Source organism: Columba livia, chromosome 1 (assembly GCF_036013475.1).
Source record: "Columba livia isolate bColLiv1 breed racing homer chromosome 1, bColLiv1.pat.W.v2, whole genome shotgun sequence".
In the NCBI taxonomy this organism is placed as follows: Eukaryota; Metazoa; Chordata; class Aves; order Columbiformes; family Columbidae; genus Columba; species Columba livia.
In genome coordinates this window covers 169,578,803-169,852,293 of record NC_088602.1, presented here as the reverse complement: position 1 = coordinate 169,852,293, position 273,491 = coordinate 169,578,803, and the positions used below count along the sequence as shown (strand labels likewise).

The 273,491-nt window shown below is 44.9% G+C and overlaps 42 protein-coding genes and 1 long non-coding RNA gene across 47 annotated transcripts; 20 read left to right on the top strand and 23 right to left on the bottom strand.

Moving 5' to 3' along the window:
- Window positions 1–15,631: 15,631 nt before the first annotated feature.
- LOC135577123 (histone H1.10-like) lies at window positions 15,632–16,371 on the top strand. The gene has a single exon (XM_065044868.1). It carries the CDS (start codon window positions 15,665–15,667, stop codon window positions 16,304–16,306), a length of 642 nt encoding a protein of 213 aa, XP_064900940.1. The 5' UTR covers window positions 15,632–15,664; the 3' UTR covers window positions 16,307–16,371.
- A 414-nt stretch (window positions 16,372–16,785) lies between these two features.
- Window positions 16,786–17,307, bottom strand: LOC106145754 (histone H2A-IV). The gene has a single exon (XM_013367954.3). The coding sequence runs from the start codon at window positions 17,244–17,246 to the stop codon at window positions 16,857–16,859; it is 390 nt and encodes a 129-aa protein (XP_013223408.2). The 5' UTR covers window positions 17,247–17,307; the 3' UTR covers window positions 16,786–16,856.
- A 199-nt stretch (window positions 17,308–17,506) lies between these two features.
- Window positions 17,507–18,004, top strand: LOC102087096 (histone H2B 1/2/3/4/6). The gene has a single exon (XM_013367956.3). The coding sequence runs from the start codon at window positions 17,575–17,577 to the stop codon at window positions 17,953–17,955; it is 381 nt and encodes a 126-aa protein (XP_013223410.2). The 5' UTR covers window positions 17,507–17,574; the 3' UTR covers window positions 17,956–18,004.
- Window positions 18,005–19,315: 1,311 nt separating this feature from the next.
- Window positions 19,316–19,867, top strand: LOC135577140 (histone H3). Its single transcript, XM_065044915.1, has one exon. The coding sequence runs from the start codon at window positions 19,375–19,377 to the stop codon at window positions 19,783–19,785; it is 411 nt and encodes a 136-aa protein (XP_064900987.1). The 5' UTR covers window positions 19,316–19,374; the 3' UTR covers window positions 19,786–19,867.
- A 312-nt stretch (window positions 19,868–20,179) lies between these two features.
- LOC135577145 (histone H3) lies at window positions 20,180–20,757 on the bottom strand. The gene has a single exon (XM_065044929.1). The coding sequence runs from the start codon at window positions 20,702–20,704 to the stop codon at window positions 20,294–20,296; it is 411 nt and encodes a 136-aa protein (XP_064901001.1). The 5' UTR covers window positions 20,705–20,757; the 3' UTR covers window positions 20,180–20,293.
- A 1,437-nt stretch (window positions 20,758–22,194) lies between these two features.
- LOC102089497 (histone H2B 5) lies at window positions 22,195–22,690 on the bottom strand. Its single transcript, XM_021291535.2, has one exon. It carries the CDS (start codon window positions 22,627–22,629, stop codon window positions 22,249–22,251), a length of 381 nt encoding a protein of 126 aa, XP_021147210.2. The 5' UTR covers window positions 22,630–22,690; the 3' UTR covers window positions 22,195–22,248.
- Window positions 22,691–22,922: 232 nt separating this feature from the next.
- LOC102087274 (histone H2A-IV) lies at window positions 22,923–23,433 on the top strand. The gene has a single exon (XM_005505408.4). It carries the CDS (start codon window positions 22,980–22,982, stop codon window positions 23,367–23,369), a length of 390 nt encoding a protein of 129 aa, XP_005505465.1. The 5' UTR covers window positions 22,923–22,979; the 3' UTR covers window positions 23,370–23,433.
- A 491-nt stretch (window positions 23,434–23,924) lies between these two features.
- On the bottom strand, window positions 23,925–24,719 carry LOC102089680 (histone H1.11L). Its single transcript, XM_005505419.3, has one exon. The coding sequence runs from the start codon at window positions 24,692–24,694 to the stop codon at window positions 24,014–24,016; it is 681 nt and encodes a 226-aa protein (XP_005505476.2). The 5' UTR covers window positions 24,695–24,719; the 3' UTR covers window positions 23,925–24,013.
- Window positions 24,720–36,021: 11,302 nt separating this feature from the next.
- On the bottom strand, window positions 36,022–36,508 carry LOC102088009 (histone H2B 1/2/3/4/6). The gene has a single exon (XM_065045100.1). It carries the CDS (start codon window positions 36,451–36,453, stop codon window positions 36,073–36,075), a length of 381 nt encoding a protein of 126 aa, XP_064901172.1. The 5' UTR covers window positions 36,454–36,508; the 3' UTR covers window positions 36,022–36,072.
- A 236-nt stretch (window positions 36,509–36,744) lies between these two features.
- Window positions 36,745–37,525, top strand: LOC102087826 (histone H2A-IV). The gene has a single exon (XM_005505411.3). The coding sequence runs from the start codon at window positions 36,808–36,810 to the stop codon at window positions 37,195–37,197; it is 390 nt and encodes a 129-aa protein (XP_005505468.1). The 5' UTR covers window positions 36,745–36,807; the 3' UTR covers window positions 37,198–37,525.
- A 5,903-nt stretch (window positions 37,526–43,428) lies between these two features.
- LOC102087642 (histone H2B 1/2/3/4/6) lies at window positions 43,429–44,639 on the bottom strand. Its single transcript, XM_005505410.3, has one exon. It carries the CDS (start codon window positions 44,434–44,436, stop codon window positions 43,975–43,977), a length of 462 nt encoding a protein of 153 aa, XP_005505467.2. The 5' UTR covers window positions 44,437–44,639; the 3' UTR covers window positions 43,429–43,974.
- Window positions 44,640–44,708: 69 nt separating this feature from the next.
- LOC102087456 (histone H2A-IV) lies at window positions 44,709–45,233 on the top strand. Its single transcript, XM_005505409.3, has one exon. It carries the CDS (start codon window positions 44,709–44,711, stop codon window positions 45,096–45,098), a length of 390 nt encoding a protein of 129 aa, XP_005505466.1. The 3' UTR covers window positions 45,099–45,233.
- Window position 45,234: 1 nt separating this feature from the next.
- LOC102089868 (histone H1.01) lies at window positions 45,235–46,836 on the bottom strand. The gene has a single exon (XM_021291536.2). The coding sequence runs from the start codon at window positions 46,791–46,793 to the stop codon at window positions 46,134–46,136; it is 660 nt and encodes a 219-aa protein (XP_021147211.2). The 5' UTR covers window positions 46,794–46,836; the 3' UTR covers window positions 45,235–46,133.
- An 8,227-nt stretch (window positions 46,837–55,063) lies between these two features.
- Window positions 55,064–55,518, top strand: LOC102090048 (histone H4). Its single transcript, XM_013367959.3, has one exon. It carries the CDS (start codon window positions 55,102–55,104, stop codon window positions 55,411–55,413), a length of 312 nt encoding a protein of 103 aa, XP_013223413.1. The 5' UTR covers window positions 55,064–55,101; the 3' UTR covers window positions 55,414–55,518.
- An 881-nt stretch (window positions 55,519–56,399) lies between these two features.
- LOC102090218 (histone H2A) lies at window positions 56,400–56,920 on the bottom strand. The gene has a single exon (XM_021291537.2). It carries the CDS (start codon window positions 56,850–56,852, stop codon window positions 56,463–56,465), a length of 390 nt encoding a protein of 129 aa, XP_021147212.2. The 5' UTR covers window positions 56,853–56,920; the 3' UTR covers window positions 56,400–56,462.
- Window positions 56,921–58,000: 1,080 nt separating this feature from the next.
- LOC135577144 (histone H3) lies at window positions 58,001–58,535 on the top strand. Its single transcript, XM_065044927.1, has one exon. It carries the CDS (start codon window positions 58,058–58,060, stop codon window positions 58,466–58,468), a length of 411 nt encoding a protein of 136 aa, XP_064900999.1. The 5' UTR covers window positions 58,001–58,057; the 3' UTR covers window positions 58,469–58,535.
- Window positions 58,536–59,236: 701 nt separating this feature from the next.
- Window positions 59,237–62,736, top strand: LOC102088375 (histone H2A). The gene has a single exon (XM_065044989.1). The coding sequence runs from the start codon at window positions 59,269–59,271 to the stop codon at window positions 59,656–59,658; it is 390 nt and encodes a 129-aa protein (XP_064901061.1). The 5' UTR covers window positions 59,237–59,268; the 3' UTR covers window positions 59,659–62,736.
- On the bottom strand, window positions 60,708–87,639 carry LOC102092620 (uncharacterized). Its single transcript, XM_065052990.1, has 3 exons — window positions 87,290–87,639; window positions 85,457–85,787; window positions 60,708–61,075 (listed from the first exon to the last, which is right to left on the bottom strand). Exons 1-3 carry the CDS (start codon window positions 87,597–87,599, stop codon window positions 60,757–60,759), a joined length of 960 nt encoding a protein of 319 aa, XP_064909062.1. The 5' UTR covers window positions 87,600–87,639; the 3' UTR covers window positions 60,708–60,756.
- LOC102090399 (histone H1.10) lies at window positions 67,513–68,313 on the top strand. Its single transcript, XM_021291538.2, has one exon. The coding sequence runs from the start codon at window positions 67,546–67,548 to the stop codon at window positions 68,224–68,226; it is 681 nt and encodes a 226-aa protein (XP_021147213.2). The 5' UTR covers window positions 67,513–67,545; the 3' UTR covers window positions 68,227–68,313.
- On the top strand, window positions 78,317–79,149 carry LOC102092258 (histone H4). Its single transcript, XM_005515053.4, has one exon. The coding sequence runs from the start codon at window positions 78,378–78,380 to the stop codon at window positions 78,687–78,689; it is 312 nt and encodes a 103-aa protein (XP_005515110.1). The 5' UTR covers window positions 78,317–78,377; the 3' UTR covers window positions 78,690–79,149.
- Window positions 80,237–80,777, top strand: LOC102092443 (histone H3). The gene has a single exon (XM_005515054.3). It carries the CDS (start codon window positions 80,285–80,287, stop codon window positions 80,693–80,695), a length of 411 nt encoding a protein of 136 aa, XP_005515111.1. The 5' UTR covers window positions 80,237–80,284; the 3' UTR covers window positions 80,696–80,777.
- A 12,638-nt stretch (window positions 87,640–100,277) lies between the features above and the next one.
- LOC102097065 (histone H1.10) lies at window positions 100,278–101,208 on the top strand. The gene has a single exon (XM_005515080.3). The coding sequence runs from the start codon at window positions 100,316–100,318 to the stop codon at window positions 100,979–100,981; it is 666 nt and encodes a 221-aa protein (XP_005515137.2). The 5' UTR covers window positions 100,278–100,315; the 3' UTR covers window positions 100,982–101,208.
- Window positions 101,209–102,013: 805 nt separating this feature from the next.
- On the bottom strand, window positions 102,014–102,863 carry LOC102094088 (histone H2B 1/2/3/4/6). The gene has a single exon (XM_021282795.2). The coding sequence runs from the start codon at window positions 102,814–102,816 to the stop codon at window positions 102,436–102,438; it is 381 nt and encodes a 126-aa protein (XP_021138470.2). The 5' UTR covers window positions 102,817–102,863; the 3' UTR covers window positions 102,014–102,435.
- A 216-nt stretch (window positions 102,864–103,079) lies between these two features.
- On the top strand, window positions 103,080–103,870 carry LOC102093897 (histone H2A.J). The gene has a single exon (XM_005515062.3). The coding sequence runs from the start codon at window positions 103,148–103,150 to the stop codon at window positions 103,535–103,537; it is 390 nt and encodes a 129-aa protein (XP_005515119.1). The 5' UTR covers window positions 103,080–103,147; the 3' UTR covers window positions 103,538–103,870.
- A 4,499-nt stretch (window positions 103,871–108,369) lies between these two features.
- Window positions 108,370–108,909, top strand: LOC102093716 (histone H4). Its single transcript, XM_005515061.3, has one exon. The coding sequence runs from the start codon at window positions 108,415–108,417 to the stop codon at window positions 108,724–108,726; it is 312 nt and encodes a 103-aa protein (XP_005515118.1). The 5' UTR covers window positions 108,370–108,414; the 3' UTR covers window positions 108,727–108,909.
- A 116-nt stretch (window positions 108,910–109,025) lies between these two features.
- Window positions 109,026–109,505, bottom strand: LOC102093539 (histone H2B 7). Its single transcript, XM_005515060.3, has one exon. The coding sequence runs from the start codon at window positions 109,450–109,452 to the stop codon at window positions 109,072–109,074; it is 381 nt and encodes a 126-aa protein (XP_005515117.2). The 5' UTR covers window positions 109,453–109,505; the 3' UTR covers window positions 109,026–109,071.
- Window positions 109,506–109,767: 262 nt separating this feature from the next.
- On the bottom strand, window positions 109,768–140,934 carry LOC102093168 (uncharacterized). Its single transcript, XM_065052892.1, has 5 exons — window positions 140,601–140,934; window positions 136,471–136,500; window positions 135,828–135,840; window positions 123,218–123,625; window positions 109,768–110,513 (listed from the first exon to the last, which is right to left on the bottom strand). Exons 1-5 carry the CDS (start codon window positions 140,885–140,887, stop codon window positions 109,980–109,982), a joined length of 1,272 nt encoding a protein of 423 aa, XP_064908964.1. The 5' UTR covers window positions 140,888–140,934; the 3' UTR covers window positions 109,768–109,979.
- On the bottom strand, window positions 124,811–125,321 carry LOC102092985 (histone H2B 8). Its single transcript, XM_005515057.4, has one exon. It carries the CDS (start codon window positions 125,270–125,272, stop codon window positions 124,892–124,894), a length of 381 nt encoding a protein of 126 aa, XP_005515114.1. The 5' UTR covers window positions 125,273–125,321; the 3' UTR covers window positions 124,811–124,891.
- Window positions 125,554–134,342, top strand: LOC102094275 (histone H2A-IV). 2 transcript variants are annotated; one of them, XM_065044953.1, is made up of 3 exons: window positions 125,554–131,685; window positions 132,094–132,195; window positions 133,644–134,342. In XM_065044953.1, the coding sequence occupies exon 1, from the start codon at window positions 125,650–125,652 to the stop codon at window positions 126,037–126,039; it is 390 nt and encodes a 129-aa protein (XP_064901025.1). In that variant the 5' UTR covers window positions 125,554–125,649; the 3' UTR covers window positions 126,040–131,685; window positions 132,094–132,195; window positions 133,644–134,342. The 2 variants fall into 2 exon arrangements, with proteins under 2 accessions (XP_064901025.1, XP_064901022.1); XM_065044950.1 differs by having other exon boundaries at window positions 125,554–132,195.
- On the bottom strand, window positions 132,362–138,913 carry LOC102088195 (histone H3). The gene is made up of 2 exons (XM_065044901.1): window positions 136,016–138,913; window positions 132,362–132,928 (listed from the first exon to the last, which is right to left on the bottom strand). The coding sequence occupies exon 1, from the start codon at window positions 138,244–138,246 to the stop codon at window positions 137,836–137,838; it is 411 nt and encodes a 136-aa protein (XP_064900973.1). The 5' UTR covers window positions 138,247–138,913; the 3' UTR covers window positions 132,362–132,928; window positions 136,016–137,835.
- Window positions 136,543–139,645, top strand: LOC102097257 (histone H3). Its single transcript, XM_065045136.1, has 3 exons — window positions 136,543–136,840; window positions 138,253–138,273; window positions 139,176–139,645. Exons 1-3 carry the CDS (start codon window positions 136,543–136,545, stop codon window positions 139,595–139,597), a joined length of 741 nt encoding a protein of 246 aa, XP_064901208.1. The 3' UTR covers window positions 139,598–139,645.
- A 3,225-nt stretch (window positions 140,935–144,159) lies between the features above and the next one.
- LOC110356226 (histone H2B 1/2/3/4/6) lies at window positions 144,160–145,221 on the top strand. The gene has a single exon (XM_021282804.2). The coding sequence runs from the start codon at window positions 144,420–144,422 to the stop codon at window positions 144,798–144,800; it is 381 nt and encodes a 126-aa protein (XP_021138479.1). The 5' UTR covers window positions 144,160–144,419; the 3' UTR covers window positions 144,801–145,221.
- A 768-nt stretch (window positions 145,222–145,989) lies between these two features.
- LOC102097445 (histone H1) lies at window positions 145,990–146,765 on the bottom strand. Its single transcript, XM_021282797.2, has one exon. The coding sequence runs from the start codon at window positions 146,706–146,708 to the stop codon at window positions 146,052–146,054; it is 657 nt and encodes a 218-aa protein (XP_021138472.2). The 5' UTR covers window positions 146,709–146,765; the 3' UTR covers window positions 145,990–146,051.
- Window positions 146,766–148,647: 1,882 nt separating this feature from the next.
- Window positions 148,648–149,163, bottom strand: LOC135577165 (histone H2A). The gene has a single exon (XM_065045004.1). It carries the CDS (start codon window positions 149,098–149,100, stop codon window positions 148,711–148,713), a length of 390 nt encoding a protein of 129 aa, XP_064901076.1. The 5' UTR covers window positions 149,101–149,163; the 3' UTR covers window positions 148,648–148,710.
- Window positions 149,164–153,658: 4,495 nt separating this feature from the next.
- Window positions 153,659–165,825, bottom strand: WBP11 (WW domain binding protein 11). The gene is made up of 12 exons (XM_005515069.4): window positions 165,674–165,825; window positions 163,938–164,052; window positions 163,098–163,129; window positions 162,301–162,394; window positions 161,720–161,916; window positions 160,737–160,870; window positions 159,892–160,085; window positions 158,891–159,073; window positions 158,187–158,291; window positions 156,954–157,271; window positions 155,411–155,593; window positions 153,659–154,763 (listed from the first exon to the last, which is right to left on the bottom strand). The coding sequence occupies exons 2-12, from the start codon at window positions 163,999–164,001 to the stop codon at window positions 154,330–154,332; spliced, it is 1,938 nt and encodes a 645-aa protein (XP_005515126.2). The 5' UTR covers window positions 164,002–164,052; window positions 165,674–165,825; the 3' UTR covers window positions 153,659–154,329.
- Window positions 165,826–168,306: 2,481 nt separating this feature from the next.
- On the top strand, window positions 168,307–175,796 carry LOC110356229 (uncharacterized). Its single transcript, XR_010468781.1, has 3 exons — window positions 168,307–168,528; window positions 175,300–175,390; window positions 175,572–175,796. It is a non-coding gene; the product is annotated as an uncharacterized LOC110356229 (long non-coding RNA).
- On the bottom strand, window positions 169,214–171,028 carry SMCO3 (single-pass membrane protein with coiled-coil domains 3). Its single transcript, XM_065044823.1, has one exon. It carries the CDS (start codon window positions 171,026–171,028, stop codon window positions 170,351–170,353), a length of 678 nt encoding a protein of 225 aa, XP_064900895.1. The 3' UTR covers window positions 169,214–170,350.
- ART4 (ADP-ribosyltransferase 4 (inactive) (Dombrock blood group)) lies at window positions 169,214–182,243 on the bottom strand. Of its 2 annotated transcripts, none has more exons than XM_065044799.1 (5): window positions 180,804–182,243; window positions 178,788–179,514; window positions 173,185–178,063; window positions 172,651–172,705; window positions 169,214–171,045 (listed from the first exon to the last, which is right to left on the bottom strand). In XM_065044799.1, exons 1-3 carry the CDS (start codon window positions 180,894–180,896, stop codon window positions 177,969–177,971), a joined length of 915 nt encoding a protein of 304 aa, XP_064900871.1. In that variant the 5' UTR covers window positions 180,897–182,243; the 3' UTR covers window positions 169,214–171,045; window positions 172,651–172,705; window positions 173,185–177,968. The 2 variants fall into 2 exon arrangements, with proteins under 2 accessions (XP_064900871.1, XP_064900874.1); XM_065044802.1 differs by having other exon boundaries at window positions 180,813–182,242.
- A 1,390-nt stretch (window positions 182,244–183,633) lies between these two features.
- On the bottom strand, window positions 183,634–190,716 carry LOC102096042 (osteocalcin). The gene is made up of 4 exons (XM_005515074.3): window positions 190,508–190,716; window positions 188,630–188,665; window positions 186,560–186,629; window positions 183,634–185,000 (listed from the first exon to the last, which is right to left on the bottom strand). The coding sequence occupies exons 1-4, from the start codon at window positions 190,572–190,574 to the stop codon at window positions 184,871–184,873; spliced, it is 303 nt and encodes a 100-aa protein (XP_005515131.1). The 5' UTR covers window positions 190,575–190,716; the 3' UTR covers window positions 183,634–184,870.
- Window positions 190,717–193,410: 2,694 nt separating this feature from the next.
- Window positions 193,411–199,470, bottom strand: MGP (matrix Gla protein). Its single transcript, XM_005515075.3, has 5 exons — window positions 199,314–199,470; window positions 196,706–196,856; window positions 195,880–195,915; window positions 194,618–194,693; window positions 193,411–193,786 (listed from the first exon to the last, which is right to left on the bottom strand). The coding sequence occupies exons 2-5, from the start codon at window positions 196,764–196,766 to the stop codon at window positions 193,648–193,650; spliced, it is 312 nt and encodes a 103-aa protein (XP_005515132.1). The 5' UTR covers window positions 196,767–196,856; window positions 199,314–199,470; the 3' UTR covers window positions 193,411–193,647.
- An 18,151-nt stretch (window positions 199,471–217,621) lies between these two features.
- ERP27 (endoplasmic reticulum protein 27) lies at window positions 217,622–235,961 on the bottom strand. Its single transcript, XM_065044742.1, has 7 exons — window positions 235,284–235,961; window positions 234,975–235,075; window positions 232,047–232,184; window positions 228,605–228,718; window positions 225,515–225,640; window positions 218,851–219,048; window positions 217,622–218,145 (listed from the first exon to the last, which is right to left on the bottom strand). Exons 1-7 carry the CDS (start codon window positions 235,375–235,377, stop codon window positions 218,101–218,103), a joined length of 816 nt encoding a protein of 271 aa, XP_064900814.1. The 5' UTR covers window positions 235,378–235,961; the 3' UTR covers window positions 217,622–218,100.
- Window positions 235,962–236,098: 137 nt separating this feature from the next.
- Window positions 236,099–245,114, bottom strand: ARHGDIB (Rho GDP dissociation inhibitor beta). Of its 2 annotated transcripts, XM_021282808.2 has the most exons (7): window positions 244,805–245,053; window positions 241,784–241,865; window positions 241,011–241,199; window positions 240,390–240,473; window positions 239,250–239,326; window positions 237,825–237,888; window positions 236,099–236,892 (listed from the first exon to the last, which is right to left on the bottom strand). In XM_021282808.2, the coding sequence occupies exons 3-7, from the start codon at window positions 241,186–241,188 to the stop codon at window positions 236,693–236,695; spliced, it is 603 nt and encodes a 200-aa protein (XP_021138483.1). In that variant the 5' UTR covers window positions 241,189–241,199; window positions 241,784–241,865; window positions 244,805–245,053; the 3' UTR covers window positions 236,099–236,692. The 2 variants fall into 2 exon arrangements, with proteins under 2 accessions (XP_021138483.1, XP_005515133.1); XM_005515076.4 differs by lacking the exon at window positions 241,784–241,865 and having other exon boundaries at window positions 244,805–245,114.
- Window positions 245,115–256,348: 11,234 nt separating this feature from the next.
- PDE6H (phosphodiesterase 6H) lies at window positions 256,349–265,306 on the top strand. 2 transcript variants are annotated; one of them, XM_005515077.3, is made up of 4 exons: window positions 256,349–256,486; window positions 260,972–261,161; window positions 261,431–261,471; window positions 262,396–265,306. In XM_005515077.3, exons 2-4 carry the CDS (start codon window positions 261,022–261,024, stop codon window positions 262,470–262,472), a joined length of 258 nt encoding a protein of 85 aa, XP_005515134.1. In that variant the 5' UTR covers window positions 256,349–256,486; window positions 260,972–261,021; the 3' UTR covers window positions 262,473–265,306. The 2 variants fall into 2 exon arrangements, with proteins under 2 accessions (XP_005515134.1, XP_005515135.1); XM_005515078.3 differs by lacking the exon at window positions 256,349–256,486 and adding an exon at window positions 257,811–258,125.
- Window positions 265,307–273,491: the final 8,185 nt, after the last annotated feature.

Below are 273,491 nucleotides of genomic sequence, written 5' to 3'. Positions count from 1 at the left end.
GGGTGTATTAGAAGGGGAGTGATCAGTAGGTTGAGAGAGGTTCTCCTTCCCCTCTACTCTGCCCTGGTGAGACCCCATCTGAAATATTGTGTCCAGTTCTGGGCTCTTCAGTTCAAGGACAGGGAACTGCTGGAGAGAGTCCAGCGCAGGACAATGAAGATGATTAAGGGAGTGGAGCATCTCCCTTATGAGGAAAGGCTGAGGGAGCTGGGTCTCTTTAGCTTGGAGAAGAGGAGACTGAGGGGTGGCCTTATTAATGCTTATAAATATGTAAAGGGTGAGTGTCAAAAAGATGGAGCCAGGCTCTTCTCGGTGGCAAACAATGATAGGACAAGGGGCAATGGGTTCAAGCTGGAACACAAGAGGTTCCACTTAAATTTGAGAAGAAACTTCTTCTCAGTAAGGGTATCAGAACACTGGAACAGGCTGCCCAAGGGAGTTGTGGAGTCTCCTACTCTGGAGACATTCAAAAAAACCCGCCTGGACACCTTCCTGTGTAACCTCATCTAGGCGTTCCTGCTCCATTAGGGGGATTGGACTAGATGATCTTTTGAAGTCCCTTCCAATCCCTGACATTGTGATTCTGTGATTCTGTGGAAACCTGAATAGATCAAAAATAAAATAAATAAAGCAAATGAGAACAAAAAGGGCTGCATCAGCTTTTAGTAATCTTACCAGTAGATCCAAATTAATTTTTTGAAAGCATTCCAGAACGAGAGAGACTGCTCTGGGCATTGGTCACTGATGTGTTTGTGTGCGCCTTCAGCTGGGTTTGGAGAGAGCTACAAAGAGCAGGGCAGAGTGGAACAGGACAGCCTGTGAGATAGAAACACGTGTTGTTAGTTCCAGTTAAGTATGATATTAGCCAAGTGCATTGACTGTGCCTGTTTGTGCCTTGTAAGCAAGCATTCATGTAACAAAAATACCATCCTAAAACACCTTGTCAAAACACTGCCACCAGTGCCTGCAGAGATCAAGTATCTATTTGGACATCTATTTGGAGTGAATTTCTGCAATGGACTTAAACAGCCCAGCTTATACTGCCATTTGCCATCTTTAGGTATATGTTTCAGTGCAGGCTGTATGGCATAGGGCTCTCTGACACACAAAAAACCCCCAATTCTCCACTTAGCCCATATGCCTCCAGCCTTGCCTGTCGCACAGCTGAAATGACTGTGGCCACATACAGGTTTTGCTGAGACTCTGCTGCTGGAGGACTTTTCTTTGTTCAGTGTCTCAGCGGTAGCAGCAGAAGACCCACAATGAACACATCTGGCTACCTGTACCCTCAGGCACTGTAGAGAATAGAGAATCATTACCATATTTCCAGAACTGCAAAGAAACCTAGTAGCTGGGTGAAAAGTAGAAATTAGGTGGCCTTCTTGACAATTGAGATCATGTTGCAACATTTCTCTCGGAGGAAACAAGAGTCTGGATTCTTCTCACCTGCAAAACTACTTATTTTCATTAAACTTGCAAGAAGTCAGTGTCTTTGAAACCTTGACTGCTTCGTCAAATTCTGGCTGAGATTACCCAGGAAGCTCAAAAGCTGCTGGTCAAAAAACCCTCCCAACTGCTCTGTTCCATAACCCTCATCTCTGTAGGGAGCCAGGCTAAAACAAATCCCTGTGTCCTGCAACTGAAACACAAGGCACAGATGTTCATGGTTTCTTATTCCTCTTTGCCAGTGTGAATCTTGCAGTGTTTAGCCAATCTTTGGTTTCCTGTACTGCTTTGTGGTCTTCTCCCTGCTAGGCTGATGTCCATGTGTTCCAGTGCAGGAGGAGGAGCTGCTGGTGCAGGAGCCTTTGGTGGCATTTCTGTACTGCATGCTGGTGGGTCTGGGCAGTGTCTCCAGTACCACAGCTTGGACTGGAAGGGAAGCTTGGATGGGAAGTGTGGAACCAACAACTTGTCCTTACCAGGAAAACTAATAGGCTGAAAAGACTCTGGTGTAAATCCCCAAAACTCATATTGGGAGCCTTAGAATAAGATTCCTTTATTAGCTAGGAACTGAGTGTCTGTGTTTCCATCAGTCAGCACAGGACCGAGATTTTACCTGGCTCCCCTACTTGCTCCCTGCCAGTGGCAAACTGCTGTCAGGGTTAATGATCTCTAACAGAGACAGTCTCACTACCTCTTGTTCCTCAAGTCTTGCTCTCAATTGCTCTGGTATAGCTGCTGGTGAGGTAACAAGTCTCAGCTTTGAAGGTTTTTAGGAAAGCTAAACTTGTAGGCTTGGGGACACCAAGCAACGATTCACTAATTGGTCATGGTGGAGGGAAGGGTTGGGAAAATGTATCTTTGTCAGGAAAAATGGTTTTGGTCTCATCCTGTATTTGCACAATGAAAAGTACCTGATCATTTTTCTGTACGTGCCTCTGGCCAATGCCGGAAGGCTGCAGTGATGGGGATTGCCCTGCAACCCTGTGCGCTTCCCTACCAGCCACCTGGGCAGTGCGATTCCAAATGTGCTAGAAAAGGCATCTGCTCTGATATCAAGTCAAGAATGCAAAAAAATAAAACCAAAAAATCATAAGATGATGTGGAGTCTCGGTGCATTGACATTGTCTGACTTAAAATTTTTAAAGAAAACTTTGCTTTTTTTTTAAACAATTTTTATCAACTCTAGTATTTCTTTTTAGAAATATGAAAGAAAAAGAGTAAGTTTTTAGAATTTGTGCTTTTTATTTAACCTTAATTCTTCTCTTGCTTCTTCAAATTAACCAACTTTTCTAGAATAGATCATTTGTAGCAAGTGAAGAGAGATATTAAATATTCATAATAATACACAAGCATTTAATTGAAAAATAAGTTAGATAGCTTGTAAGCAAACTTAGGTATTGGAGACAGAGTGATTTGGATAGATGAAGGCTGCATTTCAGGTCTTCTTGTTAATGCCATACAAATTTTACCAATGCTGCTGACTTTTCATAATATGTGTGTAGGGAATATTCAGCTCAAAGCCTCCACATTTCATAAAGGGGAATTTGACTTGTCCTAGGATGGTCACAGTCATGTGTCACTGTTGCGTTCCTTCATAATCAAATAAGAAAGTTTATCCACAGTCGACATAGAAACTGGTGCTATATTTGAAGAAGATTAACCAAAAGTTAAGTGGTTTTGACTGTGGTAGAAAATTAAATCCTGGACTTGTCTAAATTTTTCAGGTCTCCTCTCAGTTTTTTAAAACACTGGCAAGACCTTTGTTGTTTTTGTTGGTTTAAAATAGATTTATTTTATTTTATTTTATTTTATTTTATTTTATTTTATTTTATTTTATTTCATTTTAATTTATTATTTTATTTTATTTTATTTTACTTTATTTTATTTTATTTTATTTTATTTTATTTTAGTAATTTCATACTGTTAAGCTTTTACTACCAGGATTAAGATTCAGCAGGAAACATTCCATATAAAAAATGCACTGTCATGGAAACAAAATAATGAAATTCATTACATTTATTAACTCTCCCGTCTGGCACTGTAGAAACATGACAGAAACATAAGGGCCTAAAAAGTCCAGGAGAAGTTAAAAACTTTTACCTTGAGCTTCAGGTAGGAATGTATCTCACCTAATTTCAGCCCCCTGCAGAGGTTGTCACCCAGCCCGTTTATTCACTCCCTGAAGCTCCCTCTAGAGACAGGAAAAGAAACAGCCATCCCCAAAGGCTGATTCAGTCCATCTCTTTCAGGCACGTGCTCAATAATACATGACTTATTCTAGACACCAATTCTTTATCCCTCTCCCTTCCCGTTCAATGTCCCCCAGGTTTGTTAGGCTTGTGTTCCAATTTCAAATGTCCTGTCCCACAAAAACTGCTCTGGGACAGAGATGGTCCCTGTAACTCAGCGCTCAGTGTCCTACAGTGCCGGTGGGAGATACTATTTTGGAAGAGTACAGGAACCTGTCTGCTCTCTGCAGTGCCCTGTGTAGCTCACCAGCACCCACAGGCCTGGGCCAAGGGTGGCAGACGTACACACCTGCCCATCAGCAGCTCTCTCTTGCCCATGGATTTATTCAATTCCTTTTCACATTGCTGACACCAGCTGTTTCCACTGCCTCCTGGATCAGCAAAGTCCAAAAGTTCCCATTTGTTCATGGTATAAATAAGTATTTTATTTTCCCTGTTTTCAGTTAATGTATTACTTTCAGAAAGTGACCCTTTTTCTAGTTCTGTGGGACTTGGGAAATAAAAGTTCTGCGTTTCCCCTCTCTATGGGTTTGGTGATCTTGCACTGCATGGTGTGGGACACATGGTCCCCCCTCATGCTTGTGAGTGACAACTTATCAGTCACATTCTTAGGATTAGCAGGGGACATATACAAGCCAGACACGTACAGAAGAACACAAGGCTTTGCAGAGCTGCACTTAGAATGTGGAGAAAGCATATGATCGATAATGTCACTGCATCACAGTCCTAATGGTTTGTTCTAGGTCCAGGGGGACTACAATTCAGTTTTAAATAGCCAAATCAGAATGAAAACAAACAAAAAACCCCAAACAAACAAAAACACACACACACAAAAAAAAACCCAAAACAAACAACAATCAAACAAAAAAGCACACACAACCCCCCTGCCCTTCAAAGTAATTATTATTTTTCCCAAGCCAAAAAAACGGAATTTTTATTTTCAGGCCAGGTCTTCACTTTTCCATTTGCAAAACATGGTAGCTGCAAAGTAATTCCTCTTGGTAACCCATCAGGGTTTGGAACAATAATCAAAAACATTTTGTCCTATTGCCAGTGTGCTTAGAGTGAGGGAGAATGGGAAATGGTTCCTCACTAAAGGCCAGACAGATCTTTTTGTACCCTCGTCAACATTAACATTAAATCATAACCTGGTGCGAGGGACTAAGAAATTACTTATTACACATTCCCCAGACCTGATCAGAAAGAATAGCTGTCAGTAGTATAAACCTCTTTGAAGGGAAATTTATGAAGAGGAGGCAGTAGTTTGCTGAAGGACCTGAGGGCATCTTTCAAGCACAGGACCAAATCTGTTAACGGGAGACGTGGCAGGAGCAAGTAATCACTCCCGTGATGACTGCATTTCTGGGAGAGCAGAGGCTGCCCAGCTGCAGAGCCAGGACATGACGGGGATGAGCACTTGGCATTTCTCCCAGGCTCCTGGTTCAGATGCATGCAGTGCCTGAGTGCTCGGCTGCCCAGCGTCCCTGAAGCAATTTCATGAGAGTACAGGGATGGTCAGTAGATGCTTTTGGCCTGGGTGGATTCAGTCTGCTTCCTGCACCTTTCTGAACAAATGATCAGGACGTGTGAGGGAGAAAAGGAAACCTGGGAGAGAACGAGCTTCCCTGCATCTGCAGATACACCCTGCATAATTAGCAGCAGCTGCAACAGCAGGGCACAGCTGAGAGACCCCTTGGTTTGCAAACACACGCAGTTTTAAAAAAAACTTTCTAAAGTGGCACCATTTTGGGAGGTACAAAGGCTTGGAGCGGTAATAAACCTCTCTAATAGCGACTGGTCAAATGCAGCTCTTGAAAAGATCAGGTATGCTTTTTTTTTTTTTATTTTTTTTTTAATACCAGTCCAGTAATATAAAGAAACCCAGCTCACCTCTAAACCAAACAAAGTAAGCAAACAAACAAAAATATAATGATATTATTATTAGTAGTAGTAATAATAATAATTCCTTAGCTATTCTTTGATTTTGTCTAACCAACCCCAGACACAAACAGTAAAGAGATACTTGGCTTCTGAGCCTAGCTGAGCTGGGCCTAGGATGAGACTTTTAGAGGACAGTAAAGCTGTTTGTGTCGTCACAGGTTGGATGGAGAGAAGATAAACCCTGCTGTCACTGAGGGCAACCCTGAAGAGGTTCTCACACTTTGCTTCTCACTGTCAGAAGATGCTTTGCTGGCAGCTGGAAATTGCTGTGGTGAGATGAGATTCTCCTCTGACTAAAAATAATTGAAGGACTATTCTGTAAAAACACATTTTAACAACAGTATTTCCTTTGTGCTTGATGACATTTGCTGCTCTGGGGAAAGAGAAACCCTAAGCTGCACCAGGGAAGAATTAGATTGCCCAGGACAACTTCTCTTATTCCTGCTTACATCTGGATCATGGTCCATACAAGTCCTATGCAGAAGAGATGCTTGTATGGAAGGCAATCTCCTCTCTGCTTTCTCACAGGCTACAGCTGGCTACATGTTTAATTTAGGTGTTAAGACAGCTTTTCCCAGGTTATTCTATAGTTTATATCCTCACTATATGAGCTCTCCCATTCACTCTCCCTATTCTCTTCCTGATTAGAGGACACATCCACATGGTTTGGGAGGACTGGTCCAAAGGACAACCCTGGAGCAAGCTGCCAGGCTGAAGTATGCCTTTCCCACGTGCACACTGGGTTTTGTGACTCACACTTGCTCCACACCACATATACAGAATCCTCTTCTACAGCGCATGTTCCTTGCAGTATCCCCAACAGGTCTCTTTTAGCACTTGACCCATCCCTGCTTTGTGCACACATTCTAGATCCAGCATCCAGCTTTCCAGTCTAACTCCCTGTTTTGAGACACAGATGAGGAAGAACTAAGGCTGGAGGGCCAGAGGAGTTTCTCACTGCTCTGGGGAAGGACTTGAAGATGACAAACTTCACAGGGTACATGGGTGGCTCCTAGGGTAAGCCAGAGAGGGGACGCATTGTCATGGTCTACTTGAGTACCTGTGTCATATGGAAAGTAAGGAGAAAAGCTTTGGATGCAATGTGTAAGCTCCTAGGGAAGAAGATGGAAGACAGAATGTTGATGCTCACCTCCTTCCGAAAAGCTCCCAGTATGCTACTTGGGACCAGAGAGGGATGTGGATGGCGGTTTCACAACCTGGCTGAGAACAGGGTTTCAGCAGGAGCTGGGAAGATTTCTGTACTACAGAGCACTTGCACAGGAGGGATGAACCTCATCTGGATCAAAAGAGAAACGAGCTTCTGGCTACCAGCATGCAGGAGGTTGTCAGAGACCTTTTAAACTGAGGGGTGGGGGAAAGCCATCCAGTGGTGACATTTTTTCAGGACAGAGTTCAAGACATACCAAACTCTGTATCCTCTATGGAAGGTTACATCAGGACATAGAATAAAACAAGAGGGTTGTCATTCAAAGAGAAGGCCAAGGAACCAAATCAGTGCTGTGATTTTCTCAATGTCAGAGCCTGAAGCCTGGGAAACAAGACAAGAGCACTGGCACATTTTACTGACATGGGAAGCACTTTGCAAACAATGAGCTTGTTAAAACAAAACTCAAAGGAACACCTGGAAGGATTAAGTCCTCACAGGTGAGTGGGGAAAGCTGAAATGACCATGCTGGGGACACAGTTGTAGGGTTACCACCCACCGAGAAAGGCCTGAAAAAAGTAAAGATGCTGGTGCTGATAACAGAAGGGAGAATTGAGAGTAAGAAAGGATCATTCAAAAAGCTGTAGGTGTGTTTGAGTAAAAAGTACAGAAAAAACTCACAAATTTTGTCAGATTAAGCATAAAAAATATACCCGAACTGTCCAAAAAGGGGTTAGAAGACCAGCTAGTTAAAAAATCAAAACTAGTACTAAATCCTCCATCTGTCTCAGCAGCAGCCAAAATTTTGCCCAAGAGCCTGTCAGATCATAGGACTCTTGTTCTGTAAAACTCCTGGCTGTGTCAGACACACTGTTGGCCCAGAAGAGCCTCCTGGATAAGCAGAAATTTTTCAATGAAGTCAGCATAGCTTTACCGTGTAAAGAGAGCTCCTGGCTTACAAACATCTTGTATTTTTTTTAACTAGATCAACTAGTATGTGGGAAAGAGTGACCTGGTTGATGTGATCTGACTGAATTTCCAAAGGCTTTTGACAAAGCCTCTCTGAAAGAAACTTAAAGAAAAGTCAACAGAACTATAGATGATAGCATCTCTCAGAGTATCCTAGAGCTCCCCTCTAGGCTGGGCATTATTTTATATTTGAAGCATATCAGAGATTGAGTGGTTGTACAAATCAGATTTTTTTACTGACTAGCAGAGTGCTAGAAAAAAATGTTTTCACACTTTAAGCAGCTCTGTAGACTTGAAGAAATGGAATTGGGCAGAGAGGGTGGATATGGCCTCTTCTTGTCAGTCCTTGCTCGAACACAGTGCAGTCGGGGAGCTGGATCAGACAACAAATATGCTGCTCCATTTCAGGCCTCTTTAGAGACTTGTCTGAAGATGACCACTCTTTTTCTTTCAGCTTTAGTACAGACCAAACAGTGCACCTGAAACACTTTTTCTTCTTTAGCCATTCTATTGGAAGGTCTTCATGAAGGAGCCTAGTTAAAAGCAATCTCTTTCCCTAAAATCTCCTCCTCAGCAGGAGTTTTTTCCTCCTTAGCACAGTAGTAGGCATTGATAATCAAGCCACCTACTTCTCACCACCTTTTACATTTCAGAAAGCATATGGTAGCTGACTCATTTCCTGATGTACACTCAAAAATCACATCAGTTTGGATACAGGACCTCTGGTTACCAACATGAAGCTACAGACAATTCACACTTGCTTTACTGCAGCAATCTCAGTGAACTTTGGAGGTGCTTGCTGTCACCTGATGTGCAGGGAAACAGAGGTAGGGAGGAAGCTGGTGGTTTGCTTAGTGCTTCATGGGCAGAACCAAATAGTGAATATAGGTGACCTGCATTTACAGTATCACAGTACGTTTGGCATTGGAAGGGACCTCAAAAGATCATCTAGTCCAATCCCCCTGCTGGAGCAGGAACGCCTAGGTGAGGTCACACAGGAACATGTCCAGGTGGGTTTTGAATGTCTCCAGAGTAGGAGACTCCACAACCTCCCTGGGCAGCCTGTTCCAGTGCTCTGTCACCCTCACTGAGAAGAAGTTTTTTCTCAAATTTAAGTGGAACCTCTTATGTTCCAGCTTGATCCCATTACCCTATCATTGTTTGCCACCGAGAAGAGCCTGGCTCCATCTTTTTGACACTCACCCTTTACATATTTATAAGCATTAATAAGGCCACCCCTCAGTCTCCTCTTCTCCAAGCTAAAGAGACCCAGCTCCCTCAGCCTTTCCTCATAAGGGAGATGCTCCACTCCCTTAATCATCTTCATTGTCCTGCGCTGGACTCTCTCCAGCAGTTCCCTGTCCTTCTGGAACTGAGGGGCCCAGAACTGGACACAATATTCTAGATGGGGTCTCACCAGGGCAGAGTAGAGGGGAAGGAGGACCTCTCTCTATCTACTAACCACCCCCCTTGTAATACACCCCAGGATGCCATTGGCCTTCCTGGCCATAAGGGCACAGTGCTGGCTCATGGTCATCCTGTTGTCCACCAGGACCCCCAGGTCCCTTTCCCCTACACTGCTCTCTAATATGTAATTTCCCAACCTATACTGGAATCTGGGGTTGTTCCTGCCCAGATGCAGGACTCTACACTTTCCCTTGTTAAAGGGAGTGTTTCAGGTGAGTGTTTGCTCCCTGAGGCTACTCTGTGCCCTAGCACAGCTTTTGTAGTATTGATCAGACCATGATTTTAAATTCCCTTCCTCTGGGCCTCTTCAAGACTGGGGAGTGACTTTTCCATTTTTAAGTGTATATCGTACTTCTCATTCTAGAAACCTTGATGTGACAAAAACTGATTCAGCCTTCAAGGTCATAGCATTCTTTTATTCATATTTCTTGGGAAAAAAAAGGCATCAGTAGGCCAACAGGAATATTTCCCTTGTAAGGTCCCCAGGGCAATTTTTTTTTTTTTTTTTTTTAATATGGAGGTGGTGGAACAGCTACCATAGGAATTTCTCATTTGAATACATGCCAGCAATAAGGAAAGAATATTGCTCCATGCAGGTAATTTTTAAAAACCTTTTAGAAGCTGTTTGTCAGCTCAAAACTACCAGAGGAGTCTAGTGGAAAAGCCACAAGAGACATGGATATATTCAAGGTCCTAAAACTAAGCACTTTACACAATGTACCTGACATATGCTCAAAAATAAAGTGGCAAAACAAGCCACCAGAAGTGACCCTCTTCCCCCAGCTCTTGTCCGCTTGCCCAGCACTACGCAGCTCCTCTGTTTTTACAGGTGCGGTGATGCCAGCAGCTATTTTTGCACTTGGCTCAGGGCAGCGCTCCAGCTGCTGGACATCTGTGCCAAACTGTTCCTTTCCTTTGCAAATTCTGCATCCCAGCGGCCTCTAGGAAAAGTGCAGGAAACATCATCTTCAGTGTCTGCCCTCCAGCAACACAGGAGAGGAGCCAAACCCTTCTCCCTCAAAGAGGTGGATGATTGTCCATCAGCGCTGAACCACTGTGAGCTCGTTTTTGTGAAGTGGCAGCTCATCTCCCTGGCTTCTTGGCAGAAAGTGGGTTGCAGGTTGTATCTGGGCACTGTGGGTCACTAATGGTGGAAGAAGGGAAGTGGGAAGAGTCAAAGCTATTGGTTAGCAAAGAAGGAACAAAGCTAGTAACGCAGTATCTTTACATTGAGGCTGCAGAGGTGCCTAAATGCAATGAATGCTGTTCCGCAAGCAGTCTTTTTTCCAAACTGTGGATCACAGCACTCAAGAGAGACGAAATGTCTCCAAAAGACAGCTCTGAAGTGCCTAGATTAACCAGAAGACAGATAATAAGCTCAGCTGCTGATAGCAAGTAAAGGCAGTTATCCTCTCTTTGGCTCAGGTGGGCACCACTGGGGTGCAGGTGAGCCCCAATGGCTAAATGCTAGGCAGAAGTTTGAGACCAGCTGCCTTAGAGGAAGTAAGACTGTCTTAAGGCACCCCTGTGACATGAGTGTCATGGTTTGGAGCAGAATGGGAAAAGATGGAAGTTCCCACCTGAAGTTAGTAGGGAGATATGTACATTGTCACCCAGACCAAAGCTGTAGGTCAGCATTTTCTCCAGATGGCAGCTAAAAGGTGGAACAAGTGGCTCCTTCTAATGGTCCCTTTCAGTCACAAGAGTGACTGTGCTGGAGAGGATGGAAATGCTGTTATCTGTGGCAGTTTGGCAACTGAAGCTGGCTGCTGCTAGTTCAAAACCTCTTGAGATGTTTCACTATGAGGTTTAATGAAATGAAGGTAGAAGGGTGGTACAGATCCAGCTGACTGTTGTGGGCCCGATACAAGGTCAGCCAAACCATTCTCACATTTTGATGTGTTTGCTAACAAAAGAGTTAGGAATAACTAAACTAAAGTGCAAGAGCTGTTGTTCTCAGCTGTCTTGATCTTAAAGCTGGTGACTACATCCAATGTCAGTGACAAGTGTTAAGTGGCAGTAGAGTTGTTACAACTGAAGTCCACTTCTCTGTGTACTAGGACTGCAATCAAACATTTGCATGCAACTTGACCAAAATTGCTCTTTATTCTCTGGATCTAGAGGTATGTTGAAACAGTAGCTTTCAGAGTCTCTTACAGTCCCTGCTACACCAAGGAGAGGTCCTGTCAGGGCACCACTAGCCCTGACTATCCCTGCCCAGCATTTCCTTGGGCTGTCCCCACCATGCCCAGGCTGAAGGGCCCCATTTCTTCCCTCCTCAGGACTGTCAGTCCCTATCACAGCAATGCTGCAAGGATGCCGGTTCTCCTGACCAAGGCTCCACCGCACCAGAGGGTGCCCGATGCCCGGGACTGGGGCTGTGTCTTACCCCAGAGCCCCTCACCAGGCCTGATCCTGACATCGCTTGCAGATGGATGCCCTGGCCTGTGTGTGTAAGGGAAAGAGCTGGGGTTTGTGGCAAATTGGAAGTTAAAAAAAGCAAACAAATTAATCACATTTTGAGCAGGTTTCGTTTTTTCCCCTGTGAAATTAGATGAATCATCTCTGAACTGTTTTTCTCCTGACAGGAAATGGGGAGAATTAATACACATAGCTGTGCCTCAGCAGGAGGAGGCTGCAAAACCTGAACCAGACAGAAATCAGAGGATCCAAGTAACTGCATTTTTGAGAAATGCAGATTAAGTGACTCTCAGTTCTTGCATCTCCAAAATGGGGATGGGCTTTATGCGTTTGGGAAAGGTGTGGCAATGTGACATGAATGAACTCAGTGCAGTTACATTATCATGGGTAAAAGTCATAAGGAAGGGGAGGAAAAGGAGTGAACAGTTGAGGAAGAATTATCCTCCTTATGTGTACAAAGAGCTGAACACTGGACCTCTCTAAGGTGCTCTTCCTAGGACTTGTAATGTCATCTATGGTGGCTACTATGTTTTGTCATGTAGTGTCAAGTGAAGTATCACAAAAGTGACTGCAAGAAATGGAAAATTACCTTAATCTTGTTAAAATTGCTTGTTGTCTTACAGGCGTTAAGTTTGGGTTGGATTACTGTATATTTTTCAAATTAGTAGGCAAATGTTACTGGTTATAACAAACTATGTTTTTCATGATGACTGGGAAGAGCTCTAAAGAGGTTTCCAGACCTAGCCCTGCAGTCTCAGCTGGCTCACATTGACAGCACTGGCAAAAAACTTTGTGCAGGATTTGCTGGCAGATCTTTGTTACTCTAGCAGATATCTCTGTCCATGCTGACAGAGCTTCTAGAGACCAACAGCATAGAATACTACTGAGATCCTGTTGTTCTTGATGGTCACCTCTTCTAAGGCAAGGCAGGAAAGCTTGCTATAATTGTGATGGCATATGCATAAGAAGGAGGGAGAATCTTTCACAGCAAGTGTCCTCCCTATCTGCTCCTTTTTTGTGTATGCATTGAAGGGAAACATAGTACTTCCATATATCCTTGTGAAGCTTGATCATGGCTAGACTAATGACGTCTTCTATTTAATGTCAGGCTTTTTGTGCTACCAGTCAAACAAAGAATAGCAGTATTTGGGGAAGGAGGACAAACCACAGTCCTTGTGTATTCATTACAGAATGAGGTGACACTGTATTCAGCTCTTCTTGTATGCCTTGATTTTTCTCTAGTACTTCTGCATCTCTTCACTAATACACATGGATTGGCTGCTTGTTTGTGAGATGGTCATGAGAATGTATTTTCTTCTTAACAACAAAGGAAGATAATAACAGAGTACACACATAAGTGGAAAATCAAATAAGGAGAAGCACTTTAAATCATTACAAAATATAGTCTTAAGTTGCACAATGACCATTTAACATTTGATGGAAATCTATAGCTTCAAAAGTGGAGTAAGACAAGGACTACAACAATGTACTGCAGTGTTTCCCTGGCACACACTGAGAGGCTTTTTCCCTGAAGATGGTGTTGTAGTTATCACTGCTATACAAGATTTAGCTATACATCCGTATTCCATCTGATTATGTGTGTGTAAGGAAAACAGTCTTGAGAATATCATATTACAGATTTCTCCTGGAGAAAAGGAGGCTGAAGGGAGACCTTATCGCACTCTACCACCACCTGAAAGGAGGCTGTAGTGAGATGGGTGTTGCTCTTTTCTTCTGATTAGCAAGTGATAGGACAAGAGAAAATGGCCTCAAGTTGTGCCAGGGAAGGTTCAAGGTTGGATATTAGGAAAAAATTCTTCCTGGAAAGGGTTGTGAAGCACTGGAACAAGCTGCCCAGGTAAGTGGTTGAGTCATCATCCCTGGAGGTGTTTAAAAGATGCATAGATGAGGCTCTTAGGGACATGGTTTAGTGCTAGATTTAGGTTATGATTGGAGGACTCAATGATCTTAAGGGTCTCTGCCAAAAGAAATTATTCTATGACTCTATGCTATTGTGCTGCATTGTTTCTCTTGCAAAAATAAGAGTTGCAGAGAAGGGAGAAATTGTTTTATTGTGGTAGAAAGGTTTCTGTTCCAACCCCAGTATTGGCATAGGCAATGTGAGAAGAGTTGGTGAGTATAAAAAGATTCTGCTTACAAGTACTGTAACAAGTTTAGTTTTTAAAGGACACCAGGGCTTTTACCACACCTAAATGGGACAGAGCAGATATACAGCCATGCACCTGACTTCAGGAAACTTTAGTAGATGTTAGTAATTTAACTATTCAATTTTGTATGCCCCCTGCTACTACATGAAGTAAATCTTTCTTACACGTGAGTTCTTTCGCCTTTGTAAAACTCCTCATGAGTATTGCTCTATAAGTCATCCTGCTTCTAAAACAGCTTGGGTAGCCCAGATCCAGATTTGTGGAATTTGACATTTTATTTGCGCTCCTTGTCTCAGGGATAACTTCTCAGCTATGAGACCTCAATCATGAGGAAAAGCTAGAAAGAAAAAGTAAGTGGGAGAGAGGAATGTATTTATTGCATTTTCCTGAAGTCCTTTTTACCGTAAGGATACAAGAAAAGGTCAAACTGCCTACACAAAGTTTTAAAGAATGGGACTTCATGAATTAATTGAAAACGAAGGGCCACTCAAAAGCTTCAAGAGGTTCATTTGTTTTCCCTGTAGTGGAATGATGGAGGGGAGTGAGGTGATATTTTTCCACTCGTAGATTCTGTATTTTGTTGAAATGGTGAAGTTGATCATCTGGTCAGCACCATATGTAAACTATGCAAGTGAAGTTTGTATACATCACGTTGAAATGCAGCAATACCATGGTGTTAAACTATGTGACAGCTACTAAAGTTCAAGTTAAATTAATTAAGAACTCCTGCTAGAGAGACAGAAATACATACAAAGTTTTAGCTGATAAGGAGATGTGCATTTGAATAGAATAGTCACTACATTGTGGACAGAGAGCTTTGCATCACTTTGTGATAAAAAGGTTTTATGTAGAAAAGCTGCTGTGACTTAATCTGTAACCTGGCAAAAGAGCAGTAAACAAAAATGGTGACTTCTGTCCCTAGCTTGGCAGGAAAATATGAATAAAATAGTGCTTTCAGATATCTTGAAGACTTGATCTCTGCCAATTTTTTCCATGTTATTGAATCATACCCGCAGATTTTACAGAAATGGCACTATGTGCTTTATTTAGAGTACAATCTGTTTCTGTATGTCAGAGACTTCCATGAAGCTCAGTCATTCGACATCAACTTTGGTCTTCATTTCCCAATTTATCCCATTAACATTAGAGAGCTTTTTGCTATGTTAACAACAGCGAATAGTTGCAGAGAAAGTATCCCATTCTGAGGTAAATAAAGTATATGCTGCCTCTTATTCCACGTGTAGCCTCCAGAAACTTTAGCTTTGGAAGTCTAAAAAAAAAAAATTAAAAAGCCCTAATTGAGTGTTTGGCAGTAGCCCGAGGTATAAACCTCAGTAAGAGCAGAGGCACGTCTTGTGGCAGTTTGTGCTACCTTACTTTCTTTCAAACCATTTTATTTTAAATTATGAGATTCTAACTGTTCACTTTCTTCTCTGATGTGAAAAAGACCCTCTGAAGATTAACACTGAGTTTCCCGTCTCACGTTAACTTCAAAGCAGAATTCCTAATTTACAAAGAAAAACAAAACTTTCGCTCTCTCAAGGTCTGTTCGGTTCCAGGACTCGGAATTTATTGTCTCCTCTCTACCCAAACTCCGCTCTTTTTGCCACAAGACACCGATAGGCGAAAATAGGCACTTCCACGGACTCCCAGAGGCAGAAAAGGGGCAATTTCGTGCCAGATAAATTACAAAAAAACCTTTTTATTGCCCCTAAAGAAACACAAGCCGAGCCGCGGAGCGCCGGGGCGGGGCGGGCGGGCGGCACCAATCAGCGCCCGCCGCGCTGCTATAAAGGGGGCGCAGCCGCCGCTGCCTCCCACCGCGTTCCGTTGCTGTCATGTCCGAGACTGCTCCTTCTGCAGTGGCGGCCGCTGCGCCGGCCGCCGCCGCTAAAACTGCCGCCAAGAAGCCAAAGAAAGCGGCGAGCGGCTCCAAAGCCCGCAAGCCTGCGGGCCTCAGCGTCACCGAGCTGATCACTAAGGCCGTGTCTGCTTCCAAGGAGCGCAAAGGGCTCTCGCTCGCCGCGCTCAAGAAGGCGCTGGCCGCCGGCGGCTACGATGTGGAGAAAAATAACAGCCGTGTCAAGGTAGGGCTAAAGAACCTTGTCAGCAAGGGGATTTTGGTGCAGACCAAGGGCACCGGTGCGTCTGGGTCTTTTAGGCTCAGCAGGAAGCCTGAAGAAGTGAAAGAAAAAGCCCCCAAGAAACGGGAAGCCGCGGCCAAGCCTAAGAAGTCTGCGGCGAAGAAGCCTGCCGGTGCAGCCAAGAAGGCAGCAACGGCAAAGAAGAGCCCCAAAAAAGTCAAGAAGCAGGTGGCCACTGCAGCCAAGAAAGGGACCAAAAGTCCTAAGAAGGCAGTGGTTAAGGCTGCCAAGCCCAAAAAGGCAGCAGTGAAGAGTCCGGCCAAGGCAAAGGCAGTGAAGCGTAAGGCAGCCAAGCCTAAAGCGGTTAAGGCTAAGAAGGCAGCGCCCAAGAAGTAAGCGCCTGTGAAAGAAAATGCTTACTCTGCGCTTAAACCAAACGGCTCTTTTAAGAGCCACCCACATTGTCTTAAAAGGGTTCAAACACTGTGGCTATGACCACTATCGGGGACGCCGGCGATGGGGAGGGTTTCAGGCAGCTTCTGATTTGCTGCTGGGAATGTTTTGCTTCGGTGCGGGAACAGGCGGTCGGAGCAACGGCAGAGGGGATGTAAAATCTCTGATTACCGAGGAGAGCAGAATAGCGCAACGGCGTATTTGGAAAGCGAGCACAGCGCTGAAAGGGTCGATCTACCGACGGGACCCCTGTCAGCAGCGCCGCAGCTCCGCCCCCACAACCAGGGAGCACGACAACGCGGGGTGGGGGGTCGCGTGTATGGGGCCGTTAGTTTTTGTTAGTGTCAGCCGAGCATTTTAAAACACACCACTGAATTGCATTACTTGATACAAAATGAAATCCAAGCTCTTTTTCGGAACTGTTGGTGGCTCTGAAAAGAGCCTTTGGGTCTTTCTGGGAAAAACTTCCCGGCTATTTATTGCTCTTCGGTGTTCATTTGGCTTTAGCCTTGTGGCTGTCGGTCTTCTTGGGCAGCAGCACGGCCTGGATGTTGGGCAGCACCCCGCCCTGCGCGATGGTCACCTTGCCCAGCAGCTTGTTGAGCTCCTCGTCGTTGCGGATGGCCAGCTGCAGGTGGCGGGGGATGATGCGCGTCTTCTTGTTGTCGCGGGCCGCGTTGCCCGCCAGCTCCAGGATCTCGGCCGTCAGGTACTCCAGCACGGCCGCCAGGTACACCGGGGCGCCGGCGCCCACCCGCTCCGCGTAGTTGCCCTTGCGCAGCAGCCGGTGGACACGGCCCACGGGGAACTGCAGCCCGGCCCGCGACGAGCGCGACTTGGCCTTGGCCCGCGCCTTCCCGCCCTGCTTCCCGCGGCCGGACATCGCAGTAAATCAGTAGTGGAGACGAAGTACACTACGGAAACAAAAGCAACTTCGGAACTCGCCCTTATATTCCCTTTCAGCGAAAGGCGCGAATTTCGATAGGCTAAGAAGGTGATATGGCGAAAACAACCAATGGGAACGCGGATTGAATTCTAACCAATAGCGATGAACTACAAAACAAATGACTACACGAAACTTTCTCAGCCAATAACAATCAAGTTTAGAGGAACGGTAATTTGCATACGTTCCCTATAAAAGGAGAGCGCTCGCAGTTATTCAGTACGCGTTTGTGAGTTGCTCGTGGTGCGCGGTTAGGTTGTTGATAATAATGCCTGAACCGGCTAAGTCTGCTCCTGCGCCCAAGAAGGGCTCCAAGAAGGCGGTGACTAAGACACAGAAGAAGGGCGACAAGAAGCGCAAGAAGAGCCGCAAGGAGAGCTACTCCATCTACGTGTACAAGGTGCTGAAGCAGGTGCACCCCGACACGGGCATCTCGTCCAAGGCCATGGGCATCATGAACTCGTTCGTCAACGACATCTTCGAGCGCATCGCCGGCGAGGCCTCGCGCCTGGCGCACTACAACAAGCGCTCCACCATCACGTCGCGGGAGATCCAGACGGCCGTGCGGCTGCTGCTGCCCGGCGAGCTGGCCAAGCACGCCGTGTCCGAGGGCACCAAGGCTGTCACCAAGTACACCAGCTCCAAGTAAATCCGTGTTTGAAAACCTTTTTAACCCAAAGGCTCTTTTAAGAGCCACCCACTCCTTCAAAAAAAGAGCTGATGCAGTGGCATTATGTCATTAGTTTTTCTGGGCTTTTCTCGGAAGCGTAATGTGAAAATACTGTTGATTGCAAGGAGTTTGAGATGTATGCGTTTAACGAGAAACAATGTGTTCTCCCTTTTTCTCAGCTTACAGTACCCTAAAAATACCTCAGGAGGAGTCACTTGCACCTTCGTGGCTGGCTTCGGGTGAAGTTAAACAATGAACGATGTAGGTGTGTAGGTGTTCTTAAATGCCCGAGAAAAAGTGTGTTCTGGAGATCCGGTCGTGCCTTTTTAACAAAGGTTCCAGGCTGGATCCCCGCACCGTTAGCAATCTCGCGAGCGACCGGGGTCAGAAAACCGGAGCTCTTACGGCACACTCATCCCTGAACCGCGCCTCCCCGCCTGTGGTGCCGAGCACAGCATACCCTCCCAGAGTTCTCCCCGGCTCTCGCCCACTTCTCCTTTCACCGCCCTGTTCCCCCACGGCCCGTAAATCCCGCAGCCGAACAGCCGGCGGGAGGAGGGAGCGGGCGGACCCTGAAACGCGCAGCTACCGGGCTCAGGCCGACCTGAGTGAGAACTGCACGGCGCTCCCCAGCTGCCGGGCCCGGCACGGTCGTGATTGGTTGGGGAGGCTTCGTGGTTCGGAGCGCAGCGTCGCTTCCTCCAAGCGCGCTCCTCCGAAGAGAGACGGACCTTCCACCGTGGCGGGACAGCAACCTGGAAACGACCTTACGCGAAAGGTCGACTACCACACACTTCTACCTCCCTGCTGGGGACCTGAACCGAGCGCGGTTACCGAACGGGAGCAAATAGCGACCTCTCTCGAGAAACGGAGGCTGCCAAGCGAAGGAGCTTTAGTCATCAGTCCCGGTGCCAGCGGTGGGGGGGCAGTGAGTGGGACCGGGTGAAGTAGAGACCGAGCCCCAGGCGTGGGCGACGGGACCTGCTACACCGGTCACCTACGGTGGCTCCCGACACTCCCCCTGCCTCCTAAACGGCTGTTTGTGGGGAAGTCTGCGCAGTCATTTTTATATAGCGAGGAAGCCAGGGAGAAAGCCTTTAGAAGGCGGGAAAAGAGCAAGAGCAGGGCCGGGGCAGACTGTGGCGGGAGTGGCGGGGGGGGAGAGAGGGCCGGTTCAGCGGCTCTGGAGCCAAAATGGGCGGAGCGAGGCGGGGGAAGGGCGGGATCTCCGCCCGCCAGACGCGGGCTTTTCGACTTGCCTGCACCGCCCAATGGCAGAGGGACTCGTGAGGACAGCCAATCGCCAGGGCGCTTCGGCTATAAATACCGCCGCCTCGGAGCGGTTGCTGCAGCTTAGTTTTTGTTGGGGCTTGGGAGCGTAGAGAAGAGTGTGAAGCGATGGCGCGCACCAAGCAGACGGCGCGTAAGTCGACGGGCGGGAAGGCGCCCCGCAAGCAGCTGGCCACCAAGGCTGCCCGCAAGAGCGCGCCGGCCACCGGCGGCGTGAAGAAGCCGCACCGCTACCGGCCCGGCACGGTGGCGCTGCGCGAGATCCGGCGCTACCAGAAGTCGACGGAGCTGCTGATCCGCAAGCTGCCCTTCCAGCGCCTGGTGCGCGAGATCGCGCAGGACTTCAAGACCGACCTGCGCTTCCAGAGCTCGGCCGTCATGGCGCTGCAGGAGGCCAGCGAGGCCTACCTGGTGGGGCTGTTCGAGGACACCAACCTGTGCGCCATCCACGCCAAGCGCGTCACCATCATGCCCAAGGACATCCAGCTGGCCCGCCGCATCCGCGGCGAGCGTGCTTAAGGTTTCTGCTGTAGCTTCTCCCTGGCTCTAGCAGGCATCAAGGCAGCCCACACAGACCCAAAGGCTCTTTTAAGAGCCACTACTTGCACAATAAAAGAGCTGTCATCTGTCTTCGGAGGTTTCTTGAGAACCCGTGGTTTTGCTATGTTAGATCTAAGTAAGTAAACGTGAACATACAACACGTGTTTCTGTATTTTTATTGGATAATAAAAGCCTAGAATCTTAGCCCTTTGATGCTAGAAGTGCATTTATATGAAATGAATATTTTCTGTTAGAAGAATTCCTGCATATGATATTAATATGAAACACAATGGATTTACAGCTCGTAAATACAAAAAAAAAAAAAAAGGTAGACCTATAGAAGTCATTGTTTCTGAAGCATAAAGGTCTGAAGAACAGTGATACAACTCTTTTTATTGTGCAGGTAGTGGCTCTTAAAAGAGCCTTTGGGTCTGTGTGGGCTTGTCTCAGAGTCTGCCAGAACCGTGAAGGGGCTACAGCAGAAACCTTAAGCACGCTCACCGCGGATGCGGCGGGCCAGCTGGATGTCCTTGGGCATGATGGTGACGCGCTTGGCGTGGATGGCGCACAGGTTGGTGTCCTCGAACAGCCCCACCAGGTAGGCCTCGCTGGCCTCCTGCAGCGCCATGACGGCCGAGCTCTGGAAGCGCAGGTCGGTCTTGAAGTCCTGCGCGATCTCGCGCACCAGGCGCTGGAAGGGCAGCTTGCGGATCAGCAGCTCCGTCGACTTCTGGTAGCGCCGGATCTCGCGCAGCGCCACCGTGCCGGGCCGGTAGCGGTGCGGCTTCTTCACGCCGCCGGTGGCCGGCGCGCTCTTGCGGGCAGCCTTGGTGGCCAGCTGCTTGCGGGGCGCCTTCCCGCCCGTCGACTTACGCGCCGTCTGCTTGGTGCGCGCCATCGCTTCACACTCTTCTCTACGCTCTCAAGCCCCAACAACAATTAAGCTGCAGCAACCGCTCCGAAGCGGCGGTATTTATAGCCGAAGCGCCCTGGCGATTGGCTGTCCTCACGAGTCCCGCTGCCATTGGGCGGTGCGGGCAAGTCGAAAAGCCCGCGTCTGGCGGGCGGAGATCCCGCCCTTCCCCCGCCTCGCTCCGCCCATTTTGGCTCCAGAGCCGCTGAACCGGCCCTCTCTCCCCCCCGCCACTCCCGCCACAGTCTGCCCTGGCCCTGCTCTTACACCTTACCAGACTTGTAGAACGATTTAGCCTCAGTTCCCTCACTGTCTAAGGCTGTCTGCGCAGTCTGTCTTCAGGAACAGCGGTTTGGGAGGACAGAGAGGGTGAACCACCGTGGGTGACTGGTGTAGCAGTGCCGGTGTAGCCCCCGTCGCCCGCGCCTGAGGCGCGGTCTCTACTCAAACCCGGTCCCCCTAACTGCCTCCCCTCGCCTGGCATCGGCACTGCTGACTAAAGCTTCTTCGCTTGGCAGCCTCCGTTTCTCGAGAGAGGTCGCTATTTGCTCCCGTTCGGTAACTGAGCTTGGTTCAAGGCTGCGGCAGGGACGTTCTAGGCGCGGATGACAGACGACTTTTCGCGTAAGGAGAACGTTTGAAGACTACCCTCCCGACCTGGTGTAAGGTCCGACTCTTATCGGCGTAGCGCGCCTCGTTGAGACGGCGATGCGCTGCGTACCGCGAAAGCCTCCGCGACCAATCACTGCGATCTCGGGAGCTGAGCCGTGCTGGTCCCGGTAGCTGGGGAGCGCCGTGCAGTTCTCACTCAGGTCGGACTGAGCCCGGTAGCTGCGCGTTTCAGGGTCCGCCCGCTCCCTGCTCCCGCCGGCTGTTCGGCTGCGGGATTTACGGGCCGTGGGGGAACAGGGCGGTGAAAGGAGAAGTGGGCGAGAGCCGGGGAGAGCGCTGGGAGGGTATGCTGTGCTCGGCACCACAGGCGGGGAGGCGCGGTTCAGGGATGAGTGTGCCATAAGAGCTCCGGTTTTCTGACTCCGGTAGCCCGCGAGAATAAAAACGGTGCGGGGATCCAGCCTGGAGCATTTTACTGAAAAGAGCACAGTCACCTTGAACCGTTTGTGTCTTTGATGTATCACCATTTCGCTAAAAAGCCACACAAGAGAGAGAAAAAAAAAAAACAGCAGCACTGGCTCTCCAGAACACACATTTTCTCGGACATTTAAGAACAGCTACATCGTTTGTTTGTTAAACCTCACCCGAAGCCGGTCGCTGAAGTGAAAGACTCCTGAAGTATTTTCAGTGTATCGCGAGCATTCTCCGCTCTACTGAGGTAAAGGGAGAACGCATTGTTTTCCCGCTAAACACATACGTCTCCAGCTCTTTACAACCAGCAATATTTTCACATTTATTACTTTTCCGAGAAGAGGCAGGAACAAATAAGAACAAGATACCACTGCATCAGCTCTTTTATTGAAAAAGTAGGTGGCTCTTAAAAGAGCCTTTGGGTTAAAAGGTTTTCAAACACGGATTTACTTGGAGCTGGTGTACTTGGTGACAGCCTTGGTGCCCTCGGACACGGCGTGCTTGGCCAGCTCGCCGGGCAGCAGCAGCCGCACGGCCGTCTGGATCTCCCGCGACGTGATGGTGGAGCGCTTGTTGTAGTGCGCCAGGCGCGAGGCCTCGCCGGCGATGCGCTCGAAGATGTCGTTGACGAACGAGTTCATGATGCCCATGGCCTTGGACGAGATGCCCGTGTCGGGGTGTACTTGCTTCAGCACCTTGTACACGTAGATAGAATAACTCTCCTTGCGGCTCTTACGCCTTTTTTTGTCGCCCTTCTTCTGTGTCTTAGTCACCGCCTTCTTAGAGCCCTTCTTGGGCGCAGGAGCAGACTTAGCCGGCTCAGGCATCGCAACAGACACACCACTATCACTAACCGCACAGCTGCACAACGCAATAAACAGCGTTTCGTCAGCGCGAGTCCTCTTTATAGCAGAGGTGAGCAAGAAACGACTCGACAGCTTCTCATCGCCATTGGTTAGGAATTCTATTTCATGACGTCACGCTGCACTAAGCTTTGCTATTGGGGCACCTGTCGATTCTCATTCCCATTGGCTGACGATATAATGCCTCCTTCTCAGCCTATCAGAAAAGGTGCTTACGCTCCACCCGAGCCGTATATAAACCAGCGGGCCGGCACACTGTAGAGCATCTGTTCTTTTTTGTGGAGCTGTTGCTGCTTGTCTGCTGAGTCGCTACGATGTCGGGCCGCGGGAAGCAGGGCGGGAAGGCGCGGGCCAAGGCCAAGTCGCGCTCGTCGCGGGCCGGGCTGCAGTTCCCCGTGGGCCGTGTCCACCGGCTGCTGCGCAAGGGCAACTACGCGGAGCGGGTGGGCGCCGGCGCCCCGGTGTACCTGGCGGCCGTGCTGGAGTACCTGACGGCCGAGATCCTGGAGCTGGCGGGCAACGCGGCCCGCGACAACAAGAAGACGCGCATCATCCCCCGCCACCTGCAGCTGGCCATCCGCAACGACGAGGAGCTCAACAAGCTGCTGGGCAAGGTGACCATCGCGCAGGGCGGCGTGCTGCCCAACATCCAGGCCGTGCTGCTGCCCAAGAAGACCGACAGCCACAAGGCTAAAGCCAAGTGAACACCGAAGAGCAATAGCCGGGAAGTTTTTCCCAGAAAGACCCAAAGGCTCTTTTCAGAGCCACCCACAATATCACTAAAGAGCTAAATTGCTTTAACTTGGTTTGAAAATTCCTGTAGAAAAGACTACTGTGCTGCCTCTTATGACAGAAGAAAATTAAATTAATGATTCTTTTTATGTGTTTTGTATGCCCAGGTAAGATCAGTTCTTAGAACCTAAGGGTACCCTATCTTACACAGAAGTGAGAACCATTCTCGCCCCTCCCTTCTGCTTCACTTTCACGTAGTCGCACAGATAAATGTGGAGAAGAGAGCGTTAAGTACCAGATAGAAGTCTGCTTTTTAAATAGCCCGAAGGAATCAATGTTCATCCTAAAAGGCAACAAACGATCGCCCCAGCGTTGCATCGACGTACTGATTACAGTAACATCTAGGGCTGTTCCCGAGATGGTGAAGTTCCTCACAGGCACAGGCTCGCTTTATGAGATTTGATAAGGAGTACACCCAAAAGATATAAACCCATTTCCATTATTTACACAAAATACTAAAATAAACGTAATTTCAGCTTTTTTTTTGAGAAAATGTGGGTGGCTCTTAAAAGAGCCGTTGGGTTTAAGCGCGGAGCAAGTTTTCTTCCACAGGGGCTTACTTCTTCTTGGCCGCTGCCTTCTTCGCCTTGGCTGCTTTGGGCTTGGGCGCCTTAGGCTTAGCCGCTTTGGGCTTTGCCGTCTGTGCTTTGGCCGGGCTCTTCGCTGTCACCGCTTTCTTAGGCTTGGCAGCCTTCGTGACCTTCTTTGGACTTTTGGCTGCTTTCTTTGTTGCAGCAGCCGCCGGCTTCTTGGCTTTTTTAGGGCTCTTCTTCGCTGTCACCACCTTCTTGGGCTTCTTAGCAGCGCTGGCAGGTTTTTTAGCCGCAGGCTTCTTCGGCTTGGCCGCGGCTGCCCGCTTCTTAAGAGGTTTTTCCTTCACTTCTCCAGGCTTCTTACTAAGGCGGAAAGAGCCAGAAGCGCCGGTGCCCTTGGTCTGAACCAGGGTGCCCTTGCTGACAAGGCTCTTGAGTCCCAGCTTGATGCGGCTGTTGTTCTTCTCCACATCGTAGCCGCCGGCGGCCAGCGCCTTCTTGAGCGCGGCGAGCGAGAGCCCCTTGCGCTCCTTGGAGGCGGACACGGCCTTAGTGATCAGCTCGGTGACGCTGGGGCCCGCGGGCTTGCGGGCTTTGGAGCCGCCTGCTGCTTTCTTCGGCTTCTTGGCGGCAGCTTTGGCGGCGGGGGCCGGAGCAGCGGCAGGCGCTGCCTCAGCAGCGGGAGCAGGAGCGGTCTCGGACATGTCGCTGCGCGAACACAGTCGCAGACACTGCAGAGTTGCTGGCGGCGTCCCGCTTTATATCAGCGTTGAGGGCGCTGATTGGTGGGTTCCTGAGCCCGCCCCGCCCCGTCTGTCGGCGCTCTCCCGTTTGGCTTGTGTTTCTTCCTCCTCAAAAAAGTGCGTTTTTTGTTAAAAAGCCGTGACCAGGACACCCCATTTCTTAGCAGTGTTGCTGAAGACAGAAGATATTTTTGACTTTCGGCATTTCTTTTGGCTGAGATTTAAAATGAATCTCATGCAAGCCAATAATCCCCGAGTTTGGGGATTGCATGCACCGCTGGACGGTGAGATTTTTATTTTTCCTTTTGAATTAAAATTTTCCTTCTGACAGCTTTACCACAGTGGCAGCGGATTAATGTTCCTGAGACAGATTTTCATCACAGTAGTTCAAAATGGAGGTAAACTCGATACATTTTCTTGGTGCAAAATAGCTTTGAAAAGACACAAGTAACACAAAGTAACTGCTCAGCTCTGTATCTGGGTTACAAGTTGCTTCACATAATACGGCTTCATCTCTTAAAAATAATGAAACCTTTCGACATAGTACCCTGTTTAGCTCTACTCAGAGCTAATAAAAAGTAAAAGAAAGATGGTTTTCACTGGAAAAGTTAATGTAAAAAACATGTCTCTAAATCAGCAGGGACTTTCCACGTCTCATAAGAACATATAGAAGTTCTTTCAGTGTTTCCTGCAGTTTTCTGCAGCTTTGTATGAATACTTCAATGAACTATATTCCAATTTCTTCTCTGAAGTACTTCTTTTGATTAAGCACAATAGGTAAACACATTCATTTGTATGTTCTTATTTTAAAAAATGTGTTTTTTTAATTATTTTTTATTTTTTGTTCTTGCTTTTACACTGTACTTTAGGCATAAGTTCATGTTTTCTTTTTTAAAAGGCTGCAGGTATTCCTTTAATAAAGTTAATATAAATCAATATAATTAATCAAGCACCTCAGAACTGCCAAGATAAACCAGGGCATGGCTTTTTGCAACCCATGAGTTTTGCAATGCGGAATAAATGAACATACAAATGATTATTTTTTTCTTGAGATTAGTTAAATAGAATAGTGTCATGTGCAAAAATATGTAGTGCAACATGGGAAAGAATAGGAGACCCTGAGGATTACTTGATATGATTGACAATGCAGTTCTTCAACTTATTTCACTTTTAATTTTGACAATGTAATTTCACACGCTGTCTTGCGGAGTTTTGGCAATGGAGGGCCAGTTTTAACAGCTTGTTAGTGGTGCTCGCTTACCATGACTAGGGTGCACCTACAAGTGCGAGAAACTTCCAAGAGATGTGGTAGCATTTCAGAGGGGTTTTTGTCTAGGGAAGACAAACAGCAGAATTACATCACATGTGAGAGTATAAAACCAGAAGATCATGTGGATTTGGAGCCAATGCCTGTACTGATGCTAAATTTCATGGTGGCTTCACCTGCTGACACTGCTGTGGATTATGGTTTGTGAACTACATTGTCACAAAATGAATCTGTTGGGAATGATACGTACCATTGAGGATAAATTTACGTGGGTTAGTTCTGTAGCATACATATCTCCTTCAAATGCTGTATCTTACACCCTTCTATTCACTCCTATCAGAGTCAGACCCCTGGTAGCTTTACCTCTAAAGTATTTTGATCCTCTGCAAATGCATTTTCCTAGGTTTAAGCTAGGCCTTTATCCTTCTTCCAAACACCTGATGTAGCAGCAGAGTCCTAGAACAGTTTATATGCTCTTCTAAAAGCTCTTTTTTTCTGGTGCTTCAATATTTTGACCACATAGCTGGACTTCTAAATTTTGGTTTTTATAATCATAGATATTTTTAGACTCAGCGAAGGAGAAAATGCAAAGAAATCTTGCAAAAGTTATCAGATGGAGGAAAGAAAGAAATATGTTGTCAAGTGTAATTTAGCTCCTTTAATTTAATGGGCAAGCTTATTAAAAATAAAATCTTATTTCAAACATTATCTTAACTTTTTTTTTTTTTTTTTTTTTTCTTCTGATATAGAGCTTTGTAAAATGATGTATTCAATAAAAGACACAATTACTTCCACTGCCTGTATGTCCCCGGAAAGAATAGCCAAACAAACAGAACATTTATTAAAATAAAAGTGATTTTTGAAAAGGTAGAAAGTAGTGCTTACGGTGAACCACAATATCTGGATGTGACAGAAACTTTTCAGAACTTCAGGCAGAAATACAAGGACCCATTTTTATTCTATTCTGGTGTTGGATAATGGCTGTAGAATCATAGAATGGTTTGAGTTGGAAAAGATCTAGTCCAGCCTCCCTGAATATCTTCCGCCAGATCAGATTGCTGAAAGCCCCATCCAACTTGACCTTGAACGCTTCCAATGATGGTGCATCCACTGCTTCTCCGGGCAACTTGATTCAGTTTTCCACCACCATCATAATAAAAAAAAAATTCTTCCATATGTCCAAATTAAATCAACCCTCTTTCAGTTTAAACTGTTGCTTCTTATACTGCCACTACAGGCACTGGTAAAAAAATCTCCATCTTTCTCACAAGCCTCCTTTATATGTTGAAAGGCCACAATAATTTCTCCCCATACCCTTCTCTTCTCCTGGCTGAACAATCCCAAATCTCTTTGTCTTTCTTCATAGGAGAGGTGTTCCAGTAGTCTGACTTTTTTTTTGTGGCATCCTCTGGACTCACTCTAACAGGCCCGTGTCTTCATTGTGTTTGGGGACCCCAGATGTGGCTGCAAAACTCCCAGTAGGTCTCATGAGAGCAGAGGGGGAGAATCACGTCCCTTGACCTGCTGGCCATGCTTCTTTTTGTGCAGCCCATGACAAGACAGGCTTTCTGGGCTGCAAGTGCACATTGCCAGGTCTTATCCAACTTTTCATCCACCAGTATCCCCAAGTCCTTCTCTGCAGGGATGCTCTAAATTAATTTAGCCTCCAGACTGTACTGCTATTGGGGATGGCCCCAACCCAGGTGTAGGACCTTTCACTTTCTCATGTTGAACTTCATGAGATTCACATGGCCCCATTTCTCAAGCTAGTCAAGGTCCCTCTGGATGGCATCCCTTCCATCCAGTGTATCAACTGCACTACTCAGTTTGGTGTCATCTGCAAACTTGCTGAGGGTGCATTCAATACCACTATCTATGTTATTAAGATATTAAACAGTATTGGTGTCAGAACAGATCCTTGAGGGACACTACTCATTACTGGTTTCCATTTAGACTTTGAGCTGTTTACTGTATGTCTTTGGATGCAGCCATACAGCCAAGTTCTTATCCATCTAACAGTCCATCCGTCAAATCCATACATGCCCTCAGTTACCCCCATGTCTTTCATATGTTTTGCAGCTTCAAGGAGGATCTGTTCCAGGACCTTACCAGGCACCAAGGTAAGGCTGACTGGTCAGTGGTTCCTAGGGCCTCTCTTTTTATCTTAAAAAAAAAAAAAAATTCCCCTTCAGTCACTGCGGGTTTCACCTGACTGACTGCCATGACTTTTCAGATATCATGGAGAGTGGCTTAGCAACTCTTCCAGTTCCCTCGGGACTCCAGGATGCATCTTACTGAGTCCCATGGACTTGTGTGTCTTCAGGACCCTCAGGTGGTTTCAGATCTGATCTTCTCCAAGGATGCAAGGGACTTTGTTCCCCCAGTGTCTAGCTTGAGGTTCAAGGACTTGAGAGATGTGGGAAAACAGATTTCCAGTGGAGAGTGAAGCAAAAAAACTGTTGAGTACCTCAGCCTTCTTCATGTCAGTTGTCACTAGTTGTCCTGTCTTATTTACTGGAGAGTACATTTACTTTAGTCTTCCTTTTCTGATCAACATACCATCAGAAGCTCTTTTTATTCTTCACATCCCCTGTCAAATTCAGCTCCAGATAGACCTTAGCTTTTCTGATCCCATCCCTACACACCTGGACAGCATTCGTGTATTCTTCCCAAGATGCTTGTCCCTGCCACCAGTGCTTGTGCATTTTCTTCTTGCACTTCATTGCAACCAGAATGTCCCTGCTCAGCTATCCTCATCTCCTGCCTTCCTTGCCTGATTTCTTACATATGGGAATTGAGAGCAATTGTTCTTTAAGAAAAACATCCTTGAATAGCTGCCAGCTCTGTTCTATTCCTTGATTCCTGAGAGCAGTTTCCCAGGGAGTCACATCCACTAGTTTCTTGAATATCTGAAGGTTTGCTCTGGTAAAAAAAGGTTTTGCCTTTACTTTTTGCCTGGCCCATATCCCTTGGGCACAGGCTGCAGTCCAGACTGCTACCAATCTTGGCCTCTCTAATTAGTTTATGTTGGTGAGCAAAGTCCAGTAGTGTTTCTCCTTTGGTTGGACTGTCTTTCACCTGGATTAAAAAAAATATCCTCAACACACTCCAGGAGTTTCCTGGACTGCTTACAGCTTGCTGCACCACTTTTCCAGCAGATGTCAGGTTGATTGAAGTCTCCCAGCAGGATTAGAGCCTGAAAGTGTGATACTGTAGCTGAATCAAAAAGCTTTGTCAACATCCTCCACTTAATGGGGTAGCCTGTAGTAAATACCAACCATGGGGTTCATTGGCCTGGCCTCTAATTTTTTACCCATAATTTCTCAACTCTTTTTCTAAAACAGCTCTGTGAAATACATCAATTTTTTTTTTTACATAGAGAACAACGACCCCCTTGCTTCTCCTTCCTTGCTGGTCCCTTCTGAACTGTTTATAGATATCTGTTGCAGCAGTCCAGCCTTGTGATTCATCCCACCAAGTGAAATATGACTGTGCTGGAGTTTGTGTTTGCTCAGGAAGATAGATGGAGGCATCCATCTCACAGATGCAGCTGAGGTGGCAGGACTGTAGCACATGTATGCATATTTTTAACAAAATTATCAAGATCATTCATCAAGGCTATAGGTGCAAAACACCATTAATATATTTTTCACCTTGGGCTGCCTAAGGCTGCGCAGTGTCTTCAATATCTTCTTGAGCAACTAGCCCTTCCTGATGCCAATGCTGCTGAGCATTCATACCTGATATATGTGATCCAGCTAAATTAGTACTGACTTATGGGTACTGACTCTAGGTACAGGAACAAAAAAAAAAAAGTCACAGAGTCACTCAAGGCAATGCAAATCTGATGTAATGGCAGACTTCGGATGATTTGGGAGATACTTTTTGTCCATGGATGATGGATTTCGTTTAAAAACTGATTTATCATGATTTTCTAAACCATGACATGTTGTTACATGAGTAAGAAAACCTGATGTCTTAATAGGAATGGGGTTACAAAGGCATACTCTTCAGTCTCCAGCACAGGACTTTTCCCCATGATAAAAGATTTTTTGTATTCAGATAGATTTAAAATCCCCCAATAGATCAGTCATCACTTAAAATTAGAAATCCATGACCAGAGTTATGATAGGCATTAGGAAGAAAATTTAGTTGTTACAAGTGTATCCATAGATACAGCTTTCTTCATTTTTCTTAACATTATCTAATTGCAAACATATTCAGATTATTTTAAAGCTTTATTTTGGTTCAAAGCAAGAGTGAAATAACTCCTGGATCATTCCGGACCACATAGTTTTCAATAACTTCCACACTCAGTTAAGGGATAATTCCAAGAATCTATTCAGATCAATCAATCAAGCAGCCATATTATGAAGTTTCTTGTGTAGTATTTAGTACTTCAATGTGATATAAATATAATATATATGAAAATGTTACTGTACCATATGAATGTATGTGTATATATTAATGGTTTAGTAAAAAGCCTAATTTTGCCAGTAGGGAATGTAAATTCAAGGAGAGAAAAAGTAGCCAGTCACCAATCTTCCTTTCTGCCTAAGTCATTCCTTTAGCAAGCTGGGAGGGTCACACAGTACACAAAATATGTTGTGTCTGGAAAATATGCACGCAAGGTGGAGATCAGAAGTATGTGTTTAATAGAAAGTCTGGGTATCACTAATTTCAATATTTCTAATTGTTCAAGGAAATGTGTGAGATCTTTTGGGGGAAACAGCAATGCTTTATTGTGAAATAAGTGCATTTCAATGCCACATGAATGTGACATTTCTTTGCTGCTGCGCACTTCGTGCCTGCCATCTGTGGTCTCCCAGTGCAGCAGATCTGGACTGATGTTGCCTGCTCTGTGCACTGTGGAACAGCAGCTGCTTCCCACCATGGGTTGCTCTGGGTAAGAAGGCGGCAATCTCTTTCCTAGACCATCCATAGCATAAACAGCCTCAGCAAGAGTGCTGCATCACATGGCCAAGCTTTCATTTGCATTTCAAGATGGTGAGAACAAAATTTGAGTTTTGACTCCTGCCAGGCCCCTGCAGCAGTGTGAGTCTGGGTTTTGGTGGTTGCTTTTTTTTTTGTGTGTGTGTGGTGGTGTTGTCATTTTGTTTGTTTTTTTGTCAGGGTGAAATAAGAAGTGGCAAACATGTAACAGTAGACCTTGTTGTAGAACTTAACAGTCCTGTACAGTCTCCTACAAGCTGTGGACAGTGCACGTGGAAACTGGTTGGTTAGCTGAGCCACTTCCTTTCTGCCTGGTGCCTTGGCTCAGAAGACCTGTGATTGATGGTAGAAAGCAATTCTACAAAGATGGGAAGAGTGCAATCAGCTGCAGTACTTCAGTATGTGGAAGACATCTAAGCTACCCTTCCTCCTTGTAGGCTGTGATAAATGAGCAGTAGATTATTGCAGGTGAGTCCTGAGAAGAAATCTGAGATTCCAGAAAGCTGATCTCCATGGGTCCTTCACAGACATTTTCAAGAGCTTGCACTTCTCTCCTGCCAGGTGAAACCCAGGAAGCCATGGTGGTCTTTTTGCTCCTAGGAGATACTTTGGTTGTTTGCTACTACCACTAAGTGCTGTTTCCTCCAGACTTCAGACACCCACCCCGCTTCCAAAAATATTTTTTAAAAAAGTGTAACAGGCCTTGCAGATTATTCTGGAAGCTGCTCTGACAAGACTGCTCTGCATGCAGCCCAGTGTTCATGGAATAACTGAATTTCATTCACAGAATGAGATCAGCAAAATCAGTGGGATGTACCTATGACACCTCTGATTTTTGATTATTGCTTCTCTTCACCTGGCTCATAAGTACCTTGGCTGCCCCATCAGTCAGTAGGAACACTGTAGAGGAAAATGTGGGGCCCCAACCAGAACGGACTTCCCTACAGGATGCTGCCAACTACTCCTAGGACATACAGGCACTTGAGGCAGGTAGTTAATGCAACTCACCTTTGATTCACAGGTTCCCTGGGATGTCTTTCCTCAGGATATCACGCATTTGTATCACTATGTCACCTCTGCCACTAGCTCTCTCCTTTGTCCATGTCTTTAGTGCCTTACTGCACACAAACAGCTGAAACAGGATAGTGAGGGTGGTAATCATTCTCTGTTCAATTGGATGAAGTCTATCTCCTCTAGTACTTAAGAATATCCACCACAAGCTTCTGCTGTCCATCTAGGCCAACCATAGCAATGTTCAGCACACTCCGTGTTTGAGTTGCTACAGCTCAAACCCACAATCCAACATCACAAATCCAGAATCAAGACAGGGAAGAGGTAGGTGCTACATATTCAGTAATGACAGGCATTGCTTGCATACTGTAAGGAAGAAATGGTTCTTCCCTAGGAGGAGGAGTGGGGATGGGAGAGTTCTGATATCTCACAGCTTACTGGGAACAAGGGTAATGATGGACAGGAGGCACATTCAGGTGGGTGAGGTGGATAGGAAAAAGGACAAGAGAAGGAAGGAGGAAGAAAAGACAGAACAGGCCAATGGTCACTATTACTGACACCTATGATCCTTTTCGGCCAATATTCATAGAAGCAGATGTAATATTGAACTGCCATTCCAAGTCAGCAACAGGTCATCTTTATGCAAACCAAAGGGAGCCTAATGTTATCCCAGCACCAGGTATTTGAGAAGGTGATGGCACATTGAGCTAGAAAAAGTGATCAGTGCAGCATCAACAGTGAAGGCTGATATCTCAGGAACAGCTTGGAAGTGGTTGAATTTTTACTTCAAACCTTATATTTGTGCTACTATCACTAACACACGATATGTATAAATGATGGCTATTTGAAAGGATAGGAGGTTTTATATTACCTAATTTAACTTCAGTAAATACACTCTGAAGTGAACAAACAAGTTCAACAAAGTTTGTGGGAGAGCAGTAGGAGGGGGTGCCCCACAAGGGCAGTTGAGCTGGGAGATGAGGGGGACAGCAGGGCAGCTCTCACCAACAAGAACACAGCCCCGCAGCACCTGCACATGGCGAGAGGGTGAGGGATGGTGTCAGTGATTGGGGACAGCCATATCCCTGGATCATTGGCAAGTCTGTGTGGACAAGGCTGGGACAAGGTCGAACCAGGAAAGTGCAGCCAGTGGAGTCAGAGGTGTACAGGCACAGCATGTAAGGTAAAGCCCAAGCCCAAATATAACCTCAAAGCCAAGAAGTTAAAACTAACGGGTGGAGGGTGAGATCTTCAGAAGGCCTCAAACAAGTCACCTTCAAGTCTGGCAAAGTGAAAGTAAGAAAGTAGGTCCCAGCAACAAGGAGGTTGTTTTCGTTGTGGGAACAGTCTGATTTGATGCAGAAGTAGATGCAGAACTGCAATGAAATCTGTCTGTACACAGTTAATATGATGAATAAGGCATTTTTTGCTCTACATCGCTAGCCCAGGGTCCGATTTTATATCACGTGGAACCGGTGCCCGAAACTTCCCTTCCACATGTCAGTCTGTGTTCAGGCAATCAGTTCCTCCACGAAATCTGAAAGCACACAAAAAGTTAGGAGAGGCAAAAGCTGGCCTAGTATGTCTGTGGGCAGTTCCTGCGGGAAAGGTAGTGCTTTGCAAGAACAAAAGGGTGCTAAACCCACTGTTTTCACATGTGCAAATTTTTTCTTTGTCTTACATATGTTCCCATTTCCTTTTTAACATCGGGTTGACAGATCCACTCTGAGCAATGAGTTCAGCTTACTCGTTTTCAGCTCTCCATACAATTTAGCTCCTGTCTAGAAAGACACCAAACTAACCTTTGTGGTTCGTATGTTTTTATATTCTTATGCTTGCGGCTTCCAGGTGAAGTTTGATAAGCAACTCCCAAAGGAAAACTGATTTGTGCTGTTTAGGTGGTAATTTGTTTGTTTGTTTTTTAACCATCCACTCTGATGCTAATTCCAGCTGTTTCTCACTATCTTTTTCCATAGCACTTAGCTTGCTTTCCCAAACAGTCCACAATACACGTCACTGTCTATTGGGGGGGAAGATAATTAGCAGGCGATAGATGGCACGGAGATGACACGTCTGCAAAAATCCAACGGGCTTTAATTTAGATGCTCTTCATCTCAAAAAAAAAAAAACAAAAAACACAACTATAAAAATCCTGGAACTATGCAATTTTCTAAAGGGCGCAGATCGTATGCAAGCTAAAGTGTGGTTTGGTAAAACATTTGTTTATCTCAGTGGTGGTTGCTATTATTTTGAGGAGAGAAGGGACTTCATCCCTCCACTGCAAAGGGGAGCTTTATCCCCAGCTCATGCCAAGATACTCTCGGCATGGTTGTTAACTGTTCCATTCTGAGGGGACCGTATGAAGCTGTTCTTAGACAGCTAAAGGATAGCACAGAAAAAAAAAAGAGAAAAAAAAACAGTGATTACTGAAGTATAGCTTTTAAATAGGTGAGGGGTGATTTCCGTGGCAAATCTGTACACATGAGTGTATGTGCTACTGAACGAAGGGGATGTAGGGGGTCTGTTCTTCCCGGATAATCTGCCCCTTTTGTAGGGTGGGAGGAGAGTTTGGACTGCTTAAGGGCGTAGTGCCGCGTTGTCGACGTCGTCCCCACACACACACACTTCCCGAAACACATTGCTGTCCTGAGGGACACAGACATCACTCAGCGCCCCGCCATGCACACATACAGTTCCTCTGTACGACACAGCCGTCTCTCTGCGCCCTACAAACCACATTACCCTTAAGGCCCGACACAGACAGTGCCATGCAAGTGCCGAAACACAGGGCATTCTGTGCCTGGCGGCAACAAATCGCACCGCTACACGCATCGCTCGTCTCTGAAGGAAACACACATCCCTTCGTTCGCCGAAGAGACTCCCATCGCCCTGTATCGATGGATCACACTTCGCTCAGCGCCAAGCAATACTAGCAAAGCGAAAGCACATCCTTTTTCTCCCAGGATACGCAGAGGGCCGGCGATATGTCTCTGCGGCGTTGAAAATCACGTCGCTTGTCACCTCAAAACAGCACACATCGCTCCGGAACACCACAACACTTACCATCGTACCATCGTATTCCCTATCGAAGCGCACATCATCCGGAGAGGACAGTTCCCCCTCCTCCGTTTCTTTGGTTTGAATCAATAACACTTTCGGAGGTGGGGCTTCCTCCAGCAGACTTGTCAGTGCCGCTGTAAAAGGGACCCGCGCTGGCTTTGTCACCGGAGTTTTCGGGCAGCTATTTAACTTCTGGAAGTCTAGTTTGCATACTTTCCTTCGGGACCACTTTTTCATCGGTTGTTGCAGTTTTTCCTGTGTCTCTGGTTCTGTGCTCTTACTCTGTTGCTGTAAAGCGTAAAGTGACAGAAACTTCAGAAACGCCCACCAGGGGACAGCAGGAGTAAAGAAATCTCATCGGTAAACGCTCGATTACACCTTATTTATCTGAATGTTAGTCCGTTCTGAAACTATTAACAGTCTTGTGCTAGGGAAAAAAAAAAAAAAAAGAAAAAAAAAGCTTAAATAATCCGCAAGGCATACCTTTTAAACGGAGGATTTTTTCCTAAATAGGGAAGACCAATGAAATGAGGTGCTAAAAGTTTCCTTAATAATTAAATGCTCAAAGACATTTTAAATCTGTTAGCATATGTTTGTGACTGAAAATATAGAAATTAATGGTGCGAAAACACGGATAAAAAAATTACCAACGCTGAAATCGGGCTAAGTTGTGGAGACAAAACACCATAACTAATTCTTCTTCACTTTCAGGTGCCAGAGACTTTGGCTGAGCCACAGTACTCAGAAACAGCACAGAGAAGATGCCCAACGAGCAGCGTGAAGATTCACTAGTAAAGGCTGGGTTCAGTAGACTGGAAAAAGCCATAAAGCAGTAAGTATACCGACTACAAGCAGGGAGCAAAGACAGAGCTTGTATTTCTATATTAAAATAACCCAGGCCTTTTAGATTACTGGGGTAGAACAACCCTAAGATAACCAAAGAATGTGCTATCAGTATAACCAAAATACAGAAATTAAAGCTCTTTTAATGAAAAAGTAGGTGGCTCTTAAAAGAGCCTTTGGGTTAAAAAGGTTTTCAAACACGGATTTACTTGGAGCTGGTGTACTTGGTGACAGCCTTGGTGCCCTCGGACACGGCGTGCTTGGCCAGCTCGCCGGGCAGCAGCAGCCGCACGGCCGTCTGGATCTCCCGCGACGTGATGGTGGAGCGCTTGTTGTAGTGCGCCAGGCGCGAGGCCTCGCCGGCGATGCGCTCGAAGATGTCGTTGACGAACGAGTTCATGATGCCCATGGCCTTGGACGAGATGCCCGTGTCGGGGTGCACCTGCTTCAGCACCTTGTACACGTAGATGGAGTAGCTCTCCTTGCGGCTCTTCTTGCGCTTCTTGTCGCCTTTCTTCTGTGTCTTGGTCACCGCCTTCTTGGAGCCCTTCTTGGGCGCGGGGGCAGATTTGGCCGGCTCAGGCATCGCAGCGAAGTCCCGTCTACTCACTCAAGACGACAAAACGATCCGCAGATAACGCCGCCCTTCCCCAAGGTTTCTTTTATAGCGGAGCGAGGAAGCAACGGCTGAACAGCGTCGCATCGCTATTGGTTGAGTGTTGCAGGTCAAGTCGTCACGCCGCACTAAGCTTTGCCTATTGGACATCTCTCGATTCTCATTCCCATTGGCTACCTATACATCCTCTCCTTCTCAGCCTATCAGAGATGGCACTTACGCTCCACCCGAGCCGTATATAAGCCAACGGACCGGCACACTATAGAGCAGCTGTATTATTTTTTTGTGGAGCTGGTGTTGCCTTCTGTCTGCTGAGTCGCTACGATGTCCGGCCGCGGGAAGCAGGGCGGGAAGGCGCGGGCCAAGGCCAAGTCGCGCTCGTCGCGGGCCGGGCTGCAGTTCCCCGTGGGCCGTGTCCACCGGCTGCTGCGCAAGGGCAACTACGCGGAGCGGGTGGGCGCCGGCGCCCCGGTGTACCTGGCGGCCGTGCTGGAGTACCTGACGGCCGAGATCCTGGAGCTGGCGGGCAACGCGGCCCGCGACAACAAGAAGACGCGCATCATCCCCCGCCACCTGCAGCTGGCCATCCGCAACGACGAGGAGCTCAACAAGCTGCTGGGCAAGGTGACCATCGCGCAGGGCGGCGTGCTGCCCAACATCCAGGCCGTGCTGCTGCCCAAGAAGACCGACAGCCACAAGGCTAAAGCCAAGTGAGGCCATCAGAGACTGATCAAGAGAGAAAACAGACTAAAAAGGCTCTTTTCAGAGCCACCCACATTAGTCATGAAGAGTTGAGTCACTGTGGTTTTAGTTTTTTTTACTGGATGCAGGCAGATATGTGTAAGCCGATTTTGTTCAAGTGTTTGCTTTAGCTGTGCTCTTGTTTGTTCTTGCCTGCCTGAGCTTTTTGGTAAGAGGTTATATTGCAAGTATTCAAGCCTTGCCTGATAAATCTGATTTATCTACTGAGGGTTTCCATTTTTACATGTTTATATAGTTTCCTATTTTATTCTTAATAAAATATTTTTGTGTTTTTTTCAAAGTCTGGACATCTTTAATGTTGCAGGTACCGCTTTGTAACATTGGAGTAAACATTTTACCTCTTAGTAAGCAGACCCTGGCTTTGTTCTACTTGCTTCATGCAGTATTTGTTAACAGTATAAATTTCATATCATTCCAACAGATCGTTGTTACAGCTCTGTGAAAACAGTCTTCGCGTTCTCTGAGAAAGGGCGGGGAGGGGCGGGACTGATTACTTCAGGGCTTTTTTTTTTTTTCCCCTGAAGTAATCACGCCGTCCCAGCAGTGACCCTGTACCAATTATTTCTCAAGGAGGGATGTTCCCACCCTCAGGCCCCTTCTTGATTTATATTTTTTGCTGCATTTTCATACTATCATATGAGAGAGTCCTACTGGTTTTCTGTATCCGAGTTAACTCTGTAGAGCACTAGGGAAATATTTTAGGCAGGGCATGGTTACCAGTGTTGTCAGTGAAATTACTGACGTGACAGCGACTGTGTTACACTGGAAAGAGCATTAACAATTTTAATGTCAGGGTTTTTTTGTGCTACTGGGTGGATCGCCTCCTCTTCTCCATGAGGTACATGGAGCTTTCTCATCACGTTCTGGGAAATGGCGAGTGGTTCTTGGAAGAGCTGCAGCTGTTCAAGGAGGTCACTGTGTTACCATGAAGTCTTTTTTTTTTATTGGTGTTGCCCTTGCTTCCAATTTTCTGTCTTGCTTTAGAGAGCCTCTTTGCTGCTTTTTGAGCCCTTCAGTTTTGTGCTGGCTCTTGACCACAGAGGCCGCCAGCTGCTTGACTTTCCTGGGGCTATGTTTTTCTGCAGTCTGTGGACATGGTCGTGGTGATCATGGGGCAATAGTAGCGGTTTTCAACATGACCACAGTTTTGCCATCTCTGTTCTCCAGTATAGGGAAAGGAGAGATGTGGGCTAACATATTTGTGAACCTGGTATTCACTGAGTTTAGCTTTCCTAAGATTGAGTCGGTACTAAGTTCACTCAATGCAGGAAAGGGAAGTATTTATTCTTCTCTGTATCTGTTTTCTGACACATAATGAAACTGTCATCTTCATATTGGAACCTGGGGATTGTAGCAAAAATGAGAAGGGCCCTGTGAAACCCCTTAGGTACATGTACATCACCTCGACATTCTGTAATAGGTTTTATAATAAACTCTTGTTTCTTAACCGTAGAAATTTCCAATAGGACAATCTTTTTTTATTTCTTTCTCTTACAAACGAATGCTTTGGTATCAACAGTATAAATGCAGTTGTACTGAAGATACAGTTTCCTTTGCTAGCCTTGTAGATATTCCTCTTATTTCCCCGTTGTAGAATGTGCTTGTGCATTATGTAGTTCTAGTTTCAAATCATAGATCCGGAAAACAAAGCCTTAAAAAAGACAGGATTATGTGAGGTCTAAACTGAGAAGGGCCACAAGGCCTCAAATGTACATTGTACAGCCAGAATACTATCGTGAAGATTATTAATATATGTGGTTTATCAAAACTGGGGTAAGTGGGCAGGTTAGTTTGGAATATATTTCTTATCAATGCGAGTGTGAACACCAACTCTTTCCTGTAAGCAGCACAGGCCGATTGCCGGTTATTTCTTTATCATTAACTCGGTTTTGCAACAGCAGAATGGGAGAGGAAGGTGAAAACGCCTGTGATCAAGAGACAAAAAGAAATCTACCTCCTTGAGCCGGTGTGAACGGCAGCACTTCGCAACTCTGACGAGATGGCACCCCGGGTGGTCTGAAAGAAAGCAGCACATCCCCCGCCCCCACGGTGAAGTCCCATTCCCGGACAGCTCCTGCGCAGGTCGGCAGCCACCCCTACAGTTACTTTTAGTTTTGGTTTCGTTTGTTTATTTGTTTGTTTATTGTGCTTTTGATTCCTTGAGCAAGGGAAGAAGAAAAAAACCAAGAATACTCAAAGGCTATCTTCCGAGTCCTATTGGCTCTACTCTGTGATTCAGTCTCACGAGTTTATCTTGTGAAGGTTAACGGAGGAGAGTTCACGCTGAAGCCGAGTTATCTGCATAAATGTCGCTGCATAAATGCAGCGGACGGTAGATAACGGAGCTGACAGTCCCCATCAAGATCCCTTGTTTCTCCAGCGACGACGAAATCCTCCGGGTTTGTCGGTCTAACCGTGGCGGGCAGAGATTTTCCTGCTCCCCGTGTCAGTGCCAGAGACGGGGATTTAAGGACCGGTGCCTCCGAGGGAGGGGTCGAAGCCGGGGTCCGTTACGGACGAGTCGAGGGGCGGAGTGCGGTGTAATACGGGATGATTCGAGAAGAGAAGCAGGGAGGGAGGCCGGGCTGGGCGGAGAAGGACAACGCAGAGGGGATGGGGGCGTTGCGGGGTTTGGAGGCTGAGTGGGCTACCCTGCTCTACGGCATCCTCTAGCCCTCCTGCGCTGCAAGAGGAGCCTGGTAACAGCGGGGAGATGGCAAAGTATCAGCTGTCACTAGGAAGGACAGAGCAAGGCCCCGGCTATGTGAAATGCAGAAGCAAGCTATTTGTTTTTCATCAACGAAAGCATTTTTAACTCGTTAATTGCCAGGAGATGTACCCGTAGGGTAAGCGGGGGAAACCACACTTCAGATAAATGCTATTAATAAACCTTGGTTCTTTTGAAGCTTCCTGATGTCCACTGGTGTTTATAGCCTGTGACATTTCCTGCTGAGAAACATAGGGTTTCATGCAAATGTTCTCAGGTGGAAAATACTGTAAAAAAAAAAAAAAAAGTGTGAAAGACTTGTCTGCCTTTAAGGTGTTTTGAAAAGGGTTCATAGCTCTGATTGTTTTTATCAAAGTTTTAGAAACCCTCATTGTTTGATTTTATGTCCTGCCAATAAATGCAATATTAGAAGCTGTCATTATAAGTCTGAAGTACAACACCCACACCCCATGAGTTTTTGTGTGACATATAAATAGTAGTTAAGGCTAAAACTCCAGGAGCTAACCATGCCTTACACCCATGTGACCATTTCAGTTCTTCCATGGAATTTTTACCAGCGATTTCAAAAGACAGAGTTTAAGAGCCCCTGCATGTAGCAAGTAGAACTCATTCAGATAAATTCTCTGGGCTTCCTGAGTCCGCTCAGCTGAGCCCAAGCACCTGGGTTTGCCTGTGATGCAGTCAGTCCAGTCTGCTAGTGGTTGGAGCACGGGAGAAGGAGGTATTCCTATTTAAAGACGTATTTCAGTGTGTAGAAAGATTGAGGATATGTCATTCCTATGGTAATTCTTGATCCATTTACTAAGTGGGATGACTGAATATGCTAATCTTGCTGTGTCCCAAGGGCACAAGGCAAAAAACTTTACCATGTGGAGTGTTCAAATTGTTTTACATTGCAGTGGCTGCTACTTGTTACAAAAAGAAAAGGAGATGCATACAAGAGATGCATGCATTTCCTCATAGCTCAGATTCTGTGGAAAGGTAGTGTAAGATCCCTTACTGTATCTGAAGTTCAAATTTAGCCATAATTCTCCATGTGTGCCCTCCTCTTATTTTAGGAATTATTTATTTCATTTTCCAATTACCCTTTCAATAACAAAATCTACATGTAAGGCAAGTAGGCATACAAGTACCAAAAGGTTGTGGATTCTACTGGTGATGAAAATTCCGAGCTGTCCTAGATACTCCTTTCAGACACAAACTACTTATTTTCTAGTTATAAAATGCAAATATGTCCATAATTGCTTTCTGGGGTTTTCTGAGATAAAAAATGAATGCGAGAACCTTTGTATCATTTCTGACAAGGAATGCTTTTGGAACAAACTCTCCACCAGGACAGAGACTCAAATCAAATAAGTTAATTATTTGCAGTCACCAAAGAAACAGGAAGGAAGGAAGGAGGGAAGGAGGGAAGGAGGGAAGGAGGGAAGGAAGGAAGGAAGGAAGGAAGGAAGGAAGGAAGGAAGGAAGGAAGGAAGGAAGGAAGGAAAACATCAAACAAAAAACCAGTATATACAATAAAAAAAATAAAAACAAACAAAACATCAAAAAAAAACACACACCAAACAAAACAGAACACAAACCTCACCAAAATTAAAACACTCCCCCTCAAAAAAAAACAAACAAAAAAAACCCACAAAAACCAAACCAAACCAAACCAAACAAAACAAAAAAAAAAAAAAAACAAAAACAAAACAAAACAAACAAAAAAAAAGACCAGCAACAACAATAAACAACAAAAAACACTTCCCAACAAAACCAAACCAAAACCAAAATCAAAGCATTTTAACCTACATAGGCCTCTATTTCTGTGACCCCAGTCCCTGAGGAAAGAGCTGGCCGTGATCACTGTAATACATCTTCCTTCCTTGTAGGTGAGTTGGGAAGGGAGAAGGGGTTACTTCCAATCCTTTGCTCCAGAAACATTTGAGTCTTTTCTTAAGCTGTGCTGTGCTCTGATACAGCACAACTCCAATACCAGGTTTCTGGAGCCCAATGACTCAATTTTTTTCCTTTACAATCTGAAACAGGCACATTTTCATTAATGGCCAAAAGCATTCATCAATGTGTACATGAGACCAAATATTTTTCCATAATTGCAGTTAATTCTTCCTCCCTCTGTGCTAATTGCTTTGAAATATACTATTTTCTATTAAAACTGGAGAAGCTGCAAAATGTTTTATTGAGGTAACAGTGATTTGACAGGTTCAACAAGTTTGATGGCAAAGTTCACCTTATTAATTACTGCATAGACAAAATATACAAGGGAAAATTAGGTTAGCCTTGAGTTAGAATGATTCACGCAGAGACTGGAGATGCAAAGGGTAAGAAATACAAGGGTTATAGTAATTAATATTGAGTGGCTATGTGAACTAGTAATGCTTCATTAGAATCAATTCAGCCTGCAATCGAAATTACCAGGGCAAAATCAAATTTACCATATTACGAGTTGTTAGGAACCTACTGTAACTCAGGAAACAGTGCTGACCTGTACTAGCTGTAGTTTGAAGTTTTGTAGTTTGTAGTTTTTATATTAGGATAACGTAACTGATTTTGACTTTTATACGACAAATTATGAAAGCCACTGACAAATTCTTCTTCTGATCATCATCACTGTCTAAATATGAGCACTTTTAGTATACAATATTTTCTAGAGACTCTTTCTAGCAGCCCACACATCCCACTAACAAAATCCTAGAGACTGGAGCATGCCATAGTTTACTCATCTTTTTAGGTACTGCACATACAGAGAGGCCCAGAATATGCAAACTGTGCCTCAGTTTGCACTAAGAAACTTCAAGAGTATTTCTCTAAACTATGCTTGAAGCTACTGGAGAGTGGAGTATGAAGAACACCTGTAACCCGTGGATAACAGAAATAAAATCTGTGAGGTACTTATCAGCCTTTATGCTGACATTAACCGATAAATAGGTTGCCGATTTAAGAGAGAACCAGTGCCTGCCTCTGTACCAGCTACTACCAAGCTATTCACAGTCATTTGAGGGTGACTTTTGTGATTTTTGTGATCCCTGTATAGATTAAGTGTGTTAACAAGCCCAAAGAATATGCTTGGAACTCAGGATTATTCATATCTATTTTGAGAGAAGGTGATAATGGCTTTGATGTGCATCTAATTACATAAGAATGTGATAGAGTGATTCAGGAAGCCCCCAGGTTCTAGCTGAAAGAATTTAGGACTGGTTAGTAGCTATGTGATAAACTCTCATAGTTTATTATGTCAGCCTACAGCAGCTGTTTTTTTTAGTTTTTAATGGTTTAGTACAATTAATGATACAGGAAAGGTCAACGAGGCAAGAAATAATACCCATATTCATTTTGTGCCTTTAGTTAGGAGGGCAATTTTCTCAACCTAAAGCAGTCACAGAAACTATGCAAGATACCGCAGTAGTAATCACATGCACACTAGAACTACTAAGCAAATCACTGAAGAAAAATAAGTTTTAGAAAGTATTTCTGTTTTATTAATCACTGGTCTATTAGTAGCAGTTTGTTACAATAAATTTCCCTAGTTACCAGTTACTAAAAATATTTTTTCCAGTACAGTGCATTGTAAACACCTCTCACTTCTACAGAAAATTTAAAAAAAAAGGATGGAGCACCATCAAGTGGTAGATGCCCTTACAACATTTACAACAATACACAAAGATAAGCTTCCATTAGTGAAAATATTCTTTCCAGACTAGAAAACTATAAAGTAATGTAGTGCAAAAAAGAACTGCTGAAATTCTAAGTATGAATTATCTCACCCAGAAAAAAAAAGTTATGTTGCACAGATAAAATAGATGTTTCCTAGCACGTAAAATACAGAAACTGTTTTGCCAAAACCCAACTGTAAACAGGAATTAGAAAAAAGTATAATTGAAATAAGAACATTAAGAAATTGACAAGTTTTCTTCTCTGTTAGACTGTACAGCCCTTTTAATGAAAAAGTAGGTGGCTCTTAAAAGAGCCTTTGGGTTAAAAGGTTTTCAAACACGGATTTACTTGGAGCTGGTGTACTTGGTGACAGCCTTGGTGCCCTCGGACACGGCGTGCTTGGCCAGCTCGCCGGGCAGCAGCAGCCGCACGGCCGTCTGGATCTCCCGCGACGTGATGGTGGAGCGCTTGTTGTAGTGCGCCAGGCGCGAGGCCTCGCCGGCGATGCGCTCGAAGATGTCGTTGACGAACGAGTTCATGATGCCCATGGCCTTGGACGAGATGCCCGTGTCGGGGTGCACCTGCTTCAGCACCTTGTACACGTAGATGGAGTAGCTCTCCTTGCGGCTTTTCTTGCGCTTCTTGTCGCCCTTCTTCTGCGTCTTGGTGACAGCCTTCTTGGAGCCCTTCTTGGGCGCAGGAGCGGACTTCGCTGGTTCAGGCATCGCGGCAAAGGCGCGTCTCTCACCGGCCCTTAACACCACAAAACCACACAGTAAAGTGGCGAATTGAGGGCGATCACCCATCTGCCACCAATTTATAGCTACCTTATGCAAATGACAGAATTACCTCTGCTTACTCTCATTGGTCAAAAGACAACTTAACAGTCTAACTCCCACATAGACGTTTTTTATTGGTTAGAATTCGATTCACCTTCTCATTGGCTGTTCTCAGGAGACCTACTTCTCAGCCTATCAGCGAAGGGGCGACGTTGGAAAGCGAGGCTATAGCTGAGGCGCGGCGGCTGGTTTCTGCGTTGTGATACCGGTTGATCTGAGAAGCCAGCGAGTGAGTGAGGATGTCCGGCCGCGGGAAGCAGGGCGGGAAGGCGCGGGCCAAGGCCAAGTCGCGCTCGTCGCGGGCCGGGCTGCAGTTCCCCGTGGGCCGTGTCCACCGGCTGCTGCGCAAGGGCAACTACGCGGAGCGGGTGGGCGCCGGCGCCCCGGTGTACCTGGCGGCCGTGCTGGAGTACCTGACGGCCGAGATCCTGGAGCTGGCGGGCAACGCGGCCCGCGACAACAAGAAGACGCGCATCATCCCCCGCCACCTGCAGCTGGCCATCCGCAACGACGAGGAGCTCAACAAGCTGCTGGGCAAGGTGACCATCGCGCAGGGCGGGGTGCTGCCCAACATCCAGGCCGTGCTGCTGCCCAAGAAGACCGACAGCCACAAGGCTAAAGCCAAGTGAACAAGGGAAAAGGGGCACTTTGTCTCGTCCGAAAAACAATCCAAAGGCTCTTTTTAGAGCCACCCACGACATCATAGAAAGAGCTCAGTCATCCGGACTACAGTTATGTTGCTTTATATGAATTACTCAACCCGTGTTTTGTTTTGTTTTTTTCTCAATTTTTATTAACAGCATTTTTGGTTTGGTACTGATAGCGACACTTTCTATGTTTTCGTTAACACGAAGTCGTGCCAAAACGTCTCCCCAAAGCAAATTCTTCCTAGTATGGGCTATTTTCTGTTTAGCTCTTTACGCCAGAGAACATGGGAACAATAACAGTGTATTTCGGCGATAGCTCATGTCCCTCCCCCTTCTTCCGCTTTTTTTTTCTCTGAGAGTGGCTGGAACAGCATCAGAGATTCAAGGCGTAATCCTCTTTGGGAAAGGGGGGGTGGAGGGGTAGGGGGGAGGGGTAGCGGGCCGAGCTCTCTGCTGGCCAATCCTTAGTCAGGGCGGTCTTTTTCAATATTTTAAGATCCTTTTCTTTCTCATCGAGAACAAAAGGAATGGAAGCTCAGGTCTATTTTCGGGTCAGTAAGGAAAGCCCTCCTCCCCCAAAGAGATAAAAGCATTTACGGAGACACGAGAAATAATACAAGAGATTAGACATGGCTCAGTAGTAGCGTGCCTGGTAATTGCATTACTTTTGTAACAAAATATGTTCTTAAAAAAAAGCACTTTTTTTTTTTTTTTTAACAAATCGTTATTATAAAACATTGCTTCCCGGTAATCAAGCCAATTACTCGGCAAAAGATGTAAGTCTAACACTTCCCCAAAGCCACCGCAATATACTGTGCTCGTTAGCTTTTTTTTTTCGTTAATCGCAGGAGACAAAAGACACAATTGACCTCTGACGACTTACGAATTACTGGATCCTTGCTGTAAGGTTACTGCCGACCTCGGTGCCTCAGCTCCTTTAGGGAAAGTGTGGGTGGCTCTTAAAAGAGCCGTTGAATAGCAAAATGGGTAGAGAAGGCCTCTTCTTTCTGGTACGATTTACTTCTTCTTGGGCGCCGCCTTCTTTGCCTTGGCTGCTTTGGGCTTGGCCGCCTTGGGCTTGGCTGCTTTGGGCTTCACTGCCTTTGCCTTGGCCGGGCTCTTCGTTGCCTTTTTGGGGCGGCCAGCTTTAGCTGCTTTCTTAGGAGTCTTAGCCGCTTTCTTCGCCGTGGTGGCCGCCGGCTTCTTGGCTTTCTTAGGGCTCTTCTTCACCGCCGCTGCTTTCTTGGGCTTCTTGGCAGCACTGGCAGGCTTCTTAGCTGCAGGCTTCTTCGGTTTGGCAGCAGCTGCCCGCTTCTTGGGTGCTTTTTCCTTCACTTCTCCAGGTTTCTTGTTGAGGCGAAAAGAACCGGAGGCACCGGTACCCTTGGTCTGAACCAGGGTGCCCTTGCTGACAAGGCTCTTAAGTCCCAGTTTGATGCGGCTGTTGTTCTTCTCCACATCGTAGCCGCCGGCGGCCAGCGCCTTCTTGAGCGCGGCGAGCGAGAGCCCCTTACGCTCCTTGGAGGCGGACACGGCCTTAGTGATCAGCTCGGTGACGCTGGGGCCCGCGGGCTTGCGGGCTTTGGAGCCGCTCGCCGCTTTCTTCGGCTTCTTGGCGGCAGCCTTGGCAGCGGGTGCGGGCGCATCGGGGGCGGCGGCGGGAGCGGTCTCCGACATCGCAGCAACGTCCTCTGCGGAGCAGACGAAGACAATTGGGCTGGCGCGGGTCAGATGCTCGTATTTTTAGAGAGGAGCCGCGCGGTGATTGGTGCGTTGCAGAGCCCGCCCCGCTGCACGGCCGGGGAGCCCTTCGGTGTGCTCGATTTGTGTTTCTTTGGACTAACAAAAGTGTATTTTCCCCGGAATTTCTACCACCAAATCGCCCCATTTCCCCGGTGAGGGAGAGGAAGAGCAGGTACTTGCGTTCGGGAGAGTTTCCAGCCGCAAACACACGAGCTGAGTTAAAGGAGAAGCGATAAATCCCGTGTGCTGCTGCTTGAGAGACCTCTGAAGAGAGAAACTTTTGTTTTTCCTTGCAAATTAAAAATTTCCTTTTGACATAAATGTTACAGCAACGCCTCACTCTGATTCTTTAGAGGGTTTTCTCAGGGTCAAAGCCGAAATCTGCCGTTTTAAAGCTATTTTGACAGTTTAAATTGATTTTGAAGAAGAGGAAGTAACACAAACTCCTCTTTCAGCTCTGAATATGGATTAAGAACCGGTTCCTTTGACCATGTGTTTTACCTCCTAAAACGCTAAAGTCTAGTGAAATAGTGTCTCGTACAATCTCCTATTGCACCTATTATATAGCCATAAGCAATTTATTGATATTGGAGATTTATGAACATACAGTTTTTTTATTTAGTCTTCCTGGAATTTCAGTAGAAGGGAGGCGAACTTCCCCTGCTTCCATGTGTTTGGTGTTTTCTTTCTTTTGTTTGTTTTCCATATGAATATCTGTATCAATTATTAAGTAAATCAAGCTATTTGCTTTTCATGTTGCATTTCAATTTTAACTAAACATTTATTAGACATCTGATGTTACAATACTGTAGGTTCATGAAAGAAAGGAACATCCTAAACTTCTGGTGGTATTTACTGAAATTATCTTTGTCTCTTTAGTAATTTAAGATGTGCAAGGGCTTGCATAGCAGTTTAATAGTTATGCTTTTACTACCCACAGAGTATTATTTCGTTATGTATTTTCTCTATGGTAGTAGAACTTAAAACCATATTATTGTTTGGTTTTGGTGGGGTTTTTTGTTTGTTTGTTTGTTTCATGTCACACAGTATATCTACTCAAAGGTTTATTATCTAAAGCAAATTCTGAATCCTCTTTCCGCTCTAAATATAATCTACCTAATTCTTCCTTATGCATTTTGCAGCTATTACTGAAATGAGGAAATGCTTTCAGGACAGAAATCAGAGGGCTTTGTGATAACCTGAGTTTTAACAAGGGGAGGTAGGCCATAAGGCATTCCTGAAGAACCAGGAAGCATTCAATCAACATTGATATCTTCTGGAAGGTGATGTAATATGCTAAACAGAACAGAACTCTGAAATAAATATCTCATTAATGTGTATCTGAATATAAAGTTATTTTATAATGGTGTTTTGTCCATAGTCTTTTGAAGTTATTTAAGAATCACAAAGACGACACTTTAGCCCTGCCCTCTGATTTCCTTTGATATAGCCAGATATAACATTTAATAGAAACACAGTATTTAAGAAGGAATTAGCAACGAAAATTTCAGATCATATGAATAGGCAGTTTTAGGTAATTCTATTTTCACCTCCTCGCTTTATTGCAATGGCTGTTTTGTAAATACTAAATGTGTATAGAACTTGAAAACCTTTTAGTTTGCTGTAAAATTGGGGTTTAGTGAATATGAAACTGTGAATAAATGCAATGAAGGGGAAAAAATTAACCTCCACCCCAGGAAAAAAAAAATCACAAAGAAGGTTGCAGAAAAAGTGCACCTGAGCTCTGTAATGCCTCAACAGGAAGACAGTTGAGAGAAGGACTAAGCAAATTGGGATTTTCAGGATCTTATTTGTAGAAGCTATGTAACATAAAAGAAGGATAGACGAATTAAATATATTTTAGTGGATGTGGGTATTGAAGATGCACTTTAAGAAGTTACCAAAACTGAGGTAAAATAAATATATATATATATATATTTTAAGCCTATATCCTATATGTGTTTGTAGATTAATGAATCAGACCTTCCATTGACTTGACTACATAGTAGCAGCATTGAGAGGAGGTGGCATTTGGCAGCTTCCGAGACCCTTCATAGCACATAGAGGTAAAGCATAGACCATTAGTGCCATGTCAGCAAAATGAAAATTCATGTTGCCTACTCTTATTGTTTTGAACTCATATATGTTTACTTCAGTAACCTTCACTGGAGGAGATTTAAATACTCCAGCCCTCAGTTGTGGCTTCACAGCGTGCTGATTCACATTTATTTGTGGCTGAAATTGAGGTGGCTAAAATGGTCACCATTCCAGTTGTCTGCCTGGCTTTTCTCCCAGTAGTTGCACCTCTCCCCATTCACAAGAGGGACAGCTAATAATGTGTGTAGCAGCTTCGGATCTCCAACAGTTACTATATTAAAATAAACTGAAGCAACTTCAGAAATATCATGACACAGAAGCTCTGATCTTTCTTTGTTAATGGCTTTGCAGCAAAGATGTAACTTCAGTAATATAGAATTGCTGCTTGGAACACGTGCCCTTTTCTACACGAAAGGAATACATGCAGGAACAAAATTTTGGAAAGTTAAGGTACACTTGGCAATTTTAAGTCAGAGCAGATAGGTTAGGAGGGATGGACAGATGTACTCAGACTAAAAAAATGTAGTGAAAGATTATATAAAGGTCAGGAATAGCAGTTTCATCTTCAGCTGAGCAAATGAGAGAATTAAATAATCCTGTAGACTCTGACATACAGTTTGACTTTCTCAATGAGACTGGAGGGAGGTAGACTTCATCATTCACTAAAAGAGGAGGAGAGTGACACTAGGATCTCCAGAGATACTTTTGGGGAGACCATCACTGTTATGTCTACTACATCTGAATGACTTCAGTCCTTCTTACCTCATGGGCACCCCAGCAGGCCACACTACATTACAAACCTGCGCAGGATTACAATCTGAACTGTACAAGACATTTCCCTTCAGTACCCAGGTGTGTCCGACTTTTGAAGTTATCTATTATATTAAGACCTCTTGGCACATGCAAGGAGACACATGAACCGCAGCCGACAGCTGACACTGCGTCTGAGAGCTGTCAAACATTTCCATATCTGGTTTAGAACTTGCCAGTACTTCTTCCTAAGAAAAAGATCTCTGGGTTATATTTGGGTATGTTTTCAATAATGAAAGGTAGCACAGTAGCTCTCCTTCTCAGGCAATTTTGTTAGAAGGCATTAGCATGAGAGCTAGACACACAAATGTGGCTAATAGGCTGCTCTACCTGCTGTAGGTGAGTCCTATATTCAGCCATTGTTAGACAGCTGGAGGAAGCACAGCTGACATGCCTCTGCACCACAGCCCCTGTTCTTCCTTCAAGTGACAATTTCCAGAGAGATTCGAGTGAGGGCCTTTGTTTTATGTGCTGCACTGCTGCATACATGTTCTGCAGGAAAGAGGTGCAAATAGTCCCCGCAACCATGATTACGCTGCTGTTACAGTGTTACACCCATACCTTACTTGCCCTCAGTGACTTCATCCAAGTTATGAACATAATAACTCATGTGATCAAACCAGCCAGCACAGTTTAACAGCTTTTATATCTCAGCTAAGCAATTTTAAAGTGGTACCTACCAAACTACAAACTGGTTGCAGCTCAGCAAACAAATCTCTGCCTACGTGGTACTAATGATGCTGCTGCTGTTGTTAAGACTCCGAAGTGCAACAAGGACACACAAGACCTTTTAAATCCAGTGTATGGCTAAGCATCTACAGTGGACAGGACAAATAGGGTAGGGCAAGAGATGACTGTCCCTGTAGACTCAGCTTTCTGGAATGTTGCACGCTCCTCCTTGTACTCTTGGTTAAGGCCTGGGGCACCTGTAGTGGCCTTCCTTCATCATTGCCATGGTATGTCATTTGGGAATTGAAGACCTATAGTCCAAAACCTGCATTTGTCCATATCCAGGAGACACTGGGAAAGGTAGCCTTCCTGAGAAAGAAAACAAACAAACAAACAAAACAAAACAAAAAACAAACCAAACAAAAAAATCCCATCCAACCAGACAAACAAAAAATTCCCAAACCAAAACCAAAACAAACAAACAAAAAAACAAATAAAAAAACCCAACCATCAAAACCCAAAAACACACCCCATGGGGGGTGAGGGAGATGGGGCGGGGGGCGAGGGGGAGAAGGGCAAAAATGCAGGGGACCTAAACCTTTCCCAGAACAGCTAATGAGGGAAAAAATTATGCACTTTGTTCTGTACTGTATGGGAGTTTACAAGGTTAACGTATTCTCACTTTTCTCATGCACAGGCAAAGAAAATGTCCTCGCTGTCAGTCAGATATCAAATAACAGAATTATCTATGTTGTGAAGTACTTTGGTTTTCTAAAACTACCCTAAGGCACTTCACAAACTGTGTTCTGGACCACCCTGGCATGCTTTGAATGCAGTCATCAACCAGCAGTTGAGGACCTCAGGCCCTGAGACAAACCGTCCATGAAAGGTAGACAACATTAACGGAAGGTCTATCAGCCATGCCTCCCCAAAGATATAATCTTCTCCTGAATCAACACTGCCTCTCTTTTGCCTGTGTTTAATAGAGAATTCCACTAAGGAGGGGTGCCACCACATTGTCCTTTCAAAGCAACCTCTCTGTCAGCACCGAAACCTGGCTGCTCAGACCAGTGAGACACAGAGCGATGCTGAGCAACTCACTCTTCCTCCTCACAACCCACTGGCACTTCTGCATGCTTTCTGCCCTCCACCCTTCCTATTTGTGTGCTGGCACTCACTGTCAATGCTGGTAAGAGGGAGCAAGCAATGTGACCAATCTATGTGTCCCCTCCCTGTCCAGCCAGAATCGCGTTTGGTACCTATGGAGGGACAAAGTGTTGTTTGGCACGTAGTGCATGCACAGCTGGTCTGCAATCTGCCATCTCCCTGGCTGGTGACACCTCAGATCCTGATGTGACAGGCTTTCAGGTACATTTGGCTTAGCAGGCAACCCACTTTTTTACCACATAGGTAGTTGTCATTCTTTAAGCCAAGCTACCAACAAAACCATGATAGCTGCTTGCTCATATCCCCCTCCCCCTCATGCTTGAGTAGGGGAGAGAATCATAAAAGGAGAAACTTGTGGACTGAGAGAAAAACAGTTTAATAGGAAAAAAACCCATAAATAATAATAAAAAAATATACTAATACTACTAATACATAGAAAATGGAAAAAGAACATAAAATAAAATACACTTAATGCAATTCCTCATGAAATCCATCCACACCAAGCAGACAGTCTGGGAAGCAGCACCCTGGTCCTGAACAGCTGATCCCAGAGAGAGAAGAGAGAAAAAGGCAGAAAGGCCCACATGCTTCTGCAAATGGCAGGATGGCAAAAGGTCAAACTAAAGAAACTCCTGAACAGAACTCCATCAAAACAAAACAGAAGAAGAACCAGAACAAGTCTCTGTACCGGTCCATCCCAGCTCCGTCCTGACTCTCACCTAGCCAGGAGATCCCAACTCTCCTTAAATATGAAGCATGACACTAATGGCATGGAATATTCCTATTGATCAGTCTGGATGTCAGTCAAGGTCTACCCCATCTAGGTCACCATTCCTAGCTGCCTCATACCTGTGGGCAGAGAGTTCAGGATGTTCTTGGCTCCCAGACAGCAACAATTAAGAACTTCATTTCTGTCACAGAGTGTTGTCTTCTTGTTCTCAAACTAAATACAAACAATGACCATGACAGTTATGCCAGTTAAAGGTTTCTAACTGCATGAAGGAAAATTAGCTAGTTTTCAGTCAAACCAGCACAACAGTGATGGTGGCACCCAGACACTGTGTTGGCTGGACTTCTGCCATTGCTGAGAGCCAAAGCACTGTGTCACACACCATGTGAGGTACTCTCACTAGGTGATGCTACCTTGCTGGTTATCCTCAGAGGTGTGGGGGTGAAGCAGGTACTGGCCCCAGAAAAGACTGATTGTGCCATCTTTCTAGAGCAGGAGTATGTCAAGATACCTCTTTGATGCCAGCAATGTAAGATGTCTGTCTTCTTATAAAAGGGAGAAAAAAGCTTTTGAAGAGTTTTTCAGTGTGTATGAGTGCTGTGCTGTAGCTTATGTTTTTTACAGTACATGCTTTGCTGCTGTGCAGTCCATGGACTGGTGCCAGAGCAGCACTGTCCCAGGTTAGGATGTCATCCAGGCTGCCAGGGGCACTGGAAGGGCTGTCTGGTGCCTGGGTTTCCCCACTATATACAGATGAGGCCAGTCACTCATCACTCCTGCTATCAGACAGCTAGGAAGTCAGGAATCTGGCTTCACAGGCTCATGAGATTATGCATATACAGTGTGGGCACATTCAAGAATACGTTTCACCTATTTTGCCTGCAACTTGCATTTTATGATCTGGTCCCAGAAAGAAGGACTGGCTTCCATAGTAAGTGTATTAAGTCTAAATCTTGGTCCTCCTGACATACTTTGTTTTTTTTCCTGTTTTGGACACAGAAAATGGAACCAAGTTTTGGCTCATTCATGCATGAAATAAGGAGTAGAATAACAAGTTCAACTTTTGTGTACTGTTTGAGGTTAGTAGTTTGTAATATCCTGTGTTTAATTGTATGGTTAACAAAACTAGCCCACAAAACCAGCACTGAACAGCTAGGAGCTGTGTCCAGCTGTACAGGGGTGGTAGGTAGAGAAAACATCTGCAGTTTTGGAGATGCATACAAGAAAATAAACCTTATAGCCCAAATTACCCAGAGCTGTTGAGAAAGGGACCTGCTGATCAATAAGGTAAACATTTGTGTAAGACTGGTATTAACTTTGGAGAACTAATGCATGCTCATTTATATAAAAATCCTTCATGGACAAAAAAAAAAAAAAAAAAAAGGAAAAGAAAAAAAAAAGAAAGTAAAAAAAAGAACTAAAACCTAAGTGGATGAAAACGTGCTTATTATCCTAACAGAGTAAATAGTCTTAGCTCTGGGTTGTTTTTTTTTTGTTGTTGTTGTTTTCTTTGTGTGGGGTTTTTTTGTTTTTTTGCGGTTTTGTTTGGGTTGGTTTGTTGTGTATTATTATTATTATTATTATTATTATTATTGTTATTGTTATTATTATTTTTGTTACATTATGTTCTGGTTTGGTTTTTGTCACCTTTTCCCTAGGGCAGCAGGGTCACCTGGTTATGGTCTTTTCAGTGTTGAAAGAGACACTGGTTTTATTGAGCCAGAATCAGGGACACACAAGCCATAAATCTGGAAGGACAGCGGAAGAATACAGAATGTAGTATCAGAACTTGTTTCTGCCACTAGGAATATCACCACGGATCCAGAGTGGGGAGAAACGTATGCGCAATATCAGTAGGACAGCCCTGAGATTGTGCTGCTCTTTGAATTGCGTTCCAGACAGGGACTTATGACCATAATACTGAAAGAACCAGGTAACTCACAGAAAACTTCCACCTGGGCCAAAATCCCATCTGTAACAGAAGCCAGCAAAAAAGAGAGTAAGAACAACAACTGATGTCTCATCAAAATGATCCCTTAGGTCCTAGTGATTTGCAGGCCAGGGACTCATCGAGTCAGAGCGGATATATTTGAATTGGAAAGCCTTGAATGGCTTTTTCTCCTGCCTCTTTATTGATTGTTTTCCCTGGATATAACATCTATCATTTTTCGTGCTTGAAGGTGTGGCTTTAGCATGACCAATTATAAGAGGTTGAGGCATAGACTTGATTTTCCTGATGCTTCACAGCACAGGCCAAATATGAGCATGAGGACATGAAGGTGACCTGAGAGTCCTTTCATTCAGCAGACAGTTCTCAATACGACCACGGAGTCTTTGCGATGTGAGCTCAGAAGTACTGAGACACGGTTAGCACGATCTTCACAAGGGTCCGCGGAGGCCTCAAGGCCGCCGGCTCCCTGCACAGGAGCGAGCGCGGCCCCCCAGAGAAGGAAGGCCTGTGCGCCGCCGCCCCGCCCGGAGGCGAAGATGCCGGGAAACGGCGCTCCAGGGGCACCGGGGCAGGGGGAAGGCGAGCGAGGCGGAGGCGGAGTCTGGCGCGGCGAAACCGGCCGAGGAGCCAGGGAGGAGCCCGAGAGCATCGACAAGCGAAGGCCCCGCCTGGCCGCGCCCGCGGAGGGGGGTGGAGGCGCAGGCTCCGCCCTCGCCAGCGGTGCCCGCCCCTGCTTTCAATCAGGTCGGACGTCTCGACATAAAGACTGCGGCGCGGCGAGCAGCGGCCCAGAGTTCTGAGAGGCAGAAAGCGGAGTCATGTCTGGCAGAGGCAAGGGCGGGAAGGGGCTCGGCAAGGGGGGCGCCAAGCGCCACCGCAAGGTGCTGCGCGACAACATCCAGGGCATCACCAAGCCGGCCATCCGCCGCCTGGCTCGGCGCGGCGGCGTCAAGCGCATCTCGGGGCTCATCTACGAGGAGACTCGCGGAGTGCTGAAGGTGTTCCTGGAGAACGTGATCCGCGATGCTGTCACCTACACCGAGCACGCCAAGAGGAAGACCGTGACAGCCATGGACGTGGTCTACGCCCTCAAGCGCCAGGGACGCACCCTCTACGGTTTCGGCGGCTAAAGCTTTTTGTTTCTACATTATCTAAATCAAAGGCTCTTTTAAGAGCCACCCACTTTTTTCTGTAAAAGAGCTGTGTCGTTTTTAATGAATTTGTAGTCTCTGTCAGGATGGTTTTCCTCGTAGGCTTGTATTTCTTCTCGCTTCCCCTACCACACCCGTTTTTCTTGCTTAGGTGCAGTCGGACTGTCTGGCCTTGCAGTTCGGCCCTGTATGCTTCTTCAGTGCTTTGCTGCATCGTCGATATTCTTAGCTCTTGGCCCGTCTGGAAGGCAAGCAGCATGCCACTCTGGCTCTTTCTGGGGCCTTAACCGATGCCAAGTAGCAAAGGTGCTGGGACCTCAAGGCCAAGCCTCCTTAGCCCTCTCTGTCGGCTTTAGGAAAAAAACAAACGGTCCCTCTGTCCCAGTAGCATAAAAAGAAGGAAAAATGCCAAAGCCGGGTCTGTCTCGCTGAGTTCTCTACCGCAGCTGGGCGGATCCCCCGTTTCCTCCTGCCCGCTCATAACTGCAGGAGGAAAGGGCCGTGACTGCGCGGGAGTCGCTTCAGCCGGTGTGGCGTGGAAGGGGCCTCCTCGCTTTTGCGCGGTGGGAGGCTGGCGGCCGCTGCAGGCAGGCCGATTCCCCGTCGGCGAGCGGGTTGAGCGCCCTCGCTCTTTCAAAAAGGCCGCCATGGTGACGATTGGCTCCGGGCCAGCCCGCGCTCTGCTCCGCGGGTGCTCGCACCAGTAACCCCCACCGCTCGACGGGGAGAGCAGCCCCGTGCTCCGCCCGCCGATGACCGAGGCGGAAGCGGGGGCCGCACAGGGAAAAACGCGCATTTCACGGTGTGCACCTCAACTCTGCAGCATAACCGGGCCGGGACTGCCACAGAGCGGAGGGCCCCGCCCTCCCTGGAGCCAACCCGCCCCCTCCCCGGAAAGACGGACACACACCCCTCCCTTGCCGCCCGCTCGCTCTGTAGCATTTCAAACTCCTTCTCGACGCTGTGGGTGGCTCTGAAAAGAGCCTTTGGGTTTTGATTCTGTGCTCGGGTGCTTCTCCAGGCCCCTTTTACTTGCTCTTGGCTTTGTGGCTGTCGGTCTTCTTGGGCAGCAGCACGGCCTGGATGTTGGGCAGCACGCCGCCCTGCGCGATGGTCACCTTGCCCAGCAGCTTGTTGAGCTCCTCGTCGTTGCGGATGGCCAGCTGCAGGTGGCGGGGGATGATGCGCGTCTTCTTGTTGTCGCGGGCCGCGTTGCCCGCCAGCTCCAGGATCTCGGCCGTCAGGTACTCCAGCACGGCCGCCAGGTACACCGGGGCGCCGGCGCCCACCCGCTCCGCGTAGTTGCCCTTGCGCAGCAGCCGGTGGACACGGCCCACGGGGAACTGCAGCCCGGCCCGCGACGAGCGCGACTTGGCCTTGGCCCGCGCTTTCCCGCCTTGCTTCCCGCGGCCGGACATCCTCACTCACTCGCTCGCTACTCGGCACCCACTGCTGCGCTAAAAACAACAGACGGATTACCCGCGCCCTGAGGCCCCGCTCTTATATCCCTTCCCTCGGCGCGGCCGGCGTCTCCTGATAGGTCGGGGCGCCTGTCGGGGAACGCGAACCCAATGGCGGAGCGAATCTCGTTCTGACCAATAGCCAGGGGGGAAGCTTTGAAAGGCCTCCGCGCGCCCTCTCGAGTCCGCCAATGACGACGCGGGTTTCAGCAGCCGGCTCCGCCCGAACGGAACGGTCGCTCCCGCCGCCGTGGCCCGGACCTGCGGGGGCCGCGCCGCCGCACATTTTTCATTTCAAGCAGCCGGGTCAGCAAAGCGCGTCTTGGGAGCGCGGAGCTGAGGAGGTAGAGAGGCGGAGAGGAAAAGGGAGGCAGCGTGCCTGCGTCAGTGAGCGGGACTAAAACGGGGGCCGGGCGGGTACCGGCAGGGTTTTTTTTCCTCACGGGCCGATTTAACCTGTTTCCAAGAGCAGGTCACCCCAAAGCTTTCCTGTCTTTCAAAACTGTAAAACCGCCACAGCTCGCTCCCTTTTATCACATTCACACATACCCCTACCCCAATGCATATTCGGGGACACTAATTGAACACGGCGTCTGCACTTGCGACCTCATTACTTTCAAAATTTCAGCTACAGACTTTGATTCCTATTCTGATAATCCGAACCTCGCTACGTTAGTGCAGTTTATGTATATATATTATAATAATACGGGCTATAAGGATTCGTTGGTTCATATATTGCAGCTTTCAGTAACGACTCTAAAGTACTATTTTTTCCCAACGGTCGTCTTCTTTCCCTTCCATTGTGATTTTATGTACTATCAGGTGTGTTTCAGGTGTATTTCATGATATTGTAGTAATAATTCCTATGTATTCCAGAGAAATTTTAGCTCTGTTTTAAAACACCAGTGTATGAACAACTGAAAAACAGTGTTAAAAATGGCGCTTTTTTTATGCTGCACTCAGGATAAAGCAAGAACAAAAGCGGGGAAATTTGGGTGGTGCCAGCCAGTGGCGGGACTTTGATTGTTTGATTCCACCAATGACAATCAGCTTCTACCCATCCGCCTATCAGAGCAACGACCAGTACTATATATACTCCTCAACCGTAAGCAGGATGCCAGTGTTTTAGGTATCTACTGCCTTAGCAGCCGTTATTCAAAAAGATGGCGCGTACGAAGCAGACGGCGCGTAAGTCGACGGGCGGGAAGGCGCCCCGCAAGCAGCTGGCCACCAAGGCTGCCCGCAAGAGCGCGCCGGCCACCGGCGGCGTGAAGAAGCCGCACCGCTACCGGCCCGGCACGGTGGCGCTGCGCGAGATCCGGCGCTACCAGAAGTCGACGGAGCTGCTGATCCGCAAGCTGCCCTTCCAGCGCCTGGTGCGCGAGATCGCGCAGGACTTCAAGACCGACCTGCGCTTCCAGAGCTCGGCCGTCATGGCGCTGCAGGAGGCCAGCGAGGCCTACCTGGTGGGGCTGTTCGAGGACACCAACCTGTGCGCCATCCACGCCAAGCGCGTCACCATCATGCCCAAGGACATCCAGCTGGCCCGCCGCATCCGCGGTGAGCGTGCTTAAACCAGTTTAAAATATTGCCATCTAATATGAAAAAATATTTTAACAAAAAAGGCTCTTTTAAGAGCCACTCCATAAACAAAAAAGGGCTGTTGACACTATATTATAAACTTAGTTTTTTTAATTCATAAAGTCTGAAAAAAGTTGCTGTCGATATGAGGTAGCGAGTATCAAGGCAATTTTCAAATAGCGTTACACTCTGGATTGAGGGGTTGAAGATTATGTGGTGGCCTAGGCGGGTGCTAGTTCCGGTGGTTTTACAGTTCAAGGAAGGGTGTACAACTTTGCAAGTTAGGAAAGCTGGATGGTGAGAGCTGTACCACCTATACCCTTCTGCTTGTACCCGCCCGGCCCCTGTTTTAGTCCCGCTCACTGACGCAGGCACGCTGCCTCCCTTTTCCTCTCCGCCTCTCTACCTCCTCAGCTCCGCGCTCCCAAGACGCGCTTTGCTGACCCGGCTGCTTGAAATGAACGAATGTGCGGCGGCGCGGCCCCCGCAGGTCCGGGCCACGGCGGCGGGAGCGACCGTTCCGTTCGGGCGGAGCCGGCTGCTGAAACCCGCGTCGTCATTGGCGGACTCGAGAGGGCGCGCGGAGGCCTTTCAAAGCTTCCCCCCTGGCTATTGGTCAGAACGAGATTCGCTCCGCCATTGGGTTCGCGTTCCCCGACAGGCGCCCCGACCTATCAGGAGACGCCGGCCGCGCCGAGGGAAGGGATATAAGAGCGGGGCCTCAGGGCGCGGGTAATCCGTCTGTTGTTTTTAGCGCAGCAGTGGGTGCCGAGTAGCGAGCGAGTGAGTGAGGATGTCTGGCCGCGGGAAGCAAGGCGGGAAAGCGCGGGCCAAGGCCAAGTCGCGCTCGTCGCGGGCCGGGCTGCAGTTCCCCGTGGGCCGTGTCCACCGGCTGCTGCGCAAGGGCAACTACGCGGAGCGGGTGGGCGCCGGCGCCCCGGTGTACCTGGCGGCCGTGCTGGAGTACCTGACGGCCGAGATCCTGGAGCTGGCGGGCAACGCGGCCCGCGACAACAAGAAGACGCGCATCATCCCCCGCCACCTGCAGCTGGCCATCCGCAACGACGAGGAGCTCAACAAGCTGCTGGGCAAGGTGACCATCGCGCAGGGCGGCGTGCTGCCCAACATCCAGGCCGTGCTGCTGCCCAAGAAGACCGACAGCCACAAAGCCAAGAGCAAGTAAAAGGGGCCTGGAGAAGCACCCGAGCACAGAATCAAAACCCAAAGGCTCTTTTCAGAGCCACCCACAGCGTCGAGAAGGAGTTTGAAATGCTACAGAGCGAGCGGGCGGCAAGGGAGGGGTGTGTGTCCGTCTTTCCGGGGAGGGGGCGGGTTGGCTCCAGGGAGGGCGGGGCCCTCCGCTCTGTGGCAGTCCCGGCCCGGTTATGCTGCAGAGTTGAGGTGCACACCGTGAAATGCGCGTTTTTCCCTGTGCGGCCCCCGCTTCCGCCTCGGTCATCGGCGGGCGGAGCACGGGGCTGCTCTCCCCGTCGAGCGGTGGGGGTTACTGGTGCGAGCACCCGCGGAGCAGAGCGCGGGCTGGCCCGGAGCCAATCGTCACCATGGCGGCCTTTTTGAAAGAGCGAGGGCGCTCAACCCGCTCGCCGACGGGGAATCGGCCTGCCTGCAGCGGCCGCCAGCCTCCCACCGCGCAAAAGCGAGGAGGCCCCTTCCACGCCACACCGGCTGAAGCGACTCCCGCGCAGTCACGGCCCTTTCCTCCTGCAGTTATGAGCGGGCAGGAGGAAACGGGGGATCCGCCCAGCTGCGGTAGAGAACTCAGCGAGACAGACCCGGCTTTGGCATTTTTCCTTCTTTTTATGCTACTGGGACAGAGGGACCGTTTGTTTTTTTCCTAAAGCCGACAGAGAGGACTAAGGAGGCTTGGCCTTGAGGTCCCAGCACCTTTGCTACTTGGCATCGGTTAAGGCCCCAGAAAGAGCCAGAGTGGGACGCTGCTTGCCTTCCAGGACAGAAGGCCGCAGCAAGGTCTTCCAGAAGCGGCTATCGGAAGGAGACGGCCCAAGAGCTAAGAAGATCGATGATGCAGCAGCGAAGCACTGAAGAAGCATACAGAGCCGAACTGCGAGGCCAGACAGTCCGACTGCACCTAAGCAAGAAAAACGGGTGTGGTAGGGGAAGCGGGAAGAAATACAAGCCTATGAGGAAAACCATCTTGACAGAGACTACAAATTCACTAAAGCGACACAGCTCTTTTACAGAAAAAAGTGGGTGGCTCTTAAAAGAGCCTTTGATTTAGATAATGTAGAAACAAAAAGCTTTAGCCGCCGAAACCGTAGAGGGTGCGTCCCTGGCGCTTGAGGGCGTAGACCACGTCCATGGCTGTCACGGTCTTCCTCTTGGCGTGCTCGGTGTAGGTGACAGCGTCGCGGATCACGTTCTCCAGGAACACCTTCAGCACTCCGCGAGTCTCCTCGTAGATGAGCCCCGAGATGCGCTTGACGCCGCCGCGCCGAGCCAGGCGGCGGATGGCCGGCTTGGTGATGCCCTGGATGTTGTCGCGCAGCACCTTGCGGTGGCGCTTGGCGCCCCCCTTGCCGAGCCCCTTCCCGCCCTTGCCTCTGCCAGACATGACTCCGCTTTCTGCCTCTCAGAACTCTGGGCCGGTGCTCGCCGCGCCGCGGTCTTTATGTCGAGACGTCCGACCTGATTGAGAGCAGGGGCGGGCACCGCTGGCGAGGGCGGAGCCTGCGCCTCCACCCCCCTCCGCGGACGCGGCCAGGCGGGGCCTTCGCTTGTCGATGCTCTCGGGCTCCTCCCTGGCTCCTCGCCCGGTTTCGCCGCGCCAGACTCCGCCTCCGCCTCGCTCGCCTTCCCCCTGCCCCGGTGCCCCTGGAGCGCCGTTTCCCGGCATCTTCGCCTCCGGGCGGGGCGGCGGCGCACAGGCCTTCCTTCTCTGAGGGGCCGAGCTCGCTCCTGTGCAGGGAGCCGGCGGCCTTGAGGCCTCCGCGGACCCTTGTGAAGATCGTGCTAACCGTGTCTCACTACTTCTGAGCTCACATCCCAAAGACTCCGTGGTCGTATTGAGAACTGTCTGCTGAATGAAAGGACTCTCGGGTCACCTTCATGTCCTCATGCTCATATTTGGCCTGTGCTGTGAAGCATCAGGAAAATCAAGTCTATGATTTTCCCTCATACCAGAAAGAAGTGCGTGTGTTTGTCTGAAAGCTGGCTATGCCTGAGTCTCACGTTATAGCATCACTGGCGAGTCTGCAAAGGGCATTTTCTTTGTAGAAGTGCAGAAGAGCCTTATTTGCTAGTCTGTGTCTCGAGTGGTGTTTGTATTAAGTCTCAGTTGGCATATTCAGAAGGAATCATTCTTCCATTTACATCATGTTTTCTAACTGGATGAAATTTAGTCCTGCATGTCCAAAACTCAACAAAAATGGCTTTGTCAGCTGTGTGCATGTGTACCTCCATGTCTTCTAATGGTTGATATCATTCTGAGTGGACAGTTACTCTTTTTTTTTTTCTTTTTCCCCACGTAGTATTGTTTCCTTTCACCAATGTACTTTGCCAGTGACAACATTTCTCTCTGTTATTTTCATATGACTTCGTGACCCTGATAATCAGTCACCACGGCTCTTGAATCTTATACCTTGTTTCTGCTGGCTCTCCTTGCAGTTCTGTTTTTTCTAGCTTAGGGCCCACTGGAGCTATGAGATTAGTATAATTCCAGAGTGGAGAATTTACCTTATGTATAAAACATAATGGTGAGGTAATTCTTTCCCAGCATCTTTTGTCTTGGATACTTTATGTCTCTGTCTGGCCCTCATCCAGGACAACAGTGCTGAGAAGTGTTGGGAACTGCATTCCTTGACTTCACTGGTCTTACTCTCTCCTACTCTCTGCTGGGCATCATTTCATTTTGTCCATATATTTTCTCATTATTTTCTTGACAAGATGACATGAGTGTTAGGAGCATCTGCTGGCCTTTCAATTGTTGTTACTCTTCACATCGTTATCATTAATATTCTGAATATTACTCTATCGCAATACATGCAGCATAATATACTTATCTTTCACATATCAACATATGTGTATAGATTGCCCTGTCACTTGTGAACATTAATTATTTCTAAGGATGGGCACAGACCTCACATTTTGTTTTCTTTTCATCTGTGCATAGCAATAAACCATGACCCCAATCTCTATTTCATTTGATGCTGGCTATTGTATACAAGGAATGAAAATTACAGAACATAATAAAATACCTGAAACAGGTCAAGTTTACAGTGAATATGAACGTCAGAAACAGTGTGTTTATTTACCTTTCTCCCATTTGTCACCTTTAGATATTGGTTTGGGGGCTACATGGACCTTGCAACTCTCTTACATAACATTCCATGTGAAATGAAATACATATTACATTGAAGATACTGAATAACTAATAATTTATAAAGCAATAGGACCACTATAGCTAACATGATATTAAGTATCTGTGAAAATTCTGAAAGCACTTTTTTTTTTTCCCCCTTAATTCTTCTCTCTATTCTTTTAGGTTGTCTCTATTTAAATTGTCCTTATCTTCATAAATCATCAGTCTGGAGATCACAGTTTGGGGTTTGGTGTTTTTTGTTTTGGTGGAGTTTTGCTGTTGTTGTTGTTTGGGGTTTTGTTTGTGTTTGTTTGGTTTGGTTTTTCAGAAATTGAACATTAAAATATTTTTATATGTGGATGAAATTCTGTATGTTATGAAAATGAAGTTGACCTCTTTATATTTCATCAGTGAAGACCGGCATTGAAGATGTGAAATGCGAGCATGTCTGCTGTAAATTGAATTTCAAAATAACTCCTAACTGTAGCAAGCCTTGGAAATCACTTTGAAGTGGCTGCACTGGCCTTTGTTGCTATGTATGTCCCTAAATGCTTTCAAATATTCTTATGTTACTTTTTTTTAAATGTTAAAAGTACAGCGTTCATTCAATAGGCTTTGAAGCAGACAGAGACACAATCCTTTCAATGCAGAAATACCTAGACACTGGAATTGTGGAGTTGGGGAGCTCTAGGTACTGGTTTTGCCACACAAAGGAAAAGAAAAAAAAAGTTGAAGTGCATTAGGAGTTTTGCAAACATCCTTGATGTGCAAACATCCTCACTATTGCACTAAAACTTGATCTACTTGTGCCATATCTGGAGTTTCCAAAGGACACTGTCAGTTGCTTGTAGGGAAAAAGGCCCCATTCACATCCTAACCCTAGAGTTCTGGAAGGAGCTCTAATATGGTGTTTAGAAAACTACTGTAGGTCACCTCAATCTTCAATCAGCTTTGGGAATCTGTAACTCAGAAAACAATTGTTTCTAGCCCATGCTTATTATTAGATTTATACTGTTGACTGAGCAAAAATTGCTCCTTATCATTCTCATCCTTGTGCCACTGAGTCAGCTCCAGCAGCAGTAACTAGGGCTAATGCTGTATCAGAAACTGCTCTTGCTTCACATGAAAGAAAAAGAAAAAATTAAAGTTCCAGTCCATTGGAGATTCTACATGCTGAGCAGCATGCAGAATCCATTCTCTCAAGAGTGCTATTGGAGACAGGCTGGAAGATAAAGAAGTAGTATTTGAATGATGTTTCTGTGGTTTAAAAGAAGATGGTTCAATTTCCTAACAATAAGACATGTTCTGCTGCATGAAAAAACAAAACGTATATATATATTCTTATATATATATATAGAGAGAGAGAGATGTCTTTCAAATGTGGAATATGAACTCTTCTGAACATTTTGTAGTCCCTGTCTCACCATGAGCTATGGCCTATATGCAGAAACTTGTGAAAAGAATAAAATGAGATTGCCTTACAATCAAACCAAGAGCCTCACCATAGTTGAAGCCACAATTCACAGTGAAGAAATTTGCTGCTGTGCATTTGTGCATGGTGGTAATGAAAATCTTGCATCAACTTTTATTATAGAACATTTTAAATTTGCTAGTTATTCAGGAAAATAAATGTTGGTAGGCACAGAGGAAAACAATCAAAGCCTGTGACGCTTTTAAGCAGAAGGAAGCAGGAATTCGTGATTTACTGAACACCTGTGCTTGGCAATAGCTTTAAAAGAGGGCATTAAAACACAAGGCAACAGTCATTTGATCCTACCTACTCTGTTCTTCTTTGTAATGGTAGCAAAGATAGGTGTCCGTTTTCAGTAAGTATTTTGCATAAACTTTAATTGATCTAAAGCAGGTGTGGGGTTTTGATGCAGAACCTGAACCCATCACATTCTCCTGTTGATGTTTCATTTTTTTCCTAGGAACATCTTAAAGAAATTCTGGGTAGAAGCTCTCTGTAGGCTTGTGCTAATTTATTGGAGTTGATTTCCTTGAAGGAAAGTAACAGCATCTTAGAAAAATATTTCAGTATTTTTATTGACACTTGTCAATTCTAAAAATGAAGGGGAAGTGGATGGAGTGGTGTATGAAGAAATAATGGAATATCAAAACCTGGAGAAGCCTTCCTGCTGTACCTATGTGACTGCATCAAGTTGCTGTGTTGAGGTCATGCTCTTTGTTTTGACTCCTATTGTACAGTGGCTAAAAATAAATAAAAAAAAAAAGCTTTATTCTATAGTGACTGGGAAATTAAAATCTACTTACTGGGTTATAATCTAAATACTTGGTTAGTTAATTCTATGATATTATGATATCTACACCCAAAAGTAAAATGTAATTGAATAGAAGAACCAGAGGGAGACAAATGCTCATCTTTGATTTGACCTTTGTAGGGTTTTGACATTGTAGGGGAGCGGTGTTTTATTGTTGTTTTTTTATTGTTTGTTTTATTTTTTTTTTCTCCTGTAAGAACCCACAGCCTAATACTACCAATCTGTCTTTTATTGGTCACAAATATCTCACATAGTTAACAGGGATAATTTCCAATGTACAGAAATATATCTTATATAGAGCAATGATGGGTTGGACAGATCAGAATCAAACCTCTGAACACTTTCCAGTTTTCAAATAAGTCAAGACACAATCATGACCAAGAATGCAAGAAGTGTATGTTCTAGTTCTGTTTCCAGGAACCTCAGAGTCTGTTTCTACCTCAGAGAATCTGTGAGAAATAAAAAGATAGATAGGAATATTTCAGAGACTGGTAAGGATGACAATATTCCTTGTTGTATGGGTCCAGAAAATTGATATAAAGCTGCCTTTAGATGTGACTAGCTTAACACAAACAAACCACTTATATACAGATGTCAATGGACTAGAGAGTTGCAAAATGTTATCTGCACTGCCTCTGGGAGGAATTTAAATCTCAATTACTTGTTACTATGGGGTCACTACTACTGGTTTAGAAAAAATCTTTTCCTCAGGGTGTCAGCAGTTCTGATACAGTGTTCAGTCGTGTCATTAGAGACCTTAGTTGTTCCCAATTATGGGAAGTAGCCATCAGACAAAATGGGCATTAAAATTAGTTTCCAGTTTTTGTGTTTAATCAATCCAGAAAGCACAGTTCTGCAGTCTCACACTTTGCAGTTCTGTCATGCTCGTTGTTGCAGCCAGATCACTCAAAACATTCATTTACCTTTTTTACCACATTTCACTTCCAAGCAGAGGAAAAAAAAGTGGTATGTTAAATTAGTAGAGTAACTCTAGTCTTTCCTTTTGATTGTAGTCCTTTAGAATTTTCATTAAACACACACAATTACAAAATAATATGACATTTCTCAAATGTCATACGGAGACTGAAGTCAGCATATTTGTATATTTTCACGGTCTCAGGCAGAGGGAACCCCACATTGTACCATCTTTTATTAACCCTGTTACAATTTATTTTAGCCCCCAATAGGTCTGCTTACCCGTTTTAAGTAGCTGCCTGGTATCTAGTAAATGAAACACAGTATTATTGCAGGCAGACTGATAACTGTTTCGTATAAAAAAGAAAGCAACATGCCATTGAAAACAAAGGAAGAAAGTGAGAATTCCTCCATTGTTTGGAATATGGAGCTGCCACTGACCCTGGGAGGAAAGCCTCTTAAAAGGTATAAATTCTTATCTTACTTTTGGAAGAAGCAAAAGCTGTGAATCAGCAGGAGTCATCAAATAAAAACAGTTATAGCATTAACGTTCATTCATTAAAACAGAAACATCAGCTTTCCCGACTGAACATACCCTCAAGGAAGCGAATTTTCAGGTTTAACCCCCTGTCCAGTGCAAATTTCGTTTCACCCCAAAGTCTGTTTCCCAATCAATTTTAACAAACGACAATGCAAAGACAAGTAATTTCACACGTTTTAAGACTAAAACCCCATATATTGCAGTTGCAGCTATTCTGACTACTGAGCTTAACAAACGAAAGCGACTTTGTTAGCGTTACGTTTAAAGTGCAATGACAGTAACATCAGCTTTCAGAGCGTAGCTTTTGTTCCACTGAAGCACCTAAGCAGAAGGAAAGTAACACCGGCTTTCACATACGCTGCTAAGGCATCATAAATGTGTCTCCAGAAGGCGTTAGCAAAGATACCGTGGCCTCTGAAGTGGCATTGAATGGGCTTCTGTGATTTCGGAGGGAAGTGGATCTGTCGTGGGAGCCAGATGTGTATACGCGTCTGGGACCACGGCGCGCAGCTGTGTTACTTCCTTGGCTTTAATATTAATTTAGCCCTAGACCAAGGGTTAAAACCACCCTGGTTTTTGCACTAGTCTGGAGAGGAACTTCTAAAGCACAAGGTTTCATGCCGGCTGTGGCCATTTAGCTGCTGGTATAATTTTAATTTAAAAGATAAAACGAAAGTTTCTCTCTGCCGAGGTCCCTGCGGCTCCACGCCGCGGAGTTTCTGGGGTTGCTTTTCCTTCGTTTCTGCTCATTCCAACGGGAAACTCCATTAGCTGATAGGAGAGACGTCCCACTCCCCGCTCGGGAAGAACGGGGTGCATCGGCAGTAAATTTCACATGGAAAAAGCCCTTTTTGGACCGGGAAGAAACACAACGGGCGCGGCGGCGAGAGGTGGGGCGGGGTGGCCTGCACCAATCAGTGCGCCCGGCGCTGCTATAAAAGGGGACGCGGAAGCCGCGCTGCTATTGTTTGCGTTGATTCTGCGAGGCTTGACATGTCGGAGACGGCTCCTGTCGCCGCGCCCGATGTGGCTACCGCCGATCCGGCCCCGGCCAAGGCTGGGGCAGCTAAAAAGCCGAAGAAAGCGGCGGGTTCCTCCAAAGCCCGCAAGCCTGCGGGTCCCAGCGTCACCGAGCTGATTACCCAGGCTGTCTCTGCTTCTAAGGAGCGCAAGGGGCTTTCCCTTGCTGCACTCAAGAAGGCGCTGGCCGCCGGCGGCTACGATGTTGAAAAAAGCAATAGCCGCATCAAGCTGGGGCTCAAGAGCCTCGTCAGTAAGGGCACCCTGGTGCAGACCAAAGGTACTGGTGCCTCCGGCTCCTTCCGACTCAGCAAGAAACCTGGAGAAGTGAAGGAAAAAGCCCCCAAAAAACGGGCAGCCGCAGCCAAGCCCAAGAAGCCAGCGGCAAAGAAGCCCGCTAGCACCGCTAAGAAGCCTAAGAAAGCTGTGGCAGCGAAGAAAAGCCCTAAGAAAGCCAAGAAGCCGGCAGCAACGGCGGCCAAGAAAGCGGCTAAGAGCCCCAAGAAAGCAGCTAAGGCTTCTAAGTCTAAAAGGGTGGCATCAACAGCGAAGAGCCCGGCCAAGGCAAAGGCGGTGAAGCCCAAAGCAGCTAAGCCTAAGGCAGCCAAGCCCAAAGCAGCCAAGGCAAAGAAAGCAGCCCCGAAAAAGAAATAATCCTGAAAAATTATTTTGCCTTGTACATAAATCCAACGGCTCTTTTAAGAGCCACCCAAGCTTTCCCGAAGAAGAGCTGAAACGCTTTCTGTGTTGTGTCTCCGTGTAATTTTTACTTTGGTGGTATTTTTGCCTAATTGGGTCGATCCGATAACAGCACAAATATCAGCGCTTTTGTTCACAGATGGTGCGTGGCACCGCAGGAGTGTTAACCGCGGTGCAGCTCAGTTCAGTACATCCCATTTGCGTAGGAGCAAACAGCTTCCCTGTTAGCTGCAAGAAACCGGTGGGGGCCCAAAGTCCCTGTGGAAATTGGGCACCGTTCACGGCACCTCAGCTCTAGGGAAGGTAGGCGGGAGTGCGTACGTGGGTGCTGCGGATCCCCATAGTTTCCCTGCCGGGAGACAGAGAACCGCGCTCGGAAGCGCTCCCACCTTCTCCCCGGAGCTCTACCGCTTTCGAAAAGCCCGCGCTGCTCGTAGATTGGCCGCGACTCTCGGCCTTTTCTGGCGCACAGCAGTTTTCGGGTTAAACAGACCCTCCCTCCCCCCCTCTTTTTTTTTTTTTTTTTTTTTTTTTTTTTTTTTTTTTTTTTTTTTTTCTTTTTACTCGGTCAGCGGAAGAGGCTTTTGAACTTCCTGGGTACGTACCCGCCTTCCGTCCTGTGGGCTTTTTCACTTCCAGTCCAGTTCTGTCTCTTGCAAACATGTCAATTCCCTGGAAATCGTCGGGCGAGTGGGGTCCGCCAGGCATGGGTGTTTCGAGCTGTATTTTGAGCATCCTTGGTGCTGCCCACTGGTCCTCAGTTTCGATGCTCAACTTCTTGCGCCCTGAAGCTCCCGGGGCCCCGTTCTTAACCGGGTGCTGGGGGTTCATTTCGACAACTCGAAGGCAGCGTCGGGCGCGGTAGGAATTCGCGGAGCTCGGAGCCTCCCTCTCGTCTGCCCCGGCCTGCCTCTCCCTCGCCCCTAACCCTGCAGCCGCCTTGTTCTCCCTGTGACTCGGCCTTACCCTCCTTTCCTTGCCTTTACTGCACTCCAGTGATGCCCTTGGCCCCGCTACCTCTGCCTGGGCGCCAGAGGGGAAAAGCAGCCGAGAAGCGGCGGGGAGAGGCTGTTTCCTCGCTTTAGTCACTTTCCTGGTGCGACAGTTTTCCCAGCGGGCAGGGAGATGGGGAATTTCGTGGGATTGCCTACTCAGCTCTCAACAAACCTCTAATTCCATAGCCGTTAATCTCCTATATCTGAAGGGACTATCCGGAAACGGGGTCCCTGTGGTGGGATTGGATTTCGCCGGTATTCGTGTTTTTTCAAAGACTGTTCACGTCCTAAATCCCTGAACTAAAAGGGAAGAAATACTAAACATAGCCTTTCTTTTTAAGCCCTATTCCTGAAACGCCATTCTTTTCCTCTTGTTCTTACTTTTCCTCTGCATTGGCTTTTAGGGTACATCCAATTTTTCACTCCTTGCTCAGGTTTATGGCTTCTTTCTCTGTATATAAAATACACACCAGCATACATGTCCCACTTCTTTTTTTTTTTTTTTTCCTCCTTCTGAAATTATCAGGATATATCCCTTCATCCCAACAGCTTGAATTTCTGCCCTCACATGCCTGTGCTTCTGTTTGGGATGGAGATGTGCCTACCAGACTTATAGTTGCCATAAGCAAAGGTTACTGGGAGTTAAACCTGCCAATTCTCAAAAGGTTTCACCCAAATAGGTGCACTCACCCGAGGAGAGTGGGTCAGCGGTGATTTTTCCAGCCTGTTGCAACTAGTTGGAGTAGATTATGGCTGGGTACAGTTGAACAGCAGGTATGCTACTATAGCAAACATGACATTCAGACTTTATTTCTTTACAGCTGAGCCCAAAATGGCAAAATCCAGTTACAGTAGGATGGACAAAACTGTATCTCACACATCCTCGCTAACTGAATTGAGCTCTACAAGATGGTCCTGAAACAATGTTTCAGCCTGTAATGACAGCAGCTGACTCTTGTCTTCTTGCAGCTTACCTGCCCTGCTCACCCTGGGGAGGTGTCAGGCTTCTTCTTCACCTTTTTTAGAGGTAAGAGGGAAAACTCAAATTATTATACCTGTTTAAAAAAAAAAAAAAAATCAGTTGGAGCAGGTACCCACCCCAGATATTGCAGTAATTGAGATTTAGAAGATCAGCACATCACTGAACGCAAGTGGTGATACAGAACACCAACCAAAGTACAATGCCACCAGTCAAAAATACCTTTACAAGCAAAGAATGTTAAAGAAAAGTTCTTGACTCTAGGTTTCTCATAGCGTAGTTTCAGACATTTGTGCTTAAAATATTAACTTAATCAAAATATAAGATTAAAAAAAAAAAAAGTGAAAGGCACAGCAAAGGAACAGTCTGGATTGGATGCCTCTCAAGAGGAAGGAACCTGTGACAAAGAAGCTTGGGCTTTTAAACCTTCACAATCTATGTGGTGTGGTCTTTAGGTATCCTTCCTGCACTGTCAATGCACCTTTTGGTCCAACAGTAATTCTAGGTCTGGGGGCTTCTTTGTGTCTTGTTGCATTCTCTTTCTCCATCCTCCAGACAGTTTTTCTTTGCTGTTTTTATCTAGATGGTTTGCAGTGTCTGCTGACAGTGTTTCCTCTGTGTCTGCTGGTACTGGTCTTCAAGGCCCCCTGTAACGAAGCAACCAGGTCAAGACAGGCTCACAATATGTGAGCCTGTCCACTCATGCCAAGTTTGGCTGCTTATGCTAAAATAGGTTATTCAAACAAAAGAATACAACTAAAAGAATAAAATACAATTTTAAAAGTGAGTTTGATTAAACTTGTTCTGCAATGAGGAGTATTATAGCTGCACATTCAGCTGAATAGACTTTATAGGCCTTATTTGGGGGTAGCTGCCAAATCGTGTAAAAGAATGTTCCACACTACAGAAAGGAAGTGTATGTATACGCAGGAATTCTGAATGGACCAGCTATAGAGGCTGCCCTGGGTATACTGTCAAGTACAGGGACAAAATTAACATCACAACAAAAGCATCTGTTTAATTTGTAAAGCTGAAATGGGCAGGGTAGCATAGATACCTACTGGAAATTTTTTCCCGGCAGTGCAAGAGTGGCCTGGGGAAAACAAGCTTGCAGGGACAAGGGTGACATCATGCCAGTTGCACCACTGGCATATTATTCAGTGCACCTTAATTAATAATTTCTCCTCCTGCTTCCTCTCAGCCTGTGCACTGCCAGCACTGTGGATTCCCACTCATCTCAGTTACGGGGTGGATGTGCACAACTCCAGACCGATTCTCCCTCAGAAATAGCTTATGTTAAATCACTGAGTCAGTGCCGCAGTGTCTGATCATCATGTGTCTCTGCCAGGCCCCCATATCATCTTCAACAGGTCACTCTTTGGCTACTTAAGCAATTTTGTATTCTGGTTATAAGAAAAGTAGATATCCTAAGAAAAAAATCAGGATTATATTCTGCTGACATGGTTCAACTTTCTAATTAACCTGCTAAGCTGAGGTTCGAGTGTGTGATTTATGATTGCAGTGGAGAGGAATCACATGTCACTTTGTTGTATTACATCGTTTTTGGATATCTGGGCATGAATTTTTTTCTGTTATGAAAGTGGTCAAAGAAAGAAAAGAAGTGAGCTCTGCTCAGTATCTGCCAAGATGTGCCACGATGAAACTTTCAGGGCAGCTTGAAAAGGCTTGGGTATGTGCACATAATGAAAAGTCAAACTTAATGGAAAGTCAAACCTCAAAACAATTTAGAGAGGCTAACATTATGTTGTTTTGTTTTGTCTTCTTGAAATACTGATGATCAGTTCATGGACCCGGGGTACATTCCTTGCCCATCATGCCCTTATCTGTCTCTCTTTTAATTGAGTGTCCTCTTCTAAGAACCAATGAGTAGAAGCTTCCCCAAATAGTTCTTACCATATTCAGGGATTGTATTAGTAGCCCAAAATAAGATCCCAACAGGTTTTTTGTATCACAGAATGTTTCTGTGGCCATGCAGCATCTATTTATTGAACTTTTTATATACTCTATGTCATGGCCCTACCCTGCTCCACATTTTCTAATTGCTCAGACTGACGCATGTTCTGACATGAATTTATTAAATTTCTACAATGCCCACACTGGATGGACAGATCCCCACACTGTGTGCTGTAAGGAATGTGAATACCACGGCCTGGAACACAAGTATTACAGCAAGCAGAGCTTCAGGATCTCAGGCACTAAACACACTCTTTTGTGAATAGTTCTGACCTGGGAACTGCGTTAGAATCAGAATGATCAGTGATTCTGTGCAACTATTTGACATGGAGAACTGAACTGCTGGTGGCCAAAGAGGAGATGGCTTAACAGGAGGCAAAAAAGGCTGGTGTTTACTGACTAGCCATACCAAGACAGAATACACAAGCATCCACTTTTTTTTAAATTTTAATTTAAAATCCTGAGTAAGCTGCTCAAAACTAGGAGGAAGGTCAAAAAAAGAGCTTCAGGATTTCAAATTATTACCAGGAAGATTTGCTTTCATTTGTTCTTGCTTCCATGGGGTCACATTTTTATTTCACAGATTTACTTACCAAGTAAATAGTGATATTGCAAGCTTGTGATGTTTCAGCCCTGAAGGTAGAAATTAAGAAAGAAAATAATTGCAAAACAATCTGTGAGTTAGATAAAGTTCTCCATATAGCAGCAGAAACTCTCAGTCACCTGGCAAGAATTCTGTTGAAGTTACTACCTCACAGAAAAATGAATCTCTTTGTACTGGTGGACACTTTTGTATTATGGGGTTACAGAATCTTTCTTTGGCATTAATCACAACAAAACCAGATAGTCTGTCAGCTTACCACAAAATCAGGTAATTTCTGTACACATTTCTTTATCTCTCTGTTCTCTGTCAGTGTTACAGTATTACTCCTGTGCTTTTTGTGTATCTGTGTCTTTTTTTGGTAGTTGTCATGTGAGATTAAGATTTTGTTCTCCATGGCCTCAGTGTGTCTTTGAAAAGAAATAAAAAGTCTCTCTTAGAGACTCACTTCAGAAAAAACCATCAAAGCTGGAGTTTTATCTCAAGTGAAACTATTCCAATAATAACATAAAATAGTTTCTGCATTTGTTAGAGAAAATTGGAAACTAGTCTTCAATAAAAGGCTAAATGATATTAGTTCATGCACAAAGATGTTTAAAATAGGAATATGCTGTTGTTGCACATCCTCAGCAGCAGGGAACACCATAAGCTGGATAAAGCCCTTCATGGTGTCCTGGGCTGAACAAATGAAAAGACGTGAATATATGCATCTCAAGACTAGGTTCACAGGTTCTCAAAAGTGTGGAGACAGCTTTAGTCTATGGGCAGGAAGGAGGGGACAGCCAGTATGTAGTCCCAAAAAGTCAGAGTACAATTGAATATCATTAATACTAGAACTGTTCTCTTCTGCATGCATAGCTGTACAGATTTGAGCCAGCCTAAGTTCAGGTGCAGAACCGCTTTTCACCTAGACACCTTTGACTTCTCAGGGTTACACAACAGAAGTTTTCTGTGACAAGTTTCATTTTTATTCCCTAGACTACAATGCATACAGGCCAGTGCTAGGCACTGGGGGATACCAACCCTGTTTTTCTGTGAGGATTTGAGATCCCTCTTCTTCAGAATGTGTTGACAAAGTAAACAATGTGACTTCTCCTGGGACCCCCATTCATTTTCCATACTCAGTTTTGGACAACTCTTTCTAGATTTGGAGATCATCTTTCTTCTGGAACGTCACTGAAACAACGTACTTGGTTTTCCCAAGGACTGCAGGGTTTGCTTTTCAATTATTTCAGGACTGGGCTACCAGGAGCTGTGGAAAAAATTAAATGTAGAAAAATAATAACAGTATTATTGTTCTCATCAGACAATAAAAACAATAAAAATAAACATAGCATAGGTCAGGACCTGCACTAGCCATAAAGAAAGAAGTTCCTGTTGTTCTTTCAGCAACCAGTATATGCTGGTAGTAGTGAACCAAGGCTGTATATACTTGATCCGCATACTGCATATTCAAGCTCAGTTGTATATAACTGCCCTGGTGAAAGTGCCCATTGCCAGCTGTGGTTGCCTGACTCTGACCACTTGCTTCTTAACTCCTTAAATATTTTTCTCCTTCTGTCAGAACACTTCACTAGCACCAGCATCTCTCTCCTGTAAGGACCAGATCTGGTGAGTTTGTGCACTCCTGGGGCATGAAACTTCTTTCATTAGAAGTGGGTGTGTTTCAGGCGTATTTCCTCTTCTCCAGTGTCAAAGAAAAGCTGACTAAATATTCAATTTGTCAGCTATCTCAAAAATCCTAAGTGCCTGGACAGGAAAAGCAAGCTACACAAGGCGAGTAAAGAATTATTTTTTAAAATTTTCTTCTCAGAGAAAATATGATGTTCCCCCCCACTCCCTAATAAATAAGACAGGAGAACTAGTGACAACTGACATGGAAAAGACCGAGGTACTCAACACTTTTTTTGCTTCAGTTTTCACTGGTAATCACTCTTCCCGCATCTCTCAAGTCCCTGAACCTCAGTGCAGGCCCTGGAGGAACAAAATCCTTCACATCATAGAAGATCACATTTGAGAACGTTTGAAGAGCATGAACATCCACAAGCCTGTGGGGCCCAATGAGATGCGTCCCAGGGTCCTGAGGGAATTGGCAGATGTAGTTTCTAAGCCTCTCTCCATCATATTTGAAAAGTCATTGCAGTCAGGTAAAGTTCCCAGAGACTGGAGAAAAGGGAATATCACAGCTGTTTTTAGAAAAGATAATAAAGAGGTCCCTGGGACCTTCAGACTAGTCAGCCTCACATAAGTGCCTGGTGAGATCATGAAACAGATACTCCTGGAATCTAAGTCGAAATACATGGAAGATGGGGAGGTCATCAGAGACAGCAATCACGGCTTCACAAAGGCCAAATCATGGCTGACTAATCTAGTGGCCTCGTACAGTAGAGTAACTGCACCAGTGGATAAGGGAAGAGCAGCTGGTGTCATCTACCTGGACTCTCTAAGGCTTTTGAAATGGTCCTACACAGTATTCTTACCTATAAATTGGAGAAGAATGGATTTGATAGAGGGATTATTCAATGAATAAGGAACTGGCTGGATGACTGTATCCAGAGAGTCACAGCCACCAGGCCAGTGTCTAAATGGAAACCAGCAGTGAGTGGTGTCCCTCAGGGGTCCATACTGAGACCAATACTGTGTAATATTTTCATCAGTGACATAGAATAGAATGAAGTACACCTTCGGCAAGTCTGTGGATGACACCAAGCCTTGTAGTACAGCTGATTCACTAGAGGGCAGGGATGCCATCCAGAACAACTTTGACAGACTTGAGGAATGTATCCATGTGAACGCCATGAAGGGCCAGAAAAACAATCAAAGGGCTGAAACACCTCTCCCATGAAGACAGGCTAAGAGAGCTGGGTTTTTTCAGACTGGAGAAGAGCAGGTGCGATGAGACAGTACTGTGGCCTTTCAATATAGAAAGACTTTTCAGAAGGGCGTGTAGAGACAGAAAAAGGGGCAGTGGTTTTAAACTGAAATAGGGTAGATTTGGATGGGACATAAGGAAGAAATTTTATGTAATGAAGGTGGTGAGACACTGGACTACAATGGCCAGAGAATGTTGAGGGTGTCTCATCCCTGGAAGTATCCAAAGTCAGGTTGAATGGAGCTTTCATTTGATCTAGTGAAGGATGTCCCTAATCACAGCAGAGGAATTAGTCTAGATTATCTTTGAACATCCTTTTCAATGTAAATGATTCTATGACTCTCAGCAGCTTTCCAGAAGATTTTACATTTCTATCCCAATTTACAGTTACAGTTTAATTTTATTAGACAGAAATAGTAGACCAGATGAAATTTTGATGAATAATTTGGAACCACCTGGGAGGTAACAAGAGAGGGAACTCAGCTCCAACCTTGCTTCATTTTATTAGGTGAATTTCTGTCATGAGTTTAAAAAGAAAAAAAAAAAAAAAAAAAGTGCTATGAATAAGTATGTAACTCCTTATTAAAAAAAAAAATAAATTCTAAATGCATTCCAACATTTTTACCAAGGAGAGCATGGAGACAAGCAGACAGACAGCAAGAAACGGGAGGCATATATTAAATATAGTCACAGATTCCTGTGCAGAAGCAGCTAATCATGGAGCAGGGTTATAGTATGAAGATTTAACTTAATTTTATCCCATGAAAAAAAGTAGAAACAGAAACTCAGCTTTCCAGAGCTGGACAACTCATCAGGGTCTGCATGGAGAGGTGATTTGGAGAAGTCCAGGATTGTTCAGTAACCTCATGGCAGAGGTCTGCAAATAGTAAAAACTCCCAGGGGGGACCGTGTGATACAGTCAGACTCTAAAGGACCCAGCAAACTGAGGAACTGCATTTTCATGACAGAGTGGGTTCAGGGAGCTGTGCAGTGGCTAGTGCTGAATTACCCTCCTAGTAACATCTTGGGGTCTTGCCTGTGTGCTTGAGACCGATAAAGCATTCAGCAAATGTTGCATCAAGTGTCTTTCCTTACCAGTGCAGGATACAGCTACCTTAATCAAAATCTCCTGGGAATGGCAGAGGACCTGACTACAGAGTGCCCAGTTTCTCTCAGTGGCCTGCTGTCCCACAAGAGTCCAGTCATGGTCTCTGAACTTCCCTCCCTGGAAGGAGCAAACTAACCTTAGGAAAAAAGACATAATGAACTTAAGCAGGGCATCTCCACTGTACTCCTGAATTATCTCCACCACCCAATCTAGGATACTGCCAAATTCCTCATGTAACAGGACATTTGTTACTGGCTTGAGTCCTTAGGATGTCTTCTTCAGAGTCTTAGTCTTTGTCTTGTCCTATTTGGGTTTCTTTTAGGCCTATGCTGAAAAGTCTGTGCAAAAACAATATAGAAGACTACATTATTTGAGGGGCTTCTCAAACAGTGATTTATCTGCTAGCAAATGCAACATCTGTTATCTGTGGCCTATGGGCAAATAGAGACTGATTGTTGATTAATCTTATGTTGTGTCTTTATGAAAGGATACATTATATAAAACTGCTTGGCCTGTAAGGAAAAAACAAACAACACACACACACACAAACAATGTAAATGAGAGGACAGCAACAGCTCAATACTGGAAACGTTTTTCAGCCGTCCTGATAATTTTCAAATCGAAAGCCAGTTACTCAATGATTTTTGTTAAAAATATTGTTTCTTATTTTCAACAGTAAAAACTCGGAATATTTTCATTTCCAAAAGAAACTAAAACCAGATTTCAATACCTTCCTCTGAAGAACAAAACCACCCTTTTAAAAATGGATTTTATTTTTAATATATCTAAAAAATAACCATATTAGTGTCTATGCCACTACAACAATGGAAAATATGGTAAAATATTCATCCAAAAGAACTGTTTTACATTAAAAGAATAAAAAATAAAAAATAATAAAAAAAACCCTGAGCACGTAAATGTTAAATTCTCTATTACTGTATCTTTGCTGCTAAAGTCTCCTTGAAAAAACGTTCAGAAATGCCGGAAAAATTGATGAGAAATTGAAGGCGGGGTAGAATTTCTCAGATACACGATTGGACAGATTTTGCTGCAAGATGCTGTATTTAAAAAAGGCATAAAGATCAGTTTAAAACGATGAAGCCACATGTAAGAATCAATGCAACCAGGTGAAACTGCACTACGTAACAGATATCCATATATTAAAATAACAATTACAGTGTAAAAAAGAAAAAAAAAAAATAAAATTTAAGTGATTCAGTAACTAGGATACCGTCTTAAGATCGAGTTTTTTTTTTTCTAAATGATCGCAAAGTACCAAAGATTTTTAAAAATATGTATACTTATACACAGAGGCCCAATGTTTTTGCTTTGTGAATAAAAGCGAACGTCCTCAACAAGGGCAGAAACACTGAACCGCGGGAACGGAAACTTGCACGAAACCGTCATTTTTTATACTAGCGGGGAGCGCGATAGGGAAGGCGGAGAGATGCTGCGGAGCGAGACCTAAGCCCCGCCCCTCCTCGCTGCAGTCCTCAACCAGGTCGGACTCCAACACATAAAGTCCACCGACAGCGCGCCGTTTTTATTCCATCGGTTCTGAGAGCTCCAGCAGCAGAATGTCTGGCAGAGGCAAGGGCGGGAAGGGGCTCGGCAAGGGGGGCGCCAAGCGCCACCGCAAGGTGCTGCGCGACAACATCCAGGGCATCACCAAGCCGGCCATCCGCCGCCTGGCTCGGCGCGGCGGCGTCAAGCGCATCTCGGGGCTCATCTACGAGGAGACTCGCGGAGTGCTGAAGGTGTTCCTGGAGAACGTGATCCGCGACGCTGTCACCTACACCGAGCACGCCAAGAGGAAGACCGTGACAGCTATGGACGTGGTCTACGCCCTCAAGCGCCAGGGACGCACCCTCTACGGCTTCGGCGGCTAAAGCTCATTGCTCCCAAACCATCTCGAGAACCAAAGGCTCTTTTAAGAGCCACCCACTTTCTTCTAAAAAGAGCTGTGACATTGTTTCTTGATAAGGTGTCTGAGGTAATGATACAGTTACCGGAGCTCTAAAAATCGTTACTGAGTACTTCCAGAAGGCTTTGTGTTTAGATATGTGTGATTTAATGTTCTCATTCTGATAACTTGACGTTTCTTTAGCAAAACAAGTCGTTTTTAGCGAACCTCTGAGTTTCTCTTGCAAATGTTAACGTTTTTCAAACGCTCATTGTAATCAAAACTGAATGTGTTCTTTGTTCAAATCTTCTCTGATTTGCGTTAATTTCTGGAATAATGATTAATGTATCGTGCTATAAAATTTTTATCTTAAGAAATTTCTTAATTTGCTTTGAGATTAATGTTTCCTTAATAATGTTTCAAAATAAATATCTTAATTACTATGACCTACCCTCAGTTCTTTTTTTTTTTGTCTCTTTGAAAATCTTTTTCAGAAGTAAATCTAATGTATTCTATAGTATGTTGGGGGCCAGGGACCATGAATGAAAATTATGTCCCTGGCAACACATTTCAGGAAAATGCATCAAAAGGAGTTTTGTGTGAAAACTTTTCTTATTCTATCATACAGAGAACGCTTTTGTCCAGGGAACGGTTCTAAAGCATTGCTGTTCTGTTTCCTTCAACACTGGAAGAAAAAACTGCAACACCAGTTTTCCAGGTTTATATAAAACTGTTAGTAGTCATTTACCACACACAAACAATAGCAATCAATAAATATTCGCCGTCACTTCTGGTTTTCTCACAGCCTTAACGAGCAATTAGGTAGTAATTGCATATTCTTAAGATCTTAGTTTCACAAATAAATTGTGAGTGTTCTCAAAGTCACAAATTTACTTGACCATATTTAAGATCTCTCATGTTAAATTTTCTAGAAAAAAATAATAGAAAACAACATGAGAAAAACGGCTTAAAGATGTATCTGTATTGTTAAAGCTTGTTTCATCTGTGTTACAGCTACAAACCTGCACTATAGGATTTCTTAAGCATCTTGTCTTTAGTGTTCTGAGGTACTACGCGATTTTTCCTTTGCGGCTTTGGAGATAATGTGCCTATTGCTGTAAAAGGGATCTGTGTACGGAATTGAAGGAACTTAGTTCTTATTTTGCAATTAGCCCATAAAAAACAAACTAACTAACAAAAAAAAAATTAAATAGTTTGCGTTTTTAAGCACAGCCCCCGAATTTGACCCTACACTCGGCTTCAATCTGTCAGGAGCCTGACGGAGAGGGAAAGTCGAAGAAACAGAAGCGATGCGAGCGCAGCGTCTGCAATACCCGCACTCCCAGGCCTTGGGCTGTCACCGAGGGAGCCGCGACCCGCAGAGCGGTGGGGGAGAGTAGGGGAGCGGGCAGCACGAATGCGGCTATCTTGAGTTCAGGCTGGGATTTTCACATCAACCAATGAGATTGCGTTTCTCCTTATCCAATCAGAGGCAGGGTGGCTCTATAAATACCGCCACCGTGCTGCCTGTGTTGTGCTCAGTCCTGATTCCTTCTCAGGAAGAGCGGTTGTGGTTTGCGGATGGCGCGCACGAAGCAGACGGCGCGTAAGTCGACGGGCGGGAAGGCGCCCCGCAAGCAGCTGGCCACCAAGGCTGCCCGCAAGAGCGCGCCGGCCACCGGCGGCGTGAAGAAGCCGCACCGCTACCGGCCCGGCACGGTGGCGCTGCGCGAGATCCGGCGCTACCAGAAGTCGACGGAGCTGCTGATCCGCAAGCTGCCCTTCCAGCGCCTGGTGCGCGAGATCGCGCAGGACTTCAAGACCGACCTGCGCTTCCAGAGCTCGGCCGTCATGGCGCTGCAGGAGGCCAGCGAGGCCTACCTGGTGGGGCTGTTCGAGGACACCAACCTGTGCGCCATCCACGCCAAGCGCGTCACCATCATGCCCAAGGACATCCAGCTGGCCCGCCGCATCCGCGGTGAGCGTGCTTAAGGTTTCTGCTGTAGCTTCTCCCTGGCTCTAGCAGGCGTCAAGGCAGCCCACACAGACCCAAAGGCTCTTTTAAGAGCCACTACCTGCACAATAGAAAGAGTTGTATCACTGTGCTTCAAATATTTATGTTTAAGAAATAATTACTTCGTCAATGTTTTTAACGTGTACTGCGGGTTTTGTGGTTTTTTTTTTTTATTTTACTTTATTGTATATAACCATTACTACTTTTAAGCCCTGAAAAGCTCTAATTTGCTTGCTCTGTGTTTTAGCAGAGACCTTTCCAAATGCTGAAGGTAACATGCACTTTAAACACTGGGCAGGGAAGAAGAGGTAAATTTGCAGGGAGATGTGTGAGACCAATATATAACTTTAAGCACAGTGAGCAGAGCATCTATCCAAATGGAGGTTTACATATTGCTTTGACTCTACCAGTCTCGAAACAGCCTTTGAGAGAGAAGGGCTTGGGGGGGGGGGGGGGCGGAATAAAGCCCTATCCAGGAAGGGCCTGGGCTCAGGAATTCTGCACCTTAAACTGACTGGATCTAGGCAAGAGCAGAAACTGCCTGCTGCTCACTGGGATCGTGTTACTGTTGAACCCGGATAAGACGGTCTGTTTTAAAGGGAGCTGCTGCCTTTCTCCTACTTTTGTTAACACCAGGAGCAAGAATATGTGTCTCAAAAGATTGGTTTTGAGGCCAGTCTCAAAATGGTGCATAACCATTCTGGAGAGATGGGCAGCATAAGGCTTCTTTCTCGCAGCATAAGTCTTCTTTTTCACAGCATGGAAGCATACCTAAAAAGGCCAAGAGACTATGATTGGAAAGTATTGTCCACAGAAATAACTATCAAGGTAGTCTGGATTTGTTAGTATTGATAATACAAAACTGCAGAAAAAAGGTTTTGTATTTCTTGAAGTTGTTCGTGGGGTTTGTTTTCTTTTTTTGTTGTGGTGGTACTTTTGCTAAGAGTATTATAGAAATTTTGAAGTGGAATTGTGCATATTGTTCCAATAATGAGCATGCATGTATTCGTCTTTGAACTTGTACTTACCCCAGTAGCAATCGCAAGATTTTATGTAGTCGGAAAATACACTGAGTTGTCAGAACTCTGCAGCCAGATTTCTAGGAGTCTCAGAAGATCCTCCAGGATATATGTATATGTAAGCAGCTTTCAACCTTCTTTATAAGGATCCACCTTTGCTGGAATCATTACTATGAGACATGCACACAGGAATGGCCAGTCTAGTAAGAGCCTGAGCATTAAAAGAGAAAGTTAAGGATTATTCCTCAGATTCATAAAAGAGTACTAGCAGTTTTGACCATAATTTTGGGTATCATCTTCCTGTCTTCTTCCTAGTTGCAAAAGCTCCCAGTCAGTACCTGAGATGTAACAGTCCTCAGTGTAGCACTGAAGGGAGCTGTCAGAAGGCAAAGCTGTCACCAGCTGTCATTAGAGGCATTTGTGTTCTTTCTGTTAGACATACACTCTCTACTATAAACACAATCTGTCAGAGACAGCACTGTGATGGGTGAAAAAGAAAATTAGAAAGACTTAACATGTGTAGTAATCAGCCGAGATTAAGGTTGATTTGGGACGTTTTTTGTTTGTTTCTTGGTTTTATCTCCATAAAGTCCCTCAAAGTTTGTTGATCTTTATGGGCTTGTTTTGAGACCAGGTTGTAATGGAAGTAAAGAGCTGCAGTATTACTAAAGTGATGAGTGGAATGGCTGTGAAGTCCATGGTGGACAGAGGAGCTAGTCTGTTGGGGTTCTTTTGGTTTGGTGTTTTGTTGTTGTTTTTGTGGTTTGGTGTTGTTCTCTTTTAAATGTGTGGAGGTTTTTTGTTTATTTGTGGCTTTTTTTTTTTTTTTTTTATGTATATAGGCCTTTAAACAGAACTTAAGTATTTTTAAAGATAGATTTCACCTCTACTTATTTGTATGTAAATTAAAAAAAAAAATCTGAGTTGTTAGTGAATCCGAATAAAAGAAACCCATATGATGCAGGAAAAAAAAAGGCAGGTTTTGTAGCTGAAGTTTTATACTATGGCATAATTAAGACTTTTTTCCTTGTCTTGGATGTCAGCATGGTGTGAGAAGAGACTTGGCACTCACAGCCTGTGGAGTGAAGGAAGCCTTCCAACAGGCCATAAATGTTCTGTGTTCTCTTAAATGTCAGATGATGAAATATCACCTCAGTCCTCCTTTCTACTGGTTCAGTTGTCCTAGAGAATGTTTAATGTTAATGAGAGGGGCAAAAAGAACCAAGACACACACACAGAAGCCAAAAATAAAACCCTCTGTCTTATTTCTAACAAGTACCACTCTAAGATCCTACCTAGTCCCTTTTTGCAATTTTACTAGAGAGCGCTAATAAGAGACCTGGGAAGACAGACAAGATATTAACTACTAATCAGTCACAATTAATAGTTTCATAATTCACTTTTGAGAGCATATTCCACAGCCTGGTATCAGCAAGGGCTTCCTACAGAGCCTGGGTGTGCACTACAAGCAGGCACTAGTACACTGTTTCAATAAGTTCGGTTTTGTTCACACCGTGACCTCAATATTTACAATTGTAACAAGTGTGAGCTTTTAGCCCTTGCAACATTTGCTATCCTCACAGAATTATTTGGTTTGGTAAGGGCCTTAGAGGTCATCTAATTCCAACCCCACTGGCCATGGGCAGGGACGCCTTTCACCAGACCAGGTTGACTCAAAGCCCCATCCAGCCTGGCCTTGAGGACCTCAACACCCTGAAGTGGTGCTTAGCTACAAACTTAACTCATTTTAGTTAATAATACACTGCCAACAGGAAACAACAAATACAATCAGGATCGAGCCTACAGAAGACTTAGAGTGTAGTCAGACATACAGTGAACTTTAAAATTATATCATCATTCCTTTCAAACTACACTTAGGTGCAGTCACTGTGCTTTTCCAGCAGAAGCACTTCCACTTTTTACTTCATAAAATTGCCACTCCTTACTCTGCAAGTGGTGGTGTACAAAGAGATTAATAGAATATTTCTGTTGGAAGTGACCTACAATGATCATCTAGTCCAAATGTGAAGTAGCATCTTCCATTTTATTTAGCTTATCATATTGTTGGAACCACAAAAAATGAAAACAGATGGATAAAGCTGAGTGGTGCTGGGGCAGAGGGAAGTGGGAAGGAGACAGAGGTGGATGGATACTGCAAAGAATTAAAATTTGTGAGTCAATGTATGTGTGTATATATGTATAGAATATGTACATTTGTGTGCCTGTATGCATTCATACCTACATGATTATGATATCAGTTATAGCTAGCATGTTTTCCATCCTGTGTAGTGTTTCTAAAACACACCCTATGACATACCTTGCAGGGATCTCCAGATTCCATGCTCTAATACCTGAATTTTATTTTCAGACCAATTTGGCCTGTAACATTTACAGAAGTGTATTGGACAGGCAGGACTCCATTCAAGGGCAAAAGAAAAGATGCTGTGACAACAAAGCAGCAAAACTTTGAGGAAACTGAATGTTTTATTTGTGAATGCATAGAAAAAGTGTCTTCTCTAAAAATCTAAAATAGCTAGAGTTTGCAAATCTTGAAACAATCAGCCAAGAAACAGAAGTGAACTAAAGGCCAACTAATCTCCTGACTACAAATGTTTATGGAATAAATTGCATTCTAGTAAATGTTCAGCTCCTGATCCTTCCATGTGTATTCCCCCACTGACTCCACCATCTTTTTATCACTAAACACAAAACATCTGTTCTCAGTTCTAAAAACCATATAAGCATATTTCCTAGAGGCTGCTCATCGATTACAGAGCTGTCAAGGCTTGGCAGCTGCTCTGCTGCCAAACAAAATCTATGAAACATTCCCCAGTGCAGGTGCTCTCCATTTATTTTGAAAATGGGAGGAAGGACTTCCCAGAGTCCAGAATCCACCAGATTCTTTTTGCTTTTTCCAAACTCTGCTTTATCCTATACTTCAGTCTTTCCTAGAAATCATAAGGCAAACAAATAAATTGAGGGTATAAAACACAGACTAATTTTGTCTTAATAGAACTTTTGTTTTATTCATCACAGAGAGGAAGGGCTCTCAGTGCTAGGAATTTCACAGTATATCTTAGTAAGAGAATATTTGTATCAAGCTTATCTGCCAAAAATACCTCAGGTTATGCCACATTGCTTAAAAGTAGAAAACCTGCAGTTCTCCACAAAGCCATTGAAAAATGAAATATTTTACAGCGGGAAGAATTACAGCCTTCCAGTTACTCTTTCATTATAGCTTTTGACACAGCTAAAGTAATTTTTCATGTACCTTACCTGACTACTTTTTGGTTTTTGCAGTTGTGTTTATTTCTAAGCTTTTTATTAAGGCCATTATTTAGGAAATCTTATGTTTTCATTTGAATTCCTGTATTTAATTGCAAAAGACCTCTTGAATACAATGGGCAGAGTAATCAGCTGAGCACGGAGCTAGGAAAGAGGGGAGTCAAACTAATTACTGAAAGTACTCGCTCTTATAAGATAAAGCCAAAAACTTGTACTTTGATAAGAAGTTCAAGTCTGGTATCAAAGTACAAAAACAACAGTGCAACAGCTCTTTTGTGCTATGTGGTGGCTCTTAAAAGAGCCTTTAGGGTGCAGGGATAAAGGATCAGAGGCAGAGCCTTGTGGCAAGAGCCTCAGGCGCGCTCACCGCGGATGCGGCGGGCCAGCTGGATGTCCTTGGGCATGATGGTGACGCGCTTGGCGTGGATGGCGCACAGGTTGGTGTCCTCGAACAGCCCCACCAGGTAGGCCTCGCTGGCCTCCTGCAGCGCCATGACGGCCGAGCTCTGGAAGCGCAGGTCGGTCTTGAAGTCCTGCGCGATCTCGCGCACCAGGCGCTGGAAGGGCAGCTTGCGGATCAGCAGCTCCGTCGACTTCTGGTAGCGCCGGATCTCGCGCAGCGCCACCGTGCCGGGCCGGTAGCGGTGCGGCTTCTTCACGCCGCCGGTGGCCGGCGCGCTCTTGCGGGCAGCCTTGGTGGCCAGCTGCTTGCGGGGCGCCTTCCCGCCCGTCGACTTACGCGCCGTCTGCTTCGTGCGCGCCATTAGTCAGAAAGACCTGAGCTAACTCTTTACAGCGAATGCTACGGAATGATAGCACTGTGCTCCCGCGGCAGCTTTTATAGAATGTTCTCCTCTCTGATTGGCTGGCACCAATGCGCCATTATTATTGGATGCTTTCAAATTCGAAAAGCCCGCCTGGAACGCGCGCCTTTTTTTCCAACGGCCTGCCCGCGCTCACCCTCCCCCCATCCTGCACTTGCCGCTCATGTTTTCGTTTTTACCTGTTTCTAATAGCAATTTTTATGGTCCATCTCGAAAATGAAAACCGTTAGCAATTTTTAAAGGGAAATGAGTGATTTTAAGTTATGCAGTCCTGAATGCATGCAAGAGTCATTTGTTGGTTTTTTATTATTTTTTTTTGTCCTTCTAATTCATTAGACTTCAGCTTTGAAAAGTAAGTGTTGGAGACACTTTCCTCAATAAGAAACCTTATAAAGTTTTTTTGGGGTCGTGGATTGATGGATTTATTGATTTATTTTGGCAGGGGGGTGATGGGGTTGGATTTTCTGTTTTTGTTTCTTTTAACCTAGAGTAACTTTACTCTGAAAATAGTAGAAAGACAGACTTCAATAGGGATGAATTACATGTGAAAACACTCTAGTTCAGGGGATAGTGTTTCCAACTTCTTTGAATTTCAGCATAATGCTGTTGCTTAAATACAGACTTACAGTCTATGAGATTTCATTTTTTACCCTGTGTATGATTCTGCTCTATTTTTTTCAGTCAGATTTATTCTCCAAGCCTGAGTGAAGAGTGAAGGGGGGACTGGAACTGACTCTGGATACTGAGAACTGCTCCAGCTTTAGCAGCTGTAATTTTAAAGTCTTTGTAAACTTTAACATACTAGATGCATGAAGAATAACGCATAACTCCCCAAAAACTAGTTTCAGAGGACAGACTTGGGATCATTCCAGTATTTAAAGCTTTATGAGACAGGGCACGGGGGGAACAGCTGCGACATCTCCCATCCCTGTCCCGCTCATTTCCACGTGCTGATCCCCAGTACGGGGCTTAACACAATTTAAATACAAATACGTATGTGCTTCTGCTCCTGTTTACTCGATTAGTGAATAAACACAGACCACAATAACAGATGCCCACAGGGCGATGCGTTTGTGCTTGAGTCGGGCCAGCTCACCAGCTCCAGACGGGAGCATTTGGAGTGTTTAACTTATTTAGATCGATTTTTCACAAAAGCAAAACAAATCTTTATATTCCAAATTACGATATCGAATCACCCCCTTCCTGAGTTTCCTAGCAGAGTCCTTAACTTATTAGCAACTCACATCCAGTTAACTATCTAGTGCTTAACAACCATAAAAGATACGTATATAGCAACTTACAGAAAATTCCATTAACGGGAAAATAGCTTGTTAAGACATTTACTTTTTATCAGGCTTGAAGTAACACAGCTCTTTTCCAGCTTAAGTGGGTGGCTCTTAGAAGAGCCTTTGGTTCTCGAGATGGTTTGGGAGCAATGAGCTTTAGCCGCCGAAGCCGTAGAGGGTGCGTCCCTGGCGCTTGAGGGCGTAGACCACGTCCATGGCTGTCACGGTCTTCCTCTTGGCGTGCTCGGTGTAGGTGACAGCGTCGCGGATCACGTTCTCCAGGAACACCTTCAGCACTCCGCGAGTCTCCTCGTAGATGAGCCCCGAGATGCGCTTGACGCCGCCGCGCCGAGCCAGGCGGCGGATGGCCGGCTTGGTGATGCCCTGGATGTTGTCGCGCAGCACCTTGCGGTGGCGCTTGGCGCCGCCCTTGCCGAGCCCCTTCCCGCCCTTGCCTCTACCAGACATCCTGCTGCTAATGCACAAAAAAGCCTTTGCGACAAAATAGGGACGGTGCGGCGGACTTTATGTGTTGGAGTCCGACCTGGTTGAAGACTGCAGCGAGGAGGGGCGGGGTTCCCGCCATTTTTTTCTGGCACCGTTACAGCTCCAGAGGGAGGGAGTATCGCTTGCTGTTAGCTGTAAAACAGTGCTGTAAAGTCCACAAAAAAATACATCTCCCTCATAAAAATTCTCAACAATGTACATATTCGTAACGATTTGAAAGCTTTTTGCTGCCTCCTTGGATTTGTATTAACCCATTTGATATACGTATGTCTGTATTTTGTTTTATTGCTATGACTGAAGGGTTTTTTTAATTACTTTAAATTCTCATTATATCTTTGGGTTTTTTTTTTTGATATTTAAAGTTCTGTGAACTTTTCCTCAAAAGTTTTAATGGTTTGAAATAACTTACTCGCTTTAGGGAATTTTCCACAGTATCCCTGCTGTCAGGTTTTCTACTATATTTGGTTTGCATTTTGCTTTCCAACTCCCATTCTTTACATCTCTTCTGATTTTAACATAAGCAGTTTTGAGTCTGCAAACGCATATTAAGCAGAATGCAGAATACAATCCTTTTTAAAAAAATATGTCACTACCTGTATATTAGATTATAATTTTTACTAATTTTGCTCATTTGGTACTCCTGCTGTGAAGACTTTTTCCTCATTTTTCTCATAATAACCTTAAGTATAACTATAGGTTTACATTTCTGCTACCTTATATAAGAAAGAAAAGCACCTTTTTTGTTGTTGCATATCAAGCTTTTCAAATGTTAGTAGTTGTTTTATGGGTATAAATCTATAGTGGCATTATGTGGGATTCTGAATTAATATTTATAAAACTATGGAGCAATCCTCTTCTAACAATGTTATAAATGTCACAGTATAAGAACATCTCAAGGTGGAATACCCACTGGAATAACACATTATACTTTGATTTACTTCTGTCCATTTCTGTAGGAAACACAAGCAGAATTTCTATGTACTCTTTGAAACTGTGTCATGTTAGAACATATAAGCAGTTTCATAACATGGAATCAACATAGATTTAATTATGTGAAACAGAGGCAAATTACTAAGTCTCTAGTGTGCTGAGAACACTTGGTGTCTCTCCATAACATTTAGGCTCAGTTTCTGGTCTCCATTTGTAAGTTTTCAGCTGCCTTGCTTATAATCTGGTTTTGCTACTAAACTGGGAAGGAGTACCTTATTTCTGTCTGTTTACTGCTGGTAGAATTACATTCCATCATAAAACTAAAGGAGTATTTTGCTCTCTATTCTCACATTCAAAGGCTAAAAGAAGAGCTCATTATCCTGATATTTCTCATATTGTTTCTAACACTGTCCCTAGATATTTTCACGGTCAGTATCAAATCTATGACTACTGGATTGTTGCTTTCTGGGGTGGTTTTTTTTGCTTCTTTCTGGTTATTTTTTGTTGTTGTTTTGGTTTGGTTTTGAGAAGATAACAAATATGATTTAGGTGAAAATCTTCTTCTCCCTAGCTAATCTGCATCACTTCAGAAAAGGAGCATATTAAGAATCATAGGAATGTTCTTTGCTTTCCCCCTCTTTCAGTATGAAGCAACCCTTCCTGAACTCTTCTAATGAGTTAGTATTGTTCACGTGGTCGAGGCATTCACAGCTTTTACTCCTGCTGCAGAGGTGCAGAGGAATGCATAGGTTTAATGGAGAGTCTCTTTAGACTGGGGTACTCCTAAGTACATATACTTTATCTTCCTGGAAGGAGTGAACAAGTGAGCTGAGTATGATACTGGAGATTAAAAAATATATTATGCTTGCTACAGTTCTCGTTTATACAGGACTGGCAGATCACAAAACAAGCTCAAGCCTTTTCTGCTGTAAGTAGCCTAAAGAAGAATTCCAGAATACAGGGATTCCAGAATAGTTTTGAGTTTGGGTTTTGTTTTGGGGTGGGTTTTTTAATTGATATTTGTGTGTGTGTGTGTGTGTGTGTGTGTGTATTTTTGGTGATTGATTTATTGTTTTGTGTTTTTTTCTTGGGGTTTCATTGTTTGTTGTTTGGTTTTGGTTGGTTGTTTTTCAGGTGGATATTTTTTGATTTTTTTTTCTTCATTATCACTTTATTTTCCTCACTCAGTAGTTCACTAGCAGCAGAGCACTTAATTTCAATACCCCTCCCTTTCTGCTCTTCACCCCCTGTCTACACTTAGTAGTGATAGTGACCAAACAAAAGCCCATTTTTATTTTTATTTTTTTTTTCATTTAGCACATATGTAAACTAAGGACAGATTCAAAACAAGATGGAATCAAGACAGATTAAATTCTGTGAGACAGAGTCAAGTTACCAAACCTCTAGTATACTAAGAACACTCGCTTTTGCATACGGTTCCTGTAGGATATTGTGTTTGTTTCTATAACCTCAGGGTGACTAATTAGAACATACAGGTATCAATTTAATCCTCATTTTAAAAACTTAATTCATGAAATGTTAATAGAACTTCAGGCTTCAAGTTTTGGATCAATATTAGGCAAAACATCTACTGTCAGATATTATATTGTAAGAATGTATATGAATAAACTTCTGGAAGGGTATTAATATCTTTTGAACTTGTAGTTCTGAATTTTGTATTAGTATTGGACAAGCTTTTATGTTCCTTGCACTTTCCACTCATTGGCAGTTGGTGCTTAATTGCCTATTCAAAATTTTCTCTGTCACTTTTAAAGGAAAAATCAAATTGCAATTTGTTCTTTGTAAATATAATAAGATGGGTTGTACAGAGCCCTGCTTTGCACCGTTATCATGCCTTGTGATCTGCCATGCTGAAAACATAGTAGATCTTACATGGACTATCTGGGGGAGAGAAAGAAATTGTCCCCTTGTACTGAAAACCTGGGTGCTTTTGACAGACCAGCACACCCCCACAGCAGAGGAGAGCTCCGAGACAATGAGCTGGAGAAATAATGTGCTATAAAGAAAGCTGTGCTTATCTCAACACCAGAGAGACTGGAGGGTTACCATGGTTTTAGATAAGACAGCTGCACCAGTGAATCATTAGGTTCCCTCAGAGAACTAACAAAGAAGAATGACTTCCTGAGCAAGGCAGGTCAGCACAGGGTTGGGGGGAGGAGGGAGGGGGAGCAGAAAGAGATGTATATGTGGCTCAGGCCAACATAAAGTATACAAAGTGGACAAAAAACAAAACAAACTTTGAAGAGAGCAGTGGGCTTGAAATGGTTTCAACCAGCATATTCCTCCACAGCAACTGGACCCAGCATTCTGACAATGAGAATACAAAGACCAGTAACAAGAATCAGGTTTGCATTGTAATTCAACTGTATGTTGAAAATGCTGTATTATGCTTGTGATGCAATCACAGTACATTGCTGTATCACTTTGTTAAGTTAAAATCCCATGTAATACCAAATATGCTCAATAATGAAATTTAATATTAAACATTAAACTCTCTTCATGCATAATATCTAAAATAGACTGGCTAGACAGAATTTAACTTTGACAGCATGGAGATGTGGTCAACTGGGACCTGTCTCTACATGTGTCTAAGACTCTAAACTGCACAAGATCTGACTTCTTTGGCAAACTCTGGGTTTCTAAATCTACCACGGTGGTCCAAGTTTTCTGCATCCCCATGCCCACACACCCCTTCTTCAGTTCAGCATTTAAGCCATGCTGTAAAGCTATGTTTCCTGAGAACAACCAGACTACATGAATTTGGTAAGAAATATTTTAAGCACAGAAAACTTATATGTTTAGACTGAGGCCCACGTCAATATTTGCATGTGTGGAGTTGCCATTTGGAAGGAATCTCTTGGCAGTATAATAGTTGCAGAAGTGCTTCATGTTACTTAAGTAAAACTTGCAAACCATGTCATCTAATGTTTAAATGTTACAGCTATTGGCTGGCCAGTCTGTTGATCATATCTATTTGATAGGTACAACAAGAGACGTGGGAGAACTGTGTTCATGAATTTAGTCTAATGACTGGTACTTTGGTAACTAATTTCATCTCTCCCCTCCCTCTTTTCCACTTGCTGAGACAGTCAGAGGTGGAGAGCCCCATTATCATATTTTTATTTAAAGGCTCCTCTCAGCCACAGATCCAAGCAGTTGGGCTGTAGCCCTGGTTTGGACTGTTTACACCCTGTATTTTGCTGCCAAGTCCAGAAACTACGTAGGGATTGATAAATCGAGAAAAGACCTCTGTTGTGGCCCAGCAGCCTGGGCTGACCTTTGAGGATGCAATTTGCAATGCACAGAGAGTGGCTGCTTACAGATCAGAAGATGATCCATTCAGTGGTAAATCTTCCAGAAGTCATCTCTCTTTTCCTGTGCTATGCCAGCTCTAGAAAAGGGCAAATGAATGTTGTCTGAGTCACTGCTGTGTCGCTCTGCAAACCAGCAGGAGCCAGATGCCATTTCCTCATGGCAAATGACACCACAGGACTAGTCTCCACAAGAGTGCATCACAGGAAGGGACACTGCACACTCACTTCTGAAGGAATGTTGCGCCTGGCAGGGACTGGCATGCAAGCACTTGCGTGGCCCTCTCACCACTCATACCTACTCATCACCAGGACATGTTTCAGGATTTCATTAAAAAAAATGGTGTTTATGCTAGAATTTAAAAAATACATTTTCTGAGGTGTTTCTTTTGCACAACAATGTACCAGCTGTTAGGACAGCTGTTTGTGGCCAGCCTAGCATGACTCCAGAGTCATGAGTCTCACTTTACCTTGGAAGGAGGTTTGCATGGGCTTCATTCCCACACAAACTGCATCCTTCTTAAGATGCATAGGTCTCTCCTCCCCCACCCTTATCAAAGCATTAGGAAACATCCACTCACGACTTCTGACTGCAGACTGGCAGTTCCCCCCATCTACTGCCCCTGTCTACCCCCTCAGCATGGCAGGGTGCTGGCAGGCTCACTGAACAAGTGGTGTAGCTGAATAGGTCTTTGAAGAAAGGCTGAAGGAATTCCTAGACCATGTTTTAGGTTTCAGAAGACATTAATGTGCCCAGTTCTTCATGTTGAGATATTTCAGGACATAGAAGATAAGGGACAGGGTCAATAACCTGTAACTGTGGACAGGGGTGCCCCTCTCTGCCCACATTGTTTTCCTTCCCAGCCTCCAGGATTCTCCAAGGAAGACCACTAAGGATCGAGTCCAGTCATACCTCTCCACCAGGCACTCTAGTTGGTTTCCCAAAACAGGGTGACCCATGATGCTCAGAGCTCTGTAGCACACCATACAAATCTGCTCTTGCATTCAGGTAAGGGACAGCAAACAGCAAACTCAGCAACTACAGCTGACACCTGACAGTTTCTCTTTAATGCTCTCTCTGCTTTCTAAACTGGCATTTGAAGCAGCATAGATGTCCTAATACATTGTCTATTGATTAAGCTAGAAAGATGTATCATGAAACCAATGTAAACTCTATACTTCCTGCTAGCTGAGACTGATCAGCTGTTCTCCTTGCCTGGGGTCCTGCAGAGCTGCACCGGGCAGTAAGTTTTGCTGTTCGACTCTGACAGCTCTATAGAGTTGAAAGTACTCAACAACAGCAGCTAAAGTACTGCCCTGTCCAAACAGTCTCTCTGGAGCATAGTTTTCTAATAAATGAATCTACTGTGGACATCTCTGTGAGGATGTATTGAGTTTTGTCTTGGGCTCTGTTTTTCTGGAAGAAGCCAAGTCTGGAAAGTGGTGACGTGCATTGTGTCAGTGTCTCCAGACACTGCTGCTGTGTTTTGTTACAGTAATTCTTGGCTGGAAAACCAAATACTTCAGTTGGAAACCCCTGCTGCTTACGGGGTTTTATTTATGCTTAGACTCCGGACACAGCAGCAGACTTTAAGGATCCAGCAGTTGAGAAAGTCACCACAACCTCTAGGTTCTGTCCAGGTCAGACCAGTAATTTCCCAGTCTATGCTGATGCAAGTAGCCATTCTACTTCATATGCAAAACTTTGCACTTTGCTTTGACAAAGTGCAAAATATTTCTTTTGGCCCATACCTCCGGTTTATTAAAGTCTCTTTTAATGCAATATCTTGCTTTTAGCACTGTCTGCCCTCCCTAATTTGGTATCATCCACACATACTAAGGATACAATCTCTCTTATCATTCAGGTCATTACTGAAAACACCACTTAATATCAAGTATTCATTCAGCCCTGAGACATTCTTTTCTTTATTGAGTGCCTGCAGTCACTAAGTTGTTAACTACAGCCCTTTGGCCCTGTTTTATAGACAAATTTTAAACATCAGCTTGCTGTTGCTACCCATATTCCCTCAGTTGCCAAATGAGAATATTGTGTGAGATGGTTCTAAAAACCTTGCTAAATGCCAAATGGATTGCATCCTGCACCCCTCCCCTATCTGCAGAGATTCCCTTTAACCTATAGTTCTGTGATAATTACCAGTATCTAGACATCAGCAGTTTTTGTTGCTTTACACCCATCATCAGCAGGCAACTGAACACATTTAATTTCTGATAGCTGTCCCATTTTGTGAATTCTTGGAGATCCCACTATCTTCCCAAGTAACATTCTCCAATGTGTCACTCTATTCCATATCAGAAATCATTTCCTTACTGCTAACTTGCTGCAGCAAATAAATTCGGTTCTTTTTTTTTCTTACAATGTACACTGAGGAAAAATTAATTCGTTCCTCTTTATGCTTTAGATGAGAAGAAACGTCAGGTTTTCAGCCTTCTATTTGAGTCAGAGAACTCCAACACTATGTGCGTTCCCATTAGGGAATAGTTATTTGACCTCTCTGATAATTGCTGTTGTTCTTTTCTATGTAGTCTCTTACTGCTTACATCTCAGTACCTTAAGTTCAGTACTTAAAAGCTAGGCCTAAAACTCCAAGTAAGACTATACCATCCCTGACTACAGAGGAAGATCTTAATCTGTGTTGTAGATGTTGTCTTTGTGTTCCTTTCCTAATACCTGGTAACATACTGTCGTTGATTCACTGTTAACTTGTAAGTGTAACCTGAAGTTCCAGATCTAGTCAAGGGCTAGTCAACTACTATTGTCCAATATTTTAAAACTGGACATATTTATTTCTAGGTGATTAATCTTATACATTTTGAACACAGTGTCTCCAGTTTATCAGGCATCTTTCAATATATAAACTGTTCTCCATAATTCCAGAATTTATTTGCACTTCTATTTATGCCCTGTAGACTATACTTAAAAATTAATTAGTCTACATAAAAAAGTAGAACACAAGCCTGCTCATAACTGGGATTGCTATGCGTAGTAATACTACTATTACTAACAATAATTCTCACTCCCAGGGGTGGGTGGAGAGAAGTTAAATTTGTTTACAAGAGGACATGTGATCCAAAGTATTTCAGGAGCTGGAAGGAATATTTTATTGCTTTAGGCTGTCATTTTTTGGACAGACAGGGAGATTTTGAGGATGATTCATTAAAATGCACAACTGTTCTTTTTTGCTGGTAACCAAATATTTAGCAGTTATGGAAGGCAGGACAGTCACCTCTCCCCACTTTTTGATCACCCCAGAATGTAGGGAATTTTTTTAAGTGGCAGTTTTCCTGAGACTATGACTAGTCTTAACAAGTCCTGCAGTCATGGACATACATGATCACTGAGCCAAATCAGACTAGCTCAGACTGGTCTCAACATGCCTTGAAACTAAGGCCTGTGTGAGAAGTAACAATGTTTTTTGAAGCTATTTTTGTGTAACTACTAAAATTTTAAAAGTGGCAGGAATGCCCCTCAAGGATAATCTGTACATGGGTTTCACAAATCAATCTGGAGAGAGACTATTTTCAAAATAGTACTGACAGAAATTATTGTTTCTCCCCAATCAGTACTGGTGAAATCCACCCAGGGTGCTGTGTCCAGTTCTGGGCTCCTGAGCGCAACAGAGATATGGACATAACTGGAGTGAGACCAGCAAAGATCCACGAAGATGACCAAGGCACTGGAGCATCTTCTATATGAGGAGGGGCTGGGAGAGCTGGAACTGTTGAACTGTTCATTTGGGAGAAAGCTCAGAAGAGTCTTGTCCATGTGTGTTCAGATACTTGTTGGGAAAGAATAAAGGAGACAGAATCAGAGTCTTCACAATACTGACCAGGACAGGAGGCAATGGGCATGAACCAAAACAGGAAGATTTGTTTTTTGGGGGTTTTTTGGTTGTTTTTTTTTGGTTTGTTTTTGTTTGTTTGTTTGTTTTTTGTTTGTTTTTTTGTTTTTTAACTAGCTGCCCAGAAAGGCTGTAGTGTCTCCCTGCTCTATTTGACCCTTCTATGAGCATGGGGTAGGATTTATTGCATTAGGTTAGAAGGCAATATATGTTTTTTAAGGGAATGTGATTGCCCTCACACTGAAATATCTGTCAGTATAATTTTGTTAGGTTAGTTGAAGTACAGGCTGCTTGAAAAAGGTGAAGCAAATTTTAAATCACTACAGTTTTGAAACCGGATCCATCTTTTTGAAACACCCTGTGTATATCTAAAAGGATACAGGCTTCTTTACTACTGACAGCCCTTTGACATCTTGACTCTCCCCTATTATATAAACTTTTGAATTGCTGAATAAGTATTGTCAATATTGTTGCAGCACGCCAGAGACTTGACTAATGTTTTTTTTATCTTCGTGTGGTGCTTTTATTATTAATATTGAGAATGACTACCTAAATGACTAAAAAATCATTCTTTCTAAGAAGATGGCATACTTCAATTAGAAGTTCATAATTTGTCTATGTCTTCACCATACTAACAATAGTAATTGTAATTAAATCAGTGTAGGCTTTCAGCTAAATTGGGTTAATCAGCTTACCAGGATTGTTCTCCTCCTGCAATCTGAATGTCTAATCTTCTATACGTCTAATCTGTTTCTACTCCATGTGGAACTTCTGTCTTGATTAAAAAAAAAAAAAAAAAAAGTCTGCTATACACTTTTAGAAATAACTTCTGTTATATGTGAATTATTTTTTTTAAAGATCCTTGCATTGCAAAATGTGCTGGCATTTTGTAGGATCTTCTGTAGTCGGCACTAGCACTTATACTGCTAGGCAAGGAAGGAAGCCAAGGTGTGTTTTGTGATGACGCCCAGAAATAAGGTTCTGTTTTGGAGAAGTAACGGTATGCTTTTCAAGGAGGTATAAGAAATTGGCTTGAGGTTGTGAGGGTGAAATAAACAGAGCCTGTATTTAGACAGGGTGCTTTGAAAGGAAAAGCAGCATAGCTTTCAGTCTTTGCTGTTTGATTGAAATTTAGTATAGAAGGAGTCACATTTAAATATTTGTCTATTCATATGGAAACTGCAAAAAAATTTTATTACAAGCTCACTCTCAAAACGTTTTTGTCAGGTAATGTTGCCTGTCAATAAAAAATATGAAAAACTGTTCCACACTCTACCACTGATTTGATAAGTTATGCGGTGCGATGCTTGCTTTGCTTTGTCTTTTTCTCTTACCTGTAAAACACACAAGGCAGTATCAATGTTATTTCTACAGTAAATTGTGATTGGCCTCTCTAAAAACTTAGAATTTTTATGTTGGTCCGGTGTTGCTTATAACAGTTGTTTTCAGCCATACAAACCTGATTTTTTTTCAGAGCAGTTGACAAGTTTATTTTATCCAATTAAGAAGAAAATGTCGTTGCTGGGACCAGGTGGGATATAACTCAAGAAAAGCCTTCACTTTTCACACCTCTTCATATATTTCTCACAGCTCTCTCTTTCTTTTAAAAAATATCAGGTTTTTTTGGAAGTGGCTGATAAGACCAGGAAAAATATGACCTCTCAGAAGCAGACTGGGAATAATGGTTTGTGCAGAATAAGGCCAGTTTGACGGTTGAGGAATAGGTACAATAAAGGTTGCTGATACATAATGCCAGAGTGTCTCAGACTACTAGAGGAAAAGTAAAGAACTTAGAAGTGCAACTCAAAATAGTTGGCACTTGGAAGAAGGAACTGTTTAAAAGACATGCAGATATACATGGAAGCAACCAGGTCTAAAACTGGAAGTAGTAAATGCTGCTTCTTGAAATCCTCACGTCATGACGTTCTTCATCTGCTTTCTTTAAAAAAATGGAGATCATCTCATGCCTTTAAAACTTGTCACAGGGTAGGGACAGCAATCCCTATATGCTGTGGATGAAGTTCAAGTTACTGCTGCTACTTAGGGAGAAAGATCTGAGAGCTCTTCTCCCATCTTTCTAGCTCCTGTCTTTATCTGTAATGTGCAGCCTGTTAATGGGGGAGGGGAAAGAAATCTCTCCTCTCCTGATGGACAGAGATCAGGGTTACAAAGAGCAAGCTTGAAAGGAGACTTGCCCAAATACATGGATGTAACGGATGGAGCTAGTGAAGAGCACCCACTCCTGGGCCTACAACTGCATTCTTGCACCAGTGATTACTGTCCACTCCCAGTTACCCTTGGCATCCTGACCAGTTTCAGGTGTAATAAACTAGATTTGTAGAGATATATCACCAAGTCATCACAGCTACAGAGGTTAAGGCACATTAAGCTTCTTTCAGTCCTTATTTCAAGGAGAATGTGTATTAGATTAAGCAGACCTGGATAGATGAAAACCCTTTCCAGCTCTGCCTTTGTATCACTTACAGTCTCATTCTGCTTTATGTCCAGTTCCATCCACTTAACCTGGAAAATAAGTATAACACCTTCATCTCACCACAAGCAACTCCCTTTTTACCTCTCAGGAAAATATTCCTGCTGTTCATTTGAGTTACCAGTCTGAGCTTTCAAACTCTATGGCTACTGTGCATTTGGTCGTCTTGCTTATGTGGACAAGATGTCATGTTCACAAGAGAAGCGCGACAAATTTCACAGCCCACTTCACTACACCTTACAGCCTGATTTTTTACTCTAGAGTACTGAAAAGCCCCATTTTTCCCTTTCTATGCTTTTCCCTTCCTGTCCTCTCCTCCAAAGTATTTATCAGCTGGCCTACATGCAGAAATAACACAATAAAAATAGAACTCGAAGAGAATATTAAAAAGTGACATTTCATTTTATTCATTTTTGTTACACTAATGTATCTCAATGATCCTTGTCTTTTTACAATCTATCTCGTTTCAACTAAAAGTATTCACTTTTAAATATAATTTAATGGTGTCTTCCACATTTGAAGTATAAAAATCAATGCCAGGGCTTTCTGCACTATACTACTTTTCCTTTAGAATGTCAAATTCATCTGTGCTATAAGAGATGTTCCTTTGCTGAAATAGCCAATTGATTTTTTTCATGGCAAGCTTTTACAAAGTACAACGGGGTAAAAAATCGTATTTGTTCTTTTCAAACAAGAAAAAAAATCCAAGCTGTTTTTTTTTTAGTTGTTTGGGTTTTTTTTTATTACAAGCCAATCAAGGCTTTTGTCTTCTGATTTAATAAAAAAAATCCCAAACAATTCATAGCAGTCCTTAAAAATGTAATTAATATCTGTTGTCACATTATGAGACTTAACAAATAAGTGGGATCATAACAAATAAAGCTGCTTCTGATTTATGAGCATAGTCTGAAGATTATTTCAATATTCTGAGGATTTGGATAAAAACCTAAATTGGTGGTTTCATTGTCCTTTAAATAAGAAAATGGCAGGTTTTACAAAAACCTATTAAAAAGAAAAAAAAATCTATGTCCAAATATTTTAGGCAATATTGAGACTGAAGTATTCTGATCACACAAGACAAATTTCCACATTATTTCATTTATTTGATGAGAACAGAGGCTTCAGCTTGTTCCATTAATGTTTAAGCACTATGTGATGCATTCTAGTGTACCTGTTTGATGCTTTTCCCCTAAAAGTCTGCTTCTGACATCTGTAAGTCTTAAGGAATAATAGTATACATTACTGTAACTGATAAAGAGTTAAACTAACACCTTATCCGGAATTTAGATGCGTTAATTAGGCACTGACAGATAAATTTTGTAAACAGAAACTATTAAAAAAAAAATAAATAAAATCTTGCTATTCACTTACAGAACAGCACAAAAATGCAGAGCCCTGTCAAGTTCCAGACACTTTTCAAGAGTGTATATATTCCTCTGAAGGTCTCTTATTTTCCCAAAACACCAAATTCTGTGGAAATACTGTATCCTTAATAGTTAAAGATATGGTTAAGGTAGTTGAATCTTTATCCATATTCAAAGCTCAGCCATGAAATTGTGTTACTTCCTTCTCTTTGAAATCAATTTAAGACAAAAATACCGAAGCTGCCCCCTCGTTTTCTACCCTAAAATGGAGAAAAGTCCCTAAAGAATAAGCCTGCATTACGGGAAAGACTTTTTATCTACGGGTTTTGTTTTAATTTAGAAGGAAAAACAAAAGTTTGCCGTTCCCGGGGTGTCTCTGGCATCACAGCGCGGGGTTAAACACATATTTTCTCTCCCATCTGCAGTCCCAACAGCAAGAAACTCCCCCGAATGAAAGTCTACCCTCTTCTCTTCACTTTCCGAAGAAACTGGGGTAATTTCGTGGCACGATTTTTACAAAAAATATGAATTTATAACTCCAAAGAAACACAGACTCGGAGGACGAAAAGCTCTTCCTGGCTAACAGTTAGGCGGGCTCTGCAAAGCACCAATCACAGATCACCGCTTCGCTATAAATTCAGGCATCGGGGTTACTGTAGCCCAATTACTTTCTTTTGATTAGGAAGAAGTCTCTGCAGCGATGTCGGAGACCGCTCCCGCCGCCGCTCCCGCTGTCGCGGCCCCCGCCGCTAAAGCCGCCGCCAAGAAGCCGAAGAAAGCGGCGAGCGGCTCCAAAGCCCGCAAGCCCGCGGGCCCCAGCGTCACCGAGCTGATCACCAAGGCCGTGTCCGCCTCCAAGGAGCGCAAGGGGCTCTCGCTCGCCGCGCTCAAGAAGGCGCTGGCCGCCGGCGGCTACGATGTGGAGAAGAACAACAGCCGCATCAAGCTGGGGCTCAAGAGCCTTGTCAGCAAGGGCACTCTGGTGCAGACCAAGGGCACCGGCGCCTCTGGCTCCTTCCGGCTCAGCAAGAAGCCCGGAGAAGTGAAGGAAAAAGCCCCCAAGAAGCGGGCAGCCGCGGCCAAGGCCAAGAAGCCAGCGGCAAAGAAGCCTGCCAGCGCAGCCAAGAAGCCCAAGAAGGCAGCGGCAGTGAAGAAGAGCCCCAAGAAAGCCAAGAAGCCGGCGGCTGCGGCAGCCAAGAAAGCAGCTAAGAGCCCCAAGAAGGCGACTAAGGCTGCCAAGCCCAAAAAGGCGGCGGCAGCAGCGAAAAGCCCGGCCAAGGCAAAGGCAGTGAAGCCTAAAGCAGCCAAGCCCAAGGCAGCCAAGCCCAAAGCAGCCAAGGCGAAGAAGGCGGCGGCCAAGAAGTGAAGTGTTAAAGTGGAAATACTTAAACCCAACGGCTCTTTTAAGAGCCACCCACTATTGTCCGAGAAAGGGCTGGTAACACTCAGTTTCTGAGCTCCGTGCCTGCAGCAGGGCTAACAACACGCCAATATCCGTGTCGGGTGTTCGACTGTGGAGTGGATGGGACGCCAAACTTTTGGCCGTGGTTTCGCTAGGACTTGGGAAAATAAAGTTTACATTCCCTGTGAAAACGCTTTCTAAACGCTGACTTTTTTTTTAGGATCGCAAGAGGGTGTATCTGTTAAAGGGGCTGCTGAGGGCGGGGATCGCTCGGGGGTGTGGAGGTTTCTTTTGGTGCTCTTAACTATCGCGATTCCTAACAGCCTGGGTGGGGCTGCCACACTTCTTAGTGACTGTAGCCGGGAACTGCCAGCACCGCTCCTCCGCTTCCTTGGCAATGACCTTTCCTTTTGCAAGTGCTGTCGTGGGGCAGGTCTTAATTTCTGCGTGACTTCACCGACGTGCTTTTTGAGCAGATTGCCGGCGCGGGAGGCGGGTAAGAGCAACCAGCGGTCCTCTTCCGCACCCTACCGGCCTGGTGGCGGTGCAGCCCGAGCAGCAGGAGCTCTCCGGTCAGCTGTCCTGAGCCGCCGCGGGCAGGTCGCCTTGTCCCCTGTGGCCTCTGCGCCCGGTAGGAGCGGCCAGAGCGGCGCGCAGCCCCGAACAGCACCGTGGGCTCCGCGAGCTCTGCCTGCAGCAGGTTGCGATTGGCTGATGGTAGGAACCGCAGCCGCCTATTGGCCGATTAGAAAATTTCGAAAAGCCCGCGCTGCTGCCGCGCCACGGAGCGATGCCCGCGCCGGCTCCGCGTTGGCTGGTGATCCCGCGTCCGCGCGTCCCCGGACAGCGCGTCCTCCCGGATCATCCGCCCGATCTTACGTGTTCTCGCTTCTCCTGGGCTTCTTGTCCTTGTCTTCTGGTCGACAAGGCGGATTCTTGTCTTCTCGCACAGGAAAGAACTTTTTAAAGCTCAGACTACATCGGGACAACAATACATAAAAGGCGAACAAGTTTTTTATTTGTTTTCCCCTCATCCTCATGTTTTTGGGCTTAAGGTACTTGTTAGAAGCTATGGTAATTTATTGATACTAGAACTTGTATAAAGTGTCACGCTTCATGTCTCTGTTGGACAAAGCTTAACAATACTGCTCACATTTGTTATTTTAACGTTAACTCGTATAAAGCAAGAGTTAACACTTATTTCCCTGAAGTTACATAACGTTCATGAAGGATTTTAGCTACAAACAGTAATTGAGAAATTGTAAATAACGTAACAGATTTACTTCAAACACTATTTTACAAGTACAATTGCGTACCTAAAAAATTAATTAATACACTACCGTGTTAAAGCTCTTTCAAGGAGAATGTGGGTGGCTCTTAAAAGAGCCTTTGGGTTAAAACTGACGATCCGGGACGCTCTACTTGGAGCTGGTGTACTTGGTGACAGCCTTGGTGCCCTCGGACACGGCGTGCTTGGCCAGCTCGCCGGGCAGCAGCAGCCGCACGGCCGTCTGGATCTCCCGCGACGTGATGGTGGAGCGCTTGTTGTAGTGCGCCAGGCGCGAGGCCTCGCCGGCGATGCGCTCGAAGATGTCGTTGACGAACGAGTTCATGATGCCCATGGCCTTGGACGAGATGCCCGTGTCGGGGTGCACCTGCTTCAGCACCTTGTACACGTAGATGGAGTAGCTCTCCTTGCGGCTCTTCTTGCGCTTCTTGTCGCCCTTCTTCTGTGTCTTGGTGACAGCCTTCTTGGAGCCCTTCTTGGGCGCGGGAGCGGACTTGGCTGGTTCAGGCATTTTAACAACTCTTCCTCAGTTGCTCGAAACAAAAAGAAACAGCTAAAATGGCTGCAGCTCCCTCTATTTATAGAGCTGTTATGCAAATACTAAACCTCTAACTCGTGCAATTCGATTGGACTTTCCTTCAAGGGGGGTGTATCCTTATCTCTGATTGGTCAAAAGACGATCCGTCTTCTCATTGGTCGTACAAGCAACGACTGTTTCCAGCCAATCACCAATCGCTAATCCCGCCCAGGGAAGGCATAAAACGGGAAGAGCCGTTGCGTCAGTATGATTTTCTCGGCCTTGTTCTGTACGGTGTGGTTGTAGTTTTTTAAGCTACTGAAGCATGTCGGGCCGCGGGAAGCAGGGAGGTAAAGTCCGAGCCAAGGCCAAGTCGCGCTCGTCGCGGGCCGGGCTGCAGTTCCCCGTGGGCCGTGTCCACCGGCTGCTGCGCAAGGGCAACTACGCGGAGCGGGTTGGGGCTGGAGCACCTGTCTACATGGCGGCCGTGCTGGAGTACCTGACGGCCGAGATCCTGGAGCTGGCGGGCAACGCGGCCCGCGACAACAAGAAGACGCGCATCATCCCCCGCCACCTGCAGCTGGCCATCCGCAACGACGAGGAGCTCAACAAGCTGCTGGGCAAGGTGACCATCGCGCAGGGCGGCGTGCTGCCCAACATCCAGGCCGTGCTGCTGCCCAAGAAGACTGAGAGTCATAAGGCAAAAAGCAAATAAACTTACTGAGTAAAGCTGTTCAGGTTTTTCACAATGTAACAAAACCCAAAGGCTCTTTTCAGAGCCACCCACACAGTCTGAAAAGAGTTGTGTTGCTTTTTTTTGCAAAAGTGTTTCGGTGTGGAATGCTGCTTGCATGCAGCTCTGTTGGGTAGCTGAAACCATGTTCTGTGGCGATGTCCTAAATCTTTTGGTTTCTATTTTAGTGGAGTGATACATTTTCTTTCTAACTCATTCTTCTTAACGAAAGAACACTTCTTTTTCTTTGTAACAATTCATTGATTTTGGTTTTTTATTGTAACAAGGTCAGTAAACTACTTGTTTTCAATCTTGGATTTACTCAACTTTTGTGACTTCACAGGCTACTCATGGTGTGAAATACGCCTTGGGTAGCTAGAAGACTGGGGAGGAGTGGGGAAAGGAGTGGGCTTTGTATTATGAAAATAAATTGGAAACCAACCCAAACCCACATAACTACATCTAAGAATGAAGAAAGGTTTCCATTGTAGGCCTTTGTTCTTTGAAAGATGTACAGCTTCCCTGTGACTTAACTTTATTTGGAAATATAATTAGAAATGCTTTAGGGGAAATGGCTCATCTTGATCTAGATCTTTAACTAGTCAGACCTGCAACAGCAGCGTATTTCCATTCAGAACAAACTCCTTGCAGTAGTGGTATGTTCCCATTTTAAGTGGGTTTTTCAAATTGTTAAATTCCCTCATTGCATAGTTATTCCTCTTGTTACATCAGTTAACAGACAGCAACGCTGTCTGAATTAATTTTCTACATTGATGGCACAAATATCACCCTAGCGTACAATGTTAAAACTCTTTAGAGTAAGTATTGCAAATTAGCAGAAAGGCTGTTTTACTGATTTCTATTTCTAGGATATTCCCAGTTCTACCTGATAATCTAGAGCTCACTGCATTGAGGTCATAGCTCCCACTGTTGCAGCACCTCTGTCCTCCCCATTTGCTGGGGAAAAGGAAGGATGCTCTAGGCCTGGAGGAAGAGAAGTACCACCTGTAGTAATATACTACTACACTTTGCACCTCTTCTTCCTGCACAAACTCTAAGCTGTGGCACAGGCACTTTTTGGATAGGACTGTTTTATGGCCGAAGTGGGATATCAGGGATCATTTGTAGAGACAAACATAAAGGAAGAGAGTTGTCTGGAGCACCTGGTTATTCTGATATAGTGACAGTATCTGTTTCTAAGGGACTGATTTTCTACTGGCTACATTTAGACCTGTGATGTTTTCATTATGCTGTTTTATTGATCCTCATTACCTGCAGCTACATATCTCCTGACACTTAACACTTCTTTAAGAACTCTGATGGTATAAGAGCTGTGTTTTGACACATTTACCAGAACAGATGCCTATGTATGTGTGCATCAGAAGATCACAACACAGAACCATATGAGTTGGAGGGGACTGGTAAAGATCATCTAGTTGCAATCCCCCTGCCATGGACAGGGACACCTTCCACTAAACCAGGTTGCTCAAAGGCCCACCCACCCTGACTTTGAACGCTTCCAGGGGTGGGGCATTCAAAACTTCTCTGGAGAACATGCTGCTTTTTATGCAGCCCATGATAGGATGGGCTTTCTGGGCCACAAGCATGTATATATAGATCAAAGTACCGTAATTCCAAAGAAAGCCCATAGAAGTGGAGGTATTGGTGTCTAGGAGTGGGGGCATCTGTGTCCAGCAGAGCGATTTCTCTGTGAACCAACTCCTTTATGTGGAAATTGGAGTTGGTACCACAAGAGAGAGACCTGCCCTTCTTTAAATGCGGAGGTAAGTCCAGCATGGCTCTTCAAATTCTTCTTGTAATATGAACAGAAATTCATTGCTTTCTTCAACATTTCATTCCAAACACCTCTTATTTCACTCACTGCTATACTCACCTCAATAACTGGAGATTCACCTCCTGTGATATTTAAGTCCACTTCTAGTATTCCTTATTTTTGCTCTTAGTCACTAGTGATTATACCAGTTGTGAAACTTGTGCTGCCATCACATTGATGAGCCCTCAAATATAAATGTCTTTTAAGTCATATGGATTATATGATAATAATGCTGGCAAATCTACCGGTATTAAAGACTAGTAACTTTCCACTGGATGAAGCAAAGCAAATCTTTCTGTCATTTACATATACAACAAACACTAGTAAAGAGGAAATCCACACCATATGGAGCCTTGGCTTTATCACTGCATTCTAATACACCTTTGCAATCTAAAGAACTTGTGATGCAAAAAACCCCAGAACTCCAACCAAGCTCCTGCAAATGTTATGTTTAGGGATAACTCAATAATGTGAGTCTACATATAAAAAGTCATAGAATTGCATAGATAAAAGCAGATTAAAGGCTTTTCTATGCCTTTTGACCTTTATTTTGTTGTCAGTGTAAAAAATAATGTACTATATTAAAAAGAACTTACACTATTTTAGTTTGTATTGTTATTATTTTTACAGTTGTAGCTGATAAAGATATGTATTTAAATTGCAATATAATCTCTCAAAAAATTAAAAACAACTTTCCAGTTGGATGTAATACACTGATATGAGTATTTTGTTACTAATTGTGTCTTGTGTAGTCATGGTGAGATGTTGCCTTACTGCAACAAACAAATGCAATTTCCTCATTACAGTTTAATGAGGAAATAGAGAGTCAGTCCTAATTAAAGCACACTTGAAAAGCTACAGGGACTTTTTGATGGAGCAGAGTTTAGAAAAGGTTTTCTTTCTCATTTTACTCCTGGTGCTGTGTGTCCATACTCATGAGCAAAATGTGGTTTCTAGAACCTGGGGACTGGATCCTAAATTTTGATCCAATTAATAATCATTGTCTCCAATCCACAGTAAAAGCAACTTCATTAGGGATTATACTCACCAGCAAAATTTTCTTTTCACTTTAATTATTTCTTCTAAGAACACTTTCTGGTCCATGAGACAACTGACTACGTCACTAAGAGAAACACTTTAGGTTTCCTTTAGTATTCAGAAGATTGTTTATAGCTGCCTCAGGAAACATATCTAGAAATAGATCTTTAGGTATAAAATACAAAGTAGACTTTGTGGAGCCAAATGGTAATGTTAGGCACCAGCCTGAGATGTCCTCTAGTTAGTCTATAAACAGTTTTAGTCCATTCTGTTCAGTCAAAAAGTGAAGATAATCTAAATTAAAGCTGGTTTTACCTGCTCATGTCATATATACTTGAGTGGCAATCCTTTCACTTTAATGTGTTTAAAATAACACTTCAAATGCAAGTGGAATTCACAGGGATAATTATAGTAATACAAAAGATGTGTACTTTTTTTAGACAACTACGACTTAAAACACAAATATCTCAATCGTGTCTTTGCCTGAATTTAGGCAATATATTCTGCCAAGAAATATTCTAGAGGTGTTTCCTAAATTCTGTGGTTTATGTTCAGACATGAAATTACATCAACAACTGTACAGATATAAAAGGATATAATTTATTTTTAAAAGGTAGAAATGTCTGAAGTACATAAAATACAAATAATATTGGCAAGTATCACAGCCATGTCACTTCTGAGTGTGTAAGTAATGTTTTAAAAGCTTAACACAATTAACTTAAAAATATAGCCTCATAACTCTTTCAGTATTTATTCATTCACTTTACAAATACAGTCCAACATACTGTCAGCAGAATTTATAGGAGGTTTGTTAGCAAATACTGCAATACGCAGCAAAATTTCTGGATCGCTTATTTAAACAAACAAAAAAAGTTACTGTTCATTTTTGCGACATCATACAGACATTTGTCTGTAATGTGGTTAATATTTTCTCTCGTTTGTTGCATCCAGGTGCACATCATTGAACAATTCCATGTTTCAGAGAACGGCTGGTCCTGGGAGCGAACTCGGCTCCGTGAGGCCAGCGCTGCCCGTGGGAAAGCGCTCGGGGCTAGGGGTGGCTGAAAAGAAGGGTGGACGATCCTTCCTGCGCTCCCAAGCAGCTGCTCCAAGTGGCCTTCCCCGGAGACTCAGATTTATGTATTTCCCCCGGAGCCCATCACCGACCATTTTCCATACCGCTTAGGGCCTCGCTTCCTGCTCACTCTCCCACCGACCTGCAGGTCGCTCGGTGCAAACACAAAAGCGCTGGATGGTCGCGGACCGGCTCCCAGAGATGCAAGGGCCAACTGTAGGGACTACAGCATCCGGGTAGACAAAGAAAACGCGGAGCCGCTATAGCCAAAGCGAACAAAGACAGCGCTGCCCAGGAAACGTTCCTCCGGGGACCCCCAAGAACGGAAGCGGGGACGAGCAGCGGGGCGGGGCGGTGGGGCCGAGAGCGGCTCCGGATTGGTCGGATTTTGCCGCAGACCCTCGGGCAGTAGGGAGGGTCAGGCCCAGCCCGGCGCCTGGGGCATCGCTGCCCGAAACCGTGGCCAGGGCTCTCCAGCCCCGCTCCTGCCACCGGCGGACACCAAAGCTGCCTTAAGAACAATCACCCGCACAAGGAGGCCGAGTGGGGGGGGCAAGTACGGGGCGGACGAGACAGGAAGGAAGCAAAACGACTCGCAGGCTGACAGCGGGCAGGGGCAACGCGCGGGGCGTCAGCTCAGCTCCGCTGCCCAGAGGCAGGGACCGGCGGACGCGTCCCGGGGGCCCGTAGCGGCGAAAGCGCCTTGGTCGCTGTCTCGCCGGAAACCCGGGAGGAGCCGCGCGGGGGCCGCCCGAGGACCGTGGGCAGGGGAAAGGGCGGAGACTGCGTCCCAGGCTCCGCCTCCCGCCGCCCACCTCCTGCCGCAGTCCTCAACCAGGTCGGCTCCCGCGAAATATACCGCGGCTCCGCGGCACTAGCAGCGTGTGGTGTGGGGTTACGGAGAGCGGAGTCATGTCTGGCAGAGGCAAGGGCGGGAAGGGGCTCGGCAAAGGCGGCGCCAAGCGCCACCGCAAAGTGCTGCGCGACAACATCCAGGGCATCACCAAGCCGGCCATCCGCCGCCTGGCTCGGCGCGGCGGCGTCAAGCGCATCTCGGGGCTCATCTACGAGGAGACTCGCGGAGTGCTGAAGGTGTTCCTGGAGAACGTGATCCGCGACGCTGTCACCTACACCGAGCACGCCAAGAGGAAGACCGTGACAGCCATGGACGTGGTCTACGCCCTCAAGCGCCAGGGCCGCACTCTCTATGGCTTCGGCGGTTAAACTCAAATCGCAAACATTGTATTGTTAAAACACAAAGGCTCTTTTCAGAGCCACCCACAAAATTCACAACGAGAGCTGTGCATTACTGAATTCTTAAAATCCAAGTCTTGAATACTGTGCTTAATACAACATTTAAAATTGCCTTAGAAAAAGCTACTGCAAAATACAACAGGAAAGTTGGTACCTTAAGATAATTTCTGTATTTTTAGCAGTTTATACATTTACTATCCTAGGTTCAATTAATAAATCTGTAAGGACTTTTTTTTTTTTTTCGTAATTGCAGCTCTTTTTAGGAAAGGGTGGAGGCTCTGAAAAGAGCCGTTTGGGATAGACTTAAAAGCCGTTTTACTTGGAGCTGGTGTACTTGGTGACAGCCTTGGTGCCCTCGGACACGGCGTGCTTGGCCAGCTCGCCGGGCAGCAGCAGCCGCACGGCCGTCTGGATCTCCCGCGACGTGATGGTGGAGCGCTTGTTGTAGTGCGCCAGGCGCGAGGCCTCGCCGGCGATGCGCTCGAAGATGTCGTTGACGAACGAGTTCATGATGCCCATGGCCTTGGACGAGATGCCCGTGTCGGGGTGTACTTGCTTCAGCACCTTGTACACGTAGATGGAGTAGCTCTCCTTCCGCGCTCTCTTGCGCTTCTTGTCGCCCTTCTTCTGTGTCTTGGTGACAGCCTTCTTGGAGCCCTTCTTGGGGGCTGGAGCAGACTTTGCCGGCTCAGGCATCTTCAAACGTTTCTATCGAAGATACCACGGTACCTCAACAACATCGAAAATGACGCCTGCCTCCCGTCCATTTATAAGGGCGTTATGCAAATTAGAGGATCGTAATCGCTTCGTTCCTATTGGAGTAAGCGATAATAACGTAATTACAGGCACTTCCTGTAACCGTCATCGTCGCTGCATCTACACAATCATTGTGCTTCGCAGATAGGGTGATGCCGGTTCTGTCACCAGTGTAGAAGAGCTGTCTACCTACATAATTTAAACTGTACTGAGCTTATACTCACTAATGAAAGCACATAAAACATCTGATCACAATACTCCATCTTTTAGTACTTTAAGGCCGTTCAGCAACATTTTTTCATGTAGCACCTTTAAGTTATTAGCTATGTAACTTCAAACTATTATATTAGACAGTACTCAAGATTTAATTTCAATAATTCAATCATGCACAGCTCTCGTTGTGAATTTTGTGGGTGGCTCTGAAAAGAGCCTTTGTGTTTTAACAATACAATGTTTGCGATTTGAGTTTAACCGCCGAAGCCATAGAGAGTGCGGCCCTGGCGCTTGAGGGCGTAGACCACGTCCATGGCTGTCACGGTCTTCCTCTTGGCGTGCTCGGTGTAGGTGACAGCGTCGCGGATCACGTTCTCCAGGAACACCTTCAGCACTCCGCGAGTCTCCTCGTAGATGAGCCCCGAGATGCGCTTGACGCCGCCGCGCCGAGCCAGGCGGCGGATGGCCGGCTTGGTGATGCCCTGGATGTTGTCGCGCAGCACTTTGCGGTGGCGCTTGGCGCCGCCTTTGCCGAGCCCCTTCCCGCCCTTGCCTCTGCCAGACATGACTCCGCTCTCCGTAACCCCACACCACACGCTGCTAGTGCCGCGGAGCCGCGGTATATTTCGCGGGAGCCGACCTGGTTGAGGACTGCGGCAGGAGGTGGGCGGCGGGAGGCGGAGCCTGGGACGCAGTCTCCGCCCTTTCCCCTGCCCACGGTCCTCGGGCGGCCCCCGCGCGGCTCCTCCCGGGTTTCCGGCGAGACAGCGGCCAAGGCGCTTTCGCCGCTACGGGCCCCCGGGACGCGTCCGCCGGTCCCTGCCTCTGGGCAGCGGAGCTGAGCTGCCGCCCCGCGCGTTGCCCCTGCCCGCTGTCAGCCTGCGAGTCGTTTTGCTTCCTTCCTGTCTCGTCCGCCCCGTACTTGCCCCCCCCCACCCGGCCTCCTTGTGCGGGTGATTGTTCTTAAGGCAGCTTTGGTGTCCGCCGGTGGCAGGAGCGGGGCTGGAGAGCCCTGGCCACGGTTTCGGGCAGCGATGCCCCAGGCGCCGGGCTGGGCCCGACCCTCCCTACTGCCCGAGGGTCTGCGGCAAAATCCGACCAATCCGGAGCCGCTCTCGGCCCCACCGCCCCGCCCCGCTGCTCGTCCCCCCCTCCTGCCTGCCCAGCCCAGCTCCGGTTAGGCTTTGGACGATTCGTGTGTTGCTTTTTAATTTTTCATTTATCAGTTTTTGCCTGCATAGAAGCCTTCCTCACCTATATTTAGATAATCCATCCCAGTCTTGTCCTCTTCGGCCTGCAGCTTCTTTCTGTTACTAAATCCTTCTATGTGTTGCTTCAAAGGCTAGGGTAAGGAAACTCTCAAGCCCCATGATAACAAGAGGGGAAGAGGTTGTCTGGTTTTGTGTGTGTTTGTTTGTTTGTTTCCTTTTTTAAAATGTAACGTACTTTTTCCTTCGTGTGAATGAAAATGTGTTCTTTTTTGATTTTTTGCTTTTTTTCTTGTGTTGCCTCATACTCACAGACACGCAAACACATTCATATCTCTCACATCGTTACTTATCAAGCATGTTTTTAGCCATTGCGGGAAAAGTTGAGAGCCTAAAGAATTCTTGTCAGAGAACAAATCATAAGGAAGCAGCACAAGTCGAAAGGTCATGTTCAGGGAATGCTTCCTGCCAGGAAGCAAGTGACAAGTTCTTGCTCAGCACCTTAATGGAAATGAAAGAATATTCCAGTAGTCTCACACTAATCTTGAGATATCTCTTTGCTAAACATGTGCTAATTCGAATATAAATGTTAGATGTATTTTTAAGAGTTCGCAACAAAACACAGACACATACACTATTACTACTAACTTCCCTGGCTTAAGGCAGACTTGCTCTAATTAATAAACCTTACTCCCTGAAACATAATAATAAACTAATTTATAGTGAGATTAAACATAATTCTTTTTTTTTAAGTGTTTTGGGGTACCTGGTGTTTTTTTGGTTGGTTGGTTGGTTGGTTGGTTGTTTTTTTTAACAGCATTGATTTTTCACAGATTTCTGAGGTGTATGGCAATAATAAAAATATTTTTTTCCATTTAATAAAGAAATATTGACATAAATACAATTAGGTCTTAAACAATTGTGAAAATTAGAATTTACTGAAGTTTTCAGGGACTTTGTTTTGGTATTGCTTCTGGTTTAATTTGCATTTAGTCTTCATATTCCAAGAACTAGTGTCATTATAAAATCTCTTCACTCACATAATTTTATTTAATTTATTTGCAAAATGGAAAAAAATCAAAACAAAACAAACATAGAAACAAAAATAAAATTAAAAAAAAAAAAAAACACTTTCAGTAGCAAACTCTCCACCCCTATGCATCTCTTTTATTTATCAATTATAATGGTTCACACATTTTTAGGGTAAGAAATTTACCTAGCTCTTTCCCTTTGGCACCCCTTTCTCATCCCCTAGAAATTGTACTAAATGCATGTGCAAATATAAAAGAAAAAAAATGCTATGTTTTCAGAAGACAGATATACATGTATATATGTCTTTATATATATATATATAACTTTTTCCAAACACCAATGGCAGCAAGTTTTTTTTCTTTAAATCTGTGGATTTTAATCTCTTAGCTCTTCTTCCATTTCCCTCCTCACCAAACACAACCTTGTTCAAAATTCTCCAGCATTTTTTCATGAAATTGTGTAAATCCATTGATAGAATCTATTTTATTATTCAGGCAACTGCCTGTTTTGGAATTGTTACTATAGCATTAAACGAAGTGTCATAGCCTATAGGACTACTTTTTTTTCCTTGTTATGTTGCCCTCTTGGTTTTTCTGTTTAGTCACCTTCTTATGAACACCACCAGCCAGCTTTTTATTTGATTCCTGCATTTAAACTAGCAAAGTCTTCTACAATTAAGTGACAGACCCATTAGCATGTGTGTGTGTCAGTCTCCAGTCAGATAAACCTCTGGTATTTACAAAGCAAAAGAAATTAGCAACTCCAAAACCCAAATCAGAATTATAAGTAAAGACATCCATAGGACTGACGGATAAATGAAATAGTTATGGAAACATATCTAAAGGAGGGGAAAAAATACAATATCATCCCGTTTGCAATTACAAACACTGGAGGAGTCTCATGGAAGGCCTCAGGAAAGCTCTGCTTTGCATTTCTGGGCCACATGAGTGACTGCGGCTGTGCTACATACTGTGATAGTGGAGTTTTGCATCTATACTGGAACACTGTGGTGAATTGGTGGGAACTTCAAACTGTATTTTTAGTTAAACAGTTAATAAATAGTAACTCTTGAATATTATTACTTATGTGTTTAAAAAAAAAAAAAACACTCTTGAGGATACTAAGTATCAGTATTTGGAAGGGGTTTAAAAATACAATGTATACAAGTGTTCTTAAAATACAATGTATGTATTTTGAAATACCTCTAATTCGGTCATAGCATCACTCTATCCAGGACCATCAAAGTGGATACATTTTATAGGGATAAGTGAAGAGCTTCCTATTTCGGCTAAGTCTAAGGACTGCAAAAGTTACAGGTATCTGAAAATATATGACTGCATATACGCATGTACACACACATAACAATTGCTATTCAGTCCTCATATCACATCATCGATATTCACTGCTTCACATTAAACTGTCTGTTCATTTTACTTCTGTGTAGATTATACTTGTGCTGCTGCAAGGTGAACCCGAACTCTGCACACACCTGCTTAAACCAGTGAAGCAACAAGAAGCAGCCTCGCAATGCTGCTGACTCTGTTACAGTTTTCAGGTGTTGGATGCAGAGCTGGGATGACACATTTTATCTGGTGAAACTTCTGTTTTATATTGGCCTAGTCTGAGATTACCAAAGTAGCCTGAGAGTGCCAAATATTGGCATCCTCCACATTTTCTTTGTTCTTTTTTATTTCACTGTATAACTGACTTGAATTGTAGCTAGCATGGTTCTTTGCTTAGAAGTCCTTTAATCTTAATGTGATAGCAATTTTGACAATGAGCTGGTTGGCTGCAGAACAGCATATCAAAATTCTCAAGTGCTACTTACCATTGCATTAGTTCCTTAGGGATCTTACCTGCTTTTCATGGACTATCAATAGTCTGAATCAATTCTGAAAACATACAGAGCTCATCTTTTTATTGGCATCTGAAACAGAGAAAAAGCTTTGTGTTTGATTTTTGGTGCTCCCAAAAGGCTGTGTACAGAAACCATCTTTCTTCCCTTTTCTATCATGCTTCTTACACTATGCATTAGGCTCTGCATCCTCCTGTACATTACAGCATTGCCATACTGTGCTAAAATCCACAGAAACATACTGAACATTTATTGAAAATTGTCTTCTGTGCCCTCTGGGACAGCTTTTTCCTTCTTAATGGCCTCACAGAGTGAAGCTCTTACAGGCAGCATTTTTAATACACTTACTAGTCCATCCTGGTGGATCAGAGTGGTGTACGTGAGATAACATACAAAAATGCAGGTGCAGTTGTCCCTAAAACAGATGTCTTTACTTGGTGTGCATGCAAACAAGCCAAATTCTGAAGACAGAGGTGAGATACTGATCTTATTATGTAGTTGTACAAGTCTGGATGTTAGACTAAGTTAGGTTACCAGCAATACAAAAGTCTCAATCATTTATGCAACATCCTATCAGTATATACATGCCCTCAGGGCAGTCCTGTAGGACTGATCTGTTATGACGTTTGAATACAAATTATATAACTCTATTCTTACTACACATACTCAGTGAGTAGGGCATCTGCTCCTGGAGGTTGGTACCCTTCAACAAGAAGGTGTGGGTTTGTATTAAAATGCTATTATAATGAGCAAAGTTTACTTTAAGTTAAGCACATCTGCAAAATTTGGCAATAAACACTAGATAATCAACCAACGTTCCATGGCTGATTTTTCAATTCTGGGATAGGTTTTGTTCTACAATTGAAAGTCAATTACTGCTAGACATCTATTACTAGTCTAATATTAACTTCCTAGCAGGCCTCATGGTCAGGTCTTTTGGCCTATCTAGCAACAAAGAGAGAAGAGGGATGCTTATAACTATCTTTATACTCACCACATGGGGTAAGAATGCAGGCAGATATACGAGGGTCTTTGAAAAGGTATGGGGATGGGTCAGGATACAGAAAGCAGCAAAAAGGATACAGAGGTGATTTCAGCATCTTTTTGAATGTCTTGATTATGTAGTCAAGATCCACATGTACATCAGAACAGATGACATACCACAGCATAGTGAAGTCTTTGCTGATATATAAGGATGGGATGATCAACCCCAGTAATATATTTTCTTCCCAGTCCTGTGCTAGCCAATTGTCACAGTGCTTGGAGGTAAAACAGCAGGCAAGACAGGGAATCACTTATAGAACTGAAGCCAAACACTACCACTGCCAGAAGCTTGATAACAATTATTATTTCTCTATTATTAACTAACAACTGATGTTAAGAAAAATTAAAATAAAAAATTAAAAAAAAAAAAAGATAAAAGAAAAAAGAAAAAAAAACCCACAACATCTGCAGCAAAGCTCAGTGCAAGAACTTACAAAGAAGGGAAGGCATTTTCATTTTAAAGCAGAAGTCGTTTCACTCACACATTCTAACACACACCAAGTTCACAAGTGGGCAGACTACTGCTGCTTGCAGGGGCAGGCAGGGCAGGGAAGCTTGCTGTGAGCCCTCAGCAGGTCTCCAGAGAGGTGGAGGTGCTGACTACAATGTGCTCGTCCTTGAATGTGCCTCTTGTGCAGTTTAGAAGCCAAGAGCAACTCCATTCTTCTGTCTCTCCAGTCTCTAACACTTCTGTGACCATCAGAATTTCCTCACCAATTATTGTCTCCAGAGTTGAATGCCTTATTGATTCAGAACTGATCATTATCTTTCTCATATCTTCTCTCCTTTGCTTTAGTTTATGCTGTCCCTTGATTTATGCTGAGCTTTGTTTTCATGATCTGGGTGTTCCAGACAAGCTCCAGAGAGATACTCAGGGATCTTCATTATCTACTGTCTAGGTAAACTCTTCATACTTACAGCTATTCTACTGCTCTTCTTTCTGGTGCTTACATACACTACTCATTTCCAGATTTCTGTCCCTGCAAGCAGCAGTGGTCTGCCCACTTGCAAACTTGGTGTGTGTTAGAATGTGTGAGTGAAACAACTTCTGCTTTAAAATGAAAATGCCTTCCCTTCTTGCACTGAGCTTTGCTGCAGAAAAGTGTTGTTTTTTTCTTATCTCATTATTTCATTTATTAATGTTGTATGAGTATTTACAAGAGTGGCAAAGGCCATCACTCTTTTCTGAAAGAGTTTAAGGTTTCAGAGTTTAGCAGTTACAGAATGGTGAAGTGTTCACCAAGAGTCAGAAGGGCTGTCCTTGTGTAACACTGCTGCACACTGCAGCTCTGTACTCTTTCCTAGGGCATTGCTACAGCAAGAGGTGAGAGTTTTCACACAGACTGAAACCTGGGTGCTTAGGGACTTTGTCACAGTGCTCTCCCGTAAGCCATAGCTATTCATGGATAAAGAAGAATAAAGAGTATAAAAATGTCTTGCCTCTGGGACTTTCACGTTACAAAGTTTATGTGCTGGCAAGCAATACCTGCTACAGTTCTTCATGGTCTATATTGTGTTACAATTTCCTAATTTTTTTAAAAACAGGGGGAAATGCTTGTTGGACCCAATTTTGGCACTTCCAGGGAAATGCATCTTTTACAATATCACAGAATCACAGAATCGACTGGGTTGGAAGAGACCTCAGAGATCATCGAGTCCAACCCTTGGTCCAACTCCAGTCCGTTTACTAGATCATGGCACTAAGTGCCATGTCCAATCTCAGTTTAAAAACCTCCAGGGACGGCGAGTCCACTACCTCCCTGGGCAGGCCATTCCAATGCCTGATCACTCTCTCTGTAAAGAATTTCTTCCTAATATCCAGCCTAAATTTCCCCTGGTAGAGTTTAAGCCCATGCCCCCTTGTCCTATTGCTAACTGCCTGGGAGAAGAGACCAATCCCCACCTGGCTATAACTTCCCTTCAGGTAGTTATAGAGAGTGATGAGGTCACCTCTAAGCCTCCTCTTCTCTAGACTAAACAACCCCAGCTCCCTCAGCCTCTCCTCATAGGTCTTATGTTCAAGTCCCTTCACCAGTCGTGTTGCTCTTCTCTGGACCCGCTCCAGCACTTCAATGTCTTTCCTGAACTGCGGGGCCCAGAACTGAACACAATACTCCAGGTGTGGCCTCACCAATGCAGAGTACAGGGGAAGGATCACTTCCCTTGTTCTGCTGACCACGCTGTTTTTGATACAGGACAGGATACCGTTGGCCTTCTTGGCCACCTGGGCACACTGTTGGCTCATGTTGAGCTTCCTGTCAATTAGCACCCCCAGGTCCCTTTCTGTCTGACTGCTCTCCAGCCACTCTGCGCCCAGCCTGTAGCGCTGCAGGGGGTTGTTGTGACCAAAGTGCAGCACCCGGCATTTGGCCTTATTGAACTTCATCCCATTGGAATCAGCCCATTTTTCCAGTCTATCCAGATCCCTCTGCAGAGCCCTCCTGCCTTCCAGCAGGTCGACACTCCCTCCCAACTTGGTGTCATCAGCAAATTTGCTGATGATGGTCTCAATCCCCTCGTCTAAATCATCAATAAAGATGTTAAACAGGACTGGACCCAACACTGACCCCTGGGGAACACCACTAGTGACTGGCCGCCAGCTGGATGCAGCCCCATTCACCAGCACTCTCTGGGCCCGGCCCTCCAGCCAGTTCTTAACCCAGCGTAGAGTACACTTGTCCAAGCCATGGGCTACCAGCTTTTGCAAGAGTATATTATGGGAGACAGTGTCAAAGGCCTTGCTGAAGTCCAGATAGACCACATCCACAGCTTTCCCCTCATCCACCAGGTGAGTCACCTGATCATAGAAGGAGATCAGGTTGGTCAGACAGGACCTGCCCCTCCTAAACCCATGCTGGCTGGGTCTGATCGCTTGTCCATCCTGAAGGTGCTGTGTGATTCCATTCAGGATGATCTGCTCCATAACCCTGCCAGGCACCGAGGTCAGGCTGACAGGCCTGTAGTTGCCAGGGTCAGCTCTGCAGCCCTTTTTGTGGACTGGGGTAACGTTGGCCAATTTCCAATCATATGGGACCTCCCCAGTGAGCCAGGACTGTTGGAAGATGATGGAGAGCGGCTTGGCAAGTTCTTCTGCTAGCTCCCTCATCACCCTAGGATGGATCCCATCTGGTCCCATAGACTTGTGAGGATCCAGATGGCTCAGTAAATCACCAACTATGTCCTCCTGGAATACAAGGGGCCTATTTGGCTTCCTATCTCTGCCAACCACCTCCAGAGATGAGTTGTCCTGAGGGCCACCTGTATTACTGGTAAAAACTGAGGCAAAGTAGGTATTAAGTACCTCAGCTTTCTCCTCATCTTTGTTAACTATATTTCCTTCATAGTCCAACAGAGAATGGAGGTTTTCCTTGCCCCTCCTTTTGTTATTAACATATTTGAAGAAGGACTTTTTATTATCCCTGACAGAATTGGCCAAGTTAACTTCAAATTGCACTTTTGTTTCCCTGATCTTTTTTCTGCATGATCTAGCTATTTCCATAAATTCTTCATAAGTAGCCAGCCCTTTTTTCCACAGTCGGTAAAGTCTCTTTTTATTTCTGATTTCATTCAAAATCTCCCTGTTTAGCCAAGCCGGTTGTCTTCCCCGCCGGCTAGCCTTTCGGCACACTGGTATAGCCTGTTCCTGTGCACTCAAAACCACCTGCTTGAAGCATGTCCAACCCTCCTGGGCCCCCTTGTTTTTAAGCATTGTTTCCCAGGGTATGCTCTGAACTAGACTTCTGAATAGGCAAAAATCTGCCCTCCGGAAGTCCAGCGTAGAGGTTTTGTTAATGGTTCTCCCTGCATCTCTGAGTATTGAAAATTCTATTATTTCATGGTCGCTATGCCCCAGGCGGCCTCCAACCACCACATCTCCCACCAGCCCTTCTCTGTTTGTAAACAGTAGGTCTAGCGGGGTCTTGCCCCTGGTGGGCTCATTTACCAGCTGATGAAGGAAATTGTCCTCTATACACTCTAGGAACTTCCTAGACTGCCTCTTCTGTGCAGTATTGAGCTCCCAGCAGATATCTGGCAGGTTAAAGTCACCCACAAGAACAAGGGCCGTCGATTTTGAGACATCTGCCAGCTGCTTGTAGAATAATTCATCTCCTTCATCGTCCTGGTTGGGTGGTCTGTAACAGACACCCACGAGGATGTCAGCCTTGTTGGACTTCCCCCTGACTCTGGTCCACAGGCACTCAACCTTGTCACTGCTGACCTCAAGTTTAACAGAGTCGAGTGACTCTCTAACATATATGGAACACAATAACAACACTGCTTTGCAGTGAAAAGAGTTTGCCTCTCAAAGCCAAGGTATCAATTTGAAGTTACAGCTTTCAACTATCAGCTGGTCCTAACTAAATTTCAGTTGATTTGGTTTATATGTTATATTCCTTGAGTAAGTTTGCTTTTATTATTAGTCATTTTTATTTCACTAACAGCTTTGCTGAGAAGAGTTTCCCAATTTGAGCATAGCTTCATAGTAGCTGACAACCAGTACTTCCTCAAGTTCACCTATACACGATACAAAAACTTAGGAAATGTTCATACTGTTGTTACAGTGTTGTTTGTACATCTATAGTCTGAAAGATGGTTATACCCAGCTGAAGATATAACATAACTTGGAAGTAGGAGACAAGAGATAAGTAAGTAAGGTAGTACTGCCCGGGCTGGCAGGAGAGCTGAGGCTGGCTGAGCTCAGACTGCACTGTTTGAGATTACCAAAGACTGTAACCAACACATGATTGACTTGTGAGGCAGCCCTAAAGAGGGATTTACAAACGGGAAGAATGTGGCAGGATGTTTAGGATTTATCTTTACATACTGGCTTGCACAAGAGCCACCACATCAAATTTACAAAGTTTTACATTGCAACAGATAATTGAAATGAAAACCTCACCTCTTTTTCGTATTAATATATCTGGTTAGAGTTTTTGTCAGAAACTAATAAATGTCAAGTAGAGATGATTCAAATACTTTTGTTCTAGAAAAATGTTTTCACACCTTTTACATATTCCTGATGAAAGGAAGTATTTCACAAGAACCTCAGTAGTTATTCTGTATCTTACCCTTTAGACTGATAGGAAGTATATCCATCCAAACAGTGATTTGGGCCAGAACATACCAATACAGTGCCAGATCATTCATGGAGGATGGTAAACCAGCCAGGAAGGGCCTTAACCAAATATCCCACTGAGCATCTAAAACCACCTGCAAAAGCACCTTATGAGATTATCAACTGATCTTGCACACAGCTAGGTTCTACCTGATAGTGTTCATGAGCTCAGACTCTCCTGCAAAAAGCACAGAAACGCTGCTGGACCTTGCTGATATTGGAGGAGCCTCTGCTTCCACTTTTTCTTTGGGTTGGGAAATCTTGTAGCAAGTAACCTCTGTGTGTCTTAGACTAAACAAATTTTACATCAAGTAAACTACCTAAATAAATTACCTGTGGCAAATAGTTTTATTTCTCATTCATGTTGTGATTGGGGTTTTTTTGTTTTGTTTTAACAGACACCTTCCAGGATATATTCTGTACCAGACACAACTGATACTCTGGTTTTCTCTTGAATTTTATAGTAAGTACAAATGTCTATCTATTTCTTAAGTAATTTATCTTTGCTCAAAAAGAAACAATCAAATATTCTTCATATCAGTTCTTATTCAAGCCTTACAAAAGGATTTTTTTCCATCAATCGACATCTGTTTTGGGATTTTTCTTGTTGCTCTTCTATAGTTAAGCAACTCAACACCATACGCAAACTGATAGGGTTCAAGGTAGGATTTATCACTTAAATGAGGAGTAAGAGCAAAGCCCACTGTATAAGATACAGTCATTCCACCACTGTTCTGCATATCACTGCTACAACAATCTCAACTATCTGCAGCAGCTACAGACTTCGAAATTCACACAGTAAGTTCTTCCTAATTGCTAGCCTGGTCCACTAAGACAAGCTATGATAGGTTATTTGTACTGTCTTTTTATAATGTATTACACCTGAAAATTACTTTATTTGTAATTGGCATTGTAATTTAGGGCTCATAGGCGTTCACCCTTCCTGAAAAAATCAAAACAAACAAAAAAAAACCAAACCACCACCACACCACCCTTGTATTGCTATTTCCCTCTTAGCTAATTTAATGTTAGTGCTTTTATAATACAAGCATGCAGCTCCCAGAATGAGTTCAAGCAACACTGTATTTATTAAATCAGTCCAGGCTCTTAAAAAGACTATGAGACAACTATAGAGATTAAGAGCAATAAAAACTGTTTCTCTTTCTTGCTCCTCAAAAATCATTTATTTCTTGAACATGCAAAACAGCATCATTTTTGACTCAAACTTCTGCTGAAACATGAGTATTCTGATCTTTGGCTAATAAAAGTTATTAAATATCTACCACATTAAATATTAAAAGCAGTTATTTTACTTGATTTGTTAATAATTTTATCATAAACATATGTAAACAGGTTTAGATAAAGAAATAGATCTCTTGATAGCACATACAGCAACAGGAAATGACTGCTTTTACTAAGACTTATTTCTTCAATCACACTAGTAATAGTCTACTAAAAAAAAAAAAGAAATCTGTTTAGAAAAACACAAACCTTACGCCAAGGAACAGAGGCGGGGGGGAGGGTGGGGGGAGGGCGACGACACACAGGGAATAAATCACATAGCATATCTTCATTTCCAAAGTACTATTCGCGATACCTTCCCCCCCCCCGCCCGCTTCACCCCGCTGTGGTTAAGTAACAGAAAATGGCCGAAAGTGAGAAAAACAAGGAAAAGAAAATGGTGTGTCGAGGCACTTGATTGGTCAGATTTTGCTGCAGAGTCCAAGTTCCTGACACAGAGAAAGGAAGATTTCCTAAGAGAAACCGTATCAGCAAATTAACTGAAAAACAAGAGCCTCACAGTTTTAGGCTTTACAAAAGAAATATTCCCTCTAAACTATTCTCTGTGACTCCTTGGTTCCAAGTTTGAATGAAACCTTTATTCAACTCAATCCAAGCACTTCTTAAAGGAACAGCTACTCATTTGCAGTACTGAAAAACTAATACTTCAATGGAACAGCAAGCTCCCCAAGTTACATAAAACAATACATACAGTATTAAAAAAAAAAAAAAGGTCAGAAAGCCGAATATAATTTTTGAAATCTTGATTTTTCAGATTCCAACTAACTTTCTATTGAATAAGAGGGCAAAATGTTGTAAAGCTGTAGTTATACTCAGCAGGAAATCCTGTTATCGGGGTATGTTCACAAAAAATCACTAAATATGACAGAGAGGGAAGAGTCTCTATTCAGCAATTATTCTGGAGTCCATGTTCAGTTTTCAGTCACTAATACTCCTCAGAAAACACCTTGACTGTGTTCAGTTCAGCAAATATTTTTGGGAGCCTAGATACAGATGGAGACAGGATACAATACCCAGAAGCATCAAGAATACTACAAGTGTATCCTAGAAAAAAAACCACCTCTTTTGAAAAGGGGAGTTACAGAAATTACTTTGGCCAGAGCCGTACCCCTGGCTCTATCTGGAAATGTATTTATCTCGTGAGTAAACTAGAATTGCTTGAGAAGGGCTGAAGATGCCCGGGGGGTGTCGCTCCTGACAGAGGCGAACAGACCACGGGCAGAGAAAACTACTGACTGAGCACCTTTCCTGGAAGGGCGGGAAAAGATTTATTGTGCCTTCAGGAGAGAGAAGGAAAAAAAAGCCTCGTGTCCCCCACCCCTTCCTTTTGGGAAGGAAGATATTTCTGTAGGGACAATAAATTGCAATATTGTTACTGTAACAACATAAAATAAATGTAGACTAGCAAGAGGCGTTTACAATAAAATCACCTCTGAATACATCTTCTTTGATAATCGAAAAAGCAGAGATCTGTAGACATCTTTACAAAATCAACAACTTTGTATGAATGCTTTTAACACACAATCAGAAAAAACCAAAACAAAACAACACAACTTACAATTGAGAAAAGGAAAGCCTGCAATTGCAACTTTTTTTCTTCAACCAGCTAAAGCCTTATAAGGAAAAAAAAATGTAAAGCAATATTTACTCTAAATGGTGATTTGACCTAGCACAATCAATCGATGGGAATTTAAACTAGTCAACAACTGTTTTACAGGGGTCAGGATCTTTTTTAGCTTCTTTGAAATGTGTAGCACATTTTGTTTGGTACTTACCCAAAATACAATATCTTGGTCCCTGTAAAGGCACAGGGAAACACACCGATCTTCTATGCAAGGTTTAAAGAGTTTACAGCTCTCTTCAGTGGACATATGGTGGCTCTTAAAAGAGCCTTTGGGTTTTGATAGTCTGGAAGCACCGATCTCTAGAAGCTTAAGCACGCTCACCGCGGATGCGGCGGGCCAGCTGGATGTCCTTGGGCATGATGGTGACGCGCTTGGCGTGGATGGCGCACAGGTTGGTGTCCTCGAACAGCCCCACCAGGTAGGCCTCGCTGGCCTCCTGCAGCGCCATGACGGCCGAGCTCTGGAAGCGCAGGTCGGTCTTGAAGTCCTGCGCGATCTCGCGCACCAGGCGCTGGAAGGGCAGCTTGCGGATCAGCAGCTCCGTCGACTTCTGGTAGCGCCGGATCTCGCGCAGCGCCACCGTGCCGGGCCGGTAGCGGTGCGGCTTCTTCACGCCGCCGGTGGCCGGCGCGCTCTTGCGGGCAGCCTTGGTGGCCAGCTGCTTGCGGGGCGCCTTCCCGCCCGTCGACTTACGCGCCGTCTGCTTCGTACGCGCCATCTCACCAAGAGCAGCTGCCCAGAGCTGAAGAACAAATCTCTGTGCAAAAGGCCGCCGCGGGGCCCGCTATTTATAGCCATCACCGCTCTGTGATTGGCTAGGCATAAGACACAAATGCCATTGGACAAAGAGAAGGATTTGAAAAGCCCGCCGGCTGGCGCGGGGGCCGCAGGGGGGGAGCGGCCTCTTCCCCCTCCGCAGTCCCCTCCCCCGCTGAATGCGACGGCGCTTTCTCTTATCCCTCAGCTCTGCCCCGCCGAGCGCTCTGCCACAGTGGCGACCTGCCAGCGGACACGGAGTTTTTACTCCAGCCCCACAGCAGACGGTTTTATTGCAGCTTCTGTCCCGGGCAGCCAGGATTTCATCCCCCTTGCAAACGGCTTTTTCAAAAAACAGCCCACACATCCTGCACCACGTGAAGTTCTATAAAGCAGTCTCGTTCAGGTTTGGTTTTTTTAATGTCTATTTTTTTAATTTGTATTTTCCTGTTACGTTATCGCTTAGGATTGATGAGGAAACTCTGTTGTGCCATGTTTATTCTCCATAAGAGACAAAAAAACCCCAAACCACTAACCAAAAAACCCCTACGCCACTGCTATATGAAATCTATGGGACTAAAAAAATCACAGTTTACATAATTTCTTTTCCGCTGTGCACGGCGTGACGAATTTAATGAAACATGGTCTTCCAAATGTCACACATAGACAATTCCCTAAGGAGCTCTCCGAGTAAACAAGCCACTCTGGCTTACGGGCAAGTCGTTATAGAGTAAAAGCTAACGTTTAAAGTGAACCGTGACATTTTAGTACACAAGGTATAAGCTACAATGGAATAAGGTGGGTTTTGTAAAAAGAAAAATATTGCTTTATTTCATATCAGAACAGCAAGGAAAAAAAAAAAACACAAACACACACACTACCGTGCACGTTTCTCTGTACTTACTCAAAAACTAGAACAGAGATAGTTACTTTAAAATGAGAAGAAACCTTGAAAGCTTTCAGCCTTATTAAGTGCTTAATAGTCCTTTTATAGATCTGTCAGAATAACGGTTAGGGTAGGGCATATATAAGGCGTCCAAAATCATCCCCAGTACTTTAACGTGACATAATTTCCCTGCTAGGGAACAGTATATCCTAGTTTGGCAAGCAAACAGCGCTGAATACAAATACCACTCACCGAACCGAATTAGTGTGAACGACTCTTTTAGTGAATACGTGGGTGGCTCTTAAAAGAGCCTTTAGGTTAAAACTGACGATCCGGGACGCTCTACTTGGAGCTGGTGTACTTGGTGACAGCCTTGGTGCCCTCGGACACGGCGTGCTTGGCCAGCTCGCCGGGCAGCAGCAGCCGCACGGCCGTCTGGATCTCCCGCGACGTGATGGTGGAGCGCTTGTTGTAGTGCGCCAGGCGCGAGGCCTCGCCGGCGATGCGCTCGAAGATGTCGTTGACGAACGAGTTCATGATGCCCATGGCCTTGGACGAGATGCCCGTGTCGGGGTGCACCTGCTTCAGCACCTTGTACACGTAGATGGAGTAGCTCTCCTTCCTAGTCTTTCTACGTTTCTTGTCACCCTTCTTCTGCGTCTTGGTGACAGCTTTCTTAGAGCCCTTCTTCGGAGCAGGAGCGGATTTAGCTGGTTCCGGCATTTTTACAAGTCTGTCACTACCTGTCTGCAGCAGGAACGACGTAAATACAATAGCGGCGACGCCTGTATTTATAGGGACGGTATGCAAATGAGATGACTCAAGACTTTTCCTGTCTATTGGACAATAAGGGATCATGATGTCAAACCATCTAGCACCTCCGATTGGTCACTATTTCTTCTGTCTTTCCATTGGTTAATTTCAGAATCCCAGACTCCACCAATCAGAAGTCTCACCGAACCCCAGAAGGAAGGGATAAAAAGGCAGGGTGTCAGCTCTTGGTGCACTTTTTCTGGTATTACAGGTTTTTGCGTTTTAACCTAGTTTTTTGTTTTACTCAGGCTTTTTTTTTTTAATTATTTCCGAGGTAGCTTAGAGTTATGTCCGGCCGCGGGAAGCAGGGCGGGAAGGCGCGGGCCAAGGCCAAGTCGCGCTCGTCGCGGGCCGGGCTGCAGTTCCCCGTGGGCCGTGTCCACCGGCTGCTGCGCAAGGGCAACTACGCGGAGCGGGTGGGCGCCGGCGCCCCGGTGTACCTGGCGGCCGTGCTGGAGTACCTGACGGCCGAGATCCTGGAGCTGGCGGGCAACGCGGCCCGCGACAACAAGAAGACGCGCATCATCCCCCGCCACCTGCAGCTGGCCATCCGCAACGACGAGGAGCTCAACAAGCTGCTGGGCAAGGTGACCATCGCGCAGGGCGGCGTGCTGCCCAACATCCAGGCCGTGCTGCTGCCCAAGAAGACCGACAGCCACAAGGCTAAAGCCAAGTAAAGCTCCTTCAACAAACAACCCAAAGGCTCTTTTCAGAGCCACCCCCATTTTCCTAGAAAGGGCGGGAACACTTGAGACTCCAGATATTTGCTTATTTGTAAACCTTTTTATTTTAATTTCTGGAATCATTAGATTTCAAATAATGTTTCTGGAACATGCATTGTTTTTTAATGTTTTTTTCTTTTTTTGCTGTTTGGTGTAGGTCACTGCATTTTTAAGAAGTCAACATGCTTATGTGAACTTTCTCAGTCACTTTTTTTGCAATACTGCCAGAAGACAACCGTTACAGTTGACGAGATCAGTGACAGCAGGATGGCCTAAGAAGAGAACTTGAGAACACGGCAAGGGTGGGCTTGTTATCTGGCCCCTCATGTTTTCAGTGGGGCGAAGCACCCCTAATCCCGGTGAAGGTGGGCTGTGGCGGGGGAGGGCGGGGTGTCTGTGCGCACCCGCCTGGAGGGGCGGGGCCAGCGCTAGCCAGTCAGGGTGGAGCGCGCGGTTTTCAAATCCGGGGTGGGATGGGGTGCCTTTCCCTCCCGGCGCAGCTGCTGCCGCCCCTATTTCGGAATGGAAAAGTAGTCCAAGTGCTTTCTGCATAGTGGCTGCTTTCTTTTTCTGTCTCCTGAGATCTTATTTTTTTCATATTAGTACTTTATCTTCCAGGCAATAATGAGAGAATTAAATATTTCACTGGGATGCTCTCCTATAACTAAGCCAGGACTGTTTTCAAAGGACAGGGTCAGTAAATGATGGGGGAGGTCGTGGTGGAAATCATAATGGAAGATCCCATGTTAAAACAAAATAGGCTAAAGAGTGCTTTTCCATAGCATCTGAGTTCCTGGAGAATCACTATGAACAGTCACATGTGTGAGGCAGAGGATCATTGTCTGTCAGTCTAGACTTAAACTGATGTTTCTGTTCTTTTTCATTTTGATTACATGAATGGCTTTTAAAAGTGCTGCTTGGTTTATCTAGAACATTTTCATTTGACAGTAACGACTCCTGGGCGCTGACTTCTTTGACTCAGCAGCACCTTTTGATGCTGCCTTTTTGGTCCTTTTGGCCGTGGCAGCTGCCGGCTTCTTATGGCTTGGCTTTCTTGAGCCTGAGAGCCCCTTGTGCTGCGTGGAGGTGGTCATGGCCTCTGTGATCACCGCGGGGAGATTGGGGCCTTCAGGCTTCGGAGCTGCCTTCGGCTTCTTGGAGGTGGGGGCTGGAGCGGCAGACTGCCTCGGGCATGGTCAGAGACAGCTTTTAAAAAGGCAGGGGGGGAGCGTCAGACAATCAGAGAGAGACAGGAGGAGCCTCGATGATCCACCCCGCTGAAAGGTGAAGGCTTCTCTTCCCCTCTGCGTTTGATTTTCTTCCACTGTAAGGGACACTACATTCCTTCCGTTGTTTGGTACATATTGGTAAAAAAAATATTTTATTTCTTTTTCTGTAGTGTTTTATGCGGAAGAAAACAAAACTGGCCAAAGGAGACCCGGGAATGCACTGCCGGAGGCCTCCAAATGCTGCCCGCGGGCCTGGGGAGTGTTTTCTTTGTTCTTTAAAAGTGCCCCTTGAGAAATAAGTGGAAGAAACTGTACTGCTTTTTACAGTTTCCTCCCCCAGGAAGCAGAGGAGTGAGTCATTGTGGTAATGTGTTAATCGAAAATGTTTTTCAAGCAGAGGGAGTGCCTGGCTGAAGTGTTGCTTGGAAACAAGATGAGAATCGTGGGAATAGTTTTAAACTATATTTGCTTCTTACACAATTTTCAAGTTCTATTCTTTTTATGTTTGTGCATTTGTTTGTTTGGGTGTGTGTGTGTGGTTTTGTTAGACTACTTTTTCTCCCTTTTATCAGCCCTGTTTCGTTGAAAGAAATTGCATTAGGTATTAATCATCTACCATTCAGAAGCAAATATTTGAAACAATATCAACGGCAGGATTTTATCAGCAGCTATTCTGAAATTTGTGGCTAGAACTACGTTTAAAACACTTGAAGATTATTGTTTTGTTTAATAATCTCAGTTTCTTGTACTCAGTATATTAAGCAAAATAACCTTCGGTTGGTGGATATTTATAACGGGTGAAGAAGACGGCATGGGTCTCAAACAGCATACTGATTTGAGAAGGTTCTGATTGGCCTATTTGAAAATCCCATGTTTTGAAACACAGGCCTCCCAGGTTTCATTTTTGTCCTCAAAAGCAAGCTGTGAGGAGGGAGCATTTCTCCCTTTCCAAGAGAAATGGTCACACTGAAGTGCTTGGGAAGGAAGTATGTCTGGATTAGAGGAGGAGGGATTTTCCTCACTGATGTATGAAAAATCACTTGAAAATACAAGTATTCTATCATTTTTATTTTCAAATGATGTATGGACAGATTGAAATCCAGTCTAAGGTATTTTTAATTATCTTTCTCACTAGAATCTAGTTACACTCAATAATAGTAAACCACAAAGCTCACATTTTTTTTTCTCTGCTTTTCTAGCCATGTTTCCCCTTTGAGACGTGCATATACAGAGTTTAGTTCCCTTTCATAGCAGTTTATAATTTATGTTCTGTTTTCTGTGCCACCAATGGTAATTTCACATTTTTTACATGTTTTTATTAGTACAAGCAAACTGGTGAGTTCTGTATACAAAATCCTCTTTTTCTTCAGCTAAAATATGACTGGAATATTTTACTACAGTTATTGCATATCCTTGTTTCTCCTGACCAGCCATTCACACTTAATGTGGAATGGCAATATGTTCTTCCTTATGTAACTATGCTTGTTATAAACTAGCACATCTTTTGTCTGCATACCATAGTTAAAGAAAAGTTTTGTATATATTAAAATAGAAGAGAGAAGTGTATTGTAATACCTATTGACTTATGAGGTAGATTAGACATTAAAAAGTTTTCTTTAAAACCACAAGTACTTTATTTCATTTGAGATGCAGAATTTCTAACCAATCTGGATCATTTTCCAAATTTCTTTCCAACTATTCAAACAACCTAACAAGCAGATTACTACATAAAGGAGGAAGGCTTCAGATTTAAGAACAATGCATCAGAGATGCTGGTGGTCATGAAAGGACATTTTGTGTCATAGATGACCTAAACTACTCTTGATCTTTAAATCCAAACTTATGCTTTAAAGTACAAGCTATGGCACAGGTAGTATAATCTCTCAGATATCCTGGCCTCAGATAATGTTCTTGAGCCTGTAGTTACTCTATAGCTCTGCTTTTTCATAAAGCATTAGGAGATAAAATGCAAGGTCATATAAACAAACAAAAAACACAAACAAATCAAAATCCAACAAACCCCATACTTAGCTGCAGAAACATTCCCAAGTATGCAGACAAATAAGTGAAACAGACTGAAGGGTAAAATAATAGTGACACTTTGGTTAACTTCATCATAGTGACAATGGTATATGGGAAGTGCCCTTAAATGTCCTTTTGCTTCAAAAAATCTTGCTCATGTTTTTGTTTAAAAGGCTATGCTCTTTCACTCTGTAACAACATGTGGACAGCATAAAGGCATTGTCCAAAACCCCTTGATTTGAAGCACCTTAACACAGTCTTAGAGGAAGTCGATGTAACTCCTCCTCCCTTTCTGGGGCAGAAGTTGCTTTAAGCTACTGTATCTACCAAAAATGTAGGCAAGTTAGAGCATATGCCCACAAAAGTGAATAGAATTGTTTGCCTGCTACTGAGGGTAGATCCATGAAACTGTGGGCTGTTCTTTGTAAAACTTATTTGAACATTTTATGCAGTCTACAGTCTACACAAAGGTTAACTATTTACAGGCCTATTCATAAATTATACTAATGCCTCTTCATTCAAATATTTATTTCATTTAGTACCTTTCTACAATCATACGTAACAAACTAAAATATTGTCAAGTAGGAATATCTTACAAACGTGGTGTAATATATAGAATAGTTCTGAATAGTACCATCAGCAATTAACTTTTCATACTCCTGTGAAAACAAGCCTGCTTAAACAACAAACCAGTTAAAAAAAAAAAAAAAAAAAAAAGTTATTTATTGTAAGGAGCCATTGAAGGAGGAATGTTGTTTTTACAACTGGTCTGGCACCTGACCCCAGTGGATGGGAGGACTGAAAGATGTCTGGCTATGAATCTTTAATGCAAAACAAAATCTCTTTAAGCTAATCCTGGAATGTAAACTGATGACTCTATTTGAAAAGTTAAGCTACGGGACAGGGTAGCCAGAGATCCAGGAATCCACACTTAAAAACAATAAGTCGGGGGGGGAGGGGGTGTTAGAATTAGATTAATGAAATAGGTAAACCGAGGCAGGCATCGGGTAGTCTATAAACCCTGTAGTACTCAACTAATGGGGAACAGGGGAGGGAATTTGCAGCTGGGATTAGGGTGATATAAGCAGGGGCTTTTTGCCCTGTTCCATGTGCCTACTATTAGGTAGGACACCCGGTTTTGCAAAATAGTTAACAAAGTATGCTCAGGAGAGATCCTGCCTGAGCTTGTTATATTGGCAAGGCAATCATCTCCTACATTTACATTGGTTGTTTTTTTTTTTTCTCAGGTGTACAGTATGGGATCAATTTAGATACTGGTAAACATGAAAGAAACTCACATGTCTCCATTCAGTTTCAGAGGCACTGACGTTTTGAAAATCTGAATGACAGGAGTGAAGCCTGAAAATCAGTTGCATTATACAGCTGTAGAAACTCAGCAAAAATCTGCATTTGCAGTTTGCAGGTAACAATAAATGCTCTGAGTGTACATAACATTAACATTTTGCGGACTGCCATAAATCGCTGCTAATTCCTTGGACGTCTTTCTCTCTGCATCTTCCGATCGATCGGTTTGGGAGATTTTCCCTCTCGCCCCGCACCGTGAAGCAGCTGCCGGAGCACGGCGGGGAGGGGCGGCCACAGGCACCGCCCGCCCGGCGCCGCCGCGTCCCCGCTGCAGCAATTCTTGACCAATCCTGCCCAGAAAGGAACTTCCCTCCCTCCTCCTCCTTCTCCTCCTCCTCCTCCTCCTCCTCGCCCTGCCTCCCTCTCATCTTCCTCCGGTTACCTTCTCCGCCATCCCTCTTCAAGTCGTTTCCATCTCGTTAATCCGCAGGCAGGGAAGGTGAAGCTGCTGAATGACCCGGCGGTGCGGTGATGGGCGCCCCACCCGCCCGGGTTGCTGTTAAAACCAGCTCGCGTTTTCAATACCTCTTGCATCGACTGTTGGTTTTAACTGCGTTTTATATTGTGGCTGCTGCCCAGGGTACGGGGTGGGGAAAGAAAAAAAAAAAAAAAAAAAAAAAGAGAGAGAGACTTAACTGTTGAGAGAGTGAGAGAGCAAGAGACCATCTCGCTTCATAAACTACTTATATAAGGACCCCGTGATCGTTAGAGCATTTCCCACCTTGTTCATTCTGTCCTAGAAAACCTGATGCATGACTGCATGGTACAGAAACAACGCTCCCATACTAACTAGGCTGATGCAAACAAACCTTTTTTTTTCCCCTCCGGATGTCATCTCTATGTGTCACTTCTTTAAGAATTCTACTGTTTCAGGTCTCTGCACTCTGCATATGAATGATATTGGTCTTGACATATGGGGACGTATTTCAAACAGAAACCAAGCCCTTCCCTCTTCCTACAGACACTGCAGCTTCCTCCTGTCATGGTACTTCCTCTTTTGTCTCCTAAAGTAGTTTGTGAAAGAACCATGGAAATACCTGCACAAAGCAGGATGCTAGTAACTTGGAAGCCTTGAAAAAAAGTCGTTAAACAAATGAATAGGATTTTTTCTTTGGGGAAGTAGTTTTTGTTTGGAGGGGGATCCGTTGTTTGTTTGGGGTTGGGGTATTTTTTTACCCTACGGTAAAACCAAACTGATCTTCAGGAAGTGTGTGCTATTAAATGGAAGATGATACCAACAGGGATCAGTTTTGAAGTCTTTTAAGAGATGGGAACTGTTTACCACCAGTGTTAGGAAGTGCTTATAGTTATGCAAGCATCTGTGTTCTCCAGAATTGATTTCTACAGTGGAGAGAGAGGGCTCCATCCTTACATTTTCATTCATCATTTTCAGGTCCTCCTTAGAAAAAGCCTAGAGAGATAAGGAGTCCATTTACTTAAAGAAACCACCTTTGATATTTAGGCAGTCTTTCTGGCCTCACTAACATTTTGCCTGGTAAGTAACTTCATAATTAGATCAGTCCTCAGTAAATTTGACAGCTTTAGTCTCTGACCTTACAGATAGTAAACATAAGCAAGACCATCTTCACCCAGTAGTTGTTTCTGTTCTGAAAGCGTCCAAGTATCCTCTGTAGAGAAGCTGTTTCAGACCTTAAGTCATCTTTATGGCTTTTCTCAGAACTTTATTTTCTAGTTGCACTACATTTTTTTAAAAGGCCAGAAATGTGCACAGTACTCAGGGTGCAACTATTTCACACAATGTTGCAACAGTACAAACATAAAATATCCTCTGTTTCACTCTCTTTTCCTCTTCTGATGATTCTTGGCATTCAAATTATTTTCATTGTAGTGCTTCTGAGCACAGAACAAATTTTTGTTTAGTTATTTTTTTATTGTTTTCAGATGCATTAGATTTTTTTAATTAGGATCAACCCAGAGGGTGCGGTGAAGGTGGAAGATGGTGGTGAGACAGTTCTGAAGACTGAGTCTGGGATCAGGGGCAGGAGGTGAATGAAACTGAAAAACAGGGCTAAGCTGATCAGAACTCAGACATTCCAGCAGTAATTTAGGGGCTGTCAGGTGCAAAATGTGGGATTATATTTTATATTGAAGGGATAACCACCAGTCCTGTCTTCAGTCTCCTGGCAGTGTACAGGTGTAAGGTTGATGGCCTGGGCTGAGGCTGACAGCTTGGAGTCTCCATATGAATAGGACGCACAGAGCACGTGCTGTAATTTAAAAAAAAATATGTGATGGAACTTACAACAATAACTTATTTTTTTCTTTTTTACATGGAATTAGACAACTTCTGTAATATTTTCAACATGTTGATTGTCACTCTAAGAAAAAATATCTCCATTTTTACTTGGACTTCTACATATCAGATGATAGTCTGAGAACAATTACATTTCCCTAGAAAGATGATGCAGGGTTTTTTTACGCCTTTCCCTCACAAACTCAACTAAGTAAAATAGCACATTAATGAAAAGATTCTGCTTTAGAAGGTGAAGCAAATCTGTACCTCCATATTGCAACATTTCTATCACATACCTTCATCTGGTTTAAAAAAGAAAAAAAAAAAACAATACACATCGTAGAAATTTTCTAAATTGATATCAATTCTCCTGATTACCTGAAAATACATATGCTGGCAGATCTACTGAGAAATCAGCAGCTTCTTCTGATAGCAGCTAAACACTTCTCCTCAAAACCTCAAAGATCATTAAAAACAATTTTTGAAATTCACAGTTTGCAACAGCTTCCTGAAGGGGGGGTGGTTGGCATTTGGGAAGGTCAGGAACATTGGATGGAATGGCAGGATGGGAGATTGAAAGCTGGTGCAAAAGGGGAGTGGTACAATCTTTTGTGACATAACTAGAGTGGGAAGAGGAGTAATTTTTCTGCCTCCTTCCTGCCCTCAACCAACCTGCTCCTTCATTCCAGTGTGCCCTGACTGCCTTTCCACATCATGTGAGAGACACCTCAAGGCTCTTCCAACTAATGCTGCCTTGTTTGGAAGAGGAAAACAGAGTTTTTCGCCCTTCTCATACTGTCTTGATTAATGGGAAAAGCTGAAACGTAAAAAAAAAAAAATATTAATGAATAGTTCATATAGTGAGTGACTTGTTGGTTCTAAGTAATAAAATCAATGGAAATGATGAACCCTGGCCGTAAAATGTGAGACCAAGATGTCATATTAGGAAATGTAATGTTACTCCAGATTTCAATCAATACGGATTGCTCAGAGCTCCTTCCATCTTTTTAAGAACATTAAAAGATCTGGGCTCTTGTAAACAGGATGTATGCCTTTCCTTTTGGTTTAATTTTGTCTATTTTCTGGAGTGTCCTAACATTTAAATGTTATATAAACTGTTATTTTATACCCACTGCTGCCAGTGAAAAGATTAGAAATATGCCATACACACATATTATGCTAAAAAAAATTAAACTGTCTGTTGTTTCGTGGGGAAAATATAGAATTGGGTAAGTATATCTTGGCTTTAGCAATCACGAAATATAGAATATTTCCTCAAATAACCCAAGCACACTGTAATGCAATAATCAATTCTATCTGCCTGTACATTGTTATCGTATCTACAAAGATTCTGTGTAAAATCGGTCACAATAAAAATTAACGCTTTAGACCATCAGTGATTTTTAATCCCTTTTGAAGATAAGCTATTACTTAGGTCAAGAACAAATCACGCTGTTTCGGTTCTTCAGCTGGGTTTTTACTCTTGAGAAGTAATGACTCTTAGATGAGGATGAAAAGTTGATTGTTATTTAAGGAAGTTTAATATTGAGACAATCAACAAAGTATGATGTAAAAATAAGCAAAGGTTAAATTTCATGGAAGAAAAAAAACACAAAATAAGTGCCACAAAAAGAGATCTAGTGAAATAAAAAGCAATGAGAAATGGATGCTAAAAGGGAGTGCAACTTTTTGACAAAATACCAATTAAAACCAGGCATGGGAGTTGAACAGAGCGGTTTGTAATACCTATTTTCACTAAATCACATAAAGAGAATTGTTTAAGTGGATAATGTACAAGAATATTAACACTTACACGGTTTGAAGTCATTAGGTGCAATAAAAAAAAAGGTATAGAACAGATGTGCAAAAAGTTGTATGATTAAAACCAAACATGTCAGATGAGAAGAGAAAAAATAATTCTCTCACCTGTCCCTAAGAGAACAAGAGGTCATTTGCATCTAGACAAATAGAGAGAAAACACTCAGCAATCACTGCCAAGGAAAATGTGTATAATATCATATACTGAGATAAGTAATAGGCAAAGTGCACTATAGTTTTGCAAAAGCATCAGTGAGCTCTCTGTTGCGTTGTGTTCTGTTCGTGCTATAACCTTTAAAAGGGAAGAAGAAGAGGATGCATATTGATTCACTTTTTTCTCAAACAGTAAGATAACTGAAAACAATGTGTGAAGACACAGTGATTCTAACATACACTGAAGAGCTTAATCTGTGCTAACAGCATCATGAAGATTGATATGCAAAGATAAATGCATTTATACTATTTCTGTAGAAAAAAAATCAGGTGATATTTATAAAGGCTGATATAAACATTACCAAGCTGGCTATCTACAAATGAAAATAGACTTATCAACATGGTGCCCAAACAGTCTGAATTAAATAACATTAATAACTAGAAGACTAAAGAGAGAGGAAAAAAAATCCCAAAACAGTCCCCCAAAGAAAGAAAAAAAATCTTTCAAGGGATGAAAAAGCACAAACAATTAAAAAAAAAAAAAAAAAAACAGTTTGAAGGAAAAGGGCTGCAAAACTAAACAAGTAAAACCTTCCTGCAACCTGGATGCATTATATTAATGGAGATCCATTAGGAAAAGGGAAAAAATGGGAAGAATCAAGCAAAACCACCTAAGCAACCAAACACAAAAACCAAAACCAGTGTATTGTATGCAAATATAATTAACCAAGCAAAAACTCCTGACAAGATGGTAAAGAAAATGCGTGGAAAAGCATTTATTTGATTTACCTCCAAAAGCAAAGTAAAAATAACTTCAAATACACATTCACAGTAAATTTAAGAACTAAGACAGAAAACGCAAGAGAGTGTGTGTGCGCACAAAAGGTTTGGCAGCTTCTGACAGCAGTTCTGCCTCTGGAAGTGGCCCAGCAGCTCCCAAAGCACGACCTAATGGAGCCAACAGGCCCCTCTACAAAAAACATCATCTTCCCACGAAACGATAATGCTGCTAACACAATATACTGGAACCGCTCAAGGCTCAACAGATATTCTTAAAACACAGAGCTATGCCAAGGGGAACGTTACGCACAGGGACGTTCCTCAAGTCGGAAACACTGACTAACCACAACGGCACCACGGCACCTCCGGGTGCCCCCCCACCGGGCCCTTTGTTGGAGCGCAGCGAAATGGCGGCGGCGGAGCGCGGGCGGGAAGCGGCGCTCCCGGCCCCGCCGCCCCCATTGGCTGGATTTTGCTGCAGACCCGCGGCCGGCGGGGCCCGGCTGCGACACTGGCACCGAGCGACGCAACGACGGGACCGGGAAGCCGGGAAGGAGGCACTCCGCCCGGGGATTTGCTGCCGCGATGCCCGGGCCGAGCCGGCGGGGGGAGAGGGGGGTGTCCCGGCGCAGGGGTGAGCACGGTGCCGCCCAGCCCCGCCGCCTGTCGCCGGCGATGGCGCGAACGTCCCTGGCCGCAGGGGGAAGGGCGCGGAGATGAGCCCGCCCGTGCCCTGCCCCGCCGCAGTCCTCAACCAGGTCGGACCGCCGGCAATATAGAGAGGTGCTGGCGCGTAGTTGTGCCACACGCGGCTCAGAGTCGGGTGAGTGTGTAAGCATGTCTGGTAGAGGCAAGGGCGGGAAGGGGCTCGGCAAGGGGGGCGCCAAGCGCCACCGCAAGGTGCTGCGCGACAACATCCAGGGCATCACCAAGCCGGCCATCCGCCGCCTGGCTCGGCGCGGCGGCGTCAAGCGCATCTCGGGGCTCATCTACGAGGAGACTCGCGGAGTGCTGAAGGTGTTCCTGGAGAACGTGATCCGCGACGCTGTCACCTACACCGAGCACGCCAAGAGGAAGACCGTGACAGCCATGGACGTGGTCTACGCCCTCAAGCGCCAGGGACGCACCCTCTACGGCTTCGGCGGCTAAACTTAGGTGTTGGGATAGCTTACATTGTTAAAACACAAAGGCTCTTTTAAGAGCCACCCACACTTACAAAAAAGAGCTGTAATCTCTATTCGTTGAGGTTGCGATAAAAGGTTGGGGTCTGGGGGTTGGGCTTTACGCTGGTATCTGTCGGCTGTAGGAAGTGCTGCCCGCGGTCTTTCTTCGAACCCTCCCTGCTTCAAGCAACAGGCGAGTTTGAAAAAGGATGGGGGAAGATGCCTCGATTGCTCTCCCGAAAAATACTGCGGGAACAGTGGTTTTGCTTGACTCCTGGGCTTCTGGGCACAAGGGAAAAAAAATAGTTTCTGGAAGAAAACTGGGTTTTGTTTTCATCCATCTTCCCCTCCCCACCTCCCTTCACTCCCTCACTCCGTTCTCCTTTGAAACGAGAATGGAAGGGACAAGCAAGGGAGGAAAACGGGATACCGGGGGAAAGTGCCACAGCGAGAGCTGCTCCGCGGCCGCCGGCTTTAGAGCAGCGGCCTCACACGGGAAGCTCATGAAATGGCGGCGCGCTCAGCTCTGCCAGCCGGGGAGTGGGGCGGGACAGAGCGGGAAGGCGCACGGAGAAGCACCAGCTGAGAGCACCCGTAGCACCCCGGGGAGTGCAAAGGGAAGAGGCCGCCAGCCCTGTCCGAAAACGCTTTCCTCTTACTCCCCCTCTTCCAGCTGAAGGGATGGATGCCTCCTCTAAGCACCGCTCCCCACCCCGCGGCAGCTCTGAACAGGGAGCCGCAGTCAGAACCGCCAACACACGCGGGCCCAGGAAAGGGGCGTATCCCACGTTCCCTGCAGCCCCAACCTCCCCGTTATCTCAGCATCAGCACTGCCGCCAGCACGGGAAAGAGCACTCAGCACGGGCTGCCTATACCTGATCTGAAAAACAGAGACACAGCTCTCTCCGGTGGCCATGTGGTGGCTCTTAGAAGAGCCTTTGGGTTTGGTGCTGGCTGGGCAGAAGCCTCAGGCGCGCTCGCCGCGGATGCGGCGGGCCAGCTGGATGTCCTTGGGCATGATGGTGACGCGCTTGGCGTGGATGGCGCACAGGTTGGTGTCCTCGAACAGCCCCACCAGGTAGGCCTCGCTGGCCTCCTGCAGCGCCATGACGGCCGAGCTCTGGAAGCGCAGGTCGGTCTTGAAGTCCTGCGCGATCTCGCGCACCAGGCGCTGGAAGGGCAGCTTGCGGATCAGCAGCTCCGTCGACTTCTGGTAGCGCCGGATCTCGCGCAGCGCCACCGTGCCGGGCCGGTAGCGGTGCGGCTTCTTCACGCCGCCGGTGGCCGGCGCGCTCTTGCGGGCAGCCTTGGTGGCCAGCTGCTTGCGGGGCGCCTTCCCGCCCGTCGACTTACGCGCCGTCTGCTTCGTACGCGCCATTATTAGTCTTGCTCCACCTTAGGCCTGTGAAGTCTAAGAAACAGGAACTGTACAATGGCAAACGCTCTAGCTCCTTTATATATCCGAGCTCTGCTTTTTCATTGGCTGATGAGCATGGCCCACCTCATTGCGCCAATTTGAAAATCCCGCGTTAACCCCTTCTGTGCAGAAACGAGTTCTTTAATAATTAAATCACAAGCCTATTTTCTTCATCTTCCATTTCTTCGAATGCGACTTTTTTCTTTTTTCTTTTGTTACACCACTTTGTTAATTGCTGTATTGAATAAGTTTGTTCTTCTTATGCAATCTACTGATGGACTGTGCTGCCAAAATCGAGTAAAACTAAACCATAATATTTTAGGTTAATCTGAGCATAGACTTGCGGGGTTCTTTTCTTTTTTTTTTTCTTCTTTTTTCTTTTTCTTTTTTCTTTTACTTAGCAAGACCCGAGCATATTAAAGGACAGTCAGTCTTATGTTGTCGTTATAAATTATTTAGGAAAGTATTTGCAGAGGAATCGATAGTTGTACTAGCAATCCAAAAGTAAAACTCACATGGATACTTTAGCGTTTTAGCAGTTAAACCAGTATGCATTATTATATCATATACTTAAAACATGGACTCGGTAAGCAGGATGTAGAGTCTCTAAAAAAACTCAGAGAAAAAAAAAAAGAAGAGTAAATAATAGAGAAATAAAACTTTTAAAGGTCTTCAAACTACCACAAAGAATAACATAAAGGTCGACTGCTCTTTTGTAAGGGCTGGGTCTTGCGGCTCCTTCAGTTACCGCAGTGCTTAGAAGATGTTTGGAATTACCCAATTAAATTCTTCGCTCTTCGAACCAATCAGAGTCTGGAAGGCGGGGCCGCGAGCCGTTATAAATACGAGTCGCGGGCGCTGCTACTCTGTGTTACTCGAGACTGTAATACGCCGCGGTGACATGGCGCGTACGAAGCAGACGGCGCGTAAGTCGACGGGCGGGAAGGCGCCCCGCAAGCAGCTGGCCACCAAGGCTGCCCGCAAGAGCGCGCCGGCCACCGGCGGCGTGAAGAAGCCGCACCGCTACCGGCCCGGCACGGTGGCGCTGCGCGAGATCCGGCGCTACCAGAAGTCGACGGAGCTGCTGATCCGCAAGCTGCCCTTCCAGCGCCTGGTGCGCGAGATCGCGCAGGACTTCAAGACCGACCTGCGCTTCCAGAGCTCGGCCGTCATGGCGCTGCAGGAGGCCAGCGAGGCCTACCTGGTGGGGCTGTTCGAGGACACCAACCTGTGCGCCATCCACGCCAAGCGCGTCACCATCATGCCCAAGGACATCCAGCTGGCCCGCCGCATCCGCGGCGAGCGCGCCTGAGGCTTCTGCCCAGCCAGCACCAAACCCAAAGGCTCTTCTAAGAGCCACCACATGGCCACCGGAGAGAGCTGTGTCTCTGTTTTTCAGATCAGGTACAGGCAGCCCGTGCTGAGTGCTCTTTCCCGTGCTGGCGGCAGTGCTGATGCTGAGATAACGGGGAGGTTGGGGCTGCAGGGAACGTGGGATACGCCCCTTTCCTGGGCCCGCGTGTGTTGGCGGTTCTGACTGCGGCTCCCTGTTCAGAGCTGCCGCGGGGTGGGGAGCGGTGCTTAGAGGAGGCATCCATCCCTTCAACTGGAAGAGGGGGAGTAAGAGGAAAGCGTTTTCGGACAGGGCTGGCGGCCTCTTCCCTTTGCACTCCCCGGGGTGCTACGGGTGCTCTCAGCTGGTGCTTCTCCGTGCGCCTTCCCGCTCTGTCCCGCCCCACTCCCCGACTGGCAGAGCTGAGCGCGCCGCCATTTCATGAGCTTCCCGTGTGAGGCCGCTGCTCTAAAGCCGGCGGCCGCGGAGCAGCTCTCGCTGTGGCACTTTCCCCCGGTATCCCGTTTTCCTCCCTTGCTTGTCCCTTCCATTCCCGTTTCGAAGGAGAACGGAGTGAGGGAGTGAAGGGAGGTGGGGAGGGGAAGAGGAAGATGGATGAAAACAAAAACCAGTTTTCTTCCAGAAACTCTTTTTTTCCCTTGTGCCCAGAAGTCAAGCAAAACCACTGTTCCCCCAGTATTTTTCGGGAGAGCAATCGAGACATCTTCCCCCACCCTTTTTCAAACTCGCCTGTTGCTTGAAGCAGGGAGGGTTCGAAGAAAGACCGCGGGCAGCACTTCCTACAGCCGACAGATACCAGCGTAAAGCCCAACCCCCAGACCCCAACCTTTTATCGCAACCTCAACGAATAGCGATTACAGCTCTTTTTTGTAAATGTGGGTGGCTCTTAAAAGAGCCTTTGTGTTTTAACAATGTAAGCTATCCCAACACCTAAGTTTAGCCGCCGAAGCCGTAGAGGGTGCGTCCCTGGCGCTTGAGGGCGTAGACCACGTCCATGGCTGTCACGGTCTTCCTCTTGGCGTGCTCGGTGTAGGTGACAGCGTCGCGGATCACGTTCTCCAGGAACACCTTCAGCACTCCGCGAGTCTCCTCGTAGATGAGCCCCGAGATGCGCTTGACGCCGCCGCGCCGAGCCAGGCGGCGGATGGCCGGCTTGGTGATGCCCTGGATGTTGTCGCGCAGCACCTTGCGGTGGCGCTTGGCGCCCCCCTTGCCGAGCCCCTTCCCGCCCTTGCCTCTGCCAGACATGCTTACACACTCACCGACTCTGAGCCGCGTGTGGCACAACTACGCGCCAGCACCTCTCTATATTGCCGGCGGTCCGACCTGGTTGAGGACTGCGGCGGGGCAGGGCACGGGCGGGCTCATCTCCGCGCCCTTCCCCCTGCGGCCAGGGACGTTCGCGCCATCGCCGGCGACAGGCGGCGGGGCTGGGCGGCACCGTGCTCACCCCTGCGCCGGGACACCCCCCTCTCCCCCCGCCGGCTCGGCCCGGGCATCGCGGCAGCAAATCCCCGGGCGGAGTGCCTCCTTCCCGGCTTCCCGGTCCCGTCGTTGCGTCGCTCGGTGCCAGTGTCGCAGCCGGTCCCGCCGGCCGCGGGTCTGCAGCAAAATCCAGCCAATGGGGGCGGCGGGGCCGGGAGCGCCGCTTCCCGCCCGCGCTCCGCCGCCGCCATTTCGCTGCGCTCCAACAAAGGGCCCGGTGTGGGGGTGGGGGGAGCGCGGACGTTCTGGTCTCGGTGCTTGAGTAAACCCACACTTTTATACCGAGAGATGTGTAACGTTATTAATCCACTTTTCTTCTTTTTTTTATTTTTTTTTTCCATGGGTATGACACTTTTTTTTTTTTAGAGCGTTGTCTACTTTTTGATACACTCCTGAATAAAATCTAGACTTTTTCGTCTGCTTTAAAGCATTTGGCATGTGTTTGTTCATTTTCACGTTTTATTCTTTGTCGATACATAGTACCACAAAGTATTCCTTTTGCTCTTTGGTTTTTTCCACACTGTTTCACTTTTCAAACATGAAACATAGTATTTTTCTTAATTGTAGTTCTACAGCTACATTGACCAGAAAGGACACATCATTTTATGAGTTGCATAATCTTAATCAACTTTAGACATCTCAAGCGTGGAAATGTTACTTTGGAAAATGCATGGCAACCTCCTCTTTGTGAAGGAGCAACATGCACAACCACACTACACAAGCACCAACTGGCCTTCAGTTATTATAAAGCTGTTGTTTTTTGGAGGGTTTTGGTGTTTTGTTTAATTTTTGTTTGTTTGTTTGTCTGTGGTTTGTTTGTTTGTTTGTTTTTAGCTGGAAGGGTTAAATGAAGCAGTAGATGTTCAGTTCACCATAGCCACCTTTCCCCAATGGAGGTGTCAACCTGGGTGGCTTTCTACTCCATAGCTTATCTTCACAAAATTTTTTTAACTGAGAATCTCTAGGATCTTTAGAACCTGGATCAACTGTCATTTTTGTTAGAGTTGTTCAATAGATTAAAAAGGACTAACAGACTGGAGGGCCTGTATGCAAAAGCTGGGTGTAGTGTTTGAGTTTTGGGTTTTTTTTTTTAATGTGTCTGTTTTCTGGATCTATGGACTTTACACTTCTGAGCTTGCCCTGTATTATTCTACATTTTCTCTTTCAGATCAGTGCAACGAAAGTGACAGCCTTCAATTGCTATTGTGGAGACAGAACTGGAGATCCTATGCCACATTGTCCCCGAGTTCCTTGTGAAGTCATGGACTTTTACAGATGTTCACAAGACAACTCCTGTTACCAGGCAGAGGTTTTCTCAGTGAACTGCTTTTGCAGGTAATGTTTATGCCAAAAGAAAGTCACCAGGTTCACAGTGTATGTGAGGAGTTAAATCTTTAGGGATAGGCCACTCTGGCTTCTCTTCTTGCTTTGCTGAAAAAGAGAGAACTACTTTTCTTTTCTTGAAAAGGCATGTGCAGCTCCCTCCTGCCTTATCAGGTTTTCTCCAAGATGACCAAGCTGCTAAAGGCACCTGTGGGGGAAACAGAGCAAATGTAGATGAGAAAGCATCCACCCAACTCTCTTCTTGATGAGAGGGAAGAGGGATGTGGGGTGGATGCACATGAAACTGGAGTTGCAGCATCACAGAGGCAGCATGAAGCTGCTCTCCTCAACACAGGTGGCTGGTTTTGTCTCTCCAGTTTGGGTATTAAGCACAGCAGAAGCATTTAGGAGCAACTGTCACTCTTCAGGAAGGATAAAGGTCCCACTCTTTCCTCATCTGCCTCCCTTTCTTCAGACAGCACTATTTTGGATGTAGGCTGGAAATGTTGGTGAATCCAGAATTCTGCCCAGCAAAGGGGAAAACGCAGAAGCAAAACCAGCTTGGTAAGGTGACATGTCTTTCTGTTCCTAGCACTAGTGTCTGGAATGTCTGTCACTGTCCTTAGAAATGTACTTGAATAATTAGTTTCTTGTGATTTGAGCAGTCTCACCGACATTAAACTAAATTTACATATGCCAGATACATTTCCTGTATAGACCCATGGTGTCCTTTTTCTCTGATATTAAGAAAGTCTAGACTTTGAATAGCCCTTAACAGTTCCAAAAGCAAATAGCATAATTACAGTACTGCCTATGCGATACTACATGATATAGTCCTAGCTTAATTCAATCACAAATTAACTTGATCCTTTTAAAAGTGGATTATAGCATTCCAATTTACTTATGAACAAATATATAATTGTAATTTATGTTGCCACACAGCATTGTGATTTAAAAATAAAATACTACCCTTTTTCTGAATATACAGGCTAGTACTGTATTAAACAGCACTTCCTCTATTAAATAAAATATATTAGCACATCAGAATTTCTAATACTATAAAATCATTTTGGTCTGTTTAAACAATTGTATTTTCTTCTTGCACAATTACAGCAGCTTAACAAGAAAACAGCCAGAACTTCTGATTCACAATAAACTCAAAATTCAATTTTAAACCCATTATTTATTTTATTGTCAGGAATATCTTGGGTTTTACTTATGTTAATTCAATATTTGTATTACTTCCCGAAAGAAGTCCACTTTCTTTCTGCTTGTAAATTAAATCAGAACTTCCGTCTCATTTAAAGTCCTGAAAAACACACCATGCTCTGTGGGCCAGATGAATTAATTTAAAACACAATTAACAAAGTTTACTATTCCAGATCCTCTATATGTTTTCTGGTTCTATTTTTTCCCTTCTACATTTGTCTTGTGATTGTTATAAATGTAGGCCATCACATGCAATATGCAGATATGTGTCCTCTTGAAGAAAATAATAATTTAAAAAAATAGCAAAATGCCTTTCGATTTTCTCTGTTTTTTGTAGATTTTGTTTTGGGTTGGTTTTGAATTTTGTTTGTTTTTCCTGAAGAAGCCGCCGATAACCACTCTTTGTACGTACAGATCCGCCCGAGCAGGCAGCTGCAGGAGCCACCCGAGCCCTGGTGCTCCGGGGTGACCCCGGGGCGGGGCGGTGCCAGGCAGCACAGGACGAGCTTCGCCGCCCAACCTTGCGATTGAAACAGCTTGTTGTGATTGGCTGGTAGGATTCGAGTTCTTAACCAATACTAGCGTGGGATTTGAAAAGGTCCAATTACAAAGCCGTCCGTACGATGTGTAACGTCACTGGTCCTGTTATCCAATAGAAGCGCTGATCGCTGAGGCCATAGATTTGCATAAGGCCCCTATAAATAGGGCAGTAATCGTGCTGACGGGCACTCCGGTGCTTTACAGCAGCGTGAGAGATTTCGCCATGCCTGAGCCGGCCAAGTCTGCCCCCGCGCCCAAGAAGGGCTCCAAGAAGGCTGTCACCAAGACGCAGAAGAAGGGCGACAAGAAGCGCAAGAAGAGCCGCAAGGAGAGCTACTCCATCTACGTGTACAAGGTGCTGAAGCAGGTGCACCCCGACACGGGCATCTCGTCCAAGGCCATGGGCATCATGAACTCGTTCGTCAACGACATCTTCGAGCGCATCGCCGGCGAGGCCTCGCGCCTGGCGCACTACAACAAGCGCTCCACCATCACGTCGCGGGAGATCCAGACGGCCGTGCGGCTGCTGCTGCCCGGCGAGCTGGCCAAGCACGCCGTGTCCGAGGGCACCAAGGCTGTCACCAAGTACACCAGCTCCAAGTAGAGCGTCCCGGATCGTCAGTTTTAACCCAAAGGCTCTTTTAAGAGCCACCAAATATCTCAAGTAGAAGGGCTGAGTTATTCTGTGTTGGGGGAAGTATGTAAATAGTCTGTTCTTTTAAAGGTGAGAGGCTTTCACTTAAAAGCTTATATTAGATAGTTAATACTTGGAAGTTTAGAAGTCAGAAACTGGTGAAAAAGGAGCAGCGGCACCTTAGTGTTTTACCAGTTCTCCGTTCGCAGAATTTTAGTTCTGCGGGTGAAGGTAGGTGTTCTTTTTGTCTACGTTCTGTAATTAATTTTGTTTTTCAAGGGTTTTTAATTCCTTCAAGTTTGGTAGAAAATCCTAACTGCTAGTAAGAATTAATTTTCTGTGCATATACAGGTAAAATAATAAAAACTTTTAGTAACTAAACACTATGAAAGTTGCTAATTCAAGTTTTTTAGGTGTTGGTGACTTAGTTTTTCCTTTTTCCGTGCGTTCCAGTGTGCCCCCCGCCTCCGACACACTTTACAGTGAAATAGCTGTCCCTACTAATTAGGATAACAGGGAAACATTTTCTATACGAAAGGTTTCCCTTTTTAAAACACCCATGTTTCAAGTCTGTGCAGGATGGGTGTGAAGCTGGGGGCGGCTGGCGATGTGCAAGGTACGCGGGGGCTGGGAGTACTGGAGAGAAGAGCCACATCTCTGCCCTGCCGGGCAGAAGCAGAGCCACGGAATCCCCCTTCGCCCCCGCTACCCCGGCCCCGGAGCGAGCGGCGCTCCATCCAGCTACGGAGGACAGCACCAGGAACAGCCGCGGGTGGGGGATGCGGGGTGGGGTCAGCGCCCTAAAGGGCGGGGCCTGGCGGGCGGAACCTGCCAATCCCGACCCAGCGCGGCACTTTTAAACCGCCCCCCAGGCACCGCAGCCCAGGGGCATTCGCTGCTCTGCGGGGCCGGCGCTGCCGCTCTCGGCTGTGCCCGTCAATTAAGAGGGGGCGGGGAAAGCGCCGCTGCTCTCGCACCGCTCCCGCACGGCACGGGAGGAACACGATTCCTCTTTAGAGATTTCGGCATTCCCCTTGCAGACTGAACACGCACGCTTAAAACCGGTAACTTTCTTTCGCATGCATTCCTACCAAACCCCTTTTCAAAAATGTTGTGCTGTTGCAGCTACCCCAGTGTTTCAGCTCTTTTTAAGATTAAGTGGGTGGCTCTTAAAAGAGCCTTTGGGTTTATTTAAATGAGCAAACTAGTTTCCCAGTCGTTTTACTTCTTTTTAGGCGCTGCCTTCTTCGCCTTTGCCGCTTTGGGCTTGGCTGCCTTGGGCTTGGCTGCTTTGGGCTTCACTGCCTTTGCCTTGGCTGGGCTCTTCACTGCTTTCTTGGGTCGACCAGCCTTGGCAGCTTTTTTAGGGCTTTTGGCAGCTTTCTTGGCCGCGGTAGCCGCCGGCTTCTTGGCTTTCTTGGGGCTCTTCTTCACCGCCGCCGCCTTCTTGGGCTTCTTAGCAGCGCTGGCAGGCTTCTTGGCCGCTGGCTTCTTAGGCTTGGCTGCCGGCTTCTTTTTTGTTACCTTCTCTTTTGTCTCGCCCGGCTTCTTGTTCAGTTTGAAAGACCCGGAAGCGCCGGTCCCCTTGGTCTGCACCAGAGTGCCCTTGCTGACGAGACTCTTGAGCCCCAGCTTGATGCGGCTGTTGTTCTTCTCCACATCGTAGCCGCCGGCGGCCAGCGCCTTCTTGAGCGCGGCGAGCGAGAGCCCCTTGCGCTCCTTGGAGGCGGACACGGCCTTGGTGATCAGCTCGGTGACGCTGGGGCCCGCGGGCTTGCGGGCTTTGGAGCCGCCCGCTGCTTTCTTCGGCTTCTTGGCGGCGGCCTTGGCGCCGGGAGCAGAGACAGCGGGAGCGGCAACAGGCGCGGTCTCCGACATAGTGTCAGCCGTCGTCCACGAATCAGGGAAAACCACTGGGCCTGGAGCAAGTCAGCGGCCTCGTATTTATAGAGAGGAGCCGCGCGGTGATTGGTGCGTTGCAGCGCCCGCCCCGCTGCACGGCAGAAAGGTCCCTTCTGCCCGTTCATTTTGTGTTTCTTAGGGGTGAAAAAAGACGGTTTTTATCAGAATTCCTGCCACTAACTCACCCCCAGTTCGCAGCGGCGTGGAAAGGAAAGACTGTTGTTCCCCTCGGCAAAGTTTCCCTTCGAAGATGCAAAGGGTGAGTTAAAAAAGAGGCGATAAACCCTGAGTCCTGGACCTGGACAGACCTCGGGAGACAGAAACTTTTGTTTTTCCTTCTAAATAAAATCCGCGACGTAGGCAACTAAATCCCCAAAGTAATTAATTATTATACTTTAAAGGGTCTTCTCTTAATCTGCACTGAAAATCAGGGATTTGAATCGATACTTTAATCGCAAATTGATTTCAAAGAGGAGGAAGTAACACAGGCTCATCTCGAGCACTGAATATGGATTAGAAATTAGCTTCTTTGTCCAAAATCCTTTACCTCTTTCAAAATAATTAAAATAAATTAAATTAGTGCATTATGCAACAAGGCAAGAAGCAGATTAAAATCCTGTGAAGGGCTGTTTGTGCCCCAGAAGGAGATGACTTTTTACAGGGTAGCACCTTGTACTGTGTTGCTCCCTGTGCACAATACAGACATGGTTCCCTAGTGCTCTGCTACAGAAATATTTATTTTCTTAATAAATTAGGTGGCCTAAGGAGTTAACATGGACATTTTTTGTTAATAGTTATAATAAATGCCCTTTGGCTTTGTAATCCAGCCGTGTTTTTATTTTGATACAGTTTGATTGGTGAAAATCTGAGTCATCTGAGGAGACATTGCTGCAGAGGATTTTCCATACTTGACACAATTAAACTCTCTCAAGTTATCAGTTAGGGCTCCCCTTTCACAGCAGATTGTAAAATATTCTTTTTTCTTTTCTTTTTTACTGTCCAGTGACTGATTTGAAGTAATATTAAAAATTATATATCCAGCTGATACATCCATTGCTCTAAAATGGCTGGCTGCTAGCAAGGGGGGAAAAGTGTTTATCTGCCCTTTAAAAGTACCACAGTTAAACAAGTTAAAAATAAGCATATTTTACTTTTATGAGTACAGAGAACTAAGATATGTATTCTCTCATATTTTTCATTATTGCCCACAACCTTTTGCTTTACTGACAGCCTGTAAACTGTTACCGCTTGCTATTGTAACTGGCAGTAATGAAAATTTTGTACGATCTTATGATTCAAATACTTTGTTTTCAAGTGGGTAATTATTAAAATGTGTTTATTGAACTATAACATTTATTTGTGTGTTTATACTTCACCTTCTTTACGGTAATGTACAGTACTATATCCAAGGTAAAATCAGAACTGTCAACTGGCCTTTAATTTGCCTCAGTGGAGACCAGTTCCTCTCAGACTAATTCACTTTTAGGCAGAAAATGGGCACAGCAGCTCAAAGCCATGAAGAAAAACGTATTAAAAATTAATCATTCAGAATGCCTATTGTGAAAAAAGGACAAAGTCTGAAGGTCAAACGGTTCAGAGCGGGGAACAGTCGCTTTTAAAGAGATCAGTGAGTTACCTCAACTTCACACAGGGCTAAGCCAATGCAGGAAGAGGCCTGTGGAGGCTACACTGACCCCTACCAGAGCAAAATTATTTGCTTCACTTAACCTGATTTTTAGTATCTACTTACCAGCGGTTAGGTTTACATTTTTGTTAATACTGAACACATAGGCATTGTAACAGCAAAGACAATTTTGGGTTTGGGGAGTTTTTGTGGATTTTGATTTTGTATGTTTTTGGTGTGTTTCGTTCAGTTTTCCTTGTGTTTTCCTATGATCTACAGCTCCTTTAATGATGAAGTGGGTGGCTCTAAAAAGAGCCTTTGGGTTACTTTCGAGAGAAAAATACTCCCCACGTTTTACTTGCTCTTGGCTTTGTGGCTGTCGGTCTTCTTGGGCAGCAGCACGGCCTGGATGTTGGGCAGCACCCCGCCCTGCGCGATGGTCACCTTGCCCAGCAGCTTGTTGAGCTCCTCGTCGTTGCGGATGGCCAGCTGCAGGTGGCGGGGGATGATGCGCGTCTTCTTGTTGTCGCGGGCCGCGTTGCCCGCCAGCTCCAGGATCTCGGCCGTCAGGTACTCCAGCACGGCCGCCAGGTACACCGGGGCGCCGGCGCCCACCCGCTCCGCGTAGTTGCCCTTGCGCAGCAGCCGGTGGACACGGCCCACGGGGAACTGCAGCCCGGCCCGCGACGAGCGCGACTTGGCCTTGGCCCGCGCCTTCCCGCCCTGCTTCCCGCGGCCGGACATCACCACCAACGCTCTTCCGCTACCGCCGCTCAACCTGACGTGAACCACGCGTCACCGCGCCCCGCGTCCTGTCCCTTTTATAGCTTCCCCGCGCGCCCCGGCCTGCTTTTTGATTGGTTGTAGCACGCTCTCTCTTGCTCCGGCCAATAGCGCTGCGGATCCAAATCCACCCAATGGGAGAGCAGGCTGCTGGCCCTCCCCGTCCCGCCGCCCCGCCTGCCGGCCGCGGGGGAGGAAAGGGACGGGCCGGGCGCTCCCGGCGCGGGGGCAGCGACCACCCCTGGGCGGGGTCCAGCCTCTCCCTTCGGCCCTGGTCCGTGCTCGCCGCGGCCGAGCGACCCCGCCGCCGCTGCCCCCCGGGGCGTGCTCCATAGGGCGTTTGGTAGGGAAACGTGTCCCCGCCTGCCTGAGGGGAGCAGACGCGCTCCGCTGCCTGCCAGGGACAAGGGGGGAACCTCTGCTTGTGCCACCGCTGTCGTTTTAGAATCATCCTGCATTTAGAGCTTCAAAAACTCTACTACGAGATTACTTTAAAAATAGATTAGAGAGTAGAAACATTAGCTTTGGTAAGAATATTTGCAACCCAATGTGTGTGGAAATCAGGCAGGAACGTGTAACATGGGAAATTTTTCTGATTCTGGAGAAAAATCACTCAAGTGCTACTCAAACTAACATGGTATTATTTGCAAGGCTGTTCTGCAGGGCATTAGAAATCAGCCTTTGGTGCTTTTATTCAGAGTAGAGACTCACTGTACTGATAAACTGATTTGACTTTATCAAGAGTCGGGATGTTTGGAATTATTTGGGTCCATCTTACAGAGAGATTCTTGGTCATTTTTCTTCCTTTGTTCTAATTATCAGTTCTAATTATCTCTTTATTCTGTAACATCTTTTTCACTTTCTTCTATGCATTTCTAGCAAAAGCAGACACTATTTTTGTTTAAATTATTGAAAGAGCCTGCACCCTGGCATTAGCTACATCCTTCTGCTACCCCAGTGTTTTACAGCAGGCTCTTCCTCTATTTTCCCCACAATTTTGACTTCTGCTCTCATTTCCATAAATTCTAGTTCCGCGAGATTTTCCGCCTATTGTCCCCCTTCATTCCTTGATGCTTTTGTACTCTAACTTGTGGTTCTTATGCATGCACCACAGATCCCATGACAGGGATATAATAAAATTATAGCGAAGTGAGCAGTGTGGGTACCAGACTCCGCTGCTTACCTTGGATACTAACATTGTCATATTTCAGGAAAAGACAAAGCCATGACTCACACGAGGCCATCCGTGATAACCTACCAAAACATTCCAAACAAAACAACAAAACACCCCAAAAGAAGACATTTCATCTAAATCCTACAAGTCAGAGAGAAACAACTTTTTTATGTCTGGACAACCAAGATAAGTTCCCTGTTCTGAAGGTTCAGTAACCTTTAGAAAGTATCTTTCCTTAGTGGTGCGATTCAGTGGATTATCCAAAATTAATCTCAGAATCATTCTGCCTTTCTTTGTTTGTGCCATCACTAATTTTCACTGACACATAGGGCAAATCACACGACTTATCTATGCCTCCGTTCTTTCTCAACCTCTTTCCTGCCCATGATCATTTCTTCTCCTGTAAACACTCAGCCACAGATGAAAAACAAGAGCACAAGATGGAAGTGGTGTTACAGAGAAGAATCCCAAGTATCTGTATGACCACAATACGAGAACAAATGGGCCTGGGTTTATGTTACCAATTGTCCAAACCTGGGAACATCTGGAGTTGTAGAGAAGATGGCATTATAGGACTGTGTCCATGACCAGTGCCATCATAAGGTAAGTACATAATTGTTTCCATGAGCTCTGTTGAAATACTGTTCTGGAATATGCCACAAGCTTTCTATTGTGTTATTTTCTCCCTTTTAACAAGGCAATTTCTATTCAAATACTAAGCATTGATTCAACTCTCCTTCCACAAATGATGTGATATATACACATGTATCTATTTGACACACTTTCTTATTTAAACCCTTTTTGACTGGGTACCGAGACACAGTAGAGACACAGGGGAGGATTTTCCTATTTTATCTTAATAGAAGTTTATGCACAAAAACTTACGTAATTTGATGGATGTTCAGCCAAAGCAAGTTTTATTGATCTGCTCTTTTTTAAGGATTCCACTCAGAGTCATTACCAGAGGCTGAAGATAATACATTAATAAACTGAAAACATTATCTAGCTGATGCACTCATTGTCAGTTTAGCAGTCAAATTGCTTTACAATCGTTTCTGATGCTGAGAGATAAAAGATGGTCAGCAATCCTCAAAGCTGGATTTGATGTTTCTGCCATGGCTCATCATTCATGTAGTTTGTGAAGAACTAGGTGATTAACCAAGTGCATAGATTGAAGTCAGAGCATCCATAGATCCCATTGCTTTTATCAAAGTGACAGGAAGAACTTACATCCTAGAACTGTGTCAAAGGCAAGGAAGGAAAAATATCCCCCATATTAATTTAGCTGAAGACAAACCATAGTTGTACTCAATCAGATGAAATATCAGCCCCAAGCACAGCCAGTTTCTACACATACGGTCCCAGCTAGTCATACAGCTCCCAACCTCACATTTGTCTGAAAACAAAACCACAACAGAATGTGAGAATCCTACTGTATGAGCCATATAAGAGGGAGCAGGCACCCTGGCCTTGGACTCTTCCCAGAAAAAACACCTTCTTGTGACTCCTGTATGATTTGCATTGTCAAATCCAACTCTTCCCTGTGCCCTCAGAGTCCAGCTCAGGGGAATTCTCTCCCCACCTCAGCCCCACGTCTCTTCCCCACCCCCACACCTTTCCCCAAGCCATTTTAGAGGTCTATGGATTGTAGGAAATTACCTACCTCTTTTACAACCCCCTTGCTCCCCAGGAAGGGTGAGGAAGTTATCTGTTATTACACACTTTCCTTGTGAATGAAACTTAGCTTTTTGTGTCCATTTGAACACCTAGCAAATTCAAATCCTTTTGCCTCTGTCTGAAGACAAATGGATACAGCAACAGGTGAATGTTTGCTCTGTCCCAAAAAGAAGAAAAGGTGGTCCACCCTGTCTGAGAATACAGCCAAAGAAACACAAAACAAAACATAAAAAACAAACAAAAAATCCGAAAAAATCTAAGTTTAAGTGGAGGAACAGAATTAATCAACTGACTGCTGCAGGTTACTAATGTAACCACAGGGCTGCCAGGGAGATTTTCTTGACTTTGAATGACTTTGAATAGGAGAGAGGTCCTGATCCAACACCACAGTTCTCCTCAGGCTGCTTCCTGGGAGGGTCAATACTATTACTAAACTGAGAGTCAGAGGTACCAAAATGACCCCCATTCCCCCCAAAAAAATCACCATTCACACATTCCACTTATCAAAGAATAAGAACAAAATGCATTTTTTTAAAAGCCGAAATAAATAATATATTCCATAAATATAACTTAAATACATATATGTGTATTTAAGATACTACCAACACAACTGCAATCAACTGCTGAACCAGGAAAAGGACTGTTGTACAAACCTATTTGCGCACAGAATTCATGAAAACAAAATGCCCCTGCTCCGGCAGGGGGGATTGGACTAGATGATCTTTTGAGGTCCCTTTCAATCCCTAATATTCTGTGATTCTGTGAAAGTTTCCAAGTGTAAGTTTCAGTAGCTGATAATTCTGTCTCCTTAAAAGAGATTCAACCTCAAAACACTGAGTATTCTGCTAAGTGTGACGCTTATAGCCACCTAAAAGGTATTGTTCCAGGTATCTACTAGTCTAGCAGCTTAACAAATTTTCTCTATTAAAAAACTAAAAACCCACAAGTCTGGATATATTCACCTAGAAACTGATATATTTTTAGGAGGATTCACTCTTAATCACTAAGAAACCACCAGCTCTTCAACAAGGATAATGAAAGGTTTTCTCAATCTTCCACACTATATTGTACTTAAAACACTAACTCACACTTTCTTCCTTTTTTTAACAGGATGAAGACACCTACATAAATAGCTAACTACTAATATTAGGCCCTGTGCTCAAATTCAGCGTTCCAGACAAAACTTTGCATTTTTGAAATATTTTTTCTCTCTCTGAAGGAGCAGCTCATTTGGGAGAGACATTACCAACACAACTGATCTCACTGGTCTTAAAACTGATTTGTCTACGAGATTCCAGGAGATTCTGTAGTTCATTTCAAATGAGAATAAAGATCTGCTTCTTGCATGTGGTAAGGGTTATTGGTATATTTGGCTGTCAGCATACTAAATGAAGGTAAAGGAATACTTCTGCCCACATAGAAAAATAATTATTTTTAAAGATGGAAATGTCAAAGTTTCAAAAGTATTTGCACCTTAAAGGCATTAAGTTATAGAATTTGAAATCAGACTTTTAGCTGAATTTTAGTTTAGAAGAATGTATTATTTATAATGTAGCTATTGCTTTTGTTTTCTGAGGTTCAGAATGCCTGTCTCTTCCCCCAAGGCCAAAGAACCTCCCCCTTTTCCATCCGCAGGCTCGTTTTGGACAAATCACAAGGAAACCAGTATTTTGATACACTGAACGTTTATTGTCTTTCACAAGACAAAATGAAGTTTCCCCTGCCGATGAAAAGCCATTAAGATGACCATAAAGGGGACAGGATGCAAAATTCCAGTGTACAATATACGCAACAAATTACCTCCCTGACTACCCTGGAAGAAAGACGATTGATAATCTCACTGCAACTAAAAATCCAGATTATAAAATATTTACAGAAAAGAACAGTACAGAAAATAACTGGACAACCATATGTGTATGAAATGCTGCTAACACTTTTCTGGCTCCTTAGAAACCTGTTCCACTACCCTCACCAGAGCATTCCAGATGTGCAAAGATACAGGCAGAGCACAGTCACCCCCCATTCCCACATCCCCCTCCCCAGAGCACCATTATCTCCCTCCAAGGAAGGGGAAGGACTCAAGGGAAGCAGCATCACCTTCTCGACTGTAACTTCCTTCCACAAGTGGACATGCTAGCTCTGAAAGGAGGTCCCCAGCCAAACCTCATCTGCAGCGGTCTCTATTCAGAGCACACTGGCAAGTTAACCTGTGGGTAGGGAACAATTCCCTGTTCTGCGAGCTCTTTCATTGCTTGCAGGAGGACTTTTCCTTCTCTGCCCTCCATGGTGGTCTGATCTGTGTTCAGAGGAGCAGGAAAGCTGACTAGGACTATGAGAGGTCACAGGAGACCTTCCATTTCCTTCATGAAAGCTTCATACACGTCATCCTTTGTCTGTACAGAGATAGGGGCAGACGATCCAGCCTTAGGGGCAGCTTTGGTTAATGGGAGAGCAGGCTCATCATCCTGTTTTCTCTGGGAGGCAGCAGAAGCCCCTTTATTCTCCCGGCGCACTCGCAAGGCAGTGGGCACAAAGCGAGTGATCTCTGCCTTGGGGTTAGTGATCTGCGGCTTGGCACTGATGGTGGCCGTAGCTTTCTTCTCAATGGTGGCCGCACTGGTGTCATCCGCCTTGGGGCGCTGAATCAAACTGGGTGGGGCACTCAGCACCCCGGGATTTGGAATAGGAGCTGGTGGGAAGAGGCCAGGTGGGGCAGGTCCTAATGGAGGCACCAGAGGTGGCCGTAACATGCCTGGGCGAGGAGGAGGGATACCTGTGAGAAGAAAAGCAAGCATGAGCTGACTCCACACCTGGGAGTCTTAAAATCTTCAATCAAAAAAGATGCACAGGCTCAGAAAGCCAAGAAGGAAAAACAAACCCAACAAGATACAGTAGCACTGTCTTTGGAGGAAAAAAAAAAAAAAAAGAAAAAGTTTTGAACCTTGCACCAAATTCTGGGTTGAAAATGCTGCTGATCCTCAGACTTTGAAAGCTACATGTGCCTGTTTATTGCTCCCTTTCGAATTTTGAAGTTATAATCTGAAAACAGTTTCTTGATGATCCATCCCATTGGAATTCCAGTCATCAGAAATGTTTGGTCAAGCAGAAAAAATAAATGGCCCTATGTCCAACTCATTAAGTGGAGCACCACTACAGCACCCTGAGGTTATTCAGGAATAGTCCAGCAGGAGTTCATAATCTAAAATTCCCTCTTTGAGGACAAATTTCTTGCTGCCAAACTACACACAGTAGTATGGAATTACTTGTTATTACGAAGAAAAAGATACAGCACAATACAGCCACACTGACAGGAACAAAGACAAGCTAGTAACCGCTTATACTCCTGTCTTGGTCACCACAAGCAGAAACTGAAAATCAAGCAGGGAGAATCTTGGCACTGAGGCAACCAGAACACTTTACCTGGTGGGGCAGGAGGGGGCAGGCGAGGAGGCGGCCCACGTGGAGGAGGACCTGGGGGCAGACCTGGCGGGGGGCCTGGGGGAGGGCCAGGTGGTCGCCCAGGTGGAGGGCCTGGTGGCAGAAGTCGAGGTAAAGGCCCACGCAGTCCTGGTAAACCAGGAGGTCTCAGGAACGGAGGAGCTCCTAAAAGCATGCACAGAAATGACAAGAAATTTAGTTCACAGTTAAGAAAACCCAAAACTATTCCATCACCTAAAACTAAAAATCTTCAACAGGAATTTGAAAGCTGTTCTAATGCTAACCAGCCACCGCACTAAACAGGTCTTCTAAAAAAAATAAGTCTCCAAGATAGGCAGCAGTTTTTAGACTCAGAGAAAAGTTTCTTCATAATAGTCAAGTATGTTCTCTCATGTGTGAAAAGGGATCTTCCCCATGTAATGAAACAATAGTAAAGAACAGCCACTGAACTGAGATGGTTAGAATTTAAACAGCTACAAGTGAAAGAATTTTTCACTCTGGCATCTGATTGCCCTTCTTGCCTGAAGGGTTGTTTTGCTCTATTGAAAGTAGCTGTTTTGAGGTTTGAGGTTCACCCTCTAGGGGATATCAGAAATAAAACTGTGGGGAAGACAATGGAAACAACTTAACTCTCCCCCCACCCCCCATGGAAAAAAAAAAATCACGTTGTTAATGTACCCATATAGAATAAAATACATTAAAATTATAGTATATACTGCTCCTCACTGTAGTCCAACTATTGACTTTTGCAATGTTAAGAACCCAAGAGACAGATTTATACACTCTTAAAATTACAAAGCAGCTTGTTACTGTTACCCAGTTCAACTATATGATAACACTGCTAATTTAGAGAAAATAAATTGCTGTCTTCCTCTAAATAAAAAAATTCAAGTGTTTGCCCTCAAAAATAACATACACTATAAAAAAAAGTTATTGACCGGCCCCATTGCTAATAGTCTCCATGCAGTCTAATATTGTCATAAATTCAACTTAGTACTTATTTCATCTGAGGATAGTTTTCTGCCCTAACAAGACTAAAATACATTCAGGTGGTGGAACAGCAGAAGCACTGTAGCTTGTTAAAAAAAAAGCCAAATCCTGTACCTCAGCAGAGGCTCCCAAACCTCTTTAGCATGTCTTGTTCAGGACAAGGTGTGAAGGGAAGAACACGAGAGAAGAAAAAACAAAACAAAAAAAACAACACGACACACCAGCATGCTGGAGAGGCATATGGCACCAGGCCTTCTCATTCTTCATACTCCAACACTGGCCCCACTGCTGGTCAGTGCCAATGACCAAATGGCCATCAGGCTGACAACAGCTACAGGTGCCTGATGCCTCAAAAGTGCAGTACAGCAACAACAGACCAACCACAGAAGAGATCAGACAGGTCTCAGCAAGTATAACACTAAGCTCCTGCACCTCATCTGCAACACATTCTTTAGCTTCACAACTCCCAAACTGATAAACTGTCTGCAGTACCAACAGCCCACATCCTTCAAGCCTAAGCAAATTGAGTATTCACCTGGTGGAGGGCCGGGAGGAAGGCCAGTGGGTGGGCCTGGGGGCCTCAGTGGAGGGGCCGGAGGTGGTCCTAGTGGAGGTGGCCCAGGCATAGGAGGTGCCTGTATCTGAGTTGAAGGAACTGACTGTGAGGACTGTTGCTGCTGTTGTGTCTGGGAGGTCGCAGTAGATGACCCCGTCTCTGCAAGAGCTTCCTCACTGAGTTGTTGTTGCTGCTGTTGCTGCTGTGATGTCTCTTCAGACTCCGAGTCATCTTCCTCCTCCTCCTCTTCTTCTGAATATTCCTCCACTTCTCTCCCTTCTTCTGGAATTTCCTGACCTGGAAATGGAGACACACTTACAAAAATCAGTCCACAGGTAATATCTGTGAACATCACAGAAAAACCTAAGCATACAAAATAAAAAAGAAAGATAAACTTCACTTCAAAGGAAATTAAACTGACCACATTTTGTTATTAAACAGAAAATCAGAAAAAAAAAAAACACAAAAAAAGTCACAGTTCTGGATAGCTCTGCTACCAAGAGCTATGTGTTCCTGTGGGAACTGAAACTTCTACCCAATCCAAATTCCAGCTATTTGACGTACGGTTTGTGGGAGCTTGAGAAGGGGAAAGGGTGTGCAAAAGGAGAGGGGAAGGAACATGAAATAACTTCCTACGATCCTTTGAAGGGTGTGGGGGAGAAACTGTTTTTTAATTAAAATAGAACGGATTTTATTTAGACCTAAAATAAACATAATCCCCATCTCCAGAAACACTAGCACCTCTAAAAGGTGCTGAGGTGTCTTTCTAAAACAAAAAAACCCAAAATATTCACTCTATGGGTTGTTTCTGCAAAAGGACGTTTTTAGGGAGCATTAACTCTTACAGGTTACAGGCTGAGCCCAAAGACAATCTCACCTTTTGTTGCACTAAGAGGTTCACATTTCATTTGAGCAATTGCTTAAAAGTTAAGCAAGATAAAATTCAGAGGAAAAAATCCCAGTACATCAAAAAAACTTGTAAAATGCTACTGAAACTTCAACTCTGCTTTGCAAAACACACACATTACTAGACTGAAAATAACGTTAAAAGGTAAAACAACAAACGCCTAACCACAGCTGATACTCCTAGCAGACCTTACATTATGACAGTAAAATATCTACTCCATTAAAGAAAAACTCTGCAAAGTAAGCTTACCAGAGAAACTTCAACTGGAAGCCTAATGGCATACCTGATATATCTGTCTCACTGACCTGCCATTCGTAACATCATGGCCTGGAGTGGAGTCAGTTCTTTCATGTTCTTTTTCTTTTTTCGTGACTTCCCAGCAGGCATGTCTGCAAACCGTACACTATGACCTGAAGAAACCAAAGCATAGGCAAGGGTGGCCAGGAGGTGGGAAGAAAATAATAAAAACCAGTCTGTAAGTCTTCTACCTGCTATGGATAATGTATCATTCGAAGGTAATGATGCTCATTACGTAAGAGTTAACATTGATGTCACTGATTATCTGAACTTTTGCTAAGCCAGTGTTGACTATCAATTGGTCTCTGCTGAGCAATCAAGAAAGAAACTATTATCCAAAAGCATTAGCAGTATGAAATTCAGTTCTCTTAGAAGTGTTGTTTAAGTCACTGAAGAATGAGTATATTTTACACTGAGGGTTAATTTTTGTAGGATACCTTGGCAATTCAATGTTTCAGGTGAAAAATGGCTTGCAAGCTTATTAAGCTAACTCAGCTGTTAAGAACACATGTCCATCTGAAAAGATGCTTCACTTTTAGATAGATTCCTTCTGATTCACTGACTTACAGAAATTCTTCTGCTGTTAGTTAGAACAGTTAGCTGGCTAAACAATTTACCTCCCCCCTGCCTCAGCCAGGATAAGACACGAACTCTGTTAAGTAGTGTTTCTCTTTTGAAAAATCAACCCCCAAACTATAATTTCCCATCATACCGGATTTCTTTTCTTCAACACCTTCCCTCTCCTTGTCATTATCACGATGCAGGAAGTCCTCGCTTTCACTGTCTGCATCTGACCTATCGCTGTCACTGTCATCACTACTCTCGTCATGCTTGTCTTGATCCATATCCTCATCTTCACTGGTACTGGACATATCATCATCGTGCCCTCGCTGTCCTGCAGGAAACAAAGTATTAGGAAATGCATAAACTCCAGATATACTAGTGTGAAAGGCAGAACATTTTCTATGTCTACAGTTGGAAAGATCCCCCTAGCAACAGCATGGACACGTTGTCAACCCTTTACTGTTTAGCACACATCCTTAAACAATGTTTTGGAGAGCTTATTTATAAGACTTCCTATTAACCAGCTAGTTAATTTGCACAGCAAACAAGTGAAGGTAAATCCTATCTGCAACTCATTAGTTCACTTATATTCAGCAATTGACCACCACTGAAATACTTCAGTGCTTTCTGGTATGCAATAGAGCTGATCTACCCATTCAAAAAGGTTTCTGGGGATGATACAGTAACTGTGTTAAAAAAGAGGACCCAGGTTGAAAAAAAAGGTCGTAGGTAGGCGCTGGATAGAGACTATTTTCCTACAACACAGGTTCTCCTACCAAATCTATACCCAAACTTGGTTTGGATTTTGGGGGGACTGGGTTTTTTTTTTTTTGTTTTGTTAGTTTTTGCTGGTTTGTTTTAAATGGAAGATTTCTCAGATAAAGGTTTTTTCCCCTTTATTTTTGTTTTTAATTTTGTTTTGTTTTTTAAGAGATAATATGTAGTGTTTCAGCCTTGTTAAGACTACACAGAAAAATATTCAACCTCTGCAACATAAAAAAAAAAAAAAACCAACAAAAAAAAAACAACAACAGGTAGAATCACCTCAGAGGTACAATCACTCAAGAAGAGTCCTTCAGATAGTATTAACACCCATATTGACAGAGAGAGGTCAAGGAAAACCCCAGACAGTAACAGGAAAGTCCCTACCTGCTTCAGAACCGTAAGAAATCTCCTCTTCTCGTCTTCGAGGAGCCATCTCCAAAGTGAAGCCCACTTTACGGCCATACATCTGTAGGACCTGAGGTGGAGGTGGCCCTGGAGGAGGTCCAGGGGGCTTCCTGCCTGGAGGCAAACGTGGAACACCAAGCCCAGGAGGAGGAAGCATGGACCGAACTGGTGGTCTGGATACAAGAAAGGAAATGAGAAATGTAGGAGCAAACACAAATGAAAGCAAACACACACTTCTGTAGCCTTCTCTCAGCAGCCTTCTAAAAAGAAACACAAACATTTATAAAATATAGATTTGTCCCAAAAAGGTTACAACCTCATACAAAGACATGATTGCTGAAGGTCAGACAAAAGCAAGCTTTTCAGAAGGCAACTGAAGATTGAATTCCACCACAGAAGCAGAATGAGGTAACCACAAAGCTGGTAAAAACAGAAGGCTATTCAGAAAGAAATAGAATGAACTAGTATTAGGAAAAGAAACTTGACAAACAAGGAAACCAGGAGCTTAAACTGGATATACCAGCAAGACAAAAGAACACATATGGCAATTTAAGGGGAATTTTTGTTCAAAGTGGCAGGGCTTTAAGTTTTACTCATATGCAGAAAGACAAATGCTAGAAGACAGTATATTACTCAAAAAAATTTAAAGAAAAAACTGTAATAGAAGGAAAATATTTAAAAGGGCTTTGGTTAAAAGAAAGTATAATTCACTCACAGAATTCCCAATTTCCACTAGACAATATCACCTCTGCTTCTGCCCCTCGTTCCTTCCAAGTAAGAGCGCTCCTTTTTCACTTCCCCTCCAAGTTTCTTTTTCCACTTACCCATAGGCTGATGTCTTCTTGAGGATAGAAGGTGGTTGGGCCCCTGGAAGGGGAATGTCCTGTATGAGGATGTTGGAGGGAGCGTGTGGCATATCTGGTAAGGGGATACTTTCCACTTCAACATGCTGAGCATTCTGGGGAAGAAATAAAAAATAAAGAAAAGAAAAAGAGAGAATGGATTACTCCCAGAGAAGCTACTGCACAACCTCATTACCTTTCAAAGTACAGAACACACAGGACCTGCCATCACTTGCCAAAGGTGTCTGTTCTTAGGGCACGTTATCTTGCAGCACTTCATGAGAGACATTTGGGAAAAAGTCAACAGTAAAAGCTTTCAACACAAAACAAAGCAGATGCAGTGCACCCATGAAAGGCTTTAGCATTTCAGTCAAAACCCAGTCAGGTTTCCATCTCCCTCTAGACCTCCAGTCCCTAAAGCAAAGGGGCTACAGACAAGTATGCCTGTATTTTTTTAAGCATCCAGAAGGCACAAATCACAACCTGGTGCATATTCTAAAGAAAAACATATCTTGAAGATACTTGCACTTGGGCAACATTATGTTCTTCAGTATGGTAGGGAAGAATGTCAAACAAAGTTCTTTAAAGGAATGCCAAAGGATTCTCATTATTTCCAGCAACAGATTTAGCAGAAATTCACAGAAATTTCACCTGCACACTCACAAGTTCACTCTAAAACAGAAAACAAATATTGATATTGTCAATCTGCAGCATAGATTTCCCTTTCCCCTGTAATTTCTTGTTGAATGAAATCACTATATTGGAGACAAATGCAGACCTGACAACGCCCATGCTGTCCTCACTGAAATGCTATAAGTGGAGATACTATGAAAATTAATATAAGTACTTAATATGGGGCACATAATGGGTGTCTTATAAAGTTCCCTTCCTTCATAACTGTTAAACCTAATGCGCAAAGAGTATACACTACCACAGATACAAGCCTGAACTACAGCAAGCATTACCTTGACAGCATCAAAATACTGGCTGAGTTGTGATCTCTTCTGCTCGTACTCCACTTCCAGCTTGCGCAGTTCTTTATAGATGTCAGGATTCTCCTTCTCATAGAGCCGCAAGATGCGCTCAAAAGTTTCACGGAGCTTTTTGCGTTTATCCTTTAGCACTTTTTCATTAAGTTGTGGCTGCTGTACTGGGTTAAATTCTAATCCAAGACAGCAAAAAAACAACCCCAAAATTCTTAAGTTACTCTAGTCCACAACTGTGAGGAATGAAACAACTTCAAAGCAGACAACTTCCAATCCCTATTTCCAGGAAGTCTTCAGCCTTATGACAATCACCTCCTTCAACTCCAAGTCACTATCGCACACACTACTAAGTCTTCATAGCAGCCATCTTCTTGACAAAAAAAGAGTACTATTTGATAGCACATCAATCATAATCAACCCCCAATTACTCATAGAATCTCCCCTTCTAACAGGAAAAACAAAAGGTTACTATATTTTAGTCTCCCAGTCATCCCTTAATACTGTGTTATGCATCTACATAAACCACTGCCAAAGTCCAACACCTGGTAACTCTCACTTACCCATCTCATCCAATTTTTCCATGTCCCGGATAATCTGCTTTGGATCTTTCATCTTTAATACAGCTGCTCGTACCATCATTCGTTGCTTTTTGTTCTAAGACAACCAGAGATCAAGGAGGTCAGAAAAGTGTCACAGGAGAAAGAGACAGAACCTTTGTACCAAATACACCCCCCCTCAATATTCTCAGTCTGCAGAAAGAAAACATACTTCAAAATGCCCTGCAAATATTAACCATGGCACACAGCAGCAACAACAGTAATTAAGACTTCTGGGAATTTTAATTCCACTATCTTGCTATTTACAAATGCTTCTGTAATTCGTTCACTCCAATTAAAACATATAATCAACAAGATAAACCAACTGACAAAAGACATATAGCAAAACATGCTAAAATGTATTTAAGTTTTGGGTCATTTATTTATGGTTTGTTTGGTTTGGGTATTTTTGTTATTTGCTTGTTTGTTTCAGTTTTGTGCTTGCTTGCTTGTTTGTTTTGGGGGAAGGGTGGGGTGTGGTTTTTTTTTAATTCCCAAGTACTTACAATAACGTTTCAAAAAGCTGCAATTGTCACAAGTTAAAAAATACCAGATTATAAGATACGGTTGCTCAACAAAAAAAAAAAAAAATCTGTCTGTGTTTTCCTGAACGACTTGTTTGGACAGTATTTTCCAAAGTGAATCTCAGGATATTAACCAAAATATCTGTAGTCTGTTCATTGGCTGTGGCCCATTACAATCACAAACATGATACATAGTGCAGGGAACGCCAAGTAAACATTCCTGATCTCTTTATTTACCTTCTTCAGCTCCCTCTTCCGAGCTTCCTTCCCTAGAGAGGTGAGAGAAAGAGAAAATAACTTGAAAGAGACAGTCAAATTCATGAAAAACCTTTCCTTCATCAAGATTAGTGCTGTTTCTCAACAGTTCACTGTTTACAAAGACTGTAGCACTTAAACTTGTCTTCCCAGTGAAAGACAGCATGAAGTAGATTTCTATTTCATGTGTATCACACAGAAAGAAAAGGAGATACAGTAGTATTCACATCTCCAGAGGCAGAAATGTTCCTATATAGAAAGGAACAATAGGCAGCAAAAGTCATACTGATATGTGCGGTCATGTAAGGATTTCTGCACAGAAGCTGAAATAGATCCAACAGCAAACAGCACACTCTAAAAATATGCAGGCTTTGAACACGCATCTGAAATAAAGCATATTCACAATGGAAGTCTGGATTTCCCTTATCTGCTTTGCATTGATAACATCTGGCATGTTACCAATAGAAAAAACACAGTTAGAAGACTCCCTCATCTAACTAAACCACTTGCAAAATTTGACATGTTCCTCAGATTCCAGGCTCAGACAGATGAATTTGCAGTCTAGCCAACACCTAAGTACAAAGACCCGTGAACACTGGTACCTACAGTAAAAAACAAGAGGTAAATACTGAAGAGAAGCAGCAGCATGAAAGCAAGTAGCCTTCTCAGGAAGTTTTTACACCAGCCAAACCTGAGATAATATTTTTCAGGGTGAATCAGAACTGAGTTTCCCCACAAGTGAGGATTTTATCTTCAGAGAAAGCTTTTTATCTGCTTCCCTGTAACCCCCATTCCCACCTGCTAAGCTTTACAGTTACTTACGGGCCTGATCCGTGGGATTCATGAACTTCCCACTCTTGGTGGATGATGTAGATCTCCGCCCCATTTTGACTTCTTTCCTTCCGCCTCAAAACAAAACTTAAAAAGAGGGAGAGACCTGGAAAAGATGACATAGTTTCAGGTTCTATGCATGAGCACCTTGAGTATGCTTATTCCTCCTCTCTAAATCAGCAGCTTGCTCTGTCAAAAACCTCAAATACTTGCATGGTCCTCAGATATCTACATCATCACCCTACTTTAACTAAGTACTACTATTTAAGTGCCTACTTACTACTACTTTACTATGCACCCACTTTAAACAAATCAACTAGTTCATTATTCACCCCAAGATTCAAAACAAGAAGATTTTGCTTATACTACAGAGGGGCGCAGGGGGGGAAGAGACACGCATTCTGTTTTTCTGAGCCTACCAGAGTTCTTCTAGCTTTTCACTTACTTTCACAAGTGCTCTTAAATTTTTACCTGTCTATTCCTCTCTATTTCAAATGTTCCCACAAATTTCTTCCTCTCCTCAAACGTTTAAGCTGCCCTTGATCTCTTTCCCCTGCACTCACTGTACCCATCAGCAAGCGTTCTGCACACGCATCTGTGTCGGCTTCTCCTCCCCACAGGCCACTGCTATACCCGTCCTTATGCTCTCTACCTCCATCAGTGTTATTTCAAGCTGTGTTATGATGACCAGAGAAGAAAAGGTTATTTGGGAAACAATTATTTCCTGTCTTTAGATATATCTTCAACTTACAGACTACCGAAGTGTCCAAACTATAGCCAGGGCTATTGCCTCTCTCACAGATCTAATCTCCTTCCACCTCTGCTCCAACTTGTCTGTCAAACCACCACGAGAGGCTGCAGGGAGGGGGAAGGAAAAAAAATAACCACACAATGGATTCAATCCCAGAATCTAAAACACCCTCCGAAACTTGGGAGCTGATGGGGTACAGATTTGTAGTCACCACACTCATCCAAATAGATTACAACCAGAATGAAAGGATTCACGAGTTCACTCTGAAATTCTCTGCAGACCCACCGCAGTCATCATGTGCATCTTCCTTCCCTAGTTACAGAAAATGCCCCTTTCAAACCACTAAATTATATCCCTCCCCCTACCCCTTAAAAAGAAGTTTAAGCACAGCATCTCGCTTAGTGCTTCATGGCCTCACAGAAAGGGTTCCAAGCTTCTATGACTGACCACATTCAATGCGCTAAGTAGTAAAAAACTAGAGAGCTCTGCCCACGGGTCCTGCCAGCAGGTTATGCTCACAACTGTCCTGCTGCCTGCAAAAGCACCTCATGATTTCTGATTATCAACAACATAACATTGCACCGATTTATTTTTTACTTTTGCAAGACACCATCATTTCCTCAGGTGGGACGCCCACCAGCCAGAGGCAGGAGTTACATCTGCACCCCGCGTTTTCCAGATTTCTACTATTTTAAGGGGAAAAAAAGAGTAAACTCCTGAAACCTCGATTCCAAATCCTTTTAGGACACAAAGCAAAGAGCTTCAACTATACAACCGAAGGAGAAAGGGGGGTGGGAACTAAAATCTAAATTTATGGTATTTTTTGGCCACTGGGGAACGATGCAGAAAGTCTCCCATGAGGCACCCAAAAGCCTCCCCTCCTCCCTCGGCGGAGGGAAGAAGAACAGGCGGCGGTGCAAACTGCCCTCTCCTCCTCTCCTCTCCTCCCAGCCCGGTCCCGCCGCGCTGCTCTCACCCTCCGCCCGGCCGGGCCGTCCCGACTCCTCCCGCCGCAGCGGCCTCTACGAGCCCCGCGCTCCCCGCCGCGGCCCCGCCGCCATCTTGAACCGAGTGGCGCGCTGCCGTAAGGCGCGACTGCCGAACGGCGCTCCGGAAGTAGAATCTCCAGCGCGCCGGCTCCATCTCTATGATTCCGCCTCCTCTTTTCTCGCCCGCGCGGAGGCTCCTCTATGGTAATGAGGGGGGTGGTCGCAGCGGTCACTGCCCCCCCGCTCTGCTGGGGAGATGCCGCTGTCTGGCAACAAGGGGCGTGTGATAAGCAGCAGAATCACAGGATGTTAGGAATTGGAAGAGACCTCGAAAGATCATCTAGTTCAATCCCCCTGCCGGAGTAGGAACGCCTAGATGAGGTTACACAGGAGTGTGTCCAGGCGGGTTTTGAATGTCTCCAGAGCAGGAGACTCCACAACCCCCCTGGGCAGCCTGTTCCAGTGCTCTGTCACCCTCACTGAGAAGAAGTTTCTTCTCAAATGTAAATGGAACCTCCTGTGTTCCAGTTTGTACCCACTGCTCCTTGTCGTACCATTGTTTGCCACTGAGAAGAGCCTGGCTCCATCCTCGTGATGCTCACCCTTTACATATTTATAAACATTAATGAGATCACCCCTCAGTCTCCTCTTCTCCAAGCTAAAGAGACCCAGCTCCCTCAGCCTTTCCTCATAAGGGAGATGCTCCACTCCCTTCATCATCTTTGTTGCCCTGCGCTGGACTCTCTCCAGCAGTTCCCTGTCCTTCTGGAACTGAGGGGCCCAGAACTGGACACAATATTCCAGATGTGGTCTCACCAGGGCGGAGTAGAGGGGAAGGAGAACCTCTCTCGATCTACTAACCACCCCCCTTCTAATACACCCCGGGATGCCATTGGCCTTCCTGGCCACAAGGGCACAGTGCTGGCTCATGGTCATCCTGTTGTCCACCAGGACCCCCAGGTCCCTTTCCCCTACGCTGCTCTCTAACAGGTCGTTGCCCAACTTATACTGGAACCTGAGTTTGTTCCTGCCTACGTGTAAAACTCTACATTTGCCATTGTTAAATTTCATTAAATTTTTCCCCGCCCAACTCTCCAGCCTGTCCAGGTCCCGCTGGATGGCAGCACAGCCTTCTGGTGTGTCAGCCACCCCTCCCAGCTTGGTGTCATCAGCAAACTTGCTGACAGTGCACTCTAGTCCCTCATCCAAGTCATTGATTTATTTTCTGTGGGGAATAAAGGCAAAAGGGCAAGAGAGCAGGAGCTCCTGGTAGACTCAGATGTTATTTGAGCTTATTGTTGGGTGACGACAGCGCTGCTCCCCTGTGAGGGCGCTGGCAGCCCCCTGCCGGGCTTGTGTGCTGGCTGCTGTTCTCCAGGAACTGCTGGAGAAATGGATGATGTTTGTCAGGCAACTGCAGCCGTATGAAGAGAACAGGAGAGTTAGTTGGGCCCCAGCAGGGCCCGAGGATCTATGTTGTTACTTGTCATTCCCTACATTGAAGAGAAGCTGCCAAATCAATGTATACTGTGATTAAGTTATAAAAGACATACCCATCATTAACCAAATGACATGATAAATGCTTTCTGACCACCTGCAAAATGAGGGGATATTTTTCAAGTTTTAGATCCTTCTGCATGACAGGAGGGAGACAGAAGATTAAGTGATACATTGTTTAGAAGCAGAGTGCTTAGTTTATATTTAACTAATAATTAGTAGATGTGACTAAGAAACTAAACAATTATAACTAACATCATCAATTATTTCTTAGCACAGAAATTTGCATTGTATGCCAAAATTTTCAAAAATTGTAATGCATATGTAATAATTATGTGAATATAAGCAATGCAAGAACATCAAATCTTTGGAGCACTTATGGAGGATTATCCCCAGTGTTCCCCAACGCTGATAAAATATAGAACACCGCTTAACAGTATAATTGACTCTGATGTTAAGTTTATTTCTCCACTTCAACATTTCCCTAAATTTTCCTTGTGCCACAGAAGCCCCCGCAGAAAACTGGTGACCAGCCTTGCAGAGGCTGGTGGACACCTGGTAGAAACTGTTCTACTTCATTGCCTAAAGAGCCTCTGGTTACATGCATGCTGCTCTCACTTCAAGTATACAGGGTGTTTGAAAAAGATTGGCCAAATTTCAAACCAGTGTATTTCGCAATGGCAACATGTTACACAAAAATTTGCAAATGGTTTAGTGAGTTATCAAGTCGCATGCTGCACCACAATTGTGGATTCAGTCCTCCTGAACTGCAGAACGCAAAACACCTTGTGTTGTGGGGTTGCCATCTTGCAAACAACAGAGTGCCAGGGGCTGTTTGTGTGGCTGGAGAGGCATCTAGCAGTGATTAGGTGAAACTCCATGCCCCACCCTTTCAAGTGGTAAGAGTTTTTGTGTGTGTTCCTGGTTACAGAGATATTGTGATTTGGAATTGGGTCCATCTTCCCGAAACACCCTGTATAACTCTCAGTACTGCAAGTCAATCCCATCAACTTTATTACTGCTGGAGTTGGGGGGAAAAGAGTTTGGGAGGGTCACAAGCTGATCGGCAGGTTTTTAATCTCGAAACCACCTTGTTAGGGCTGGATGTTCCCATGCCCCTTTATGACGTCATGGGCAGATCTCCCAGCTGTCTGGGGACACTGACGCAGCCTCGGTGACCTCAGAGCTTCCAATCTCATAAGCAGAGGGACAGGCTGCCACCTGCCTGCCTCTGCATCTTCAACATCTTCCAACATCTCATGGGCATGAGGACATCTGCAACACCTGCCGCTGACGGCAAGCCAGCTTTCCTTTAGGCCCACCAGAAACAAGGATGTATGAAAAGGTGAATAGAAATTTTGTATCTTTATGTTTCTTTTTGCATATCCCCCTTCCCCTGACACTACTTAGAATTTGCTTTCAAGACAATGTGGACAAACTGCCTGAAAAGTTCAACAGATTTGGTTTTATTTGACTCCAATATTCTCATACAGCAGCAACTAGTAATGTTGCAAAGGTATGTACCAAGCTGGTGTTTTTTCTTCCTAAATTGCAATGTACATTTGCACACAGAAACTCAAAAGGATCCAGGAACTCCTGCCCCTCCAACACTCAAATATTGTTGTTCTGCTGATTGACAGTCTCTTAAACAGGTACCTCAAAACTGAGGGCCACTTGCGTCAGGAGACATCACATCTTGGAGAAATTGTGCCTCAGGTCACCATGTCACCCACCACAGCACCTCATGTGAGGCAAGGCAGCCTCTTCTGAATTGCCTTTTCTGACTCACATGAAGGGTTATGAAACCAATGGAGAGCTTATCTTTTGTAATCTTACCCATCTCTTTTTCAAACACACAATCTAGTTACAATAATCTAATATTGAATGTTAATAAGCTATGAATTTGATTATGCTTTTACTATGGGGGAATCTGGTACTAAAAAAGGAATCTATACACAATTCTACCAGGTTAGTCTATCATGGATATAAAAAATGATTTATAAATTGCATCTATAATGAAGATTTTAAACTTTTTTTCATTATTTTTTTAAGATTTATTTTTTTAAAACAAACAAACAAACAACATGAGTACAGGAAAGACAGATCTCATTCAGGTACATTTTTATTCATTCTTTTTTTTTTTTTTTCCCAAAGATCAAAGCAAAAAAAGCCAACAACAGCAAAACAGAGCAAGAGACTGCAAATCATGTTCTTCCTTCCAGCTTAGTTTTTAAAATCTGAAAAATAAGGATATTTTGTAGCATATTTTGAAATGCAGAATCTGAGTATGTTTTTGGCACTCCCGCATTGGTGAGACTGGGTAAAGCACGTGAAAATAAATTTAGTGCATTAATGGGGCTGTAATCCTACAGACACTTGTACATGTGTATAATCCCATTTCAACCAACAGAGCAGCAATATTGCACAGGAATAACAACCTTTGGGTTGGCAAGAGCTGGTCATTACTGAGCAAAAGAGGTTATTCACAGCCAAGCGTGCCTGGAACACTACAGCCCTTTTCTCTCAGTTGTGTGTGTTTTTCTGTAGGCTCGTGCTTCTCTTACCTGATAATCTACTGGGATTAAAGTTTATTTAAAGAAGATCTTAACTGGCTCCTTAGGCAGGGATGGGACAGGAAATAGCAGTTAAATATTCTTCAGCTAGTCCTTGTAAGCACTTCCATGAACAGGAATTTAGCCCTAATCCACACTCAGAGTTTAGCAACAACAGCCATCCTGACGAGCCCTCCAGATGATGACATGGACTGCCTTGTTGACATTGTTTTCTCTCACTATGTTGTTGTCTTTGATATAGAAACACAGTAAGAGAAAAATCACACTTTCTCACCACTACTGTTCCAGCAGTGAATATTATTGTCACTAGTATGAATTACACAGTTCGTCTACAGCGCATTCCAGAAAACAGCTGAAGGAAAGGTGCAAAGTGTTTGAAGCATTGTCTCCCAGAAGCACCTATAAACCAGTTCTGTATTCATATATTTCAGTGCCAATTCCCTGCTCTGTCACATCTCTTGCTCTGCTGCCACTAATAAGAAAAAAAGCCATTTACCAAAATGAATCAAAAAGGCTTCTGCAGGTGTAGCTGCTGCAGCTGCTGTCACAGCAGATGAGAGAACTCCAATTTCATTCACAGAACTTCAACTTCATTCACTGAACCTGCTTTCTCACCAAAGAAGTCACTTCACGTATGGCACACTGGTACTTTTCTGAGGCTGCTTTAAACTCAGCCAGGTGCTTCTCATAGCTTCTCACAGCTTCCAGAAGCTGATTCCTCTCCACGGCTCCCAGGATTGCGTGGAGGATCATTTCAATGCCGAGCCCAAGAATGGTGATGCTGATTCCTCCAAGAACAGATGCCCCGATCTGTGCAAGGAGGCTGACAAGCTTGCTCACAGTGAGAATTATAAGATCGGAGCTGAGTAATTTGATAGCTACCATCCCAGCTGTTGAAGTCGCTTCTCCAAGAACAATGGAAAAAACTTTCTGAGCTATTGCAATTTTCTCCAGCTCAGGCTCTTTGATGTTATACAGTTTCTGGTACAGCACAGGTTCCAGCTTTTCCTTCATGTCACTATCAATCTTCTGTACCTGATGCTGAATCTCACTCATCGCTTGAATGATAATGTCACAGTTTTCCTTGACAGTGCTGCTTTCTCTCATCTGAATGCGGGTAAGGGTACAGCCCAGGTGTTCATTCAGCACTCCAGCCAGCTCATTTGTTGCATGGAAATTCATGGACATACAGCTGAGCAATTCCTGGTGCAGATGGATCAGTTCTTGCCGTCTTTTTGGGTTGTCTGGGTAAAAGAGGTCACTCAGCGCCATTCTTCAGAAATAGGCTTCTTCAAGAAAGAAAAGAAAACTCTTACTCTACTCAACACCCACAACCCTTGCCCTTAAAGAGCAATGAAATGTCCTTTGTCTCTATCTCACTGATTCTCCTTATACTCAGAAAGTCAAATCCCAAAGCATAACTCATAAATATATAAACCTTAATTCTTGTTTGGGATCTTTAGCCAAATGATTGGAAAAGGACTTTATGAGATGTTGAATATATTCAGAGCAACAAAAATAGCTAACAAATATGTAATTAGGAAATTGGTAAAATGAATATGTGTCATTCAACACCTTGGAAACTGAAGATGGTAGAAGCTGAACTAGTTCACTGAAAACCAGAACAATCTCATTTAATCATCAGAATCTAAAATAAGCTCTGGAAATGAATGGCCTGTTCTAGACACACTTTTGTATCAGCCTTCTATTTTCAATTAGTGGCATCTGATTTTTAAACAACTATGTTGACCAGTGGAGTGGGCACAGCCTGTAGCATCGTAAGAGTTTTTTATGCCAGTGTAGCATATTTCTACTCACATTCAAGTGAAAATGTTATTGTATAAATACTCTGTGCTTATACTAATAAACTCACACTTGGGAACTCATAGAGAATGGTAAAATTATCTATAATAAGCACATCCTAACCTATACCACCTTGTACACGTCTCCCACTGTGTTTTCTTCCCTGATATTTAACCCCTCCTCCTTCACTGCTTACTCATTTCCCTAATACTGAATTCCCCATTGTTTTTTTCGTTCATTAAAAACCACACAGCTGCAGACTAACACCAGTGGGTGCTCACCAAGCTCCTAGGACATGACTGGGCAGAATCTGACCCTGCATTATCACTGCACATACCAGAGGACAAAATTTAACTTATTTAATTCCCACTCCCCACACCAAACACTTGTGTCTAATCATTATGGTCACCATTATTCTCTGAGCCATCACTGGTTTGTCAGCAAAAGGGCATATTTAATGCATTTTCCCTCATCACCTGCATATCAATATGCAGAGTCCAAAGTGACTGAGTTACCAGTGATCATGGAGTCACTCCTCATCACTCAGCTTCTGTAATTAACTCTGTGCCACTTCCAGCTGCAAAGCAAAAATGCTTTAGCATGATTTTGACTTACATGCATCTGCCTTACTTTGCAACAGGGGCAGACTTCGAATGAGTAGGATGACTAGCTTATTTGTTGATATTTTTACATTCTTGGCCTTCTTATCACAAATCTGGACCACTTTTATGCAAAGCTTCGCATTTTTTCAAGATAAATCTCTTGTTGCTACTGGTGCCTATGTATCACAGTTATAGCTACAAATAGTTTTGTGTAGGAGACTAACTAGATTTTTCTTCTTAAATTATACCTTTGTGTCATTTTGGTCCTTTGTAGTTCTTGTGTTATCTGCTAACTGCAAATCATCTGACACTGACCCAGCTGTATTTTACTAAACACACCCTCCTCCACAAGATCACTGTAGAAAAACAGAATGATTTCAACAGTCCCATAGCCACCTTTTAGTCTCGGTATTGAAATACAAGCCAGTCTGAAGACGATCTTTTCCACAACATTTTGCACAGTACAGTACATTTTTTTCAGCCACTTACCTTGTAGATCTGTCAAGAGAATAAACTCTTCAACACATCCTTCTCTTTCTTCAAGCTGAAGGGAACAAAGTACGTATACAGTAAAGATTTGTGATTGTCAGGAAACATAAAACCATGCCAAGGCAAAGTATGATTTCATATCAGTCCTGCCTCAGGGATGTTGCTGTCTTGCTCTCGGACTCAGTGTGATATTAGAACCTTTCCATTCCAGTGATGCTGTGTTGAAAGATCATTTGTTTTTTCTGATTTGTAGAAACTGAGAGGACAAATTACTCTGAGAGCAACAGCACTTCGACAAACATTTTATGTAATAGACAGGTGTTAAGTATCTATTCTTTATGCATTATTGCTCTATTTTTATGTCTCTTAATTCTAAAATTACCTCTTACTCCTCACATTAGCACTTTTACTAGTTTTCACTTTTGCTTTCTAGAGTTAGGCAGGCCACATACATTTCCATATTTCTGACCATTTCTCCAGCTCCAGGGAGATTTTCTCTATAAGCTTTTCTAATCAAACATTTAGACTGCCTACCTGATTTTGTCTGAGTGCTCCTGCAGTCAGTTGAAATGTGTGTGGAATGATGACTACACCTTCTTTCCCGTGTTCCTCTGGTGGTTTCCAGCAGCATGTGATGAGTTAGGGATCCAGAGCTGGGCTTCAGCTGGGTCCTGTTGCCTGCCTGCTTGTCATTAATTCTATTGTATGATGTTTACCCAGATTCGTCCTTTTTTTTTTCTTCCTCATTTCCCCTTCCTTCCTATTTTAACAGTTTTCAGTTTATTTCATGCTGGTTTCCACTTGCTAGATCCTCCAAAGGCCTTCTGTTCCTGGAGAGAATAGGTACAGCATGAAGCCCTCTGCCCATGACAAAGGTACCACCACAGGTTCCTACAGCCATGGCTGAAAGGGAATGGTGTTGTTTGCTGGTCTCAGGACATAAAACATGTAGGATAGCACTTTTAATTCATACAGATACAGGATTAGGTTTTGTGCTGGGATATATAAATCTCTATTGTTCATAAGTATAAAGAATAAACACTAATACTTGCAGCTTTTCCTATGAATTGTTGCCATGACTGCTTTTGTACATTTGCGAATTATGGAAGAAAAGCTCAACAGTCCTACACAAATAGAAAATTACAAGGTATACATGCCACAATAATAGACACCACAGACAGTAAAAACAAAATTTATCTGTCACAGCAAGACAAACTTGTACTTCTTGCCTTCATCCAAGCTGTACATCTTTCATGCTCTGATCCTCAGAAAGACAGATCACTAGTTTCTGGTCATGAATGCTGCCTCCCCAGTAGAGAATGATTGAGTTCTCAGATGAAAGGAAAAGATCAAGCATAAAATGAGCACTCTGCAATTGCCAGCTTATTTTCCCCTGAAAGCTGAGCTATTGTGTTGAACCCGGAACCAGAGTACCAAACTCCCTTTGTTTTCAGAACTGTAGGCAAAGATGAGCTGAGAGAGAAAACTAATGAACTTCTGCAATCGTCAATTAGTCATGACTCCCATTATTAACTGAGAATACCATATAGTCCTGAAATATTTCTTCCAGTTACTGGACTGAATTTAATTGACCAGGCTGGCAGCTATCTCTATGTCACATTCTATAGGCTGGAAACTGATTACAGGTTTTCAACGTTTGCAGTGAATGAAAATTCTTCTCTTCTAGAGTGTCTATCATTTGGAACATGACAGAAAATCGTTTAAACAATAAGCAAGCTGTTTTGTTCCTACTTTACTCTGGGTATTTAGGGAAGATTAATAGCGGTTGTTTCAGACCTATTTAGTTCGAGGGAAGGACTTCATGTGGAGTGCCTGTCACCCTTCTTTGCTGCAATTTGCCAGGTCCTCTCCTCTGATGGCATGTGAGTCGAAGAAGTGGTGTGGAGCCCCAGAGCCAGCTCTGGATGAACAGCAGTGAAGGTTAAAATCAGTTTTGTCATTTCACACAATTCACCCTGCTTTCGCTATGTGAAGGGAAAAGAGTAAGAGGCAGAAGGTTGATCTGAGCACTGAGAGAAAAATCTTTGAAAATATGAAGTGGGATGGGAAGTTGTAACTGCTTGAAGACATCTGACTGCACATCTAACCACAGCAATAGCTGATGAAATGTCTGCTGCAACCAGTCTGGCTTTCCAGAGCTCTGGCACAAGCAAAGGCAACAACAGCAGCTGTGTGTCATGCATCCCAGGATTGTGCCTGCAGCTGGCCTCTTAGATGCAAGCCGAAGGACATAACTTCCTTAGCAGTCAATATGGTAGCAATATGGAGCCCAAGCAAAGAGAATGTTCTTCCACCTATCAAGGGGTGTTTGCCACATCTAGCTGCTGTATGAACTGACAGATATGGGTCACATCACAGGAAACTGTAGCCTGAAAACATTGCAGGACTCAGTCTTCAATTGCTTTGCCTCTTGAATGTAGATGTCTGATGCATTTGACTTTGCTGTGTGTATTCCCCCCTCCCCAGAATATTAGTTTAATTCTGTGTAGACCCACCAGTACATATAATACAAACTGAAGGATTTTAGTTCTAAGGATGACGTAAAGTAGATTGTTTGCTAGGACTCCCATAAATTTACCAATAAACAGGCAAGAACAATTCACTTACAGCACCTCTATTGCTTTTCAGATTGCATGCTGCAGGCCAGAGTCACACTTCCCGCAGCCATAAGAGTAAAGATACTTGCAGCTGTTTGCACCATATTTTGCTGGCCTGCTTGGTAAGACCCCTGAGAAGGCTGACAAAGAGCTTTTTCTGTTTATTTCTAATTGTAATGTCTTGGAGGAGGGTGGGTCAGGTGGGTTGATAATTTGTAATATTGATTTCAGAAATGTATCATTATAGCTGAAAATACATCCAGTTTTATCCCCCTTTGTCTTCTGAATTTCTTCTGTTTTCAGAGTCAGACCTCACTTCAGAAATGTTAGCTCGCCTTGGTTTTCAAAGTGATAAAGAAAGGCTGGCCACAGCCTGCCAGAATCTGTATGACTTAGTGCACATCTATGTCTCTTCAACCAACACGATATTACAACTCCTCAATATGCATCTTGGCACCAGTTTCCCCACCTTGGCAGTGAAAGAAAACTTCAGCATTAGAGAGAATCTGCAACTCCTTGTTAATGCTTTGAAAGATATGCAAGCCAGCATGGAAACAAAAGACAAAGATGTAGAGGAAAGCATCAGCCACCGTTTATATGCTAAGATTGCTGGTCACATCACCTCCCTACAGGACAAGGTCACCGCAGTAAAGGAACTTTATGAGAGTTACAAGGGGGTTGTAGACAGCATCAAGTGTGTACTTGTTGCAGTGATGTTGAAACATGACCGTGTCCCTGACACAGTAGAGTCTGCTATTGGTCAGTTGAGTTCACCTGCCTTATCTCTCCGAGTATCAGAACTTCTCATGGACTATGCTGATATTATGAAGATGCTGCAAGAAAATGAGACACCAGGTACCACAGATGGCAGCTCCTCCTCGAGTGGAACATCACAACAACTCAAGCTTCGTTCTCTACCCTCCTCCTCTACACTCGCTTTCCTACAGGCTATCCTTCAAGGACACAGATCCATAAAGAAAAGCTTGAGAATAGCAGCTGAGTGTTTAGAGGAGGCTTTCAGGGTGCTGAAGCCACCTTGTGACATATTCCAAGCCTTTGTCAAAACACTTCAAGCCTGCATGCTAGAAATAACAGATAAGAAGCAAGAGACGTAAATGTGCTGATGTGTCAGAAATCCATCTTGATTCCTGTTTTTCTGACGCAGGAAAGAGTTTAAGCATGTTTGAACACACATACAAGAGGTATCTGCAGCAGCTGCTTCTAATCTTTTCATTCTTTTTTGAAATATGGGCTTAGTATCTTTGAGCATCTAGGGGTCAAAATCAAGCTCTGACAAGTTATTTGAAATAACTGGTAAACCAAGAGCAACGAGAAAGTAACATGACATATAGATAGAAAACAACCTAATAGTAAAATAGTTGTGTATTAAATCTTTTTTAGCTGCCTGGGCAAGCACTTGGATAGCTAACTTCTTGTTTACCATTTCAGACAGGGGATGGTGAATACAGAGCTCCAGCTTCCTTCCAAGATCAGCAGTGACTGAAAGCTGGGGTCATTTGTGAAATGTGTCAGTGAGTTTCAGTTCAATTATTTGTTGACTCCACTGAAAACCTAAATCACCATGACTAGTCTCCTTTGAGCAGTGAGATAACCTCTCCGACAGTAGCCTCAGCCCAGAACTAGCATCAGTGGAGGTGAGAGACCAGGGGTGAAGCAGCAAGCAAGACACCTTGGAAAGGGGAATTGCAGGCAGAAAACATTTCTTATCATTTCTACACTGTTATTTTTTGAAGATGGGAGAACTTCATACCTGTTCTGCCTTGGGTGTCTAAGGCTCCAGAAGTGCTAAATGAACACATAAAAATGAGAGGAGTCTATAGATAAATCAGAAATTCCAGCTCCAGTTTGATGTTGATTCAACCTCCAGCATTAGACATTGTAGACTGGCAAAGTAGAATGGCAGGTAAACGAATTTCAGTCACATCCAGCACCCATGAAGACAGCAGCAGGCTCCACAGGCTGTCCTTCACTTCAGCGTGAACTGACCAGATGGTATTCAGCAGCCATTAGAGGACTATTATGAACGCAGGATCTGCCTGATTTTTCAGAAGTGCTGAAGTCAAACATGAAAGCTGAAGCCTGACAAGTCTCCTGATCCTCTCCAGCTAAGTTCCATCTCTCAAAGCAGCTTTATGCTTCTGTCCCACATGTGTGAGATGCAGAGAGTCAGCCTGAGATGAGAGCTCTGGCTTTGATGCATGGGGTCAGGCAGCGGGGAAAGGCCACTATGCAACAGCCACAGACTTTACTGTCCCCTGGGACCCTGCACTCAAAGGAGATATGCGAGGCTGCACAGTTATCCACTCAACTTTACCACCATGGTGCCTTTTGCATCCCACAGACAGACTCTTCCTTGCTAAAAATAAAGGTACTAAGAGATCTGTAGAGTCCAAAGTCCCTATGTGTCTTTCCTGAATGTCTAAGGAAAAGCTACCTATAGTGAAGGCTGTCACTAACCTTCTCTTCGGAAAGTCCATAGATAACTACCCTCCTACCTGAACAGGTCCAGAGAATGTCTGTTTTGATGAAGCAGGCTGAATGTTCCAGTGTCAGCTGGAGAGCTGCAGCTGAAAGCAAAGGCAGGGTTGAACCTTGTGTAACAGCGCAAACTCCAGACACTGATTTCCTGTGAATTCTTGCCTGCTATTGCAGTGTATATATCTGAATGCAGCCAGAGAATCAGTCATTGTGGGCCAAGCAGATGAAAACTCCAAGTACACTAGGAAGAACAGCAAAGGCGAGGGCAGTGGAACCACTGTTCTTGCTTCTTGAAGCTGAAAGAAAGTCAAGAGAGTAGTCATTTAGAGCTCTTTTGGCTGCCTAAAGCTTCCTGCACTCACTAACACAGACTTTGCCCATAAAAGCCATTTTCTCAAGTCTACTTGCTACTTTGGCTTAGGTCCGGGCAAAAACTCTCATTCCTGAATGATAGTTTTGTACTCAAAGTTTGCATTCATGCACTATTGTCCATAGACACAAAAACAAGAGTCCCATATTGGTGGTGGACTCACAGAAGGACAGGGGTGTGGAACAGGCCCAGTGATGTCTTCCAGCAGAGGGTTATCTCTGTAGCCATGGAACTCACAGTGTGCTTTACCAAAGGAAGCCCTTCCTCCCTTCTGTCACAGGAAACACCGCTATCTGAATTTAAGCTGCCAGCAAATCTCATCTGCCCTTGCAAAAGGAATGCTAGGGACACAAAAGCACATGTCCTATGACATCCTTGCCATGGCAGATGGGATAAATGGAGGCTGCAAAGAACCCTAAGACCTCACATGTATCAGGTGGATTCACCTTTATTGAGCTGTGGAGTGCTCCCAGGTTTCACAACAAACAGGTAAAAACTGGGTCATGTGGCTGTCACAGGTGAGCACAGTGGGCAAGCTACAGATTGGGCCTTGAACATGGACCCATGTAGGTGCAGCTGGTGAGGTCTTTTTGGGGCACTTGAGATTAGACTGTCCTGCAAGCTCCTGCATGAAGGGCTATGTACAATACCTTCCACAAGCTGGCAGTGGTACTTGCTGTAGTTCCCCACGGAATGCAGATGCAGCCGGTTACCATGCTGTGACCGAAAGAAGCTTTTGACAAAGAATACCTCATATGGGGGAATGAGGACTTCCTTCTCAGATGTGTGGTAAGAAAAGCCTTGCACGGCTGCTCCCAGGCAAGTGGTCACTGTGAACAAAGTCTCATTCCCAAACCTCTGGGCTTCATTCCAGAGGCGGGAGGTGGAGGTGAAACGACCAAATCGCACTCTGCTGCCTACCGCGGCCTCGATGTATAAGTCCTTTACACCCCTGTGCACTCGGTAGCACTTAGGATTCTCCATGCTCTCCTTGCTGCTCTGCCACTGCTTCATTATCTGGATAGCAGTCGTTAGGTAAAAGTGAAAATATTTGAAACTGAAGTTATGTCTGTAGTTCTCTGGAGAGCTTCCTGCTGTAGATGTGGCCCAGTTGAGCTCAGAGTGCAGGGAAGAGTTCATGGTGTAAGCCATGAGGACTATGGCATGGCTCTCATGCATCTCCCTCAGAAGACCTACAGGGCTTTTTAACAAAGCCTCCTGAGCCTTCTTCCAGAGACTCAAATAGTCCTTGTTAGCAGCTATTTCCTCTTGGAAATAGTCTCCTTGTTCCAGTTCTTCAATCATCTGCTCTCTGCATCCCAGATACTGGTCATCAAAGGAATGCAGAGACATATCCATCATAAGGTGGGACACAGCCTGCAACACAGAAGCAAATTAAGGTTAGTATCGGAAATGTGAACTTCTTGTGTATCTCTGTGGATGAAAGCCAAATTTTTCCTTATCCTCTTATTGCCTCTTTGTCATGATTAGCAGAGCAAGCACAGCAGGTAGGCATCTTTGACAAGACCTTCCTCAGCAACCTCAGGTTACAATCCAAGCCCCACCTCAGGCACATGTCAGACAGGATGCCAGAGTTCTTTTCTGATATGAAGCAGTGGCATTAAAACTTCAAAAGCAGTAAAAACTTCAGAGCGTGATGGTACAGACCCTGCGGGACAAACCCATGCTATATTTATTTCAATATCCTGCTCACGATTAATAAGCAGTTTTGAAGAGGGAAAGAATAAGCAAAACCATGCGCTAGGGCCCATGCAGCCTGAACACTCTCAGAGGTCAACTTCTTCTTCCTGTCTTGCCACACATCTCAGACATGTTTTGGCTCCAGAGAACGATGTTCAGTAGAGGACAGTATAGTAACAATATGTCAAAACTTTTGTTGGTCCAGTTTGTCTTGGTGAAGCCAGTTAGACTTGTCATGTAAATTAACATTAAACACATGAGTAAGGATTTATGCAACTGGATGCTATAACACAAAAATAAACTGTAATATATTCTGCCTATGAAACGACACACTAATGATATGTTTCTAGCATTTCTAATTAATAAGAACTGGTGTGATAAGAAATTATGTGAATTGTGGTATTTCTGCTTTTTGAGCTCCTAGTGGACTTGTGAAGTACTGTAGTCAGTGGGTAGTTGAGTTCTACAAGTAGATATTCACTTAATTTCAGAGAGACATTCTAGACACATAACCAATTGATACTTTTCTTAGCCTCTGAAGCTATACTGGTCCATAAATTATACATGGATCCAGTTTATTTTTCCATGATACCATAATTGTTTTAAGGGAAAGCTAAAAGGCAGTCACAAGAAATAGAACAATGTTGTCACTATTCCATCCAACAACACATAGATTTTTTCAGAGCCATGGTTGAGACAAGCTGGAAAAGGAGAGGAACAAGTCTGAGAGATCTACTCACAAAAACACCCTAGGAAACCATCTGGCTCCAAACGAGAGGAAATTTCCGATCAAGTGGTTAAAAGAAATTAGGATAGATAAGAAATGGAACAGAGCAATTGAAAGCAGAAGAGTTGAAACTGAACCCAAAGGCACTTAAAGAACATGTTTCAAGTGATTAAAAAAAAAAAGAGTTTATTCAGTGGGATAAGCAATTTCACCATTTCAAATAAAGAACAATGTTTACCCCCTTTACCAGCATTTGTGAGGAGATCAGCAACAGAAGGCTGGCCAGCACCACTGGCATCCTAGAGTCCACCTGAGACACTGTAAAGGACATTTTGCTCAAGCAGAGGTCATTTATATCTGCTTCTTTCCCTTTTTTCTTGAACTGGAAAATTCTGCAGTTTGTAACTTGCACTCAGGTTTTCATGGCAATTCTTCAACAAAAGATCATTCACCAGATTCTTACGGCAATTCAGAAGTCATTAATCAATCCAGACAATTTACTGGTAGAAGTGTGCCCACAATCCATAAGGCAGGGTCTGGTTGCACCAACTCCAGCTGGTGCACATGACCTTCACCTTGATAATTCTCTTAATTCCGAGGCATCTGGTGTTCTTGTTCTTGCAAAAAGGCTGAAAATTCTGGTTTGGAGAAGTTTAAAGTGGCTGTCTCCCAAGGAGTGATGTGTCAGAATGAAGTGGAGAACGTGCCTTCACCAAGAGCTTAAAAAGCACTTTTATAGAAGTGCAGAGCTCTGATAAAGCCAACATAGAAATGCAGGGTAGGTTGGGATCCCATCTGGAAACCGAGATAACGTAACTATCTCTCTTCTCAGCTCCCCCTGGTTTCTAATACTGTGCTGACAGTCCTACCTTTACACCAATGCAGAGTGGCACTGTGTTGAACTGTTTACATTAGGTAAACTCAGAATGAGTCTATCAATACAAATTCAATACTGAGACTAACCTCTCTCTAGTAGCTGCTTTCCATCACCCTTCCCAATAAAGGGCAGCGAGTTACCTGCGAAGTCACATGGCCTCTGACAACTCTTTTGCATGGAAAAAAGAGCCAAGAGAAAGTGTAACGGCCTCATCCTGACTACAGAGAAGTCCATTTTCCATTGCCTGCTACAGATAGGCTCAGTGAGGGGGGCACTTGTAGCCACGGTGTGATTCCTTGGGAAAAAAAGGTGTCTGTGCAGCTGCTGGGATTCTGTGGACAGAGAGCATTTGCTGAATATTGCTGAAATAAGGTGAGAGATGACATGAAGGTCTCATACTGGTTTGCTTTTGACTAGTTGCTATTACTTCTTGGAATGGCTCTATCACTTTGGGCTGTATTTTGATGGCTAAAAGTGAATCCAGAGAAGAGGTTGTGAGTTTATTCAGAGGCATATCCTCTTCTATTCATGCAGAGATTAAAAGGAGCTGAAAGGCTCCAGTGGGAACTTGACGATCAGGATAAACAACCCTGTTAGGATGTCAAAATCACTATCAATTCGGCTTCGTATAATCCATTTGCAGATTATGTCCCTATTTTTCCCTTCTGGTATCTTAGCATATGTTGTAATATGAAGTGAACGAGAAAGACAGCCCCCTGTACCTACATTTTGAGATGCTTCAAAAGCAAAACTATAGGCTTTTTATCAGATGGCAATATGTACAATGGCCATAGGAGGGCAGCAGAGGATTTGTAATGGTACCTAAAGTGGCCTTGACTAGGTGACAATCGCGTCCCTCCATTCTTGCAGGAAATTTGTGATCTGAATTGCACATTCAGATCTCTCAAAGGCCGTAATGATTTCAGCCCATGCAGACATGTAGTGACACAACACAGATGATGTGATCAAAGCCTTCATATGCAACTTCCTGAAAAACATATTTACTGAAAGGGAGAGAAAAGTACAAAATTAACAGAATGGTGCAAATATAGACAGGAAGCATGACTTTCTTTTTTTAGCAAACAAAACCATACAACAACAAACCCCCTAACCTTGTTAGTGCAGCAGATAGTAGGGTTTTACTAATCTCTCCAGTATTTTTCCTAGCAAAATTTCCACTGCTTTCAATGAGCACTTTGTTCATTTTTACTAGGTGGCATTCAGAGGAAAGTTTTGCTGTGAGCAGTGAAGCCCTATCAGTTTATGCCAGTAGAGGAACCAGTCCCAGGTGTTTGATCAAAATAAACAAAAGTAATTATTAACTGTTTTCTCTTTGGCCAAGATCAGCATGTCCAGTACAAGTCATAGCAGCTTGCCAAACGAGATGCTCACACTCACACTGGCAGTCATCTCTGTGGACTTACCCCGTGTCCTTACTTCAGAGCAGGGTCTTTCAGAGAAATGCTGAATTTGGTAGACGGTCCATCAGGAAAAGCCTGGCCGTCCTTTCCCTCACTGTCATGATGTGCTGGGATTGTGACCTGAATTCTACAACTATCTGAAAGGAGGTTGTACCATGGGGGGTGTTGGTCTCTTCTCCCAAGTAGCAAGTGATAAGACAAGAGGCAATGGCCTCAAGTTGCACCCAGAAAGGGTTTAGATTTAACATTAGAAATATATATATATATATTTGCTAATCTCTCCAGTATTTAAATAAATATAAATATAAATATAAATATAAATATAAATATAAATATAAATATAAATATAAATATAAATATAAATATAAATATAAATATAAATATAAATATAAATATAAATATAAATATAAATATTTATTTATTTTATTTTTATTTTTTCACAGAAGGAGTTGACAGGCACTGGAACAGGCTGCCAGGGAAGTGACTGAGTCACCATCCCTGGAGATGTTTAAAAGATACATATATGTGGTGCTTAGGGACATGATTCAATGCCAGTGTTTGGTTAACTGTTGGACTTGATGATCTTGAGGGTCTCTTCCAGTCAAAATGATTCTATGATTTCAATGTAGCCTGATTCACATTGAGGCACAGGAGGCAAGAAGGAAGCCTCATACACGTGGATCCTACTCTTCAGCATTCATAGGAGCAGGTTTTATCCTAAACTCAGATGAGGGTTGTACAGAGGAACAGAGAGAAGCAGCACACCAACCTGCTTTACATGACCAGTATTTATTGCAGTCAGCAGCTGGGGATGGCTGCACCAGTTCACATGCAACCAGAGACATTTGGTCTTTCTCAGTCTCCTGAGGGTCAGCAGTCCATGACCTTGGAGATAAGATCTGCCACCTGCCTCTCAGGGAAGGGAAGCCGACAGAGCACATCAGCAGTAGGACAGAATTAAGTCATGCAGAGGGAAGAGGATTTGTATATAAATACACACATCTATTTATTTATTTTTATGTATGTATGAGAGAGATACAGGCTGTCTTGAACAAATCAAATGCTGACCCAACTTTAATCTGTCCATTTCTTTTTGTTTATTTCATAAAGTTTATTTCTTTTTTTGTTTGTTTGCTTTTATTTTTGAACTGTTTAGACACTGTTAGTTTCAAGCATAAATGTTAAAGCATCAGAGAGGAACAGGTTATTTTTTTGTTCTGCTTGGGTATATTCAGTTTCACCAGAAACTAACTGTAAAAAAAAAATAAAATAAAATAAAATTTAAAAAAATAATAATAACAAGAGATTTCCATGTTATTTTTTTTACAGACAGTCACTGAATGCAGCATACAAAGGCAGGGGAATTATCTGGTTTTGCTATACAGGCAAGTTTTGTTACAGAATAATCAGAAGAGTGTACCAGAAATTGATTTCTGGCTATGTAACAATTTTTCTACACTTCTATCCTTGCAAAATGGCACATATTAAGGGTGACTATTCTACCTGAAAATACTGAACTTTCCTGGTCATTGTCCCTGGAGGAAGCAATTCCACCATCTTCCCAGTGATCAGCCCAGGATCAGATCCATCACACTTACACATGCAGTGACATTCTCTTTCTGTAATCCTCATGCATTTTACAGAAGGTGACAAATGTCATGTTTCTAAGATATACATTTTCTCAAGAAGAATCACAATTTTTTCACCTATTATGTTATGGGGACTCAAAGGGAAAGAGGTAAGACAGAATCTTTTCACTCATTCCTGGTGAAGCTCAAAATACCAGAAAAGACAACTGAAGAGAAACTTTTTTAATGAAAGGAAGAAAGCTAATGCAAGCTCAACAGATGGGATAATTATTGCCTTGGTGTTCCAGCTGGTTTGGGAGACAACTGAAGAAGTCTCCAGCCTGTATGTTTTTCTTCACTCCTTCCCACCCACAGCCTTCTTTCTCCTGGGGGATTCGGAATAATCCCAAGGCAAATGAATGAAGTGACTGTCCCATTCTTAGTATCTCCCAAAGAAACGGTTGTAGGCCATGGCAAATCCTATTTGGTCAGAGAGATAGTCACAGGGGGGGTAGTTTTCACACTGCTCATGCATCTGTTCCATTGGACTTTTGTAATACTCAAGGTACCTGGAGTAGACAAAGAGAGAGATGCCATTCTACAGACTCAGTCGAGGCAGTTGGAGAGGGTTCACACCCCTGACACTGACATGAGAACAGTGACTCCCCAGGGTGCCCCAACATGGAACTTCTCATGAGTTAAACATCTGCTTATATGGGGACAGACTACTTGATCAGTGCTGGGAAAAACTGAAGCCAACTTAAAGCAATTTCTCTTGAGGTTTTATAAGCAAAGGAGACCCCAGAAGCAGTTAGGGCTTTTTTTTTTTTTTTTTGGTCCCCAACCCCATCCCTCCACTACCCAGGAATCTTTTTTTTCTTGTTGTTATTATTATTATTATTTCCTGCTCACACAATTTGCACCTAATTTCTGCTCACTTTTCTGCTAGCCACTATTTTCCTTTAGTTTAAGCAGTTTCTTATTATCCTCACTTCCGTTGTAGACAGTAACACTATACCCACTCAGCTTTTGTTTTGCCAGGCTAAGCAAGCCTAAATCTTTTAGTCTCGGCTATATACTCTGGATGTCATTCTGAACTCCTCTTCTAGGTTTGTTTAATCTTTCCTGAAGACTATACACACTGCTACAGGAGTTCCACAAGTATCTCATGAATTATTACTTTATTTCTGTATTGGAAATGCCCTACTGCACAGTTGAATTCCATTTGTTACATACATATTTCTTGACCATACATCACATTTAAATAAGTTGGGATGTCTGTCTATCTCAGTCCTTCCTGATTAATGCTTATAGCAGAAGCTACTTTTATGATGCCTCATCTATAAGTAGGTAGTCAGTACAGACAGTACAGTTGCTGCTACTGAATTTCATTTGGGTTTTAATCACAATGGGTTTCAGTATCAGCCAGTTCCTCTGCTACAATACTCTGGTCCTTTCCTCTGCAGATGGGGCCTCCCAGTCTTCTGTTATCTAAAACCAACATTATCCTTCCAGTACAAAGATGGATTGAATAAAAATTCTTTTTGCACAGGCCTACAAGAGATAGTGGCTTAACAATCTCTTCCAGTAAATATGTGAAGATCATTCTTGCATTACCTCAAATTTCTCCAAGTGTTTATAGCTACTATTTCTCCAAATCTTTGTGCCTAGGATCTTTGCAAAAATAAATGCAGGATCTACAGCTTCAGAAAGAACAGCCAATCTGATCTAGTCTTACGCCTGCAATAGAGCTGTGCTTCCTTTGTGGGGAGACAGAGGCAACGACCAAGGCTCTATGATGTTCATTATCCTGGAAATTGGCTCTGATGGCCCTTTAGGTTAGAGCAGCTCTTAACTGGTATCCTGCTGTCCCCATGACTACCCCAGACAGCTGGTACTGTCTTCCTGGGAGGAATAACAGAGTCCAGCTATGAGGTCTTAAAAGGATATTTACGAAAAAAAGAACCATTTATCTATCAGTATATCCTACAACATTTTTGCTTCTACACATGAAGGTAATAACATAAATGTGCAACAAATCAATGCCCTGTCATGTCCCACTGCCTTCCCACCCCCTCATCAGAACAGGTCCAGAGTCCGGTGTTCAGCCTGACTCCTGAGCTGTTACCGTTCATACAGACTGGATCTCTTCTGCCTCTTCACAAAGGCATTGGCAACTTCCTTTTTAATCTTGATGCCTACCAAGAGAGAGCACAGTGGGTTGGAAATGCAGGGCCAAGGTCTCTGCAAAACACAGACCAGTCTAACCTCTGAAAATGGATAGTCTACTCTCTTCATAAGCAGATGATTGCCACAGCCTACCTTGATTGCTTGTCCACTCCACTGTCCACTCAAAGCCCAAAAGATGGGCTCCCTGCTCACTCCAACATGCACATTTGCATGGAGCAAGGGCCTTTTCTGTCATAAGCTATATTCCCTTATCACATTGGAAGATGTAAGTCCATAGCAAATGTACAGAATGCAAAGTCATGACAGCATAAAATACAAATAAGAAGAAAATTAAGGGAATGGCACCCTCTCTGCCTAGCCTGGGTAACTTCAGAGTCTTGGCTTCCTTTCTATATTTTGACTCAGACTTAAAGAGATGTGGATACCAGCCAACAGGCCTTAAAACGCCTCCAATGAGCCATAAGCAACAGGCAGCACACGGAAATACCAATGCTCACATGTGCAGAGTTCCACAAAAGGTTAAGGGTATAAAATAATGACAGTAAACAACACCCAGGGAGAAATATACCCAGTATGTCCATATATCCTGGTGTTCAGTCACCTAGAGAACATGAGAGATCTTTCTGCCATGACAGCATTGACCTCTGGTCTCCACTAACATACCATGTCAGCACAGTTGCTTGTTTGCTCCCTTGGATTCAAAGCTGTGCAAACACCGTGGTGCTGAGGAGCACCCCAAAAACAGCAGGTAGAGCCATTCATCCCCCAGACCCAGCCAGGACTCAGCACAGCCTCACTCCATGGGACGGACCCAAACCAAGACAGGTGTGCACAGATGTCAAAATACCAGCAACACAGGTAGCTGCACACTAACATGTTTCAGCAGAGAAACTGGAAAATTGTTCCTGTCTCTGGGGAAACACAGTTTATAAGACCTCTGCCTGTTGGGAAATGGTGGGATTTGTGCCCTTCCTTCATCATTGTGAAGTGTTAGATCGTGTTTATGATTGGCAGGTGAGAGGTGCCCCTTCTTGAACAAGCTGGGGTTTAGTCTGGATCAAAATAACAACTACACAGAAACCACGAATAAATGAGCTGTCAAAAATTGCCACCTTTCCCTCAATGCTCTTTGCAGTTTTTTTCCTCTTTCCCAATCTGTGTTTGTATTGGCTCACTACAGAAATACCAGCTTTCATGCTCCCCAGCAGCAATGTTATCCTTTAAGGTGTGAGAAAGGAGAGACAGGGAAGAGCAAGAGGGATTTTCCATACAGATTTCTGCCAGGATCAGCTTGCTGCAAAAGCTGTGGAAAACCCAAGGTGTGCAAATCCCCATGTCCTGAGTGACCTGATGGAAGAGGGACTGCAACCTTCAGAAGCAGCCAAGGAAGGTGCTTGCTTTCAAGCTGTTCCAGTTGTGAGATTTGACAGGGATGTGACAGCTTGTTGTTGTGTGGCACCAAACCTTTCTGGTCTGTGATCCTGCACACCAGACTAGTTGCTCAGCAGAACCAAAAGACCAGTGCCTGGAGACCCTGAGGCAGGTTCTGCTCTCTTAACAGGCTGGAGACACAGCACTTTGGCTGGGTCTCTGAGGCCAGTTCAGAGAAGCAAAGACACAGACGTATTTCTCCACCCACGTCACCCTGTTTCACAGAGGGCAGATGCATCCAGCTGCTAACAACCTGCAGGACTCATGTCTTGCCTGGGAGCTGCTCAGAGTTGTGGAGACACAAACTATGGCACTAGCACACCCAGAGTGATGCTGGGCTGATGGTGCTGGAAGGCTGACCTCCCTCATGTCTCCTGCCCCCATGGCTGTGAAAGGCAGCCCCTCTGTTTGCTGCAGGTGTTCCTGCACTTCAGGGACTGAACTGCTGAGGGAGGAAAAAGGGAACAGCTAGAGGAAATCAGTATGGTTCTTGTTTACTCCTTGAAACTATGAAAGGGGAGACAGGAGATAGGTGCATGAGAATGTAGCTGAGCATCAGTTACAACAATATACTCACTGGCAGCACGGGGAGATCCTGAGAGGTCTTTGGGATCTGAAAGACAGACAGAAAGGAGTTTGCTTGTGAGTCCCCCTCCTCTGCTCCACTCTGTAAATGAATCCCTCTGCCTACTGGCTGGGTCCAGCTCCCCCCACTTTCCCAGAAGGTCTGTTCCTCCCAAAATCAGTTTTATTACCATCTGCCATTAGAAACAGACTTTTTCACCACAGCAAAATTCACCCATTATGCCTGGATTTGTTGAATTTCAACTTCCTCTGAGACAAATTAAATGACACAATAAATATATAACCACTGTGGAAGCAGGAGGGAGACCTTTGTCCTTTTCCCTCCCCACCCTTGCAGGGACAGCTAGAACTAGGGGACCATTTGAGCAAAACCCCACATTTGTACAGAACTTGAAGATAGCTGAGCATCTCCTCTATATTTCAAAAGAGATGCTTCCTTAACTAGAGGGAGAAATCACAAGCTATTGATAGGGAAGAGAAAGAGGGCTAAAAATTAGGAACAACTGTCCTCACAGCTTTGCAGCTCAGGGCTGAGGTCCTGGCTCAGCAGCCCTCCCAAGAGGAATTTGTACACTGTATTTCTGTCAATTCTAATCTTAATCCTCAGTGCTTCCTGCAAACAACCAAGGAAAGCATCCTCTAAGAGAAATGGAAGGTCTCCTAATCCCATCTCTCCCACACTGCCCTATTTCACAATTTTTTTGTTTCACTATTTCACTATACCTCTTTTCAACAATGTCAGTTCCACCCAAGTCAACAGGTATTCGTCATAAGTGTATTTATGGGCAGAAAGAGGACCCTAGAGACCAAAATAATAGCATCTGTGCTTAAACAAAAATTTAATGTGGAAAGGGTTGTGTGTAGTTCTATTTTGAAGCAATGTACACATTCCCTGGATTTAAAAAAAAAAAAAAACTAATAATAATAATAATAATAATAATAATAACAATAATAATAAATTAGAAGTTACTCCAAGGCCATTAAGCATTCTGGAATATAATAATGACTAAAAAAAAACCCTCAGATATATACTCAAGAGTGAAAAAATGAGGAAGAGACTGACAGAAGGAGAACACTGATCAAACAAAATGTATGTGCCAGTACTCAATCATATCTGATACCACAAACTGAACAAAATTTAACCCTAAATGAGACAATACAGGAAGAAGAGCTCTCTCCTGCTCAGCTTCTCTTTTCCTTCTGTGAAGGGAAAACACTTGTTTTTCAATCTCCCCCGCTTCCCTCTCTCTTCGTCAACTATAGAGCTGCCACTACATTACTATCTTTCCATCATGAAGTCACCATCACTAAATCACCTTCAAATGTGATGTCCTCTTATTTCAATGGTACAGCTCCCTTCTTTTTAGCCACCAGTAGGAGCTCTAGAAGTTCTCCACATCCCACATTCCCCTGCAGGTGAAGGCTTTACTCCGTGCCTGTCTCTGTGATCCTACAGCACTCCAGGGCTGGCAGGCAGAAAACCACTCTCCTTGTGGTCAACACACATCTGCCTGCAGCTCAACCCTCTTACTCAAAAGCAAGCATCCAGCATGCCTTTGCCAGTTCACCTAAATGCTAAACTGGTTTAATGCTTAAAATGTTTTAATTTTCTGCTGCAATTCAATGGTGCAATTGAGGGTGGAAGGGATGCGGGGGCTGACCAGTGGAGGACAGTGCCCAGCAAGATATGAGGCTGTCTCTCCCCAAACCCTCCCTCTTCCATGACTCTGTCTCTTCAACAGAGATCTGAAGTTGTGCGATGAGCAGGGTTGCACCTCCTCCTCCCAAAGCTGTGTGTCCCTCCCAGACCAAAGCCAGGCTGAGGACAGCTGCAGGGTTGAGCAGCATGCCTGGGAAGACATCCTCTTACCTTCCTCACAACAGCAGAGTGCTGCCAGGGCCAGAGTCACCATCAGCAGTGCCAGCAGACTCCTCATGTCTTATTTGGCTGTGCTAGTATTCCCAAACTCAGGGCTTTTCCTGGAGGTTCTCCGGAGCTTGCTTTCGGGCAGCGGTTTATATCCTGTGATTGCCTGGAGAGATCGGGGCTCTGGCTTCTGTTCCTGTGTTTGAGCTCCAAAACAAAGCCCATCCTTTGGGCCAGGAGATGTCAGGTCCTGGCAGCCATTTTGGCATCCATCTCAGGACTTGTGGCATTTCCGGAAGATTTTATCTGAGATTTTTGAATAGGACTGTTGAAGAAAAACAACTGACTAAAAAAATTGGTTTTACTATAAACATGAAAATCATTCAGCTTCTTGCTGAAAAGCCAGGGGAAAGACCAGTGTACCCTGAAGCAGACCAGCTCTTTTTGTGTGATGGGGCTCTCTAATGTGGAAAATCAAACGAAACTGAACCCAATAGTGACCCTTTTCCCCATCCCACCATGACCAATTCCCGTGAAAGTAAAGAAACCCATGAAACAGTTTGCACAGGGCAAACACAGTAGATTTTTGCTTCAGACAGTTTCACAAAACCACTTCAGAGACCTGAAAATTTTATACTGTTGGTAACTTTGGGAGCTAGTTTGAAGGAGGGTCTTTCTTTTTCTTCCCAGAAATCTTCACAGTTTGGGGGCTTTAATTCGGCTTCTCTTGTTGAAAAATCAAATAAACTTTTAGACTCCAAAAGTGTTTTATTCTTCAAGACTCGGGTGGCTGTGGTTACTTGGTACCTCAAGAGCCCTGCATGGGCTCTTTTACAACCTCTCTACCAATAACCCCATACTCCCCAAACCCACCATCCAAGTTCCCAAAGCCATGTCCCAAAAACAGCATATGGTTCACATCTTCCTCTGCCTCATATCCAGTCCTTCTCAGCCCACATGCAGGGGACATGTCCAAGAGTTAGAGAATTAAAGGCTAAAAGGCTCCCAAGGGCAGTCAGAGCTATCAGGGATTTTGTCAATCCTTAGAAACACTGTCTTTTAGCTTAGAAAAATGTCAAGATTTAAAAAAAAATATATATATAAAAAGGAAAAAAAAATAATTTAACTTTTCTGCAGTCCAGGAAAGACTGAATATATATACTAACAAGTTCCAGCAAAAGTAACTTAAAGAGCAACAGTGTAAAAAATAAATATCTAAAAATAATAGGTAGTCTAGGAAAAATATGCTTCCAAAAGAATACTTGAAAGAATATAAATATAAAATTGTAGCAATCCAAACAGCTTTACTTCCCAACTTTTCCCAAGCTTTCTAAACAGCATATAGTCTCTTAAACGTGTTTGGTTATCACTTACACTAATGAAATCCCACAGAAATCTCTGGTATTATTGATTATTTATACTGGTAAACTGGAGGTTGGAATAGAGAAATATTTCTGGACAAAGATCCAGACGGAACTAGCCCTGTGCCTCCTGTTTTGGTAGTGTCACAATGTCTAGTCAAACCCAGACACGGAAGACTTGTTGACTTTAGGGTATGGAAGTTTTTCTCTGGTTGTTGATCCTAAGATTCATCTACTTGGGAACATGCACAACAAGTGTGTATGCAAATATACCTAATGCATATGGCTTTTTTTCCTTAAACACATTTATCTCTCACTTTTTCCTCTGGACCAAACTTTAGCAACTGTCAGGGTGGAGTTTCCTATCAGAAGTGTTTTCAATAAATAAATCACATTTCTTTCCAAAAGTTCATCTTCAAAGCAGGCAAAGCTTTGAAGCATATTTTTGGAAAAATATGTCTGTTTCTAATGTGGCAAGCAGATTTGGCTCTAGACTTAATTTCACAGATTAGTCAACAGTTTGATACTTTATACCGCATAGCCTTTGACAGAATGCCATTAATCTTTCCCACTTCTATAATTTGTGTTTGCCTGTGGAAGTCGGGAGATGGAGTATTGAAACCTGCTGAGCTGAGATGGAAGGTGTTGTGTCCTACACACCCAAGACCAAGGAGCGCCTGAGCTGCTGCAGCTGCTGACCAGCCCAGAGCAGCATTGAATTCTCAGGCATGTCAGTACTGGTGCCTCTTGGCCTGGGGACAGGCTCTGCAAGGTGCCCTGGTGCTGTTGGTGATGACAACCCCAGAGCGGTCACATTCGCTTCTCATGGGGTTGGGAGGTGCTCAGCAAACCTGTGCACAGAGCCAGGTCACATCTTGGCTTCAAATGAGTTATGAACAGTAAAATGAAGTTGTTCTAGGTGAACAAAGTTGGACTTGAACCCAAACACAGGGTTTGTTTTCTTTGCTTATTTACCACCTGGAGCCTCTCTTCAGCTTTGGTTTCTGCAGCTTACCAGCACTACCAGGATCATTCCAAGTGGAAGTAAGGGCATGAAAATGGATTCCAAAAGGAAATACAAGTAAAGTCTGGACCACACACTCCTTTCTATAAGAGCACACTACATTAGGACCTGAAAGCAGCTGGAAAAACAAGATGCAACTTACAGGCATTTTTCTGTCACGAGCTCTCAGCCTAGCTTTTCTTTTTAAGATAAACAAACACCTTCTGGATTTTGTTTCCGCAACTGAAGAAAGATATTATAGATTTCATTTTCAAAAAGTGCATCTCATCCTGCCTCCTGAACACCACACTGGTTTAAGATGTCTTAAGAATGGGGACTGAAATTTGCCAGTGACCTCTAAAAGAAGCTACTTGTAAACCCTGCAACAGGAACACTGTAGATCCTTTCAAACTCATGTGATTGCAAGGTAGTGGCCTTTTTCTGTAATCCACACCAGATTCTATGATAAACAAGCTCAGCTTCTCTGTGAAAAGTTGCACACCAGCCTCCACAAAAAAAAAAAACTCTGACTCATGAGAAGATAGTATCAAACCAGCAATTTATTGTGTAGTAAACACCCACATCCTGAACTCTCTCTGATCTCTGTTACATCAGCTCAGCACTAATTAACACAGTGTAGGAATCCATGGCTACATGGGAGAGAAGCAGCAGGCAGGATAACATACAGAGACAGAAGCAACTGAATATGTTTCAGAGCCATTGCATTTTTGAGGAGTACACCTTGGGCTCCAGGCCCCAAGGTGGGGACAGGTCATGCTTTACTTAGTCCTCCTCCTCCCAAAATAGTGCTTGTAAGCAGCGGCATAGCCATGGCGAAAAGCATACAGTTCACAGGGATAGTAGTCCTCGCAGATCTCCCTCTGACGTTCCTGGGGCGACTTGATACGCTCCCTGAGCCTGCAAAAGTAGGACAGATGAGGGGTAAATCCTGTAATCTGAAATTTCTGTGTACAGTCCTTTCCTGCCCCACAATCACCTACAAGGATTGAGGATCCACCACCAGATTCCATTATCCAGATACCAATACCTTAGCACACCAGCTTCTGTGCTCATTGCACCTAGGGAAGCAATGTGACTACAGCCCGAATGTTTTGCTTTCTCAGGTAATCTGTTATTTCAGTGATTAATAGGGTGTTGGGGAGAGCAGGAGTGGCTCCTGCCTCAATCTGAGGAAGAGTATTCTGTCCGTAGTCCCCCCAGCCTGATGCCTTCAGCTCCCCCGCTCTTCCCCAAAGCCACACATGGAAGAAAGACCTTAAACATCCTGCAAAGGGGCCACCTGGTACTGCAGAGAAGGTTTGCCTTGACATCTAGCTAAGAGATATTTCTGTGCTTCGGCCTTTATTTTCACAGGCCCTGCATGAGACATGAAACTCCCTATATGGCCCTGTGATTTAGAAAAGGTCATGCGAATTCTGCATGAGATCTGAGGACTAGAATGAGATCTCAAACTGAGCTTTCTTTCTGGCCATCACACACTGATTTCCTCTCCTTCCACTGATGTTTTCTTCAGACAAATTAAGCAGAGCCCTCCCAGCATGTGACACATCCTCAATATAGCATGCCTGTGAGTTCTGGCTTCTCACAGGACTGGGGACTTCGCAGGCATGTTACATTGACAGAGGGGCTGAGACTTCCCAGAAGTCACCATGGCTGCCACCCCCCTGTGGATGTCAAGAAGAAACCTCTCCCCACTCCCACCCTCAGTGTCCTGAGGCCACAATATACCTCTCCTGAGAGATGCCTTCTAGTCTTGTATCAGCTTGCATAAAGCCATTGGCCCTTCGCCTGTTGATGAAGGGATCTGAAAAGGCAAGGAGTTGTTCAGAGTAGATAAGACACTTTTTCAAGGTCAGATTTCAACAAAAGCCAGCTTGCACATTTATAACAACCTTCTTATCTGCCCTCCAACACACAGTGAAACCCAGGAGCTTTTGATATTCCCAGCTGTCCAGCCCACAGGTCCATGCACAAGCTCCCCCTCTGGTTTGTGCAGCATGTTTGGAAGTGCGCATGCTGCTCTAGCTCTGCTGTTCCTCAGGCCACCTGGGTTAAAGCTACTGTGATTTTGCTGCCACAGCCCCTCTGAGTAAGTGGTACTTGCCCAAGAGGTAGGCACCGAGCTGTGCAACTGTGGGAGATCTGAGCATACTCAGTAGAATTAGTAGAATAGTGAGATTATAGGTAAAAACAGGAAGGGCCTGAGTAAGTCTGTCTGCCTCCAAGGTTAGGTAGTGACTGAGTAGGCTATGTGGAAGTTTTCTATTGAGGTGCTTGAAGGTCCCTTCTTCCCTTTTTGAGAAACACCATAGTCCTATTGCAGAGTTCAGGACTCTGTGGATATGTTTGGCATTGGCTCCCACATGTGCCTTTGCGTTTCTGACCAGCTATTTTGTGAAGTCCTTCTCCCAAATGGTCTGATTTCTTTTTAGTTTCAAACCATCTGTTCTCTAACCTCTCCAGGTTATCTCTTGTTCCATGGTGAGACACTCCCCCCTTTCATGCTTCTCCCGTGACACTAAATCTCTCTTCCAGATCAAGGATCCCTCCTGCCCACACATCCCACCTGCTTCTCCCAAGGTGCTAGGACTAAGGCTCACCCTGTCCTTGGGGAAGTACAAATCTTGTCACTAGCTTCTGCAGCACATCTTTCTATGCTCATCACAGAGCTTTTCTAACAATGTCCTTTTCTAGTGTCACTTAACCTGTTTTAGGTGGATGCAGCAGGAATCTAATTTTGTATTTCTTTGGTTTCCAGTTCTCATTAGATTATCTGCAAAATAAATTGGCTTGCACTTGTTCCCAAACATGAGAAGTCTTTTTGTCACTCTCTTCCTATTTATCTTGTAACTCCGTCACCTAGTAAATTCAGCTTCCCTGGACTGAGTGGTTCTGCCTATTTAATCTCCACTGTAAAGTACAAGGAAATGGTCTTGGAGATGCATATAGTATACTTCAAGTACAAAAAAAATAGCAAAGCAGTCTCTTACTGAGATACTCGTGGGATTCCATGCTCTCATGGGACTCTGGGAAAAAAAAAAAAAAAAAAAAAGGGTAAAACATGTGATAAGACACTGTATTATTATTGGGATTCACAGTCTTTCACACACCACAGATCAATAGAACATGCATACAGAAATCAGAGAAGTCAGGCTTTAAGGTACCTGTTTAGAAGGAGAAGAGAGGGATCAGTGTCATGAGCTAGCATTTATATGAGGACTTCATGGTGATCAGGAGTTCAGAATGGAGCAACTTGTTGTCTTAGACAGGACTTCAAGGCTTGATCTTCCAGTATGTGATTCTCAAGCACAATTCCTCACCTTCATATTCCACTATAGTGGATATGATACTGCCTTACTTCAAAACCTGCATGTGTGCCTAGGGAATGGATTAGCACAGTAAAATGTGCTTGACTCTGTCATGAAACAGCATCTTAATTCCATCAGCATGAAACTGTATGCCTGACAGAAAAAGGGGGTGATATTAGAAAAGGAGAAAGGGAAATCTCCCTGTTCTCAAGGAATAATTAAGAATAAGAACTCTTATTGTAGTCCAGACAACAGAGAGGCAGAAAGAAGAGGAGCCTGTGAGGTGAGCTGGAACAGAGAGGAAGGGGCTGAAGCATCCTGGACCGTAAATCACAACTGAAGCCGACAGCTCTGGAGCAGTGCTAGGAGGGTCTGACACAAGGGCAGAAAAGCAGGCAAGAGATAAAGCGGAAAGAAGACACGAAGTTGAATAAAAAAACATCTGAACAGACCTAAAGATGTCTGCAGGTTTGGAGTTATCACTCTAATCAGTAAAATGGTCACCTACCATAACAAGTAGCAATCGCCGCCAAGACAGCCAGGAGTGTGAAGATGATGAGAGTGCGCATTGTGCCAGTACGGGGAGGAATCTCTCAATTTCTCTCTTTTGCTGTGTCTCACTCTTTTCCCACTGAGGGCAGCTGGAGATCCTGGACCGCCTGCAAAATTAGCAGTGGAATGTTTATTATGAAAACAGAGCCAGGAGGGGGCCCATGAAAGAGCCTGGGGAAGGTGACAGCTGGTTGGTACACACTCTTTATGGAGCCATTGCAGAACGTCCCCTATTAGCAGATTAAATCAGGTTTCGGGAAGGAGGGGGCATGCCCCCTTCTTCTCCCAGTTCACAGCTGGGGGCCGTAATTCACAGGTAAGCATGTCACCAGCACTTCAATCTCAAAAGAGCTGGCATTTGCAAGTGGAAGGAATTTCAGAGGCTGACAGGGGCCCAGGGGAAGAGGTGTGTGCTGATCCCAAAATGTAAATGTTTGCCTTTCTAATTTTTCTTCTGATCTGTCCTCTTTGCCTTCACCATCCTCTGTCTGGATACACCCAGCCCAGGCTGTTCTGTCAGCTTTTACATCAGAGACATGGAGAATGAGGCTTCAAACACTCCCTCCCTTCTCAGCCCCTCTCCCTTCAGTGAGACCTCACTGAGGTTCCAGCCTGACATATTCAGAGGAGGAATCCAACCCTACTGCCCCTTCCCCTCTCCTACTTCACTGCTCCAGGAGTGACAAGCTGCAATCTAGAAGAATCCATTCTGCATGCTTTTTCCACTGAGATGACAGCAGCACCCAGAACTCCATCTCTGCAGGTCCTCACTGTGTTCCTGCCCCTAGACTGCTCTTTCAGCCCAAGGGACAACATCTTGGTGGAGGCAGAAGTAACCATATCTCTCAGGACTGCTGCCTCTCCAGCAGTCCTTGCCCCACTGGGCACCTAAGTCAGATGTGAATGCAAGGTTTTTCATCTAGGATGAATATTCCAAGAAGCAGTCTCTGGGAGCATTATCACAGCTTCTAGCACCCTAATTGCTTATCTGGCGCCAATGTTATGGACAGTAGTGATGGACAAATTAGGCAGTGTTCCCCTCTTCAGCTCTGTGGTACAGTAGGAGGGAGTGAAAGAAGAAAGGAGTTACAGACATGGAAATCCCTGCTGGGTGAAAAGCAAAGGGGAGTAGTTCGCAGACTGGGGCATTCTGCATGCAGACAATTAGCCCCAAGCCAGTGTGGTGTTGTCACTGCTGTCACCTGCAAAGGCTGGTCTGGGGAGCACTGCTGCAGGTGACACAGCTGAGAACTACAGGGACAGCTAGCCAGAACCTAACACTTCCCAATGGGGAGTGAAACTTCAGTGGAACAAGATTACTCTGGGCTTTACAATTTACCCTTTCAATGTCAAACTCATGGCCCTTGCCTGAAGCCTGTGATCTCTGGGAGAGAAACTGAGCAGTGCCATCAACTTCAGATCAAAGAGAAACAATTTATTTTCTTCCCCAGTATTGCACCCCATGCAGAAAGCCATTCAGTTCTGCACCATCAATACCCCCCACACCATCCATGTCCTGCCAGTTCAGTGCTCAGCCTGATATGAGGAAAAAAACTAGGTTCTGCTAAGGCAAAAGACAGAATTCTGCTGTAGACACAAGGTCAGAGAAGAACTGAGACTTTTCTACTGTCTCTCTGTGCCCTGCCACTCTGGTCTCTTTAAGGAAATTCTCTGCTTTGGGATTGTTTGCATTCCTTAGAGCCCACGCTTTTGGAGTCAGTGTTGAATGTGGATTTTACAGGTTTGTCGAATGTCTTCTACACCCTGAGGAGTTCATGGGAGCTGCTAAGAAAGGGAGGCTTGAGGGAGAGGCTGGAGGAGAGAACCCAGTCGGGAAGCAGTGGGACACAGAGCGGAAGATGCTGGGAGTACTTTGGAATGAAGGTGAGGCTGCACAGTGGGAAACTCCAACATGTTTTCCAGCAAAACCCTCTTTATTTATCTGTCTTCACTCAGAGCAGAGCACTCTGCTACCTGGAAGACTCTGCTCCCATTTCAGTGGACTCTGACCCTGGAATGCCTGGAGCATCCCCTGCCATCAACCACAGGAGAAGAGCCACAAACACCACTTCAACCCAAATGTTCCATTTTTCACCACAGAGGCAATGCATTTTTCCAAGGGATGAAAGAACATGCCAGCTACACAGCAATATATCAACAAATCTCCTTCGGGGAACACTTTTTCTTGCAAAAGTGCATCTCCTTGCTACTTTCCTGCACTCCAGCACACATCTCCACTCCCCAGCACCAGTGGGCTTCCCCAGAAACAAGACACCAAGCAGTACAATGAGCCAAATCCCCCTGCTTTCTAGCAGCATTCACCAGCTAGAAATAGAGAAAGAGGAGCTAAGATGAATTGCCTGTAAATTCCAGAGAAATCTCCACAGTCCCCCAGATGAAAGGGAGGGAGATCAGAAGAGCAGCCATCTCCTGCTGGAGTGGAGAATCCCAATGTTTTGCACACCATAGCAACCACTCCTAACATTTTGCAGCTGTGAAGCACCAGCAAGCTATTAATAATGAGCAGCCATTCAGGAAAAGCAAGGCGGTCCCTGCATACTCACTAAGCCGTTGCTTCCCCACCAGCCTGCAGCTCTTGTCTGAGGGGGCAGCTCTCTCGGCGTCCTGGACCCTGGACTGAAGAAGAGGGGCCTTTTATTTATTAGCATTGATCAGTGACTCCTCCCCTCTTCTGTCTCCCACTCTCGATCCACCCCCAGGCTACCACTTTCTCAGTCAAAAACACCTTCTGCCCACAGCCAGGAAACCAACAACCTCAAATAACTGAGCCAAGAGGGAGAGAAGGGAGCCAGAGCAGACACCAGGGGCTAGGGGGGTCACAGCCACATCCAGGCTGCCTTTCTGTGTCCGAGAACAGTAAGGGGGCAGAGGTCTGAAGACTAGCTTCAGTCTCCCTCTTTTCAGCAAGAGCCCCCCCTCTTCCACCTCATCCTTCCCTGTCCATGCTCTAACTAGAGCCATGCTTCTGGCCAGGGAACCTGTTCTTTGAAGAGAAGCAGGAGATCAGGAGCCTTCCCCTTTTACAACTGCCTGATCCCCCCTCTCAGTGGCAGGCTAATGCCAGACTGAAATGAGGAACAGCTAGAGTCACTTGGTTTGTTCAGCCTGGAAAAGATTGAGGGGAGACCTCATAGCAGTCTAAAGCTTCCTCACAAGGTGGGAAGGAGTGGCAGGCATTGATCTCTCTGGCAACCAATGGCAGGACCCAAGGAAATGGCAGGAAAATGTGCCAGGGAAGGTTTAGGTTGGACATTAGGAAAAGGTTCTTCACGCAGAGTGTGTGGAGCACTGGAACAGGCTCCCCAAGGAAGTAAACGTGACACCAAGCCTGGCAATATGCAAGAAGCATTTGGACAATGCCTTCAGATAAATGGTGTGAATTTTGAGGCTGCCCTATGCATGAACAGGAGCTGGACTCTATGATCCTTGTGGGTCCCTTCCAACTTAGAACATTCTATGAGAATTCACATAACAAAAGTGTCTGCTTTTGGAGGCAGCTCTGAAACCTCCAAAAGTAACAGAAGCAAAGAGCTGGCTTACACAAACCTGGCCTCCAAGATGCACCCTCACTGCTCATACCAGACCCACAACAGTGCTGGACAACACCAGACAACCCAGGGCATGTGCCTGGCCCCACCTGCACCCAAGCCAAGAGCATACATGCACCACTCTGGGATGCTGAACCTGTGTGAGCAGCAACTCACAGCAATGCTGCCTCACTCTGCAGAAACCCACACTTGGTGCATGCTCAGCATGGGTGCTGGCAGGTCCAGTCCTTAAGTAAAGTTAGGAACAGCTGAGGGACTGAGCTCAGCAGAATTGAGATGGAGGGGATGACCATGTGCAGAATCAGTCACTCAGGAGGTTAAGAAAGAAAACCCATCAAATCTATTAACCAACCAAACAGCTGATGAGTGTGGCCTGTCTGGTCCAGGAAAAAATCAAGTGTGGCCTCACTTCAGCTTTTATTGTAAGATGAAAATTATAACCATGGAGTTAAAGAACCACCAAATGATTGGAACAGAGGTGGGATTTGCTGCTGTTTTATGACATCTTGTTACCTTACAGCTAAGACATGCATTTTTGATCTATGTAGTTTTCACCTGATTCCCAAAGAACAGTGGTGGACTCCTGTCCAAGGGTGTGATCTTTAGATCCTGCTGTGCTCCGTGAGTTTGAGGAAAGTTCAGACCTACCCGTGGCAAGAAGGTGCCATGCTATGTGTTTTTGTACAAGCAGCTCTTGGCTCTCAGAGGCTGAGAACAGCAACATTGAGCTTTCCTCAAGGTATAGGGTGTATAGTCATGAGCCATGTTTGAAAAGCATTGCAAAGAGGAGGACATTTCTTACCCTCTTCTACCACCCTTCAGGGACAGCTGAATGTGACTTGCCAACACCTGAAAGAAACCAGTACCCAGAAGATCTGGTCAGCCTCATCTACCTAGATATTGGAAACTCTTTGGCCCCAATGCCACCTGGCCAGTTTTCAGTTAAGTTGGAGAAAATGGGCATTAAAGCTGAAATTCTGAGATGGTAAGGAACCAGCCAAAAGGGGGAGAAGTTTGAGCAGTAGAAAAGAGAAATGTTGAGAAATTACGATTTGAGTTTCTCTTGGGACTAGTTTTACATAATATTTCCATTAATGACTGGTTTAAAAATGGAACACTTCTTGGGGAAGTTTGTTGATAACACAAACCAAGGAAGCAACATCAGTGGAAAGAAGGCCTGAAAGCTCATACAGGAGGAAAGAGATGACCTTGAAAGCTGGAGTAACAGAAACAGGGTAATATGCAATAGTGCAAAGGCAAGGTCTTCCATGGAGATTAGCAGTAAAAATCTTGCCGCAAATTAAGAGTTTATATACTGGAAGTAAATGAGGGACAAGAGTTACAGTTATGAGCCAGCAGTAATAAAGGTGATCACAGAATACTGATTCTGAGATGTCTACTGAGAATGTGCCAGTAGAAATGGGCACTTGTTAGAGCTGCTGAAGAAGATACCAGTGAGACCTCAACAGGAGTCCTCTGTGTGACCCAGGTCACTCATGTCCATGGAAGAAGAATTTCTATGGGAAGCAGTGTAGATTAGGACTAAGAAGGTAAGGTGATTTGCAGTCACCCCCCAAATGACAGACCTTTCCACCACAGCCTGTGGAGTCACCACATCTTTCCTTCCCTGCATTGTCCACAAGGCTTTTCCAACAGGACAATGGACTAGCAATTAGGTTTTGTTTCCAGTACTCCTCCAGGGGCTATTTCAGCACCCACAGCTCTCATGATTGGGAGAAGTTCTAATTCCAGCCTCTGTGTCTTTAGGGCCATAATCCATATCCATGTGTCCCTCACCAAGTGCCCACCTCATGCCAGCAGGGCTTTAGCGGAGTTGCTGAGTGCAAGGGAATAAACTCTATCAGCTCTATGACAGAGCAGAGTTTCCAAACTCAGGTTGCCCAGAGTATCAAGTAACTGGTCTTACAGATCTGGTCAACCCTTTTCAATCTTGCTCCTGTTGTTTCAGGATATGAGTTAGTCAACTGGCACATGGTCTATGGCTTAGGAAGTGATTTCTCAACATGATAAACAAGTGCTTTTTGGAACAGCTCGTTCTACATCACATGAGAAAACAGGACTTTATTTTTACTTTTTCATTTAGTCCTAAGTAATACCTAGGAACTGATCCAAGAAGCAAGTATAATTGAGCCACTAAGTCACAGTGTCAGAGTATCCACAATATAATTAAAGTCAACAACCTCATGGAATAAATCGTGCTGAAAACTAGCATACTGACACTAAGCTTTAGAAAGGGAGATGTTTTTTAAACACAGGAGCTAGTCAAAAGACTATGAAATAAAAATAAACTGAACACATTTCAGACATTTAAAGAACTCGATATACATATCTGAATGTTTGTTAGCTCTGGCAGCAAACTCACTCAACTACCCAAAATTAACCATAAAACTAGTTCAAAAGCTAGTTCAACCTGGGAAAAATACATATTTAAACATTTGAAAAACAGATTTTAGAAAGTTCCAAAGATTAAAAGAAAGGGGAAGCACATAAAGAAGATAAATCTAGTTTCTCAGCAATCAACCATTTTTTTTTTCAAAATAACTGAAATTATTCATTTCCATTTCAGTGCTGGGGTGGGGAAAAGGAGTAATTTCATAACAAATAAATAGAGGGGTTTTCACACACACACACACACACACACACACACACAAATAATAATTAAAACACGTCTTTGAAATGTGTTTTCACCTTTCCCCTGAGAAGTATTTTGCCCCCAGCATTACACCTTGGTGCAAAAATAAAAGTTTATCATGAAAAAGCACATATTGGTCCTAATTGAAACTTCTAACAAAGTTAATCTATACATAGTCTTAGGAGTATTGTAGAAACCACTGTCTGAAGCCTACAGATGGCATCAGTCTCCTGTGGGGGAGGAAGGTTCCTATGCCAGTTTACAGCTGTTTCCTTTCACGCTTCCTCCAATGTTTTGGGCTGGGTTGCATCTTAGAAACTCTCATTTGCATCCTACACAATGACTTCCAGTGACTTTCTCCTGCCCACGTATGTGGAGCACACCTGCACGTTCAACCTGAGGAGTGTCACTCTGGGCTCTGGGACAACAGGTCACTCAGTAACGCAGTGTCAAGAAGCAGAGCTGAAATTAAACATCATGAAAAGGCCCAGACCCTTCCTCTCTGACCAAAGCCAGATGGTGAGAGGACAATTCTTCTTCCACCTGCGATGTCCTACAGAATTTGGGCTTGTCTGCACCTTATCCACAACCATAAGCAGAGCTTTCCAGTTGATGAGCTCTGGGGTTTGTTTGGCTGGTTGGTAAACTGAGGAGTTTTTTAGCCATAGTATTCTGTTGGTGGTGGCAAATGTTTAATCTATTGAAATTCAGAGACTGGTGGCCAGACACAACCTCACAGCCATGGTCTATGGAGCTGTGATCCTCTACATTACTCCTTGAAATCCACCAGACTTCGAAATGAAGCCCAGTGTCCTGGAAAAAATCACAGTCTGGGTATAAACACAGGAGCATTTGGGGTCAGCAGTACAGCTCAGTGGGAACTCATTGCCCTCCATTCCTGCTTGCTACAAAAAGAGAGCCTGTCTCAAGCCGTTGACTCCAATACTCAGCACTCTCCATGGGATATCACTGAGTTACTTTAAAGACTGACTGTCTGTTTGGCCAGGACTTCCCAGAACAGCTGTGTTTGGCTGAAACAATGAAAAAAAGATTACTGGTAACGGGAAGTTCATGAGCACAGAAGACTAAAATTTCACAGAAGCCAGACCACGTTCATTTAGTTCACTGAAGAAAGCAACCAAAGCTTTCAGGACTGAGAGCTAACTCTCTCGCTTCCTCTGGCTTCACCTCCACCCACCCACATGTCTATATACACTGATCGGCCTATTTCTCTTGCTGTCTGGGAAGGAAGGAAGAGAGAGGATGTTGTTAATATTATTTGGAAGTCAAAAAATTTGGCAGAGGCTCCTGTGTAGGGATTAAATAATCCATATAAGTGACTTGAATTGCTTGTACTTCAAGTATTCTATGAAAAACTGAGCAAGCAAAAATTCGTACTTTGACTATAAAAACAAAGTGTCCTTCTGTGTTGCATTCTTATGGGAAAGGGCAGCAGAAATCTCTCTTCCACCCTCATTCCTCTTGCTTCACCACAAGAACACAAAAATATCCTGACCTGATTCATTCTTTGGGGTCAGATGAGATTTACCCGCCTTATTCCCTGTCCAGACATGCAGATTGATAAGAAAGCAGCTGTGGTTTCACCCTGCTCATCCATCTGGTAAATAAAAAATAACAATAATACCTCTATTTTTCAACAATAAACTTAGATAGCATCTTAGATCTGAAATCTGACAGTCCTTGTGAAGCCAAGATTGGAACGAAATATTTCTGTTCTGTCTTGAAGACAGGAGGCCACTGAAATGTTTACAAGCATCCCTGTCATGTTATATATGTTTATTTGTTCTATCATGAGTTCAGTATCTATAGTATCATAAATTTTGTCTTCAGTAGCTAAACAATGTTTTCTGTGGCACACCAAGCCCCTGGTCTTGGCCTCTGTTGTCAGTATCCGATAGAGTTCAAAGGAAGGCTAGGAGGTGATGGGAAATGCACAATACCCAGCTAACTGTGAAATGCTATTTGTGGCAAGAAGAAAGACATTCTTATTCCTTGAAGCATGAAATCTGATTACTCTTGTTTTCCTGTATATAACTACTAATGTTATTAATGTTCCTAACATCATATGCTAGCCATTTGACTTGATGACCTTCCTTAGTAACAAATTTCACACACTAGTTATATGTTCTTTGGATATAAAATTATAGCTTATTTGCATTAAATTTGACTACAGATTATTTTTATGAAGAAATATCTTGTTCTCATAAAGCAGAAAATAATTTTGAAAGCAGGAGGCAAGATAAATCAGATCAATTTTTATTGCTTTTCAGTTAGTTTTTCCTCCTTCTTACAATGGCACTGAACTCCAGAAGTCACCACTTTCCCAAAGATGTATTTGTCATTAGCACTTATAATTTCCTTTAAATTGTAAATTGTAAAATAAACTATAGGAGTAGTATAAAGAGATGTCCAGTTGTGAAAACTCTGGGAAGAAAGGTAGAAGAATGGCTACAAGAACAGCATATATTGATCACACCTAAATGAGCAGATCATTAAGACCCCAGCATATTGACACACAGATACTCTGGACATCCAGACTGGGAAAAACAAAGCATAGTTTAAAACCAGATATGTCCTAAAACAAGGGACAGTGTAAGTCTATGGAAAAAAAAAAAGGGGGGACAATCTCGTACCATTAGAGATGATGATGCTGCTAATGTGAAGAACAAGACTGAGCCATAAGATACCTATCTGAGGAGGCAAAAGACAGTGAGACCCACTGATACTCCAAAGTGAGAAAAGGTGGAGAGAAAAACCACCAAAATTACTGGTAGCTCCTGAAAGATGTAAAAGATGCATCTAAAAGGAGCATTTGGTGGCCAAACTAAGAGAAAACCAGGAGATACAATGAGGACTTCAGAACCCAGGCCTTGAATATTCTGTGTGATTCCAAGAAACCCTAATAGTGTGAACAAATGCACCTTGGTGCTTGTGAATATGTGGTTATGTGAGTGTTAGTCTAAATATAAGTGACGTGGCTTAAAATAGAACTGCCTTCCCTTTCTGCAGTGCCTCACATTGATCTCTTTTACTCCAATATTGCAACAGTATTTACTACAAAATGAAGTATCAAAAAGTAGCATGAAAACTTTTTATGATGTCCTTGGTACAGAAAAGTCTTCATCCAAAACCATCTCTCATCATTCTGCAGCTTTGACAGTGGTCTGCATGGTAAGAAGCTTCTTTCAGAGCTCTTTCCACTTTGGCTCATGGTCCTCTTAGCCAGACATTGGGATGAGACCCAAGACAGATGCACAAGAGCAAGGCACTGGTGCTGCAAGCATGAGGTGACATTCTTGGATTCAACATACTCCTATACTTGGCTTGGCCAACATTGTTTGGGATCTGCTGTGCTGAAACTATCTGTCCTTTTTTCTCTCCATACATGATAAAGGTAGGTGTTTTAAGACTCAATATAGGTGTCAAAATCACGTAAAATCACACATCATTTATAGCATATATTAATATCGGTACTAGAAGTGGCATAGAGCTTTTTCCGTAGCAGGATCTTTCTTTGAAGACTCTTGCTAACAAAGACACTTTTGTCCTTCCTGGGCTTAGCTGATGTTTTTTCCTCTCTGTTCCAGTAATGGGATCTGTTTACAATACTTCCTGGCTCCAATTGGGCTGTATTATTTAGAATTTCTCTTGTCACTGTCTCCCACCTACAGCCATGCCTGCAATGGAAAATGTTGCTGTGTATTTATCAGCAAAATACACTGCATGAGTCAGATGTTGAGTACACAAGCATTTACAGCCCTGCTGGCTGGCTAAAACCAGAATTAATGAGGACATTGTTTAATAGCACACATTTTCCTAAAGCAGACACTGTATGAGAATCTCTGCCATGAATATATTATTTACCAAACATTTGTACATATCTGTAGAACAAGCCTTCTCCCATGTTACTTGACCAACCATCTGCTTGTCACTTCAACTCCTTAAGGTTGGCACCTGTCCTTCCCGATGATCATTTCACCTGCTGGAGCACTCGATAACTAAAATAGACTCACTAGTTCCTAAAAAGACCCTTGTCTGTTTTGAGACCTGAGCATACACCTGAAATTAACTGCTGACTCCGATAAGGACTGCCATCAGGACAGGCTTTTCATTAAATTCCCTGGGGACCTCATTAGAAGTAAAGTCCCTTTTGTGTCAAGTGCTGTACAAGCCCCAGAAGCGGGAGATGTGTGGTTGTGTGCCTGTCCTTGCCCCTCCATGGGAGAACAGGCCTGTCTGGCCAGAGCACCTTCCTCAGCCAAAGACTCTCTTATCACTGCCTGGCCTTCCTAAGCCTGGAGCTTGGTGATGACAGATGATCTACAGGCGTCCCAGAGGCTTGGACACCAAGTTCAACCACTTTTCCAGCCCCTGGGTCTCTTCTGCATTATCTGATCTCTCTGGCTCCCTCTGCACTATCACTATAATCATCATCTGTTGCTCACTCCCAGCAACTTTTGCAGGCATTGAGCTGCTAAACAGAAATATGCTGTCATTATACCTCAGCTGGGGAGATGTTGAGATAGTAAAAACATAAAATAATCTATCACTTCCAGAGAGAGGCACCATCAGTAGAAGAGCAGCAGGAGTGTTACGAGGAGCTCTGTACAGCCACTGAAAAGAGAGATTTGCAAGGATGAAGTGACAGATGAGAGCTTGGCTCTACCTCTTTCTTTTCTGCCTTGAAAGCAAGCACCCAAGATTGCTTTGGTCAGGTTTCTGCCTCCTCCATACAACACTTAGCACTGAGGCACAAAGCTGACCTTAAGCTGGTCCTGAGAAAAAGGCTCCTGCTGACTTGCTGCTGAGTCTGTTTCCTTCCCATCCCTGCGCACCCGTTTCTGTCCTTCATTCCTGCAGTCTGCTGAATCGTGTGAGCTCCCTGAAAAGCTGCTAGGCCCCAGGAATGGTTTCTTCTGCGCTGCTACCCTGCAACAGATGCTGCGGTGATATGAAACTGCTCCAGCTGATGTCCAGCAGCTGCAGTGGAGAAAAATGGCTCAGGAGATGAGGGAAAAGGACACAGGGTCTTTCTTGACAGCCACCAGGCTCAGATGACCACTGTAAGCTAACTCACAGGTGTGAGTCTGAACTCCACTTCATTTCAGCAGTCTTTGATTTTGTTGGGAAATTAAGTTGCTAAATAGGAATGAAGTCATAAAATACCCTTGTGGACCTGAACAGGTAGCAGAAGACATGGATTCCAGTTAACTAGTTAGATCTAAATCCTCATATCAAGGTCTCCAAGGAATCAGAGAGAAAGGAGTTGTGAGCAGGACACTGAGGGCTGCATGCAGCAGCAGGGCCATTCCACAGGCTAAGGCCAGCTGTGTTCCCAGGGTAGAAGAACAGACCCAGGGAAGAACAACAGACTCAGCAGTGACTTTGTGTTTACGGCAAATGCAAAACAAAGTGAATGTCCAGCTCATCAACTCTAGGCAAGGCAAGGATGCTAACACCAGTCACAGGGACCAGCTCACCCACTCCAGCCTGCAGAACAGATGGGCCCATGACCTGCCTTTATCTGTAGGGTATGAGGAGTCCTGCCCTGCCTGTAACATTGCAGGTCCTCTGCATCCCTCCTCACCACTCACTCGAGCACCACAGCTTCTCCCACAATAAGTGCATGTCTATGTGTACTCCTGAGCATGCATTTCTTTTACCTGATCTGCCTCGCTGTCCAGAAACTGAATCAATAGGTACACCCAGGGTGTACTCCCAGCCCTTTTCTGTCTTTGGCTGATGATCACAATGAAGTTGAGCTTACAATTGATGCTGGCTTTGGGACTGAGTTCACAGTGCTTCAGGGAGCCACAGTATAACACAGGAACAGCAGCCCTGGGCAGCAGAGAGGTCAGGCTCCTCACTCTGCACCTACTTATCATGCTCCAGACATGGGCCTGAACAGCAGCTATAAAACACAGTCCACAACCAGCTTCAGCTCCTCCCATCTCACTTTCTTTCCTCTCCTCTGCATCCTTGCCTCACGTGGTCAGTGGGACACACTATGGCACCAGCCCCATCCCCTTCTTCAGGCTATCTGTCCTCTCTGCCACAGATACATCGCTGCCACCTCCCACCTTCTGAAGGCCCTGTTCAGCCATGGGAAAGAGCCTGCAGGAAGGTGCCATGATCAGGGGAGCATCATGAAGAGGGGTCCCAGCTGCTGGGGAGAGAGTCAGGAGAAGATTCACAACCAAGCCCAAACTGACAGAGCAAAGCATTTGCCAATATCAGCAGCCTAAATAACAAGTAAGCAATCTGAGGTCTTGATACCCTTGGGCCCATCTCAAGACCCTGGTGTTTCCACTCTCCATTCAGGAGCATTTTGGGACATATAACCTTGCCATTCCTCCTAGCCCCCTACTCCTTGCTGTTAGTGGGAGCTTTTGCTGTTTTTCTCAGTGACCTGGGAATTTGCTAAGTGGGTAGTGGGGCTGTGAGGGAAGCAGAGGAAAAGAGTGGTTGTCCAGAAATGGAGCCCCCTCCCATGCATGCCACCCATCTGTGGCATGTCTCTCTGTCTGTCGCAGAGAAATTCACAGAGATAGATTTAACATATTAAACACAACAAACCAGCATCAAACTTTTGGCTGATCATCACAGCTAGAAATAGAAGCCAGCCACTTCAGGGGCTTTGGGTTTGCATGCTCGTTGGATTCCTAGCACAAGGACAGACATTCAGCTAACTCCAGTCCAAATCAAAGTAAACACTCCTGCCTGGATTTTCAAGAAGGGGGCACAGAGGTGAGCTGGAGAACATTGGTGCCATTCAAGGTAATAGGCTAAGAGTAGCTCCCAAGCAGCTCGTCCCGGGGGGTGGGGGGTTTGAGGTTACCAGCAGGGATGTGAGGGCATGTTATAAGCAGTACCACAGTACCCCTGGCAAAACAAAGCTAATGATGCAGCTTTTGGGACCTTCCTCCTCTGCCCAACTCCTAGTCTCACAAAACCAGGAGCAACGTAATACCTTAGAGACCACTGCCCTGTTGCCAGGTGTGTCTGAGTATTTATTTGGAAGTGGGGACACGACAAGGAGTCAAACCACCTCTTTTCCATAGGAACAGCCACAGAAATAATCCTGGCCTATCGTGTGAAATTCTGGTAAAGCAGTTTCTCAAATTGTAAATGTTCTGAGTACAATTGTCTTTGTTTTATTGTCCTAGGTCATGTAGCAGACCTGCCAAGACAGACCTTACTGAAATACCAGTTGCAGGTGAACAGGGCCTGCAGGGCAAGGCAGACAATCCATTCCCTTTTGTTGTTAAAGTCTTGCTTCATCACCACTTTGATGGAGCATGTCTGGAGGGTTCTCTTTGTCCTCTTTTTGCACGGGATGTTTTTCTTTCTAAAAGGGACTACCTGGGGCACATGTAATGTGGCAGTAACCTTTCCTTAGGAGCAGCAGGGTGACAGAGCTGCCTCCAGAGCATGGGGTGTTCCAAAAGAGAAAAAAAAAACCAAAGCATAGCAAGGGTCAGAGAGTCTGTCACTAGCACAGAGGGAGGGAGACAGCAGGGTGAAGGAGAGTGCAGTTAGGGCCAGACCTGTCCTGGAGTTTGAGAGGGGCCATGTGGAGTGTTTTGTACCCTTGAAAATCTCCACACTGCTGAGCAGATAGCAAGGCAGAAAGAAGAGATCCTGGCTTGGGATACTGAGGACAAACCTAATGGGATGATTCTTAGATGCTTCTCCTCCTGATTGCTTCTGTGGAAGGACTGCATCTTTTCAAAGTGCTTTACATCTCTGTGCAATGACAGTGAGTTATCAGGTCACAGGAGAGACACCAAAGGTGTGCTGTTTCCATGCTAGGGAACTGCAAGATGGAAGCAGTTGGAAGATCCATTGACTGCTTCAGATTCCAGAGTCCTGGGTGACAGAACAGACATTTGAAAATAAGACTGTCAACGATTTCAAAATAGTTGATCCTTTTATACAAACGTTGCTATCTCAGTTACAGCATCAGAAATAGCTATAATCTATTTACCTTTCACTTTAATGATCCCTTCCTTTCTGCAATGCTACTGTCTTGCCAAAACTAAAATGTACCAAACAGGGGCTTATTCACATTTTCTTCTAACCTACCATAGACATTTTTTAATATGCAAAGATATCTTCTTAATAAAATAATATTAAAATATTTAATATGCAAAGATATATTCTTAATATCTTCTTAATAAAACATTTTATTTACTGCCAGAATCTCAACAGAGGAGAAAACCTGAAAACGTTGCTACAACATGGGCTCTGAAATTCAGGATGCCTAGGGATCCAAGAGAGCACTGCCACATGGCAAGAGAGCACATTCCCCACTGGCCTCCACAAGGATAAGGCAGTCACTCCAGGACGAAAGCTCTCACTGGCAAGGAGGGAGAGATGGAAAGAGGAAACAGTGATCCAGAATTGTTCAGCTTCATCTGTGCCAAACTACAGCAACTAAACAAGGCAGCCTTTGATTCATGGCAAAAAAATGCCATTTCAACTTGAAAAATAGCTATTGGGATTCACAAGGAGATGGACGGTGAGGAGAAAGTGTGGCCATGTAGCTAAGGCTCAGGAGATTTGGGTGCAGAAGGTATGGTTTCTCTCTCCAGCTCTGCCCACAGGCTTCCTCAACAATCTGGGGTAAGTTACTGTCTGTCTCTTCTGTTTCTCAGCCAAAGAACAGAAATAATTGGCCAAGGAAAATAGTCTTGACTACAATGGGAAGTAAAGAAACAGCCTAGGGTCAACACCCACATTGGTTTCCAAAATGCCAAAGAACACTCAGAGCACAACAGATTTATACTGAAAATGTCACATCTTTATTTTAAAACACAATCTTTTGGACATAGAGTCTTGTATTACTCAGTGGCTAAGAAAAGAGTTGAAGAATTTTTCTTGGGGTGATTGTTCTGTTCATTCCAGTGATTAATAGCAACAAAAAACCCAGGAAAACTGCAAGATCCTATCCTACTCCTCTGATGGCTGATTAGCTGATCCAAGCACTTGACATTTCTTTGTAACTGGCCACAGATCAAGGAACTAGAAGTGGACTGCACCAATACTAACTATGTCTTCTGGTACGTGTGGCAGCAATGACATGCTATCTCAGTACTGTCTGAGAAAGTTACAGTTAGCAATACTACCAACACCTCAGCTGCTAGATAAAAGGCAAGAAATAATGCTGATGATGTAAGCATTACACAAACCACATGACATAGGTGGCATAGAGTCACATAAAGCCCCTAACAAGATGAGGAAATGCGGATTCTGTCCTAGGGAGATAGAGAGTGCTGGGAGACTTGAAGGGTATGTAATACTTGTAACACAGGGATAGGGAAAAACATGGAGTGCATTACACACAGCCCATGGGTTTAGGCTGGAAAGTGGATGGGTCTGGTTCTGCACCTTGTGTGTGAACAGGATGTGGGGGACTCCAGGGGGCTGCTGCAGTGCATGGAGGATTCAAAGGCTTGAGCCCTGGTTGAGCACATGGGAAGGAGGACACAGAGCTGTTTGCAGCCATGATACAGAAGGCAACTCTGCACAGCTGCCATACGCGGAGGCCTGGTGCAGGCAGGAAGGCAGTTATCTACGTGCCTCTCCTCTCCTAACCTGGAGAAATGTGCTGCTTTGCAGTTCATGGGACTAGCCAGCCTGCCTGGGTTTGTAGGTACATTATCAGAGAAGGGAGAAATTCGAAGGGGAGAACAAGTACTTTATTTTTCAATGTGCATCTTGTGGCTTTGCAGGTTTTTCCACTGAGTATGTTCCCCTGAAGTTTCCTTAGTGACTGAGCCAAAATGGATCAAAGAGGTATTTATTCACAGCCCCAGAAAAAACATTGCTATATTCTCCTCTTCATCATTATCAGTTCCCTGTGATACCCACCCAGCACTTTCCCTCACTGACCTTTGTCTGGGCCTGGCCACATTACCTCCTGCATAAGTCCTTTCTTCCTCCTAGACCAGTCTCTGGCATTTCCCTGTCCTCCTCTTTCACGCTTCTGCAAACCACTTCCCCAGTTGCATCCTTCAGACAATATTTCCCGCTCCTGTGTCAACTGCGCCCACTTCTTTGACAGCCCTTGAGATGCCATGAGTGGTACTGAGGGGAAGCCATCCCATGCAGAGGTGCACAGTGACTAAGCCCTGTGGTCTGTCCACCTGCAAGAGAGGATTTGCTTCTACTATTGCTGCACAGATCTACTGATTCAGCTTCCTTCCATACGAACTAAGGTGTCAGACAGCCGTGGCCTCCCTCCTTTTATTATGACAACACTTCCTACCATATCTTACACTAAATCTTCACTGTCTCCTTCCCTACCTGGGAACTCAGGCCCAGCTCAGTGCTGGACTTCTATGTGTGAGGTGTGATCTGACTTGAGTACGATAAAGTTCATGCTGTGACAGCTATTCTGGTACATAACAGAGAGATTTTAAAAGATTTTATTCAGAGTTGGCAGGGCCGTGGTGCCTAGCACAGTCCCTAGAAGAAAGACAAGAGGTTCAGTCCTGGCTGGGGAGCAGCCTCACTGCACTGGTGGATGGCCTGCTCTTCTGCAAACATAATGCACCAGGGCTGGTGAGCCGTGGGAGGTGTCACCTCCCTTCATGCTGCCAGTCAGAGGCCCCTCAGCATCTTGCAGGCATCTCTGAGAGCAGGAGCAAACCTGACCAAACAGTCTCGCACACAGAGGCCAAGACCCACTCCTCTTCTTCAGAGCAGGTGCAAACATCATTATGGTCCTTCTGCTGGCCAGAATCCCTGTGGCTTGGCCAGACCCAGCACTCCGTGTGCAGGGAAACTGGAACGACAAAGCTGAGGCACAGAGATGTTCATATTGAAAGTACTGGCTCAACCTGCAGCAGATAGGGACTAGTTCAAAAGTCTAATTCCCTTGCATCCATTCCATCCTTGCATTCAGACTTTGGGTTGGGCCCATAGTACACAAAGGGGAGAAAACAAATTCTGTGCTCAAGGACAGAAATAAGCAGAGATGACAATCCCAACAGTCGATACACCGCTTGTACCATGTTGAACTGCCCCCTCCCCAAACAGCATTTCCCAAGTTGATATTCAGTACAATTTACATGAAGATGGCACTATGTCAGCTGCTGGAAAAAAGGGGAATAAAAGCAACAGAGAGCTGAGCGCTTGCCTTGTGGACCTCAGGGTAGGGGAACAGCAATTTTCAGCACCAACACATCTCTCAGGCCTCTTGCTGCCCAGTGGCAGCCCTAACCCAGAGTCAGACTTCTCAGGGATGTGCATACTGAGGAGAGGTGCTAATGAAAGTTGAACATAGCATGGGAAAACACCCCACGAACCAGTAGGAAATGCCAAGAAAACATCTGTAACATAACCCTCTGCATACCCAAGGCACTTGCAAGTACCAAAGGGAAGTGCCCGAGAGATCTGAATGGTGCCACTAGGACGTGACAGCTGTTTTCTGCCAGGGTAGGGTATGTGGGGAGCACGCCTGGGACCCAGCCCTCACCTTTAAGGAACATTTACTTATTTTATGCCTCGTACAGCAGTTCAGAGGAGGGAACAAAAAAATCTTAGTCTTCTTGCTGAATCTCCAGGTCTTTGTAATACTCTGCTTCTAGAGGCATTCAAGCCCTTTCTCACCAAGGATAAATGCAAAGTTGCATCTTCCACAGTGCAACACAGTTCCCTGTTCCCTGAGATGAAGACAGCAGCCCTCACACACCTACACAGCCTCACTTTGCTGTCAGGCAGGCTCAGCTGCTATCTAAGATATATCGAACAACCCTTGAGTTCAAGCGCTGCTGCAAAGCAGGGATTCACACAACATGATATCTCCACAATACTGATGTGAAAGTGACCTCCTTATCCTGCCCTCTGTCAGTTCATATCCAACACCTCCTCCCCTTGAAAACAAGCCCAGTCTCCCCTAGTCAAATCAAAACATCTGGGCCAAGTACGTCACAAATTCAAGTCAGAGATAACACAATGGGAGACAAAATCCAAAACAAAACAACAAACAAGCGATTGCCCCTCCACAAGATTCTGCCTCTGGTTTCTACCTCGGATGCCACATCACAGTGCCTATGCCCACCAAAGTTGCATTGCAGAAGTCTTTTAGCACAGGGATTAAGGCAGACCCTCTGGCATCACCACCACCACCGTCTGTGCCCAGGGCATCCTGAATGCGGCACGCTGGGGCTGTCTGTGTTGTATAAGTCCTGGAGAGTACTGCAGAGAAGTTGGAGGAGGAGGCGGCTTTTTCTGTGGCTGCCTTGTGGGTCCAAAGTTGTTGGTTAGGTGTAGAGCTCTAGAAGGTGCAGAGGGAACTAAACTCCCCAGTGTACCTAATGAAGCTCCTGAAAAGCTCTTCCTATAATTAGCTGTGTACACAGTGAACAAAGTCACCAGGGATGTTGCTTTTTCTCCCAGGCTTGTTTGCAGAACCAGAGCTTCGTTCCTGTCCTGTTTTGTTTCCCTCAAGCACTGAGGAAGAGTCACGTCGCTGTGCCCAATTCCTGCAGCTGTTGTGTCTGCACAGGGCCAAAACATAAACCTCAGACACCCATGCAGCAGGCCAGTTTCCCACACATTGTTTGGTCTGGACCACAAAGGTGCGTGACATTGGAAACATCTGCGACACTAAGGCTCCTCACAGATGTCTCAGCACAAAACCTTTCCACTTTACCTTACTGCAGAGAAAGCAGTACAACTCTCCCTGGAGATGAACAAGCTAGAGTGATAAAAAAGAACAATTTTCCCATTTAGGAGCTTCATTCTGTACCATGGAGCTTCTGAGACTCTGTATTGCCCACCACCCTTGCCTCTTAAGGGAGAGCTTCTTGTGTAGGGACACAGTTTCCTGGACCTGCCAACACAAGGCACAATCCTGAATACTGATTTGGTCATATTGCCCTGCTCTGCAGAGAGGGATCAGGGGGTTTTGGTCAATGGCAAGTTGAACATGAGCCCACAGTGTGCCCTGGCAGCCAAGAGGGCAACTGTGTCCTGGGTGCATCCAGCACAGCATTGCCAGCCAGGCAAGGGGGTGATTGTCCCGCTCTGCTCTGCACTGGTGCGGCCTCACCTGGAGCACTGGGTGCAATTCTGGGCGCCACAGGATTGAAAGGTTATAAAGCTACTGGAGAGTGTCCAGCAGAGGGCTACAAAGCTGGTTAAAGGGTTTGGAGGGGAAACTGTTATGACAAGTGGCTAAAGTCACTTGGTTTGTTCAGCCTGGAGTAGAGGAGACTGAGTGGAGACCTCATCGTGGTCTACAGCTTCCTCACAAGGAGAGGAGGGGCAGGTGCTGATCTCTTATCTTTGGTGACCAATGACAGAACCCGAGGGAATGGCAGGAAGATGTGCTGGGAAGATTTAGGTTGGACATTAAGAAAAGCTCTTCACCCAGAGGTTAGTGGAGCCCTGAAACAGACTCCCCAGAAAGGAGTCATGGCCCAAAGCCTGACAGTGTTCAAGAAGAGACTGGACAACTCTCTCAGGCATATAGTGTGAACTATGGGCTGTCATATGGAGGGACAGGAGTTGGACTCGATGACCCTTGTGGGTCCCTTCCAACTCAGGACATTCTATGAATCCGCGGTTCTGTGGTTCTATGCTTCTTTCTTTCATGGAAACATGCAGCAATTTTGACTCCCCATACCAACTCTTACAGCATTGTGCTTGCTTTAAGTGACCAGAGAAGGGAGGGTAGAGCACTAAAGGAGAGTAGCCCAGCTTAAAGGGACACAGAGCCTTAGGGAAATGAAAGACATCAGCTTGATCCACGTGGAAGAGGCAAGAGCTGATGCAGGGCTGGCACCTGCCTCTCTCTTGTACCAAGAGCCTCCCTGCTGTGGCCCTCGTCATGGTGACTGGCAGTTGCTTTGCATTCCTTCCAACTCCTGACTTCTCCTTCTGTGGTGGGGAACTGTGTTTGCCTTATCCACAAGAACAACTTCTTTCTATTACTAGTTCTTCACCTTGGGCTAATCTCTGAGAAAAGGCTGAGGTTTCTCAGCTCTACGCCTCTTAGGCTCCCTGTCCCAAGCCAAGTCTCTCAAGCCCTGAGAGACAATGCAGTCACTGTTTGACAGGACCATCCATTCTTCATGCCAAAGGATGCTGAGCCAAGTATGAGGCAAGCCTACTGCCTGCATCTGGTACAGCAGAACAGGGATGGCTCATATCCCTTGCCTGCAAAATCCCCATCCACTGTACACCAGCACTAGGACCTCTGAGGGATGTCTGAGGTTAATACACAGACATTAGCCTCTCCCTCTAATGAAGTGTGTAGATATCCATGATCTTGCAGTGCAACTTGCTACTGCCCTTCTGCCCCAGCTCATATTTCTCCTAGCCTCAATCTGCATCTGAGGTTCATTCATTTTTGCTGCACCAGATCAGACCTGGTGTACCCAGGACTGTTCTGATCCCTAACTTTCACAGAAATCTCCCATCCTGGTGAAAATATCTGTTGATAATGGGTCCATTTCCATGGGAAATGATTCTTAGTAATCAATCTGACTGGTTGGGCATTGCAAGCATGATTAAATTCAGAGAAAGGAGATTTTTGAGCTTACTCACTGAGAAACACACAGGCTTTATACTTAAGTGAAAGACATGGCGAGTGGGAAGTCACATATTTGCATAACAATTCAGGCTATTCACTTTCTGCTTTATTTAGTAAAATAAATGGAAAAGTTCATGTGATGTCAAGCAACCAATCTCTTCCTTGTGTTGGGAGAGGCTGACAATGGATCCCAGCACGGCATCAAAGCAAAGAGAATGAGGGAGACAGATCTCTGGGAACTACAAGATTTATCTGTGATATTACCATTTTGCTATATCACCCTTTGCTCCAACAGAAGTGGCATGGAAGGACACAGTGTAGGGTAATACCAGAGCTCCCAGACTACTGAGAAAAGAGGGCGGGAGCCAGCAAATGAGAAGGGACAAGAGATTGCTAGAGAGGACAGGCAGCATATGTACACAGCATGGAGATGGGAATCTGTGGCAGACTTGGCCCCTTAATCCTACTATGCCAGGAATTCCTGAGCTGCAGGGCTTGCTGAACTCTTCATACACCAGAAACAGATGACTCTGGGCTCACTCATCCTGTTGGCTGAGAAAGAATCAGAGTTCCTCATTGACAGCCTTCTCCTTGGGTCTGTCTTCTTTCTAAAACACATTAGAGGCATGAAATCAGTTTAGACGTTTCTCAGCATAGTGATAAAAGGAACGAACCAACTTAAATGCCCCACTCTGCTCTCTATACCACTGCTCTGCCTATCCCATTTCAATTGCACAACAGAGGGTACGGACACATAAAGCCCCTGCACTATAGGAAGAGGAGCTTTGACAGAGATGTAACTCCTAACACTGAATGAACATGGAGATTAAATTGTCCCTCTCCCAGCAGAGACGTCTGGTAGAGTCCTGAGCCCTTGTCTGTATACTCTGTTCTGTGGCCTTCTTGATAGATTTCCTTCCTATCCATGCCACTGTCTCTTTGATCCTCTCTTACGTGCTGTTATCCACCACCTCCATTCTCAGTGTCCAAAAGCAGCCTTCACACTGTCCTCCCAGCTGCTGTTTCCAGAAAATAGATGCTTCAGTGAGACCTTCATACAGCTGCAGGGGTCAGCTGTAGAGTAGAAGGCAAAGGTCAATGAAGAAAAAGACTTTGCAAAGACACCCATCTCTGACTCGCTCTAAATCTATTACTTTCCTGATATTCAGGTGCAAAAGAAAATTAATGAAGAAGTGGGAGGGGTGAGGAGGAGTTCAAGGAACTGAAGTCATCCTCTTCAAGAGCCTTATGAAAAACAGCATCATCTTACAAGATCCCAGCTTTGTGTAGACTGTACAGGAGTCCCCCTTTACCTTCTCCATTCTTTGTAAGAAACGATTACAGAAGTCCTGTACACGCTCAACAGAGACTTCATCCAGAGTCAACACATCCTGCTCCTCATCTGGTGCATGGAATATAGCTAGAGCTGGCAGCTGGGACTTATTCAGTTCGAAGAATGACATAGTTCGTTCATTGCTCTTCAAATTGCTGTCTACCAAGATAAAGAGAATCTGTATTGGAAACAGGAGAGGAAATGTGAGAAAAAAAAAAAAAAGAAACTGAAAAACAGAGAATAGGTCCCCAAACAGTGATCATATAAAGATTAACAGCGATAAACAACCTACCACACCTAGGACAACACCTTCCTCTGCCACTAACTGCTCCGTGCAGTGCATTTTTTCTGTATTTTATCAACTCCAGACTTACACTACCAAACAAAACGTCTTCTTTCAACTTCTTTAAAAATATGTCTACAGTATGGTTGGAAGGCAATCTCCACTTCCTTTCTCTTAATAGATGAGGAAACAAGATGTCTTTTATCTTTGTGGCACAGAGGAAGCTGAATTCTTTACTTGTAGGTTATTTGGATAAGATGTTCACATCCATGCAAGACCCAGAGTGGCAGAGTAAAAAGGTGTTTTGGTGTGTGGAGAACCAAACACAATTGCAAGAATGTGCACGTGAAGTATAAGGCAGCAGGAGCTGCCCTATACAATATGGACACCAATATCCATGCAGCCCAACTCAGTGGAGGGGTTTTCAGACCTGGGGAAAGAAGCTCAACAAAGAATAAGTCAGGCTGAGAATGACCTACAGTTTTCTGGGCTCTCAAATAGTCTTGGAGAGCAAGATCAAGCAAAGGATTAGGATTCTACAGAGATGATTCAACAGTACAGCTCTACCAGAATTGGTGGCCAACTCTATAATTTTATTTTAAGAGTAAGTTTCAAATGAGACCTTGCAGGTGCAGTAGGAATTGGCACAAATTTAAAATTTTAGAATCATTGTTAAATTACCTGTTAATACTAAATACAAACATTTTGTAAAAGAAAATAAATACAGTAATTGGACAATTTAATCAGTGATCTGATTAAATAGAATCCCTTGGCAAGTGACATCCAAGTCAATGAAGAAAACATTCAACTAACATGCATCATTTTATATTCTCTTTATCCTGTGCATTTTACTGAGCCTAGCATATTCAATGTACCTATAGATACGGATATGATTTAACTTACACAAGAAAAGAGAAGAGTTTGAAAACAAGAAGAGTAATGCAATGTGAAGATGACGTGCCCAGTTCCCAGGCTGTGACTCATGTTTTTCATTCTTTTCAATCAAGAACACCCAAGTTAGTTCAAAACTTTTTTTCTTCCCTAAAAATAAACTTGGTAAATCTCAAACTATTTATTAAATTTATGTTCTATTAAAAAAAATACATCTGAAAAATTTTCCAGGGCAACAGCCTATGGGAAGGAGGGATAGTGAGGCTAGTATAAGGCTTAACTGCAGTTAATCCTGCAATACAGGAACAGGAACAATGCTTTCACTGGATATGTGATATTTACCACTTGAAATTTCTCTTCCAAAGGTCAACTGTGCCCCAAGGGAAACAAGCCAGTGAGCAGACAGGTTGTGGGCAACTTCTCCCAAAGGAATAAATTCATCCTTTTGTAGGATGAAGCTAGAGAAGGATCACAAATCTAAGGGTCATAATCCTAAGAACCCAATTTAAGAGGCTTTCAGCTGGAGCAGCAGCATTTATGTGTTAGGTCTCTCCTTCCAACTAGCAAGCTGGAAGCAGAGGCTGGTGTTGGAGGGAAGCACTTTCAGAGGGTTTGTACAGGAAGCTGTATCACATTTTCACCAGTTCATTCACCAGATTTTTGGGGTTTTCTAGGAAAGATTCTCTAGACAATGATTTTTTTAAGCAAATGCTAAACAAGAAGTTAATTTTAAAAAGCATTTAGAATACCTAGGTTGTTAAAGCTGTCACTTTCTACACAAAATCTCCTTCACTTTTAAAACAGATGAAAAGCATTTTAAAATGGCAATATAAATCAATGTTAGTCAACATTCTTCACTTTATCAAGCTTCCAGCCTTTGCTAAAAAACCCAAAACTAAAAAGCTGTACATATTTTATCAATAAATACAAATAATAGAGTAAGAATAAAAGAATAAAAAGGTTGGGGTTTAGAACTCTAAACACCTTCCTTACAGAAGAAAATGAAAACACATAAACAACTGGCCCCTCAGCTAGCAAGGCTGAGATACCATCTTTCACAGTTCCTGACCTGGATGTCTCTAATGACTCACTTTTCGCTCACAGAATTAAAGGGTGCTGAAGTACAACAAAAGTTTCCTTCCCCTCTTATTGTCAAAAAATACAGGAGAGACAGTAATTGCATTTGTCCACTGTCACTTGAAAGAAGACACTTTAATGCCTATCACATGCATTTTAGAATGACACATTTCCAGTAGGTATTTTGACATGGGATGAATCCTCCTTCACCAAAAGAACAGGCCATGTGTCCTCTGCTGGATGTGTTCCAGTGGTCCTGCCAAGGCCTGTGTTGGCCTCCAAGTCACGTCTGCGGGGCAGTCGGTAAGGTGCATTGGTACTGCGGCCACAAGCACTGGAAGCCTGGTCTCCTCAGCAGCTGGAAACCAAGACATTTCTACGATAGATGCCACCTGGTGGAACTGGCACTTTCTCAAGAGGAATTTAGTTTGTTTAGAGATTCACAGCCAGCTCTAAATCATAAAGAATTAATGCAGTGACCATGGAAAATTATGCTGAGCATGAGACAAGATTCACTTTGCCTAACTTCTGCCATTTAGATCTTAGTCTTGCCATAGCCAGTCACCTAGGCGACCTCTACAATAAATGGTGACAGGAACTTCATTCCACCTATTTTAGAAGAGAAGGAAGGACATGCCTGTCCTTCTCTACCAGTCCTGAAAAGAGCCTAAAGCCTTTGCTCAATTTACCCAACCTATAATTCACCAAAACAAATCCCACTTATGGTGCCAGCTCTCAAGTCACTGCTAGAAACCAGGTAGTTCCATCCCAAACACGAAGTTAATTTTCTATTACATACTATCCTGTACAATAGCTGGTTTTTTTAATTATGAAACCTTTTCCATGAAATGGCTCCATTTTGTAGCAATCTTCTAGCCTGTGTTCAGAGGTCTGCTGCTAGAGGCAGTGAAGAATCTTCTGCATGGATAAGGAACTCCTGGCACAAATTCTCCCCTCTACACATGATATACTCCGTGCACTGTCTCCTGCAATAAGCCCTCTTTCAAAAAATTTTGTACACTGGTGTCTTGACAACCTGATTCCTAGCCTAGTGGTTTTAGGACATCAAGTTCCTGCTAAACACTAAAATATGGAATGATGTTATTGCTCAAGGAATTGAAGTTAGTTAAGCATAGTACTGCAATGATAGAAACCACTTCAATGTTGCTCAGTTTTTCGTCTAGCAAACATGAAGGATGATGAAGCCTCATATCAAGTGTTTGACTTTGAAATTCATGGAGCTGCAACCTCCATTCTTTGAGAAGACTCTGTAAGCAGAAAGATCAAATTCTGAAGTTTGAGTAATTTCTTACATAGCTTACACAGCACATCAAAGCAAGAAGATATCAGTCATGAATGAAAAAAAAAAAAAAAGGCAGCAAGCTATAAAAACAACTTTACTGCAGATATCTGTTAAGTGACACCGACAATCCATATTTACAGGTTCCACTGTTTATGGCTAAAAGAAGCATCTCCAAATATTATCTCTCTCAATTCTGGAGCCATCAGTGTCTGACAAGAAAAATAAAAAGTGTATGAATGGCTGTCTGCAAGAGAAAGGGCATTGTCCTTTCATTTCTATGGAAGAACTTCTGAAGGACCCTCAGGAGTTTCTCAGAACCCATTCCTAAATGGCCTTACATATAAATTAAAAGGGACTTTGCAAACATCTCCACCCAAATAATTTTCACATTGTAAACTAGTTATATCAGTTGCAACAAAAGCTGTTTTTGTTATTCCCAATATCACCTTATTGAAACTTCTGCAAACACCCAGAAGGTACACCAGCTGCAACTGTCATGTTATACTCTGATACTGTGGAAAGAAAACTGAAGATGCTTATACTCATTTGGATCAGCAAAGCAAACCCTGAAATTTCCTTTCCAGTTGAAAGCTTTGACTCTTGGCAGTACCTTCTCAAATAAGCAAATATTTGATTGCAGTGGAATCCTTCCAAGAAGGCTAGTGGATTCACTCCTGCAGCTGCAATGCTCTGAGCTGTCTGTTCACTGTTACCCACCCACAATTGTTTCTCAAAGTCTGCTAGAAAAGTACCATATTTCTTCTTCCTCTTGTCAGCTCTTACATCACCTAACATTTGGCCTTTCTTCTCCAGCATTTTATAGCCCCCAGGTTCCATGATAAAACCTAGAGGAATCTAGACTGCCTTCAGACACTCACTGTTGCTCAGGGTGCAGTTCAGACTGTTTTCAAATAGCAGTATTCACCATACAGCCTCATGGATCCTCCAGCTGAAAATCTCAGCTTCCTCTCGGGCAAAAATGAAAAGATCATGAACCAGAGATGAAGGGACCATAATCCATGAACTGGCAGGTGAATCACTTCCTCATGATCCATTAACAGTTGGAGTCTACGATCTTAAGGGTTTTTTCCAATCTAAATGATTCTATGATTTTATTATTTTCTTCACTTTTGGGGGTCAGCCACTCAGCATAAGTTCCTCTTCATCTCTCCATCAATCCAAGCAACAAGTTTCTCTTCTCCCTCTTGATTTGAAGTAAACATGAGTTAACACGGTAGTCCTGACAATAGCTAACTCCACTTAGGAAAATTACCAACAGAGATTTCCATGGTATTGTGCAGTGTATGCTTCTGATATTCACATTAATTCATGTCTTTGTACATGACAGCAATGGAGACAAACCTAATTGGACATATCACTCTGCTTACACCTTATTATCCAGATCTAAGACTCCAAGAGTGAGATCCTAGCTCTCTCTCACTGCTGTGTACGAGGGCAGTCCAAATCACAATTTACTCCTCAAAGTGCTACTCCTTTGGCAGAAGCAACTTATTAGACTCTAAGTCACTTCATCTGTGTGTCCTGCAGTACCACTGCAGTAAAGTGGAAATAAATGGTCAAATTCCCACATCTCTAATTTCCGTATTTTACTCCAACAAACTTCTAGACTGATTTGATGGGAAACTTGCCTGCATTAATTAAAAAAAAAAAAAAAAAAAAAAAATTTAACTTTAGCCTTCTGGCAATTCCTAAATTATCTGGACTTCAGTACATTTCATCCAATGTTTTGTGAAGCATTTCTAGGAAAACTATTCACATTTGCTCAGAGCTGAGCTTGTCACATGAGGAGAAAACTGGCTGCAGCCACAACAGCAAAGGATAGTGATACTAAACAGTAATGTGTTAGAAGAATTAGCTGGCTGGAGGAGATGTGTATCAGACTCTGCCGCATAAGGAGGACACGGATAATGGTGTCACTATAATCCATATCTCACATGAGAAAGATGGAATTTTTCAACCTAATGAGTTTTCTTTTATCACTATGTATTCATCAAAGAAAAACACTTTCAAAGAGACCTTTTGACTTCGATGCATGGTTTCTACCTCATGTCCTGTCAATGGGTAGGACAAATGGCAAGGTCCAAAGGTCCATAAACAAGCGTCAAGACTTTTGAGGGTGCACAGTTCTACAGTGGCCCCCCATTTGAAGATGAGAATATACTTGATTTTTAATCTGCCACTTCAGCACCACAAGCAGATGCACGCAGATGTTCAGTACCACAAGCAGATGCATGCAGATGTTCTTGTTCTCAAACCCCAACTCTTTCCAGCTCCATGTTTCTGCCAGGAAGATCTATTCCACTGCTTCTCAGCTCAGCCTTCCTCACTGCTGTGATCTTCTGTCCCCTCTTGTCTGCTGTTCTCCCTTGCCCCAAATGCCTTCCTATTGGTCCCAATCTTCCTTTGCTTGCCAGTTCCTTTCTCTGTTCCCTGGACACAAATTCCCATGTAACTCAGCTGCTGGCAGAGAATTGCCATGGAATGATTTATTACTTGGGAAGTTTTGACTGCAGAGAGGTGGGAACCAGGCAAAATTGCTCTGAAATCTATCCCAGCACCTTGGTGTGGGAAATCCAACAAACCCATTTGCAACGCCTTTAAAATAGTCCTTTCCCCAGGATCCAACCAGTAGGCTAAGGGTTAAGAAGCACTGTGACACTAATTGCTTTCTGGTCACTTATATAACGTTCCTTGGCACCTTGCATGCTCTATATACAAAATCACCTCTCACACCAGTGGAATGCAACCAGTAACAGACTGAAGTGCAGCAGATGTTTGTCATCTCCCAGTGCAAGGGAACAAAACTGGACCAGAAGCAAGGAAGTACATCATGTCCCACTGAGGGAGCAGAGGAGCAGGATAACATATTTTCCCCACAAGGAGGCAAACTGGCAAAAAGTGAAGAGATCCAACCCCACCACTTCATTATCCAGCTAATCCTCTTTTCCTGCCACTTGGCCTTTGCTCCCCTAATGCACAGAGAAGGAGATTATGTCCTCCACATGCACAGAAGAAATCACTCTTTTTTTTCTCCTTAATGCCTCCCCGTCCTCTCTTGTTTGGACTTACCTTCCCCTTGAAGAGCTCTGCTGCCACCCGATACCTGCGCATTCGCTCGGGGTGCTTTGGGGACATCTTGTCTGTGATCAGGAGGAGGTGAAGCTGGAACGAACTCTGCATCACACCTACTGCTGTCTGTCAAAAACATGGCCACCACAGACAGAGAGAGAAACACACACAGACAAGGAGGTTGAGAACTTTCAATCTGCATGGATGCACCGCTAAAGGGACACCAGTCCTCATATCTCAGCTGAGATTTCTTTGCACATCAGCCTCACAAGCAAGGCAGCTTGCTTTAAAGCAGGAAGGCTCCAATCTGGGTTCTTTATGGAAGTGCTTTAACCCCCCTCCTTTGCTGATTCCCAAGACGGGAGTCTAAAGACTACAAGAGTTCATCACTTGCCTTAGGATAGTGACTAGGCAGAGGGACTGCCTGGATACAGCAAGCTGAAATCCAGAGCGGCAAGGAAATGGAGAGGGCAGGTGAGCAAACACTATACATAAGGGTTTCCTGAATCACTGAAGTCCAGCACCCAGATGAAATGAGAGCAAGAAAGTGAGCAGGATTTGTGGTGTTAGGGTTGGTGTCCCCTCTTGTTCTCTTTCTTTAGCATTAAGCTGTATGTAGGATAGGGATGAGTCCAGACACCCATTTCAGCAACCCCATGGCCTGGGCATCCCAGAGTGCTGAGAGTTAAAATTGCCTCTGCAGCCCTGCAGTGGGAGAAGACTTGGAGCCACCTGTCCCTCGTCCCCTGAGCAACGGCCAAGCAGGCAGCACACACTGGCGCTCTGTGAGGAGACTGGCACTGCCCAAGATGCCGCCACACCATCTCCAGGCAATCACTCACTCACTCACTCACTTGTCATCTCGCTTCTCCATCCCACCACTTCCCACAGCCCTGCAGCCTCTCCCTCAAACTAAACAGCAGCTAAGACAGACCTGCTGCCTTCCCTGTGCCACTGAAACCACGGAGGCACAGACCGTGCAACTCCCTGCCAGCAGGAGAAGAAAGTTTCCACATGCTCCAGGAGTAATACAGAAGGGGTCAGGGAGTGCGTGCTGGCAAGGGACACATACCACAAAGCATCTAGTTTTTGGCAGCCGAGAGTCTGCTATTAGCCTAATGTTTATTAGACATTTTTTATCCTTTCATTTCACTGGTAGAGTGCAGATGGGTCAGGGAAGAGTAGAGGGGATTCAAACCAAGGCTGGAGAGCATTAGAAGACCTCATGGGAGAGGATGTGGCTCAAGGTGAGGGTGAAGCGGCCAGCACCAAGGGCCATGACAAGGCTGAGCTGACAGCAAGAAGGGCTGGAGAAGCGGTTCCCTCGGCAGCTCCCCATAAAGGTGTGCCTGTCCATGCAGCCTTGTGCAAGAGCAATAGCAGAGGTCATGAACATGGCCAGGTCACATCTGAATCTCCTGGAAAGTCCACAGGGTAAGCATTGCCTAAAAACATCTGAGGTATGTGGGCGAAACAGTAAGGGCCCCACGACGGGGAGACAAACTCTTGGCAGCACTCAGTGTGAACCGCATGACCCCAGCCTCTGCTGAGCAGCAGCATTCTTAGATGTAAACAGCATATGCACTGGGAATAAATATTTATGAAAAAACAGGCTTTGGACCAGAGACTGTAGGAGCCAGTGTTAATTGCAGCACCCTAATAGAACTCCAGAGTGTCTGAAAAAAATAAAAAAATGGAACAAGTGTACTGCCAGTCAGGGTGGAGGGGACCAGCTGAACAGCTCAGGACTTCTCCATCAGGGAGACAGCCTGGGTGCCGAACAGGACACCATAGAGTAAGTGCCCAAAATATCAGCAGAAATGCATGAAGAAAGATCCATGATCAAATGATTTGCCAAAAAATGCAGCGCAGGCTCCAAGGGTTCAGAAGGCCTGGGTGACCATAAAGATAACGAGAACATCCCTGCTTATGTGACTTGGGTGTTCTCAAAGGACTGTAAGGACAGTGAGACAGGATGTAGCCTTTTTGTCTCCAGAAATATTATGTGATTTTGAAATGTATTTTTCACATCCCTTATCAAGATGAAAAAAAATCTATCCACTTTTTGTTTGTTTGTTTTTAAGAAAAAAGTAGAATTTCTACAGCACTTTATTCTGGAAACAAAGTGTTGCATTTCCAAAACAAAATGCTCTCTCTACTGGTGGGCTGCAACTGAACTGGGGAATGTGTCAGCTGATCCTTGGCATCAGCATGAAAATTTACACCTTTCAAACAGATTGGGACATTCTCCTTTGATTAAATTGTGCCTGGTCAGCACTGCTGTTGCTATCCAGAAGTCTGCAAAAGACCCCATCAGCAATAATAAATCTCAGCCTTGTGGCCATCAGAACTTCTAAGACCTATTGGCTCCACAGCAATGTGCCCAGTGAACTGCTGAGATTTCAGAGAAACCTAAATTCTTGGTCACCCTCTGTAGCAGGAAGGAGCACTGGTACCCTGCTGCTGCCAGTCAGATGGGTGGGCTAATGAAGACAGCCAACATGGAAGCATCCTATGTCTGATTATTTTGTTGTTGTTGAACTCAATGAATTCTGGAGTAGGGGATGGAGAGGATGGGAAAAAAATTGCTTGGGAAGTTTCCAACCAGCTCTTGAATATGCCTTCAAAAACCAGGCTTACATCAAACCCTGTGTGCTGGGTGATGAAGAAAAGCCTGCCTTCTGGGAGTAGGTCACTCAAGTTGCCATGTTTCTCAGACAAAAATGGGGGATCCTGGCTGAGCAGGGTGTGCAGAAATGGCACAACATCGCAAAAGCCCAGGGGAGGATGCAGCACTGACAGTTGAAGTGGTGAGAAATAAGCTTTCTGCCCACCAACACCCCAAATTTACTGGAAAGCTAAAGGAACCACCATGCCTCCCATCCTCTTCCCATCACACTCACATGCCCCAGAACAGCATTTGCTTCCAGTCCCCATTTGGAGTAGCAGCAAAGAGTTGCTTCTCTAACCCCATCCACGCTGTTGCCACAACCGTCACACACATCTGGGTGTGCAAACTCTTGGGCCAGAGGACACCCATGAGGAGGAGACCAAACACAAGGGTGAGGGCTGCGGGGAGTTGGTAATTACCACAGGGTTGTACTCTGTCACCAGTCGGAGCTCGTTCATCTGAACAAAACGAGTCATCTTCTCAGCATCAACATCGTTGCTGTTCATATCCAGATCTTTCCGGTCATTGTCTACCTGAAGACATGCAAAGACACCTACAGTCACAGCTGTCCTCTCCTCCCAGCACCCCCTCCAGATTCACTGATGGCACTCACTCATGGAGACGACCAGCCCCTGGGACACTGCCATCCTCTCCCCTCCACCACACAATCCCCACTTCTGGAGGTCCAGAACCTACAGAGATCAGCATGCACTTTGAAATAAGGATCTTCCACCCTCCTTCAGTCTCCCAAGGACAAGGCAAACTCATGGCATAACAGAAATCACTGAGGACTCCAGACATCCCTACAGTATCAGCTCCCGATGCACTGGAGACAGGGTGGATTAGCTAATAAACTATTCTAGGCATTGTGGGGAGAGATCATTAAACAGCCTAACTCCTTGCATTGATTTTGGCTTTACATTCCTTTTTAAAATCTTCATCTGCTTATTCTATTTCTTCTACAAGTAATAAACATTGGCATGGGCCTGTATGGATTTCCTGGAAACATTGTGCAAGCAGGAAATCTCTCCAATAAAAAGAGGATATTTTTTCCAGTGCAGCAGAAGAAAAATTAAAAAAATAAAATAAAATTAAAAAAAAAAAAAAATCAAGCCCAGCACATTTCAGCTTTAGAAGAAAATTCATCCTGCCACACATCTCCCCACCTTCCAACCCCCCACCCAAACAACATAATTTGATTGAGGTTTGTTTGACATGGTAAACAGAGGAAAAGCAGGCACACAGGAATGATAGCCAAGGCATCCGAAGGGGTAGAGTTGCTGTGCAATACCACCACAAGACGTGACTGAGTTGAGCCATGAGGACGCTGGTCTCTGACATGCAATAGGATCAAAGTTTGGGATTTAAAGGCCTTTGATACACATGCTGAATGAGGTTCTTGGGACTGAGGAAAGGTCCACATGCAACACCCCAGATCTTATTCTCTGCATCTATACCTCTGAAAGTGCTTGTGCTAGTTTTTTCCAGTGTGTGCAAACATCTAAAGCCCTTTTTGCTGTTCTGCGGTCATTGGCAAGGTCTTTGGTCTGGTAGGGGGCTACAGCACCCTGTCTGGCAACCCAAACTGGTGCTTTTCAGACTGTGCGGCCTGATTCCTCTCACAGATTTTCCTCATGCATAAAATGAAAGGGCAGCTCTACTCTAGTAAATGAGATCAGGCCAGTGTAACACCTGGGAGAGTGAGATCAGACAGGTCTTGGAAGACAACCTAAAGCACCCCAGACTCCACAGAAAGGTTTCTCTTGGCTTTCATGGGCCTCTGGCAACTCCTGATTTTCATTTTGGAATAATAATCTTAAATCTTTACTCAACATTTATGATTTTAAGCAAATAAGGCTGGAAAGTAGCCTGCCTGTAATAGTTAAAGCTCTAGTCAAAAAGTCTTTATCATTCCATCTAATTAGCTTGTTAGCATCTGTTAATTATGTTCTTTGTCGATCAGGCCAGATTTCTTACTTCATTAGAATAAATCAGGTTCCCTCCACTATATACAAAAAGTCTCACCAACTGACAGCAGCCCCTCCTACTACTGTAATTATGGTTTAAACTTCTAGGCATTATAAGTGTTTAATACTCTGCAAAAGCAAAGAAAAAATAAGTTTATGCCTCTGATTCACTGCTATCCTGGTCATGCATCTTACAAGTTCCTGTCTCAGTACTCTTTTCCTTTTTATCTCTGACCTCTTACTCCTACACAGTGTTCAGCACAGAATAAAAGGAAAAATAATGTATCTGAATAACATACTTTAAGAAAAACTGACAAAAAGACAAGTTAATTGTCAACCACATTTGAACCTGACTATTGTATCAGTTTCTTGGTTGGGTTTGGGGTTTTAATTTTTTCCTATTAAACAAAGAGTTCAGCTGCAAGAACTGGACCTTGAACAAAGAATAGTCAATACAATCCAAATTCCAGCAATTCCAACAATCTTTCTTTTATCAAACACCCTTCCAATGCAGTCATCCTCACTATCTGCCACAGTGCAAAAACAAAGAATCTTTTCAATATTTTTGGAAGAAAACCACCATGACTAAGAACCAAAACTGAGATGGGTGTTGCTTCAAATTACAACATCTGCACATAGCAAATAAAAGGTTAAATAAAAGGACCTGCCTGCCTATTTCTTGACTCTTAGATCATTCTCTTTGAATTATTTGGATAATGCCAGTGGTAAACACAGTGCATGGCTCTGGTGACACAACACTTCAGAGGCTTTTAGGACATCTTGTGCTACCTGGGGCCTCTCTCCTCCTCAGATACACTTCTCTCCAGTTTTCAAGGGCCACACTTGTGTGAGAAGGGGCAACATGAGGAAATTGATATAACCAGCAGAATACTTGCCCCTAGCTTTTGTTGGTACTCTTGAAGCAAGTACATGGCTCTTCCCAGTAGCATCTCCTTAAATTTCAGTAAACATAGCTTCAAATTCAGTGAGGCACCAGCACTTACAGTTGGAGTCAACAAAGTTTTGATCTTGCACAGCATCCATCCATAAGAAAATGCAAAGTAACATTTTTAATGGGGCCCATGCCCAAAGTGTATTTGAATAATAAATAACTCCGCAAACCACAGTGTAGGAGACAGAAAAGAGTGTTTGGGATTTCTTCTGGTGGCAGAGCATCTGTAACTCCAGAGACCCAGCCTGGATCTGGTTTAAGTCATGATGGAAAAGTTGTGTACCCAGGGAGACAGCATTGCCTGCCTGAAGTGACACTTGGCAAGACTTGATACGAAGCCTGCTGTGTTAATCCATTGTAACATGGCCTCTAGATGCTTTTCATGTGTCTCGAGCCTTTCCAAAACCATGGAAACCCCATCCAAGTAACACTGAGCTCCAGGCAGGTCACTCAGAAACACAGACATTGTTCTTTGTAAAGCACTGTGGAGACTGGACCAGATCCAGGAGGCACACACTTAAGATGGAGAATTTCATCAGGTGTAATAAATGTTGCGTGTCTTGGTGACAGTCACGGCAAATCAAAAGCAAAAGACCGCTCTGGGGCAGGAAACTCTCCAGATGTGCTTTTAGGTGGACAGGCAGACTTTTTTCTTTGCTTGCTATAGAGAGAGATTAACACCTTTAATCTTTATCACTGCTACCTGGAGATTTAATTTTGTCTGTACTTTGACTGTGGGCAGTTTTTAAGCCCCTGCTCTAGGAGCCCCTCTCACCAAAACCAGCAGGTAGAGGAACTCAAGAGCCCTTTGCACGGCACCGTCGTTTCCCCGGTAGGGAATGGGTTGGGGGCCAGCCGCAGCCCGCCCCGCGTAGCTCCCCGGGTCCTCCGGCCACAGCAGCGCCGTGGGTGCCCCCAACCCACCCTCGAGGGCCCACGCACCCTGCGGAAGAGCGTGACCGTGTTCGTCGCGACGCCGTAGTGGGACAGGACCGCGGGGCTGCTGCTGAGGCCGAAAGGCACCTCAGGGGTCCGGTTGGCCGCCAGGCGAAACTGCGAGACTTCGGGGCTCTCCAGTTCCTGCGGGGGAAGAGGGAACGGGGTTAATTGGGGGTGAGGAGCGGAGCCTCCCCTGGGTCCCCCGCGCCCGCGAGTGGTGCGAGGGCGACACCTACCGTCCTTCCGCAGCGCCGCCCCCGCGGCCCCCCCGCCCCGCCAGGGGAGTGGGGAAAGGGCCGGGAGATGGGGGCAGCCAAAGGGCGGGGGACGCCGGGATAAAGCGTCTTTCTCTTTCGGTGTCTCCTTGCCAGCGTGGCTGGGACGCTGCAGCCATCGCCACCTGTCCTCCCAGAATCGGGGAAGTCAGCAGGCGGCGTCGCCAAGCGCGCTGTCAGGCTCAAAGCCACAGCCAGCAGGTAGCTGCGGCACGCTGGGAACCTCACCCTCCGTTTGCCTGAAATCTCACTTCTTACCCGCACATTTAAGAGTTAACCCAGTGATGATGGGAAACGCTAGAGCTCTTAGAAGAGGAGGGAGAAACTCAGAATCTGGATGTAGCATGCTTAAATGTATCTACATATACATATATATATATATATATATGCACACACACATATGCGTGTGTATATATTTAAAAAATAAATATATTAAAAAACAATTTTTAAGATAACCTTGATTCTAGAGTCGGGTTTTTGAACACCTTGTTTTAGCAGTATCCTGATTCCTTTCAAAAAGGTATCTTAAGCATATCCTTTAAAAAGTAGCTAGTACATGGAAGGATAGAAATGTGCAATTTCTCAGTAATTTGAGGTCCATTCTGCTTCTTGCAGTGAGAGCACTAGCTACACCCTTAGGCCATATTAAACCCTCTCTTGCTAGTCTTTTGAGTGATGTACTTTTGATACTTCTACTTATTGGATTTAAATTCTCAAGGCACAGTGTCTGCTTGGAAATTGGTCTGTTTTTCTTTTTGGTTTGAACCGTCAGCTTAGCTGTTTGCGAGCCCAGAGAGAATGGAAAACAAAATTCTTTCTTCATTCAAAAGAAAAACAGCTCTTGTGACCTGTTTTAGCAATGCCAGCGCATAGACATGGCTTTGGTGAGAGCGCTAAAGCCTGGGGTGAGAATGACCTCACTGAGTTTTGGAGCATTCCTGGGAAAGCGGAGGTTTAATCAGGCCAAGCATGGCCCTTTCTCACACACATGCGGGGTTTCTGGAAAAATATGCTGGTTTTCCACCATGGCATGCTGCTCCCAGTCAGGGAGGCCACACTCATTATACAGGGAGTTTGCCGAGCCGGGTACTGCAGTGAACTGAAAGGCTGCAGCAGATTAGTAATTTATGGCAAACAGAGAACATGGACATTATATGGATGAATATACTCTCAGGCAGAGGGCCAAGACAAGCCTTCATGGCACACATACGTCTTTATCTACTGTTTAAATGCAGCCCTGTCGTGCTTCAGGCATCGAATGCATGACACATCGTGTGCTGCTGCCCCACATTCCTGACAGCTGGGGCTGTCCCCACACTGCAGGACAGCACAGCCACCCCTCCCTGCACCAGGACCCCGTGTGTCGCGTGGGGGCAGACTCCAGTTGACTCTGGTGCATGAAATTCTGCAGCAGGAAGGAGGCCACCATGGCACAAGGCACCAGCTTTTATGCCCCTGTGTTGCTTCATGCAGCGAGAAGCCACAGTCCCTGCCACAGCTGGGCAGCAGGCTCTGTGCCCTGGGTACAGCCCTGCCACAACCCCAGCCAGCTACCCTGCGGGAAGGAGGCCTCTGAACACTTTTGTTCTGCACGTGCAGATTGCCTCACTGGTTTGCAGGACTGTAGCACTGTAAGAGGAATCCTCGAGGAGCCCTGAATGCCTGCAGGTGCTCAAGGCAAGGCAACTGGTGCTCTGTGATCAGTGCTTAGCAAGGGCCCTGGGGCAGAAGCCCCCAGCACTCACACACTTAGTGCTACCCACACTGCACAGGCAGCACCTTTGGTTCTCACTCTGGTGGGCCGCAAGATGTCATTGCCACATACCAGGGCAAGAAAGGGGTTGTTTTTGAAAAGCTAGTGTCCTCTGACAGAGGCTGTGGCAGTTCGTGGGCAGCAGAAGCCCACATTAGATCTCAAGGAAAAGGGGGAAAGAGGTGCAACTTGGAGACCTTGAAAGTAATGAGGATCCTGTCAAAGAGGCCTCTATTTTATGGTGCTCTAAATAAATATTTTTGTCTTGTTTCCTAAGGACAAATATTAATGCCATTTTGGGGACAAAGGGCACATACCTATCAGTCACCTTTGAATTCAGTTGAATTTAGACACAGAGAGGTAGAGATCTCAAGGGTATCCACTCTGGGGAGCAAAGCAGCGAGACAGAAATATCATGCTGCCACCCTGCCTGGGAGGAGGCTGCAGCTTGAGCCCAGACCCTCTTGGACTTCAGCGGATCCACACCAGCACTGGTACCTGAGGCCCATCTTCCTTAGCCCCATCACGCAGACAGTGCCTCGCACTGTCTTTGATGACTAAAGCAAACAACTGACGTTCCCACTCACACTTCACCAACACAATTTCTCTGCCACCCACACTCCTATTTTCTTTCCCTGCAGCATTTTACTTTCTCCCGCTCCAGGGCGCCTACAACCTCCTTCACCTTTCTCCCTTGCTCCATCTCCCTTCCCACACACAGATAGAATTCCCTGCATTCTCTCTGTGTCCTGCCATGTAATTCCTCCACATGCCTGTGACAGCTCCAGCACCTTTTGTGACAGGAGCTGCCTTTGGAAGTTGTTTATGCCACATCCAGCTCCACACTGTCATCAGGGTGGGATAGGGCTCAGAGCTGTCAAAGAGGAGGTGCTGGGAACACACCTGGAAGAATCCAATGACCACCACCTCATCACCACTGATGAAGGCTTCAGCATCTGCAATGCTGTTCAACAGGATAGGTTTTTCTGTGGTGTCAGCTGTGCCTGGAGAGGAGAGGTCATTGTTGGACAGAGGGTACACAAAGAGCAGCTCGAAGAGGCTTCCTCCCAACATGCATCCCACCCCTTATAATTTGACCCACACACTTCTCCTACCAGCTCAACACAGTGCTTTCACAGCACACCCCTTGATAAGGAGAACACCCCACAGCAGGCCCAGCTTTTCCCTGAGCCAGGAGGAAAGCTCACTTACTGTGGGATGCAGAGTCGCCATCTCCAGCACATCCTGCTGGGGAGCTCCCAGTGAGCAGGATAACGAAGAGACACAGGAAGACCAAGGTGTCCATGGTGTCAGCTCGCCCCCTTCTTGCCACGCCACCTTGCTACAGTCCTTTTCTTGGCAAGAGACACGTCAGCTGCTGCAGGGGCCCACTGCCACTCCCAGGATGGTGGGAAGGGAGCAGCTGGCCCAGGGTGAAGCCTTCAGCTCCTGGCTGGGAGAGAGCACCTCCCTGCTGTGCGGGCACCAGCCTTGGAGAGCCTCACCAACACTGCCACCACTGCATCCTCACCCACAGCACTGGACATCTTGGCCACTCTGCACCTGTGCCACCAGGTGCCCCCCCTGGGTAAAAACATCCCTCCATGCAGAAGGAGCCACTACATTTCTCCAAATGCTGTGTCCCAGAGGCTGATGCTCCCTTGTGCTTGGCCAGCAGGGCAGCCACAGGGACATGCAGCTCTTGATTTGGCTCTGCCTCTGGGGAACAGCTGCCGTGGCAAGTGTTAAACATGAGAAGGCCACATTATAGCTCCCTGGGATCATACAGTTGCCACCTGGGATGAGAGGCAGGACCTCCATCACAGACCAGACTTGGAGCTTCAAAGGAGGATTCATGAAACCCCTGAAGGAAGCAGCTCTGAAATAAATTGCCTATAGAATTAGGCTGATGTTTTGAAGGATGGCTATTTCCCTGTTGAAACATACTCTTAAACCTTCCTATAATGCATTCTTCACATACACACCACCAAAAAGCATACTCTAGAAAAGAATGTCACACATGCAGAAAAGAAGAAAGAAACTGGTTTTATTCTTGGGACACTGAAGTCTTGTTACAGCATCTAGCTGCATTCCCCCTGACTGGTTTTGCCTGCACGAGGATGGATTTTAATGGGGTAGGGCACCAGATACAGACCAGGAGACTATGTGGGAGGTAAGTAACCATTTACAATGAGTCAGAGCACATGGCAAGTATAACTCGGATAGGGATTTTCCAGGGACCAGTCTGCCCTGCCAGGTGATCTTGTTTCCTAGAAAAGGCACTTCCGGGACCGAAGTTGGTACAGGACAGATGGAGGCAGCAGGAGGAAGTACTGGGAGAGAGGGAGGGAAATGCTTCCCAATTTAACCCATTACATGTCATGATGGGGTGGTGGTGAGGACGGGTGGGTTACTTTCAGTGTATCAGAAGAAGCAGCAAAGGCCGCCTGCAGGCCTGTGCATCAACCGATGCTGGCACAGAGCCCCGGCACCCACGAGAAGGGCTGCCAGGGCTGTGGCCGGCCACGATGGCAGGAAGGAGCAGCGTGGTGGGCATGACCCACCTGGTGACTGGTGCAGGAGGCAAGGGGATGGGAAGGGGGAAGGCAAACTGGGTGAACTCATTCTGTCCATTCCTTCTTGATGGACAGGTTCCACTCCCAGGTGAGATGGTCGTGCTTGTCATCATCCGTGAAGAAGGACTTGTTGTGATAGCTGCCTCGAGCCAGCATACCCTTAGGAGCCTCCTCAATAGGTGTCAGGAACTCGTACTCCTCTGGCCGTGGCCCATAGCTGCCAACCATGAACGTGGCTTTGTCCACTAGGAGAAAACAACCCACAAGGGATAAGCCCCTCAGGTGGGGAATGATAAAGGAGAGATGAAGCCACAAGCATGATCACAGACAGAAAGAAGACAGTGGGGAGAGAAAGGGGCATTTGTGTCAGCAAGGGGAACAGAATCAGAGGAAAAAGTGAGTTCATGAAGTACAGGGACAGCTGGAAGGATAAATGGATGAATGGGCAGATGGACAGGCAACTCAATCTGTACTCTCTCATTTATGTTCTGCTGAGAGTGGGTATACTCAGCATATGGCTTGAGATCTCTCTCGATCTCCTGCTACTTCTCTTTTCTGGTGAGAAGACACCACTTATGTGTGACGAATAGGATGCTGGAGCCTTAGAGGTGGTTGCATGCAAAAATGCACATGTGAGATGTGTGTGTGCAAAAGGGGACTTCCCTCTGCCTTGTCCAGGCAGGGCAGCACTGCACAAAGTGGAGTGGTGATGAGCAAACACAGGGCTCCACAGACAGCAGGAAGCTTTGTAGAGCAGCTGTGAATTTTACCAACTGCATCTGGAAGAGCTTTCAGGGGGTGGGAAGCTCCACATGGGCTAAGCCACCCTACAGGAGGCTGGGGGAAGCTGAAGAGCTCTGTATGGAGAGGAAATCTGTGGCAAGCACTGTCTAAACAGTGTCTCTGGGGCCTTTGCTGCTGCAGACATTGGTGTAGCATACAGATACCAGAGGCAGCTTGTATTGAGTTTACACAGGAATGGAAAACAGTTGGCCTGGGTGATGCAGAGTGCAGACTAATGCACTCTGCTGAGAAGACTCGCCTCCTGTGGCAGCACAGGGGGGGCCCTCAGGGCCAAAAGAGGCTCTGTCTCAGCCCAGAGCTGCAGAAACACTTCTTTGAGCAGAGGGAACATGGTGGTAGGAGCACTGCTGTGCAGCGCACAAAAGTCTCTTACCTTTCACCCCTGTCCGGTAGGTGTGCTGCACGTATTTCAGTCCCGACACAATGTCCCTGTTTACCTGCAAGAAGTGACCAGAAGTAAGTGTCAAGGGAAGGGTTTTGTTTCTGTACCTGCTACTGTTTTCTCTGCTTAGTGACATAACCATCTTAGCTCCCTGCACCACTGCTCTCAAAGGCTTAGCACAAGACACATTGTGGGGAGTCCTAACATGACTTCTCCATAGGCATCTGGAGACGTACAGCATCTTCCGCGCATCAACTGCACTTCCCCATCCTTTCCCTGACTTTGAAGATGACAAGTCATTCCTCCAGCACAAACAGGTGGGCAAGATTAGCTGAGTACCCCCAGCTGCCTTCTAAGCTACATAGGGAGCTGGCAAATTTCTCCTCAATAGACAGAGGGACACAGTTCATAATCTTTCCTCAAATCTCCCATCAATCACTTGGATGTATCCCTTGCTGTCTCCGTCCAGCATACACTGCCTCCCTACTCAATGTGGAAACAAGATGGGCAGATCCTTTTACATCCCAGGGAAGAATCCACACGGTGCCAGCTCTCACCAGCCTCGGGACTAAGGGAGTTAGAATAACCTGCCTAGCTCCAGGCACCTCCTGTCAACAAGGCTCAGATACAGATGAAAATATTTCATAGCACAAAGGAGAGCTGGAGGTGTCTCCGAGGACAAAGTCATCTCTGAGACAGCGAGCCAGCCTCAGAAAAGAAGGGAAATCTTTCCTATGGAGCCCACAACATTAACACTTTCCCTCCTCCATTTCAGGAGAACTACCGTCCTCCCCCCTTTTTGTCTTCTCTGCCAAAGCCAGCTTTGTCTGCAACAAATGTGTGGAGCTGATCATTTCAGTGCTGGATGCCACACTGCAGTGCTGCCTAGTTTCATCTTCAGCTGGAAACAGAAGAAAGGGCTGACACACTGGTTAATGGGCAAGGGGAGAAATGACCCCCTTTGGGTATATTGTGACCCAGAAGAACTCAGGTGTCATCAGCCAAATGCTACAGTATTGAATCTTTTTTATGCATACATGAAGCCCAGCAATGCGGACTGAACCAGTACTTCATGTCTTCTCCTCCCTATCCATTCCCTCTCTGTGTGAATTAAGGACTTTTTGGTGGCTGAAAAGCCAAGCCAAACTCAGCCAAAACTACCCATCTGGCTTCCAAACCCCCTGTGGTTCACCACTATGAGTGGATAGAAAGCAGCTTCTCCCAAGGGGTGGCAAGCAGAAGCAATTCCCTAGCAAGACCTGGTCCCTTGTTGGGTAGAATGACACCTGAAGCTACAAGAGCTTTACAAGGGCCCAGCTTTTGGGCAGGCATGCTGCCTGGTTCTAGTTATCTGACAGACTGCCAGTGACTGGCCTCCGCAACTGATGAGAAGCAACCAGAAGGAAAACAACTCACTCTGAAGTGGATCTTGACTCTGTATTCCACTCCTTCCTTTAACACGAATGTCTCTTTCTTGAGTGCTTCAAGGTCACCTGTAAGGAGAATATCAAGTTGTTAACTAAACGTATCACAGCAAGAAGACACCACAAATGGTACGATGGGGCCAAGACTGGCGATGGAGATGAGCAACCCTTCAAAAGATGGCACACCTGCAAAATGAGTATGCAGAGGTCTGCATAATCAGTTGCACTGTGAGAGCACATACACAGATAGGTCTGGGCCTGGGCATATATATCTGTCTGTGTCCACATCTATGAAGATAATGACTAAACAAGCACAGGTCTGTGCACATATACACAAATATATTTATGCACAGACTTGCTGGGCATCTGCAGGAGCGTGTGCATGGTTTTAAACTAAAGGAAGGGGATTCAGTCTAGACATGAGGAAGAAATTTTTTACAATGAGGGTGGTGAAACACTGGCACAGGTTGCCCAGAGGTGGTAGATGTCCCATCCCTGAAACATTCCAGGCCAGGCTAGACGGAGCTCTGAGCAACCTGATCTAGTTGAAGATGTCCCTGCTCATTGCAGGGGGTTGGAATAGATGGCCTTTGAAGGTCCCTTCCAACCCAAACTATTCTATGATTCACCCCAGGCTGGGGTGAGAGGACCATGTTTTGCAGCTCCTGCTCAGCTTGTGAGGCTGCCCGGGCTTTGCATGGTTTCAGCTGAACAGGAAACCTCTCTGCTCCTCTGGGCCCAGCTTCCTCTCTCTACAGAAAAGCCCATATAAGGTGAAGCCTGGTTCTCTGCCCATGTCCCCAGGAGCCGGAACTGCAGTATTGCTCGATTCTGAAGTTTCAAAACAGCTCATTACCCAAAGGCATGCACATCCCTTGTGCTCATGAGGTCTCACTGAAAGGAAGAAAGAGGATAAAGCAGGAGAAACTCCAGACCCTTGACACTCTCCTCAATTACATCTCCTTTTCTTTTCCATATGTGCAGACTTTAAAATAAGAAACAAAGCTAAGATGTCCTCAGAGTTCCTCTAAAGCCCACTGTAGCGTCCCAAAGGCAAACTTCCTTTCAATATAAAGCATGCCAGGGCCTTTGCTTCTTTCCCTTTGTGCCAAATGACAGAGTCTGTGCTTACCTGTAAGGTCCATAGTGATCGGTCCTGGAGCAGAGTCACATACCAGGGTGAGTCGGGTGACCACCACATTGGGAGCTGTTGGGTCTGCAGGAAGGAAAGTCAGGATGAAGCTGTCAGCTTGCAAAATTAAATGCAGGGGGAGGGGAATGACACCAAAGAAATGGGGCTGTTTTCCCACACAGAAACTGTACTTCATGAGCACCCAGTAATGCCAGGATTCTCTTAGGACAATAGGACCACGCATCAGCCCCAGTCCTTCAATATGGATCCCTCCAGCCTCCATCCTAATACCTAGAGGAGGTCTTTCCACTACAGGAGACTCCCCTCTTAAGATTATTCAGAGTAACAAGGCTCCCTTTAAGCATATGCTGGTCCCCTTATGTTCCTAACCCCTCAGGAGTCCTCCAAGGCCCACACAAGTCCCTTTCTGATTCCAGCACTCCCTAGTAACCTTACACCTAACGCTTAGAGCACCTTCCTTTACATGCATCTCTCCACCATCTCCAGTCCTGCAGCAGAAGCACATGCTGTCTCTTCTTTCAGTCCACCTTGTCCCATCCCCACAGCACACTATTGCAATGCATCTCCCCAGCCCCTTCCCATCAGCATGCCCCAGCCTACCTACTACCACAGGTCCATCTCCCAGCAGGGACTTCTTGTACTTAGCAAGGCTTTCATCATCCTTGTCCAACTCTTGCAGCTCCTGCAGAGTTTTCTGGGGAGGAGGTTTGTAATTGAGTTTCCCATCCAGCTCATCATCATCTTCCTCCACATGAGGTTCTTGGGTCTTCTCAGTCATGGTCACTTGGTCTGGGCAGCAGAGGAGGGGGCAGTCAGTGGGATTGCTCTGCAGGGGAGTAGTGTCCCTGGGGACACTTGGTCTGGGCACAGTGTGGTTCAGTCCCCTGGGCAGGCAGGCAGCTGCCCAGTGCCGAACGCAGCAGAATCGTTACAGGCAAATGGCGACGGTGATCGGCTGCAATCCTGACACTGCCGTGCTGATATTCTGGCTCGAACACAATCCCCCTCTACCCCCGCTCCTCTCCCTGCAGGCACCATGCGCACACGCAGACCTACACCATTCTTCCCTCCCGGGGAGGAGGTGCGGGAGCGGAGGCTGAAGCCAGAGTGATTTACAGCCATGCTGCAGCGCGGTTGCTGGCCAGCAACCCTGCAATTAGAAGCCACTGTACAAGGTTTCAGCTCTCACCAGCTATCTTGCACAAAGAGCCACTGCCACACGCAGACATGAATAAAGACAAGGCCAGAGGTTTCATTTACCCTCTCATAACAGGTTAAAAGCCATGCTCACGCAGCATTTCATACAAAAAGCAAATATCTGACAACAACTCCCTTACGTTACCAAGTTTGCTGAAGCCCTCAAGGAAACATACTCGCCACAGTCTATCTGCTGGTGTTCCCAGTGCCTGCTCCCAGGAACAGCTGAATTCACACACCGATCAGGTCTCCTTCCCACTGAGTAAGGAAGCGCAATGGTGACTGCATCCAGCCCAGCTGCAGAGCAGCCCTGCGTACCTGCACTGCATCAGTGAGGCTTCTTGGAAAGAAGAGGCAGGATGGCTGGACCCCACAGCCAGCAGAGCAGGGACACATGCTGCTGAACACAGGAGGGCAGAGAAGCTGCTTGGGTGGCAACCCAAATGGGAGCCAGAGTGGGTAGAGGTGAACTGATGGGCAGGCAGGGCATGGGGTGGAGGAACAGGAGACAGGCAGGAGAGGTGAGCAGTGCTGTCCCAGGTCCCCCTTAGTCAGCTGCCTGCCTCGCAGAGCCAGCCACGTGGTCCTAACCACCACCTTCCCAGTCTTCAGAGAAAGGCTGAAAAACAGAGCAGTGCCCTCCTGGTACAGCAGTGGTTGTCACAAGCAGCCAAGCCATTCCTTGCTGTTTGGGAGCAAGGGAATTTGATCGAGCTACACAGACCATTCAGTTCACTTCCACTTATACTAACTCCTTCTTCAACAGTGGCCCTACTAAAAATTTCCCTTTTGCCTGCTTAACTGCAATTTCCCCAGCAAGTCCTTTACCCTTCTCTGCAGCTGTGGCCTTAACATTTGCCCCTGATCCCAAAAGTTATATTGGGAGCTGGCAGCATAGTTTTCTCATTCGTTAAAACAGAAAGGAAATACACAAAAAAGTATATATGCAACAGTTCAGGGTGAATCAGCATGTGAAATCAGGCAACAATGAGTAATACGCAGACCTCCCAGTGTAATTCCAGTGGAAAAAAAAATTAAGGAGGGGTATATTAACATGTTAAAAAAGGGAGAGAGAAGGACTGAGCAGCACAGCAACAGGAAGACTCAGTGGAGCATGCTAATGGGCAATGGCCCTGATGCAAGACTACTTCGTAATGGCATTTTGTGGAGAGTCAGGAACTGGTGCAGAGCGGGCAGTTGGGAAATAAAAGGGAATCCCAAATCAAATGGACAGAAAAGAAAGCAGGTCCCAGTAGCTGAATAACCTTAGCTGAGTTCACGCTTCACCCTCGCAGTGAGAAGGACCTGTGTACCATGGGCAATGGCCCTTGAGCTTGTCCTCATGAGGAAGGAAACCAGAAGCCTTCTCATGAAAGCAGTGATTGCTTGTGCCCTGCTGCTCTGCAGCCATAGCACAGTCACCTTACAAAGCCAGGCGATCCCCTCGGTGCCATCCTACACTCAGCACAGGAAGGGGACATGATGAACCATGGCAGCCACCACCAGGTCTTGCCTTCCACTTGGGCTCCAGATGCAGATATGAATCATTTCCACTCTCCCAAGTTGTCTCGTGATACCAGGCTGCATCTGCCACTACTACAACCACAGAGCAGAGCTGCCTGCCTGTCCCCATCCTCCACAGGGGATTTTGTGGTTTATCACAGCAGAGGGAGAGATATCTGGCCACACACAGAAACAAGGCAGAGTCAGGGCTGGACCAGCTGGTTGCTCCCCATCCCTCAGACCTTCTTTTTGCATCACAGATGCTGCAGAGACCTTCCCTGTCAGTCTGTGGGGGTGACTCACTTGAGAGGGGATGCTTTTAGGCTCTGAAAACCTCCCAGAGACCCAGAGAGATGGATAGACAACCTACTGTGCCAACAGTGAGAACCTGTGGGGAACAGCACCAGTCAGGCTGTCTGGGCTGAAAAAACCCTGGCTTACAAGCATTTCAGGATGGCATCAATCAGACCTGATTCTGGCATTTCTCCCCAAGTTATGGACCTGACCCTTCCTTCCTGCCAAATTCCTAGGCAGGTGCTGACCAACAGAAAAGCTCACATCTCAGTGGCCCCTGCCTCTACCCACTCCAGCTCTGAGACTAGTCCCTCTGCAAGCTAAGACATGCTGCTGAGCTCAGGCATCAGTGCTTCCCCAGAGTGAGAATGTCGGTGTCCAATTGTCAGTGTCCCTTGGCTCCTGTGTCAGTGCCTGAAGCCAAGGGTTGGGCTAAGATGGAGAGCCTCCATGGCCTTCTGTCCACCAGCCTCTCAAAAATGAGAAAATTAACCCTATAAATGCTCTACTCAAGGAGAAAGCTGGGTGATTTATGCCCTGCCCCACCACATTTTTCTTGCTTTCCTGCAGCCCCAACCCACAGTCATGCAACACCTGCACCTCTGAGGTCTGACAGCACCCACAAAGCAGTGGGGAGAGGGGCAGGGACAACATTAGAGACCCCCTGCCAGAGAAAGAGGTAAAGCAGGAATCACATCCTGACAAGGGGTGTCAGCATCTCTCAGCCAGGCTCTGCCTGTGCCTGGGTGGGTGGCTGAACTTGCACCTGCAGCAGGAGGGGGCAGGTGACAGGTTGGACAGTGGTCACCTCCTTAACACCCCCCTCCCCCATGCTGCTGCTGTGCACAAAGACCGATGTCATAGGGTCATAATTTTATTTGCCCTCTCACTGTGCACCAAATTCACTCCCCTAAACCACCCCCTGATCGAGGGCTTATCTCCAGGAAGCGTGATTGGCAGGGAGGACGCAGTTTTCCGCGATGGGGGACAAACACACCAGCCCCACCAGCGCCCCCAGCCCTGGCCTCCCCAGCCCACCCCGCTGGGGTGTGAGGACTAAAAGGGAGCCCATCGCCCAGCTACCCCCAGGGGCAGCCGGGTACCGCCCCGCAGGGATACACCCGCTGTCACCCGCCGGGGCCCTCCCGCCACCCCGGGGGTGCGGGGGCTGCCTGCCCTTCCTCTGTCCCTCCACCCCATGACACTGCAGAGCCCGACTTCCCCCTCCGATGCAAGCAGGGCCCTGCCTGTCTCCCCGGGCAAGGCTGGGTAAAGGAGCCAGCCGCCGGGAACAAAGGCGCAAAGTTACGCGGCGGCAGGGAAGAAGGAGACGGGGGTGAGCCCGCTCCTCTCCCCCTGCTCGGCCCCCCCGTCCTCCCATCGCCGGGGCTTTTACTCACCGGCTCAGCGGCGCCTGCGACCGGGGTCTTCCTCTGCTCTCAGCGCTCAGCTCTGAGCTTTGGCAGTTGGAGGAGGAAGGAAGTTGGTGAAGAGAGAAAAAAAAAAAATTAACTCTCACACGCAAAAAAAAAAAAAAGGCAGCCGCCGCCACCACCACCAGCCCACTCGCAGAGGGAGCCCTGCGCGATCCCGCATGCTGCAGCGCTCCCGCTTTGTCTGCGCGGCCGCTCGCCCGGCGCTGCGCTCTTTTTGCGCAGAGGTGCGCAGGGCTTTGTCTGTGGGTCTGAGCCCAGGCAGGGACGCGGGAGCGCCCCGCGGTGCGGGCTCTCGGTGCGTCTTGCTGTGCCTGCCAGTGGGGCCCTTTTGTTTTTCAGCTCGAATTTTTATTTTGTTTGTTTTCCTGGTGTAATTAAGGTCGATTTCAAAAGCTGGTCCTGATTTATGCCGACTAAAATAACGGGAGAATCAGGTTGAGTGCATTGCTGCATACATGTGGGGAAGGGGTGCAAATGGGGGTTATTGTAGATGAACTTCATTTTTCCTGCTTAACATATGCTACCTGCTGCACTTAATCAGGTAATTGTTCCCAACTCCCAGCCATTTTCATATAAGCAGTTTCAAAGATCAGCTACCTCAGGAAGAACGAGCTCTTGTTTCCCGGTGTTGCTTAAATGATCAGAAAGATTTTACACCACTTCCTCTCTTAACTATCAGCAGATTTTATCTTTCTTTTCCAGTCACAGAGTGCCTACTTAGTCTTCAGTCACATAAATCTTTCACACAGGCAATCCTCAGTGCAGAATTTAAGAACAAATTAGATCATTGGTTTGTAACCAACAAATGTGGATCTGCAATGACTGATAGACTGCTCTTAATGCATTTGCAGAAGCAAAATAAGCAAACCAAATCTGTTGTCGATGGGCTTAAATTCACTGCCCTGGATCCACATGTCCATTAGAAAACATTTAGCGTACACAAATTTTTAGAGGTTGCAAACCACTGGGTAACAGGGGTCTCCTTCAGGGATGGGAACATCTCAAAAGAGATGGACTGATTTTCCCAGCTTACTATTGCTTTAATTTAGGCTATGCGTGGCACTTTGATTCTGACCTCATGCATTTCAAGGGACAAAGAGAGAATATGTCTGCCTGGCAATGGATTTCCATTTAGCAGGGGTTGTAGCTTCAGAAACATTTTAAGCCTCCATGAATTAGCTTCACCGCTAAGATAAATTGTTTTATTCTCTGCTGCTCTTTTTCACTCCTACGCCAACCCTCCCTGTGGGGCTGCACAAGAGAACTGAGCTGAATACAGCACTGAGTTCAGCTTAAAACATACCTGGCAAAAATATGGAAGCAAATGCGTAAGTATATACTGGTGGGTTCTAAAGCCAGATATGTTTCCCAGCCCCTGTTCGCAATGGCCAAATGTAGCTAAACACTTGTGACAGCACAAGGGAAGGGGCTGTGTAGGTGTGGGGATGGGGAAAGGACAGAGCAAATTCTTTCAATGACAGTGCCAAGTTATGGTGGCTCAAATGGCTCAGGTGAACAGATCTGGCCTGGAAAAGGTGTGAAGAGCTGGCTGCGTTAGATATGGGGAGCTCTGAGTAAATGATCTTGCTATACAGCCCCTAAGTCTTGTATATCATCATCTTGTCTTAGTTCCTGTGACGCCTGGACTAATTCTCTAATTTCAGTAGACTTCCTAATTTGTACTGGGAGACCAGAACACCCTTTTGGCTGGGAGGGTGTGTGGGTTGAGTCTAACATTTGTTCATGGCTTGGCTTGGCTTTTCCTTGGGTTGAGTGGCTGTGTACAAAGAGACCAGTGCAATCATAATTCTGGCATTATTATTATAATTTTTGCTGGGGGATGATTTGGTTTAGATTTGTCTCATTTCTTTTTATAGTTGGAGATAAATACCAGATTGCCTGTGTCTAGCTATTTGCACACTGTTTCTAAATGTGTGTGAGCATACATCAACACCAGTATATCCACAAATGTGCATAGAGATATAGAGATGTATAGCTATGTGCCACCATAGGTATGTACACCCAGCTTATATTGACATAGCTGCCTAGTATACAGGACAAACAGATTTTACTCCTAGATCAGAAGTTACCCAGTATGTAATTATGGGCAAATCGTGTCATTCCTCTGTGTTTCATCTTCCTGTTTTAAAAGGGATGAGAAGGAGCTGAAGACATTGAATATGCACCATGACAAGCAGATGGGAGCTCAGAAGCCAGGCATCATCCTTTGGGTCAACACTTCCTGCTGGGGAACCACGTCACTGATCTGCTGGAAGAACAGCAGGTTTCAAAAGGGGTCAGAGCAGAACATCACTGAAAGCAAATCCCTAACACCAAGTATTTTATCTCTAACAAACTGATGCCATGCAATGAAGATCATCTCTTGGCAGACATTCTCCAACCCCAGCCAATACTTATGTCTGTGACAGAAGGAGACAAGGACAAGAGCCAGAGTGTACCTGACTTATTGCAAAGGAAACAGTAATATTTCAAATGTGTTCTTAGTTGAAAAATAATATTTTCTACTTAAAATATTATCATTATTAGGACTTATTTACTTTGGCCCCACTGGCCACAGTTGATTGTACAATTAGTTGACCACATTAATATGTGCAATCAACCACTAGTGTCTAAACTTATTTCAAGTAAATAGCCAAAAGCTAAGGCAAAAATTTAAATGCATATCTTTCAGCTACACAGTCTTTACTTTCAACAGTCATGTATGTTCTGTAGCATCTTACTGAACTCAACAAATCTTGAGATTTCTTAAAAATTGTAAGATTAAAAAAATTAAACAGGGTATTTTTTTCTCATTTGAGTTTGGATTGCTACCGTAAATTGTCCAGCATTTCTGGATTTTATTTTTTTAGATTGGTGGTACACTGCTGCTGTGTGCTGCTACTTGTCATCTCCATCTTCTGCAGAAGAGATGTCGGGGTTTGAGGAAAGGAGCTATTTTATGGCCTTTAGAAGTTACTGACTTAAGAAACCCCCACTTGTTAGAATCCTTTACTTTCACCTCCTCTTAATTTCCAGAACTGTCTAATTTGGAGCTGAAATTACCCAGGCTGGAAGCTCTAGGGGGAAAAATCAAAAGAAATTTTAGTCCAGGCAGGGAATCCATTTTTGTAATTGTAAGAGGCCCAACAGTGCAATATTTTTTTCTACTGCTCTTGTAAAGTGGTTTGTTTTGGAGCTACTCAATTGCTTTTACACTGAGCTCAGTACATAGTGCTACTAATTCACATCACTCTCTAATGAACAAGGTTGCCAAGTAGAGTCACTGTCGTGAGCTTTGCCTCGCCCTCAAGCTTTTTACAGTCTCTGGGAAGACGTTGGGTGATACACTGGGAAGACACGCTCATGGTGCAGCAAATTCATCTCAAAAGCTGCTGCAAGGTAAGCATCAGTTTTGGCCATGGGTGTCCCCCAGGTGGATGTCCCCAGGTGATGTCCCTCACTACGTGCAGGGATCCTTTCTCCTCCGGAGATGAGAGGAGGTAATCTGGCACTGGGGCAGTCACGAGGTGATGAGCATGGAGGAAGGTGAAAGGTCAGGGAGCTCAGACATGAGGCCTTTCTCCGCCACAGCAGGGGACGTTCACTACATCACAAGGTGCCACCCAACTCCTTGGTAAACCCAGCACTGCCGCCTCCGCCTCACAGTTAAGCGGGATAAACAGGAGGATGCAGCCTGTGAAGCATGAATTGCTTGCACCTGCATAAATGCAGGTATGAGGTGTCCCAGCATTTGCTTTAAAAGGCAGTGTCCTAAGGTTGGTCCTGCAGTGCCTAGCACACATGGTGCCCATTTTCTTCCTGCGCAGTGCCACTCACTCCTCCTGAAGTGCTGCAAGAGAATGTGCAGCCCATGGGGTGGGAAGGTAGGAAAGGGATGGCGGCTGGACACGGTGCCAGGCAAGGGAGCCAGTACTTAACATGGAGAGCAAGGAGGAAGAAGGCACCTGGAGGTGCAGCCACAGAGCCCCCAGTGAGGGTTTATTGGGGTTTCCCATCCATTGCAATCCCTTCAAACCACCAGGCCACAGGACTTGAGGGCTCTCAGATGAGGTGAGGAGCTGGCACCAGAAAACGTGACTGAGTGCTCCATCTCTCCAGCTCTTCCAGATGAGATTTCCTTTAAAGATGTAGAGAAGATTGGAGATTTAATGCTTGTCTAAGTAGCTTTTGTGCTAGTTGACGTGCTAATCCCATAACCCCCATCTCCAGCCTGAAGGTGCACAAGCACCACATGACACTTCTGGATGACTTGACTCCCCTGGAGGGGAACAGCAAGACAGAGAAAGAAAAAGGATTTTGTTTGGGATGAAAGAGTACGGGCAAAATGAAACCAGCTTCCTCCAGAGGCTCGCCTGAGAAAGGCTGGGGAGGGACAGAACAGCCCATTAGAGGTGAGGGATCACAAAGCAGGTGGAATGGCGAGAGTGAAAGAACAGGGCTGGGAGGGAGAAGAAGGTCCCTGTCACCATGGAGCAGGGGGTCTCTTCGCTGTACCTTCTGCACTCCAGAGCCCAGCATGGAAGGAAGCAGCTCTTGCCCTCCATCCCTCACAGTGGATGTCATGGCATCTTGCAGGGGGCGGTGTCCTAGAGAAGTGGAGCTGGATTTGAAAGAGGGCTGGATTATTTTAGGACCTCTCAGAAAACAGGTGGTTATATAAGGTCAAATCTCAGCAAGTGTAACCAAATCTCAGCCCTAAGCTGATCACCAGTCAGGGTGTTAGGAGGTATTTATCCAAGCACTCCGTCTTGTATTGTGACTTTCCTCCAAAACAGCCAGAGCTGAAGCTGGGACTAAATTCAGAGAAGACCTGTACCATCCTCTCCTCCTCTGCTGGACTTAGAAAATCTCCTTTGCCAGCTGCATCCTGCCTTGCCTGTGCTAAACACTCCTCTTGGCAGAGATCTTGACTTTATACTGCAATTCATGGCTCGGTGTCAGCTCCCTCTAGCTCTTAGGTGCCTCATGTGCCTTGGTGCTTTAGACTCAGCAGTGCTCAGGGCATGCTGTGTGCAGCTGCATAGCCTCTTACTGAAGCCATGAGGCAGTAATTATCAGCGTCTCTGTGGCAACGTTCTTCCTTTATTGCACTTGTGCTGCTCCAGTATTATTGCACTCATGGCCCTGCCTCTGCAGACTCTCATAGCAGTGGATTCTTGTGGAAAGCACCAGTATGAGAGTTGCTCCTCCTCCCTTTCCTTCTTTATCTCTTGTTTTGTAGACTTTAGTATATAAAAGAGAAAAACTAATGTGGTGCTCAACAATGCAGGTAACAGCTATTTAAATTCTCAGTAAATATTATCCAATAATATCTATACTCAAAAGCTTAACAAGTAATGAATGTGCAACATTTGCACGTGACAAGCATTCTCCTCTCAGGCCTAATAGAATCACAACCAGGAATAACCAATAAGGAGTTTAAGTGAGTCCTGATGAAAAGTACATGATGCTAATGGAGAAAAGAGCAAGAAATCATCATCCTCGTCATTTTTGTTGTCATAACTGGCTTCACTGGAAAGAGCCTTCAGAGGAGGATGCTCCTATGGGATACCATCATTGCCCTTCCTAGTTGGGCACTGGGGAGAGTTTCCAGTTTTTTTCTCTCTCTCGCTACTTCTTTTATTTTCATTTTTCTCTAGAAAAAACTTTCATCATTACAGTCAAAGTATACCATCAGTTATGGAGCCCACAAATAAATTGTTGTGTATATGAAACCGTTGGAACATCCTTTGTGCAACAGGCATTTGCCCAGTGTGCAATGATGGTTCCTAAAGAGTTCACTTAGTCTATGATGTGTTTATGATGTTTGTACCCCAGAAACGGTCTGCATTTCCAGGTTCTTGGCACAGAAATATCCTTAGGGGCCTCCTAGATAAGAGGCTCTATTTCACTTTAATAGAGATGTGTACCTCTACTGGAAAGCAAGAGTGTGGAGGCTCTAAATTAAAGGTTGGACTCTGCCAGTGAAAGGCCATTAAATAAATAAAACAAACAGACAACAATAAACCCTACACATTTGCTAGATCGTGAGGGCAGAATAGGAGGCCCAGTGCCTGACAATACACCTGAGCAAGAAAAGGAGAAAATTTTTTAAAAAGTGATTCACATTTTCATCCCCCAGCTTTTCCCCTTCCACAACTATTTCCACCAGGGATCTGCTATCGCGTGGCAGCCTGAGCATTTAACATCCTTGTGTTGGGAGGTGAGCAGCCACCCAAGAGACAGGATAATGGAGGAGGAAGACCTGCCTCCTCTCCCCATTAGTTGAATGTTCCCAAGGAGAGTGCGAAATGCTCCCCAGAAGCAACCATTCCTGTTTGAAAGCCTCAGCTGTTACATGGAAATGTCATAATAATGGTGGCAAGGATCTGAACTGAGTGAGATTGCTCGGCAGTGCTTTTATCTGGTAGGAGGAGGAAAGAAGAGTATGTCTGTATCATGGTGTGAAAGCCATAGGAAAAGATGTGTCCCCTTCAGAAGAATAAAGAAACATTTTACCAAAATGTTTTAGAAGAGCTTTTCTTTAATGGGTTTCTGGTTGCCAAGGAGAAAGAATCGATCTCTCAGAAAAAAGATGAGAAAGGAGCTGTCAGGAAAGAAGACATCTGGAGCTGACTTGTGTACAGTTTCTTCTTCCTTAGCCCAGTGACGCTGAATCATTTGCTTCACTGTTTTGAACCGAATAACGCTCTGGAATTATCTTATTTCCATTTAAATAAACCACCCTCTTGCAGTCTCTTATTTTCTTTTCTCTTTTTTTTTTTTTTTTTAACAAGGCACTATTACTTCTGTGTTTAGTGAAAGTGTTATCACTTTTAGTGAGTGCTAGTGAATCATTTAATCACTGTTCACAGGTATATGGCATGTAATTTGTACAGAGGGAATTAATTATGGAAAAAGAAAAATCTAAGGAGTACACTCAAGACAATACTATACAAACTGTGTTATTCAGGTACATTTTTAAGAGCAACCACATGCTCTGCCTTCTGGCAGTCACAAAGATAACAAGATTAACTACCTGGATTTGATCAAAAAAGGGAAAAAAATTAGGTCATGGTTCACTGTACTAGTGTTGAGCATATTCTATAAATTGAATTCAGGAGAAAAAATAATCTTAGAAAAAACAGATATTTTAACTGTGGGAAAAGTGAAAATGGGAAAGAGAAGAAGCTTCTTAAAATTATCTAATAAACTCAATCCCATTGCAGCACTACCAACAGCCTGGATGCAGACATTAAGCAATGTTAGTGCATGAAAAGGATGCTCACTAATGTTACTGCTTTCTCATGGGACGACTCAGCAATGAGTGGGAGGGAATGCTCTTAAACAATCAATCACAAAACAGTTATAAAGTACTGAGCTTTTTGTGCTGCATGGCCAAGCGCATCAGTTCCCACAAGAGATGTCTGGATGGCTGGGTCTCATCTGCAGGTATATGAACTCTGTCCATCAGCTTCCATATTTACAAATAGGGATGATGAAAATTGAGCTCTGTGCTTTGAGATCTGTGGGTGAAAAGTGCTATCTAAAAGCGGAAGGATTTATTCTGATTTTTCTTTTATTTATGCCAATCAGGGAGAAGTTCATGTAAGTTAATAAAATCATACCATTATAGCAGTCTTGTGAGTATTAGACTGTTATCTGTTCCAAGAAAGGCCAGACTCACTACTCAGAAGTACGTGTAACTCTCTGATAACTAATGAAGTGTATGACAGCCTACATGGGTTTTATATCGTCTGCTATAAAAAGCCTTAGCATGTCCTAAAGCATTGGTGCCTGAAAGCCTGGGGCCTGTGATGATGTTCTGACATGCACAAACTGAGAACCCTTGACTGAATGAGAAAAACAGGGACTTATTTTTTCCTGAAGCAGTCTTGGAAATGGCCATTTGGCTTGTGGTCTTAGTCATGTCCCCAGTGCCACCTGATTTCTAACACAGGCAGGGCTACTGCTAATGGTTCAGCTAAACCTTACGGCTTGGTTTATGTTTCTTCAAAGGACCATTTTCTCCAGAATGATCACAGAGATATCTCTCTCTAGAGCCCTGGCAGGTGAAAAACAGACCTCAGCCTATTTAACCTCTGCCCAATTGCCAGTTCTGGGGCACAAGTGGAGTGAGAATCGAGACCAGGCTCTTTTGCAAGCTGAGCTCAGAGACACTCAACATTGCTGCTGTGTCAGGCAGTAGGCATAGATGCCCAAAGTCAGTACGCCTGGTTTATTGCAGGCTGTTACAGATGCTTAATCCTGACACCAGGGTAGTGGTGCATGGTTTCCTGAAGAAGAAGAATAAAACTCTCCATGAGAATGCCTCCTTCTCTGCATCTTTGATAAACTGATTTGCTTGTATTCAAACAGCTAAAGATCTGTGCCTGGCAAAGCCCAGTTCTTCATATCCATTTCCCCTTTTCACTGGTACAAATGGGGAACAGTTTAGGAACATGCTGGGCATTGGGGAAGGGGGGATACAGCATGTGAATCTTCTTTTGCAGGCACCTTAGTACAACAAGTTTCTCACTGAAATTCTGTTTATATGACAACCTCACTGGCCTTCTATAAGACAAATAGACAACCTCATTCCAAATCCACGTCCTGCCAATCTCCTCTCACCAGGAATTCAGAAGCTGCCTGTCTGCAGGAGGGAAACCGAGCTTAAACTGCAGATGCCTGGGAAATTCCCTGCTCATTTCCAGTCAGGTATGTCCGTGTGATGAGTGATAAAGCTCTATCAGGAGGGCATAAAGTCTCTTAAGCACCTGGCACAAGCTTGTAAAAATATGTTTCAAAAGAGTTATTGTGGCCTGTGCCAGCCACAGCCTGTATCTGCTTCATCCCCAGCCCTGCGCCTCAGCTGGGATTTCCTCCCCCAGTCCCATGGGCTCAGTCAGTCCTTCGAAAAGTCACTGTCTTGTAAACTTGTGTTTTCTTTGTCATTCAAGTGAGTAGCTATTTCTGGTTCTAACTACAGTTACCATGGCTACACCAGCTCATAAATAGGGTCAGAAACCTTGGAGATGTTTTTAAGTGTTTCCTCAGAATTGGGAATAATCTGGCCAGAGGTAACAAAGGTCATGGGTTTTCCTTTGTGAACATCAGGACTGCCGCTCGGACCCCATGGTTCCTGGTGCAGCTCTGGTCAGGATCAGGTGGCAACTGATGTGGCTCAAAAGGCCAGTGTTGCATTCCTGGGGCCAAGGGAGGAAGACCCTGGGCAGGGGCAGAGAGACACAGGGATTAGGTACTTAGTCCCTGGGCAGAACTCGTCTTCCATCTGAGGTGGCAGTTGGGCACTGACACAAAGCTGGCACCTGTTGCTCTGCAAAGGAGCCACACACCTGCATCCCCACAAAGCAAACACCACCTGATCTGTGAGGGTAAGGGAGAAGGAGAAGGAGAGAGTGAAACAACCTGATAATCATGGGGGATAATAAAGAACATGATAAGTGGGGCCCTTCAGGGAGTTTCTGCCATGTTTTGTTAGCAGCCAAAAAATAGCTTTATGTCACACCATGGAAATTTTTTTCCCACATGTCCACTTCTGTTAAAAAGAAATGAGCCAGATTTCACTGGAAAAGCAGGAAAACCAAGGGGGTGTTTTGAAAACAAACAGCCTCAAAAATATGTAAATTTTTAAGTTTCAGAAAAGAGTAGAGCCACAGAGCCGATTTCCCCAGCAACTCTACCTACATAAGAGAAGGCAGAAGGGGAGGGGGAGCCCCCGGAAACCTGTCTGCAGCAGATGGAGGCATGGGAATGAGCAGCAAGGATGGGAATGGAGTCTTCTGGTGCAGGCTGCACCTCTTTATATCTACACAAGCAGGTCCCTGCCCACAGTAGTCACTTCTGCTGTCAGGAGCTGCTGAGTGCAATCAATCTCCAAGCATTTGTGTACAAGCTCTAGTCATCACAGGGAAGAGATGATGCCAACACGATTCTGCCCCCTCCCTCTTTTCTGTGCCCAGAAAATATCACACAAGCCTCCGAAAGCTGTGATCATCCTCTAACACGTGGGAAGGCTAAGTGTGTTTGCTGCTTCTCTGCTAGATTGAAAGCTGCTCAGCTGCATTCAGGATTTACTTCCCAGCTTCTCTGTGCCCACTCAAGGGCTAGGACCTTATTGATTTTTTAAATGTAAGCTAAGAGTCTCATTGAGGGATTTATCTCATCTGACTTCAGCCATCTGAAAAGCCAGAGGCCCTGGCTGTGGGGTTCTTGCTCAGCACCAGAGCAATGCTGGACTGGTCTCCATTGCCAGGGTCTGTCATGTCAGAGAGGTCCTGCCCTTTCTCAGTCACACATAGTGACACCTCAGGCTAGCATGGCTGCTCCAAAATCCCCTCCTCCAGCCTCACAGCAAGAGGAAGCCCCTCCATTGCTACACAAACCCACATCTCAGTTTCTTCTGCCCGTCTGCTGCCCTGATGCTCCTTGTGCAGCTCCATCTTCTGGGACCATTTTCAGCCCTGCCAGCCCTGATCTCACATTGTGAGCTGGATGCTCAATGAGGGTCAGTGAGTGTCACCTCACCAGAGCCAATGGACTCCAGAGAATCACTATGTTGCCCTGTGATTATGCCTTGAGACAGAGAGCTTTAGTCCATGACTGAGGTTCTGTCCTGCTACAGTTCAGGATGAGATTGATCTTCCAGCACCTTCTAGCAGGGCCTTGAACCTTCTTTTTTCACCCTGAGATTCCTCCCACTTTTTCCACATCTCTGACACCAGTCTCCCAGGCAGTCGCAACGGGTTATTAAAACACATCAGAGATACAAAGCCCTTGATAAAACAGTGTGCAATACCATCCATGGAGTTCTGTTGGACTGGTGTTTGGGCTGAGGCACCAGCTCTTTCCTTTCTCAGAGAGCACCCTCACAGTAGTGATGCTACCAGTACCCACATATGACCTAGCTGTTACTCTCAGCCTTGGGTCTCAGAGTAACAGGCTACCCCACTGGCTGGCCACCCACAGGCAACACAAAGATTTCCCCTTCTTCCCCCACCATCCCATCTGCTAGATGCAGGTGAATATTTGCCAGGGCACTGCGCAGCATCTCAGCAGCATTTCCTGTGACTCCCTTGAGCGGACTCAGCTGTCTTGGCACTGGGATGACTGCATGCACTGCTCTCCCAGGTGCATCTTGACCCCTGCAGCACTGCTGAGAAGTTTGCTGAAAGCCTCTCCATGTGTTTACCAGCACAGGGGAGGTACCTGTTGTGATTAGGACCAGCTCTTCCCTTCTCTGCGTGTTCAGGCATGTGTGTGTTCACAAGCAGTGACATTGCTCAAATGGCAGGTGATTTTGTTATTCCTCTTTGCATCTCCAGAAATCTCCTTCCAGGAGCTCCAGAGGAGCCACAACTTCTTGCAGAAAGGGGCACATTGCCTCTCAGGAGCATGTTGAGGCTCTGCTGCTACCCCAGACCTGGCAGGACTTGTGCCTGCAGAGCGCCGGGGTCACAGCAGCCCACATACACCTCCCCCACCATGCAAGAGCCCGCCCACAATTTGCGCCCTGATGTCACCTGGTGGCAGGGTATATCTGGAGGAGAAAGGACACCACGAGACCCTTTCTACACAGGCTAGAGGACGGGAGTTGAATGATTTGCAAGAGGAGCCCTTGGCACTGTAAGTATTTCCCATAAGCTCAAAGGAATAAGGAGGGTGGCAGGGGGATGAAAAAGGAACTGGCTGCAAAACTCAGAGGAGAGAAAAGTCCTGAAAAAGCCCCATGGGGGAAAAATTCAGATGTTTGTGCCTGGAGGGTATGAACAGACCCAGTAGCTAAGAAAGGGAGTTGTGGTTCTTGGGTGGTCATTTTCTGTCTCCTCTAACATTAAGGCAAGTGCTGCAGCGGTGGATTGTCTCAAAGCTCCTTGGCTGTGCGAGCTGCTCTGCCCTTTGCAGGGCTGCTCAGTTTCTCATGCTGGGCACATCTCGGTCAGGGTCCCTGGCACCCCCTTGGCTTGTGTCACCAGCTGGCTGAGCCCACACGTGGGCAGCACCGTGGAGCTCCTGGGGAGCAGTGAGACAGGCAGCTGGTGTCTTCTGTCCCAGTGTCCAGCTGTACAGGCAAGGTACATTGGTGAGGAGTTTATACTGTGTGATGCTATACCTCCGGTGATACTGAATCCCTTTGTTCAACTGGGATAGTCTATCCAATGATCCCCATCTGGGAAGCAATTGTGGGGCTACAGTTCCACTTGAAATGAGTTTCTGTCTATTAGAGTGCCTCCTCTTTCATTTGTTCTTGGTCTTAAAACTGTTGCTAGAATGAAAGGTCTGAGATCCTGTGTAAAACATGGGAATATAAAAGGCTGAACCTGTGTGGACTTTTTCCATCGTTATGATTAACCAGCTCAAGCAACTAAGACTGGAACTGTGAGACTCTGCACTCCTCACAGGCATCTTAATGGTCGATACAAAATTCCCTGATGAAAGCCTGGCTGCAAGGATGATGCTAGTGGCTCTCATGAGGTCAAGAGCTGAGCATGCAAGAACTCCATCAAACGGAATGTAAAAAGGAGAGCAGTTCCTCCTGGATGCCGTCTTCTCCCAATATGCCACTGCATGGAGGGCCATGGCCCATGGGAGTTCTGTGCCTGACACCCCTGAGGCACCATGAAGACAAGCGCACATGGAGAAGTCTGTATTTTTGAAGGTTTCGCACATGGAAAGATAAGATCCTACACTGAATCTGTCTGAAGAAGGTCAAGTGAGGCGTCTACATTATGTCAGGGAAATTTTCCATAGAGAATCAGAGATTAAGGAAGGGACGGATTAAAGAGTCAGCATTTGTCAGTAGTATCCAAGCCTCTTTAAGTTCAAAGAAAACTAAAAGAAGGACGATTAATCTGGCCAGCAACCCAGAAGTGGGATATCTGACGCAACTGAGATAAGCCCATTAACATGTATTAGGTATAATTAGCATTCAGATGCAAGCAAAGCTCTTACCCAGAGGATTAAACCCTGGAACGAGCAGAAATGCTGTCAGGGGCAATTAGGTAGCACCTTGTCAGAGGAGGGAACAGAGGAAGTGTGTGGAAGAACATCTTGTTCCTCAACAGCCTTCGCATCCACAGTCATCAGCTCTCGCCCAGGAGCAGCATCCCAGTGCCGGTGGCAGCAGAAGAGCTCTGGAAGCCCAGGAAGCCCTGAGAGGAGGCAGCACAGCACTTGCAGAGGTCTAGAGAAGGGGACTCAGTCTCATCAAACGTTTGTCAAGTCATCTGTTTGGTGTGGCACCAAGGACTATCCAAGTACTCAGGTAGGGGGAGGTGAAAGGCTGGGGAATTCCCCTGGGAAGCTGCCGTTGATGTTTCTTTTGCATCTGTGGTCCTGGGGTGCCTTGCCCACCCATGTCTGGCTGCATGTTAAGGGCAGCTTGTTCTTGAGGTGTGGAAACTGGGGCAGAACCCCCTCCAGCATGAATGGAGACATCTTTGCCTGTGTGTGGTGGCAAACACGTCCCACTAGCTCAATGGTGAGAGGGCAGCTTGATTCTCTGCAAGATAGAGGCTGTTATGTGGCATTAAGGTGTTTTGCATCCTCTGCTATTTCTTTTGGTGGTGCACGGGAGAGAACTGTTAGAGGGAGGTTAGTAAGGAAGAAGTTATAATTGTCCCTCTTAGCTTCATTGAGTGCTTTCTCTTGAATTTATGCAGGTGAGAGAGAGGATGAAGTGTGATTTGGGCAGATGCTTTTTCCTGACAAATACTGAGTTATTGAGTAGCTGTTAGGTGGATACAACTACTTCAGACTGGAGGAAAAGGAAACTTCAAGTACTGAGTTTTCCCATTAGCAATTTCTCTATTGGGTGAAGGGCAGGGGCAAGGTATGGACTTAAGGAACTAAGAAAGAGTTGACCCTCAAAGATGTTTTTGTGGTTAAGGTACTATTCTGGCAGACAGCAGGGGCTGCTGAAGCAGGGCAGAAACTTGGTTGGAGATGGACATCAAATATATCTTACAAGTTTTAGATATCAGTCCAAAGGGCTGTTAGCCGATTTGTTTCTTCTGTTGTACTTTTGGTAGTATCACTTGAGAGAGAGGGGTGCCAGGTATCTTGGTTTGTTAGGTGAACATGATGCTTAGAAGTGGATGTATGTCTCTTGTAGTTCAGGATGGGTATCTAGCACTGACACAGACAACCTGCTGATGAGAACTGCACCAGAGGCAGAGGTTTAATACTATACTTCAGGACGTTAACAGATATGCCATGGAGCTGTTTTCCAATGCAAAGCATTTTGTTGTAGGGCCATACCATCTGAATTCTTCACTGGTCCTGAGTAACAGTGAGACACCAAATTATCTCTTTAGTTTGAAGCTGAAGTACCTTCACCTCTCAGTTCAACCCTAAAAAACTCTGAGTCAAAAGATTTTCTCACTCTTCCCAGATGTGCAGTACAGGTCATATCGATCACCGCACCTCCATTCCCATTCTGTGAAAGGTGATAGTGTTTGCCTGTCCTGCCACCCTGCTGTGAGGATAAAAAATACTGGGCAATTGTCCAGGTGCTGCAGAGATGGCAGACAAATAAGTAACTTCTACGATCTGGGCTGAACTCTGTGTTTGTGGGCACAGTGTGTGCCTGGGAAGCGTTGTGTTACAGGCAGGGGAATAGCATCTGTGCGTACTTCAGCTGCAGACACAACCATCTGCTGCTCCATTTGGGGCTGCTGGAACCCATCCAGCCTCCTGCTCAGGATATTACAGCTGAGACAGGAGCTCGACCACAAGCAGCAGAAGAACGAGCATGCCTCTAGGTGCTATCATTAGGATCCATCCTGTTGCCAGCACAGATGGAAAGATGTCAGGGGTGAAGTATTCCCATACTGCCACAGACACAGAAACATGATGATTCTTCTGCTTGCTCTGATGTGGAAGTGACACGGGAGGATTGCTTGGATGGTCTTTCTTCTTGCATTTCAGGCTTTGCTTTCCAGCACTTCAGCTATTTCAGGACTGTCAAAGACATGACCTGTCTTCAGATTAAGAAAAAAAAATAAACCTCATATTTGATGGCATTTATAGTTCTGAGATTAAAAGTCCAGAGTGTCACTGCAGGTGATGTTGGGGATTAGGCCAGAGTACTATGGTGACATAATAGGATTAGCTTTTAGTACCAAATCCTGAAGTTAATTCCATCAGCGATTCCATCAGCCTGGCTGCACAGGAACACACACCTGGAGATAGGAGTTATGTAATGGTCATGGGGAAGAATGTTACTTCAAGGAGGGGAGAAAAAGTTGGCAATTATTTATGTTCCATAAATGCACTTGGTCAGAGCATTCTAGCATACTAATTAGCACAAAATTTGATGAAGGACTGGAAACTCCCCCTTGGGCTCTGGTGAGAGTTATTGTCCTCTCTGGGAAGGAAGCAAAGGGCTCTGAGTGCAGCAGTTCTGCCCTCCAAGGCAAGAGAGATGTCTCCCACACAAGAATTGCTCTCTGGTAACTTTTTAGCCCCTATGAAGTGGAGCTTGGCTCATATGCAGTGTGATGCAGAATAGGTCAGTGCATGTAATATAATGCTCAAAAATATAAAAATGAACATGTGCTGGGGAAAGTTATGGGCTTTACTCTTCTAAATCCTGAAAAATTAACTTCTATCTAAAAGACAGTCTCAAATGTTTTGCCTTAGCCTTCTTTGCAAGCTTTTAAAGATCCTATACTATTTCCCTTAAGGTTGGTATTGACAAATACAAGGCCCTAATTGCAGCTTCACCCAGACTGGGGGCCCATCTAACTCACATCCCATGTCCATCAGTGGTCCAAAAGGTACTTTTTAGACACAGGTATAAGAACAGGTGAAGTATATCATGATGATTCCGAAGTATAGGATATTTCTCTAAGCCCTAAGTGTGTCTTTGTAGCTCCTACTAGTTATATCCTGAACCAGTCCTTAGCTCAAGTGTCCTTTGTTTCGCATCTTAATTCAAACATGCCAGATGAAAGGCAGTGCTATCCTGCTTACTTTGTATGCATTACAATCTTTCTTTATGTTTAATACCTTTATCTTTATTCTTGTCACAATTATACTTTCCGTAATTCTGTCAGTGACTACCAATACCTAAAAATTATAAGCACAGTCCTTGCCGTTATCTTGCAGAGAGAGGGATTTGAGAGAGTCTTGTGCCTGCCACACACCACAGCCCAGTGATGAGTGAGAACACAGCCACCAACCTCAACACTGGAGATGCTCCAACTGGTCCCACTACACCACGCAAGGGGCCTCCCAAGTTCAAGCAGAGACAGACAAGGCAGTTCAAGAGCAAGCCTCCCAAAAAAGGAGTAAAAGGGTAAGGGCATTTTGGAAAGAAAAGAAGCCATGCTAGTTGGGTGGCTCCCCACTGCTAATCTGGGCTCCTGAGGTACCCTCTTCCCTTGGGCAAGGAGCCAGGCAGCTTCCCTTTGCCCCCTTGGGCTGTCAGCTCTCCCGCTGGAGCTGTTCCTTCTCATCTGCTGCCTGTCCACACTTCTCCTTCCCTGGCTGTGGGTGCAGGGCAGATCCCCTTTCCTGGGTGCTGTTGACCCAAACTCACCCCTCACATGTTCTTTTCTCCCCTAGGTTTGGAGATGACATCCCAGGCATGGAGGGACTGGGCACAGGTAAGCACTGCAGGGTGATGATGTCATGCCCTGCTTTAACACAAGTGCAGCCATGCTTCAGCAGAGGAGAGGACTATCTGGGGTAGCTTCCCAGTCTCCTTGGTCTCTCTGCAGCTCTCAGGGTCACCAGAGAAGGCCAGGACTCCCTCTGCAAGCTGCCACAGTCATGCTTATGCTTACATACACTACAAGGCAGAAAGGCTATTTAGGCATGCTACAATTTCTGAATATTTTCATTTGGCTACAAATGTGCTTTTTTGTCTTTGTTTTCTGCTAATACTGTGGCTAAGAATTTCAGCAGAACAAGGTTCTCAAATAAATGCCAAATGCTAAGCTATTAATACCAAAAATCACAGGAACTAGATCCCAGCTGGTTGAGTATTTGCATTATCACCAGAATCCTAATTTTAAGAATTTCATGCATCCATCTGGAATTGAGAAACACACATTGGATGAGCTGTAGCCAGTCAGAACTTCCTAGTTAACATTAACAACTGCATCTATCAATGGGTTTCAGATCCTAAATTATTATCCCAAATTATTCATCATCTGATTTAAGACTGCACATCTTCAAGGAGGTCACAGTTTGTCTACAGGCAGTTTCTAACAACAGGAAAAAACACATAACCAGAATGAATTCTCACATCAGTCTACACAGTCACTGAAGAGAGTATAGGAAATGCTGGCTTGCTTTTGCTTACGGAGTCAGATGGCACAGGAGAAAATACACTGACCTGTTTTGGTCTGGTAGGTAGTACCACATTTGAAGAGCTCATCTGCTCATTTAACCTTCAAGTGGAGTTTTGTTCTTCTTGCTCTTCCCATCTCTAATGTTTCCTGAGTAAATCAAACTTTCTATTAATAAAAAAGAAATCCAAGAAGTACAGTGACCAGAACCCATTTCTCACTCTCTCTGTTTTGCAGATATCACCGTGATTTGCCCATGGGAAGCTTTCAGCCATCTGGAACTACACGAGCTGGCCCAGTTTGGGATCATCTAAGGTGCCAGCATCTCTACACATGTCACCTGGTGACTCCACAGATCCCAGCATGGTCTTCATCACCTTTGACACTTATTTTTGGCCCTTACATCTACCTGCTCATGGGCAGGGTGGTTTTGTAAGAGCTAGTTATGAGAAAGTCCTTTGCAGATTAATTTGGAAAAGAAGATATTCAGGACCCTGAGCAGACCTCACGCTCCATGTGATGAAACTACAGAAAAATGTCTTAATGTGTCCCTGCACCATATCCTGTCTTCTCCCACTGTTGTAGATCTCCATGTGTATGGAGATAAGGAGAAACTGGTTTTGAATTTTTCCCCTGGTTAACTTTTCCTCTGGTTAGGTGAGATACTGTTTGCATGGATGTGCATGTTTGTCCAGATTTAATTATATCAAGCCTATTCTGTTTTCTTCCTTCTGTCTCTGACAGTTTTCTATATAAGATTTTTGTGGGTATGTCCCCAGGTTATCAGGGCCACCAATTAGTTGCTGAGAGTGTATCTGTAGAAAATAGGATGAGTCACCAGTCCAGACATTAGACTACTTTTATGTAGGATACCCTTCCTCAGAGGAACATTCAGCTCATCAGTGAGAGGAGGGAAAAGCATGCAAATGTTGTCTCTGCTGTACTGCCCACCAGCTATGAGCCATGAGACTCTGGCTATTCTAATAATCTTAATTGAGAATGTGTGTGTCTGAGATCAATAGCTAAGTGAATTAATCCTACTGTTCATTGCTTTTGTGCTCCTGAGTGGTTGCAACTCCAAAGCAGCAGCACTCCAGATGACATTGTGCTGCTGCTTCTTCGATGGGAGACCCCTCTGTGATACTTGCACTGTGGCCAGGCTCATACCTTTTTACATGAGGCATTAGCTCCCCAGGAAATGTGTGCTGCCAGATAAGAAGACAGAAAATCATTATGATCTGTCAGCAGACTGTGTCAGTAGTCCCGCCTCATCTAGCAGAAGATGGTATTGCATTAGTTGCTCCCTCTTCCCTGTATTTAGCATGAGGCAAGTCTCTCTTCCCACCTTCCCCCATCAGCAGGAAGGCTTTTCTTTTCACCTCCCTGGCAACCTCAAGCTCTGGAGCTTGTCTGTAGCAGCAGGCAAATGGTGGTTCCCCAGAGAGAGATAATAACAGAGGAGGTGGGGAGGCAGGGGGAGGTTGGCATGTGTAGATGCAGGCAGGCACGCAGCAGATCCATTTAACCCGATCGATAAGTGTCTCCTGGTCTCTGGCAGCCTGAGTGCTGGTGAGAGGGGAGTCACTCATAGCCACTTAAATGCTCGGGGAAGGCACCGAGATTCCCTGCTGCCCTGGCATTAAGGAAGGGCTTTTATTTTATTTGGAGGCAAGGAGTGAGCTTTGTTGTAGCTACATAATATTCATAAGAGGAGACGGCATTTTTAGTCATTGCCTTCAGCTTGATGAACCTCATTGCATAAGAACTACCTCCCCCTAGCTTATCTTTCCCATGCTGAACATGTGCATAGGAGCAAAGAGTGGTTGTGGAGAGGAGAGAAAATCCTGCCTAAAAGATCAATCCCAACATTTAAAGCATTGCTATAAATCCATAGTTGTGCTATAGTTATCTGCTACTGTTATTCCAGAAATAAAAGCTAGCAGATTTCATTTAAAATACAGCTTCAGCACCAAAAGCTAAAGGAAACTTCTGCTGGCAGTCCAGCATACAGCTTTTATTATTCAGCACTCCTGCCATTAGAAACAGCAGTAAAGCAATGAGTAGTTCAGAACCACAACACAATCACAGCACAGGAGTCATGTACTATTTAGCTAATTGCAGCACACAGCTATTTCCTTGGGCAGATGCAATCTGTCTTTTCCACTTACTCGTGGTTTCTCCAGCCTTTCTTACCTTTTAAGGCTTTTCTTCTTTCCCTAAGTGTTCTTTATGTAAATGACATTTTATTTAGCTTTGACTGTAGGGAACTGATTTCATTTTTTTTGAAGCTCATGTGCTAGCCCTCTCCTTCTGTGGTTAAATATGAACGTTCCCATGTCAATGCTCTTGTGCTTTCCCTCATGTTACACCACCCTGTAGTATGTGATCTTTATTTCACCTTCTCAGTCTGTCCTCTTCTATCTGGGAAAAGACCCATTGGATCCAGTTTTGGATCCTGCAAGCTGGCTGCCTCTATTATCATTGTATTTTCCTTTTTTTTTTTTGAGCAGGAGAACAACAGGAGGAGAACCTTTGAATTAGTACTTTCATTCACTATTCATCCCAGGCCTTGGGAAAACAGTCCAAAGATAGTGAGGTCCTCTGTCAGAAAATCTTGGTGTAAAAGCAAGTTCTCCTTAGTCCAGGGACTGAAGCATTTCAGCAAACAGATGGGTCCTGGTGTAGTTCTGCCATAATCCCAGCTCCAGTAATTCTCTGATGAGACAACTACTCCATTCTCCTTCCTAGAGGAATCCAACACATGTACCCTAGCTCTCATGTCTGGCTGATACGCTGTGTCAGAAGGTGTTTTGAGTCAACACAGTTTGTTACTTATTTTTAAAATAATTTCTATTCATTAATAGGGATTACATTCATTCCTTTACTTGTAAGGAATTTTGAGACTTAGAAAAGGAGTATTAAAACATCCTCACAATTGTTTTGTCTGAGGTTCTGAGTTTTTTCTAATGAGCTATAACCCCTGAAACTTCCACTATTCAAACAGTGAGAGACGGCTATGGTGCAAGAAAGCAAATGTGTTAAAGTAGCTTGTTGAAGGACTTCAGCCTACAGATATTGTAATATGTTATTCTTTGTTCTTTTACTATAAAAACAAGTTAAAACCAATAAAAACTAATTTTAAAAAGTTCTTAAGAATGTAGTCTGGCTTGCTTACAAAATTATCCAGATGAAGGCAGATGGCTTAGCTTTTCTTTCTTTAGGAAACCTCTGAAAGCAACTCACCACTCCTCATGAGAGAAAACCAGCTACTTATCTCCAAACAACAGGCAATAAAGACTAACTGTGATGCTGTGATATAATCTGAGAAGCACTTTTTCCCTGAGTGATGACTGGTGTATTCTCCCAGGCATGGTGCACATGGTTTCCTCAGGGCTGAAATCTTTTGGCCTGTTATGTCTTTTGGGACTTTTTATGCAACTGAGTGTCATCATGTTTATATCTTATAACAATAAATGACTTAGGCATAGATGCCACTTAGTCACTTCTTATTGCTATGGCTGCAAGATAGAGCTGCAAATGCTCATCTCCTTTTGTTTCTTGCTGTTGCTGGGCTTTCTAAATGTTCACAGAAGTTTCAAGCTAGTCAGATTCAATTGCCTCCTGGTGTATGCTGCCAGGTCTCAGCCTCAGGGAGCATTCTCTTTTGTGCTGTCTTTGGAGCTTTTTTCTTACACCTTATCACTGAGTGTCTAATCGGAAGTCTTTTGGCTTTAAATGCTATCTTGTGAGACAAAATATGAGTTAGCCAGGAGCCATTTTTGCTGACTTTTTTATAAGTCCTTTACAGCACTTTAAAAACCATAGAAACATCCTTTTACATGGTTACTACTATTTAAAAGAACTGACTTAGCTGATGTCTAGAAAATTCTATGGCAGACCACAAGTGCCCTCAAAGATGAGTCTCATCCTCACTGACCCCAGTTTCTGGCTCTAGTGAGACAGTTACATAAATTTAAATCTCTGCAGGAACAGAAGCATAAACCCAGGGTTAGGTGAGAAGAATATGTCTTGCTTTTCCTTCTCCATAACATTTAGATCACCCCAGGTATGCCAATTTAAAAAAATAAATAAATAAATAAAATCCTTCAGTGTAAGTTCAGCTCTTCAGGAGATCTGAAGATGATCAGTCCAATATTCCCACCCTCTGACAGTTTGCAAATCAGCACCTTACTCAGTATCAAGCCACTATCATATTCTCCTATAGTATTGATAAATATGGTATGGATTTAAAATGTACTGTGACAATATGTATGTTTGATGGGGCATTTTTCTATTTTATACGATGGATCTTGAGAGATAGAAAAATTAATGTCAAGAGTATCCATCGCCCTTAGGTCTCCAGTACCTGATTTTTCAGAGCACTTAACATTATATTATGTTTCAGTGTTTAAAACACAGCTGTCATTGGTTGCAGTTGCAGTTGTAAGTATTCACTAGTGAGTCTCACTTTCTCTGAGTCTGATCTCACTTAGACAGTAAGATCCAGGGCCTCAGCTTAGAGATCCGAGGAACAGAGAGTATGTATTTTGAAAGCATTTATATAATGGCTCCTATGAATGACTTGTTGAGCATCACTCAGGGTGGGCAGGATATTCCAGCCAACAGTCTGTTTCAAAATCACCACTCTACTGTGATGCAAATCTGGACATATTCGGAAAAAAAACAAAACAGAAGATCAGGCAACTAAAATTAAAGATAGTATCACATGCCTATGAATGTGCTCAACTCTGGAATTTCCTCATACTGGACTGCTTAACTTTGAAACCTTGCTCCCAGTCCCTGTAGGGCTGCCAGGGTTGTTAACGCTGGCCTCAGCTTAGTACCCTGATGTTGGGTACCTGCACCTCCAGAGGCTGTCCTGACTGCCCAAGGCAGGGAGCACTTATGGCTCCCAGGCTTCCCCATACCAGCTGTAATTCACCGGTAGGGAGAGGGGTGGCTGAAGCCTCTGTGTGGGGAACACATAAGGATTTAATTGTATCAGCTGCAACTTTTAGCTTATCTTTAACAAGTGCTCTCATTTTTAACATGGTTCCCCTTCTTGAAGTTTAGCATAACTGTAGTGAGATTTTTGGCCCATGCTGCTCCTGCTGGGTAAAACAGATACTTTCTCTATGAAGGCTCATTGTCTTCAGGAATTTTCAAACACTTTCTTGTCTCTGGCATTTTTCTGAGGGCCTCTTACATTCCTGAGGCCATACATGAAGTGGCTGAGCGTAGCAATCACCAGCACACACCAGACTGTCCCCATGGCTGTGCACACAAGGGATACAACACAGATGAACTACATTACCTTGTGAAGAGCATGGCTTCAGTCAGGGGGGCACTGGGAATAGAGAAGGTTGTTGGTACCCGGAGAGTTTCATCAGCACAGGAAAAGTGCGTAGGAAGGAAAAATCCCTTCAAGAACATTGAGAGCATGGAGCAGCAATGTGGTGAAGCCTCTGCTCTGCAAGCTGCCTGTCAAAGCAGTACACTGGGTTCTGCCGCATGGACTGTGCCATTGAGCGCTTGCAGGACCCCCAAGCCTGCCATGGTATTGAAGAAAAGCATCTACACAAGGCAGAAACAATCTACAAGGGGCATCCACTGAGCACACTGAACCTGTTCTCTTACAAGATGCCTTGTTCTATCTGGGAGACAGTGGCTGAAGCAGCACAACTATCCAGGAAGAAAGGGAGCCTGGGGAGAAACACATCAAAATGTGAGAGCAAGGGTTGCTCCAGACTACCACCACAATGGCCATGTAATCACAAGTAACAGAGTAGGTCACCAGGAATAACATAAGTGGGAGAATCTGTATCTTGTGTTATTAGGAGAACTCAATAACCTGTGTTTTGTTTCCTCTCACCTCTGGTTAGGACATCAGAAGGAGCAAAAGATGGAAATCCCAAGACTGTTGACACCTCCTGTAATGTAGGCTGCTAGGAAGTGTGTAGGCTGCCTTGGAAGTGTAACCTATGCAGGTTTACAGAGGGTGAAGAAGGGCACAGCCAGTTATAGACAGATGGGAGATAGGGCCAGTTCCTCAGCCTCTACCCCACAAGTTACCTGAGGCACAAACTCACATTGCTTCATCAAAACCCCACACTGGTTTCTCTAGGCACAAGGAGAAGGCAAGCTCATCTGCTCATCTCAGAAACTAGTTGGACACAAATTAGTTCAAACTTATCCACCAGCCAGTCACCTTAACATCCAGGCAGCTGCTGGCTTGGGCATAGCGAGCTTGCATCTACCTGCACTGGGGGAGCTGGCTGCAGGTCTGAAGGTAAAGGAAGAAAAATAGCATTACGCCAGCCACATGGGAAACAAGTACTGTTAGATTTGGCTTTAGCAACTGCAGCATTACCAGAAACCCTCTCTAGGATCAAGGTCTTTCCATGCCAGGCATTTTGTAAGAACATCACTGGGAACTAATGAATTAGTAATAATCCTGATCTCCAAGACAATGTGTTACTCCAGCCTGCAGATAACTTCACTAACAAGGAGGGGAACAGTGGAGATGCCGCACAAACAGTCCTGAAAATGTTAGTACATGGCCAGGTCACATATAGACAGTTGGGATGAGGAACACACAGATGGAGGCACCAGGGAACGGTCCTTTGCAACACAAATCTTAAGCTAGGAGAAGATCTGGTGAGCACCAGTCACAGACAAGAGCAAGGGAAAAACAAGTCTGTAATGAAATTTCAATGAAATATGGTTAGTAAACGAACCAATTTTGGACCAAAGCTGCCTATACAGAAAGAGCACCACAAGGAGCTGTATTATGAGAAACCTGAGAGGAAATAAATGCTGTTGCATCCCCATTCAGAAATCTGTATTCAGTTTTAGGTTTTTTTAGGACAGATGCTGATAAACTGTTAAGCATTTCAAGCTAACGTAGAAGCGGGAGGGAGAGGAAAGAAACATACAGGTAGATAAATGAAGAAAGGAGGAGTAAGGACTCCACAGACAGCAGGGAATTTGCTCCAGCATGCACAGCCACCTGAAAGAACCAGGTGGAGCTGTCATTCCCATCTGGAAGTAGCTGCAGAGTACAGATAACAAAGGAGCACAGATATTAGCTAGGATGAAAGAAAGAAAATCTGTCTGAACATAACAAGCCATCAAAATTTGAAGTAGCTGTTATTAAGAAGTCCTAACAAATGCATTCCTTGGGAAAGCAGTCCTGTTGTCCCACAGGAGGTGGGAAGGCTCTGTTACTTAGGATGCTTGCGGCTGGACTGTAGAAAGTATCCAAGAATCCCCTGCAGAGAACATCTGGTATGGATCAGGCGTAGTTCCTGCGGGAGGAAAGGCAGTCGCACTGGGCCATGGCCATCAGTCCTTTCTCTCAAGCTGTGCAGTAGTGACATACAGAAAGTAAGTTTGGTTTCCATATGAAATTTATGCTCAGTCATTACAATATCAAAATTCAATACACAGGTATAATAGCTCTGCTTAGCAGCCATCTGTAAGATTCTGATAGCAAGACAAGTGAAAAAATAGAAACACATTAATATGACAGGAGAAAAAAAAACAACAACATTGGAGGTGAGCTTTCACCACCGCTCCCTGTTACCAGTCAGGACTTACTGTTTCTGTGGAAACCAAACAAAAAATAGAAGAGTAGGGACCATTGGCTTAGACCTGCATCCCCATTAGCACCCAGCGATCCCTCTGGGAAAGGTGGCTATACCTGCCCTTGGCCCCCAGCAAGCACCAGACAGACCAGGCCACCTCCTGCTTCTTCGCCAGAGAGCAGGTCCAGCAGCAGTGGCCTCCCACTCACTGTGCCCTGCGAAAGCACAGGGCAGACGCGCATGCAGTAAGTGCCAGTCCTCAGCAACCCCCCGCCAAGCTGAGGCATGGGCAAGCTGATTCTCACACTTCGTATCTGTGTGACACCACCCGTGGTCCCTGGCACTATGCTGGCTGCTCCCCCTCTCGGGCATCCTCCCTGCCCCTCTCTCCTCTCATTGCTGCCTCTTCCCATGCACTTAATCTTTTATTTCTGTGAGACAATACACTTCTGGAAAGCCTTTCCCTCCTTGCCTCTGCTGACAGCAGCTGGCCCAGGTCTCCTCACATCCCCACAGCCATAGATCTCCTCCACAGACTTCTGCCCTGCAGTGCTGGGGGTCCTCTGCTGATTCTCTAGGGGCTAAGGAAGCAACTTCAGCCAAAAGCACATTTGGAAAAATAAATACAAAATAAAAGCAAAAATCTAAGACTTGAAAGAAACAGCATTGAAATACATGAAACGTTTTCCTTTCACTGAACAGCAAAAAATGTTTCTTTGGAAAAAAAAAAAAAAGTGACATTTTAGTTCCACATCCTACCTTTAGTGTAAGATTTCTACACTTTGGAATATACTAGATGGACCTCATTGTGTATCATGCTATGACATGTAAATTTTTTTTTGCTTCAGTCTGGGACCATTTCCCTGAAGGGCAGAATAAAGCTTTGCAGCTTTATCCCAGCCGTATAACCTCTTTGCATTAATTCATGGCAAAGCCTAATCCCATTTTTAATCTTAATAAGGTCTTTAGTACAATAATATCCTATGGCACTAAGGCGCACAACTTAATTCCTTGACTTAAAGCCAGAAATCTCTTTGGAGTTTTTCCACTGACTTCCATAGGCTTTGGATCAGCTCAGGCTCAAAAAAACCCAACCTGGCTGCAAAACAGTGAACTACCTAACTGAAAAAGTGCTATCATTTTGTATCCTTCTAACAGGTAAGTTTTCTATGTATATAAAATCTGTATTCACAAGAACTTCAAGCAGTGTTTAACCTGTTTAACTACTCTGATCCCAAGATGCTTTTGATAAACTCTGCAGGAAGGAATATTTCCTCACCCTCACTACCCTAGTCCTAGGTTGATACTGTGATTCAATATGAGAAGTTTGGAGCCTTTGGGTGTCTACTGCCAGAAGAACTTTATCTCTTCATCTATCTAAATTAGTCAATTAAAACAAAGATTCCTAAGTTCATGCAGACAAAAATGATAGAGATAAATTTAATATTAACCTATTTGCAAGCAGGAAGAAATTGCTGCTAGTTCTAATAACTTAATTACAGAGCAAATTTTAAATCACCTCTATTGAAGGACTGAAAAAAGTTGTACTGTGGGGACTGCCTGGAATTTTTCTCTGAGCCCCCAAAAAAGGTCCCAAGTGGTCTCAACAGTACAAAACTTCTGACTTGATTTCCCATCGGAATTGTGTCCAGGAGCTACACAACAGTGTGCAAAACATCCAGTGCCCCTCACATGTCTTTGGATTGTCACTACTTAAAAATGAGAAGTGGAATCTGCTTCCACAGCCCCTTCAGTCCCTTGAGCTTTGTGATACAGCACTGAATGCGCACAGAGGGGTTAAATCATCTTAGGGCTCAGACACACATCCAGAGCAAGTGGGATGCCACAGCTTTAAAAGTTACTTTAAAAGTTACTCATTGACTGGGTCAGAGAAGGTGACCCCTTTGGCTGCTCCCATTGTCAAATAAAATACAATTCATGGTGGCTTATGCTTTCGTGTATCCTTTCTGCTTGCTGCAAGCTCAGCGTGCAAGCACAGCTCATTGCCACAGCTCAGATGCTAAGCAGTAATCAGTAACCTGAAATGGCTTAATTACTTTTCATAGGGATCCAAAACCCCTGTTTGGTTTACTAAAGGAATAGTCAAAAAGCTATTTGGCCAGTCCCAACAATGATTTCATGAGAATGGATTTCTGATAGGAGATCAGGCTTTCTTCCAAGCAGCAAAAGTAAAATCATATTCAGTAGCTGAAAACTATTAGCTGAACACTATTAATAGTGTCTGACAAATTCAGATAAGAACCACATTGCTCATTTCTGACAGAGGGAATAATGAACCTCAGGAACAACCTTCCATGTGATCTGTGCCCTGTAGGTCCTCAAACCACAACTGTGTGACAGGATGGAGCATAGAAATGCTGAGACTAACATCTGTGGCTCAGGCAGCTACGAGCCTTTGTGCAGGCCTGCTGGAGAAGTTTTCAAGTCAGAGATACAAAGGATGTCACCAACATGACAGTCTATCACCCACCCTTACCCACTGGTGCACACGTGGGAGCCCATAAGGAAGGGCTGTGTTTGAATATGATAGCTTTTACACTCATACATAAGTCTTTGAAAAAATGGAGATTGGCACATACATTATACCAATGCCACTGAGTTTGACACAGGCACTGCAAAATTTCTAGCCTGTTGCTATGGGACAGAAAAAAATAGAGCTTCACTGTTGTCTTCTGAATGTCTAATTTAAATCAGAAACATTCAAAAAAAGCATAAGAAGGAAGCTAGAAGTGTCTGTACCAAATCAGACAAAAGGTCTCTCAAATCCAGTGCTCTGTCTCCGACTGTGGCCAGTAATGGATGCAAAGGAGAAGATATGAGAAGGTGGCAATATGTTACAGTACATCATTAACGTAATCTAGCAGCTTCCAGTGATTTGTACCCAAGGACATCCTGAGGCAGAGTCGATGTCTTTGTGCTTCACAGGTCTCTGAAATTTTTCCTTCGTGACTCAGTACAAACACTTTCTGAACCTTTACTATCCATGTTACCCTTAGGCAAGGAGTTCATACAATAAAATCATTCATACCTAATAGAGAAATAGTTTCACCTTTTGCTCATCTCAGAATACAGAAAAAACATGTCACTTTGTTTGCTGTCACCTGCAAGTTTTCCCAACACTTGTCTTGGAAGAAACAGTAGTACTATACTGTCAAAAGCAAAGCTTTCCTACTTCTCTTGCTGCTCCAAAGCAGAGGATGTTGTGGTCATTCATTGTTTGGCCAGTTGTAATCAACAGCAAATAATAAGTTCCATGTTAGAACAAAATTTTTTATAACTATTAAAAGCTCTAAATTCTCCCTCACCTAGAGAGGAGAGTTGCCTTTAAATATAGTTACAATACACTATAATAAGTGATAGTGGGAGATTGTTTTTTCTTTTAAGTCAGTGTTAATTAACAGCAACATTTCAAGAATTCAGACAGGACATGGTAGAGATTAGAAGTTAATGGAAGTTGGGTTAGTAAAGTTCCTGTGGGCAGATAAGATAATCTTGTCCCAGTAGTTTCAAGATAAAAAAATACACTTCACAGCCTTCCCCTACACACAGAGTCAGAAACTCTGATGCTGAAAGTTGACCTTGCTCCCATAAGTCACCATACATTTACTGCAACTGGTCACTAGTTCAATTTTCTAGGTACTTAGGAGAAGCTCTAAGTGTTCTCATGTGCCCTCTTTCAAGGAACTGTGTTTTCTCCTAGCAAGCAGTCTTTTTCCACATTAGCTT

What these genes read in the sequence shown, in the direction of transcription:
- LOC102094275 (XM_065044953.1), top strand. Translation starts at nt 125,650, where the DNA reads ATGTCCGGCCGCGGGAAGCAGGGCGGGAAGGCGCGGGCCAAGGCCAAG.
- LOC102090399 (XM_021291538.2), top strand. Translation starts at nt 67,546, where the DNA reads ATGTCGGAGACGGCTCCTGTCGCCGCGCCCGATGTGGCTACCGCCGAT.
- LOC102093716 (XM_005515061.3), top strand. Translation starts at nt 108,415, where the DNA reads ATGTCTGGCAGAGGCAAGGGCGGGAAGGGGCTCGGCAAAGGCGGCGCC.
- LOC135577165 (XM_065045004.1), bottom strand. Translation starts at nt 149,100, where the DNA reads ATGTCCGGCCGCGGGAAGCAGGGCGGGAAGGCGCGGGCCAAGGCCAAG.
- LOC102097445 (XM_021282797.2), bottom strand. Translation starts at nt 146,708, where the DNA reads ATGTCGGAGACCGCGCCTGTTGCCGCTCCCGCTGTCTCTGCTCCCGGC.
- LOC135577145 (XM_065044929.1), bottom strand. Translation starts at nt 20,704, where the DNA reads ATGGCGCGCACCAAGCAGACGGCGCGTAAGTCGACGGGCGGGAAGGCG.
- LOC102089868 (XM_021291536.2), bottom strand. Translation starts at nt 46,793, where the DNA reads ATGTCGGAGACCGCTCCCGCCGCCGCCCCCGATGCGCCCGCACCCGCT.
- LOC102088375 (XM_065044989.1), top strand. Translation starts at nt 59,269, where the DNA reads ATGTCTGGCCGCGGGAAGCAAGGCGGGAAAGCGCGGGCCAAGGCCAAG.
- LOC102087642 (XM_005505410.3), bottom strand. Translation starts at nt 44,436, where the DNA reads ATGGGTGATCGCCCTCAATTCGCCACTTTACTGTGTGGTTTTGTGGTG.
- LOC106145754 (XM_013367954.3), bottom strand. Translation starts at nt 17,246, where the DNA reads ATGTCCGGCCGCGGGAAGCAGGGCGGGAAGGCGCGGGCCAAGGCCAAG.
- LOC102087274 (XM_005505408.4), top strand. Translation starts at nt 22,980, where the DNA reads ATGTCGGGCCGCGGGAAGCAGGGCGGGAAGGCGCGGGCCAAGGCCAAG.
- LOC102090048 (XM_013367959.3), top strand. Translation starts at nt 55,102, where the DNA reads ATGTCTGGCAGAGGCAAGGGCGGGAAGGGGCTCGGCAAGGGGGGCGCC.
- LOC135577144 (XM_065044927.1), top strand. Translation starts at nt 58,058, where the DNA reads ATGGCGCGTACGAAGCAGACGGCGCGTAAGTCGACGGGCGGGAAGGCG.
- LOC102093897 (XM_005515062.3), top strand. Translation starts at nt 103,148, where the DNA reads ATGTCGGGCCGCGGGAAGCAGGGAGGTAAAGTCCGAGCCAAGGCCAAG.
- LOC102087826 (XM_005505411.3), top strand. Translation starts at nt 36,808, where the DNA reads ATGTCCGGCCGCGGGAAGCAGGGCGGGAAGGCGCGGGCCAAGGCCAAG.
- ART4 (XM_065044799.1), bottom strand. Translation starts at nt 180,896, where the DNA reads ATGTCCTTTACAGTGTCTCAGGTGGACTCTAGGATGCCAGTGGTGCTG. An exon ending in CACAAATGCTGGTAAAGGGG is followed by an intron (nt 179,515 to 180,803) that starts GTAAACATTGTT and finishes TCTGTGTTGCAG; the next exon opens with GCTGTGTCCCACCTTATGAT. An exon ending in CCACTGCCAGCTTGTGGAAG is followed by an intron (nt 178,064 to 178,787) that starts GTATTGTACATA and finishes ACTTTCTTTCAG; the next exon opens with CTTCAAGAAGCAAGAACAGT.
- LOC102092620 (XM_065052990.1), bottom strand. Translation starts at nt 87,599, where the DNA reads ATGTCTGGTAGAGGCAAGGGCGGGAAGGGGCTCGGCAAGGGCGGCGCC. An exon ending in CCTCTACGGCTTCGGCGGCT is followed by an intron (nt 85,788 to 87,289) that starts AAAGCTCATTGC and finishes GGTCTTTCTGAC; the next exon opens with TAATGGCGCGCACGAAGCAG. An exon ending in CTGTTCGAGGACACCAACCT is followed by an intron (nt 61,076 to 85,456) that starts GTGCGCCATCCA and finishes AGAGGCAGAAAG; the next exon opens with CGGAGTCATGTCTGGCAGAG.
- LOC110356226 (XM_021282804.2), top strand. Translation starts at nt 144,420, where the DNA reads ATGCCTGAGCCGGCCAAGTCTGCCCCCGCGCCCAAGAAGGGCTCCAAG.
- LOC102092985 (XM_005515057.4), bottom strand. Translation starts at nt 125,272, where the DNA reads ATGCCGGAACCAGCTAAATCCGCTCCTGCTCCGAAGAAGGGCTCTAAG.
- LOC102096042 (XM_005515074.3), bottom strand. Translation starts at nt 190,574, where the DNA reads ATGAGGAGTCTGCTGGCACTGCTGATGGTGACTCTGGCCCTGGCAGCA. An exon ending in ACTCTGCTGTTGTGAGGAAG is followed by an intron (nt 188,666 to 190,507) that starts GTAAGAGGATGT and finishes TCTGTCTTTCAG; the next exon opens with ATCCCAAAGACCTCTCAGGA. An exon ending in AGATCCAGTCTGTATGAACG is followed by an intron (nt 185,001 to 186,559) that starts GTAACAGCTCAG and finishes TGTCTACTCCAG; the next exon opens with GTACCTTGAGTATTACAAAA.
- MGP (XM_005515075.3), bottom strand. Translation starts at nt 196,766, where the DNA reads ATGCGCACTCTCATCATCTTCACACTCCTGGCTGTCTTGGCGGCGATT. An exon ending in GGAATCCCACGAGTATCTCA is followed by an intron (nt 194,694 to 195,879) that starts GTAAGAGACTGC and finishes TTGCCTTTTCAG; the next exon opens with ATCCCTTCATCAACAGGCGA. An exon ending in GAAGGCATCTCTCAGGAGAG is followed by an intron (nt 193,787 to 194,617) that starts GTATATTGTGGC and finishes CTACTTTTGCAG; the next exon opens with GCTCAGGGAGCGTATCAAGT.
- LOC102087096 (XM_013367956.3), top strand. Translation starts at nt 17,575, where the DNA reads ATGCCTGAACCGGCTAAGTCTGCTCCTGCGCCCAAGAAGGGCTCCAAG.
- LOC102089497 (XM_021291535.2), bottom strand. Translation starts at nt 22,629, where the DNA reads ATGCCTGAGCCGGCTAAGTCTGCTCCTGCGCCCAAGAAGGGCTCTAAG.
- LOC135577140 (XM_065044915.1), top strand. Translation starts at nt 19,375, where the DNA reads ATGGCGCGCACCAAGCAGACGGCGCGTAAGTCGACGGGCGGGAAGGCG.
- LOC102092258 (XM_005515053.4), top strand. Translation starts at nt 78,378, where the DNA reads ATGTCTGGCAGAGGCAAGGGCGGGAAGGGGCTCGGCAAGGGGGGCGCC.
- LOC102092443 (XM_005515054.3), top strand. Translation starts at nt 80,285, where the DNA reads ATGGCGCGCACGAAGCAGACGGCGCGTAAGTCGACGGGCGGGAAGGCG.
- LOC102088009 (XM_065045100.1), bottom strand. Translation starts at nt 36,453, where the DNA reads ATGCCTGAGCCGGCCAAATCTGCCCCCGCGCCCAAGAAGGGCTCCAAG.
- LOC102087456 (XM_005505409.3), top strand. Translation starts at nt 44,709, where the DNA reads ATGTCCGGCCGCGGGAAGCAGGGCGGGAAGGCGCGGGCCAAGGCCAAG.
- LOC102093539 (XM_005515060.3), bottom strand. Translation starts at nt 109,452, where the DNA reads ATGCCTGAGCCGGCAAAGTCTGCTCCAGCCCCCAAGAAGGGCTCCAAG.
- WBP11 (XM_005515069.4), bottom strand. Translation starts at nt 164,001, where the DNA reads ATGGGGCGGAGATCTACATCATCCACCAAGAGTGGGAAGTTCATGAAT. An exon ending in GAATCCCACGGATCAGGCCC is followed by an intron (nt 163,130 to 163,937) that starts GTAAGTAACTGT and finishes TCACCTCTCTAG; the next exon opens with GGAAGGAAGCTCGGAAGAGG. An exon ending in GGAAGAGGGAGCTGAAGAAG is followed by an intron (nt 162,395 to 163,097) that starts GTAAATAAAGAG and finishes TGGTTGTCTTAG; the next exon opens with AACAAAAAGCAACGAATGAT.
- ERP27 (XM_065044742.1), bottom strand. Translation starts at nt 235,377, where the DNA reads ATGGACACCTTGGTCTTCCTGTGTCTCTTCGTTATCCTGCTCACTGGG. An exon ending in TGGCGACTCTGCATCCCACA is followed by an intron (nt 235,076 to 235,283) that starts GTAAGTGAGCTT and finishes TCTCCTCTCCAG; the next exon opens with GCACAGCTGACACCACAGAA. An exon ending in TGGTCATTGGATTCTTCCAG is followed by an intron (nt 232,185 to 234,974) that starts GTGTGTTCCCAG and finishes CTTCCCCCGCAG; the next exon opens with GAACTGGAGAGCCCCGAAGT.
- LOC102094088 (XM_021282795.2), bottom strand. Translation starts at nt 102,816, where the DNA reads ATGCCTGAACCAGCCAAGTCCGCTCCCGCGCCCAAGAAGGGCTCCAAG.
- LOC102093168 (XM_065052892.1), bottom strand. Translation starts at nt 140,887, where the DNA reads ATGTCTGGCAGAGGCAAGGGCGGGAAGGGGCTCGGCAAGGGGGGCGCC. An exon ending in GCCCTCAAGCGCCAGGGACG is followed by an intron (nt 136,501 to 140,600) that starts CACCCTCTACGG and finishes TGTGGCACAACT; the next exon opens with ACGCGCCAGCACCTCTCTAT. An exon ending in GCATCCGCGGTGAGCGTGCT is followed by an intron (nt 110,514 to 123,217) that starts TAAGCTTCTAGA and finishes GGGGGCCCGTAG; the next exon opens with CGGCGAAAGCGCCTTGGCCG.
- LOC102088195 (XM_065044901.1), bottom strand. Translation starts at nt 138,246, where the DNA reads ATGGCGCGTACGAAGCAGACGGCGCGTAAGTCGACGGGCGGGAAGGCG.
- ARHGDIB (XM_005515076.4), bottom strand. Translation starts at nt 241,188, where the DNA reads ATGACTGAGAAGACCCAAGAACCTCATGTGGAGGAAGATGATGATGAG. An exon ending in GATCACTATGGACCTTACAG is followed by an intron (nt 239,327 to 240,389) that starts GTAAGCACAGAC and finishes TTCTCCTTACAG; the next exon opens with GTGACCTTGAAGCACTCAAG. An exon ending in CTACCGGACAGGGGTGAAAG is followed by an intron (nt 236,893 to 237,824) that starts GTAAGAGACTTT and finishes GTTTTCTCCTAG; the next exon opens with TGGACAAAGCCACGTTCATG.
- LOC102090218 (XM_021291537.2), bottom strand. Translation starts at nt 56,852, where the DNA reads ATGTCCGGCCGCGGGAAGCAAGGCGGGAAAGCGCGGGCCAAGGCCAAG.
- PDE6H (XM_005515077.3), top strand. Translation starts at nt 261,022, where the DNA reads ATGAGTGAGAACACAGCCACCAACCTCAACACTGGAGATGCTCCAACT. An exon ending in CCCAAAAAAGGAGTAAAAGG is followed by an intron (nt 261,162 to 261,430) that starts GTAAGGGCATTT and finishes TTTCTCCCCTAG; the next exon opens with GTTTGGAGATGACATCCCAG. An exon ending in CATGGAGGGACTGGGCACAG is followed by an intron (nt 261,472 to 262,395) that starts GTAAGCACTGCA and finishes TCTGTTTTGCAG; the next exon opens with ATATCACCGTGATTTGCCCA.
- LOC135577123 (XM_065044868.1), top strand. Translation starts at nt 15,665, where the DNA reads ATGTCCGAGACTGCTCCTTCTGCAGTGGCGGCCGCTGCGCCGGCCGCC.
- LOC102097065 (XM_005515080.3), top strand. Translation starts at nt 100,316, where the DNA reads ATGTCGGAGACCGCTCCCGCCGCCGCTCCCGCTGTCGCGGCCCCCGCC.
- LOC102089680 (XM_005505419.3), bottom strand. Translation starts at nt 24,694, where the DNA reads ATGTCCGAGACCGCTCCTGCTCCCGCTGCTGAGGCAGCGCCTGCCGCT.
- LOC102097257 (XM_065045136.1), top strand. Translation starts at nt 136,543, where the DNA reads ATGTCTGGTAGAGGCAAGGGCGGGAAGGGGCTCGGCAAGGGGGGCGCC. An exon ending in CCAGGGACGCACCCTCTACG is followed by an intron (nt 136,841 to 138,252) that starts GCTTCGGCGGCT and finishes CGCCATTATTAG; the next exon opens with TCTTGCTCCACCTTAGGCCT. An exon ending in CTTGCTCCACCTTAGGCCTG is followed by an intron (nt 138,274 to 139,175) that starts TGAAGTCTAAGA and finishes AGACTGTAATAC; the next exon opens with GCCGCGGTGACATGGCGCGT.
- SMCO3 (XM_065044823.1), bottom strand. Translation starts at nt 171,028, where the DNA reads ATGGCGCTGAGTGACCTCTTTTACCCAGACAACCCAAAAAGACGGCAA.